General features: G+C 45.5%; 2 protein-coding genes across 4 annotated transcripts; one reads left to right on the top strand and one right to left on the bottom strand.

Moving 5' to 3' along the window:
• Positions 1-49,427: 49,427 nt before the first annotated feature.
• On the top strand, positions 49,428-61,746 carry SHH (sonic hedgehog). 2 transcript variants are annotated; one of them, XM_025380082.1, is made up of 4 exons: positions 52,619-52,698; positions 54,838-54,966; positions 55,120-55,381; positions 61,485-61,746. In XM_025380082.1, the coding sequence occupies exons 2-4, from the start codon at positions 54,928-54,930 to the stop codon at positions 61,721-61,723; spliced, it is 540 nt and encodes a 179-aa protein (XP_025235867.1). In that variant the 5' UTR covers positions 52,619-52,698; positions 54,838-54,927; the 3' UTR covers positions 61,724-61,746. The 2 variants fall into 2 exon arrangements, with proteins under 2 accessions (XP_025235866.1, XP_025235867.1); XM_025380081.1 differs by lacking the exons at positions 52,619-52,698; positions 54,838-54,966; positions 61,485-61,746 and adding exons at positions 49,428-49,872; positions 57,974-59,458.
• A 19,230-nt stretch (positions 61,747-80,976) lies between these two features.
• Positions 80,977-215,357, bottom strand: RBM33 (RNA binding motif protein 33). 2 transcript variants are annotated; one of them, XM_025379438.1, is made up of 19 exons: positions 214,930-215,357; positions 194,277-194,355; positions 186,209-186,257; positions 180,010-180,086; positions 177,794-178,112; positions 173,639-173,758; positions 162,261-162,432; positions 156,182-156,390; positions 151,835-152,120; positions 145,831-145,889; positions 126,042-126,174; positions 125,296-125,639; positions 123,430-123,738; positions 121,279-121,566; positions 117,446-118,099; positions 99,056-99,265; positions 95,754-95,945; positions 87,810-87,898; positions 80,977-87,463 (listed from the first exon to the last, which is right to left on the bottom strand). In XM_025379438.1, the coding sequence occupies exons 1-19, from the start codon at positions 214,970-214,972 to the stop codon at positions 87,415-87,417; spliced, it is 3,681 nt and encodes a 1,226-aa protein (XP_025235223.1). In that variant the 5' UTR covers positions 214,973-215,357; the 3' UTR covers positions 80,977-87,414. The 2 variants fall into 2 exon arrangements, with proteins under 2 accessions (XP_025235223.1, XP_025235224.1); XM_025379439.1 differs by lacking the exon at positions 173,639-173,758 and having other exon boundaries at positions 99,056-99,262; positions 151,835-152,087.
• Positions 215,358-288,358: the final 73,001 nt, after the last annotated feature.

Genomic DNA, 288,358 nt, shown 5'->3' with positions numbered 1-288,358 from the left:
CAGTAAATATGTGCTGATGTCTGCAAGCTCCTGGGGTTAATTGACCATTGTCTTTGAGAACACCTGAACTCCAATGTGTAGACTGAAGTGGGTGATGGTGCCCATCTTGGGTGGAGTAAGGAAGAGATGTGGGGAAGTGTTCCTTGCCTGGAATGGGAAGGACAGTGCCTCCAATAAAAAGAAAGATGACTGCGACGACGTCATCGCTGTGGTGACAGTGACAGAGAAGACCGGAGAGTGAATTCTGATACTGGGCAGCTCCGGGAAGGTGTGTGGCTGACCCTTCCTCACCGCATGCCTGTGTCAGCAGCAGGGACCTGTGTGACAGAGCAGAGTGACATGCTTAACAACTCACTATGTATAGGGCATGCAGAGGGAGCCAGCCTGCAGGAGAAATGCACTTACAAAATTGGAACTATTACTCAGAGTGTGAATTCCACTGTAATTCCTGTCAGCAGCCACGTGCGACTGTCGTTATGACCTTGCACAGCTGCCTGGCTCCTGGGCGATGTCACCATTTCGGCGTGCATCTCGACCTCACTCGTCCTGGACAGAGGACCCAGACTTCTGCGGTCTCCTGAGGACCAGAGCTCTGCCACGCCACCCTGGTGCTCGCCCTGGGGCCTTTCCTGTTCCCGTCCCTGCCCTGCCTCCCTCCCCATTTCGTGCCAGGGCATATCTGCTCAGTGGGCATGACCGTGATTTTCACTTATCTACAGAGACAAGCCTGGTAGTGATCTCCCTGAGAGCCCTTTTCATGACTGGACAAGGGCCAGCTCTTTGCTGCTTCTGCAGAGTGTTTGCAGAGCCACACCAGGTGCCCTCGTCTCTGACATCGTCTCCTCACCCAGGACTGGAGGAGGCACCTCAAGAGGCACCCAGTGTACTAGAATCACCCCCAGGGAGGCACTCGCGAGGGGCCACTCTCTCACTGCCCCCTCGCTGGGCACTGAGAAATACTCTCAATGATGAAACCGTGCCTTGGCAAGCCCGCAGCGGGCTGCCTGCCAAATGCTCTCCCAGCAGAAGGTGCCGTTTTGCAAGAAAGAGGAAAAATGATTGCAAATATGAGCAGACGTCAGCTTTCTCTTTGGAGGCTAAAGGTTGGTAGCAGGATGAGGTCATTCAAAATCCACTCTCTCCTCCATCCGAATTCTCCCCATTCATTTGGACCAAAGGAGCCCTAAGTCCCAGGTACAGCTGTTTTCAGATCTCCCATGCGGAAGTCACTGCCCTCTGGCCACTTGGGGTCTCAGATGGCCGGGAGCCCAGCGCTGATGGTTTTAGACCTCACAGGCAGTAGGCTGCCTAAAAATAGAAGCCTTCAAAGCATCAGTGCTCCTGGAGCCAGACACTTTCCCAATACACAGAGAAGACACCTGAAAGCCTGATGACATTCTTCATCATGGGCTCGGCAGTATTTATCCTACATTGCTTTGTCGTTGACGCCTTCTTACCATTTGATGACCTGGGGACCAGTCCCTGTGATTCTGCCCCAGTTAACCCCCAAGGAAACGGAGGCAGGGACAGAAGAAGAGACCCACTCTCGGGATCAGCAACAAAGACATCATCCCTGGGGAGAGCCGAGGGTGGCCAAGTTTCAGGGAGATAGGGACAAGGAGAAGCAGACAATGCTGCTGTTGGGCGCTTGGGAAGAGAAGCTGGGATACAGATGCAGATACAGTGATAGACATGGATATAGAGATAGATGCAAATACAGATGATGCAGATGCAGATGCAGATACAGATACAGAGATAGATGCAGATGCAGATGCAGATACAGATACAGATAGATATAGATACAGAGATAGATGCAAATGCAGATGATGAAGATGCAGATACAGAGACAGATACAGAGATAGAGACAGATACAGATACAGATACAGAGACAGATACAGATACAGAGATAGAGACAGATACAGAGATAGATACAGATACAGAGATAGATGCAAATAGAGATGCAGATACAGAGACAGACACAGATGCAGAGATAGATGCACATGCAGATACAGATACAGATAAATATAGATACAGAGATAGATGCAAATGCAGATGATGCAGATGCAGATACAGAGACAGATACAGAGATAAATACAGAGATAGAGACAGATACAGAGATAGAGACAGATACAGAGATAGATGCAAATACAGATGCAGATACAGATACAGATGCAGACATAGATACAGATACAAAGATAGATACAGATACAAAGATGGATACAGATACATATGCAGATGTGGATACAATTACAGAGACAGAGATATATACAGATGCAGTTGCAGATACAGATAGATACAGTACAGATGCAGATACAGATAGATGCAGATACAGTTACAAACATAGATACAGATGCAGAGATTACAGATACAGATGGAGATACAGGTGCAGAGATAGACCTCCACAGAGAAGTATGGAAGGACTAGAGCTTTACAGTCACATGGACTGAGTTCAAATCTCCGCTCCTCCTCATCCTAGCTGTGTGGCTTTGGGTAAAGTCACTTAGTCTCTCTGAGCCTCATTTTCCTCAACTACGAAATAAAGATAACAATAACCACTTCAGGGTTTCCTTAAGAACTGAATAATTATAGCACCTATTGAAGACTTAAAATGCGAGACTCTTAGCTAAGGGGTTTTCATGGATTAATTCATTTAATCCTCACAAGAACGCTCTGCTGCTGGTCTGGGAGAAATTTGGGCAGAGTGGCTAAGTGATTGCCCCAAGGCAAAGTCCAGCACCTTCCACTAACTCACACAGCCACTCCACTGACTGGGAAAAAGGAATAAGACAATGACTCATGCTAAGTGTGCTTGGCTTGGTGGCTGGCTGGCAGTGATTCTCAACACGTGGTAACTACTCGTTATTACTAGTTCCATTGCCCCACCCACACCCACACATGCACACACTCACACATGCACACTCATATGCACACACACATTCGCACAAGTCACACATGCACACTCCATATTCACATGCATACACACATGCACACAAATGTACACAGGCTCATGCATACATATGCATGCACGCTAACACTCACACACATGCACACACATTCACATGGACACACACATTCACATACACATGCACACTTACACATTCACAGTCACATGTGCACACAAGCTCTCACATGCACACACCCACACACATACACACACATACATTCACACATGAACATATGCACACACAATCTCACACTAACACACACAGCTATACCACACAAATTCCCACACATATGAGCACACACATACACATACACTCACACAGTCACATGCACATACACTCACCCATATACATGCTTACATTCACATGTGCACACACTCATGGCATACACCCACATATTTACACTCACATGTACACACACAGCATACATATATACACTCACATGTGTGCACACATACTTGCACACTCACAGTATACACTCACATGCTTACACTCACAAGTACACACACATGTTCTTACAGACTCATGCAATCATGTTCACACATGCACATTCACATGGTCACACTTAAAACACTCACATGCACATGTATTCATACACACACATATGTACTCACATGAACAGATGCCCATATGCTCATACATGCACATCCTCACATACACATGGTCAGATACATTCACATATACACTCATACATGCACATACCACATACTCAGACACACTCGCACAAATGTAATGTCACACATCCATATGCAGACTCACACTCACTCATACACACTGGTGATTGCACAGTGTTTGTTGGGACATCTCACTCCCTTTCCTTCTCCCTTAGACTGCCTCCATGATCACTTCTCCCCTGACTTCCCGTGAACGAACACTTGCAAAGCAAGGAGCATAGTCACTTTCTCCTTCATGTAGGCTGAAGCTCATCGTGATCATTCTGACCCAAATCCAGCTTTGAGCTCAAACCACAGCAACAGCAGCAGCAAAGATAGGAGATGTACAGACAAGTGATAGAAAAATAAAGTTCTCACCTGTGACCTTCCTTGGGGGTTAGTGTGCACACAAACCACCTAGGGTGTGGTTTCACTGCAGATTCTGATGCAGGAGGTCCGGGTGGGACCAAGATTCTGCATTTCCGAGAAGTTCCCAGCGATGCTGCAGCTCCTCAGACCATACTTTGAGGAGCAGGTTATAGAATATTTGGGGGTTTGATCCAGATCCAAAGAATGGAAATTTTTAGAGCACTTTGAGGTGTTGGAGCACTGTGTACAGCTCTCAAGACTAAAGTGCTTTCAATGCTCACATGATTACTTGCCAAAATCCTAAGCAACAGCAATCACAAACATTATAGCAAGAAGAGACCTTGAAGGTCCCCAAATTTTTTACCCTCACTTAACAGATGGGGAGACTGAGACCAAGAGAGGCTGCAGGACTTCCTCAAGGTCACACAGACACTCAGCAGCCAAGCCAGTCTCTAGTGTTCATTCCACTGTTGCCCACTGAGGCAGGAGCACCCTTACCCTGCTGTGGATTATCCAGGTATATGTACTGTGGGCAACATTCCTGGGCGTAAAGCTTAGTGAGCGATGGAAGTTCACACCATTTCTTCTAGCCAATATCCCCTGTTCTTACTTTTCATCAAGATTATCCCCCTGTATTGTGTGACTCTTGACCAGAAGATGACCCACCACTGAGCAATACGTGCATTCCTCTTATCAGTGGAAGTTTCCAGACCAAACTAGAAAATGCTGTCAAGAATCAGAAACATAAGTGAGCCTCAGACAGTTCTGTGCCTCCCAGTGTTTGTACAGTATCCAGAGCACATGCATGTTGAACTCCTTGTCAAGAATGCAAGATAACTACGAAAGACCTCTGAGAGCTTTGGTCGGGGGGGGGGCACAGCCAGAGGCATGTCTAGAGAGCTCCGCAAGATACAGGAGGGACTTTGGCCCAGCAGGAAGGCAAGGGGCAGTTTGCAGAGGGAGCCAGGAGGTGGAGATGGCCTTGGAGGTTGACCAGAAGCCCTCCAGACATGACAGCAGGAACACCAAGAACGAAGACCAGAAAGCATGATGTCACATGGTGAAGGCAGTCATGCAGCATCCTGTGGGAAGGAAGGCCTGGCCAGGGAGGCCCTGGAAAGGTAGGCTTGGGCCAGCTTGCGAGAGATCTTGATGCCATGCAAGGCTCTGGGTTTGTTCTGATGGGGGTTCCCACAATTCCCAGTTCTCCCAGGATATTACTCAGCAAAGTCATGGACTTCTGTGAGAAGATCCAAGTCTAAAGCTATCAAAAAGTGGCTATTCCTCCTTGGCAGTGTTTTAACTCCCTCTCCAAGAAAAGTAGATGATCTTTCCTTTGGAACTGAATGCTCCTAAGAAATATGTTCCTTTTCCTTTTGTTTTCCCAATTCACTCTGTACTAGGGAAAGCCCATAATCAGAAGCATGGCACAAGTCTTAGCCTAGGCATAAACCATGCTGGATTTCGGTCCTGGCTGTGCTGAGCCATGCTGATGGGACAGGGACACAGCCAGTGCCATAGTTGGCTACCTTCAGGCATCAGGTACCCTGAGTGGTTTTGGTTTTTTTGTTGTTTTTTTTTTTTTTTTTTTTTTTTTTGAGATGAAGTCTTGCTCTGTCGCCTGGGCTGGAGTACAGTGGTATGATCTCAGCTCACTGCATGCTCCACCTCCCGGGTTCACACCATTCTCCTGCCTCAGCCTCCCAAGTAGCTGGGACAGGCGCTCGCTACCACACCTGGCTAATTTTTTTGTATTTTTAGTAGAAACGGGATTTCACCGTGTTAGACAGGATGGTCTTGATCTCCTGACCTCGTGATCTGCCCACCTCAGCCTCCCAAAGTGCCCTGAGTGGTTTTTATGAGTGCACCTCACTCTAGTGATACACAAATGCCTTGCACAGATCATACAGAAAATCGAGTAAAAAAGTGCGGAAGGATGGTGAGGATCCAGCTTCAACTGGAAAAGGATACCCAAACTATGTTCTTTCCTAAGAAGATTCAGTGGTGTCATTTTTATGAGCAACATGGTTAATACATAAATTTAAGTAAGCCCTATATTTAAATTGACATAAAGTGTAAATTTGGGAATGGTTTTCTTTTTTCAGCCTTATTGAAGTATAATTGACTAATTAAAAATGTATATATTTAAGGTATATAACACAATGTTTGATATACATGTACATTGTAAAATGACACCACAATTAACATATCCATCACTTCATATAGTTACTATTGTGTGCGTGTGTGTGTGTGATAATGCACACGTATATGAAACCCACAGCTAATATCATACTCAACAGTGAAAAGTTGAAAGTTTTTTCTATAAAAGAAAAAGATAAGGAGGCCTACTCTTAACCACTTCCATTTAACATAGTACCGGAAGTCCTCGCCAGGGCAATTAGGTAATAAAAAGAAATAATCTAAATCAGAAAGGAAGTAGTTAAATTGTCTCTGTTTGCAGATGACATAATCTTGTATGATGAAAACCCTAAAGACTCTGTCAAAAACAAAACCTGTTACAACTAGAAAACTAATTCAGTAAAGTTGCAGAATACAAAATTAGCATACGAAAATTAGTAGGTTGAATGAAATCTTCCGAACATGTGTGTTAGGTCCATTTGGTATATGGTGGTGTTCAAAGTGACTGTTTCCTTATTTATTTTCTGTCTGGATGATTTATCCATTGTTGAAAGTGTATTGAAGTCCCACTACTATAATTACATTGCTGTTTATTTCTCCTTCCAGTTCTGTTGACATTTACTTTATATTTTTAGGTGCTCCAAAATTTGGTGCATAAATATTTACTGTTGTTATAGCTTCCTGATGAAGTGACTTTTTTTTATCATTATATAATGACCTTCTTTGTCTCTCCTTTGGTTGCCATTTGCATGGGATTTTTTTCCATCCCTTCACTTCCAGCCAATGCATATTCTTAAAGCTAACATGAATTTCTTGTAGGCAACATATAGTTAGATCTTATATTTTTATTTATTCAACCACTGAATGTCTTTTGATGAGGAAATTTAATCCATTTACATTTAAAGTAATTATTAATAGGTAAGAACTCACTATTGCCACTTTGTTCATTGTTTTCTGACTGTTCGGTACTTCCTTTTTCCTTTTTTCTTCTCTTGCTTCCTCCTTTGTGATTGAATAAGTTTTTGTAGTGGTTTGCTGTTACTTTTCTCTGTCTGTTGAGCATCTACTATAGGTTTTTGCTTTGTGGTTACTGTGAGTCTTACAGAAAACCTAATTACACAAATCTATATGGAACTGATAATAGCTTATCTTCAATCACATACAAAAACTACAGTTTCTCTTTCCTCCTTACCTTACATGTTTGTGAGTTCACAATTTACATAGCGCAAAATTTTTATACAATGTATCCATTAAGGAAAGATTGTATAGTTATCTTTAATTTTATTAATTATTTAATATTTAACTAAGCTATAGTTAGCTTTAATATTTTTGTCTTTAACCTGTATACTGGAGTTAAAAGAGATTTACAGACACTCATTACAGTATTAGAGTATTTGAATTTGACTATATATTTACCTTTACTGGTGAATTTTATATTTTCACATGGTTTATATTAGTAATTAGTATTTTTGTTTCCAATGAAGAACTCCCTTTAGTGTTTCTTGTAAGGCAGGTGCTATAGTTTGGTTTGTCTCATTCACTCACCCACAATTGTCATGTTGAAATTTGACTTCCAGTGTTGGAGGTGGGGCCTCATGGGAGGTGTTTGGATCATGGAGGTGGATTTCTTATAAATGCCTTGGTGTTGTCCTCATGGTAAGGAATGAGGTCTTGCTCTATTAGTTCCCATGAAAACAGGTTGTTTAAAAAGAGTCTGGACCTCCCTCCCCTTTCCCTCGCCATGTGGTTGCTGCACATGTCGGCTCCTCTTTGCTTTCCACCATGAGTGGAGGCAGTCTGAGGCCCTCACCAGAGCAGATATTGGTGCCAGGCTTCTTATACAGTCTGCAGAACTGTGAGCCAGAGAAACCTTTTTTTAAGAAGATAAATTACCCTGCATCAGTTGTCCCTTTGCAGCAACACAAACAGACTAACACATATCACTTTTCTATTGCAGCTTACAAAATTCTCTCTTTGTCTTTGACTTGATAATTTGATTATAATGTGTCTTGGTGAAAATTTCTTTAGGTTTAACCTACTTGGGGACTTTTAAGCTTCATTAGTCTAGATGTCCATATCTCTCCTAAGATTTGGGAATTTTGCAGCAATTATTTTTCAAAATAAGCTTTCTGTTTCTTTTTCTCTGTCTTCTTTTTCTGAGAGTCCAATAATGCAGATATTTGGTCATTTAATGGAGTCCCATAAGTCCCATAGGATTTCTCTGTTCTTTCTTTCTTTTTTTTTTTTTTTTTTTTTTTTTTGACAGAGTCTCGCTCTGTTGCCCAAGCTGGAGTACAGTGGCACAACTGAGGCTCACTGCAACCTCCTCCTCCCTGGTTCAAGCAATTCTCCCAGCTCAGCCTCCAGAGTAGTTGAGACTACAGGCATGCACCGTCACAACCAGCTAATTTTTGTATTTTTTGGTAGAGATGGATTTTTGCCATGTTGGCCAGGCTGATCTTGAGTATTCCCCCCACCTCGGCCTCCCAAAGTGCTGGGACTACAGGCGTGTGCCACTGCACCCTGCCAACTTTCTTTACTCTTTTTTATTCATTTTCTCTTTCATCTCTAACTGGATAATTTCAAAAGACACATCTTCATGTTCACAGATTCTTTCTTCTGCTCTGTTGGGATGGTTGAAACTCTCTATTGCATTTTTCATTTTATTCATTGTATTTTTCAGCCTCAAAATTTGTTTGGTTCTTTTTTATGATTTTTATCTCTTTGTTGAATTTCTTGTTTTATTCACATGTTGTTTTCCTGATTTCATTGAGTTGTTTATCTATGTTCTCCTGTATCTTACTAAGCTGCCTTAAAATAGTAATTTTGAATTTATTTCCAGATAATTCCTAGATCTCCATTTCTTTGTAATTAGTTAGTGGAGAATTATTTGTTCTTCTGGTGATGTCATGTTTCCTTACTTTTCCATGTTTTTTGCAGACTTGTGTTGATGTCTGAGCACTTGAAGAAGCAGTCACCTTTTCCAGACTTTACAGAAGCGCTTTGATGAGGAAAGACTTTCACCCGCAGGTAAAAGCATAAGGGTGCCAGCTGGGGGAGGTGTGGCAGCTCTGGCTCCAAGGAATGCAGTGTGCAGTCTCTATTTGCCTCCATCAGCCTTGAGGCTAGAGGAGGTAAAGACTGTGGGGTTCCTTGGTGACCAAACCTGCAAGTGTTTGAAGTGGTGGTGGTGGCAGCAAGGGCTGTTGGGATCTTTGGTGACAACAGCTGCTAGTGTCCTCTTGGGGCACAATATCTTGGGCCTGGGGAGATGGGGTGTGGCAGTGGCTCAGGCCCCAGGGGGTAGGGTAAGCAGCAGCTGGGGATGAAGGTGCATCTCGGTCAGTGGCATCTCGGTGTCATGTCAGTGGATCCAGCCCCAGGAAGAGGGGTACCACAGTGACTTGGGTCTTAAGGATGTCAAGGCACAGTGGCAACTAACGCCCCTGGGGTGGTGCAGCACTGTTATGGTTCAGGCCCTAGGAGGGCCTTTCCCTGCAAGAGAAGTCCTAGCCAAAGAGATTCCTCTTGGTTCTGGGCCTGGCACAGTCTGTGGGCAGCTATAGCAGTGCCGGATTTCGGATACAGATGATCAGAACAGCTGCAGAGACAAGTATGGGACTCAGGGGATTACAAAACTGCTGTGCATCCATGGGTCCTATGGCACGGGTGCACCTGCTAAGGCATGACCATATACAGACTGCCCACAGAGCTGGGGTCAATGATACTAGGATGTACCTCAATAACTTGGGCCTAGGGAGATGGGGCATGGCAGTGGCTCGGGCCCCAAGGCGTAGGGTAAGCAGCAGCTCAGCCCTGGGGATGAAGGTGCACATCAGTGGATGTCAGTGGCATACCAGTGGCTGCAACCCCAAGAGGAGGGGTGCCACAGCGACTTGGATCCTAAGGATGTCAGGGCACAGTGGCAACTGAAGCCCCTGGGGTGGTGCAGTGCTGTTGTGGCTCAGCCCTAGGAAGGAGAGAGCTGTTGCCACTCATGTCCAGGCATGTCAGAACACCATGGCGGCAAGGCTCCAGGGACGGCAGGGTCCAGCCATGACTAGGGCCCCAGGGGCAGGGTACAGGGCTGGTGACTTCAGTTCCTGGGACGACTGGGCCTGCAGCAGCCTGGAGCTCAGCGTTCTTCACGTGATTTCTGAGGCCCAGCGCCTCTGGTGTGGTTCCTCAAGAACACAGATCTCATCCAGCTCCATTTCCAGGATCTGTCTGAAAAGATGATGTTTCAGCCTGTGTTCTGCCCTCCTGCTCTTTGCTGAGCGGTGCTGCATAGCAGGAATAATGATTTTTAGTAGGAAAAGTTTGCCCCTTCATTGAAGATTCACACTGCGATTTTCTGCCACAAACTGTTAACACATTTTCCCGGCTGCAGCAGCTTAGCATTTCGTCTCGTCATTTTATGATGGTATTGTCCATACCCACATCAGACCTGGAGCCCCAGAGGGACCTTCCCGGTTGCAAGCCAAGAAGACCCTTTCCAGGTAGCCCCATGACCTGTTCATGCCAAGGAGGATGCCTCTCCCTGCCGCCCTTTGGCACAGAAGTTGGGGCAGATGTGTTCCCCAAGTGTACCGGGGGGAGCACAGGCACGGTGGGGTGCTTGGTTTCCTGTGATGCTTTTCCTTTACAGAGAACCTTCTAGAAGTGATTGGATTTCATGTGTAGACAGAGAGGAGTTCACAGAGAAGCAATGATGGAAGCAGAGTTCCAATGAGGTTTCTAAAAACCCGGTGGCACTCTCCCAGACATCCGTCTGGCACTTCCTAGCACAGCAGTGAGAGTCTGGACACGGTCTAGATGCCCAGGAAGGCTCTGCCTTGTGTGAGTGTCAGCCCTGCCCTGAATCCCAGAACCTAACTCTGGACTGTCTCACTTCAGGGACCCTTTCCGAGGTGCCCGCACTCTGTATAGCTCACTCGTATAGCCGTACAAGTGACTTACCATTTCTCACAGCAGCTGTGTGGAGCCAGTCTCTGCAGCCTTCGCCTCCAGCCCGCCATTCTCCCCTCGTGTCTCCGTGGCACTTTGCTCACAATTCCATGCTGTACAGAGCATGTTTCTGTTTCCTACCAGTCCATAGACCTCTTGAGGCCAGGGACCTTGCTTTAAACACCTGCCTGTTATTCCAGTGCTTTGGAGCCTCGATGAAGCAGATACTAAATCCAGGCGTGTTCTATTGGCTTCCTGAGAACATCGTAGAGGCCGGGGTGTGACCCTCAAAGTAATAAGTGATACATTTACTCAACGGGGGCCTGTGGGAGCTGCATCAGAGGTATAGCAATACACTTTGGAAGCAAGTACTAAAGGAGGAACCCCCACAGCTACAATGTGCCTCACTTAGCAAGATACCAGCTTCCTGCAAAGTCATATGCAAGGCAGTTTGAAATCAATCAAGTATTAGTTTGAATACAAGTTGGGGCCCTTGTTATTAAAATCAACCCTGTGGACTGTCCCTTGGTAAAGTTTAAAACTATCCCTGAGGCGACATCAGCAAGACGGTGGACTAGGAGATCTCAGTGCTTTTCCCCCCACAAAATAACAAAACAACACACAGACACTACATAGCTTGAAAACCACGCTGGGAGAGCTCCAGGACAGCAGAGAAGTCGCAGAAACCTTGTGGAGAGCAGAAACCAGAGACGCCACCCTGCTCTGCCACCCCATTCCCCCGTGGGGAGCAGCTTGGAGCCGAGGAGGGGTCCTCTCAGAGAGATTTCTCCCTGCAGGGAAAAGGTGAGCAGAAGGATCCTGGTGGTCCCCGTCACCCCTGCAGAACCCATAGCCTTCATCCCAGGCACCCCTGCGTTCGTCAGCAAGGCTCTGCACAATGAAGAGAGCTGCTCAGAGTCCACACTGCTGCACTTCCCTGAAAGAAGGGGCCACCGTTGTGCCCCACCCCTGGAGCCTGAGTAGCTGCTGCACCTGCCCCACCACCCCTCAGAGCCTGGGCTGCTGCGACACCCCCAGCCCTGGGCCCAGGTTACCTCGGCCCCCAACTCTTGGGTCCAAGTTGCCTCCACCTCCCACCCCTGGGTCCAAGTTATCTCCACCCCCCACCTCGGGCCCAAGTTACCTCCACTCCCCACCCATGGGTCCAAGTTACCTCCGCCCCCCACCCCTGGTCCTAGGTTTCCTTGCCTCCTGCCCCTGGGGCCAAGCTGCCACAGGGCTATGTGCATCCCAGGGCTAAGTCACGCTGTGCACCGACATCCCCAGGGTCTCACTGCTGCTGGACCCACCCCAGAGGGACCTAAGACAGGAGCTGTGGATACACCAAGGTGCCCAACAGATTAGACAAAAGGCAGATGAGGAAACAGACAGTACCAACTCCCTCTTGAGGGAGGATGGAAAGCAAGCATTGCTGCTACGCCCCATCCCTGGAGCTGGGTGTGTGGACAGGGTGCTCAGGTTGGCTTTCGGCAAGCGGCCGGTGGCCCCCTGTCACAGTGTGTGACAGCCACCATCTCCTCCCCACTCGTCTTTCAGTCTTGAGAGCAGTAACCCCACAGGTGTTCTTTACGGTCCACTGGCAGGCCCCAGGCAATAGCTGGAGTTAAGATTCTGGGGCCAGAGGAGTGGACCCAGTTACAGACACAGACTTTTCTGAATGTGCAAAACCGCACAAGCAGAATCACTGCTGTGGAGGAAACCACCCGGAAAATCCCATCTCAGAGTAGGAGGGAGGCCGGCGGGACACCCCCACACCTCCAAGTGTGTCTTTAGGAGGATAACTGCCCTTTTTATCGGATTCACGAGGCACAGTGGGCATTAAGAGCGAACTACGCACCTGTTAAAGGAAGCATATGCCCTCCCAGCCCCTGGGAACAGCGGTGGGACTTGCTGACATACCTCCTCCCCTTTAGCTACATCCGTGTCACACCCTGTCCCTTCGCTGCTACACCCATACATCCTTCAGACAGACAGCGAAGAGCCCTGTACTCGGAGTGATGGTGGGAGAGCCAGGACCCCAGGACCGTGGTTGACACGTGAGCCCTGTCACATGGGCAGAGGAAGAGAAGACGGGGACAGGACACTGAGGGACGTGGCAGGAAGTCCTGGGGCAACGTTGGTCTTCTGAGCCAAGTGGAAGAGGGGTGGGTCAATGAAAGTGGAGACCCAGAATGTGTGCAGCGGCTCATGCCTGTAATCCCAGCACTTTGGGAGGCCAAGGCAGGAGGATCACCTGAGGTCAGGAGTTCGAGACCAGCCTGGCCAACATGGCAAAACCCCATCTCTACTAAAAACACAAAAATTAGCCAGGCATGGCAGCAGGTGCCTGTAATCCCAGGTACTCAGGAGGCTGAGACAGGAGAATCGCTTGAACCCAGGAGGCGAAGGTTGCAGTGAGCCGAGATCACACCACTGAACTCCAGCCTGGGCAACAGAGCAAGACTCTGTCAAAAAGAGGAGAGGAGAGGGGAGGGGAGGGGAGGGGAGGGGAGACTGAGAGTCCAGGCCTGGGGGCACCTTTCTGCAGGGATCACTTCAGAGAATAGGAGACGGGAGGCTGGAGAGTGGGCAGGGAAGGAGGGAGGTGCAGGTCCCCTGCACTCCCAACATTGAGGGAGGGGCCTGTGCAGGCGGCAGGAAAGCTCCAGGCCCCTCCTGTTCTTCCCTGAGGCCTCAGGGCCTCCGGCCAGGGCCTTCCTCCCGCAGGCCCTTGCAGAGACTCCCTGCAGGACTGCAGAAGCTTGTCCCACACACCTGCCTCCTACCTGAGAAACACCCTCTGTTCCTGAATGCAGAGCCTCGCCAGCGGGTGATCTAGCCACGCTTCCCTGAACACATTCTGTTTTTCCGTTCTTGTGGCTTTAAAACCTTCCCAGTGCTCAGAGCAGCAGCATCCTCAGCAGCCAAGGCGGGGAAACTACCCAGGTGTCCATCCAGGGACCCATGGGCGCAGAATGTGGCCACACACAGAGGAATGGCATTCCGCCTTCACAAGGAAGAAAATTCTGACACCTGCCACAACACCCACAACACGGGTGAGTCTTGAGGACCTCATGCTCCGTGAAGGAAGCCATTCACCAAAGAACAAATAAATGCTGCACGATTCCACTCAGATGAAATATCTAAAATTCAGAGACAGAGAAGGCGGGCTCGAGGTTCTCACGGCTGTGGGGAGGAAAGTGTGGGGAGGTCTTCCCTAATAGGTACAGAGCTCCCACCTCACAACATCTCCACCTCACAATGTCTCCACCTCACAACATCTCCCACCTCACAACATCTCCACTTCACGTCTCCACCTCACAATGTCTCCATCTCACGTCTCCACCTCACAACATCTCCACCTCACAACGTCTCCACCTCAAAACATCTCCACTTCACGTCTCCACCTCACAAGGTCTCCATCTCACAACATCTCCCACCTCACAACATCTCCACCTCACATCTGCCACCTCACAACGTCTCCACATCACAACATCTCCACTTCATGTCTCCATCTCACAATGTCTCCATCCACAACGTCTCCACCTCACAACGTCTCCACATCACAACATCTCCACTTCATGTCTCCACCTCACAATGTCTCCATCTCACGTCTCCACCTCACCTCACAACGTCTCCACCTCACAACGTCTCCACCTCACAATGTCTCCACCTCACATCTGCCACCTCACAACGTCTCCACATCACAACATCTCCACTTCATGTCTCCACCTCACAATGTCTCCATCTCACGTCTCCACCTCACAACGTCTCCACCTCACAATGTCTCCCACCTCACGACATCTCCATTTCACAAAGTCTCCCACCTCACAACATCTCTACCTCACAAGTGTCCACCTCACAACGTCTCCACATCACAACCTCTGCACCTCACAACATCTCCACTTCACATCTCCACCTCACAACGTCTCCACCTCACAACGTCTCCACCTCACAACGTTCCACCTCACATCTCCCACCTCACAAGGTCTCCACCTCACAACATCTCCCACCTCACAACGTCTCCACCTCACAACGTTCCACTTCACATCTCCCACCTCACAAGGTCTCCACCTCACAACATCTCCCACCTCACAAGGTCTCCACCTCACAACGTCTCCACCTCACAACGTTCCACCTCACAACGTTCCACCTCACAACGTCTCCCACCTCACAACATCTCCATTTCACAGCGTCTCCACGACCAGGCATTCTGATCTTCTCCATTCCATCCACCTGGTCCTCCTTGGTCCAAGACATTTTTCCATGCTTTACCGGTCTCCCTGCTTTCATCCAAGCTCCTGGAATCTGTTCTCAACAGAGCTCCAAACTGATCCTGTTAAAGCAGAAGTCAGACCATTCCTCTGCCAAACCCTCCAAGGACCCCACTTCTCTTAGAGTCAGAGCAGAAGTCCCAGAGTGGACTCCAGAGTCCTACAGATTTGCCCCATCACTTCTCCAACCTCATCTCCCACAGCCCACCCCCACCAAGCCCATGCTGCCACAGGCCTTTGCATGGACACCCCTCCTCCCAGAATGCTCCCCCAGAATTCTGCCAGGCTCACTCCACACACCCCGACTTCCCCGTCTGCTCAGCCAGCATCTTCTCAAAAGTCCTATCCAGATACCCCACGCAGCTTGCACTGTCTCACTGCCCCAAGCATACCCAGTTCCTTACCTGGCTCTATTTTTTCTAAAAATACATATTACCTTTGTTGATTAAAGAAAAAAAAATAAGCTTTTAAAGATTTGAAGTTCGTTTTGTTGGAAGTTTTACTGAGAACCGCAGCCTGAGACCTCGGGTTGGGGAGTCTGGGAGTGGTCTCTTCGGCGGGTGTTAGGAGATTACTTGACTCTAGTGTTTTAGTTTGTGGTTCATAAGCAGGCGGTAAAGATTGAGTACAGGTAAAATCATGTTGAAGTTCGGGTGTGAGAGCATATCTGGTTGTAGTTATAGGAGGAAAGTTATTAATTTTTTGGACATTTTTAAGTATTGTGGGGCAGGGCTGCAGTCCCTGGACAAACGGAGGGTATCAGGGAAAAGAATAGAGAATGTCCGACGAGCTCCACTCTGCATGTGAGGACAACTGTTCTGAAATGTGGGAAAATCAGGGGTGCCGGGGAGCTGTGCCCCTAGGTGAGAGTCGGGGGTCTTTGTCCCCAGGGGGCTGGGCTGCCAGGTCTAATAAGAGGTACTGCAGGGCCGTCAGGCGCCATCATCCTCCTGTGAAACAGCTGGTCCTGCTGACCAGGAAGGCCGGGTCCACCCCCAGGAGCTCACGGTGAAGGACCTGGGCAAGTGGGAGGATTCCTGAGCCCCAGATTCCCACTCACAGAAGAAATCTACTAGTAACAACCAAATAGGGGCGTGGCGAAGACAACTAACCCTCGAAAAGCCATATGGAATGGCCTTTCCCTCCCCAGGCCTGTGAACGTGGACAGCCTGCATTCACTTTCAGGTTTCTAGGGGGAAAACCCAAAACTGGAAAACCTGGACCCATCTCTCTCCGTGACCACAGATAGAAATCGGGAGGTGAGGAGGGGAAGCAGGTGTGTGGACCCGGGACCCTCACCTGGCTTAGATGCAGGTGTGCACCTGCCTTACCCAGAAGGGGCTTCCACAGGCTCCAGATGCTGCCTTGGGGACAGGCAGGGCCCCACCAGGAAGAAAGGCCTCCGGTTCCAGGGAGAGAGACTTCCTGCTCAGAGAGCCCCGGAGGTAACCCGACCATTCTGTCCAGGGTTCAGGAGACCCGTATTCCCCAAGGGTCTGTCCCAGGGTGTGGGTGGAGAGGGGCAAGGAGGGGACAGGGAATGATGTGCTCGGGCCAGGGCATGGAGAGGACGGGCCGCTAGGAGGAGCAGAATGGTGACCTCAGCAGAGAAACACCCCCAGTGCCTACAGAGAGACAGGAAAAGGCCCAAACAGGTTCCATGCCCGCGTGGAGCTCGGGGGAGCTGGAGTTCCAGCTGCCCGGGATCTTCCATGGAAACGCATCTGGAGGTTTGCGCGAACTCTGAGTGCTTGTTCTGAGTCTCTGCCGCTGCCAGGCCCCTGGATCTCAGACACAGACCCGTATCAGGGCAGCTTTGGTTTGGTAACTTCCTCCAGAGATTCTCAGAGTCAGAAAGTGGAGAAACTGGAATTGGGCCCCGCTCATGTTCTTCCAAGCCATGCCGCCTCCCAACGCCCTTCTGGCTCCAGGTCAAGAGCGGGGGAGGGGGACCTGGGAGGGAACACCCAGGAACGCTGTGGTTAATCATTGCCGGTCTCCTGGGGCCGTCCAGAGCTCTTAAGGAAGTGGCCTGAGGACGCCGCCGCTCGAGGGAGGCCCCTAGCTGGACATCAGAGACATTTGTCATCCCTCCCCACGCAAAACAGCCACAGGCGGGCGGCGGGGGTGCAGTCCTCATGCCGGCCAGGGATCAGGACGCAGGGTAAGGAGGGCAAGGCCTGCGGGGTGAGGGGGCGATGACCTGCCCGGGACCCCAGCTACACAGGGCCTGGCCTGCCAGAAGCCAGGGCCAGCCACTCTTCATGGAGCCCCCCAGCCAGCACCCCAGAAGTCACCTGAGAGTCCCCGTAAGGTGGCCAGCACCGCTCAGCAGGGCTAAGCCCGCCACATGAGTGCCAGGCTCACGTCCCCCAGGCTTCCTGAGTTGAGGAGTAAGCACTGGCCACATGCAGGGAGCAGCCCGTCCCCCATGTCCTTCTGTGGATCCGACCCCTTGACAGCTGGCCTGGGCGTGGTGTGGGTTGGCTGAGGCCGCTTATCCACACTCTGACCCCAGGGGATGCTTGCCCCATTCTGGATGCTTTCTCTCGTCCTTTCCTGGTCTCCTTTCTTGAGAAAATGTCCAGCAGGTGCTGATGGAGCACATCAGTTGAGTTCATCCTACTCATGTCCTTCCGAGGAACCCCACAGCCCTGGCCTAGGACAGCAGGCCCTGCAGACACCAGGCCCCGCGGACACCAGACCCTGCAGGTGACAGCCCCTCCGTGCCCCACACCACAGGCCTCAGCTCCACAGACAGTTACTGAGTGGCAAAACTTCCCTAACCTGAAAATCTGAAATCTGAAATGCTCAAAAATCTGAAACTTTTAGAGCACAGACGCAACACCACGAGCAGAAAATTCCATGCACAGCTCAAAACTCAGGCGCATGACACACAGTTGCTGCAGCATCTCTGAGGGGAAACACGATTCCCTTCAGGCCGTGTAGACAGCGCAGATGAAACAGAAATGAACTTTGTGTTTAGACTTGAGTGCCACGTCCAAGATATCCCACATGCAAATATGCCAAAATCCAAAACAGTCCAAAATCCAAATCACTGCAGGCCCAAGCATTCGGATAAGGGAGAGTCAACCTGTGCTAAGTGGCTGAGTTCTAAGCATGAGGGCCTTGCCAGGGGTCAGGCCTGGTCCCTGCCCTTGAGAACAGGGGCGTCTCGTAGGTTTACAGTCCATGTGTGTAAAACAGAGCCTGTGCAAAAACAAAACAAAACCACAACTCACAGACACGCCCCTGAACTCTGAGGACACCAAGGTCAGCCGCTGCTCTGCCTTGACCTGCTGTCTGCAGCTCTCAGACCTGAGACGTGGATGAGGGTAACCTGGGCCCAGCCCCTTCTTGGGGTCTCCGTGAAGATTTGCTCTGGGGAAGTTTCAGTAGTTTCACTTCAAGGACATCTCATGTGTGTCACTGTTGTCTCCCGGATACTTTTGTAGGCAACGGCTCCATAAGGGACAGAGGGTCCTGGCCTGGCATCCTCGGTCCTCCCTGGTCAGTGAGTCTGGGACTTGTTCGTTTGGCCCATTCTGCATGGAAAGGAGCCCTTGCCTGGGGCCCTAAACTCCCTCTTCACTCCCCGCTTCTGGCATCTCCTTTGTCCTGGCCTCCCCCATCTCAGTGCTGACCACCCTTCCCTGCAGTTCATGTCACAGCCACCACAGGACAGGGCTCCTTCCACCCTGGGCACCAAAAGCCCTGGCACTTGTTGTGGGGGCGACACAAATCCACATTTGGTGCACGCAGTCTTTACTCCTGAAGGAGGAGGTAAGCTCTGTGTGCGCCAAAACAAAGACATTACTTTTTTTTTTTTTTTTTTTTTTTTTTTTTGAGACAGAGTCTCACTGTGTCGCCCAGGCTGGAGTGCAGCGGTGTGATCTCGGCTCACTGCAAGCTCCGCCTCACGGGTTCACGCCATTCTCCTGCTTCAGCCTCCCAAGTCGCTGGGACTACAGGCGCCCATCACCACGCCCGGCTAATTTTTTGTATTTTTAGTAGAGACAGGGTTTCACCGTGTTAGTCAGGATGGTCTCGATCTCCTGACCTCGTGATCCACCCGCCTCGGCCTCCCAAAGTGCTGGGATTATAGGCGTGAGCCACCATGCCTGGCTAATTTTTGTATTTTTAGTAGAGACGGGTTTCACCATGTTGGTCAGGCTGGTCTTGAACTCCTGACCTCGTGATCTGCCCACCTCAGCCTGCCAAAGTGCTAGGATTACAGGTGTGAGCCACCGCACCTGGCCCTACTATTTGCTTTTTATATATCCTCCACCTCCATCACTGCCACAGTGCAGACACTTGGTAAACACCTGTGGTTGGGGAAGAAGGAAATAGCTCTGAGGGGGAAGGTGCTGGTTTCCTGCTAACCTGACATGTCACTGGAGAGAGGAAGGACGCCATTCCGAGACATCTGTAACACAGGAGGATGAGGGAGAAAGGAAAGGTCCACCCACCATAGCTTCTCCCATCTTACTGCAGATGATTTAATATCAAACGAGGTGGAAACGATGCTAGCAACTTACTTCCAGCCCACTTCCTCACACCCAGGACAGAGCATGGTACTGAAGACACAGGTAGGATCTGTGGGCTGTGATCAGAATTCACTCTTCCACTTCCAAGGTGAAGCTGTTCTGAGAATAAAAATGAATGATTTTTCTCAAAAATTAAAGGGGTTGCAGGGCATGGTGGCTCACGTCCGTAATCCCTGCACTTTGGGAGGCTGAGGCGGGAGGATCATCTGAGATCAGGACTTTGAGACCAGCCTGACCAAGATGGCAAAACCCCATCTCTACTAAAAATACAAAATTTAGCCAGGCGTGATGGCATGCCCTGTAGTCCCAGCTACTCAGGAGGCTGAGGCAGAAGAATCGCTTGAAGCCAGAAGGTGAGGGCTGCAGTGAGCTGAGATCATGCCGCTGCACTTCAGCCTGGGAGACAGAGGGAGACTGTCTCAAGAAAAAAAAATTGAAGGGGCTGAGGAAGGTACAGGTGAAGACGCATCAGAGGGTGAACACCTGCCAAGCTAATGTCCCAGGAATGTGCCCTCCACCCTCCTGTTTCTCAACCACTACAGCCCTGTGGGCTGCCACTGAACCAAAGGGGTGGCAAAACATCAGCAGTCGGCATTAAGAGACAAAACTGTAAAAACCAAGACAGTTTAACTTCCAGTCCATGCAAACCAAACAGAATGCTGTTTAGTGACAAATTGGTCACTACTGAAGATGGGCAACAGCACCCAGAGTACACAGAAATACATGCACACCATGGGTGAGGAATAAAAGCATCGACACGGGGCGGTCTGTTGTCTGCACATATTGGTCAGTGCGTGGACCTTCATCCTGAGACGCATGTGCCCGCGGGATTGCATCATCCTCCATTTGGGGCAGGCAAGGAAAGAACGGGACATCCCTCACCTTGCAGGGAGGAATAAGGGCCTGGTCCACAAAGCCAAGAACTGGTCTCCGATGAAACCAGGCCAAGCAGGCTGCACTCCAATGCCATGTAACCCAGAAGCCAGCTTGCCAGAGATGACATAAGAAAACCTAAAAGTGAGATAATTTTTCAACAGTCACTTGTCAAGAAGGGCAGAAAAATCCAACGAAAGCACAGTCCAGAAGGCGCCCAGGTACCTGGAGACGACTGAGCCGGCTAAGTGACCATGTGAATTACATTCCGTCTCTGAGGCTCCAGCCCTTTGTATCAATGGGGACAGGTACCCACATGGAACAAACACACTCAGTTCTGACAACAGCACAGACTCGGACGTTCTCTACACAGGCAGGGCCACTCCTTCTGAACAGGTTTGTCCTTCCAAACAGGCTCCCGTTCCAATCATGCAGCCGACAACACCTGGGTTCAGAATCTGAAGCACACTTTTCAGATATCCTCAGAAGTGACCAAGATTTGTCCTTTGAGGATGAATTTCATCTTCTGAAGCAACCAAAGATGTCAGAAGCCAAATGAAGTGACTGCACTGGGCTGTCCAGCACAGTCAAACTACAGAAGAGCTCGGCTTCCCAAGGTGAGGACTTTGAAGGAAAAAACACTCATGGGGATGTGCGTGGTGAAGTGTATTGGATAAAGAAAAATCGGTGTTCTTTCCTTGCTAGGGGTGTGTGTGTGCCCGCTCGCTGGCACATCTCACACTTTGTTTTGAAGCCTCGGAAAGCTAACAGACTCACAAGTATATGCACTGGGGAACCTACTATTAAAAGGCACCTACTAGCCCATCCCTTTTGAAAGCAAGTATACCTTCAAATAGATATGTTTTGTTTTGATTATACCTCAGATGTGCTTAAAATAGGACCTAGCTGAATTTGGCTGAAATGCACAGGCATACAAAATACACTTTGAGAGTCTGTGAACTCTAAGTGGAAAACTGCTCACAAATTCCAATAAACTCTTCCGGTTTTCTATGACATGAAGGGAAACAGGTGCAGGAAGCTTCCGGGACAGGGAACCGGTGGTGGTGCTAACTTCTGGAAGGAACATCTTCTCAAGACTCTTTGGTCATTTCTACCATCAGACCTCTGATTCTCCTCACCAAAGCCTCTGCACCACAAAGGTCCTCCTGGCTGCGAGCAGAGCTTCGTATATGAGCGTTAAAGCATGCTGGGAATTAGAAGTTTGGTCTGTCTTTGCACATAGCTGCAAATGAACTTTATCAGCGTTCAGGGGAAAACGGTCTTCAGGTAAACAGGAACATGGGCCAAGTGGAAATCCCAGTCCTTTGTATATTGAGTAATGAGAGAAGATAAGATTTCTTCTGTGACAGCATGACGGATACCATCATAAAACAGTCCTGCGATCGAGCAGAGAATCTCTCTGAAGAGCAAACCCAGTGCTGCAACTGCCCACTGAGCAGGTTCTGCCCCCCCTGAGATGTGTGGTGCCCGAAAGCCAGCCTCCCTCACCAGGAACTGGGTAATAGTCCCCAGAGGTAATGGTTCTGAGATGGCCACAGTCCTCCAGATCATCAGCATTAACGACTTGGCTTAGCATATTTGCATAGCTTCACCCAGATTACCATCATCAAGAAACAGTAAGTAAAGAACTGCTGACTTCAGAGAAGGCTGATTCACGCTGTTCTCTTGCCACATCTCTGCTATAACTTTATAACAAGCCATCCACACTATGACTTGGAGCTTGGCCTCCCGCGTCCCAGTGAAATGAGCTCATGTGTCTGACCCTAAATCCTTAACCACAGAATAGTAGGAGAGCTACTGGGCTCCGTGGCGACCCTGGAATTCAGTGCCGAGTCCTCCCACTTTCATGCCCTCCCCACAAAAGAGCTGTCATAGACACGGCAGTTTTAAGACTATCGTGACAAATGTACTGATCTAATGCAGTTATAGGAGTTAAAATGGTTTGCTCATTGAATGTTTGACGTTATAAGTTTGTATACAATCAGTCACAGTCATAAGGACACGTGTCCACCAAAAATAAGTCACCTAACTTAGGTTAAGAACCTAACTTAATTATTTTTGGAAAGATTCTCACCTAGTACTTACCACGCTTCATGTGCTCACTTATTTTTGTTACCTGATAACACTTGATAGGAGATGCCACAGTTTAAGAAAATTCCATAGGTCATAAGCTTAGCATGGAGGGAATTACTTCCATTAATTTTTATTTCTAATTCAGTTCATTGAGCTTTAAACCTTTATTATCACAAATGATTCCAGAAAACAACCAAAGCCACTCTATTTTCTCTAGGAGCCTCTCAGTTCAGTCACTTTCCAGTTGCAGTGCTTTCTAGAACCATCATTTTGAGACATCCTGAACCACAATTTTCTGTCTCACCTCCCAAAAATCTGAAGCACTGAACACTGCTTTGAAAGAAGATCCACTCTATCACAAACAGCTTGAGAAAGGCCGGCCGTGGTGGCTCACGACTGTAATTCAGCACTTTGGGAGACCAAGGAGGGCAGATCACCTAAGGTCAGGAGTTCAACATCAGCCTGACCAACATGGTAAAACCCCGTCTCTACTGAAAAAAAAAAAAATACAAAATTAGCTGGGCATGGTGGTGCATGCCTGTAATCCCAGCTATTTGGGAGGCTGAGGCAGGAAAATTACTTGAACCTGGGAGGTGGAGGTTGCAGTGAGCCGATATCACGCCATTACACTCCAGCCTGGGCAACAAGATTGAAACTCCACCAAAAAAAAAAAAAAAGAAACAAAGAAAAAAGAAAAGAAAAGAGCAAATTCTGGCTACATTTGTTTATGCTCCAAGATAACCTGTATCAAAAACCAAGTAAGCAGGTGCCACAATCATCCACAATACTCATGAGCTTGGCGTTAGTTCTGTGTCTCTGGACTGGTCAATTCTCTTCTCTACTGATTATCTCACTTTTACACCCACTGTATGCATCCCTTGAGCCACATGCAAACCTGTGGGATAGTAAAGGGACACTCTCCCCCTTCACAATAAGAGCATGTAGCTGAGAAGTGGCTTTTCCAAGGCCACTGAGATCAGAGGGGACTACACCGGATCTCCCTCCTGAGCCCCAGCCCAGCATCACAGGGAAAGAAATGGGAAGGCAATGCAGGGGCCTCAATGCCCAAGAGGTGAGCATGTTTGAAGAGTCTTGCCCTCTGTCACCCTTTATGAAAAGCAAAGTCAGCCAGGCGTGGTGGCTCATGCCTATAATCCCAGCAATTTGAGAGGCTGAGGCGGGTGGATCACTTGAGGCCAGGAGTTCAAGAACAGCCTGGCCAACATGGTGAAACCCTGTCTCTACCAAAAATACAAAATTAGCCAAGTGCGATGCAGGCGCCTGTAATCCTAGCTACTCAGGAGGCTGAGGCAGGAGAATCACTTGAACCCTGAAGGTGGAGGTTGCAGTGAGCCGAGATTACACCACTGCACTCCAGCCTGGGAGACAGAGTAAGACTCCATCTCAAAAATATAAAAAGTAAAGAAAAATAAAATTTAAAAAAAGAAAAGCAAAGTTGAGAAGAGTCGTTATTTGAACAATTAGCTGGCAATGACTCCAGCAAAAAGCTGGCTCTGTGACTGGGTTTCTCTTAGTTGAAATGGGTATTGTCACACATACAGTGACTCAAAGCCCATCCCTGCCAGCAAGGCCCAGGGAGCCACCGTGAAGAAGAAAATATGTACTCCCAGGCGAAACAGTCAATGCAGCCCCAGTGTCCTGGACCATCCTGGCTAAAACCACAGAGACAGATGAATCGCTCACATTATGTTCCAGTGATGTCTTCATTGGTGAGGCTTTGGGACATCACTTAAAATTCGTCAAACACTTGACATTTATTAAATACCCTTTGTATGCCTACACCAGGGCTAGGAGCTGGGGCTGGGGGACAAGCTGGGATCTGGGAGGCATGTGACAGAGGCTCCTCCCCGAGACCCTTCCCATTCCACGGCAGCCTCCACAGGCCTCTCCAGCCTGCTGTGCTGCAGCGTCTCCTCCCTAGAAGGAGGAGAGACAGCCCAGGAGACTGCAGCTTCACACCAGTTCTGAGCTACACAGCCAGAGGCCCGTGTCCAGCTACCAAGGGCCAGAGCCTGCTGGTGTCCTCTGGCCACTGCCTGCCCCTCAGCAGACACCAGACCCTTCAGACACCAGCCCTGTCGTGCCCCTCTACAGCCTGGGCCATGCACCAGTGGGCATCGAGCCCGGCAGGGGGCTCTGCTGGCCAGTCCCCACACACAGGACCTTCGCCCCCCGTGCAGCTGGGAGGCGTCCGATACAAGCTGAGCCTCCAGCTGGATGATAAGGTGCAAGGACTGTTTTCAGAGGAGGAAACAAGCCCACCAGAGACGTCAGCACCCACCTGAAGTCAGGACCCCAGGCTGGCAGCTCAGGGCCGCCCTACTCAAGTCACTTCCTGCTGTCTGGGGATGGAGAGGGGCGTGTGTGAGTTCACGCGACGCTGACTTCTGCCCTGACAGATTTCCTCCCTGTCCAAGTTCATCTTGTGCCAGCTGCCCTGTGTTTCTGGTGTGTCTGTCTGTGGGGCTCGAGGAGGACAGCGTGCTCCCCGCCAGGTGACAGTCACCGACAGAGCCACGCTCACACCTCGTCTCCACCCGTTAAGGTTCGTGCCGAGTGCCGTGTGTGTTCATGGATAAACAGGCCTCCCTTACCTGACTCAACCACAAAGGGCAAGAAGAATCTGTCTCCACAACAACAGATCAGAGAGGCCCGGGGCCCAGGCAAGAACAGCCAAGGGAAGGTTATGCAGATGGAATCGCCCCAAGCCCCTGCTGTCCGGGAGCAACAAAAGACAAGGAGGGATGTTGAATGTTTAGAGGAATTCTTGTCTCAACTTAGTTTCCTAAGACAAGGATTTCAGAGCAAGCAGTTTTAGGGAGGTGACCCCAGGAGTCGATGCAGGGTGACTGACAGGCAGGCCCCTGGGGCAGACAGTGGGGCTCTGTCCTACCAGGAGCTCTGGTGTTCAGCACAGGGCACAGCTGGGTCAGCCCATCAGGGGCTGGGGGCAACCGAGGGGCTTATCCTCCAGCAGCCGTCTGCCCTGGGCCCAGGACTGCTCCCAGAAACTAAGCCCGTGGCCTGCCTGCCCACAGGTGCAGTCGCAGGTACTTGGGGAGGGTGCCCTGGGCGTGGCTGGAACTAGGGATGCTGAGGAGGTGTGGGCAGGTGCTGGCGGTGAGGACCCGAGAGATGTGAAGATACACACTCATCAAATGGCAACGGGTGTGTTGTTTCAAGGCTAGGGAAACTGAGGCCTAGAGACACAAGGAGCACTGGCAGGTTTCCTAGGAGCCCAGACCAGGAGCCTGGACTGGAAGTCACTGGGCCCAGGGGGGCCTGAGCTGGGGGAGGGAGGGCAGCCGCCCAAGTCGGGCACCATGCCATACCCCTTGGGCCTCACCTGTGTCTTCACCGTCTACAGGCACCAAGGCCTTCCCTGTGGCTCAGAGGTCTGTCCTCACAGTGCGTTTTTGTCCATCATTTCGGAAGATAAACTAAAGGAGTTATGAGAATTCCAGGAAATTATATACAGGAGTCATTTCCTACGTATAATCTCTAAACATATCATTTTGTAAATAATTTTTATTATATATAGGAATCGTAAGAATTATAGGAAGGAGCCAGGTACAGTGGCACATGCCCATAATCCCAATTCTTTGGGAGGCCAAGGCAGGAGGATCGCTTGAGCCCAGGAGTGCAAGGCCAGCCTAGATAACATAGTGAGACCCCATCTCTACAAAACATAGAAAAAAAAATAGCCAGGCCTGGTGTGTGCACCTGTGCTCCCAGTACTGGCTGAGGTGGCAGGCTGAGGTGGGAGGATCGCTTGAGCCCAGGAGGTTAAGGCTGCCGTAAGCCAGGATTGCACCACTGAACTCCAGCCTGGGCAACAGAGCAAGACCTTGACTGCCCCTTCCCACCAAAAAAAGAATTACAGGAAGGAACTCAAAGAGACCCTTACTAAGGGCAGGGAGCTCAGAGACAGTCACTGTTTGTCTTCACAGGACAACATGATAAAGGGCTGGCTCTGCAGAGGGAAACCCTGAGAACTGCCACTGGCCCAGGGCCTTCCCCTCTTGCCACCCAGCCCCTGAAGGAGGCCTCACCCCTCACTCAGCCTCCACTGCTGACCTGGCTCCTGCGAAGCAAATGCAGATTACAGTCGAGGAATATGCACTTAGACACACACCCAGGAGAGCTGCACACATCACCAGCCACAGTAGCACGGCTCACAACGGCCAAAAGTGGAGAAAACACAAACGTCCGTCGTGGACAAACGGACACACAAAACGCGCCTCCATGCTCTGTGGTGTCGCTCAGCCACAAAGTGACAAGCAGCCCCATCACACACCACAACACAGGCGAGCCTGGAAGCATCGTGCTGTGTGACTATTCCAAAGAAGTTGCCACGGGGACCTCGCATTGTGCCATTCCATTCATGCCAAATGCCCAGACGAGGGAAATCTGCAGAGCCGGAGAGTGGATCCACGGGGAGAGGCCGAGGGGAGGGAGGGTTAGAGCTCAAGGTTACTTTTGGAGGTCATGAAAAGCTCTGAAACTGTGGTGATGGCTGCACGTATCTGTGAATATGCTAAAAACCACTGGATTATACAATTCAAATGGGTCAATGTATGGTGAGCAAATTACATCTTGAAAAATCTTTTTTTTTTTTAAGTGACAGCTCATGGACCCAGAAAATCACCAACCAATTCCTGCCATGGGCTTAAGGAGTGACCTAGCAGGCTATGAATGGGGCTTGGCCCACTGGGCAGCCCCTGTCCTCCCATCCCCCCAGGTCCCTCTGGAGCACTCTGTCCCCACACACTGAGCCTCATCTAGCAAATGGCACTTTTTTGAGAACCAGGCTCTCCTTAAGGAACAGAGCAGGAAACTCACAGTGCACTTGCAAACCTCTGGCCTTCAGGATGCCAGCTGCCAGAGGCCTCTGTCACCCCAGATGTGTCAGCTGGCCCCAGCTGCATGCTTCCCACTCAGCCCCAAGCAGGACAGGGTGGAGGCATGGCTGGACTTCCCAGGCAGCAGAACCAAAGACTGTTTGGTTTTTCAGGAGGAAGCGAGTGTCCCCAGGCTTTGGCACCGTCCATCACAAATGCCACTGCGTGTCCGAAGCCGTAGGCTGTCTTGGGAGCAGCTTTCCATGATGGGAGGGACAACCCACCAGCTGTCACCACTCAGCGCAGGGACAGGCAGGTTCCCAGGGCACTGCCTGGGAATTCCGATGCGGGTGGTACAGACCCGGCCTCAGGTTCCCAGCAGGTGCGGCTGGACAGCCAGTCAAAGAGACCCCAAAGAGCAGCACCACTGTGGCCGTGCCCACAAACGGACCCCAGTACACCAAAATGCCACGAGACATCATTGTGCAACTAGCCAAGATTTCAAATGTCTCCAGAGCTTAAGCCAAGTTCCCTTTTGCTGTTAGTTTCTGCTGAGATGCACAGAAGTTTGTATAAAAGGTTGTTTTCAGGATTTACCGAAGAAATTGTTTGGGGGACTCTAAATGCCTGCAAGATCCAGAACTGGTATTTTTTAAAATTACTGCATAGCCTAAACCCGTAGCCTCTGAGAAGGAGCAAGCCATGGCGGGCCGAGGGCATGAGGCCATCAGAGGCCTGCGCCACGGCCCCTCCTCCAACTCACTTCCCCACTCTGAGCCACACAGGCTCACAGCTTTGGGATCCATGAAACTCAACCCTGGCTACACATCAGAGTCACCTGGAGATAATTCCTGGGCTCCATCCCAGACAAATTAAATCATGGCTTCTGGCAGTGAGGCTAGGCAGAGGCATTTTTCTAGAACTTTCCAGATGATTCTAATGTGCAGCCGAAGTTGAAAACCTGATGAGACTGGCTGGGGCCTCAGTTCCCTCCAGCTCAAACATCCTTTGGCCCTTCTCTGTCACTCTGGAAGATTCTCTTCCCCCGGGAACTGAAGCAAACGCAGGGTCAGGGCAGTGTTTGACCCAAGGACATGCCAAGCCCATCTCAGCAAAGTCCCAGAGCAGGATTTACCTGCTAGGCTGAAGACAGCAGCATGGGTCACACCAGGGCAGCAACTGCTCTCACTCCTTGTCAGGACCACCTGGGCTGCTCATCCAACAGCAGGGAGCACCGAGGCAGGAGACTCCTGCAGGGAGGTCTCAGGGCCAGGGCCAGGGTTGGGGCTGGAAAGTGAGTAGACACAGAGAAAATCTCTGGGCCCACACATCAGCAGATCCCAGCTCTCCAGGATCACTCGAGACTGGCTGAGTCTTCACTCAGTCCCGTTTCTCCTTGACATCTAGACGCTTTGCCTCACAGGCACCCTCCCTACCCCCAGCTCTCCTCCCAGTCCCAGCTCCTGCAGGGAGGCAAGAGGCAGGGAGCTTCTGGCTCCAGCTCCCTCCTTCTGCCATCTCGGGGTTGGGAAAGGGGCTGGTCATCACCTCGTGTTCCTGAAGAGCTCTGAGATGTGAGCTCCCGCCGTTCTTAGGAGGATACTGGAAACTTGGGGCTAACCTTCCTCTAAATGTTAAAGTGTCTTGTATGTCAACCATTTTGGCTGCAAATGTTTCTCAAGAAGCATTACAACATTTCTCTGCATCACTGAAGCCCACGTTGGACAAAGCCACCTTCCTCACGTGTCTGTTCCTTGCTTTACACAACTGTGAGGTCTTGCTGGACTGAAGGCAGGAGCGAGCTGAGCACCGTGAGTGGTGGGGTGTCCCCTGTCTGCTGGCCGGGAGTCCCTTCACTCAGCTCATATCATTGTTCAATCTCTTCCCTTCATGAAGCCAACCTCCAAGAATCCCTCCCCTTTCTGTCGTTTTATTTCTGAAACTGCTGGAGGTTTGCAGCCAGATAACCAAGTTAGAAATGTTTCCAGAGCAAGCAGCATCAAGTGGGGGTTACTGGTTTATTCTGAGTACATGGCGCCACTACAAAGACAGGGTCTGTGGGGGTAAACAGTTTGTACGTTTGCAGAAGGCCTGACGAAATTTTCCCACCAGAATTTTACAGATTGCACCAGCTGATTCCAACCTCCATAGGAGGATAGTCCATGTAGAACCAGCGCTGAAAAGGCCGGCTCGCCGCTTTTGGAACAATCTGCCCTGGTGTCCTTATCTACTTGTCTCTGTGTGTCACTGGCCAGGGGCTTGAAGAGCTGCCCTGGTGTTACATTTGGAAAAACTGAGGCCCCAAGAGGCAAAGAAGCCCCCAGGGACACTCTGGGAAGCAGAGCACCCTGACCCTGCGTTCCTCCCACTGGACTCTGCCTCTCTCTCCTTGATGAGCACAGGCCTCCTCCACAGCACCCCAGCTGCGCAGGATCTGAAGAAAGGAGAGGCGCGCTTGGTCAGCCCACCTTCTTCCTTGAGCGTCTCTGCCAGGCTCCAGGCTGAGGAGTGGGGACCACCGTCTGATGTCTCCATGGCTCAAGGGTTTCAGGCTGGTGACCACACTGGTATCTATGGCAACAGCCCCACCACGTTCGCATCCCAGAATCGGACCTCCTGGCCCAGGCCGAGGTCTCCTGACCTAAGCGGAGGACTCAGCCAGAAGATGCAGAAGACGTGTCTGCTGGGAAACCCGCCGGTCTCTACCCAGCTCCACAGGCTTCTGCCCGGCTCCACCGGCTTCCCTCTCCCTCCCTGAGGCTTAGTGTCCTGCTCTATAAAATGGGAACAACCCTGGCTACCCAACCTCCCTCACTAAATTGCCAGGACGAAGGAGGTGCTTTGAGAAGTGACAGGCACTGTGCAAACCTCAGGGACCTCTCCCCTCTCGCTCACAGGGCACCCGGTCCACAGAGCCTCACCTCCTCGGGTGCATCCAGGGGTGCTGTTCGCACAATGGCTCAGCCAAACCAGCAGCCAAAGCGGCTGAAGGCAGAGTCCCTGGCCCCCCTGACAGCCTGGCCAGAATTCACTCTCCCTTGGTGCCCAGAACCCAGAGGCGCTTCGGAAACAAGATTTCTAATCTGGGTCATGTTGGGATGGCTCCTTGGCCTCAGAATCTGGCTTCACTGCCAGGGTCCACCTCTTACCCCATCCTTGTCTGCCCCCTGCATGCTCAGCCCATTCCTCCCTCCCAAATGTCCCCATCTCTCTCAGGTCCTCCACCTTGACTCAGAATTCCAGATTTACAGCCTGGGCAACATGGCAAAACCTCATCTCTACAAAAAATACAAAAATTAGCCTGCCACTTAATTAACCAGGCATGTGCCTATAGTCCCAGCTACCTGGGAGGCTGAGGTGGGAGGATGACTGGAGCCCAGGAGGTCAGGGTTGCAGTGAACCAAGATCATACCCTGCCCTCCAGCCTGGATGACAGACTAAAACTTTATCTAAAAAAAAAAAAAGACAGAGAGAGAGAGAGAGAGAAGAGAGAGAGAGAGAGAATTCCAGATTTTGGTCCCACTCATGTAATTCCCAATTTCACTTGGCAAACATGGCCTCTCCCTGACTATCCTCCAACTTAGCATCAGTGAGGTCCAGACACGGCAGCACAGGACAGCCAGCAGGGCCTGGTCATGGAGCTGTTGCTGTAGGGCACATTGATACGTTGATGTCAAAGGTCACATCCCCCTCCCTACCCCTCCCAAGGAGGACGTGAGGGGCTGGACTGGGTGAGAGCCTCACTGATCCAGGGCCTTGGACTCCTCCCCTGACACACACGGTGGATGGCGTTTTACCCATCCTCCTACAAGTCGCTCCTTTCCAAGTGCCATATCCCCAGAGGACATGCCAGGTGCAGCTGCTGACTACGCTGGAGCCCCATTAAGGCATCTGTCTGCCTGACTGCACAGCTTAGGTCATCATTGGACAGCGTAGGGCCCCATGGACCCGGCTTCCCTTGCATCTCTCAGCTCTTCTGGGAAAGAGGCCACCTCCAGTACTAGCCCAGGAGACAAGTCAGTTAGTGGCGTCAGAAGGGGAGGCCCACCGGAGAGAAAGAGAGAGCAGGCCCCTTCTCACCAGAAGGAGGGGACAGCCATTGGGCAGCACTGGGGTGTGCCCCTGCTGGCACCTGGCCTGGCATGTGCTCCAGGTGCAGGAGAGACTTGGGGTGCAAGGCAAGGCTCTGCACTGAAGGCTTCAGGTGGGCACTCTGTGTTCCAGCTTTATGGAGGAAAGACAAATGTAAAAGTGGTAGATATTTAGTGTGTGCAACATGGCCTTTTGTATATGTACACACTATGAAATGGCCGTGACAATCAAGCTGACTAGCACATCCAATACCTCACATGCTTTCCATTTTCTTGTCTTGAGAACACTTGACATCTACTGTCTTTGCAAATTTCAGATATACATTATTACTGACTATAGTCACCCTGCTGTCCATTGACCCTCCAATGATAGCTGAAGCTTTGTACCTTCTGAACAACAGTGCCCCATTTCCCCAAGCCCCCCATCCCCAGTCTCTAGTAACCACCATTCTACAGCTCCCAGCCCCTAGTAACCACCATTCTACAGCTGCCAGCCCCCAGTAACCACCATTCTACACTCTGATACTGTAAGTTCTATGTTTTCTTAGATTCCACATAGAGGTGAAATCATGTATATTTGACTTTCTGTGCCTGACTTATTTATTTCACTTAGTATAATGTTCACCAGTTCCATCCACATTGCTGCAAGTGAGAGAATTTCACTGATTTTTATGGCTGAATAGTACTCCATTGTGTACATACACTGCATTTTCTTTTTCCATTCATCTGCCAATGGACACTTAGGGTGATTCCAAACCTTGGCTATTGTAGACAGTGCTGCAATGGACATGGGTGTGGACAGCTCTTGAGGGCACTGATGGCATTTCCTTTGGGTACATGCCCAGGAGTGGAATGACTGGTGATATGATTTCGATTAGTGTCCCTGCCCCAATCTCATGTCTACTTGCAATTCCTAATGTTGGAAGAGGGGCCTGGTGGGAGCTGATTGGATCATGGGGGTGGAGCTCCCCCTTGCTGTTCTCGTGATAGTGGGTGAGTGCTCACAAGATCTGGTTGTTTAAACATGCATAGCACCTCCCTCTTTGCTCTCTTGCTCTTTCTCCAGCCATGGAAGACGTGCCTCCTTCCCTTTGCCTTCTGATTGTGTTTCCTGAGGCCTCCCCAGCTAGGTTTCCTGTACAGATTGTGGAACCATGAGCCAAATAAACCTCTTTTCTGTATAAATTCCCCAGTCTCAGGTAGTTTTTTTTGTTTGTTTTGTTTTGTTTTGTATTTTTGAAACAGAGTCTCGCTCTGTCACAAAAATGGAGTGCAGTGGTGCGATCTTGGCTCACCGCAACCTTCCGACTCCCTGGTTCAAGCGATTCTCTTGCCTCAGCCTCCCAAGTAGCTGGGATTCGTGGCACGCACCACCACGCCCAGCTAATTTTTGTAATTTTTTTAGTAGAGACGGGGTTTCACCATGTTGACCAGGATGGTCTCGATCTCCTGACCTTGTGATCCACCCACCTCACTCTCCCAAAGTGCTGGGATTACAGGTGTGAGTGGCCGCGCCTGGCTCAGGTAGTTCTTTAGAGCAATGTTAGAACAGATTAGTACCACTGGATCATATGGTAGATCTATTTTTGGATTTTCAAGAAACCCTGTACTGTTCTCCACAGTGGTTATACAGTCTTGGTAAGTCACAATAACCACAATGTTGAATAAATGAAACAAAGCGTGGCAGCCTGTCCACACTGTCACCTCCATCTTCTGGTTACAAAGTCTCTCTTTGGACTTTGCGCCCACCTGGCAGGGCTTTCCACGGAAGTCTCCTCCTGGAGAAGCACTCTGCCCCAGCCGGAAGAGTGAGAACCCCACACCGTGCACACACACAGTAACCTGCCCAGAGGAAGCACGTGAACCAAGAAGGCCAAATCCAAACCTTTAGGGGAATTACTAGGGATGCTAAGGACCCCCTGAGCCAGGCACTGCCGAGAGCCATCTCTGCCACTAAATGGAGAGCTGCCTGAACGTGAAATCAACAGAGACCCAGGTGCAACAATCTGGCAGACTGAGCTAAGCCAGGACCACACCCCTGCTGCACAAACAAGAGATAATGGGTAACATGTCATTTTCTGAAGGGTCTAATACGTACCTGGAAAGGAAATAAAGAGATATCCTCTGGTGACTATAAATTTAAAAAAGAAAAATTAAAGCCAGATCCTTGATTGTGAACTGACATTGCAACAACCCAAGGAGTCATCAGACCAGCCATGGTTTCTTGGGAGCTGGGATTTTATGACAGCAGCAGTGGTGGACTTGGCCTTTGCTCATCTGAGGTGGGACCTCACTCTGACCCTGAACATGAAAGGGCCTCTGTCACAGAGAAGGGACTGACAAGGGAATGGGAAAATGCCAATCTTTCACTCAAAAAAGCAAAAAAGAAACATGGCTTTGCCCAGGACTCTGCGTCAGAAACAAACAGAAGCCAAAACAGGAAGTCCTCTGCCAGGAGGAACTGGAGATCCCAGCGGTGCCATGGATGGACGTGGTCTCTAGGTTTGTGCCCACTACACGGTGCGTGGCACCCCAGCCAAGAAACGCACACAACCCCTGAGGCACAGAAGCAAGCGTGAAAACTCCATGCTTTCCTCTCCAGGGACTCAGAGCCCCTTTGGTTTGGTTCATCACAGGACTCGCTGCCTTGAGTTACTTCAACCACAGGACTGGGTCCTACGTTTGGACCAAAAGACAGTCTTGGCACGGTCTTAGCACAAGAGGAGCTGACTAAATGCTTGTGAAGTAGGAGTAAACGATGGTACATGAACCAAAGAACACCCCTTCTTCCAGATGTCCCCGGCCTCTCGAAAATACCGGGCTGCATGGTCCCTTGAACTTTACGGCTGGTTCACGGGCGGGACTTTGAACCCACCAGAGAAGCCCAAGTGGAGTGAGACTTCATGCTGTGATCTGAGGGTCGGGGTCTGTTTTTCTAGTTCTGCCCACACAACCCCCTCAATGCTTGACATGAGCAAGGCACCTGCGTTCGACAAGCTTCGGTTTCCTTCTCTAGAACACTAGAGGGTTGGATCTGATTCCTTGTTTGCATTTGACTTCTCAATTTCTATGACGGCCTCCAGAGATGATACCATACATGCTTTTCCTTTTCCTTTTCTGGTTGTTTTTGGGGGTGGTTTTTGTTTGGTTGGTTTCTTTTTTGATGAGTCAGAAACTCAAAGGTTTCCTGGGATGTCTGTAAACTGTGCCCTGCTCAGAGACAAGGAGTATTTTCTAGACCACATTCTGTTCCCTGTTTCATGGTCGGCTTCTGAGCACTTCGTATTTGTTTTGGTTTTCATCTTTGCTCTCTGAATGATGATTTATCTGGCTTTCAGAATAGAAGGCTGAAAGGCCTAATTGTGTGTGTGGCTTCTGGGGTTGTTTCAATTTATAAATATTTTAATAGGACTTTTATTCCTTCATAACAAATATCTTTAAAACCTTTGTACTCAGAGCAAATGCCTTGGTTTTTCCTATTAAAAAAAAAAGGAAATTTTTTTCTTTCCCTACCTTAAAAGAGAGAAAAAAGAAAAAAGAGTCAGGAAAACTGTCACAATGCGAGGCGTCCCTAAGGAACCTGTGGTAGTCATACCTGATTTAAAGCGGCTCTCCAAAGCCCTGATGGCATTAATTTTCCATTATTCCTTATAGAGGCCCCAAACCTAAGACAGCAGTCAAGAACAGATATCCCTCATTTTAATTAAACTTCTTAAGGACTGTATTATTGAGTAAATAAGACATACAAGATATTTTGACCTCCAATTTGAGAAGTCATAAAACCAAATGAGACCACAGAAATCTCTGTAGTTCAGGAATACAGCAGCCCAGACCTCCAGATAACACACTGAGATGAGAGAAGGACAGAGCAGCCCAGTTCTCTTTTTTTTTTTGTGACTAAGTCTTGCTCTGTGGCCAGACTGGGGTGCAGTGTCACGATCTCAGCTCACGCAACCTCTGCCTCCCAGGTTCAAGCCATTCTCCTGCCTCAGCCTCCTGAGTAGCTGGGACTACAGGCGCCCGCCATCACACCCAGCTAATTTTTGTATTTTTATTAGAGATGGGGTTTCACCATGTTGGCCAGGCTGGTCTTGATCTCTTGCCCTTGTGATCCATCCGCCTTGACCTCCTGAAGTGCTGGGATTACAGGTGTGAGCCAGCGCGCCCGGCCCCAGAGCAGCCCAGTTCTAAGAGAGGGCGGAAGCCGAGTGAAGGCAGGGAAGGAAAAGGAGGGACCACATCCTTGCAAAGATTGTCCCTCGCGTCCACGCCTATTTGCGCTGGCTTTTTTCCCTTCCGGTGTGCTGCTTAGCCATGTAGATACATGTTTAGGTTTGAAAACTCTGCATAGGATTCTTGGTTCATCTCTGACCTAATCCCTTTTTTTCTCAGTCAATCCTTCCTCTTGTGCTGAATGCAAGACCCTATGAAAATATTCTCCCAAAAATCACTTCAATAATCCCAGGTTGTGTCTACCTGCCACCAAACATGTCTCCGAAAACTCAGAAAGAAGACTCATTTCAGGGACTCAAATGTCTGACATTCTGAAGACACAGACTCCCACACACATTTCCTTCCTATACCGGGGGATTGAGAATAAAGTGTGGAAACTGTGTATTAACCTAATGGTTAAGCCCAGGAATAAATACTGTCTGGGCTTGGATATCGTCACAGTAAAATGTATTATTGCCCTTAGAGCTACTCAGATGATGTGATGATGCTGGAAGCCAAAAGATGACAGCAGGATTGAACTCTTGCCCAAAAGCAATTACTGATTAGAATTGATTATTTCTACAAAGAAAGGTGACCGATGGATTAGTTGTCACGTCACAGCAGGTTTGGGAAAACCTGTCATAACTGAAAGGGACTAAGCCACGAAGAGACCAGAACGCTTCAAGGATTCCTCTGGACGCAGCTCTATAAACCTGGAGTTAAGAGAACGTTGATGCAACCCCTGGGTTTTCCAGGGCTGTCCTTGAAATATCCCATCCTTGTTCCTCCCCTTTCACCAGATGCAATGATCCCATCACTGTCATAACACCTTGAGGCATGAGGAAGTCGTGTTTAAAAGCACACCATGCTTCTGCCATGGCTCTGATTTTTACAGAGGATTATAAAAATGCAGACCTCGTTTAAGCCCACAGTAAATTAATGGGAAATGATATGTGACTAAATATTTGAAAGCTGTTGCCGTGCCTTATTTGATTTGCCTAATTACATGTTTTACTGCCTCCTTTATGGAACTGGTGCCTAAGGTATCTGAAGTCTTTATACTTACTTCTTCCTTAATAGCTGAATCAAAATGCCATGTGATCACGTTGGCATGCAGCTTTGAAACTGCGTCCAAGCCCATTGACATGTGTGTCCTGGAGGGAGATGGCTCTTGGTGGTAGAATGTTGGGAACCACAGATCAGCCTTCTTAACCAATCTGATACAAAGGCTCTCCCAGCCACTCCATCACCTCCTAACCCCATGGCTCCTCCACTGAGCAAAACAAAACAAAACAAAACTAGGGTATAAATATGTCAGGATAAGAAAGAAAACATGTACACGACATTCAAACACCGTCTGCCACTGGAAGAGAATCCAGGACAATCGTGCACATACTTGGCCTGCTACCATGGCCCGGCGAATTCAGCGGTTACCATGGCGGGGTGGAGCCTGGAGGAGGACTCCAGAGGGCAGGCTTTGTGTGGGCACTGCTCAAACAGAGAGCTGGGATTCAGTCTGTTGGTTTGTGTACTTTGGTGTGAGCCATCCTCACACTGAAAAGGCCAAGAGGAGAAGTGTTGAGTTTGACTTGATCTCATGCCTTTAGGTTTCTCTTGACATCCCGCCCTCCCCCCAGCCCGACCTCCTTCAGGCCCCTCTGATTCCCCATCTGGGGAGACAAATGACATTGAGCACTGTCCAGGGAAGATGACACTTAGGGGTCTCCCCTCTCTGTGGACAAACTGCTCTAAAAGCAGCCCAGACCCCACCAACAACGAGTCCGTGCGGAAACCACAGGAACCGTCTTCACTAGGACAAAGAAAAGTGTTGAGAGCGCACTTTGATGCCCGGGCCCTGAGACACCACTGGCAGCTCGAGCATTAGGGTTAGGAGAGTTGAGTTCAAGGTAACCCCACAGCAGCACACTCCGCTCCTGAGTTGAAAGACAGAGAACTGGAAAGAACCGTGGAGCACGGGCGAGAGACATTGCACAGTGACTGTAAGCAGTCATTGAGTCTCTCCTCAGACCTAAATTTCCTCATCTGTCAAATGCAGTTAATCATACGTGGTCTGTCTCTCCCCCACAGCATCATGGCGAGGACTAGGCGCACCCTGAAAACACATCATTATTAGTGGTACCTCACCCTCAGGCCACCTTGCACCGCCGCAGGGAATCCTTACGTGTAAAGAGCCAGAAAGCCGTGGAGAGTTTCCACCCTAAATAAAAGAATTCACGAGGTTATTTTTAAGAGTGTAGACGCTCCGTGTGTGACATGCACACACTAATGGGACAGGTCCCATCAGGATTCCACGTGACGCCTTCCCGGTGGCTCATCCCATTCGCTGCTCGGGAGAGGCAGGGGGAACACAGCCCCGGCAGAAAGAAACATTATTTAAGTTAACTCAGTCCTATTGAATGTCCTCTTTTGTCAGATGAAAGAAGTGATCCCTGTTATTCGGTCTGCTCTGTTTGAAAACAGTTGAATATATTACGTTGAATTGCCTTTGGCCTTAAGTGTATTTGTGCCAACTTAAGTGGCAAGTCCCAGAAAGAGAATTTGCAAGCAATGTCAGTTTGTCTAGGTGTGAAGACACTTGCAGAGCACACCCTGGGCTCCAGGCTCTAGCTGTGCACCACACACTCACTGCCACACCCCAGTGGATCCTACGACACCCACGAAGTAAACAGTTGTCCCCATTTTGCTGACAGGGAACTATGTTCAGAGAGGTGAAGAGATTGTCCAAAGTCATGCAGGTAGTGGACTTCAACGAGGGTTCAGAGACAGTTCAAACACCCTAGCTCCAGAGAAATGACCCTGATTCCAGCCCCAGCACATGGTCATGTCCTGAAGCCCTGTGGTTCCTCCGAGCAATGCTGTGGGCCTGTTGGCCAAAGGTGCAACACATTGAAATAGGAGGAGAACAACCACCTTCCCTCCAGGCCCTCTCTGATCGGCGTTATCCTCAGAACAACTGAAAACCAACTTTGCAGCTTCTGGTTGGGAAGAAAAGAAGCTACGTGGATTCTGAATTTGATATTTCAGTTGCCATAGTTTGTTGTTGTTGTTTTTTATTATTGTTTGCTTGTTTTGGTGTGTTGGTTTACTTTTTAAATAGCAACCACTGGAACGCATTTCACAACATGCCACTAGTTTAACTGGCTAATTAGTAAGAAACTTCTGGTAACTGACAAATATTTGTTGAGCATCTTCTGAGCTGGGAGCTGTGTGACCTGCAGAGGTGAGTAAAATGGACATTCTGAAGGCTTTTTTCTAGAAATTAGCAAATATGTTGAGGATACTAATAACTACCCCTAAGTCAAAAGTCAAACAAGAACACCCAAAGTAAAATATGAATATAAGCAATGATCCAGAGGTCACATCAGCCAAACGCCTATGACATGATAAGCCAGAAGTCCCCGGGCCACAGGTCGAGAAGGTGGGAGAAGCACAGAGGACGGGGAGAGGCTGCCACTGGACCAGGGGGCAGAAGCGAGATGAAGTCACAAGGCATGGTCTGGACTGAGTCATCGGTTCAGAGACACGGGGATCTGCAGGCTTGAAATGGGAGATCTGAGTTCAAGGGACAGAAATGCAGGGAGAGGAATGCATCTGAGCTCTCCCCTCTCTGGGTTCATGAAGAGTTTATGAATAAAGATCCCGGCACCGTGGACTGCAGTTACACCTCTGCTCCCTGCTCTCCCCAACAGGGCGTCCCATGGGAGACCACTTAACCCTCCGAGCCTCCATCTTCCAGTCTGTGAATACAGAGGCGCCCCCACCACCTCACTGACCGCACAGGGATGCTGGGGGTCCCGTGAGATCATGGGTGGAAATGAGCTTTACCAACTTTCAAATCCTGCCCAATTATAAAATGTTCCTCCTACACCTCAGACTCAGAGTTGAGCACCCTCTCAGCCACCCTGGAAGACACAAAAGAAATCAGGCACACGGCCTTCACCCTTCAAACAAACAACAACAATAACAAAAGATGGACTTCTAAGCTCCTGAAATGGTGAGAGAGGAACGTTCTGCTATTTTCAGCCCCCGCCTGTGGCAGGTTGTCACAGTAGACCTAGAGAACACACACACTCTGAGCAGTGAGACGCCCAAGGCAGGAGGGACGTGGGCACCAACCTCCCCACACTCGAGGCTAAAGGCTGCAAGACAGTCAGCCAGACTTCATGGTGGTCCCTCCCATCTGAAATGATGAAGAGGGGGCTTCCTGATGGCCAGGCACGGTGGCTCACGCCTGTAATCCCAGCACTTTGGGAGGCCAAGGCGGGTGCATCACCTGAGGTCAGGAGTTCAAGACCACCCTGGCTAACACGGTGAAACCCCATCTCTACTATAAACACAAAAATTAGCCAGGCACAGTGCTGGGCACCTATAGCCCCAAGTACCCAAGTACTCGGGAGGCTGAGGCAGGAGAATCATTTGAACCTGGGAGGCAGAGGCTGCAGTGAGCTGAGATCACGCCACTGCACTCCAGCCTGGATAACAGAGTGAGACTCTGTCTCAATTAAAAAAAAGAAAAAGAAAAATGAAGAAAGAAAGAGAGAAAGAGAGAAAGAGAGAAAGAGAGAAAGAGAGAAAGAGAGAAAGAAAGAAAGAAAGAAAGAAAGAAAGAAAGAAAGAAAGAAAGAAAGAAAGAAAGAAAGAAAGAAAGAAGGAAAGAAAGGAGGGAGGGAGGGAGGGAGGGAAGGAAGGAAGAAAGAAAGGGAAAGGAAAGGAAAAGAAAAGAAAAGAAAGGAAAAGAAAAGAAAAGAGAAAAGCAAAGAGAAAAGGAAAAAGAAAGAAAAAGGCCTTCCGGGAGGTAGAGGCAAATGGAAGACCCAAGGCTGGAGTGAGCCCTGGGAATCATGTTGTCTGCTTAGATTCCTGTATCACAGCCACTGCTTGCAGGAAAATAAAATCAAAACCAGCAAAAGCAGCTCTGCCCAGAGGAGAGAACAGGCATCTCAGCCTCTGTGAGTGGCAGGTAGTGTGCCCGCCACCTCTGTTCTCCCATGAGAACACGTGTTCTTCACGTGACACGTGAAGGCTTGAGATGCGCTAATCATGGGCAAGGTGCTGTGCACAGAGATTGCTGAGTGACGGCAGCAGAGGACCTGAGGGGGAGGCGGCTATGTCACACAATCTCCATCCTTTCGGAAGCTGCAGTGCCCCATGTAGGCCTCCACTGTGGGAGCGTCCCAAGCTGCAAAGCAGGGCCTCTTGCTGAGGACAGCCGGGAAAAGGTTGTTCTGCATAGAAGGTCCTTGCCCACTGGGCCTTGTTCCTTCCCACGGTGATGTGAGGAACCCAAATGGCTGGAAGCCCATGACCTTGACCATGACTAGCACTGAGGCCTGCGTTTGTGTCCACTGCCTGCTGACACCACAGCTTGCCTGGAAACGTGGCCCTGCTGGGCTGGAGTGTGGTGCTTGCAGCTTGGAGCCTGTGGTCAGCCCTGGCCCCACGCCGTCGGCGCCTTCTCTGACACGCTCCCTGGCACTGCACACTCCTCCACGGCCGGCGCCTCCCTGACACGCTTGTGGGACGTCTTCCGCAGGTACCCAGTGGAGTCGTGGACCACAGAGGAGCGTTTGTGGAACGGATGGCTCCTCACACGTGTGCCGTGCTTCTCCTGACCTGGCATTTCTGGGCCTGTTCCCTCCCAGTGGCCCTGTGAGTGGACAGCAAGGTCTCGGCGGAAGCCTCAGCCTCCTCCTCCGGAAAGTGGGGAAAGGGTGGACGTCGGCTGCTCTGCAACAAGTGGAGCATGGGCACCAAAGCCCTGCACAAACTCAGCCCCTCTTGGCAGTGCAGGGTGCTGCTGTCCAGGGGATGGGGCCTCTAAACTGTGCAAGGAGTCATGGGGCAAGGCAGCGCAGGGCAGGAACACGACTCTCAGGCACTCCTGATTCTCCCTCTTCCCAGAACCTCGGGACTACTTCCTGCCTGGTCCAAAATGCGTGGCCCTGGATACTGCGGTGTCTCTCTTCCAGGTCATCCCCTATTTCCATAGGTCCAGGTGGGGCTCCCTACTCTGTATTCCTGGTGGAGGGGGCCCTCTTTCTACCTTCCTCCCTCCCCTTACCCATGACAAACCCAAAGAGAAAAGTGCTGAGCACCACATGGAAGCTTCCAGAAGCATCACTGCCTACGGAGAGAGTCAGAGGGCAAACTGTCAGCCAGGTCATCTGGATTTGATTTAAGGCCCTGCCACAAATCAGATGTGTGATCCCAGAGGAGATATTTAACCTCCCTGTGCCTCAGTTTTCCCATCTGTGCAATGGTCCCTCCTTTATAGGGTTGCTTGTATTAACAGATTAAAATTTAATCCAAGAGCAATTCCAAGACATGACCAACACTGAATAAGTATTACTATTACCCGAAGTTACGAGTCCGACTTCCCTTCTCGCTAAGTGCAGCTGCCTGGTGAGATGGTCGATGCGTAAAGCCTGTCCGTCCGCCTGCCAGAAAAAGCGGGGATCTCTTTGCTGTGTTCCTTGACTGCAAGTCAGTGGTGTGACTGGGAGAGGAGCCCCAGAGCCGCCCCGATAGAACCATCACCCTTTGTCTGAGTGCACATCTCACAGCGCTGTGCTGCTGCCAGGCCAGGCCCCTGGAACCCAGAGCCCCACATGGTCTGTGGACTCCGCTCCCGCTGGGGTTCTGTGTGCGATCCCAGAAGTGCCCTGCACAGCCTCCCTCTAGAATGCTGCTTCTATCCTTGTATGGGGAATTCCTCCTCAGGAGACACAGGTCCTTCTCTATGTACCCCACAGCCCCAGAGAAAGAAACAAGCCACCAGCAACATAGTCAGGTGTGCCTGTCAAAAAGTCCCTAAACATGAGAATAATGTCAAAATTGCAAGCACAAAGCCTGTCGAATTATTCTGGTTCTAGCAGCTTTTCTCAAAGCCCAAATGTGTGTTCATCCCTCGGTTTCCCTTTCTGTGCCCTTCTCCCACCTCTTGATGGACCCAGCCCCTGCCCCACACATTTTCCCTGCACCTGCAGTGCCCAGGCTTCGACCCCTAAATCTGTCTTTGTGCATCTGCTGCCAAAACAGCCTTGGCCACTGATGCCCCTGGCTCTTAATTTTGCACATGAAGAGGGAAGTGGGCTGGATCCCCTCTCAAGAAAGCAGAGAAGGGAAATACTCCTTGGAGAGATGAGGTTGGGGCTTCCATGTCCCTCAAGCCCCAGGGGCAGCATCGCCCTGTCCCCAACCCCCTATCCGCCCGGGAGGCCGACAGAGCAGGTCCCTGTGGTGATACCTGGGTCCTCCCAGGGAGCACACCGGCTGGCAGTCACTCAAGCAAAGGACAGAGCCAAGGCCCCAGGACAGGAACGGCTGCTGGAACCACGCTGATCCCCAGTGTGGGTGGGGCCACAACCCAATGGACGCCACAGGAAGAGGCAAGGAGGTGATCACTCTTGGATCCTGTCTTGTACACACAGCAAGAACCGGGGTGGGATGGGGGTTGGTTCTTAGTTTTCTTCGCTCTGAAGAGGAACTGTTGCATGAGTTCTCCTGAGGCTAAGACCAGGGACTCATAGAACCCAGGGCTGGAAGGGCTTCTGTCATTGACACTGTTGATTCTGGCACCACTGACTTCAGACTTCCACATTGCAGATAAAGAAACAAGTCTCCAGGGGCTGCGTGGTTTGCCCGGGAGCTTGGGGGTGAAGCCCTGAGGATCTCCTTAGTCCACACAGACCGCAACCCTCCTTCACCACAGCCCAGTGCATGGGGACGTCTCCAGATAATCTCTGACCCTACTGGGATGTTCAAGTCTCTAGAAAATATGACTCTGAAGGGCCCTGGGGACCAGTGCTCTGACTGTGGAGATCCCAGGCGACATGGGAGCCCACTGCTCTCAGGCGGAGTCATGACAGTTCCGTGGCCCAAGGGAGTGTGGAAGTGGACAGAACAGAAGCAGGGAGGGGTTCAGGGCACAGAGCACAGGAGCGGCCTCGGTGACACTGGTTCTCTCAGTGGAACTTGTGGCATCAGCTGCCGAACCTGCCTGGCGGATCTAGACTTAATTCTGCTCCTGTAAGGAAACAGCCTTCGTGCAGGAAGTGGGTAAGAACAGGCTCCGTGGCTTCACTCATCGAAGAAGAGCAGTTATGGAGCCAGCCAGCGAGCCCTCCTCCAGCGGGAGTGGGCTGAGCCCAGCTTCAGGCGGTTCTGGGAAAAAGCTGCTCGCGGCAGTACCACCCCAGCGGCCCCCAACACACAGCTTTGTCCTCACTCCTCCAAGGCGCCCCAGCCTCCAGGCACTGCATGTGTCCCAGTCACATTGACCCCTCACCATACCACCTCCACGCGCTCTCCAGAAAGAATCTAAAGCTCACCCCACAGGCCTCTGACCACTGCTGTCTGAAGCTCTGCGTGCAGCTCCATGCCAGGCCCAGTCGGGCGGACGGGGCCCAAGGCACACAGGCATCAAGCAGGACTGGGGAGCGTCCAGGGGCTGGGGGAGCAGCAGGTGCCGCATCCAGAGGCTGGGGAGTGTCCGGGTGCTGGGGGAGCAGCAGGGGCTTGGAGTTGGCAGTTGCACCCACTTCTCCCCTCCCACACTTGCTCCTGGGTTTTGGGGATTCCCATCAGGGAAGTCAGCAAAGCAGAAATTCTGATTTGAGTGCTCAGGAGTGAGGCCCCAGCACTGCCTGTTGGCTTTTTTTCAGTCCCCAAGTGTTTCTCCTGTGCACAAGGGTTTAATACATCAACTGTCTACGGCATCTGTGTCTTAACTAGGCTCCAAGATGGAAGGAATGATGGTCTCGTGGAAGGATCTCTAGGTAGCTGGGGTGCAAGGAGCAGCATGCAGACTCAGCAGGGTCCCCTCCTCCCTGGGCACAAGGCCACCTGCCCACACTGTGCCTCCTTTCCAGCTCCCAAATGTAGCTTCAGGCTCCCCAGACAATGGTGCTAGACCACTTTGAAACTGCACAGAGGCACACACCTGAGGCATTATTTAGACCTAAGAAGAAAGGCCCATTACTTATAATGAAGACGAAGTGACTCAACAAAGGCAGGCAATGGTCTAAAGAGAGAAAATCAACTCAAAGTCACACAGCAACATAGTTCAGGCTGCATGTTCACATCTGAGCTGATAGCCTGCCCTAGGATGTCTGCTTTGACAGAGCTGGCTGTGTGATCTTTCCAGCATCCCCAGAAACTGCAGGGTCCTCATCTCTCAGAGCCTGCAGCCCTTATGCATGTGAGCCGGGTCTCCAAGGGGCTCCACCGGGCTCCACGGGGCTTGTTGTGCAGGCAAGTAGGCATGAGGGTGGGAATCCCAGTCACCAAAGGGTTTCCTGCACCCTGCTTCACAGAGTAGCCCAGGCCGGGAAGAAATGGGGCTGCAGCCACAGTCATGGGGCTTGTGGGCGGCTTGGGGGTGGCCCAGTGCCCGCTGCACGGCACTGCTGAGAAACGCTGCACAGTGGGCACCCAGCAGAGCTGGCTCCACGTGCCGGCACAGTCCCCTGAGGCCTTGTGTGTCTTGGCAGCTGCCTCCCAGCTGGCCTGCCCTCAGCACTGGTGCCATGAGGATGTGGTTGCAGGAGTCCAGAGAGCCCTGCAGCCACCCCAAAGCTCCTGGGCTTTGGCACGGAGAGGAGAGTGTTGCCTCAATCCACCTGCAGCCAGGCCACTGTCAGGGTGCTGTGCGGAGTGTGGCTGGGTTTCCTGGACTGTCCAGAGCCTGAGCCCTCCAGGAAGCTGGAGACTCACATCCCCAGGGCCCAGGGATGGGGAGGACCCTGGAGTTAGGGAAAGGGGGCTAAGGTGCAGCGTCCCTCCCAAATCCAAAGAGCACTGGATGCAGTCACAAGAGAACTGGAGTGCAGAAGTACCACTGGCCAAAACCAGGAAAATCCAGAAAGAAGTGGAGACTGGATGGCGGGATGGAAAGAGATTGCGTGGAATTACTATAAGGAAGAAAAATCAAACGGGAGAAGGACATGAAAGATTAGAGGCCAACCCCAGAGACTAGAAATAGAGGCAGCACCTGGAGACGCTAGGCAGGCGGGCTCCATAACTGCAGGGCCCAGCGGGTACAAATCTGGGGAAGGGAAGGGGAGATGAGGGGGACGCAGAAACTGCTGACGGGACCGGGGAGGATGAACCAGGAGGCTGCCTGGCTTCCAGGCCTCCCAACCTGGGACTGCGGGGATTTCCCAAACCGGCCAAGCCTGAGCCGAAGGCAGAGTGAGGAGGCCATCTAGCGGCAGGGGCCGGAAGAAGGGGCAGGGGCAGTGCCCAGGAGGGAGCCTGGGGGCTGGGGCAGAAGAGGAGGCAGCTTCTGTCCTCAGCAGGGATGCTGGGCACGGGGTGGAGGTGGGGGAGGGTGGGGGAGGGAAAGCTGGAGGAAGGAGCGAGGGAGGGATGCGCATGACCCCGAGGAAGAGAGGCAGAGCCCAGGTAGATGAATAATGGAGCCCCAGCATGTCTGGATGTCTGGCCTTGTCAGGGAGGCTGGGGTTTGGAGCCTCTGCCGGTACGGGGAGGGGGCCAAATGGACTTGCTGGGGGCGGGTGGGGAAAGGCAAAGAGATAGAAGTGCCTGGCGTCTGGCGGGGAAGGCAGTGCTGGACCGTGGGGAGCGGGTGGGATGGAAGAACGGGGAGTGAGGGGCGGGAGGGCAGAGCAGCAGCTTCTCTGGGGGGCTCAGTCAGCAGCCTGGTTCTAAGACAATACACATAATTGGGATTACTTTCTGTGCCGAGTTCCCCCAACCCACGCGGAGGCGCAGGCCCTCTGAACTTAGGCGTGGGGGCAGGCTTTCTGGCCTGTCATTACTTCACTCTGGAGGACTGGTCAGTCCACAAGGGGGGCGGCCCCTGATGTGCTCTCCAGGGTGTCTAGGGCTGTCTGGAGATGGAGGGGAGGGAGGGGGCCCCACGCCATCCCTTGGGGCAGGGAAGTTTCAGGAAATGCCCTGAGTCACCCAAGCTCAATGCCAAGCCACATCTTCTCCCTGCACTCTGCCAAGAGGGAGCTGACCGCACCTGGGGGCACCCCACGTCCAGCTGTGCCCACGCAGAACTCTGTGCAGCTCAGGTTTTTGCTTCCAAAGCACACCCCGCCCACCTGCCCTTTGCAGAGGTGAGCTGTGTGCACATGCCACCTCCCGGCGGGCCTGCGCACCCAATCTCTCAGGCCCCAGGGTGGCAACCCCTGTGGGGGGCCTTCTGTACTCACCTGCATTGGTAAGGAGTAGGTAGCGAGGAAAGACGGGGGGAGGAGGAGGGACTGGGGCAAGAGGCGATGCCAAGGGTGGAGGGCAGGGTGGTCAAAAGGTTTGCAAGTGTCCCACTGGGCCAGGTCGCTGGTCCAGCCCAGGCACCACCCAGTGATGTGACATCCACATGCTGTGCAGGTAGACACATCAAACAGGTCGGCCTCCTCTGGAGAGGACCCGGGTCCTGTTTTGTGTCTGTTTTTACTGGGAATAGGACAGGCAGCGCAGACACACCACCTGGAGAACCCCTGTGTTCAGCTGAGCTCCGGCTCCACTCAGTGGAGACTGCCAGGGCCTGGTCAAGCGGACGCTGCTCCCGCATGGCGCTCTCCTCCAGGGATCGTGATGCTTCACAAACCATGGAAAAGAACAAGAAAGAGAGGTGGGATGGGGAGCCTGGGTCAACCTCCCCGAAGGGACCCAGACCACCAAGTGTTGTTAACGTTCAGCCTCTTATGCCCAAGACACATATCTTAAGATGCTCCTCTCCTTCTCTCCCCCACCACACACACACGAAGTTGATCTGCAAAGGAAACTTCTGGAAACTTCCACTGTTTGAGGAATGAGCTTCACAAGGGGCCTCTCCCCCTCCACTCCAACGGCCTGGGGTCAAGGGAGAGTGTTTAACTTCACAGGGCCCCATTTGCAGCATCTGATGACTCCTCAGGGTCAGGATTTCCCCTCCACGTAAATAACCCTCACTCCCTCATCCTATGCTAGAGGAATTATTGTACATGAGTGGGATGGGGGATGAGGAGGGGAAGGGCATGATCTGTCAAAAAAAAAAAAAAAAAAAAAAAGCAGGGTTGGGGGGAGCTTCAAATTTTATTTTCCTCGTTTAATTAGGACTTTTGAGATTTTTTTTCACTTTTTCTGCAAAAAGTGAGGTGATGATAGACTCAAAGATTGCCGACTCCTAGGCACTGTGCCCTCTTTCTAGGAAGCCCCTCATTAACCAGAACACTGTTCCCCCAGGGCCCCTGACCTCTTGGGCTGCAGCCCCTAGAACCTGGTGGCTCCTGTGCCTGAAGGCTGGTGGCCTGCTGAGCCCCCACACAAGGCCAGCTTTGCAAGGAGCCTGAATTCCACATTCAGCTCATCCCTGGCTCTGCACTTTGCTCTGATCGATCGTGGGGGTTGTGTGAGTACAGCTTCGCCCACTCGCCTGCCCCCCCCAACACACCCTGCAATGGCCTCCACACACCCAGCGCACACACTGACCCCCACTCTCTCCTCTGTGCTGGGGTGCAGGCCCCAGACCTACTTTGCCCATCCACCCTGACGCCCGCAGTTCACTCTGTACCTGCCCTTGAGCACGCCTCCATCCCATTTGCAGAGCTCTACCAAAAAAAAAAAAAAAAAGTATTAATTGAAGCACAATAAAAGAGCACTATTTTTACATTTTTCTAAGGCGCTTAAAGCATTTCAAATGCCAGTGCTTTAAGTTATGGTCACTCATAATTATCCTCGGTCCACAGAGGCTGAGTCTTCAGGAGGGGCTCAGTCCTCTTTCTTCAAAATGCAGGGAGAAGGAGCCTGCACTGTAAAGTCCCTGGGGAAGAAAAATGAAATAACAGCTGGGCAGCTGTGCCCCTCAAATGTGTGAACGACTCTGTGCTTGATGACTGAAGCTTGGTGGGGGGGGGGGGGGCGGTTTAAACTGTCCTTTAAAAACTTAAGTTGGTTTTAACTGAAGCACCTACCATTCCAGGCAAAGTCAGGGGGAAACACAAGGGTGTACACAAAGCCGGGAGTAACTGCTGTTTCCACAAGACATGCGCTCCTCCCTCCCGCCCACCTTTATCTCAGGAAAGATTTTTTTTTTTAAACTCGAAGCCTTCAGGTGAAAATAAAGCAACAGCAGCAACAGAAAAAAAAAATGTAGTCTTCTTCAGGGTTAACATCAGAAGACAAGCTTGTGCGGCTTTGGCCAATCAGATGCGCCCCTGGCAGCTATAATATAGTGCTAAAGGCAGCCTCTCTCACAAGCTCTCCAGGCTTGCTACCATTTAAAATCAGACTCTTTTTGTCTTTTGATTGCTGTCTCGCGACCCAACTCCGATGTGTTCCGTTATCAGCGGCCGGCAGCCTGCCATTCCAGCCCCTGTCTGGGTGGGGAGCGGTGGAGAGTGCCCCGCAGCCGCGGCGGGCAAGGTTATATAGGAAGAGAAAGAGCCAGGCAGCCGGCGAGGGAGCGAGCGGGCGGGCGAGCCGGAGCGAGGAAGGGAGAGCGCAAGAGAGAGCGCACACGCACACACCCGCCGCGCGCACTCGCGCACGGACCCGCACGGGGACAGCTCGGAAGTCATCAGTTCCATGGGCGAGATGCTGCTGCTGGCGAGATGTCTGCTGCTAGTCCTCGTCTCCTCGCTGCTGGTGTGCTCGGGACTGGCGTGCGGACCGGGCAGGGGGTTCGGGAAGCGGCGGCACCCCAAAAAGCTGACCCCTTTAGCCTACAAGCAGTTTATCCCCAATGTGGCTGAGAAGACCCTAGGCGCCAGCGGAAGATATGAAGGGAAGATCTCCAGAAACTCCGAGAGATTTAAGGAACTCACCCCCAATTACAACCCCGACATCATATTTAAGGATGAAGAAAACACCGGAGCGGACAGGCTGATGACTCAGGTAGGAACCCAGCGCCGGGGCGTGGAATGTGTGGCTTTCCAGGGGGTTAGGAGAAGCCGAACACTTCCAGACTTAACTCTGTTTGCTCTTCGGGCAGATAGGAAGGTGATTTCACCCACTTCTTCCCCACCCACCTGCCCGCCCCCCATCTCTTCCTGTTCCTGGAGGAGAATGGAGGTCAAGGGTCCAGCTGGAGAAGTTTAGGGTGTGGTGGGGGTGAGGACGGTAACAGACGTGGTTCATTATGGCCCTGATTTGATGAGTCTTGCTACAACGGCCTTCCCCATCCTACTTCTGCCGTGGCTTGTAACTTGGGGAGACCTTCACTTGGGGGGTGTCGGCCCTTTCCAAGTCAGGAGTGGAAATGGAAGGAGAGGGTGGGAATCCCCCTCCCACAAACACGGAGTGGCCTCCGGGCACTGTGCAACGAACGTAGCTTTGGGCATTGGAGCTCAGGGCCCCCACGTTTCCCGTCGCCTCTGTGGTTTTCTTTCCCACTACAACCCCCACCCTACACCTCCCCACCAAAGAATTCTCAACTGGAAAAGCCAGGAGGCAGTTCTGACAAAAGGCAGGGGCTCCAGAGGCGACTCCGCCCGTCCCTGGGTCCCTGGCTGTATCGCAGAGCTGGCTTTGCGATTGCATGTCCGCAATTGTGCCCATCAGAGTGTGAATGTATTGATATTTCTTTAAGGATGCTCTTTCCTTCTTCCAAGCCCGAGGTACCTTAGGGGAGGGACTTAGAACTTATTGGCATTGCATCACTTTAGTTTTCAACCTGCTTGCATAAGAATTAAGAGAGAATAAATATTAGTGTGGGGGGAGGGGAAGCTAAGCAAAATATGAATTCCTCTCTCTCTCCCCACCTCCTTTGAGATTTCTGAGCTGCCAATCTCCCAGCCAATTCTAGACTTTCTGAAACTCCATGCACGTATAACTGAAGCCAGAAATGGGTTTCCTTGCAAATATAGGTCAACATCCTTTTTATTGCCCTATTAAAATATTCAAGTCCTACCTTTAGGGCTAGGTGCGCACAGCGGCTGATGGAGTGGCGCTGGTGGGGCGCAAGTGCAGGGGGAGGGTACGGACGGCAGAGAGAGAGGAGCTACCTCTGGGCCGCCCTGCTTCCCCGACCCGATTCCCAGGCTTGCTTGGGGCCGAGAAAGGCGAGGAGCAGGCGAGGTAGCCTGCTCCAGCTGTCGGAAAGGAGAGGAATGGGAAATGGTCCTGATTTCCTTGTTCTCCCTCATCTGCTTCCGACCACCTTAAATCTGGACCGCGAGTGTGGACGCGCGCGCCAGTGCCAGAGAGCAGCGCGATCCACAATTAACTCTGCACGGGCCACGGGGTGCCCGGTGTGTGCAGCTGGCTGGAGGGAGTTCTCCGGCTAGCCTGGGGCGCCCATCCTCTCGTCACCCTAGCTCCCTGCGGAGGAGGGGACTTGCCAGGGTCCCTCGGAACCCGATAGGAGGGAGGCGCTGCGGAGAGCGCAGCGGGGGCGTGGACACCCGAGGTCCCAGAGCCAGAGTGGGTCAGCTTCTGCCCTGGTCTGCGGGAGGCCAATACTGCAGAAGGGGTCCTGGGCTCGCACCCCTTCCCAGGACTCGGGCCTTGCCGCCCTGCTGCAAAGCTGCAAGCGCGCAGAGCCGCGCAGCGAGGCAGACGCATGCAGCCCCACTTACTCCCGGGTTATCGATCCCCCGCGGCTAGGGTTTCAGTGCGCGCGGGGTTGGGCTGGAGCCGCCGGGCTCTGCCGCTCCACGCGCCGGAGCGCAGGCAACGCAGGAGCTAACAGCAGCGCCGGGTTCGCGGTAGCGACCCCGGCAGCTGAGGCGCGGAGATGGGGGCGCCCGCGCAGGGACCAGGGCGCAGCGCGGGCTCCGCCGGCCTGCCCTGGGCCGCGCCCCCCTCCCTAGTCCGCCGCCTGCCCTGCCTCTGGGCCTCCGCGTCCCAGCCGGAGCCCCCAGACAGGGGGCCTACCCCCGACCCCCGCCCGCCCTACCCGGGGACGCAGGGCCCAGCGGCCCCGCGCCCGGCCACTCTCGCCGCCGCGCGCACAGGCAGCATTTGAACTTCTGACCTTCTGTCAACTTCCCTCAGACGAACGAAACGAAAACAAATACTTTTTTCCTTGGGCAGTGGCTATTCCCGTTCCCAACACAAAAGGAGGGGGAAGGACGGCCCAAGTGGGGGTTGGGTGGGGAGAGCCAGGCCGGGATTATCAGGCAGACCCCACAAAGGTCCCCTAAAACCCAGGGGGGTAGGGGCTGGCAGTCTGTGAGGTACCCCCAGTTGATCCCTCCCCTACCTTCCTTCTCCCGATTCCAGGAGGTAAGGGTGGGGGAGGAAGGGATGGGGAAGGCGGAGACTCGGGTGCTGAGGGCAGGGGCCGGGTGAAGGAGGAGGCAGGGAGCCCCAGGCCCGCGGGAGGTTTGGGGAGCCTGCTCGGACGCCCTCATTTTAAATAACCACCTAGGCTCTGCCCCAGCTGCGTGGCCCTCCTCTTCTGTCTCCCTCCCTGTCTCTGGGTCTCTAATGTGACTGCCGCCCAAGTCCCTCAACCATGGCGAGATCGTCCCCAGTGGAACTTTCAGAGCAGTTCTGGAACGCAGGAGCTGCCGGTTAATATTAACCCGGGAGAGGAAAGCGCAGACAGACACGCTCTCCCCGCGCTGGCCTAGGGTGCCAGGCGAGGGTGCTGGCGGCCAGGGGGGTCCTAGGGGACAGGAGGCCCGAGGGCCGGATCTGAAGCCTGGAGTAGGGTCCCGAGCCGCCACACTAAATAGATTTCCTGTGCGCTCTGGGGCCGCCAGGACAGACGCTCAGGTGTGGGTTTGGGGAGGGGCTGTTCCACCAAGCCTGGGGAAAGGACAGTGGAGAGAGGTGCGTTTTGGGGGCTGGGGCTGTTTTGAGGTTGGGACGCCCCCACCCCCGCGCTGGGGGAAGCCCACCGGCTGCTGGCGGTGACAGTCGGCGCGGCTCGCAGATCAGGGAGGTGGGCAGGAGCTCAGGCGTGGGGAACAACTTGGCCTCAGCCGACACAAAGCCCGGCCCCGGCGGCCCTGCTGGGCTTCACGGTGGCTGCACAGAGTCGGGCTTGATTCGCGGCACACGACCCAATGAATTAATAACCGGCCTGGGCTTCCCGGCTTTGCCTGCGACAATCCCGCCCAGCGCGGGCGGAGGAGAGGCCGCCAGCCGAGGCCGCAAGGAGCCCGGCCGGGGGAGGGCTCGAGGGGTGGGGGCGCCAACTCCGGCAACCCTCGGCCTCCGCCCCTCACCCGCGCAGCCACCTCCCGTCGCGGCCCGGCTAGGCCGGGGTCTCCCTGCCCCGGGTCCTCCATGCCTGCCCAAGTGGCGCAGTTCCCAGAGCTGGGGGCCGGGTCCTCCTCACCCTGCCGCCCTTTCCCTGGCTGCCCTCCTGGGAAGCTGTTTAAAGCTTCATCGGCGCAGCCCCAGGGGAGGGAGCTGCGGTGGGGTGGGGGGCTTGCATGGGGGGTCCGTGTGCGTGTTGGTGGTGTGCGCCTGCGCGCAACGGGCCTCACATCACAGCTCTAAACTGACCCTGGTTTACTGATTGATTTTCATGTAAAACGCGTTCAATCCTCAAGATGACCTCACTCAAATTCTGCCCTTCCGACTTTTTTTTCTTTAACTGCTGGCAGGCCCAGAAACCTGCAGGCACTGACCTGTTACCAGGGCGGCCCCCAGCCCTACCCCACCCCCAGTTGTTGTATGTTTAACTCTACAACCATATTACTGGTTTTTATTGCTGCCAGATACACAGGACTTTTCCTGTTGCGCAATATGTCACGTCCCCTTAAAGCGCGGCAGCAGTGGGGCCAGGGTCCTCGCCCCACCCTCTCGAAAGGGTCCCCCCACCCACGCTACAGTTAGGGCCCTGGACAGAAGCTGTCCTTCCATCGCGACAACCAGACTCCAAGCAGAGCATCCTTCCAGACTGGAGGAGGTTAGAGGTCAGCCCCGCCCTCTGCAGCAGTCACCTTGAAATTGCCCCTCGGCCTCCACTTGGCGCAGCTTCTTGGGGGATGCCACCATCATCATCTGTGCCAGTTCCCCCTCTGTAAATCCCGTGTCCCACCAGCAGCAGCAGGATAAACATCCAGGAAGCAAGTCAGTGCCCCCACAAACACACACAGTGGATTCAACTGCTTTCTGTCGCATCCTTATCTGAAAGTGACCCAAGGGAACCCCCACAATCTGAGTGTCAGGTAACCCCGTCTGCATCTGCCTAGTCAGTGCTTCCTGATTCCTACCAGGCAACTTCCTGGGAGACTCCCCAGGCGGAGGACTCGGAGACCTCAGGCCTTCCTGGCTCCCCTCCCCCTTCTCTCAAACCCCTCCCCCTCCTTCCTCTTCAGTTTGCTCTTCAAACTTGCTGGACACCATTCTATGCTGGGGCCAAGAAAACAAGAGGGGAGGAAGGGAACAGGTTAAAGAAAACAAGAAACACAATCAGACCACAGAAAAGCCAGGCAGAAAAGAGTTCCACGGGCAAAAAGAATGTGGCTGTCCAGATAAAGAATGTCTGTCCCGGCCCCAGCCCGTGCTGCAAGTGGTAACTCACCTAGCCGCCTTCCACCTAGGCTCCCGACCACCCTGCAGCCCCGCCAGCGGCTTCTGGCCTCCCCTCTGCCTCGGATAGGGTTAGGGCCTGAGGCAAATAAATGCAAGGCCTTCAATTCTCAAAGAAACGCGCAGTGCATTTTTCTTTATTTCTGGGAACTTGCACCCAGGTATCTGTCAGGCCTGCTGTGACAGATTCTACACGGAGAGAAGGTGGAGCCTTCGCAGGTGGAGAAAGGGGCCGCAGAAGAGGGGCTGGAAGTGGAGGGCAACGTGGGGGCGGGGCGGGTATCGCAGAAGGTGCCCCTGGAGGGTCCCGGAGTTGATGTCCGAATCATGCAGGTCACTTGTTTCAGAGAAACTTTATTTGCTTCTTAGGCCCCGCTAGGAGCATCGGCTGTTTCAGGACCTGGAGAAAGGCCCCCAGCTCTACTCTGAGAGGACGTGCTCCTCCATGCTCCTCCGCAAATGCTGCCCCTCTTCCCCAGCCCGGGGCTCAGCTCTTCCGTGTGTTTGGGCCGTTCCAACTCCCGTCTCCCCACCTCTCCGCATGGCCCTCGCGCCTTGAGACTGGGCAGGGCAGGCTGACGGAGGGGCCGGGAGGGGTGGCGGCCGCCCAGGCTAACGTGTCCGTCGGTGGGGGTCCCCTTGTCTTCGCAGAGGTGTAAGGACAAGTTGAACGCTTTGGCCATTTCGGTGATGAACCAGTGGCCAGGAGTGAAACTGCGGGTGACCGAGGGCTGGGACGAGGATGGCCACCACTCAGAGGAGTCTCTGCACTACGAGGGCCGCGCAGTGGACATCACCACGTCCGACCGCGACCGCAGCAAGTACGGCATGCTGGCCCGCCTGGCGGTGGAGGCCGGCTTCGACTGGGTGTACTACGAGTCCAAGGCGCACATCCACTGCTCGGTGAAAGCAGGTAAGCTGGCCCTGGACCCCGGATCCGCCCCCACGGAAGGCCACTGGCAGACCCCCGGCTTAATTCAAGGGAAAAAGAAACCTGGGGGGAGGCTGAGGGCCAGGAGCAGGGGCACTGGGCGATGACTGCGTTTCCGCGGTGGGAACCTGCCCTGTGAGGTGCCGGCCCCTCGAACTCACCCCTACCTTTGAGGCCACAGAGCCCAGGGTTCTCCATGACCCGAGGTGGGGTCCTGTGGCTTCCTGCCCGCTTCTGGAGCCCCCACTGCAGGGGGGTGGGAAAGCGTGACTGGGGGAGGGGCGCTAGCCCCTTCCAGGCGAGGGAAAGCAGCACTGCGTGGTTAGCCAGGTCTGGGCGAGCTCCTTCCTCTCGTTCAGGGCTTAAGAACCAACTGCCCCCACCAGCTGTCCCAAGCGCAGGGGCGTCTGTCCTGCCCCGGAGCCCGCGTCCTGGCTCCTCCCCGCCGGGCGCCCGTGGATCCTAAGCTGCCTTCGCTCACTCGCTGAGCCTTTGGGGAGAGGCCTGGTGGGCGGCAGTAAACCCAGGGGTAACCACCTCCAGCATCTGGAGGCCGCGCGCCCGAAGCCTGCGTTCCTACTGGGAGCCGGGCTGGAACGCCCTGGGCGGCGGGCAAGTCCCGGAAAGCCGGCCCGAGTAGGCGTGAGGCTGCCTTCTCTGGGCCTGCAACGCCACACGCTGTTGCTGGCGAGGAACAGCGGTAGAGGAGGCGCCATCGCGCGCACGCGAACCTCCGGCCTGGGGCTGTGTGCACAACGCTCTCCTCCGCCCGCATAAATTGGCACGTTTAGCAAAGCCGTTCACGGTGAATTTCGGGGAAACTCTGCCTTCCTCACCCCCCTTCCAGGTTTCCCTACTTGTCTCCTAAATTCCAAGTTAATGGCAATATGTTAGTAGGAAAACACTTTAAAGGTGTCAAGGCACACTTGTAGGTAAAGGCAAGCGTGGCTTCTCGTCCCCACAGAAAGCAAAGGCGTGGAGCGGGGGCGGCGGGGGCGGCAGGGGCGGGTGTGCGGCCCAGAGAGCTCCCGGCCGCAGGGAGGCAGGAGGCGGCACCCCCACCTCGCGGCCTCGGCGGCGGCCCCTGGGCCCAGGGCGCTCCCTGCGCAAAACCTCCTCCCCGGCTCCCTGCCCTCGGGGTCCCCCTAGCGGGGGTCTCCGGAGGCCTCCTCCCAAGTGAGCAGCGCTAATCCATCCGCCGGATCGCGCCGGGAGAGCAGAGCCGCGGCGCGGGAGCCGCTCATTGGCATTCTGCGCACACGGGCAGGGGCGCGGGGCGCAGCGTGTCAAGCCGGGCCGTGCGACTCGACGACTCGGGCTAGCCAGCGCCCGGGGTCGCATTCCGGGGGGCTACGGAGGGCCTCCAACGGCCAGCCCCGCACTTCATGCCGGAGAAACCGATGAGAAGATTAAAAGCCCCCTGTAATTCCAGCAGGAAGATTCTTTCTGGCAATCTCTATTTGCAAAAAGCATGATCCCAGAGATTGGAATGCAAAGAAGACGGCCCTCCCCGCCCTCCTCCCCGGCCCCCTGCGCTCCGCCCCAACTTCAATTATTGTCCTCGGGACAGTGAGCCTCAGAGAGCGACAGAGGGCTCGAGAAAGCGGGTAGTCAAGGGGCCTTGAGACTCGGAGCTTCCAGCGCTCCGAACAGGCCCCGCCATTTAAAATTCAAATACACATCTTGAGTGCTTGGAAGAGAGGCCTGGCTGTGCAAATAGTGCTTGTGAATTGCACACGGGGGGGTTTGCACCTGAGCAAATAGGGAGGGGGAGGCCCGCGAGCTGGGGAGAGAGTGAGCTGAGAAAAGGGAGGGGAGAAAATGGAAGTGTCCGCTTCCAAGAGTGTCTCCTGTTTATCCCAGAAATCACAATGACAATGCTGGGCCCTTTATTGGATTTTAATTAGAAAATCCACACAAGCCTCGGATTTTCACACCTCGGCCAATCTCTGGAATGTTTGTCCAGTTGCTACAACTACTGCAGCTATTTTTCACTCCCCGCCCCCGCCCCTCCGCAGGCCCACGCCGAGGCGCGGCAGGGTGCTGAGGGCTGGCGGGTCGGCTGGCCAGGGGTTTCCGCCGCGCAGCCCGGGTGCTGAGCGCGCGAGCAGGCGCCGCGCCCCGCGCCGGGGCGGGAGGGAAGGAGGGTGCGCCCGGCGCCCGCGGGAGCTCAAGGAGGCTTCCAGAGGAATCCAAGTGCAGAGCAAACACCCTCTGGATGGATTCGCGGCGAGGCGGGGTGTGTGCGGAGCTGGGGGTGGGGTTGGAGGAAGGCGGAAGGAAGGAGTGACACCGGCCTCTGCAGGAAACGCCAGCCAACCTCTGTCACCGCCAGCGCAGACTTAGAGAGTTGTTAAGGAATGTGCCTGCGTAGGAATCCTGTCCCTGGGGCGGTGGGGTTGGGGGAGGGAGGTCTGTGCGGGACCCACCTGGAATCAATCGCCCCGCCCAGCGCTGAGCGCCTCCCTAGCCTAGGCGCGCGGGCACCAAGCGTGGGCCCTCCTCCCCGAGACGCGCCTCCCTCTCGGAACTCAATGCCCTGTCCTCTCTTCTCTCCCTTCTCCGCACCCGCAGAGAACTCGGTGGCGGCCAAATCGGGCGGCTGCTTCCCGGGCTCGGCCACTGTGCACCTGGAGCAGGGCGGCACCAAGCTGGTAAAGGACCTGCGCCCCGGGGACCGCGTGCTGGCGGCGGACGACCAGGGCCGGCTACTCTACAGCGACTTCCTCACTTTCCTGGACCGCGACGACGGCGCCAAGAAGGTCTTCTATGTGATCGAGACGCGGGAGCCGCGCGAGCGCCTGCTGCTCACCGCCGCGCACCTGCTCTTCGTGGCGCCGCACAACGACTCTGCCGCCGCGGAGCCCGAGGCGTTCTCAGGCGCGGGACCGCCTTTCGAAGGCGCACTGGGGCATCGGGCGCTGTTCGCCAGCCGCGTGCGCCCGGGCCAGCGCGTGTATGTGGTGGCCGAGCGCGACGGGGACCGCCGGCTCCTGCCCGCCGCTGTACACAGCGTGACCCTACGCGAGGAGGCCGCGGGCGCCTACGCGCCGCTCACGGCCCAGGGCACCATCCTCATCAACCGGGTGCTGGCCTCGTGCTACGCCGTCATCGAGGAGCACGGCTGGGCGCACCGGGCCTTCGCGCCTTTCCGCCTGGCACACGCGCTCCTGGCTGCACTGGCGCCCGCGCGCACGGACCGCGGCGGGGACAGCGGCGGTGGGGACCGCGGGGGCGGCGGCAGCCGAGTACCCCCGCCTGCGCCAGGTGCAGCCGACGCTACGGGTGCGGGGGCCACCGCGGGCATCCACTGGTACTCGCAGCTGCTCTACCAAATAGGCACCTGGCTCCTGGACAGCGAGGCCCTGCACCCGCTGGGCATGGCGGTCAAGTCCAGCTGAAGCTGGGGGGCCCGGGGAGGGGCGCGGGAGGGGGCGGGGCGGGGCAGCAACAGCAACGCAAAGCAAAAAGACACTCGGAAAAGGCGCACGAACCAGACTGAGTTATTATAATAATAATAATAATAATAAAGTAGGACAGTCCAAAGTAGACTCTAAGGAAACAAGGACCCCGGGAAGTTTTGTTGTTGTGTTTAGTTGATATATATTTTTTGAATTTTTTGGTTATTGTTTTATTTTGGTTATTTTTTCCTCCTCTCCTGGCTATTTATTTGGTATGAATAGATGTTTTAAATAATATGAACCGGACCTTCAAGAGCCTTAAATAGTTTGTTTCTTGGATAATTTATTATGATCATGTGAACTGTACTCACGGGGGAAAGATTATTTTGTGAGGCCAAGCAACCTGCTCAGAGTCTATTTTTCTACATGTCCCTCGTCCCGGCTGTCAGAAAGCAAACCTCTGTCCCTGCCATCCCTCCCTTCCATCTCCTGCTTCTCAGCAAGTGCAAACTCAAACGTGCTTCATGGGGGTCCACAAATTATATTTTTATACACAGAATTGTAAATTAGATTTTTTGAGAGATCAATACTTAACTGAATTACATTTCATTTTTGAAATAGTGTAAAATATGAAAATATATTATTTTAATTTAACTAGTTTCCGATGTAACAGCCATCTCCTCTGTTGTCTTTATGGTTTCATATTCCCTTTGTATTCACCATTTTGCCACATTCTTGGAAGCCAAGACTGTTACACACACACAGCACACACTTTGCTTTGCTTTGCTTTTTTTTTCTTTTTCTTTTTCTTTTTCTTTTTTTTTTTTTTTTTTTTTTTTTTGACAAACTGGAAGAACTCTGTTATTTTTAACTTCAAAGAATTTATTAGAAAATAATATTTTTTAAAAGCGCACATAGTGATGAGCCCATGAGGATGGAGCCTGCAGTTTGTACAGAGAAAACAAAAGGATGTTTTTGCATTAATAAATTGAGAAATAACTGCTGTAAATTTACTAAAATGTATTTTTGAATATTTTGTAATAGTTTTATAGAAATAAAATGTGCCATGCACAGACCGCTTAGTATCTAATAACTAAGAATCCCCGTTGCAGCCCTTTTTCTTTTTTTTTTGGCTTCTTTGCTTGGGAAACCCAGTGCTCACAGGCGCTCCCAACATTCTATTTAGATGTGTTGCTTATACTGTGAACTCAGACTGACTGACTTAGGTAACCAAAGTAGGCACACAAACCAACTTCTTTCTTCTCATGGCTGGAGAAACCTCAGCTCTGTTTGTATTTATTGTGTGATGCTCCTCCTACGCTCCCAAAGGTTGGGGGTGCCACCTGTGGGGACTGTGCTGTCCCCCTAACCCCACCCCTTAACTAGCAAAGCCTAATGTGTAAGCCCAGAGGAGGTGGCCTGGAGACGGCCACCGAGAACCTTCTCCTAGGACTCCTGTGTGTGGTTGCTGGGCAGACCCCTGGCCTGACCCTGTTCGTGCTGTCTGTGATCCGTAGGGAGGAGGTTCATTGCTGCTTTCTGAGGTCCTGTTGTGCCCCTTCCAGAAAGCATCCTTAGAAGAGAGGACCAGGTTTGATCTTCTCTGAAGCTCTATCCTCTTTTCTTGAGGGTCCCCTTAAATCCGAGTGGCAAGCCCACAGTGGCATGGGCCAGTCGCTGGAATGTCGGGGCTGCTGTTGAGGTCCTCAGGCTACGCTGGTTGTCTGTGTGACATGGCGGTCAGGTGTGGACTTTGATCCCTGTTGAGTGAGCATGCTGCTGTGGGTGCTGGGCTGGGGAAGGTCCTTCCATGCTTCATGCTGCCTTGGAGGCCAAGAGGGTCTCTGCCCTTGGCGGTTGTCAGGGTCCCAGGTGGAGGACTACTACCAGTTCTTTGGCTTACAGAAGATGTCTGCCATGCTTTGTGCTTTGGGCTAAATTATCTGAGCAGGCTGAGCCTTGGAAGGGTGGCGCTGCGTGAGCTCGGGGCCTCCTAGCAGCTGGAGCCTGTGTGGAAGGTGGTCCAGGCTTAGGGAGTGGGAGTGAACAGACTTCAGCCCCACCTGTCAGGGGCTCGCTCCTGAGGCTGGGACCAGTCCCTGAAGGTTTGCTCTGCTGAGGGTCTGCCCTTGAGTGGCCTTCCGGGGAGGCTGTGTGCCCAGGTGGATGGCACAGGGCCTCTGGAGCCTCCGCAGGGCCGGGCCCTCTGTGCAGGAGCAGTCCTCAGCTATTTTCTGTAAAAGACTTTGCTTTGGTGTTCTAGATGGTCAGCAGGTTCCAGGCTGATGTTTACAATCTCGGAGGAAGTGTGATGGTTTCTGTTCTTTTGACAGTTCGGTATAATTTCAAGTCAGTCAAAAGTGAAGCCAGAAGCACTGGGCACAGCAGCTCCTCTGGCTGTGTTGACAGACCTGGCGATGTGGCCGTGCGGCCCAGGTGGTCAGAGAGAAGCCAGTCATTGGCCAAGTCCCAAGGTGCCTGAGGCCATGGTGCAGCTCTGCTGGTGACTGGGGCACCTTGGAGCAGACCCTCACCCAGATGGGAAATCCTGACTCCTGGGTGGCACTGCCTCCTGGACAGGCCCGGTGGCAGGGTCCATGCCGCTGGGTGCTGTCCCCAGCCCTCCTGGTCTGTCTTCTTAAGATCCGCCCACTGCTTTGTATTTAAAATTCTCTTTTTCACAGGCAAGGAAAGGAAACCACTGCTTAGAGAAACTAGGTACAGGGCATCGAGAGGGTGCAGCCCAGCCCCGCCAGGACGAGGGGCCCACTTCGCATTCAGGGTTGACGGAGCCAAGAGTTTGTGCAAAATGTACGCTTGGTGGTTGCTGCCAGCCTCCCTCATGACTAAATGCATATCTATTCCTGTCAAAACGTGTATCAGAATGTACTTGAAACTGTTATCTTTGTGCTCTATTGTTTGAATAATTAAAGAAATTACAGAGACTCTCTTCAGTGTCTGTGATGTGGCAGAACCCGCTCCCAAACTGTCATCTGTGTTTCTCATCGTCTTCCACGAGGTAGCGCTGGGAATGTGAAGGAAATTCTCATTGAGCGTGTAGACTCCGTTCTCTCAATGGGTGGGACTGGTCAGGCTTTGGGACTTTTTACTGGTCCTAGGAGGCAGGCACGTGACGCCACTGTCTGAGGGAGTTGACAGAGCTGTCAGCATCACACCCACAGGGGAAACATGGGGCAGACATGCAGGGAATGCTGGTCAGTTGCAAGATTTGGCAAGAAAGCAGCAGAGCACCTGCCGGGGAGGCAAGCGGGCCTGCGGGGAGCCAGCTCTTCCTCAGTGCGGCCGCTCTGGCTTTCCGGATGGTGATCCACTCCAGGAGGCTGAGAAGCCCAGGAAGTGACTTCCGTGTGACTTCTTGAAAAGGAGTCACAAAACCCTTCGTGAACCCTGCCGTTTCTGGGCACTCCCTGGGATTTATGTTCCAGGACAGAGCTAGGCAAATTTTGGCCTCTGGGACAAATCTGGTCTGAGGCCTGTTTTCACATAGCCCCTGGGCTGAGACTGTTTTTACATTTTTTAACGTTTAAAAACAAAAAATCTAACGAAGACTGCTATTCCTCAATGTGACAATTCCGTGAAACCCAAATTTCAGTGTCCATCCATAGTTTTATTGAAACACACCCACACTCACTCACGTATTGTCTGAAGTAGCTTCTCCACTAGCCCAGAGGAAAGCAACAGAAACCACCCATCCCGCACAGCCTGGTGTTTACTCTCTGGCTCTCTGCCCAAGTTTGCCAACCCTCTTTCTAGGATTTTGGATTGAAATCAAGCTTGGCATAGGGGCTGGGGGCTGAGGACAGGAGTTGGAACACAGTGGCCTGTCTACCATCGCAGCGTATTTCTCAATTAGAATTCAATTAGAATTGCCCACCCACTCCTGCTTCTTCCTGAGAGCCACAGGGGCCTCAGGAGGTTAACAAGTCCAGGAAGACCCCGGGGGCAGCCACGTCTGCCTGGCAGGGCAACAGCACCCTTCGATGCTGATCAAGTGTGTGCGAGGCACACCCTGTGCAGGAGAGGCGGGGCCCAGACACAGCCCGCGGAGTCCCCAGAGCAGTTAGCAGAAGCCGCACGGGTGTTACTCTTCTCATCCGTGCAGATCACACCATAGTGAGAAAACAGTAAGTCTGGATTTGGAGATGCTTTCTTTTTTTTTTTTTTTTTTGGCTGAGCTTAATTTTCTCAAATTAAGAACAAACTTTTTTTTCACATTTCACTCTATAAACAAGCACTGGGTCCTCTTAGTGAAGAGGGAGGCATGAAAGCGGTATGGAGGGTTGCATTTTAATGGCTATCTTTGGTTTGGAAATGAGGGTAGCTGTGTTTTCAGATGGGGTAAAGAGGTTGAAAAAAGAGGGTTGCACATCGGAAAACTGAAGATAGAGTAGAAGACAGATTGCGCCAGGAATCAAAGGAAAGAACTCTCCCCACACAGAATTGATGCCTGGATGGAACCCTCCGTCCCAGGTGAGGGCCCAAGCGTTTGCTTCCGGGGAAAGTGGACAGCAAAGCCCATTGCACCTGGGAAAGCTCCTTCCTCCAGATCTGAGGTTAACGTAAGGATTTGCCTTAGAACCCTGCAACCTAAAGACAGCAAAATAAACCCATTGCCTCTGCGAGGAGCGTGAAGGCCCCACCCCTTGAGCGTCTGTTCACCCCATGGCTTAGGTCTCAGAATCCCAGCTGAAGGCCTCTGGCCAGAACTCTGCGCTCTCATGGCCCAGGCGGCCCTCTAGCAGGCAGGCCCCACCGGCCAGGAGCCTCCACAGAGGAATGGGACTGTGGAGAGGACAATGTGGGCCCTACCATTTCAGAAAGAGGGTCAGAGTCTCTGCGCAGCCTGGGAAGTCAAGGCACGGTTGAGCCTGCCCGTGTTTACTCCCCTGCGCGCCATTCTTAGGGCTGCTGTTCTTCCTACTATTCTGTGAGTGGCAAGGGACAGCACAATCTTCCCTCCCGTGCCTGGGGCCTCAGAGGGTGAGCCTTGGCCCAGTGTCCAGGTCCCACCTCCCAAAGATTCCGACTGGGGCACTGTCCTGGGCCTGGCTCCCCCAGGGCCGAGCTGCAGAGCGACCAGCACCACCGGGGAGAGAAGCAGCCGCCCCTCCTGGGCGTGCCCTGGAGCCCATCCACGGTTTGGATCTGCACCGAACACCAGCAGACTGCAGCAGGAGGCTCCTTCTACAGTTCCAACTCGGCTTCCGAGGGATGCGGGCTGGTGCTCTCCTCCTCTCCAGCCCTGGTCAAGCCAGGGCTCCCGGTCGTCTTTCAGCCCCCACAGCCTCCGCGTGTAAAAGGCACTGGCAGCACAGCGTGGGCGTCTGGGGGACTTTACCTACTCATGTCCGGGCTCTCTCCTCTCCCTGCACCTCCATGCTCTCTCCAGAATTGCGGGGTGCTGGGTGCAGATGGCACCTGCCATTGGACCAGCTCCTGGCTTCTTCTCCAGAAGTGTCCCGGGTCTGGGGGGAGCCAGGGTCCGGGGCTGTGGGGAGCCGTGGGCCCTGGACTTGGGGGAGCTAGGGTCCCAGGGCTGTGAGGAGGCGCTGATTGGAGGCCCGGGGCTATGGGGAGCCGTGGGTCCCAGAGCTGTGGGGAGCCGAGGACTTGGAGCCCGGGCGTGGGGGAAGCCGGGGTCCCGGGGCTGGGGAGAGCTGGGGTCCCGGGCTGGAAGGAGCCGTGGACTTGGGGCCTGGGGCTGAAGGGAGCCGTGGACCCGGGGCTGGGAGGAGCCGGGATCCCGGGGCTGGAGGGATCCGTGGACTTGGGGCCTGGGGTTGGGGAGAGCCACGGGTCGGGGGCTGGGAGGAGCTAAGGTCCAGGGGCTGGGGGGAACCGGGATCCCGAGGCTGGAAGGAGCCGTGGACTTGGGGCCCGGGGCTGGAGGAAACCGTGGACCCTGGGCTGGGGGGAGCCGTGAACTTGGGGCCTGGGGCTGAAGGGAGCCGTGGACCCGGGGCTGGGAGGAGCCGGGGTCCCGGGGCTGGAGGGATCCGTGGACTTGGGGCCCGGGGCTGGAGGAACCGTGGACCCGGGGCTGGGGGGAGCCGTGAACTTGGGGCCTGGGGCTGAGGGGAGCCACGGGTCGGAGGCTGCGGGGAGCCGAGGTCTGGGGTCTGGGGGAATCTGGGGTCCCGGGGCTGTGGGGAGCCGGGGTCCTGGGGCTGGGGGGAGCCGGGGTCCGTGTGCTGGGGGGAGCCGTGGACTCGGGGATGCGGGGAGCCGGAGTCCGGGGCTGGAGGGAGCCTCGGACTTGGGTCCCGGGCTGGAGGGAGCCGTCCCCGCGCTGCCCTGGTGGAGTCTGGGCGCCCTCTGGTGCTCGCGTCGGGGAAGCGCAGGCGGCGGCCGCGGGGCCGTAGCCCTGGGCCGAGGTCGGACAGCCCCGGTGAGCCCTTAAGGATTCGAGCGTCAGAGTCCCTTCAAACCGAGGGCAGATGACCACAGGCCACCTCCACCCACGGGAGCGGCAAGGAGGGGCGGCGAGATGAGAGCCAGGGGGGTCACACGCCTTCCTCTCCAGAGGGGTCGGTCCAGCTTCGGGGTGCTGGGGCCGGTCCGGAGACGCCGCCCTGAGTCCGAGACCCGCAGGAGGCCTCAGCCAAAGACACGGAGGAAGGGGCGTGGGAGATGTGAGGGGATGCTGCCAGCCGTCAGCACAAGAGAGGAAATAAATAGAAAAATCTGGAAATCAGGAAGAGTATTGGCTGAGGGCAGAGGGCAAAGGCCACCTCTGACATCTGACCCTGATAGCGACCGAGTCCCGAGCACCCAGAGCCGTCCTAAGGGTTCCACGGGAAACCTCATCCTGTCACCACGACTCCCTCTGTGCAGATGCAAGAGCGGGTCTCAGAGGGGGCGCAAGGTTTCGCGGGGAGCAGAGGCGGCACAGACTCGGCCGGGGCCACCCACCCACTGCAGCAGCCCCTTCCCTCCAGCCCATCCTCTCTAGCTCCAGAAGCAGGTCTCAGGCTGGACTAACATATGTGCCAGACGGGGAAGGCCAGGGCTCTGGGCGTGCGGAGGAGGGGATGGGACAGCCAGGCCGAGGGGCGCCGACCCCCGGACAGAGGTGCGTGGACAGAAACAGTGTTCGCTCTGAAACAGGGACGGGTGGTGTCCTTTTGTAGTCAAAGCCTGGGTGGAAAGCGTTTAGAACATAGGAGAACCCAGGTGAAGAGATGGAGCGTTTCTGCTGACCCTAAGGAACACCCTTCTGGAATCCAGGCTGGTGAAACACAAAGGCTGCCTCACCACTAGCAAGTGCTTGGAGCTGGGTTAGGGTTAGCCCAACCCAGGCCGGCGGCGACGCAGGGCCAGCATCAGGAGGACCCGGGGGCCCGGCCAAGGCTGGCCGTCCTGGGATAGGAGGCCCTCCCCAGCGCCACAGACAGCCCCACTCTCTGGGTGGTGACCAGCTGCCCCAGGGATGCCCTGCCTTGAGGTTGTGTCTGAAAGAAAAACCACCTCGTTCAGCTTTTTCTCCTTTGTCACAAAAAAATTTTCAGAAATAAAAACCTACTGGAAGATTGCTTATAACATGTACAGAAACCGTGTCAGGCTGAGTGTGCAGTAACCGTGTGGGATGACGGGCCACACACACCGGGGCACACGCTGTCACCGCAGCACCTGCACACGTATGTCACACCAAAGCCAGAGTTTGCCAAGAATATTTACCCTACACCACAGTATCATCTCTCTATTCAAGCCGGCAACTAATTGATTTCAGGACCCACTAGTGGGTTGTGGGAGCAATTTTAAAGTCCCTGCTCTGTGTCCAGGGCCACATCAAGAATGAAAGAAGGGAGTGGTGAGGGAGCCCCCGTCCTAGATGTCCCTCTGTGGGGAGCACCTGCCCTGGACACCCGGCCAGCCAGGCAGAGTGGGGCAGAGGCGCAGCCTACCCTGAGCCACAGGCACCTCTCCCAAGATCCCTCAGCGAATGTACCAACGCTGCCAACCTCTCCTCTGGTCACAGCTCACTCTCTGTTCTAGACACTGGAACCTTCCTTGCTCCACTGGGAGGGCTGTGAGCATACATGAGGCTGGGGCTTCAGGAGGCAGGAAATATGGTAAAAGAGGGAAGGAAGGTGAGTTCTGGGGCTGAGAGCCAAAAAGGGAAAGACCCCAGGAGAAGAGAAAAGAGAAGGAAAGAGAAGTGGCTGAGATGTGCCCAGGACTTCCACGAGGTGGATTGGAAGAATGCAGCCCAGAGAATTGACCTCAGCCAAAAAAAAAAAAAAAAAAAAAAAAAAAGGTTGAAGTCATCAGGCAATTATTACAACTGTGGAAAAAGATAAATGAATGTACAAAGCTGCCAGGCGACGCATCAAAACGGTCCAAGGCAGAGGCAGATCGTATGCAGCCCAGAGAGATCTCAGCTGTTGCTAAGATGAAGCATTGGCTGGAATTAGGCAGCACACCAACACGTGGTGGGGTTTCAGTAACTGTACTTATTTATTTATTTATTTATTTTTATTTTATTTATTTTGTGTGTGTGTGTGCGTGTGTATTTGTGGTTTTTGTTTTTTGTTTTTGTTTTTTGAGATGGAGTCTCGCTCTGTTGCCCAGGCTGGAGTGCAGTGGTGCGATCTCAGCTCACTGCAACCTCCGCCTCCCGGGTTCAAACAATTCTCCTGCCTCAGCCTCCCAAATAACTGAGATTACAGGTGTCCGCCACCATGCCCAGCTAATTTTTGTATTTTTAGTAGAGATGGGGTTTCGCCATGCTGGCCAGGCTTGTCTCGAACTCCTGACCTCAGGTGATCCGCCCACCTCAGCCTCCCAAAGTGCTGGGATTACAGGTGTGAGTCACTGTGCCTGGCTGGATTTCAGTTAACTTAAAAAAATACAGGCAGATTTGTTCTATTTGCTATATTTTCCTAGTTCAATATAAGGAACACACTTCCAGAATACAAGATGATGAACTAATTTTAAAATGCACAGACCCAGGATCCCATCCAAGGCATCATAGGCCACTGTGGGTCTCTGGTCCTGCCCACACCCCCCTCCTGAGTCCCTCTCTCTCACACAGCCCCTCACATCCCCATGCTAAGGTACCCAGGCAGCCTTGGTGAACAGCAAACAGGGCGAGGGCAAGGAGGCAGCTGTGAGATGGGGGGTCTCAGCCACCTGCCTGGGCATGGTCGACAGAATGCCAGCTGACAACATGCCCCAACCCCGGCACCTCTTCCCAGTTCTGTAATTTAAAATAACTCCATGTGATCCCCCCTGCTGGGGTCATAGGCAGGAGGTGACCCTAGGTCCCCAGACACCTGCAAAGGCCCTAGCTGTCCCTGAACACCACAGCAGCCACAGCGACCCTCCTGGCAGGCGATCAAAGCTATTTATAGGCAGAGTGCTGGTGTCAGTCCTCAAAGACTAGGTGTTCAGTCAAAAAAGACCCTTTTTAGGTCAGGGAAATGAGTTTAAAAATACTTCGGTCTGCAAGTGTGCCAGACAGACGGTGGAGGCTTTCATTGTCTTAAGCAGCCCGGGGGAGCTTCCTCCAGTGGGACCTGCTAGACCAGGACAGGCCTGCCTACTTCCCACACCTGCCCCGGCCCCTGGCTGGGCACACCCAGCGGCTCTCCCTGTCACGTCGTGTCCCTCTGCCCAGCCCTACCAGCCTCTGGGGTGGGCATTCACCACTGCTCCTCCTGCCCCTCCTGCAGCCTGTGACCTTGGTCCCCACCAAGGAGCAGGTGGGGCCCTGAGGCCTCCTAAGAGAGATGGGCTCTGGCCACTCTCTGTCCATGCCACAGAGACACAGATCCACTGGCTGCCACTGGGGCCACTGGGGTGTCCAAGGGGATGACTGTGTATGAGTGTGTGTGAATGTGTCCATGTATGAGTGTGAGTTTGAGTGTGTCTGTGTCTGTGTATGCGTGTCTGTGTGTGCATGCATGTGTGTGTGAATGTGCATATGTGCGAGTGGGCGTGTGAATGGTGTATATATGAGTGTGTGAATGTGTATATGTCAGTGTATGAGTGTGAGTGGTGTATGTATCTGTGTATGTGTGTGTGCATATGTGTCTGTGAGTGTGCATGAGTGTGTCTGTAGTCTGTATGAATGTATGAATGTGCATGTGTGTGTGTGCATGTGTGTGTGAATGTGCACAAGTGTGAAAGTGAATGTGCATTTGTATGTATGTGAATGTGTGTGAATGTGCATGTGTATCTGCAAATGTGCATTTGTGTGTGAATGTGCATGTGTGTGCATGTGTGTATGTGTGTGAATGTGCGTGTGTGAATGTGCATGTGTGTGAATGTGAATGTGCATGTGTGTCTGTGCAAATGCATTTGTGAATGTGCATGTGTGTGAACGTGCATATATGTGAGTGTGCATGTGTGTGAATGTGTGTGTGTGCATGTGTGTGAATGTGCATTTGTGAGTGTGTATGAGTGTGTGAATGTTCATTGTGTGAATGTGCATGAGTGTGTGCATGTGTGTGAATGTGCATTTGTGTATGTGTGTGAATGTGCATGTGAGTGAATGTGTGTGTACATGAGTGTGAATGTGAATGTGCATTTGTGTGTATGAGTGTGTGAATGTTCATTGTGAGTGTGAATGTGCTTGAGTGTGCGCATGTGAATGTGCATTTGTGTATGAGTGTGTGAATGTCCATGTGAGTGAATGTGCGTGTGTACGAGTGTGAATGTGAATGTGCATTTGTGTGTATGAGTGTGTGAATGTGCATTGTGTGAATGTGCGTGAGTGTGCGCATGTGTGTGTGAATGTGCATTTGTGTGTATGAGTGTGTGAATGTTCATATGAGTGAATGTGCATGTATGAGTGTGCACGAGTGTGAATGTCCATTTGTGTGTATGAGTGTGTGTGCATATGTGTGTCTGTGAGTGTGCATCCTGTGTGCTAGTGTGTGAGAGAGAGGCGCAGAGAGGCAGGAGATGAGGCATGAGGGGAGAAGGACTGGGCACTGTTTTCAGGGCCAGCCTCACAACTGGGTTGGAATTAGCATTCCCGACCACACCTCAATTCAGGGCACCTAAACCACTGAGCAGGAGAGCGCTAGCTAGGAATATAAATCCTCTAGCTTAGGGAAGGAGAACGTCTAAGGCACAGCTTAAACACCAAATCCCTCTCTGAGAAGAGGGGAGGGCTCGTGAGACAGGGGCCGTGGGGCGAGGAGGGCACAGGAACTTGTGGGCTGGATGTGGACACTCCTTCCCCCCCGGCAGGAGGCAGAACCGGCGAGGTTGGATGAATGGTTTCTCCTCAGCTCCAGTGGGAGTGTCGGAGGACACGGGCCATGAAGAGAAGGGGGGTCATGGAGAGAATGAAGGCGGGGCCACAGAGAGAGACAGAGAGAGAGAGAGGCCACGAAGAGAGGGAGAGTGGGGCCACACGGGAAGGGAGAAAGAGAGACGTCACAGGGAGAGATAGAGACCGCAAGGCCATGGAGAGAGGGAGAGAAAGCAGGGCCATGTGGGGAGACAGAGAGTAGGGCCACAGAGAGAGAGAGGGAGCAGGGCCATGAACAGAGGGAGGGATTATGGAGAGAGGGAGGGATTATGGAGGGGGGAGGGATTATGGAGGGGGAGGGATTATGGAGGGGGGGAGGGATTATGGAGGGGGAGGGATTATGGAGGGAGAGAGGGCTTATGGAGAGGGGAGGGATTATGGAGAGGGAGGGATTACAGAGGGAGGGAGGGAGGGATCATGGTGAGACGGAGGGATTATGGAAGGAGGGATTATGGAGAGGGAGAGATTATGGAGGGAGGGAGGGATTATGGCGAGGGAGGGATTATGGAGGGGGGAGGCATTATGGAGAGGGAGGGACTATGGAGAGGGAGGGATTATGGAGGGAGGGATTATAGTGAGAGGGAGGGATTATGGAGGGGGGAGGGATTATGGAGAGGGAGGGATTATGGCGAGGGAGGGACTATGGAGGGAGGGATTATAGTGAGAGGGAGGGATTATGGAGGGGGGAGGGATTATGGAGAGGGAGGGATTATGGCGAGGGAGGGATCATGGAGCGAGGGAAGGATTATGGAGGGAGGGATTATGGAGGGAGAGAGGGTTTATGGAGAGGGGAGGGATTATGGAGAGGGAGGGATTACAGAGGGAGGGAGGGATTATGGAGATGGGGAGGGAGAGCCGACCATCTTCTTCAGTGGCTCAGTCATGGTTGAGCCCATCTGTGAAGAAACTTTTGATTCAAGCCGGACCTATACCAGGGGCTAAAGAAGATCTTAAATAATTCCTCCACTCTTCCCTGAAATTGCCTAGGATCTCGTGTGTGGGTGGGGGAAGACAGATTCTTAACATGAAACACTTAGGGGGTGGGTTCTGTCTTTCCTCCCAGTTGTTCTGCCTCTCCACCCATCCTATCACTGAGGAAAGTTACAGTGGTTCTGAGCCTGCCTTCGCCTTTAACTTCCGGATCGTGCTGACGCGGGTCTCCTCAGATCACAGACAAGGAAACTTAACTTTGAGAAGGTAAATCGTTTTCCACACTGCGCAGTTAAGGGAAGGAGCCAGGAAACGCTCTGCTGTGGCACTCACAGTCTGCTTGGTTCCTTGCACCACCCAGACGAAGCCAGAGCAGGGGGGGCGCTGCCCTGGGCAAGCCCAGACCCTCCACCCCTGTCATTCTTCCCAAACACCCTCCCATTTGCGGGGCTCATTGCAGCTTCCACCTTTGCGCTTAGTCTTCCTCGCAAACGGCAGTGCCCGCCTCTTCTTTCCAGGTGGTTACACTCCACCTGACAGACACAGAGTTCCGGGCCAGCCCAGCAGTTCCAGGGGGATGGATGCTGGGAGGGAGAAGTCCTTAGGACATGAACGTAGAGTTGCCATGCCTTGGGAGATGCTCCTTCTCCTAACCTGGGGTTCCAACGGGGGCGGAAGTCAATGTATCTTTTTTAAAACTTGGCCATAAGTTACCAAAGCCTTAGCATTTGTATGTGTTCACTGGCTCAGTAATTTTAATTAATTAGAATTTACACCAAGGAAATGATTATGGATTTGCACATGACATAGCCACTAGTATGTTTTCGACAGTGGTATTTATAGTAGAACAAATTTGGGCAGCAGCCTAAATTGCCATCACTAGGGGTTAAGGAAATTAAGGCCCATCCATGTGAGGGATTGCTACTCAGTTATGTAAGGTGACACTGGGGAAGAATATTTAACCTCCTGAGCAAATATTTACATACATTACGTGGTGACAAAAGCTGGTTCCACAACACGGTGTGCAGCCAGGCCCACTTGGGTGCATGTGTGTGTGTGTGTGTGTGTGTGTAGGAACCCACTCTTTGGGCGATGCAATTATAAGTGACTTTATTTTCTCCCTTTCCTCCTCTATATTTTCCAAATTTGTCTCAATGACAACTTAGTTCTTTGTAAGCAAAAACAAAATATTTCAATTTAAAAATGTTTAAGAAATGATTTGTTTTTGTTTCTCCTTTCCTCTCTAAACCCATGCCGGTTTTTACCTGGTCACGAGAACATCCTGGAGCGGCCGCCAGGAAGCTGGTTGGGCGCACATTTGAGAGATTTGGGGCCTCTGCTTTTGCTATTGCTTCCAAAGCCAATGGTGTAGTTTTTTGTTTTGTTTTGTTTTGTTTTTTGTAAGGAATATCTGAAACGATAGTAAGTCTTCGACCTTTGATGGTGATTTTCACTTTTTAAGTAATCAGAGCCATTCAGAGAAGGATCTTGAGGAGTGTGGGGTGAAAAAAGAACTAGGTGGGCTGGCCATGAAGCCATGAGGTTTGCCTTCATGCCAGGCTCAACACTGGTACCCCAAAAGGCCTTTCTCAAATATACTCATCCATGGAAAAAGTATACATTTTCCCAAGATGGCTCCATAGGGAACCAGATCTGCTGCAAGACCCGCGATGTCTCAGGCAAGCCAGGGCAGCTCTGCCGGCTCGGGGCACACAAAGGCCAAGTGCTGGTGTCCTTGGGCGTGTTTTTACCCCTGCCATGAAGCCAGCTCTCTGCCACCAGAATTGTCTGGTTCACACGGACAGGGCTGGACTGTGCCGTCCGCTGCCGTGCCCCACTGTGTCCATCACCGCAGGAGACCCACTGTGTCCACTGCAGAAGCCCCACTGTGTCCATCACCGCAGAAATGCCACACAGTGGCACTCAGTAAATATCAAGTTCATGAATGAGTGAGTGAATAAGCAACCGATGAACGAATGTGGGCAGCACTGGTATCTCCGAGCAGGTTAAACACGCACACGCCCAGGGAATCTGGGCACAGCCACACCAAGAAGCAGAGGCCACCCAGCGGGTGTGAGAGCCCTGACCTGGACTGAGTCCTGCAGGCTCCTGCGCAGCTTCTCCTCATGGGGTCTGGTCCGGCTGGGGGTGTCTCCAGACCCCGCATCCACTTACACAAGGATTCAGCCAGGAGCAGGCTCAGGGAGGGGCTGGAAGGACTTCTCGGGGTCATGGGAGGGGAGGCTGGCTGGCACCCATCACATACCTCGGCTGCCACCAGGCCAGCAGGACAGGTCCCAGAAAGGCCTGTTGGAACAGGAGAGGCTCAGTTTTCTCTTGTCCTGAAAGGAAGCTGGTGGCCACGTGTGGACCCACACGGCCTGGATGGGATGCTGGGCAGGGTTATGGACATGGCCAGTGTGGCAGGTAGGGAGAAGGACAGGCTCCTCCCCAGGCCTGGGCTGCCCGTGTGGGGTATGGGGCCTGTTGGTGCTCAGGGGGTTCACTGTGTTCTCTTGCTGGTGCAAGCATGGCCTCGGGAAGACGGGGTTCACCCAGCGTTGCTCTGCCTCAGCCCCTTCCCTGGCTGTGACTCAGCCCCAATGGAATCAGGGCAAGAGCCAGTCGTGGACCAGAGGACCCGGCGGCTGGAGAGGGAGACGGCCCCCAAGCTGCGCGGCCGGCTGCGGTTGCTCATTGTCCAAGCGTGGACGGGGCTGCTCGTGGCCAACGGTGTCACCCAAAGCCCGTGGGGCCTGGTCCTTGTACTGGAGCCCCATGGCCGTCCTTGCGCCTCCGGCTGAGCAGCGGAACCTGCACTCCCTGCCCTCGCAGACCCAAGGCCCATTGTCGCCGTGTTACTTCGCTGGTTGTGGTTTTGGTTGGGTTTTTAGCTGTCGATATGCTAACAGCTCTGTCTGGGGAAACCTGAATACACTGAGAGGTTAAGAATAGAAGGCCACTATCTGATTCTTCCTGACGATCGCTCTGGTTCATGTTATGTTGATTGTTAGTTTACTTAACGTAGTTATCATGCGGTGCATGGAATAGTTTTTTTATTTCGCTGTTTTGTGATCTCGCAAAATTTATCTGGTTTTGGAAAAAAAAAAAAAAAGAATAGAAGGCCGGGCGCGGTGGCTCACGCCTGTAATCCCAGCACTTTGGGAGGCCGAGACGGGCGGATCACGAGGTCAGGAGATCGAGACCATCCTGGCTAACACGGTGAAACCCCGTCTCTACTAAAAATACAAAAAATTAGCCGGGCGAGGTGGCGGCGCCTGTAGTCCCAGCTACTCGGGAGGCTGAGGCAGGAGAATGGCGTGAACCCGGGAGGCGGAGCTTGCAGTGAGCTGAGATCCGGCCACTGCACTCCAGCCTGGGCGACAGAGCGAGGCTCCGTCTCAATAACAACAACAACAACAACAACAACAAAAAAAAAAAAAAGAACAGAAGTGCGGGCCAGACACGCGCTGTTCCCACCTGACCCTCTGGGTGGACGCAGATGGTGTCAGCAGAGCCGGCACTGACCGTCCAGGCCCGGGGCTGGGCGGAGCAGAGGAGACCCCAGTGGCGTCAATGTTCTGGCTATCAGACGCGTAAGGCAAACTTTTCATATGAAACTGGAATGTGTGAACACTCACTGTTTAGAAACACTAGTTGCTAACTTGTTCTTTCTTAACAAATTGTAATCCTCAAAGGGCCAGAGAGGAGGGGGCAGGCCCAGGGGACAGATCTCCGCGGGTTTCTGGGCGTGCCCAAGAATAGGTAGGGCTGCTGGGGGGAACGAAGAGGGGAGAAGAGGGAAGAGAGAGAGTAGGGTCAGAGAGAAAGAGGGACAGAGGCAGAGAAGGGGCACGAGGTCCCCTCCGGCCGGCAGGAAAGCCTGTGGCGCACCCCTCACCCGCTCCTGGTGCTCGCTCCCAGCAGGGACAGGCATCCCAGCCCCTTCGGATGTCCAGGCAGCACTGAGGAAAGGTCCCCAGAGGCTGTGCCAGGCGGGGGCCGTGGGCAGACAGAGCGCAGTCCTGGTCCGCAGCGGGCGGCCCAGGGGTTCCCGGGGCTGGAGGCTCCGCGCCCTGCAGAGATGCGCGCGCGGAGCCTCGCGGTCGGGGGACCGAGTGCGAGGGTGCGCGGGGGCCCGGCCTCCTTTAGCCACGGGCTCGAGCGGGGCTGTCCCTGCGCTGCCTTCTGGGACTCTCTGGGCAGCCAGGCGGGCCCGGGCTCCCTGCTCTGACGCAGCCAGCTGGAGGCCGCACTGGGCTGGTGCGGGGACACTGGGGGCGCAGGGCCGGGGCGCCTCGGGGCTCACCCTGGGGCAGGGACAGAAGGACCGCCTGACCAGGTAAGCTCCGCAAAAAGAAAAAACAAAAAAAGTTAACTGGAGAATCGCCCAGGTCCTGAAATTCCTGATGCAGCCCCAAAGCGTGGCCGTCAGGGAGGCTGTCTGGGGTCCTCGGGGAATGTAATATCCCTCCACAAATGGGGGCTTCGAGACAGGAATTCACTGCGAATTGCTTTTGTGTCTTCATGAAACTTTTTTTTTTTCCTCCTTTTTTTGAGACAGGGTCTCACTGCTGCCCAGGCTAGAGTGAAGCGACAGGATCTCTGCTCACTGCAACCTCCGCCTCCTCAGCTCAAGCGATCCTCCCACCTTGGCCTTCTCAGTAGCTGGGATTACAGGTGCTGCCACCACACCCGGCTAATTTTTTTTTTTTTTTTTTTTTTAGTAGAGACAGGGTTTCCCCACATTGGCCAAGCTGGTTTTAAACTCCTAACCTCAAGTGATCCGCCTGCCTCAGCCTCTCAAAGTGTTGGGATTACAGACAAGAACCCTCATATCACCCAGCCTTGTTTCTTAATGTAGTATTCGGTTCACCAGTATTTTATTTAGGATTTTTTTTGCATCAATATTCATAAACATTATCGGGTGGTCATCTTTTTTGTGCTATCTCTTCCAGGTTTAGATACAACTGATATATTTGCTTCATTAAAAAGACGTGGAAATTTTCTATTTAAATGCTTTGGAACAATTTATGCAGCATAAGTTATATCTGGTCTCTAAACATTTAGAATTCCTCTGTAACATGTAGGCCTTTCTGTGTGCCTAGTTTTTGTTTTTTTGTTGTTGTTGTTTTGTTTTTTTACAATTTTCTTTATTTTTTCTGTGGAGATTGGCTGGTATGAGCTTTAGTTCTCCACAGCAGTTGAAACTGATACACTGTTTATCCTACGAAATTATCCATATCACATAGGTTTTTAAATGATCTGCAAAAAGATCTACAAAGTAGTCTTTTATTGCTTACAAAATCTCTCTTATGGGCAAAGCACTTGAAAAGGTGTTTCTCCACAGAAGACACACAAACGACCCACAAGCATATGAGAAGATGCCCAACCTCACTAGCCCTCAGGGAAATGCAACTCCAAACCACAATGAGACTCCCCCTCACACCCATTAGGCCGGCTATGACACAAAAAAACAGAGAAACATAAAACGGCACATGTTGGTGAAGATGTGGCGAAACGGAAGGGACCCTTGAGCGCTGTTGGTGGGGATGTCAAATGTGGCGGCTGCGGTGGAAAAGAGGATGCCAGCTTCCCAAAAATTAAACATAGAACTGCCATGCGACCCAGCATTTCCACACCCCCATACAGCCACAAGAGAATTGGAAGCAGGGTCTTGAAAAGATGTGTGGACACTCATGTTCATAACGGCCTGCGTCACTGTCAAGCGTCCCAAGCATCCACTGATGGGTGAATGGGTAACAGATGCGCTCTGTGTTTATAATGGAATATGACTCTGACTTGAAAAGGAAGGGAATCCTGATGCAGGCTGTTACATGACGGACCTTGAGGATATCGTGCCAAGTGAAATAGGCCAGTCACAAAAGGGTAAGTACCATAGGATCCCGGCAGAAAGTGGAGTGGGGGGTGCTGGGGGCTCAGGGAAAGGGGATGAGAGTTTGTGCTTCATGCGGACAGAGTATCAGTTCTGTAAGATGAAACGGTTCTGGAGATGGATAGTGGGGACAGCTGTGCAGCAATGTGAACATATGTCATAGAACTGGACACTGACAGTTGAAATCATACATATTGATGTATAATTTTGATGTTACATGTTTTACAATTTAAAAACTCCTTTTTATCAATAGTAATTCCTTCCTTGTGTTTCTTTTTATTTGTACATTCTTTTTTCTTAATGAGTTAGCGGTTTGTCTATTTCATTGATTTTTTTTCTAAGAACTGGGGTTTTAATCTATTAATTTTGTTATATAAGCGTTTTCCTCTGATTAATCCGAAGACTAATGGAAGAGAAAATTTCAGGAAGCTTCACATGACATCATCTGAATGATTGTCATCAGTGGCTCCCTGGCCAGGATGGTGCCATCATCTCGGGGGCACAGCCTGCCTTTGGTGACTGAGGTGCACCCTGGCAATGTAAGGGCCAGGGAAGAAGCCTAAGCCAGGGGCAGCACTGGAAGGCTCATGCTTGTCATCCCAGAACTTTAAAGGGCCAAACCAGGTGGATCACTTGAGCTCAGGAGTTCAAGACCAGCCTGTGCAACATGGTGAAACCCCATCTCTACAAAAAATACAAAAATTAACCAGGTGTGGTGGTGCACGCCTGTAATCCCAGATACTCGGGAGGCTGAGAGGGGAGGGTCTCTCTCCCAGGAGGTCAAGGCTGCAGTGAGTTGAGATTGCACCACTGCACTCCAGCCTGGGTGACAAAGACCCTGTCTCAAAAATAAAATAAAATAAAATAAAATAAAATAAAATAAATAAAACATGGTATTCTTCAGACACCATCCACAGGTGCTCTCCTTTGGTGGCGAGAAAAAATTATCTCCATTGTCAATTTTAGGGAAAAAACAGACTAGCATCTGAGATTGAAAACATCCAGGCTTGCTTTCAAAGCTGGGTAAAGAGCTTAGGTGTGGGTTTTCATTACACCTCCTCTTCTCAACAGCAGCTGTTACTTGGAATCAGAGAAGGACTCCTCTCCGTCTGCCCTGTCCTCCGGTCACCTGCGGTATGGCCGGGAGGTGGGGCTTGCTTTCTGGAGGGGTTTCCTCAGTGTCCAGCTCTGCAGCCTGGTGCGATGACACGGCCAGAATGCCCGACTGGCTTTCCTGTCTGGATGGGCGTCGGGCCCTAGAGAACAGCCGCAGGGACCTCTGCCCTCTTGCTGCAGCCTACAGGCAACACCAAAGGTCAGCAAGAAAGCTTCATTTTTGAGCGTGAAGCTTCAAAACTGCTGTGCTTCTCATTTCTTTTAAGCACACAGCAATGAGTTGCACCTCAAGGTGTACAACGTGTGGTTCTGTGCTTCTGTTCCTAGAGCCATCAATTGTCAGCACTGTGTGTTTCCTACAGAACTATCACTTAGTTTTCCCTTCAGACGTGACTGTAAGTCACTCTTTCAAAACATGCAAATACATGTTTGAATAAGAAAAGGACCGGGTGTACACAGTGGCTCACAACTGTAATCCAAGCACCTTGGGTGGCGAAGGCAGGCAGATCATTTGGGGCCAGGAGTTCAACACCAAACCAGACAACATGGCGAAAGCCTGTCTCTAAAAATATTAAAACTTAGCTGGGTACGGTGGTGCACGCCTGTGGTCCCAGCTACTGGGGAAGCTGAGGTGGGATCAGCTGAGCCCAGGAAGTCAGGGCTACACTGAGCCGTGATTACACCACTGCACTCCAGGTGAGACAGGCAGAAACCGCCAAGGGTGAGATTTCAGGACTCAGCTGCCATGTTTCAACAGGAGTTACCAGTGCCACACACCTAAACCACTTCCAAACCTCCAAAGGCCCCTGTGCCCAGGGACACCCCGGGGCCTGCCACAAATAAACTGCCTCACGCAATTGGTTGCACTAAATAAAGACACACCAAGACCTCCAGCATGCCAGGCACTGCTCGGGGAGCAATGATGGGAAATAACAATACCTTCTTCAAAGGAACTACCACTCTTGAGTGTCCCCTTAATTCAAAGAAAGCCCCATTTTCTCCCTGAAACGTCAAGTCGTTTTTTGCCCATGTTCTGTAGAGATCCCATTACCCAAAGTCCAGGTTTTAAAAATAAGGAATGACTTATTCTTGGACTATGGATTGAAGTGGAAGAAAATTGCTTTGGGTTCTAATCACATGGCATTCTCAGATTATGATTTAGGCTTAAAAATTAAATCAGATTTGAGAAATTCACCCAACACATTTCACTTTTGTTACCTATCGCTTCCTCCTCCATTTCAATTTCCCAAATTTGCCTCTTGTCTTGCTTTCTTCCTCCCTTACTTGGGTCCAAACTAAGGCACTTTCCTTTTCATCCTTACGAGAACGGGGAAAACAGGGTGATAAAATGTTACCTTTGAAAGCAGCCACCGTCTGCCCACTGCAGGCCACCCTGCTTGTGGAAGGCACCCATTTGCGTTACGGAACCAGAGTGGAAACTGCAAGGTTTTATTAACATGACTTCCAAATTACATACAATATAGTTCAAACACATTTTTTGATACGAAATCACACAAATGAAACAACAGTACATTTTCTTTTCAATTACGTCCCTAGAATTCACATGTGCATTACACAGAGGTGAAGAGCATGAAGAATGGCTGTGTGGCCCTCCTGCACCTGCCTGGACCGCCTGCTTCCAGCCCTGGCAGTGAGCCTATGAAACCTGCTCTCAGGGATGAACACACCGGAACCTCGCATGTGCCTTCTTCCCACATACCCAACAGTGCTTCCATGGCCACTGTGCTCTTCCCCAGGGTCCTGCTGGGTGGCTCTGTCAAGCTCTGCAAACTGGCCTGGACCAGAGGGATGACAGAAAGGGTGCCACCATGTCCCAATCTGCGACTCTCACAGCCACTGACCCATAGGCTGTCCCACGAAGGAAGGGAGAGGCCTGTCAAGGGAGCCTCATGTCTTCCATCAAACTCAAGGGGACCAAAGGAAATGGCACTGGCTGAGAAGGGTGGTCCTGTTTCTATGTAAGGAAGGAGAGGGTGCTGCAGGTGGAGAGTGGGCTGGAGCTGGTCACCAGCACCCCCCAACCCCAGCACAGACACCAACACCAGCATCCGGGTGAGAGGGAAGTCAGCCCATCACAGTGCACAGGCAGGCTGGAGCTGGTCACCAGCGCCCCTGAACCCCAGCACAGACACCAACACCAGCATCTGGGTGAGAGGGGAAGAGGGCCCATCACAGTGCACAGGCAGGCTGGAGCTGGTCACCAGCGCCCCCCAACCCCAGCACAGACACCAACACCAGCATCCGGGTGAGAGGGGAAACAGGCCCATCACAGGGCAGAGCGGGGGGTGTGATGGGAACATCTTCTTGTTTCCTTTAACAGCAGTTTCTGGAAACAGAGCTGCCTTCTTTTTAAAGACTTCATTTTCAAAATAGATCATAAATTATGAGCAATTTCTAACAACATGAAAAACGCGTGGGATACGTGAAATGAAAAATATGCATGATGGTATATGCACTGTGACCACCTCCTCCAGCGAGGCCTGCACATGGCAAGAACACGCCACCGTGGAGGAACGGTGTCACGGGAGACTGAGCTTCCCATCTTCAGTCTTTCATTGTCATGCTGGAATACAAGTCTCTTCTGAAGACTTGTAAAAATTATCTGTAATGCTTTAAAAAATTAAAAAGACTAACTCCTCCACCCCCAACCAACAGCAGCATACTTCGATGCCGTCTGCCTGGTCAGTTCAGAGTCATGCAACACCCAGAATGCAGGCAAGGAGGCGGCAGTTGCCCTTGACCTTCGAGGCCCACTAACGAGAGGGCTGCGTGAAAGCCGCGGGCTGCAACCCAGCAGCCAATCTGGGGAGCGCGAGGGCAGCCCCCGAGCCTGGCCCCTTACAGAGGTGCGGAAGTAACGTCTTGGGCACACGGGTAAGATGAGCTGTGGCCTGACCTGAGCGCTGAGATAAAATGAAGGCTACGGAACCAGAGTGGAAACTGCAAGGTTTTATTAACATGACTTCCAAATTACACACAATATAGTTCAAACACATTTTTTGGTATGAAATCACACAAATGAAACACACAACAGTACATTTTCTTTTCAACTATGTCATTACCATTCTTCACACAGATCCTGAAAAAGTTACCACAGCAGTTAACGCAAAGTGAACAAAGGGGTAGAACAGGCAACGGCATTCCCACAAGTTAAGTGCGGTGTCTGGGAGAAAACGGGGTGGAGATCAAACCCAGAGAAACGCACTCCCGTCATCTCTCGATGTCTGAATTTCCAACGCTCTCCCAGTCAACACAGCTTCGCCCCCAACCAGAGCCACCCCGCGTGCAGCCCGCAGAGTGTACACGCATCAGGGCTGGGAGGCCCCGTCGGCAAAGCGGTAACACACGGTCAGACGGCCGCCACCTCCAAGTGGAGTGAGCCACGCTACCACTAACACTGAACTCAAGCACAAGAGCTCCTGCGGAAGCAGAGGGGCGGGAAACAAAGAAGCGGGTGGTTAAGGGCACGAACCGCATACTGCGGGACGCTGGCATCTGAATCGCCACTCACTCCTATAGAGCCAAACTGCAAAACAACAGAATTAAAAAGTTACTCTCTCCAATCAAAGACCTGGAGGAATAAATCGTGAGTAAAGACCTGTCAAAGCAAAGGTTGAGAGGTGATGGAATTGTAAACACAGTGTGAGAAAGGTCAGCACCTTCCCTCCCAGCCCACGTGGAGTTCTCAAGGCTGAGGTGGAGCAGAGTGGCAGGAATACAGCCCTCACCCAGTGTGGAGCCAGGAGGCAGAGGAGAGGAGCATGGAAAGCGAGGGAGATGGGAAAGTCTGAGAAAGTGAGTCTCGGAATGGGACAGGAGCTACCAGTGTTAAGAATGGTAGATGATTTAGCCAGGAAAGCACAATAGAAATGGACAGAGAGGGAGAGCCCAGAGCATGGCATGGCCAGGTGATCCCATTACTAAATGAACAGTAGTAAGAAGACGACACGTCCAGCAAACAGAATCAGCTCAGACATGAAAAAGGTCACACTCTGTGCTGTGTCGTTGTGGTACCTGAAAATTAAACAGTGGAATTAAAGCCCAAGAGTTGAAGTCCTCATAGAGGACACCATCCTGGATCCCACGCCTGTGGAAAGCAAAGCTCGATTATAGAAATGAGTGATGGCTTTTTTTGCTCCTTTGGTTCAGGGCACCACTGTGTTCTGTGCATGCATGTTATTAAAAATGTTACACACCTAAGAAAACACTACAGAATGCATACAACTTAAATAGTCCTTGAAAAATCAGCTTCTGCTACGGGTGCCCTTAAAATGAAAAGTAGTTTAAAAGAAAATCATGCTGAAAGAATGCATGAGGTCTACTTTCTAGAGTATATTAAATTATTAAATACAGAATACATTACCATAGTACCTGTCTGCCTATCCACTCTATGGAGCATGTTAAAATGAACTACATGCTGTTTCTTTTTAAAGGCCTACATTTTTCTACATACCTTTTAAAATCAGTAAAATAAAACCAAGCAAAATACCAACATGAGGACCTCCTTATCTTTTAGTTGGTTAGAAGTAAAAGGAAAAAGCAAGTACTCAAGAAATGTCTCACTAAAATACCTGTTCCGTCCGCCAATCTTAAAGATTTCATGACACAGAAAAGAGAGAGTTGAGACATTTAAAGCATTTGCTAGCCAAGGCAGGTTACAATGTGTGAGGCAAACAGCCTTTTCCAGCCATATGCTACCAGCAGGAGGTATACCTGGGGATCCAATATGAATCAGTGAGTTCCACTTTGGTTCCAGTACACAAACCACGGGCTTATGCACCTCAGAAGTTAGGCATATAAAAAAATTAAATAGGTTGCAAAAAAACCTTACATAAAATCCTTAGGATTCAATATTAAGTCAAGGCTAAATGCCTTTGGAGAATTCATATTTAAGAATGTCCAAAATAACCTCCATTCACAAACTTTAAAAATAGTTGAAAATGTTAACTGAAATGCTCTTTAAATACACTAAAGTGTCTAAGCCTTTCCCTAGTCGATCTGGACTCGGGGCTTTCCGAGTGGTGGTAGTGGGGTGTCTCGGATCCTTTCCTGTCCTGCACCCACTCCTATCAGTCAATTCCCTGGTATAATCGTCACCTATAATTTTTTGAAGAACCAATGATACCTTTCAAGTTTTCTCTCACCCACCCCTTTGCCTCCCTCTCCCCAAAAAAAAAAAAAAAAAAAAAAAAAAAAATGGGGTGGAGGGTCATAGCTTAATGAAGGGAAGCCAAACTGGGTCTAAAAGCGATTATGTGAAGCCAGAGCTGGGCCTACAAGTAGGGAAGAAGGACAATAAAAAAATGAATCCCAGGAAGAGCAACATAAAAGCGGGAAGCCTGAAGTCACCCACAACGGGCGCCGCAGACACCGCACCGGGAGCGTTCTCCTTGAGAGCTGGCAGTCCTCTCCAGGGAGAGAGCAGAGGAGGGGACAGCCGCAGGCACTAAAGACTTTCTAGGACTCCACGATGTGCCGGCACAGCACGCTGCCATCACACACGTTGACCTCCTTGTCCTGTGCAATTACGTGACTAGGACCTGCCTTCGACAAGCGTCATCTGATGGTCTATGAGCACATTCCGCTTACCTTCCCAATGAAATAACAAAGAAATACAAAACAAAACAAACGGAACAAAACAAAAAAAAACAAAAGCCAAAAGAAAACAAAAGTGATGAGTTCTTAAAACCCATCCCAGGACAAAGGCTCCAGGGCCTTGGGTGTCCTTCACCTGCCCTACCTGTCCTGTCCCAGCTGGTCACCACCCAGTGAAGACGCTCCCCTCCCCTACTCCTCCAGGCCATCCAGTGGACGCCCCTGTACCACCAAGCGCCCTGGCCCAAGGGCTCTCAACTTGACCGGCCTGGATGACCTCCCCTGATGAGCCAGTGTGTTAGAAGCAAGTTGATTATTAACACTGAGATGACAGCTTCCCCCATCGCCAGGCCTCTCCTCACCTGGGTCTGTCCATCCCTTCCTCCTCTTCACCCTAAACTCCTCTTCCACCTCCTTCAGTAACAAGGCCTTCTGTTCACAGAACTGAGCAAGGTGCTGTTTGAAAAACAGAGCCCTGGGTGCAGGATCTAAGCTCTGCCACAATTCAGAAATGCCACAGAAGCAAGCTTCAACAACTGTTTGTCTGAGACCTTTACAAATCATGCTAAGAATGACCCATAATAAAAATAGTCACGGTGAAGCCACCTCCCGCCCATCCCATCTCCTCCAGCAAGGCGGGGTGTGGGTGCCTACGGAGGCTGCTGCCTGTCCAGAAAGCAGAGAAACCCCTCAAAATTTGTCTGGAAAAATGAGATTTACTCTTTAGAAGAATATCAGTATAAGGATTTAACAAACGTGGCCAGACCAGTGGTAATGCAAGGTTATCTTAAAGTAAGCAGCTAAGTGAACTTCTATTACAGCACAAAATCAAAACGAGATAACGCAAAAAGAAAAGAAGTAACTTGGCTCCACATAATCAGCTACTGGTTTACCTTACGAGATATACTGATATTTATGGCCTTTAAGCTTCTTGAATTTGTGAACAAATAATACACAGATCAGGATAAATGTATTGACTTACTACCATCTTTATAAAAATCGAATATACACACAAACACATCAACAACTGTGGAACTGTATCCATTAAACTTTGATAAGACAACACGAAGAAACTAATAGCTAAGATGTGGCTGAGTTGAAAGCACTTCCAATCCAATAATATTTTAATTTTAAAAGGTCCATATTTACATTGTATGCTAAATGCTCTTGCATCTCATTTTAAATGCATGATGAATCAAGAACAAAGATAATGGTTGCAGCAGATCTTCCACGAGGGTTTGGCTGGTGTGGGCTGACTTCACGTGAGCAGCACACCAAACATGTAAGTACCACTCCTTTCTAATTCTGCTTCTTCCCTTTTCTGTAGTTTCCTTCGAGGAAACTCAACCTTCATTACTGGGATTGTCTGGTACTAAGAATGCATTTTCGACGGTTGTGGGTACTGAGAGGTCGGACTGTGTTGGGCTGTTTTAATCAGTGCTTTAAGGCAGGCCCGCATGACTTTGCCAATGACCTTTCAAGAATATTCTATGAGAAAGTCTGCCTATGTGCATGTGTGGACAGTTAGAGAAACATGCACACCCCAGTGCCTGTGTCACACTCAGGTGACACCGAAACAGACCTTCCAGTGGCCATGAAGTCTATCTTCACAATGAGGCCAAACAGGATCTGTTTTACTAACACTGACTACAAAAAAGTCTGTTTCAATGCCTACTTTTCAGAGACCACATGCAGATTTCTGGTTTTAAACAGCACACTCAGACTATTTCAAAAAGTGTTTGAAAAAAAAAAGTCATGAAACTCATTTCATCTCATCAGAAAGCCCTCAATGATAAAGGAAGTCGGTAGGCCTTCCCACTGCCCAGTGGGTACCGAGTGGTTTGGATCTCTCTTAATTAGAGCTCAAGGGCTACCAAAGTCACCACCCCAACGCAGCTGTGCACTGAAGCCAAATAAACCAGACCAAATATATCAACACATCCGTATCTAGCTGTGGAAATGAGTGGGCAGTGACAGCCGTGGGAACCCGCTGATGGGCACACGGACCTGCTGCCTGGACAGCCTCCTGCAGGCATGGTGAGGCAGGGCTGACTGACAATCCCATCTTCTGAGGGCTGGCTGGGACACTCTGGAGCAGAGGTGGCAGCAGCACAGCTGCAGGGTCCTAGCAGATCCTACAAGCGCTGTGGCTTCCTGGGACGGACTGCCGCAACAGCCCCTGCAGCGTGCGGTGTTACTCTCAAGCACACAGCCAACGCCACTTTAGAATCACTGCTACAGAAGGATCGCAGGGTCTGGAAGACCTGCTTCAGCTCTTCAGCTTGTTTTGGTAACTTAATCTGAGAAAGTAATATAAAACGTCAACTGTGGAAACGAGATGACGCAAGTCTGTGACCGTCTCCTTAGTCCCTTCCTTCTAGGAGGCTGACGGCCCTAGCGCCATGCTCCCTCCAGCGGCAGTAGGAAAGAATGGGCTTCTATTTCCCTTAATTCTATTAATAAATGTGACATGAAATCGTACGTATAAAAGGTAGCTAAAATGTCTGAGTATGCCCTAGCATTATTTGCTCAAATAGCTCAGGTCCACTTTAGAATATATCCAAAATAGTGAAACTCTTTCGTAAGCAGAAATACAGTAAGGCACTTTTTTCAGTGTTTGCCCAGAATGAATTCTACTACAGTAGCTTTATAGAAAGTATGTCTCACCTACAGGAACCTACCCACAATTACGAAAAGCGGTTTCAACGATGACACAGACTCGTCTCATTTGGGGTCATGTTGTCCCTGGAAGAAAGCCACCCTCGCCCCACGTCCCACAGGGAACGGCAGGCCAAAGTGAACACCCGCTGATGGACAGGGCAGCCCTGCTGGAACAGCCTGCAGAAAAACAGAGGTGACTGAAGCAAGGGCCACCAAATTCCCAAGGAATGTCATCTATCACGGAGCCAGTGACAAACAGGCCACCTTGCTGCATTTAAAAAGGAAAAAACCAGACAGGTCTGTTCCACCTTCAGGCCGTTCCACCACCTCATGTGGTGGGAACTAGGCCAGAGGGCTGCCAGGTGAGGCCATCGCAGACCCTTGCTCTAGCCGAGGGCCATGCTGTGTGCCTGTCCAACATGCTGCCTTATCTGGGAAGTGTGTTAAAAATGAATGGGGAGTTCATCGAAACTAGGAACGCAGAGTTGACACTTTTGAAATAGTGACAAGAAGCAGAATCTGCTGTTCAATTGGCACCATTCCCAACCACCCCACTCACACCCTGGCTTTCCAGGGTATGCAAAGGTCAATCAATCATCACCCAAATTTTAATCTACATTTTCACAAGAGCCTTCTGAGGGCTGAGAAGACAACTCGAGTTAAGCTCGGTTGAGAAGACTCTTCTAGCCTGCACTGAAGATAAGTGCAACCATTATCAAATATTCTTTGCTGTGAAAACTACTTAGAACTTGTGACGTTAATGTTCTTTCCTGAATCTAAGTCACTGTGATCGATCATAGAGTCAGATCACAAACAACAATGTCTACATGCATTGTAAGCACTTTGAAAACAAAACAAAACGAAAAACTTGGAGTTCTTGGTGGTGACAACAGAACGTGAAGCAATCTAACACCAACTCCAGCCTGCTGTGTTCTGTCAGTTCAGCTCCTCTGGGATCAGGCCCGGGGCTGGCTGGCGCTCTGGACAACAGTTACGCAGGACTGCGGCTCGGAGAGGCCTGTGCTCCTGGGGGTTCTGCGCCGGCCGGCAGCTCCCTTGAAGAAATTCCACAGTGTGTGTACAGCCTAAGGTCAGGCTCTCTTGTTAGGAATCACTCCACGATCAGGGCCACATTTATGTGGGACAAATCTATCATATGCCTGTGAAAATGTAAAGAAACGATCGACATTAACTCTGCACATCAGCAATCAATCTACCAAGGTGGGAGGAAACTAAAGGAGCCTGGTGGGTCCTGTTTAATAAAAACCCATCATATAAAAAGGCAGATTGCCTGGGAAGATCTATTAAAACACAAGGGGCAATTCTCCACCAGACAAAAGGACGCACGCCTCATGACAGGATTAACTGTCTGCACTTTGTGCCCTGGTGTCCTTCTATAGGAACAGGTGGGGACATACGCTTGCTACCATGATGGATGGGAGGGCACAGGAAGGAGGCCCTTGCTCCCGCCCCCTCATCACCACAAGCACAGAACACACTGGTCACCTGTGGAATTTCTGCTGAAATGCTAATGCGTGGGCTGGCTCCTTGAACTTAGCTATGGCTTTCCGTTGCTGAGGAAGCATCTGTAAACTCTAGAGGAAGAAAACAAACACTTTAACGCCAGTTGTAAATGACAATAAAAAATATGAATATATATATTTAAACATTATTAGCTTTAACACAAAATGAGTCCAGGCGGACACTTGGAACAAACTAATTGATTTTCCTTTCTATCTCCCTGGCAATTTTTCTTACTTATCCAGATAATCTATTGCAAAACAGTGCTCTACTAAATCATTACCAAGAGCAACAGTTACGTCTTTCAAGTCTAGTGTTAGGACCTCCCATCATCTGGCCACATCAGCTGCCCCAACCTGCTCCGTGAGACCTGGTAGCAGGTACCCTTGGATGGAGACATCTCCTCTTCTCACACCTTCTTATCAGGTGACTTTTAATAGGGGCCCCCACAAATCTTTTTAAGAACAGGACTCATCACACCAGAGGAAGCTGTTTAGTATGGGGGCCCCACAGTCCACAGTAGGCGATGGCCCCTAGTCTACCATCTCGTGCATCCGGCTGAGTGACGGTGAGGGCAGTGGTGCCCCGGGCAGCCATCAGCATAACGTGATCACATTGTGTACTTTAGAGTTTGTGAAAACCAGTCTTAGATGGTGGTATCTGAAATGAAGTCGCCACCCACTGGCCTAAAACAACGCCAGTGAAAAAGAAATGAATTTATGAAGATTGGCTGAAAGAAATGATGAATCCAGTGAAGATTTACAAAGGAAGTGTCTGAAAAGCATAACTTACATCTAGTCCTCAAATCTGCTGCCTGAGGAAGAGGGGGAGCTGCTTTCTGCCTTCTTAAACCTGATTCAGGATCTAGGGCTGGGAGGGGCTGGCAAGAGGAGAGCACAGCGATCTGCGGATCTGTTAGGTGGCGTTCTGTGAACTCTCAAGCAACTCAGAGCTCCAGAGTCTAGTTCTTCCCAATTACTTCAGGCCACAGTCAACTTAGTGCCTGCTGTCTGCAGCACGCACAGGAGCCCCTGACTCTTTGTCTCGCACTGTTGCCCAGGCTGGTGCGCAGTGGCACGATCTTGGCTCACTGCAACCTCCGCCGCCTGGGTTCAAGCGATTCTGCTGCCTCAGCCTCCCAAGTTAGCTGGGATTATAGGCACCCGCCACTACGCCCAGCTAATTTTTTATATTTTTAGTAGAGACCAGGTTTCACTATGTTGGCCAGGCTGATCTCAAACTTCTGACCTCATGATCCGCCTCTGCCTTGGCCTCCCAAAGTGTTGGGATTACAGGCGTGAGCCACCGCACCCACTGCCCGACTCTTCTAAGAGCAGGGGTCGCTGGGCAGCTCCTGGCATGGGCATCAGCCAACACTGTCCTGAAGGACTGCACTCAACAGGCACTTTTGGTGGCCAGAAATTATTTGCTGTGTCTGAGTTTCTGTTCAGTGAAACAGAATAGCTAGAGAAAATACCAGCACAGGATCCCTTGAAAATACTGAGGCACATGTGGCCATTTCATTTTAAAGCATGTCAAAGAGCTACAAGGGAAGCAAACAGCTAAACACATCAATGACTTGGAAAGTGTTTAAAAAGTTACACTGTATATGAAATAACTGCTCTCCATTTTAATACCTGTAGCACGTCCATCAGTAAACAAGACCAGCGGAGCGCTAAAGGAACACTCCAACGCTCCGAAAAAGGTGTCCTCCAGGGCTTCTGCCACAGTGTTTACACAGAAACACAAAGGTCCAAGTCTCCAAATTCAAGGACATCAAGAAGGCCTACATGCAGGCTACCCCAGAAACCGCAGCACTGGTCTGGGGACACCACTGAGACAGGCCAGCAATGAGGCAGCCCACGAGGCAGCCACGGAATTGGTCTTTTTTCTGAAACAAGTTCAGTAAAATATCAGACTTTCTCCCTTCTTTCGGAAATAAAAAATGAATACAAAAGAAATTTCTTGATAGTTTCACTTGTCATTAACAGGAAAAGTAAAGCCCTATAACGTAGTCTCCTGGATACATTCTCAGCAATATGTCTTGCAATATGGCTTTCTGGACTTTGAAATTCCGCCTGTATTTCTTGACAGAGACCTGTTTCCTCTGCCAATCTGCCAGACTCATATTTCAGCATGCACCCCTTTTGTGTATTAGCCTGTGAATGATATTCAGTCACTGAAACAACAGAGCAACTTCCAGAGAGAAAATGCGTCGGTTCTGTTCCCAGGTAAAGGGCTGTGTTGTGAGTGTCACTTGTCCATCCCAGCCTAACCCTAACCCTAACGTAACCCAAACCTGACCCCTAACCCCAACCCTAACCTAGGTTAGAGCTGCTGCAGCCGTGCCTTTGGGGTTCTCTCCATTCTTCCGGCAACAGTGCTAGCATGCTCAGTGCTCCAGGATCCTGGGGAGTTTAAGCAATGCCCAAAAGTGACTGAAACAGTTTCACACAACAGCTGCCAATACTGTGGCAGAGCTTACTGTGAGAACTACAACAATGGACCTTCTCTAAACTTATCTTGTCTAAAAATATAAAAATACCTTCATTAGGAATGGATAAGGAAAACTAATTTCATATATCACAAAACAATGATCAATAATCTGTAATTCACAGAATCTGGATTTTGGAAATACTATACTCAAGCGAGATCCTGTCTCTATAAAAAAAATTTTTTTTTAATTAGCCAGGCGCAGTGGTGTGCACCTCTAGTCCTAGGTACTCAGGAGGCTGAGGCAGGAAGGATCCCTTGAGCCCAGGAGATAGAGGTTGCAGTCAATCATGACCACAGGATCATACCACTGCCCTCCAGTCTGGGTGACAGAGTGAAACTCTGTCTTCTGTCTTCAAAAAACAATAAAAATAAAGAAAAAAGAAAATATGCTGTTCTTTTTTGGAAATAACACTTCTAGATATATGTGGTGACTTCCTTTGGGCAATTTCACAAAGTGAAATTAGGGCATCAGGCTGCCAATCGTACAATATTTAGTATCAGGTTTTACTTGTAATCTATGTAGTTTAAAAACCTCGATTTGATTGAGGAGCTATCCGTCAAGAAAGCATTAACTTCCAGTGAGATTCTTCAATCAGAAGAATGACTTGGTTTTCAGACACTCGACACAATTAACAAGCGTGCTGTCCTAAAACTGGCTTCCTGTCTACCCTATTTACATTTTTGTACCTCCTTTCAGAAATAAACCGTTTTCTAGATACAAAATTAAACTATAGAAATTGTCAATATTCAACCATTTTTGACCTACCAAAATGACAAGTATTCACAATTTATCAGGAGCAGAGGAAAAGAAACTTTCCAGTGAAAGCTTGAAGACATGGTCACCAGCTTCCATTGTGAAAACATACACGTCTACACGACTCAGCAACACACTACCATAGAGTTAAAACTTTTCTTCACCCAGAACAAACCAAAAGTTAGAATTTGCCTCAAGTCTACATACTGACCTATGTAAGAACCTCCTTCTTCACCCCCAGCCCCCACATAACATACTGGCAGAGAGAGGGGAAAGGCGGGCACACCAGCTCTCACCCTGATTGGCTTTTCATTTTTCAGAGACATCTTCAGACAACTTCTGAGGAAAGCTCACTGGGCTACTATAAATAAGTAGCAAATGCAAGTCAAAAGAATACACTTCAGCTGGTACCTTCCTGCATCCGTACCCAGCAATTCCATCCAGAACCGTATGATCAAATCAACGGCCACGCCACCTGGCAGTGAAAAGCTTCCATGAAGTTCAGAACCCTAGCCTCTTTTCCCCATGAAAAGTTCCTCCTCTTTTCAGGAAGAGTCTGCGTATAGCTGTGGTTGTGTGTGTGCATGCATGTATAAAGATAACTAAGATGTTACAGGAGTACAACTGATTCTGCAATCCTAAAAACCAAGCTCTTTTTCTCCCTCTGGCCAACAATTCTAGCACCTTAAGGAATCATTTAAAGGAAAAATATATATCAGCTGTTTTTAAACACACGTCAAGCTGCTTAAAATAAGCCCAATTTATAAATCATGAGAGATGTAAATTCTTGAGCCCCACCGTAGAACAGACACTAGAGGTCGTGGGGGAGGCACTCCCTGGCAGGAAGGGCACAGAGCGCCTGCAGAGCCCTCAGTGCCTGCTAAGCATTTCTGTATGGAACAGTGTGCAGGACTGGTCCATGGGGCTCTCCTCTATACACAGGTCACTGTGCGACCAACCTCCTGTGGAAATAGGGCGCCTGAAGCCTGCACACGATTCCAGTGGTGGGCTGAGTGGTAAAGAAAGATTCACACCAGTGCTCTGGGCAGCTCCAGCCCACACCAAGTTTTCTGCTCCATTTCATGTTCTCATCTATTATCATATAACATGCTGGGTCTTCCTGGACACCAATTCTGGCACTTCCCCAGAATGTCAACGTTTGGGCTCTCTTGCATATCCATGTGATCACTACGGGTGCCCTAGCGCATTGCTCCTTTTGCTCTGGTATAATTTTAAAACATCTCATGACCTCTCCTCTTCCCTTTTCATCCCTGGTTGTCCCGTCTTCCCCGTCTTATCCTCTAAAGCTTACACATGCTTATCCTCTAAAGCGCAGACAAGCTCTGTGTTCTCACACAGGTCTCCTCAATCCTCCTCCTCCTCTTGGAATGATTAACCACCATGTTCTCAGAACCCTGTGGGAGAGCCTCCAGTTAACCAGCTTTTCCGTTGTGGCTTCCCATCATGTGCCCACACGCATCTGTTCTTTAAGCCTGTGACGTGGGCTTTTCTGGAATCCGTATCTGACACTTCTTAGTGTTTTCTTTCTCAATTGTCCAAACTTCAAAACGACTCAACTGCTCACTCAAGATTCCAACATTTTCTACTTCAACAACCAGGCCTTCCTGCAGTCAGAACCAGATGTAAAGGGGCTGTCTTCCTGGCGATCCACTTTACCTTCGAAGCAGAAGCATAATCAGTCAGACGCCAAGATGATCCCACCTCCCGCTAGGTTCACAGGGCCTCCATGTTGGGCTGAGATCCGCTCTGCAAAGGGCAGATTCTTCTCTGAGCAGTACCTCTTCTACGTTTCTATGCCTACCCCCAAATTGGCAGCGTCACGCAGAGGCTCCTGCACTGCATCTCCGAGGGCTCTCCCCAGCAGCCTCTGAGGGATGACAGCCCCCCTGGCCTTGGGAGCACAGCTGACTCGGGAGAAGTTGGTCACCGCGGCCCAGCCTGGGAGGCCGTGCACCCACTCCCCTTCTTCCCGCTGCTTTAACACAGATGACAGTTTCTTGCTTCTTTCACTTCCTTCCAGATGAACCCAGGAAGAACGAAAGAGTTCATATGTGGTTTATGAGTAGACAGAAAAAAAAGTATCTAGTCTTCGAGGAATCAAGTTCTTATCAAGTTACAATTTCTGAAACATGGTTACAGTTCGAAACTTTTTGGAAGACCATCTTCTGGTTATGATATTTCTATAAAATCTTCTCATTCTTCCTCACTCTTTGAGTCTATAGATAAACGTCTTTGAAATGGACTTTCTAGAGAGGCTTATTAATGTAGTTTAAGGAAGTAAAACACTAATCTGACAACAAAACTGGGTACCACATCACTGCTACACTGAGAAAAGTTCTCAGATTCCATGGGTTTAAAAGTACAGTTAACATGCAGTTACAGCCGGGCGTGGTGGCTCATGCCTGTAATCCCAGCACTTTCGGAGGCCGAGGCGGGTGGATCACGAAGTCAGGAGATCAAGGCCATCCTGGCTAACACAGTGAAACCCCAACTCTACTAAAAATACAAAAAAATTAGCCGGGTGTGGTGGCACGTGTCTGTAGTCCCAGCTACTCAGGAGGCTGAGGCAGGAGAATCGCTTGAACCCGGGAGGCGGAGGTTGCGGTGAGCTGAGATCACGCCACTGCATTCTAGCCTGGGCAACAGAGCAAGACTCCATCTCCAAAAACAGAAACAAAAAATAACGTGCAGTTACTAGAATTTTCTACAACTAAAAGGCCCAAAGGAATGAATACAGGTCCTCCTGGTGTAGACACCACCTGGCATTACACCAGTGAACACTAGGTGGTGCCATATCCCAAAGAGACAGAGACTCGACACTATTCCAAAACATTTAGGATAAAAAATATTTGTGGCTCATGCCTGTAATCCCAGCACTCAAAGGAAATGGAAGCAAATGCAAGGAAAAAAAGGCCATTTAAGAGATCTATACAAATCCACAGTACAAAATGAAAAATTCAATTTAAAAGACAAGACAGAAGTTAGCTGGTTTGGCAATGGTTCCAAGCATATTCTCACAACGTAGGCTCTGAGCCTCACTCAATGCTCTGAGAAGCAAACGGTACTTGCTGTTCAGGTATGGATCTTGACAACTCGATCAGACTCAAAAATATTCAAGAAAATGATCAAGACTACACACGATGAAGCAAAGTCCACAAAAGCAGCAGGTGACATATGAAAACAATAGTGCAACCCTTCCACTCACAGGGAAGTGCAGAACGCCCCAAAGACAGGAGGACCAGCAGGACACTGGGCCACACATGTGAGGTCTTGCCAAGCGCACTGGTCTGTGGCTCACAACAAGACGAGGCTCGGGGTTTTTTCATCTGGACTCACTGCTACACAGTTATTGGACCAGAATTCTCCATTGCCATTTATTTTGACAATCTCAGATTAGGACAACCACATTTTAATGCATCTAAAATGCTCTAGTGTCTACTGTGCTCCTGCAAATTAATCCAGATTATGATCAATTGTTTTGAAATATCCTTGAACATAAACTGTATGCCTCTAATAGCTGATAAAGTATTCCTAACTGCACCACTAGTGAGCCCGCTCTATCACAAACAGAAGCAAAGGCTTTGGGTTAACTTTCCATTACTACACACCAATAAGAATGAAACCTATCTCCCCAGGAATCCAATAATGAAGATGGTAGTAATTAAACCCAAGTAATATGTATGTTTCTGGAAGGGCTTTCATCTACTCATTTTTAGGAACTGTCAACAGCAGATGGAGATCTAAAACATGTACATTAATTACTCGCATCAACCCTAGTGTGAACATGTTTCCAAATTCACCCAAGAAGCTAGAGGCTGGAAGAGATTCTTGAAAGAAACACTTTGGACTAAGCATTTTGGACTCCTCAGAACTCTGACATGTACTCTGTGCATCCAAAAATGTCTTATTTCCAAAGTGCTCTGCCCTCAGACACACCAGATCCCGCCACGGGACGCAGGGTGCATGGCAATGGCAACAATGGGCACCACAGGCGACAACTGACAGGGAAGGCCAGAAATCCGACTCAACAAGCAGGTGGCTTCTTCGCTGGGTCAGCTACAGGGCTCTGGGCCTACAGAGACCAGGAGTTTCCGTGGAAAACCCTGTTTCCAACGGACCTGGAATTGTGTTCCCTTCCATGCATCTCATTTGCAGCCAGCTCAGCAGGCATGTTTCAGCATTAGAATTAGCCAACTTTAAGAGATGAAGATACAGTCCAAGATACTGTCATATTTGTAAAATCTAAACCAAGTCACAGCTATTTAGCACGTGAAGCTATTTCTGGAAAGCAAGGAAAAGAAGGCTAAATAATTTAAAATGTAATGTCATTACAAATAAAACAAATCATTTGATAGAACAAAAAATTTTGTATGTATGTGTGCAAGTGTGAACTTTCTATGACAATATGAGGATCTCAAAGGATAATCTGTTCAGTTGGAGTATTTCTTAAAATTTTTAACTAAGAATCTGAAAATTTCAAAATAGACATTTGAGGCAAATGTTCTGATATTAAGTATGCAAAACAGGTATTTGTCTTATTTCCCAAGTATTATTTTAATATGAAGTAGCCAACACAATGCGCACTGTGTTTGAAAGCACGAAATGACTGTCTTGAGACACAACCACCCGTGGCACAGATGCCACCCCTAGGTGGCTACCTGAATGGGTCCCACTGACATCAGCAGGCTCTTCAGCTGGGCATCTGTGGTGGACGACGACAGCCCCTCCACAGACACCACGCAGGGCTGGGGCTTGCACTCCACCACCCGCAGGTTCTGCTTGTTTGGCATCAGGCGCCCCCGGCCCATGGGACCGACCACTCCTCGACCTCCTCGTCCGTGCATGATGGCCTGGTGATAACAAAGAAAATATATTCAGAGTTTCAAGCTTAAGCTTCTTCCATAGTCACTAAGATATAAAAGTGAACAAATAACTTAGAATCCATTAAAATATACCATGAGCTACAGGATTTTCTGTAGTGTTCTTTTTTTTTTTTTTTTTTTTTTTGAGACAGAGTCTCGCTCTGTCGCCCAGGCTGGAGTGCAGTGGCGCAATCTCAGCTCACTGCAAGCTCCGCCTCCCAGGTTCATGCCATTCTCCTGACTCAGCCTCCCATGTAGCTGGGACTACAGGCGCACACTACTGCGCCTGGCTAATTTTTGTATTTTTAGTAGAGACGTGGTTTCACCGTGTCAGCCAGGATGGTCTCATCTCCTGACCTCGTGATCCGCCCGTCTCGGCCTCCCAAAGTGCTGGGGTTACAGGCATGAGCCACTGCGCCCGGCCAAGATTTTCTGTAGTTTTCTATCCACCATTAGAGAATGTTTTAATAGCTAAATGAGACAACAATATCCAGCAAGTGTAAGTGTAGGCAGAGGAAGAGGAGGGAGCTGATGAAGCCTGCACCTCTTCAAGGGCCACACACTTGTGCTCGGTGGGCACTCTGTGTTATCACTCTGGGTAGATTAGGCACCCGTGGAGGCTGAGAAACTTGCTGCAAATCACAGTTAAGAATGTGGATCCAGTCCTGAGAGTCCCAGGGCCCCCATTTCTCCTAGTGTATTACAGGCTGGTTTCAGTAGGACCTGTTGTGCACAGCGCTAAGTCCATCTTACAGTCACAACAAGCCACAGCATCATGTACCTGACTCAGCTGGCAGAGACTACATTTGCTATCCTGAAACCCTCACAGGCAGATTCTGCAACAGAAATTCAGCCATGGCTGCACATTTCCATCATCCGCAGGCTTTTCAAAAGAAACAAAACACAATTGTGACTGAGGACTCAGGCACCCCCAAGTATAATTCTACTAGTCTCAGGCGGGCCCAAGTATTACCATTTTAAAAATCTGCCAAGGGTTCAAAACTACTGCTCAAGGAACTTTTCAAAAAGAAGAGACTGGGCCGGGCGCGGTGGCTCACGCCTGTAATTCCAGCACTTTGGGAGGCCGAAGTGGGCGGATCACGAGGTCAGGAGATCGAGACCATCCTGGCTAACATGGTGAAACCCCGTCTCTACTAAAAATACCAAAAAAAAAAAAAAAAAAAAATAGCTGGGCGTGGCGGGTGCCTGTAGTCCCAGCTACTTGGGAGGCTGAGGCAGGAGAATGGCGAGAACCCGGGAGGCAGAGCTTGCAGTGAGCCGAGATCACACCACTGCACTCCACGCTGGGTGACAGAGCGAGACTCCGTCTCAAAAACAAAAAAAAGGGAGGAGACTGCTGAACTTTCCCATACTTTCTCCAGATTAGAAAGTCAGAGAGAACATATGTGCCCAATGTCTCCAGCCTAGAACAGCGGTGAAGCGCAGAAGGCAGGGTGGAGATGGGTGGCACTTGGTTTCCGGATGGCCTACCCGAATTGTGTCCCGGAGTTTGGGCAGAATGCAAAAGTGGCCTCCCAGTCCATCACAGAAAAAGGCAGAAAGTTAGGTGGAAACTGGAATAGAACCTCAGGACATGAGTGTGCACACACACAAAAGGAAATGAAAAGAAAACCTCCACAATGCTTAGTACTCTGCAGAAGGCAGCAAAACTATGCCTGTGAAGTAAGCTTTAAAACAGTTGCAAGGGGTTATTTCAAGAGAAACAAACCACACTGGAAAATGTACATGAAAAGTTGCAAGTTACCCTGACTGGAAACCAGTAGGAACTAACTAGTCTTCTGTTCTAACTAGAGTAAGTTATGATATTAACAATAATATCCCCAACAAATGCCTACTTATATACACCAAGCACCAGGTTTTTTTAAATGCACCTTCTTATGAGATCCTCACAATTGCCTAAATAAGATAGGAAACATCACGATCCTCACTGACAGGAGTGTTTACGTTTAAGTTGAAGAAACTCAAGTGTGCTGTGTGTGCATGTGTATGGGGTTGTGCTTCTACTCAAGTGTGCTGTTTGTGTGCATGTATGGGAGGTGTGCTTCTAAGGCTTTTCTCATATATTCAGTGATGACACCTGAAGGAGGAAAATTCAGACCGCAGCAATCTTTAAAGAGTCCACCACTTTAACACCGGCGTTATCACTGAATCTGTCTACACATCTGTTTTCTAGTACAAAACAGAATTTTGTTTGCTCTCATATCATGAAGTGTTTATGAGACGAGACGAAGTAACAGACTTCAAAAGGAGCCAGAATCGTCTTAATAGTAACACTACTTCTAAGTGACAAGATGACGCGGGGGGGATAAGCGGCTGGCCTGTTGTCCTCCATAGTGCAAAGCAGGGCTGCATTCAGGTCTCCCTCTGCATAGCTCCACCCAACAGGTGCTACTGGCTTCTGCACCAAGAGAAACTATCAAGACTCTGGGGAGCCAGAAAGATGCCTCGCTAGCAGGTGAGGGGAAGGGCACTCTGTCACTTGTGTACATGACAGGATGTGCTCCTAGTGCACAGTCACTCCAAGAGAAAAGGGGAGGGTGAGCACCTTTGCTTCTTGCCTGATAGCCTGAACTCAGAGAAGCTCCTTCCAATCCCCAGGGTTAAGGGAAGGATTAAGGAGCTGGGAATTGTGGCCTAGAGCAAGTTACTTCATCTCCAAAGACCTCGGTTTCCTCTGTCTGAACTGGGGCCATGAGCACGCACTTGATTTTACATTTGTGAAATTTCTGGAGAGTCAGTGAACACAGGAAGGAAAGCGTGCTGACACGCAGCAGCACGCGCTGTCCCGAGAGCACAGCAGATGCTGCTGGGTAGACAGTTCAGAGCTGCGGGAAGCAATCACACTCCCGGCTGGCTGTGGGTGCTCTTCTGGGTTTGTTCTGTGAAATAAGTCAGGAGAGGAGAAGGCTTTGGTGAAAATGTTAATGCATTTTCAAAGCCAGAACACAGGAAATGATGGTTCATTTGTGAATGTGAGTGCTATCGTGTGCCACGCGCTACAAATCAGAGCGTGTCTGAACACTGCCTCGCGCCAACCTTCGCGTTTCCAGGGCTGTGCGCCAGGCAACAAGCAGTACCTTCTTCGCAGGGTGAATTCCTTGGATGCTTTTGATCCCTGGAGGGACAGGCGAGTGTGCGTGGGGCCCCGCTGGCGGGTGTGGGGGCTGCTGGAGGCCGCCCCTGGTCAGCGTCACCTTGCGGGCAGGCTGCGGGCCCACTTCTGGAGGCTGGGGAAGCCGCTGGGGCTGGCCTTCTGGGTGAAAAAAGCCATCGCTCTCTCCTCCCTGCTGAAACCAAGAAGGCAGCACACTGTTCAGTGTCTGCTCCACCAAACGCTCCTCCCCAGCATCAGGAGGCCCACCTCAGCCAGTGTTCACCCACGAAGCAAAACCATTTCAAATAAGTGTGACTCAAAACTTGTCATTTCAGTAGAGCCAGTAAGGACAATTCTCATTGGAAAGTGGTCAGGTTCTAACAAGACATTTGAAATTTCAAACACTAAGATCCCCTTTAATTACTGTATTCATATAAGAAGTCTGCGATTAAAATAAAAGCTGTTGAATTCCGTGAAACACTGGTTACCTTCAAAATACTTCATATCTAACATGCATCTTCACTTTCAGTATGTGTTACTCATTTTCAAGAGCATTCTTGTTAAAATGCACAGTGTGCATAAGCAGTGGTTTTAAACTCTTAACTCCTATTCCAACCTACCCTAAGAAGGCAACAAGCCCAATTCCTGCTGGTGGTGGCTCTGAGTCTTCCAAACCCATCACAGCACCTTCCACCCCCCTCTGGATCCAGGAACTTCAAATACTCTGACCTCTCCAGTACAGTGTTCTGAAGCGCCGAGAGCATCCCACACCACTGGCTAGAAACTTCCCTGCCTTCTGCTGAGAGTTACAATCGCCATGAGCAACTACAGAGCACGTGGATTTCCAAGAAGCGTACTTAATCTATGAAGAACCTGAGAAGTATCAGGAATCTTATCTTTTGTGTTTTATTAACAGTCTGTTCATCGATGAAGACGCAAGTACACCCTGGAACTGCACCACCGATGTTGTTCACACCTCCAGGCAGCATAAAAATGTCTTACGGTGGTGCCTATCAGCTACTCTCAATACTGAGTAGTGTTTCTCCCAAAGAACAGCTGGAGGCTGGGAAAGAACAGGGGCAAGGACGGCAGACACTGCCCTGGTTAATTATGTCAGGACGGATGCTTGGACTCAAAAAGGAAGACGGAGGCTTTTATTAGCACCAGGCCCACTCTCAACATCGACGGGGATGGGGTGTCAGTCACGGGATAGTAAACCCTCCCCACAGAGTGCTTAGCGGTGCCAGGGTCTCCAGGGCAACCTGGTCAACCAGCTCAGAAGCAGCCCACATATCCTTGTCCCACTTTTCCTACCAAATGTATCTTGTGGAGACCAAATGGAACACAGGGATCTGCAAAGAGAAGGAACACTAATTGGGGCAAGATGGATGTAGCTAAGATTTCTGCTAAAACTGTACAAAGTAATAGGGACTCAAGAAAAGATGAGATGAAAAATGTCACACAGGAACGGGTGGCACGAAAAAGTCTGCAAATCTCCTCTTTCCAAAACAAGTATAACCCGGACAAAATTTCCCAAAACAACATTTGAGGCCTCTGGGAATCACTTATTCCTGAGCTGTGAGGACAGTGCCGTGTGTGGCAGCTCCATCAGCACAGGGCGGAAACCCAGAAAGGCCTTAAGTCCCTCAGCAGCACTGGCCATACGTGGAGCACCCTCGGAGGGGAAGGCACAGCGAAGCCCATGGGTCTGTGGGCCTCTGGTCATGGTTCAGTTTGGAACAAGCAGCACACCAGCCAGAAATCTGAGAAATCTAATGAGGAAATTCCAGAACGGAAAGTGCTAGAGAATGCCTAGATGGGCTCTCCCCACATGGCTGCCTGGGAAGCCCCAACCCACACACAGATAACTGGCCACAGGGGGCCGTGCAGGGTCCAGAGACGTGAGCACAAGCTCCTCCCAGTTGCTGGCTGGCCACTAAGCTACGCAGCAGTAGGGTCAACCCCAAGGAAGCTAGGCTAAGACATAAAAATAACAATACAAACACTGAACAAAAAATATTTAAACTGAATGAAAACAAAAATACAACACATCAAAATTCAGGGAGTGCAACTTAAGCAATTACATCAAAAAGGAAAAACATCTAAAATCAGTAATTTGAGTTTCTACCTCAAGAAGCTAGTCCCCCTTCCTCAAAAAAGGAAATCAAACCCAAGTAGAAGGAAGGAAAATGATAAAGATCACAGCAAAAAGCAATAGCATGGTAAAAAGAAAAAGAAAATCTGTGAAACCAAAAGTTGGTATTTTGAGATCAGCAAAAAACTGATGCTCCTTTAAGGATACTGACGAAGAAAAAAGAAGAGAAGATAAATTACCAAAATAAGAAAACAGAGGGATCACCGCAAGGGACCCTAAGAAATTAAAAAGACATTACAAGCAACTTTACATCAACACACTAGACAATGTACATGAAATGAGCAAATTCCATGAGACACAAGCACCAAAACTGGCTGAAAAAGAGAAAATATGAATAGAACTCTAAGAAGTAAAGACAATGAAATATTAAAAACCATTCACAGAGAAAAAGACCCAAAGAGCTTCACCAGGAAGTTTTACCAAATATTTAAGGAAGAAAGACTACCAAGCTTACGCAATCTCTTTCAGAAAACAGAAGAGGCAGAAGCACTTTCCCACTCGTTCTTTGGGCCTGGTATTACCCTAATACAAGGCCAAAGGCATCAAAAGAAAACACACCTGCAAAAGAATATTCCTCATAAACATACGTGAGAAAAAAATCCCCAACAGAATATTAGCAGACTCAATCTAGCAGCACAGAAAAGGGATCACACCTCATGACCAGGTAAGATTCATCCCGGAAGCACAGGGTGGTTTAACACCCCCCAGTTAACCAAGGGAACATACTATACAAAGGAAAGGACCCTGTGTACATCTGCTATTGTCCAGCCAGGGCTGCGGGTGACTGAGCCAGATGGATTCTCCCACCTAACGCTCTAAGACGCTATCATGTGAATTATCATCTCCTGAAATGTGCTGATCTTACTGGAAGTCATTCCTATCTTACAGGGGCTACCCCCAACCCCCACATGAAAACGGAAGCACTGTGAAAAGGCAGACCACTAGCACAATCCAAAGTCAGGCTGGTAGTCTGTGTTTCTTAAACCTTCTCCATGAGGTCTTCTACCCAAGGTGTGAGCAGGTATCCCACCGGGCAGGGAGGGCCTATCCTAAGTACACAATTTTTCAGTCTGTATCTTAAACAGCTATGTGAATTCTCTCTAGTTTTATACATGCTTGAAATTTTCTATACTAAAAAGTTTTAAAATCTAAAAATATATACTACATACCCTCATCTTTCATGAGAACCAGTGACCATTTATTAATTTATCTAAAATCCTATTGCAATAGTGTTGCCTGACAGTACAATCTTAGTGTGAGATTCATAAATTCACTATGCACGTGTTCAGCTGAGTACAGTGTTCATAATTCACTATGCACGTGTTCAGCTGAGTACACTGAGTGGCTACTGCCACTGAAAATGTTCCTCCTCTTTACAAGCGTGAACACTTCACACCAGCCTCCAGGTCCCATGAGGGCCCATGTTAGGGGGAGGGGACATCAGACCACTCAGTTCTCCACACAACTCAGCAACACAACCGTCTAACTGACTGTGATTCTCCAACTTCTACCCTTTCCACTAAGGTGGACAAACGCATGGACTGTGGAAGGCTTGCTCTCTAAGAAGGACTTCCCTCTATGAACTTAGGTCATCCAAATCAGCTCCCTGGTAGCTTAACCAACTAGGTCTCCAAGGATGCCGACTGCATTTGCTGTCTTGTAAGTGCTTGAAAGAAGCCAGTGGTTTAGACCCCAGTGAATCTCTTTTGTTCACCATACCAGAATGTCTCATGCACACAGAAGGCACTGAAATATTTACTGAATAAATCAGTAAATACTAGATTGTACTTTTTAAAGCTAAGTTGTTCTGAATGTGCTAAAAAGAGATTATAGTATCAGAAGACTAGGTTATAGCCACTGTCAATCAGTACACACATATTTACTACATGTCACTAAGATAATAAAAGGCCAGCTCAGCCCAGCACCATGAAGTGTCACGTGGCAGAGAGGAGACAGCACCTTTGGCCTAAAGGTAACGATGTTCATAGAACATGATGGACGGCAAGACGAATGCTCTGGCCGCTGTTTCCCTGGCATCCCAAAGCTAGAAACAAGATGGTCTAGAAAGGAAACTTTAACAACAGCTGGCACCAGAAGTAGGATGCTATTATCTGCGTGTTGTAAGGTATACAATGCGTATGTGTATTTGGGTGACAATCATATAACACTGTAGTAATCTGATAATTTTTACACTGTGAATTAAGAACATAACCATTGAGTCAATAAATACCCCGAATAAGAAAAAGTTCTCTTCATTGTTATTTTGGGAAAGACACTGGAGAAAATTTATGTCTGGTGATATTAAGGTCAGATAAGAACTCTGAAAAATAAAGTTCTAAACTTTTATTTTCCATTGAAGGAAAGTTTATTTTTTAAGTAGGCTTGATCTCTATTTAAAGTTCAGAAATACGGGTGTTACAAAAAGCCTTTCCTTTCCTCATCTGTTTCAAAAACACTAAAATTTCCTTATCTAGATCTTGTAACATAATGACAGGGTCCTAATGTGATGGTGTCATACTTTGTTGATGACTTTCTAAGAAATGGCCTGAAAAGACAGGAATAAGGCCCGTGATGAGACAGTCCCTGCAGACAGAGACCTCACCTCCTACTGCCACCTCTGCTCATTCCGTTGGGCTGTGTGGGCCTTCCTGGGCCTGCCGCTGCACCCCTCCCTACTTGGGAAGCTCTTGGCCCCTGACTGACAGAGTCTTCAGTCCCAATGGCAGGTTGGGATGCAGCTACTTGGTTTTTCTTCCCAGCGGATCTGGCTCTCGATGGTCTCTTGCTTCCTGGAGGCATGTGCACCACAGTGTCCTCAGTGCAGGCAGATAGCACAAGACACAGAAAGTGGGGTGCTTCAGACAGAGACTTGTGATGCTGACTACCCAACTTTCAAGAAAAGACTCTTCCTACAAAACTGCTCACCAGAGAGAAGCCCTGCCTGGGTAAGCTCTGGAGTTGCTTATATTCAAGACAAGTTTTTGCACCTTATACAGCAGGGGTCCCCAACCCTCACTACCTCACTACTGTGTCCTGTTACGACTGGGCTGCATGCACTGCAGGAGGTAAGCAGCAGGCGGGGCAAGCATTACCACCTAAGCTCCGCCTCCTGTCAGATCAGCAGAGGTATTCCATCCTCATGGGAGTGCAAATCCTACTGTGAACTGCACATATGAGGGATCCAGGTTGGTAGCTGCTTATAAGACTCTAATGTCTGATGATCTGAGGTGCAACAATTTCATCCTGAAACCATTCCCCACTGCCGACCCCAGTCTGTGGAAAAACTGTCTTCCAAGAAACCAGTCCCTGGTGCCAGTAAGGTTGGGGCCCCTGTTATATAGCAACAAATGATATCATAAAACTTTATAATGGAAACTTCTAAGGCACTCCTGGGATCTTAATCATCAAGAGTTTTGGTATTATTCAACATATTCACTTAGTACTGGCGCTGAAATAATCCATAGCTCATATCCGTTGACTGTCTACAATAGGACGAGAAATGTACTAGGGTCTGTACAGACATTGTTTTCCTTCAGTCCCACTGATGTAGCTTTGGTATTTTGTCCCTCCCCAAACCTTCTGTTGAAGTTATCCCCAGTGCTGGAGGTGGGGGTTAGTGGGAGGTGTTTGGATCAAGGGGCAGATGACTGTGAATGGCTCAGGCCATCCCCTTGGTGATAAGCAAGCTCTGAGTTCACGAGAGATCTAGCCATTCAGAGTGCGTGGCGCACGCCCCCCGCCGCACCACCACGCTCCTGCTTTCACCATGAAATGCGCCTGCTCCCCACTCTGCGTTCCACCATGATTGGAAGCTTCGTGATGCCTCCCAAGAAGCCAAGCAGATGCCAGCACCATGCTTCCTGTAAAGCCTGCAGAACCCTGAGCCAATTAAATCTCTTCTCTTTATAAATTATCCAGTCTCAGGTATTTCTTTATAGCAGTGCAAGCACTGCCTAATACACCTCCCTGAGAGGTAAGTATTATTATCCTCACTGTGCCCATTAAACAAACTTCAGTCACCCAGTAGGCGCTGGAACATCTTTGTGGCTCCAAAACCAGGGGAGTTTACGCTAACATAATTTGAAACTATATTCAGTGAGAGTTGAAACAAACAGGATCAACAATTAAATCACTTTAATTAAATGAAGGGTTACTATAATGCTGTGCTTCTGAATTTTTCTGAAGATCATGCTAAGCACTGAATGCTTGAATATAAGTAAAAGGTTGTTTCATTTTGTAAGAAAAAAATGAGTTGGTTTTTTTTTTTTCTAATTAAAAGAACAATTATTCTCTTTTGACTCAGCATGAGGAAAAGCTAATTCTACAGAACAATTTCAAGTTTCTGGGTTTATTCCAGTTCACACTAGGATATAAACTAGCATACACATCCCTAGGTTGTGGCCAGGAGTGTGGTTTGGATCAGGTGAACCACTTCTACCTGCGGGTCAAATTCTCCCACTGACTCTTCGATTCAACAACGTGTCCCTTTGGATTCTGTGGATCACATTCAAATTTTACTTTACTGGTGGTTTTGTTTTTGAGAAAATTTTCATTTCACCTTTCCCAATGGACAGATATTTATTTCAAGGTACACTTCAGCCCATACTGTAGTTGATACCTACGATCTCTGTCAAGAAGTAGGCAAGCATTACTCTGAATGGCATCCGATACAGCTTGGTGGTCCTGATCATTACTTGCAAATTGACAAGTCCTGTTTTAGCCACAAAATCAGGTATTACGACAGCCATGCTGGGGAGAGGAAAATACCGGTTTTGATACTACCCAGATACTGCAGATGCTACCCACCACCAAGCTACCTGGCTATCTGGAAATTGCTGGTGACGTTTCTGCCCAAACTTTGCTGCCTACTTTGCAACTTGAGCTTTCGCCTGGGGTTTTACCATTCACTCCAACTCACCGGCAGCACACAGTAATATTCGGCCTCTCCTGGGTTCCCAACATGCTCAGATTAAATATCACGATCCCAGCTGCCATTTCATGTCACCTCTTAGAACAAATAGCAAGCAGAGTGCACCACCACGAGAGGAGTTAACTGCAACGCACTAGACTCACACTTGGCCCAATTGATATGGCATGAACAATTTGGAAACAACGCTTTCAATTCCTTTTACTGCATATACCAAAACAATTTCCTGATTTTGACTTTTGATTTCAGTATGTTGTAGTACAAATAACCAGGAACAAATTCAACTGATTACATCTGAGAAACAAATTGATTACATATTTTTATACCTATACTCACACACATAGACAAGATTTGACTAAGAACCAATCCAAATTAAATCGACCCATTTATTTATAAGTCTTCTATAAGGTTATAATTACGCATATAATTATAGCATTGAACGAGATCCTAAAATTACTAGTACCTAACTAAATTTTAAAATACTGTTGATTCAAATTGAATTTTAGAAAGCTGTTATCTTAACGTCCGCATGTAAGTGTTGTATGTGGGTGACAGACTACATTCTATTCATACAAAGTATGTTTGCTTTGAAACTGAATTTCTCCAGGGTGGTGTTCGCTTTTTAACTCTTTAAGCAACACTAGGTTCGGACAACATTTTAAAAATCTTCTACTTCCTCCAAAGCACCGGATAGAGAAGGGAAGTTTTGTTATCTCAGGTCAAACCAGAAACTTTTTTTCCCCACAAATGATTATCTTTTAATACTATAAAAATCGCTTTTTAGATGAGGTTTTTTTTAAAAAATATATATATATAAAAGGCACTATTTGAATTAAGTAAGCTTAGGGAATACTTTTTATCAGCTTAATCATTACAAAAAAAAGAGGTCTGTAGCCCCCAACATTAGCAGGACAAATTTACTTATAACAAATGGTTTAAATGCATAGATAAAAACACCTATTGATATTGTCAGGGCTTCTTGCAATTTGACAGATCAAATCTTATTTTCATTCTTAAACCCCATGAAGAAGTGCTATCACTGATGTGCATTCACTAGCGAGCAAATTGATTAACCCCCCTCTATAGAAATCTCAACTCTTGATTATACCTATCAGACGTTAAGCAGCATTATTCTAGAGTGACAACACTTGACAAATTCCCCAACCATTTTTCTCAGCCTTTGTGGCCCTGCTAACTTGTATTAACCCTGATGAAAAATTAATTTTCCTTATCTTCTTCTAAACCCCAAAATCCAAATCCGCCAAACTGGCAACTCTTTCTGTAAAGGTATTATGAAAACCTCTAAAAGATTAATTGCATGTCTTCAGGTGACATTAAATTAATTTCTGTACTCATGACAGACATTTGATACTCCGTACTGAGAGGACAGATAACATTGTCAGGACACACCGAAGGACAGGGGTGTAGTGTCCCAGGGCAGCCTCTTATGAATTCTCCTTTCGATAAGGCCATACTTGACTGTCACCGCTAGTGTTGCTGATTTTACAGTCCAGAGACCTCACTGAACAGGTTTCTATTAACCACAACAATGCTGGGCCTATCCCTGTAATCTTTATAAAGCTCACTCAAACTGTGGACAATAAATGATACGCATGCCATACGGAGTTTCTAAATATAAATACATTTAGGGCTCCACTATTTTTTTCTCTGAAGATTACTGGATTAAAGAAAGTAAAAGAAAATATTAATACACAGGCTCACATTCTCTTCCTTCTCTGTGATAAATTATCCTTATGAAATATCAAGCATGCAAAACATGGGGAGCACTTACATCTAAACTACTGCCTATCTGGAAATGGGTCTCCACATGCAGAACTAAAACCAAATCCATAAGGTGAGAGAGACCAGGTTGGACAGACCTCCTAACTACCAAGCTTCATCAACGAAAAGGGTTCTCTCAGCTCATGCATTTGACTTTCTAGTACAGTATGGTGAGAACATGGCACAGTTATTCAAGTGCTTGCTCTCTCTCTCAACAGTCTACCTTTCTGACATTAGTTAGGCCTGTGGCGATCTTTAAAAAGCAAAATGAACTGGCCTCTGAAGGAACAAATCAAAGCCTTCAGCCTCTGAGGGGATCTCATACTCCAGGACTGTCCAATTTCGAGACAGCACAAACTTACCAGTCTAAAAAGAAGAGGATTACTAAAGTGAGCCAGGTGCCTCTGGATGCTGTGGCTTATGAGGCAGGGCATGAAGTCTAGCTCCCCCAGCCACAGTCCCTCACACAGGGGTGCAGCCCCAGGCTCCAAAAAGTGGCCCTTCCACAAGGACCTGCTCTGCAGCACTGAGCAAGTTCTGCAGAACAGGTGACCAGGGTCCTATCTGGGTAGGCTGTTGAAAGTTAGGGGAGGGAAGTTACCTAAGACACTGAAGAAAGCAGATTCCCCTTCTGCTGGGGCGGGTGAGTGAACTAATCCTGATTCCTAACTGAAGGTGAATTAACTTCTGATTCACCTGCTAATTTTACTCCCTAACATCATACCCCTAAAAAAAATCATAAATTAATGAGTATGGAAATTCTTATGTGTTCAAAATAATTTCTGTCCTCTAATGACCAATGGTCTATCTTGCCATGTTTAGAGGCCACATGATTAACAATGCTTAAAAAGTAGTCTCTTTGGAAATTATCAATTCTGCCCACACTAAGACATTTCAAAGCTCTTAAAAACAAGTATTCATGCACAACTGTTTCTCCTCCAAAAGGAAGATGCTAGACTGTACATCTTATCAAATAAGCGATTAATCAGGATTCTATATGCCCTATTTTTCTTTCACTCTTCTGCTATTTGCCTGTTGCCCATTTTACCACTCATTAGCACCTTTAAACAAGTGAGGTCAAACTCCACCCAGCCAACTTGGCCAGCATGAGGTGCCTGCCCTGCGCCTCCACGTACCTCCCCCTCCCCCAAGCACCTGGATGTGCATCTCTCATGGCCCCCACCTCTGGGTCAAAAGCCATTTACACTCACTCTCCCTTCCTGCCTGGTCTTCCCAGAACTGTCCTGTCGGAAATCCACCTGCAGCTCTGCCCTTCTCATGGGCAGGTTCAGACTCTGGAAGCTTATTCCTGAGTCGCTTCTATCTGGCCCCTCTCAGCTCCTCTTAGCTCTGCTACTCATCCACTACCAGGCACTGCCAGAGATCATCCTAGGAAGTCACCTTTTGCCAGAAATCAAGCGACGAGAACAGCGGCATCCTCCTGTCCCAGACCTTAGAGGCCAAAAACGTGGATTCCCCTGAATGACATTCCCAAGGCGGAGGCTCTGCCTTTGCATGAGTCTTCACCGCAAACAAGTTACCACTGCAGATTCATCACTTAACACAATTCAAAAAGCAGCAAAACAGGATGTGAAATATCCCATTTTGCAAAATGAATAAAGGAGGACTCTCAGGAGGCGATAATAAATTTTTGCATGAAATAATGCCTAGAAGAATTAGTAATGATTCATGTTTTTTGTCTCTTTCCAAATTTTGCTCATTTACCGGTATCATCTAAATGTCAACAGAAACTACTACTCTGATCATCAGAAGTACTGGGGAAAGGGGTAAGAACACTGCTAATTCCTCCTGTGCTATTTCAGTGAGAGAATGCAAGCCATGTTGCCATTTTCAACATAGTATTTAAAAATCTTAAACATTTATAATGTACTTGAAATTGCCTTACATCCTGGACACACAAAAAAAGACCAAACCCCCACTCAGGTAAGCAGCAGTAACATCAAGAGCCGGCTCTGAAAACACACGGTCAGATGGGAAGACCGGGCTGCAGAGAAGCAGTGTGTGGGAGTGGCCATCGAGGGAGGCGTCCCAGAAGACGACCCACTTAAGTTGGATCCAAAGTAGCAAGTGGGCCAGAGATGGCACATCCAGAAAAGGAGCAGGAGTGACAGTAGGAAATTCTAACCCCGACCACAGTGCTGAGGAATTTCCACGGCTTCTTAGGCCAGCGGTTCCCACAGGGTGATAGGCAGCCTCAGAAGCATGTGATGCACGTTTCTGCCCAGCGCTCAACTCAGTGCTCAGCTGTGTCTCATGCCCTTCCACGTATCAACACTTAGGTTAGAACCTCAACAAAATGTGCAAATAATGACTGTCAATCTTTTGTTTGGGTTTATAGAGGATGAGGGACTCACTTTAAATATCTAAATAGTAATGTTTAATTCTTAGAACTATTAACTACAATAATTCAAAAAATGAAATCAAAATAGCAAAAATTACTGCCTAATTCCCACCAATGACCTATTTCAAAAAACATAGTATAAAACAAAATCCAACCGATTCAAGCAGTATCTGTATGAGCCATTTTCCTTTCTTTGCAACTCACTGTAGAAGAATCAAAAATGTGCTGAGCGGGCCCGAAAGAGAGGACAGCCAAAAGCAGTGGGCAAAAATGGCTCCGAGATCTCCAATCCGAGGACCTGGAGCTTCCAAGAAGCAGGACTGATTCCCGAGCCCAGGCAGAGAAGGAACATCTTCTTGCACCAGAAAGTGAGGACATGTTCCAAGAGTAATGGCAACAAATCAAAGGACACAGATGCCAGTTTAAAGGGGCTCTCCCTGGTCAATCTGGGACAATTCTAACAGCAACATAAATAATGACAGTGACAGTTCATTGCATAAAGTAAGAATTCATAAGCCCATACTGACATAAATAAATGAACAAATAAAGGAAGGAGAAGAGTAAATTATCACAGCAGGAGTATGACAGCTAACAAGTACAGGAGTGTTGGCATTAGAAAAACTTCAGTGCCTGCTAACAATAGTGAAAATTTGATCAGAAATGGGATATTTATATAGTCCCAATAGTCTCAAAGTATCTTCCTATAAATTACTTACCAATTACAAAGGGTAAAACTGTAACATTACAGAGCAGAGACTTGGCAAACACCACTTTTACCCACCCCTCGCCCCATCGAAGTTAATCCTGTCAATACTAGACAAGCCTCCCAACTGAATGCACTAGGAAGGACCCGATATCCCCTCTGGGGTGTTCCTGCCAAATATGGACAACCCAAAACTGATCAGGACGAATCCTAAGATAACCCAAATTAAAGGGCATTCCCTCTGCTCTTTCAAAAGGTCAAGGGCAAGAAACAACAGATTTAGGGGACACGATGAATACAACGCATGATCCTGGACTAGACCCTGGCAAGGTGGGGGTAGCTACAGAGGACATAATTGGGCCAGTGAATAAAATCGAAATATATACTATGAATAAGATGATAGTATTGCATCGGTTCACAGCATTTTTATTTTTGATAATGTACAATTGTGGTTTTGTAAGAGGATATCTGTGTTCTGAGGTAACATACCATATCTCCAACCTACTCTCTCAAAGGTTTGGGAAAGAAGGTTTTTGTGCATGCAAATGGGTAAAAAGACCAGGATAAAGCAAACTTGACAAAATGTAAACAACTGGTGAATCTGATAAAGGACGTATATGAGTTTCTCCTACTGTTCTTCAACTAAAATTATATTAAAGCATTCCCTTTCCCACCTCCTCAAGCTCCACAAAAGAGATCAGGTATATATACATATCATTCCAAAAGTGGGAATAACTTTTGAGAAGGTAGAAAGGGAAGAAATTTACAAATGCAGTCCAACACCACAAGAGCATGATCCCACAAATAAACTGGGACCTTCGGCATGTAGCATTTTGACAGCCTTTTAAAAATAAAATACAGGAGCATCACAATTGGACAGCTGGCTTTCCTGCGGGGGCATTCTGTGCTTTTCCCATTTCTCTGTGTGGCCAACAGAATAAAGGACTGTTTACTTAATGTGCTGCCAAATTCTTAAAATTTTCATTATCTTGATTAGAATAAAGCAGCTGAATTCAGTATTTGCTCTCATTTTCTTAAAAAACACTATAAACAGCCACTCAAAAAAAAAAAAAATTTCTTTTTCCTTCAACTGAAAGGGTAGTAACATTTATTGAGCTATTATCACATACTCAAGCACTGTGCCACTCACTTTATATGATTATGACAATTAATCCTTGCAAGGATCCTGGGAGGACAGTTGGTTCTCATTGTACTGATGAGGAAACTGGGATTCATTCAGGCCAGGTAACCAAGGTTACAGAGATGCAAAATGAAAACCAAGATGCAAACGCTTCAAAGACTATACCATTTCCTTAACTAGGAAGACAGAAACTGAACACCTAAGGCAAAGAATTTCCCTGGCACATGTTTGTTCTAATTCCCCTTTCTTGTGTTTAATCACGCAGAATGGTTTTAGATGACTACAGTAAGTTTACACTAAGTAAACATCTTATACTTTTTATATTTGCTCTGTTATTACTTGAATTGTTTTTCTGGGAATTATGTCTTGGTTATGAATAAAATTATAATGTAACAAGGTTGTTCTTTTGGTTTCTTAAACACTTAAAAATAGCTTTCTGAGAAATGGGCAAATGAAGAATATTTCTATATTCTAAGTAATTAAAAGAGAACCATTCCATCAAATATAATTCTATAGATGAACTATTTACTTAATAGTCAGGAAGGCACATGAAATTTTAGCAGTATTTCCTGCTATCTAACACTACTTACAAGCAGCATTAATATGTTCCTTTGTAATCTCACCTAGCAAATCCAGACAATAAAATGAGTGAAAAAAAATGGAAATTCACATACAGAGATTGATGAGCCTCAAAACAAAAGATCTCTTTCCGTTTCAAATTCCCCTAATATTTCCCTTCAAAGTTTTAAATGTAAAATGTGACTTAATTTGATTCACACAGAAATGTTCAAGGATAGATTCACAGCACGTAGCAAATGATGGCTATACTTAACCAGGACACAATATGCACTCCCTTTCCTGGGCCAGCGGCCCAGGTTCTGGAACCAGGATGATGGAACCCCAGCCACTCGCCAGGCCTCTATTCACAGCTGAGGCTACTCACCAACCAGGCTGCTTTTTCTTTTTTTTTTTTTTTTTTTTTTTGAGACGGAGTCTCGCTCTGTCGCCCAGGCTGGAGTGCAGTGGCGCGATCTCGGCTCACTGCAAGCTCCGCCTCCTGGGTTCACGCCATTCTCCTGCCTCAGCCTCCCGAGTAGCTGGGACTACAGGCGCCCACAACCGCGCCCGGCTAATTTTTTGTATTTTTAGTAGAGACGGGGTTTCACCGTGGTCTCGATCTCCTGACCTTGTGATCCGTCCGCCTCGGCCTCCCAAAGTGCTGGGATTACAGGCGTGAGCCACTGCGCCCGGCCAAGGCTGCTTTTTCGTATATCAAATCTTTCTCAGCCTAATGTTCCAGGCAGTCACTATCAGTCAGTTGCGTTGGCAACCAAAATGAAACCTAATCATCATCATCATCATCATCATCATCATCCTAGGAGCCCCCATTAAGCATTTTCCCAGTCAATCCGGACTGCTAACAGTAGAATATTGTACCTAATCAAGAAATAAATAACACCATGAAAAACACAGCAGATGGGTAAAGAGCATAAGATTCAGCATTAAACCACAGTTGGAAGCCCAGCTCTCCCACTTAGTAGTTGTGTGGCCCTAGGCTAGTTACAAAACCTCTTTGAGGTTCGATGCACTCGCCTCAGAAGGATGTTGTGAGTACATGCTCGACACTTAATAAATGATAGCCACTGCTATTATCCGGCATAAAATCACATATTTCTAAAAGGGGCCTTAGAAGCATTCTACAAAGAAAATGGGAAGTTAGGAAGTGCTTCTGTGTACCAGAAGCTTTCGTTTGTTGACTCCTCATAGCAGACTTATTAACCCCACCTGCAGATTGGAAATTAAAGTTCAGAAAAATGAAACGAATGTTCAAGGTCCCAAACAACAGACAACTATTCAAACAAAGCCACACTGCTTTACCCCATCACATGACTGCGTGCACAGGTGAGCTCTCAGTCCTACAGAAAGGCTCCGATCGCTATACTCTACAGCAAGAAATTTCAGAGCAGCCAACAGCAAACACGATGCCAGCAATGAGCCCTTGAATCTGCAGAGTCACTTTTCAAGCTTTAAACCAAGACGCTGACCCTAGTCAACACAATCATGTAAGAAACAATACCAGGAATCATGCTGTTCATTTCTTTTCAGAACTGTTCCCTATGCGCACGCATACTGCAGCAGCAGCCACAAAAGGGACCACCATGAAAGGACCAGACGTTCTCTTACAATAACAAGGACCAAGGAAAATCACCTGAAAGGCAATATAATTAACCACAGGGCAGACTGCAAAAACCTACGGTCTTAAGACTCGGCCTCCCTTACTTTTCAGAAAACCCAGTTTAATAAAATCCAACGATAAATTATTTCATTGTAAGTAATGAAATATCGAAAATATAGAAGAAAACTCCACTCGATTCACAATTGCCTCATAGACATGAGTATACTCACAGAAACCTAATTAAGTTGTATATCGTAGTAAGAAAAGCAAGAAAACTGTGCTTTCATAAACATGTGAAGAATCCTGTGGACACATATTTTAACTGCAGTCACCCACCAACCAGAGCACAAGTTCTTGAATGGCACTACGCAAAGACAGTTCACTATCCTGTCTAGAGACGTGAAGAATTAGGAGGCTACTGAATGCAAAGAATAATTTAATTAAATGCATTAGATTTAGTTACACTAGTTAAATTAGAAAATTTAGGTTAGGTTAGGATAGGATATAGTTTAGGTTAGAAAAAATGGGAAACATGAACCAACAATAAAATGTTTTTATTAAATAAGTAATCATAAAACTAAAATGTATATAATGATATTCTGTATAGGTACTATGTACAAGTTAATCCTCCCCAAATGCTACGCTCCTGTCAGCCAAGGCCTGCTCGGCCCTCAGCTTGTTAAGATTTCTGAAGGCAGAAAACATCCCTGAGCGTTAAGATCACAGTCCCCAGGTGCAGAGAACGCCTCAGCAGCATCAGGCACAGAAACACAAGCCAAAATAAACATTTCTTTTTTGTACTGTCTGAAATAAGCACAATTTGCAATTAACCACCATTAGCAATATGTTCAAAGAGTCCTCACCCACCAAAAAAAACAAAAAACAAGGCTACTAGGCAAATACTGTTTGTTCTGGTTCAGAGAAATATGAACAAGAGATCTTCCCTGCTAGGTCAAAAGTGCCAGTGTGCTACTGGAGGTGCCTGAGTAAACTCTAAGATACTCTAACATGTGGGCTAGTTAACTTGAGGTGAAAGATAAAGAGCTGTTCCAAAGTACTGGTTTGACAGCTATTTTCATGAAAAAATCCTTTGCTTTTCCTATTTATTGTAAAATTAGCATAACTTTGGAATTAGGTCTGATATAAAAATAAATTTTTTCCATTGGAGAAAAAGAGTAAAAATTCACGTAGATAAAGTTCTTTTAAAGGAAAGCTGTTTATGAGTGTAAAAGCTGCTCTTTGATGGTAGAAACCGGACCCTTCACTTCCCAGCCTGCCAGTGCAGAGTACATGCAGCCCTCTACACTGGCCATTGTAATAAACAGCACCAGTTCTGGTTGCTATGGGAAAAGGTCTAATTGCCAACAATGGGCAACATCTCATCTTAAAAAGTTTGTAACACAAGTAAAAGAATGAGACACTGATTAACACAGTATACCTAAAAACAAGGTCAAAAGCAAAAGGGCCATAAGCACTGAAGAAACTAAGGAGTGCTTGAGTTCTCACCGAAAGGTAACAAATTCATGTAATATGAAAACATATGTATGTCATACAATTCTTCTCAACATTTCTAATTACAATGAATAGACGTGAGAAAACAGATTCAGATAAAACAAAATTATGCATCCTACTGGATATTCTACATATAGAACTTATATGTAGTATTTTGTACAAATTTTCTTATAGCACATGAAAAAGTCATAGTTTTGTTCCACAAACCGAGAATTAAAAGCACTAAATCTCAGCTAATTAACCAACACAATGAGTTATTCTTAAGCACAAGCAAGGAGCCGAAGTAACGTACTCCTTCACATGCTCACATGTCCTACCATCCTGAAATGGACTAAAAGAGAGATGTTAGTTTCTTTTTTTACTGTATATATTTTTTGTGTCTTTCACAGCAATCATTGCCAGCTGGTTTACTCTAGAAGCCTATGTTTACAACATTCCTACTTTCTTCCTCAGTTTACAGTATAAAATTGCATACAATGAATAGCACTTTTATAGAGCACAGCAATTACAGAGACCATAGCATTTGTTATAGAATTCGTTTTCATGAAAACAACAGATGAGAGCTACTTACCACAACTGAGTAAGACTATATGGTGGGATAAAGCAGCAAGTGTTCGACAGATCACTTCTCTATGGAAGAATCTTCTATCTGCAGTGACTGTGCTGAACTAACTTATCCAAACTATAGTGGAAAACTGGACTTCCTGTGCCTGACTGAAAATGACCTGATATGGACACCGATCAAAAGAAAGAGAAAGAAATGAGGCATGCTCCACTTCCGAAAGCATGTGGTAAGAGCACACAGGACTTCAATTCTAAATTCTATGATGTCTTTTTTTTTTTTTTAACGGGGCAAACTGAAAACAGAAAACTAGTAGTAGTCCAGTAGTCTGGGACAAAGTTGATGAAAATGAGACACACACCTGCGCTGCCCACACTCCCACTGTGCCCACAGCTGCTCACTGAATCTAAAGCTATACACAACAAAGGATTTGTGTAAAGGAAAAGTTATCTCCAAAACAAACGTAATGATTTTATCACAAATTATCTACAAGAAGCAGCTGAAACTGAGTAATATCTAATTTAGGGATTGTCATACAGCCTTTCATTAAGACTCAAAAGAGAAAACTAAAACATGTGCCTCATAACAACATTCTGCTCAGATGGGCGACACCTGCAAAGGCAGTCCCATGAGGTTATGACGCTGTATTTTTACTGTACCTTCACCATGTTAGATACATTTCGACACACAACTACTCACCACTGTGTGACAACTGCCTACAGCATTCAGTACAGTAACATGCTGCACAGACTTGTGGCCAGGGAGCAACAGGCTGTACCGTACAGCCTAGGTGTGCAGCAGGCTGTGCCATCTGTGCGTGAGTACATGCTAGGATGTTTAGACAATGACGAAATTGCCTAACAACACATTTCTCAGAACATATGCCCGCCGTCAAGCGACAACTCTTATACCAACTTCGAGTAGGTAGAGGTTGGTTACAAGACTGCAACAGAGGTAATTTTTAACTCTTTCTTCAAAAATATTCTCTGCAAATGAGGGCATTCTATGTGAAACACAGACTCAAAGAAGCTGTCATAAAACTTGTCAACTTACCCCACCTGACAGCTTAATCACCCTGACCTTGGAGCTGATGTGGGGCCCGTCTCCACCACCACTGTTTGTCCTGTGCGTGACAGTCCTTTTCACGCCAGGCTTTGTGTCCTGGGGCCGGCCCTGGATGGACGCCACTCGAGGAGTCTGGGGCACAGCTGGCTCCTCCACATCTGTGGGTTTGATCTGGAGTACTTTATGCAGCGGCTGAGTCTGACTTTGAGGAACTGTTCTGGTCTGTCTCAAATGTTTCAGTGGTTTCATCTGTTGTCCTTGATACTGCATGTTGGCACTGGATGGTACAAAATTTGATGTTTTGGGCTGAACGGTTGAAATACTGACATCCTGGTTTTTAACAAGAAGTCTGTTTTTCACATTTTGTCTGACCTGTGCACCTGGAAAGGGCAACAGTGGGTTACCATTGGTGGGTGATGGTGACAGCGCCTGATCTTCCTGCTCCGCTGGGGGTGGGGGAGCATAGAGCTGCTGCTGCTGCTGCTGCTGCTGCTGCGCGAGTCTCTCCAGCAGCTCCTTCTTCCTGGCACCAGCCTGCTGCTGCCGCCGTAACTCCTTCTGTTTCAGGATTTCTTCTCTTAGGCGTTTCTGTTCTTCTATCTTTAAGCGATATAACCTTGTTTCCTCATCTTCATCAGGAAACTAAAACGGAAAACATACACAGTTCACTTTGCTATACAGGCAAGGTGCCCATTCCAGTCCATTTCAATAAACTCCAAGAAGACATTTACCAGAAGTCCTTTAATTCAGTATCTGAAAGAAGTCATTCATAATCTGTTTGAAGACTTTAAGTATAACTCCTTCCTCTGGGGAGAGGGGAAAAAAAAACCACACAGCTAAAGCTAATTTGGAAAATCTTATCAGAATATTAAAAATGAAATAATGTAAATTTCCACTCATTTACAAGTTTGAAACCAATTAAACTATTCATTTAAGATATCAAAATATGTTTCAAACAGGAATGGCAGCAGCAGGGAGGCCTGCTGTCACACAGGTTTTATCTGGCTCTTCCCTGACAAACCAACAAAAGGTGGGGTGTAAATGACCTGAAAGGCTCTGATTAGAACTATTGATTTTTCGTACAGAATTTTCAGCCTGATCTCAAACTCATTTGTCACAGAATAATTGGTTATAATGAACAGCACAAGTCAATCTCTCTGACCTTGAACTCATGCACTCTCCTCAGAATCAAAATGTTGCCAATTGCAGTATTGGAATATTAATGGTATATAAGGAACGCCTTTAATATTCCAAGCTCCAAACCATTCTGCAAGTCAATACAAAAAAATCTTTGAACAAGTCCAGTAACTTTCATAAAAAGCATCCAATAAGGAAAATGTATAAAAAGTTAAGCATTTTTAAAGAATTATAATATTCTTTAAAAATCATCCATATCCACAGACCCCGTAAAAAAGAATGTAACAAGATTTAATCTATCTAGAATTCAGCTATTTCACCATCTTACTTTCCCTAAATAAACCTTAAGAATTAGGAACTGAGGACAAAAGCACAACTGAGGAGTCGGCTGGTGCCCTGGAGCTTGAATGCCTAGTGCCAGCCCTCACTCAGGGATTACTTGTCGACCTGGAAGCAATTCTGACCAACTCTCTTCTCCAATTTCACATCTAGGGCAGATTTCAAACCGCAAAAATGAAGGTGGGTGAGAGGCTGTTTATACAGGCAGGCATACAGAGCAAGACGTGACATCCGGGGGGATAGTGGACAGAAGGGACATGGGCATTGGGGGAGCAGACAGCCGGGGACATATTAACAGGACCCAAGGCGCCACTGCCTCAAAACACAGGAATAATTACTAGTCATTGGAATTTCTTCCCATGCAGTCAAGAAAGAGTTAAAGCATGTTCAGAACAGCAACTGAAATACTTGGAAAGACTAGACTAAGCAGATTCACCCTTTATAATATCATCATCAAGTTCAGGGGACATAAGAAAATAAGTCGCAGTTAGCTAAGCAAAACAAATAGAAGATCTTTCTTTTAAAAAGTAAAAAATATATATAATCTTGGTCCCCTTTATATACAGAGAGAAAATCAAAAGAAAATAATTCAGGCCGGGCGCGGTGGCTCAAGCCTGTAATCCCAGCACTTTGGGAGGCCGAGATGGGCGGATCACGAGGTCAGGAGATCGAGACCATCCTGGCGAACACAGTGAAACCCCGTCTCTACTAAGAAATACAAAAAATAGCCGGGCGAGATGGCGGGTGCCTGTAGTCCCAGCTACTCGGGAGGCTGAGGCCGGAGAATGGCGTGAACCCGGGAGGCGGAGCTTGCAGTGAGCTGAGATCTGGCCACTGCACTCCAGCCTGGGCTACAGAGCGAGACTCCGTCTCAAAAAAAAAAAAAAAAAAGAAAATAATTCAAGACATTCCGTTTATACTACAGCAACCTACAGGTTCCATTTCACTCAAGGCATTTTTTTGAAATAACTCTATGGAAGAATCCTTTAGAAGTTCGCCTAAATCAGCTATCATGGAAGGAACTGATAGCCAGATGTGCCAGCAGGTACCTGAAAGGTAACTTCCCCTACTAGGTAGCCCTATTGTTATATAAGTAACGAGTGTGTGACTTCATTTTTCTGAAGCAAATCAGTTATACATACTGCGTCAGGAGCTGGCTATATACACTAGAAGCATAATAAAACTTTTATCAAAGACTTCTTTACAAACTGTTCTAATCCAGTTTGTAAATCTACATTATTTTTTCACATACTGATTTTAAAACCAAAAGTCACCTGTGTTCTAATTAAGAGTTCATCGTATGTTAATATTTCAACTTTGTACTTCGAATTTGGTAAACAACACATTATAGCTGCTACAATAATGTATCAGAAGAAAATCTGACTGAAAAAAAATGAACTGATTAAAAGGTAAAACCAGTGTTAACTGGTTTTTATGAAACTAAGAAAGCATGACTTGCCTAAATTCTTATCTAAAGTCATTCTTCATGACACCGATATTGGACAAGTTTAATTCATTGCACTGCTTCAGAGCACTCCACACACATTTCACTAAGGCTGACACGCCCTCGAGGTGCCAGCCCTCGGCACAGGCCGCCCTGGCCGACCCCACTTTACCAGATGAAGAGACTGAGGCTTGTGGAAGAAGACGGCCTTGACTAAAGCCAGGTAAAGACTGAGCTGCATTGATTATTCATACTTACTACATTCTGAGCCTACTGAAAAATTAGAAACAGCAGCAACAACATATACAACTGTAATTCAACACAAAGCAAACCCCCAGAAATCTTAAAGACCAACAAGAAAATTGGTACTATCTTCTAGAAGTTAATAGTGTAAATTAAGAAACAGTCGTAGAATCCTACGGGATTCACCAGGTGTCGGCACATGACACCCCACGGGCTGAATCTGGTCCACCACCTGGTCTTATACTTTAAAGTTTTACTGGAACGCAGCCACATCTATTGGCGGAAGAACTATATTTAAATCGCCTTTGTGCTAAAATGGAGAGAGGGGTAATGATGACAGTCTGGACTATAAAGCCTACAATATCTATAAAATACTTGGGCCCTTTACAGAAAAAGTTTGTTAAGCCCCAGTATATGTCAATTCTATATAACAGAACAGTAACTGTACACGTACATAAATAAAATCTAATCTTGTAAACTAGAGAGAATACAGTGTTTTTTTTTTAATAAACACAGCTGTTAGGTTAAAAAAAAAGGCCCAGGTGAAAAAAGCAGGAAGATTTTGTGAATAACTAAGTGAGAGCGAACTGAGACATCCAAGTTGATTATAAGGCTTCTTGTTTGAGACCAACATTTGTTAATAAGAGAAGTGTCCTACCTCTGGTTCTGTTTTTGCTTCTTCTTTAGGTTGAGCCACAGGGCTAGCTGGCTTGACTTTCACTTCCGTCTTTCCCTGTGAGCTCCTGGAAGCCGCCACTGCCCGCGAGGGTGGTGACGAGCTGATGATAGGTTTCACTTGCGCTGAGGGTGTGGCAGAGCAGCGGCTGCTGCTCATTTCGATCACGTGTGACGGCGCGATGGGTAATTCACGCAAGTTGCTGTTCCTTGGCGCAGTGGGCTGCATTTGCTGCATGGGTCGCTTGCTTACATTCTGAGAAGTTGTATTCTTTTCACAAAAAGAAAGAAATTCTAATTGTAAGTGGAAAGTTGGCAGAAGGAACATTAAAAGGCACATTATTAAATAACACAATAAATCATTCTCATTAGCAAATGACTTCTCTTTTGGGGAGCGGATACTTTTCTCCTTGGTTAATACTTTTTTGCTCATACATAAATGTCCCCTGATCCATGTGGCAGCATGCCTCATCCTAATGTTAAGGACTTCCATTGGTAAAGGTGTCATACTTGCCTACAGACAGGCTCCTCTTTATAGAAATTACACCAGGCTGATCTTTAGCAGGTGCTTCAATAAAGGGACTGACAGTTTTAAAAGAATTGAGACAGCCAAAAAAGCACTCTATCTGCCACCAGAGATCAACAGGATTCACCTGCTACTATTTTACCTAGTCACTTAAATTTAAGCTGGAACAAGGAAAGAATCAAGCATCAGGTCAATGTCCTAAGAAACATGACCCCAGGAAGAATAAAGGTGCCAGAACGTTTTACTCGAGAGGAAATGCTTAGTCATGTTCATCCTGGGGATTCTCAAGAGAGAACCAACACCTGGAGGAGGCAAAGAGAACACGAGAGCTGGAAGGGAGGAGGGGGAAGCAGGGAGATCTCCGAGGTCACACAGGTCAAATATCCCAGTGCACAAGAGTCATGAGAATAGACTACCATTATTTTTTATAACCCAGGTTATAAACCACCCTCTTCTCAGATTTAGAAATCCTTTCTTACTGTTCATATCACTTTAGTTGTGATGTTACTGAAAGAAAGAAAGAAAGAAAGAAAGAAAGAAAGAAAGAAAGAAAGAAAGAAAGAAAGAAAGAAAGAAAGAAAGAAAGAAAGAAAGGCAAGTATCAGGAAAACTGAGATTCCAAGTAGCTAAGTAACATGCCTAAAGCTCAAGGGTGAAAAGGAGACAATACTAAAAAAAGATTGACCAGTGAGAACCCTGACCACTGACCACTAGCTGCCACACTGTGTCTCTTTTTCCTAAAAACCAAATTACAAAGTCTCATATATGTATTTAATGGAGGCAAGAGCCCTGACCACTGACCACTAGCCACATTGCGTCTCTTTCCTAAAAGACAAATTACAAAAGCCTCTTATATATATTTAATGGAGGTAAAAACCCTGACCACTAGCCACACTGTGTCTCTTTCCTAAAATCCAAATTACAAAAGCTTCTTATGTATTTAATGGAGGACAAGGGCAATGACTGTGGCCTTTTATTTTCCGAGCAATGTATTGTTTCCCAGTTTCTTTTAATGCATGACAAGTCATACATTTGCTGATGGTGCTTGAGAACACAACCCCACAAATAAATGTATGCTAGTCTCTCTGGACTGAGCATAAGCTCCTTGAAGGAAAGGAATTTGTCTCTTCTGTTCACTGTTGTATTCCCAGGACTAGAGTAGTACCTGGCAACAGAACAGTCAATGTATTTTTCCTGAATTCATTTATGTATTTATTCAGAGACCAAAAAGACAGAGATAATCTACACATCAAAAAATAAGCCACTGGTAAAGGGAAAGTGACTACCCCCAAAAGTATTTTCTAAAGTTACATGTCTATTAATTCCTATCTATCGCTATGGAAATATCTAGATATAAGAAAGATGCTTAAGTAAATATTAACACAGTCTTTGAGACACAAAAGGAGTATCTTATCAATTATTGTAGTCAAGAAAACAATCACCTGAGTGCTTTTTAAAACATGGATTCACTTCAGAACTATGTACAACACGTTTTAAAAGTTGAAATCAGAATTGGAAAGTATTCTAACCTACAAATGATGCCTCTCAAGCCCTGTAAGTTAAAAAGCCTCCCAGGAAGACACAGGGAAGACACCCCTTGACACTTACATGCCGCAGCCCCTGGCGCTGGGGGCACTGCATCCGGCTGCTGCTGGCCTGAGGCTGAGCGGTCTGTACATGAGGCCGGAACTGTGGCTGAGACATCGGCATCAAAGGAGGGGGCGGGACGGACAGGTGGTGGTGGTGGTGGTGCTGGTGCTGCGGCGGGTGCTGTGGTGGGTGCTGGGGCGGGGGCTGGTGCTGGGGCGGGGGCTGGTGCGGGGGCTGGTGCGGAGGCTGATGCTGCGGTGGGGGCTGTTGCTGAGGTTGCTGAGGCTGAGGCTGATGTGGAGGGGGCAATGGAGGATGCAATGGCCCCTTCCATGTCCAAAGAAAGAGAAATAACAGTTCACAAATGGTTATACCAGGCATAATCACTTCAATCATCTCCTTAAAAACCTCAACACAAGAAAGGCACTTTCACTGGTACCAAAACTTCATTTTAGACTTGCTGATGAAGGTAATACTATCTTAAATGCAGTAATAAGCCAGAAGCTGTTACCTTAAATTTTATATTTAATCCAGTAATTCTAGGATTGAATTGTCCTAAAGAAATAAGTATGCAGACAAACTCCTAACTCTAAAGTATGTTCCCTGTAGCACTATGATACTGAAGTACGGAAACCAGTATACACACATGCAAACACACAGACAGCATGAAAGGGAGCCGTGAACAGCACTCTTAAATGATGGCATCAAAACCAACTCACTGACATGAAAAGATCAAATGATACATTACACTGGAGGGAAAAAAGCAGGTGGCGAGAAGATGTGCATTTTAAAAAATACCCCCAAAAAATGCTCCTGAATTGTTTCTAGGTAACGAGAGTATTTAATTTCCTTTCTTGTACTTACATATACTCTAAGATTCTGCAATGGGGATATATTAATTGTATTTTTTTAATAAAAAGAAAAATTCTTTTTTTTTTTTTTTTGAGATGGAGTCTCACTCTGTCGCCCAGGCTGGAGTGCAGTGGCCGGATCTCGGCTCACTGCAAGCTCCGCCTCCCGGGTTTACGCCATCCTCCTGCCTCAGCCTCCCGAGTAGCTGGGACTACAGGCGCCCGCCACCACGCCCGGCTAGTTTTTTGTATTTTTTAGTAGAGACGGGGTTTCACCATGTTAGCCAGGATGGTCTCGATCTCCTGACCTCGTGATCTGCCCATCTCGGCCTCCCAAAGTGCTGGGATTACAGGCTTGAGCCACCGCGCCCGGCCGAAAAATTCTTAAAAACATTTTATCTTCCTTTAACACCCTAGATAATACTCATTTTCCTTTTTTAGCTTAGATACGTATTCCATGTATTTTTAAATAGTTGATTCAAGTTTACCATCGCTATGTATTTTAATAGTAACCCTAGAATACAAGAAGAAATACACACTTGGTAAGAAAGATTTACAGACACATGTCAACCCATGAAGCAGAAGCCGGTCAGCAGAGGGCACTCAAGGCCCTCAAATAACCAGGGAACAGCAACATTTTCTTCCCCCCATGCAAAGACTCTTCAAAACTGTCTACTGCAGGAATGTAATCTGACAAAGTATTTCCACTGGTAAACCTTTCATGAAATTTTATACAGATGAGCAAATGTATTATCAAAACATGTCCTAATTTTATTAGTAGAGCCTTTAAAAAATCCTAATAAGTAGCATTTTTCAATTCCCAAAAAATGACATTTTCCCATTTTTTTCTTGTATTGAGATAAGCAACAATGTCAAAAAAAGTTGTCTTTAATAAACAGTACATTTAAGACTAATACCCTTATTCTTTAAATAACCATAAATTAGTAGGCTCAAATAAAAACGTTTAACTTTATGAAACACAAAGACTCAAAGCTACACATTTTTTCCCTGGAGGTTCGCTCAGGACGCATACCTGCAGGTTGGGCTGTGCGTGTGTGGGCAGGAACGGCTGTCCTGGGCCCGGCAGGAACGGCTGTCTAGGAGGAATGAAGGGCCGTGTGGTTGCCGACCCAGGCTGGCTAAAGTGCAGAATCCCCACCGGACCTGGAGGCTGCAGGGCTGGTCGTACGGGCCGCTCTCTTGGGAACACTGGCTGCTGTCCTTGCTGATTAAATGCTGGTCCTGGCTGAGTGAATGGTAGAGGACTCTGAGTAGGAACAGGATGGCTACTGTTAAGAAGGGTAGGAGGCGGTGGTGGTGGAGGGGGACTTCGCTGTTCCAGAAAAAGATGGCTCGGGAATCGCGGTTCACCAGAAACTGAAAGGTAACACGACATCATGAACTTCAGGTTAAAAAGACCACGTGCTGCTCAGAAAAGCAATCTGAAGCACTATCCTAATGCGGACAAAAATCACAAGTGTTGACAGGTTATGAATACTTGGAAACAATTCCAGATTTTGCCTCTTATTTCTAGATCGCTTCGTTTGTCATTTTCTATACATAAATTCCTCCTTTATATGAGATGTTCCCATTTTGGATACCAACAATATCCAATTTTAGCACCTGAAACGATAGGCAGAACTGCTATGGTACAAAAACCTGGCATTCCCAACAACATCTCCAACTGGGAGTTAAATTCAGTTTACAAAATAAATGTGTTTGGGCACATCACCCAACACAGCTTCTGCTGTTACTCCACACCACTCACTCTTTCTGTACCTCCTAAGAAGAAAGGGTCTCGCTCCTGAGGCGGGGGTGGGGCTCTCCACTGGTCCTGGAGAGGGAGTCGTGGGGGCTGGCTGAAACTGTTGGGAACAGGTCCAGGTGTATGCTGTGGAAATTCTGGTGGGCCCTAAAGAACAACAACAACAGAGAAACAGGGAGAAGGACAGAAAAATGGTATGTAATTTTCAGAAATATAGACCTGGTTCCAAGTTTTCCTCGAAAATGTCAAGTAATGTGTCTCCCAACAGTCATTGTCTTTCTCTTTCTACACACACACACACACACACACGCACACACACACACACACACAGAGTCATGCATTGTTAATGACAGGGATACATTCTGACATGCATCCTTACGTGATTCCATCATGCGAACACCACAGAGTGTATTGTAATCACACACACACCCACCCCTAGATGGTAGAGCTTTCTATACACCTAGCCTGTATAGTACACACCAGTAGCTTGAAGGCTACACACCAGGGCAGCATATGACTGTACTGAATACTACAGGCAACTGTCACACAATGCTAAGTATCTGTGGATGTAAACATACCCAACCCTAGAAAGGGTTACAATAAAATACAGTACTATAATCTCACGGAAATACCGCCGTCTCTGTAGTCCACCACTCACCAAAACATCCGTACACAGCACATGACCGCACACACTAACACACAAACTAAGTGGTAAACAACAGGTGATTCTGCCATACTGAAAGATCCAAAATCGAAACACAGCAACTAGAAATTAAGTCAATGTTTTAATGTCATTGTAAAACAAGAATATTATTTTTAAGCTTATTGAAATCCATCCAATTATTAGCCTCTTTCCCATTAATCCAAAACACTGTCATGACATTTATCTTTTTAAAGATGCTAATCTTTGCTATTTAACACGACTGTAGGCTGCAGCTACGAAATTGCTTCGCTTTAAAAGAAAAATTCCATCAGCAATTCCTGACTTAACAGAAAAATGTGAAATGTTTAAGAAACCAAATTTATTACAAACAAAATAGTACACAGAGTCCTTTGGATAAAAAAATTTAAACAAATTCTTACAGATTAACTTTTTTCAAAAACTACATGTTACTAAAACTCTTGAGAGACAAATTAAAATTACTTCATTTTTCAGTTGGCCTTTCAGATACTCAGGGAGATTTTTTTAAACCACTGTATTGACCTAAGCAGCAGCATAAAGGTAAAGAAATGTTCACCACTTTTTCACTGCTCCAAAAAGAATTAACTATTAACTATCATCAAAATAATTTTCATTTAATAGCACCTTGTTCTTTGAAACTGAGTCAATTATTTCACAACTTTTAAGTATTACTCTTCTCACAAACTTACAATCCCAATGCCTTGGCCTGTCGTTTTATTACTAATTAGCTGTTCCCTCGAAATGCAACATTTTCTAGCACTGAAAATGCTCTTCTGGCCGGGCGCGGTGGCTCAAGCCTGTAATCCCAGCACTTTGGGAGGCCGAGACGGGCGGATCACGAGGTCAGGAGATCGAGACCATCCTGGCTAACACGGTGAAACCCTGTCTCTACTAAAAAAAAATACAAAAAACTAGCCGGGCGAGGTGGCGGGCGCCTGTAGTCCCAGCTACTTGGGAGGCTGAGGCAGGAGAATGTCGTGAACCCGGAAGGCAGAGCTTGCAGTGAGCTGAGATCCGGCCATTGCACTCCAGCCTGGGCGGCAGAGCCAGGCTCTGTCTCAAAAAAAAAAAAAGAATGAAAATGCTCTTCCACGCTGCATTTCCCTTCCTTCTCCCTGCAAAAGTCTGTTCTACCCGTGGCATTGAGAGAACAGACAAAATGAACACTAGTATAAACACCATAAACCCTTAAGATTGTTGGCTACAAAATAATAAAGAAATGTTTAACACACAAATATTACATCTTTATAAAAACATAAACTTTAGGCACTTATTGAAACATGTACAACAGGAAGTCCAAAGCTGAAACTCTCGTGGTTTTTATTACTTTAGGTGAAACAAGGAAATCCATACCAACTATTGCCTGACATTAGGGAGTGTCACTTCTCTAGATAAAGACATCAATTAAGACACAATGAACCCAATAAATGTCAGTAACTGAGGAATATATTTGTAAGTGAGAATACATATCATACACACGGTCTTTTGCCCCTAATAAATGTGTATACTTTATCATAATGATAATTTGAAAATTCACTGATAAGATACTTTGATATGGATCTCTTTTTTTGAGAGAGAGAGAGAGAGAAACAGAGTCTCACTCTGTTACCCAGGCTGGAGTGCAGTGGTGCAATCAGCTCACTGTAGCCTCAAACTCCTGGGCTCAAGGGATCAGAGCATGCCACCATATCCAGCTAGTTTTTCTGTAAAGGCAGGGTCTTGCTATGTTGCCCAGGTTGGTCTCGAACGCCTGGGCTCAAACAATTCTTCCACCTCGGCCTCCTACAGTACTTGGATTACAGGCATGAGTCACAACACCTGGCCAATATTCTTGAATATTTAATATCTTTACTTTGCTAATAATATGCTCGAAAAATACTTCTAATAGCACAGGCCATTACATACTGTTACTCACTAAATCTGCATGAGGAATTTCAATGAGCTTGCCTGCTTTCTCCCACTGCCAAAGCTTCTTCCTCTTGTTTTAAAATATTTTCATCTTTTGTTTGAAGTCAGTGAAACACACGGTGTGAGCGTGAATGTATCTCCTCCAAAATAATATTGTATTCCTCCAGGTAACTTAAATGTTCTCTTTATAAAGTACAGCATTAGTATTCCATCTCTACTTTTGTGTATCAACATGATTCTGACATATACAGACAGTTCCTGACTTAGAATGGTCCAACTTACGATGTTTGCAACTTACAGCGGCCTCATCCTGATATAACCCATCGTAAGCTGCGGAGTAGCTGTGCAAGCATTTCAAAACATGTCTTAAAATAATCTTCGAAACTTTCTGAATGACAATAAATTAGCAATCAAGGTTCTGCATTATTTCAAAAAAAACGTTGAAATGATGCTTCTCAGAATGACACGGAATAAAACAAACAACTGCCTGTCTCTGCATGCAGAGAGGTTTGACTGATCACATTGTTTCCAACCCATGCAAATTGGCAATGGTGGTCCTGAATAAAAATCCTTTTCCAATTACTCATAAGCTGTTTCAATGCACACTTGCCTACGCTTATTTCGGGGGAGGAGGCACTCAGGGGGGGTTTCAAACAGATAAATACAAAAGGAACCAGCAAGATTCATTAAAAGAATTTGCATTGAGAAATGTAAAACATATGGATGAAAATGACGTCACTGAGACACCAAAAGAGACAATATCACAGCCTGAAACAAGCTAATAGTTGTGAAAAGTAAAAATCACTCAAATGTAAACTCTTCAAATGAAAAATGGGTATTTTATGACATTTTAGCTTACAAATACGAAATCAGTTAACACCTCTGGAAACTATGAAAAACCATTTCCAACGTTAAGCGTGGTTATGATAGCTCTCTTCATGTAACTGAGTCAAGATCAACCACAAGCAGGTTTGATGTTGGTTTACCCAATCACCTAGATAAGAGTTTGGATGGGGCTGATTTCGATTCAACAGAGGGAGGAGGTTTCTAACACTCTCCCAGCAATAAACACATCCTCTCCCCACAGAAGCACGCACTCAGGAGGAGGAGCACTGCCTGCTGGGGACGATCTCAAAGCGAACTGGACTAGGGCAACTTCAAGGTCCAAGCCAACTCACCAACAGTGGGTCTGTTGATGTTCTTGAAATTACAGACCAGTTAAAAGACAAACTGGTGAATCCGGCTGGCACTAGTGCAGCCAGGCACACCCTGGGCGTCAGGTGACAGCAAGAGCGGGTCAGGGAGAAGGAGCCCCGAGTAACAGCCGGGATGAGGTGTGGGCCTCTGTCTGCCAAGTCTGGAACCTGGGAGGTGCTCACAAAGAGACTGACTGAATTAAATGTTCATTTTCTTACTTTTCTGGTAGGTCTTGATGCCTAGTGGGAGCCAGATGAGGAGACCTAAGAACAAAGTCTCAGCACGGGTTAGAGTTGGGGAAGTGGGTTCTAAATCAAGGCTCAGGTTCTAGGTGACAAAACAGGAAGGTACTAGCAATGCGAACGGCCATTCTTTCTACTTGCCAGGATTCACAGCCTTTTATAGCTCAGCAAACGCTCCTACACACTCCCTACCATACAGTGACTGACAACTGCAGGGATTCTCGCAGAACTTAAACCACCATGGCGAATTCAACATGGACCAGTCAAGAACCAACATTTTATAAGCAGCCACTTTAGAACGAGGACCAAAGGGAACTCAGGCCCCCAGTCCACTGGCAGAGTCCAGGAATTCCCGGGTATGACGCTGTTACCACTGTCAATACCCGGGCCCCACGAACTCATCAACACACAGCAAGGAAACTAAAACTTACGACATTAAATCACTGGTCCAAGGTCACAACACTATCTTAGTATTTTCATTTTTCTGTAAGTTCACTCAACCACATCAGGGATTTCAATATTCAAGAAAACCAAGTCAAAGCTCCTGCAAGGGTTCATTTTATTCACGACATAATAAAAACACAGTGGAGGGAGTTTCAACCCATATAATAAGAAATCTTATCAAAATTACTAAATTTGGGTTACAACTTTTCCCCGACTTAGATATAAAAATGGTAGTGTACCCCCGACTCAGAAGGTGGACCCTGGACACTCGTCACATTACGCACTTCCCCTTTCCATCACAGGTATTTCCTTGAAAAATGTTCACTCTTACATTTCTGTCTCAGCCAAAATGCAAAATTACTACAGAAAACGGCTTCTCTTATAACCCTTGGTACAGAACCTTTACCTCCTCCTGTCCCTGTTTCACTCTCTGGTCACCTCCCTGTATCAGGAGACGCCTGACACAGGGCCCAGATGGACCCAAGCCTCTGACTCCTCTACCCCTGTGGCCAGGCTCCTAAAGGCTGGAACATGAAGAATCCCATGAATTGGAATCACTAAAAGCTTTTATTTTATTTTAACTGGCTCATCAGTGTCAATCAGCAGTCTTTCGCCCTTCTCTCACTGCCCAGGATAATTTCACACCTCTGAGCACCTTCTAGTGATTCCACCACACAGCTGTCCCCTCTGCCTGCAAGGCCCTCGGCATCCTCACCGCACCTCCTTCCCACCCTTCTCTGCATCCACCTGCATCTAAACATCACTTTCTACCATGAGTAATGGACTTGCTGCTAATTTTTAGCAACAGTCTATTTGTTAAAAATAAACATAAATTCTCACTCTATTATACATTTGGTCAGATTTTTCATTTAAAAGATAGGAACAGTATGCTGAAGTAGAACAGAAGGTGAAAGTCGGCCACCGATGTGCTGACAAGCCGTCAGCCCTAACTACAGTCAGCACACTTCAGGGCTCGTAACTCATTAGCTCTATCAGTCACTACTATGCTAATGAGCTGGCAAAAAAGCAGACATCGGGAGGTGCCAGAAAGAACGGGAACAGTAAAATATACTTTCAGAGAAAGCGAGAGAGTCCTTTGGGGCTATTTCCACTTAACCCTTAAACACATTTTTATTGTATTAACAGCTGGAAATCAGCATCACTGGACGTGAATAGTTTTTATCAATTTACAATTATTTTGCCAATCTTAACAAAGAGTAAAGCAAAGCTTGATGTATCAGTCATTCAGAATGACAGGTAATTATGCACTACCACTCTCTCCGATCTCGATTCAGTTTCCCCTTCACCCCTTTCCAATGTGCCAGTTGCCAGGTGTGCAGCTGCAGGGTGCACTGTTCCCACAGGACCAACCAGCAGCAGGCAGAGCTCCTCCCCAGGTGCAGAAAGAAGGGCTGCTTCTGTAGCTGGCCTTTTGTCACTCAGCTCTCATGCCAGGGAAGTGCCAGTTCTCTTTAAATTTTGCCTATAATTAGAACAAGCTGAAAGAGGTCCTGATCTTTCCATCTTCGTTATTTAATAGGTGAATCCCTAATATTTATTACGGCTTTTCTTACTGGGCTTAGAACTGGAAAACGCCATTTCTTAAAAAATTCTGTAGTTCTTCTAAGTTCCATGATTGTATCTTAGTGCCACAGGTCGCATCCTCAATAGTACAGAGGTCCTCACTTATCCATAGTTTCATTTTCTGGGGTTGAGTTACATACCATCAATTGAAATCTGAAAATATTAAATGGAAAATTCCAGAAATAAACAATTCATAAGTTTTACACTGTACACCTTTCTGAGTAGCATGACCAAATCTCTTGCCATCCTGCTCCGTCCACCCTGGGGAATGAAATCATACCTTTGTCCAGAGGATCCATGTTGAAGACTCCCTGCATGCTAGTCCATTAGTCACTTGGTCAACGTCTTGGTTATCAGACTGATTGTCACAGTACTGCAGAGCTTGCATTCAAGTAACTCATATATTACTTAATAATGGCTCCAAAATGCAAGAGCAGTAACTGTTTTATTGTATGATTAGCTATTGTTGCTCATCTCTTATTGTGCCTAATTTGTAAATTAAACTTTATCCTAGGTATGCATGTACAGGAAAAACCACGGTCTCTACTGGGGGACTCGCAGTACACGCCCCTTGGATAAGGCGGGCACCACAGCACCGGCCACGCGGCTGCTGCAGCAGGGCTCTTTATAAACCCTTTATCCCACCTTCCATCAGGCAGTTAATTTCAAGTCCTCAAAAAGACAGATTTTTCTCATTATAGATAAGGCAAAACGTAACTGGGAAAGCAGACTGGCCTCCACTCCATCCTGAGCAGAGTCAACCAAGGTTCGCTTTTTTACTTTGCCACAGGTTGTCATCAGGGAAAAGGACTCTGTCTTTAGCCCTTTCGTCCTTTTTCCAAAAGACAAGAGTTACTGAATTAGAAGAATAAACTCAAAGAGTTTAGTCCACAAACCTAGTTTTCCATGAAAATTCCAAGCCACTTGAGAACTAGGTACCTTACTTCTTAGGTCTCTAAGCACTATCAGATTCCCTGGAAGACTTCCCCGGAACTTTAATGTTGTGATTTTCATCTCTTCCCAAAACTCTCTTTCCTTTAACTGACTATTTACATGCTGTCTAAATGCACAGTCACTGGCATTTGAATGTTACTGATACATAACAAAGCCCCCAAAATTCTCTCTCATGATAGTTTTTTCACACTCAGTGGAAAATAAAAGCCTTTAAAATCCATCACTAATGTTCAAGCAGAACTTTATTCTAACTTCCAGCGATCCTGCAGGTGCCCAGGTTGAGAAGCAGCACTCATCATCTAACCTGACAGCTCTCCCAGCCCTGTCTCCATCCCAGCCACTTACCAGCTACAGCCTTGAGCTCATAACTGAATCTGTCTGGGCCTCAGTTTACTCACCTACGAAACAGCGATAACAATAGTACCCACCTCACGGGGGCAAGAAAGTCCTTAGGACAGTACCTAGCAAATAACAAAAGTCCATCATACATGTCGTTATCATTTTTACACGATTTTGTAGACAGCAGCAGTTTTTGTAGACAGACTGTAAATATGATATACAGCTTCTGAAATATGTCCATGTCTTCTGTAATATTTCCATGTTTCCAAACAGGGTAAAAACCAAATCAGTACAGATTCCCTGTTTGCATTCTTATTTCTGAGTTCAAATCAGAAATCCCTCATAAAGTACCAGCAAGTCCTAGAAACTTTGTCTCTTGAATCTCTCCAAACCACTCCCACTTCTCTCTGCCCTTCAACTGTCGGGTACGAGAGCTGAGACCAGACCTGCCTTATATATCAATGTGTTTCCATGCTTGGCCCAGTGCCTGGCACACAGGCGGTTATAAATATTTAATGGATGAATGAAATGCCTGTTTGTAATAGCAAGGTATTCCCCGAGCCTCACATTCTCAACCTGGAAGTACTGCACCATGCTGTAAAACCAGATGCCCACAAAACACGGAGAGAGGTGCTGAATGGCTGAATGAAGGAAGGAAGAAACAAAGGTTAGGATGTACTGACCTAGACCTTGGGCAATGAACTGCCTGAGGCTTTCGAGCTGAGCAGATGTGAAACACATACATGCACTAGGACCAAAGAGAAGCCAAGATCTGGGGTGATCACTGGTTGAGAGACAGAAAAATTAACAGAACTGAGTTCTTACATGTATGACAGAATTTTTTTTTTTTTTTTAAGAGACAGGGTCTTGCTCTGCCACCCAGACTGGAGTGTAGCAGCACGATCATAGCTCACTGCATCCTCAAACTCCTAGGCTCAAGTGATCCTCCTGCCTCAGCCTCCAGAGAGCCCAGGACTACAGGCATGAGCCACTACATCTGGCTGATTTTTAAATTTTTTGTAGAGATGGGGTCTCACTGTGTTACCCAGGCTAGTCTGAAACTCCTGGCCTCAAGGGATCCTCCCGCCTTGGCCTCCCAAAGCACTGGGTTTACAGGTGTGAGTCACTACATCTGGCCGGTAAGAAATCATTTTAACTCGTATTCTATGTAATATTGTTAGAGAAAACGAGTGAGAGGACCATGCTGACTGGCTTCTTCCTCCTGCAGCTGGGAAAAGAGTGAGGGTCACCGGCGGGAGGCCAGAACTTCCATGCTAATAGGGTTTGGCTCTGCATCCCACCCACATCTCATCTCCAACCTTAATCCCCACAGGTGGAGGGAGGGAACTGGTGGGTGGTGACTAGATCATGGGGGCAGTTTCCCCCACGCTGTTCTCATGATGGTATATGAGTTTTCACAAGATCTGATGGTTTAAAAGTGGCACTTCCCCACTTTGCTGTCTCTCCTGCCACCATGTGAAGAAGGTGCTTGCTTCCCCTTCGCCTCCTGTCATGACTGTAAGCTTCCTGAGGCCTCTCCAGCCATGCGGAACTGTGAGTCAATTAAACCTTTTTTCTTTATAAATTACCCAGTCTTGGGCAGTTCTTTAGAGCAGTGTGAAAACAGACAAATACACATGCTGTCTCATTTAATCCTTATCACAACCCTACAAGGTAGGTATTCTGCTCACAGAAATCTTCTGACCACTTAAATAACCTCCACTTAGTACAAGGTTAGAAAGTGGCAGAACCTGAATTCAAACCCAGGCTGCCCACCTGCAGAGCACACTGGGGACTCCTTGGCATGAACAGCAAATGGGGAGGGATTTTTCTCACATTCCCTAATCAGTCCCTAATCATATGTTTTATCATTACATATGTAAGTGTAATTGTGCAAGTCTATGTGTGTTTCAGAGGCAAGAAAACCAGTATGTACTACATCAAGTCAAAAGTCAGATAGCCATGGAAATTCCATGGCAGGCTTTAATAAGTAAAAGAAATTATCAGTACTCACGTGACCAATCTACAAGAACTGCATTAAAGAGGTAAGACCAAAGACGCTATCTAAGATGTAGAAAGAAACCATTTACTCAGAGTGAGTAAACAAGGCAATTTCTGACCTTGGAAGTTAGTTAAATAGAGCAAGAATGGGAAAAGAAGGATTTGCAAGTGTAGCCTGGAGTCTGTACATGCTACAGGCAGGGTGCTGACTCCTGAAGCAGCTGGGTGAAGGGCAGTGAGGAGGGAGTAACATTACGTCAGCAAGTGCACAGGATCCAAAGAACCTGAAGTACACACTGACCTTTACAGGTGGGGAGGCTGGCCCAGGGAAAGAGAGCACCTGATTGGTAGATAAATCCAGTCCACTCAGGAGGAAGTCATGACGGCCCATTTTCCAAGATGATCAGTCAAGTGGTACCAGGATAAGAAAAGAGGGCAGATAATGCAAGACACCTCTCAGAAAAAAACATTCAATGACTGATCCATGAAATACACCAGAGTGAAAAGGGTTGCCTCAGCTGGGGACAGTGCCTCACGCCTATAATCTTAGCACTTTGGGACCCCAAGGTGGGCCAATGCTTGAGCCCAGGAGCTCGAAACCAGCCCAGGCAACATGGTGACACCCAATCTCTACAAAAAGTACAAAAACAAATTAGCCAGGCATGGTGGGAGACACCTGTAGTCCCAGCTACTTGAGGCTGCGGTGAGAGGATCCCCTGAGCCCGGGAAGCTGAGGCTGCAGTGAGCTGCGATCACACCACTGCATTCCAGCCTGAGCTACAGAATGAATGCTGTCTCAGAAAAAAAAGCAGGGGTGGACAGTTACTTTTCTGGCAATGTCAGATGCTGCTGGACACAAGGGAGAGCTCACCCGGGCAGATCTGCGGCTTGCCACTGCTCTCATAGAACTTGAGAGTTTAAATATTTAAATAAGTTGTTTAACTTTTAAGCTTTAAGATCCCAAAAGCTGCTCATTGCCTGTTAACACTATTGCTTTTCTGAAACAGAAGTTTGACAAACAGCAGGTCTCCTGAAACGCACAGTGTCACTTTTCCTGTTTTCTGTTTGTTTTGAACACAAGTGGCACTTTTCTCTTTTCCTCTAATTACACAACTTAAATTCCGACGAACACATCAGCCACATGGAAAAGACTGCTTAACTGCTCACCTAGCACAAGTTATCACTTATTCCTTAGTAACAGAGCCCTAATTTTATTCAGAACAACACTGCCCCGATAAAAACTACATATTCCAACTTATAAGGAGGGTGACATTTGGCTAGACTCTGGCCAACAGGAGCAGTTGTCAGCTGGAGGATGGGTGGCAGGGAGCTCCCTGGGGGACACCTCAGCTAGCCTGTACCTTCTGCCCTTGCCCTCCTCTTCTTTTGGCCTGGAATACAGACAAATGCATTAGGTGATGGGTAGATGGAAAAAAATGTGAGTCCCTGATAAAGCTGCTATACATAAAAAATAAAAGCTTTTTCATTTTTATGCAAAAAATAAAACAGTCAGTGTTAACTAAGTTTTCTGTTAAACGAGCCTCATTCACATCCTGACTCAGTCAAATATCATAGCCAGTTTATTATGTTGTAGCTGATACAAATACTGCTCCAAGAAACTGGCAGACAAGTCACTTTTCCTCTATGAGATAAAGAAACTCAGGTTTACAGAGTTAGAAGTGAATTAACTAAGTTTACATCACCAATGAATGACAACAAAGATGACAAGAACCCACATTTTCACACTCCTGGTTTATTAAGTGCTTTATCCATCATAGTACCTTGATTCTGCTAAAACAAATTTATCTCCAAGCAATGCCATATAAATCATGGCATTCATAAGAGGTTCTGTTGATGTGATCATTCCTTTATTAACTTCTATCATTTCATGGGAATAAGGGTACTATATTACCAACTCCCTCTACCAAATACAAAATTATTTTAAAACTGTTATGAGCTGTGAATACCTCACTTAACAGAACTTTTAGTACTAACGTTAATTCTACCTTTTGAAAGAAAAGACTACTTTAATCCTCTCAAATAATTGCTCAATTTTGCTTTTCTTTATATCCCTTTAAAAATCCAAGGTAAGAAATTATTATTCTCTCTCATATAATTCTCATACAAATTATACTTTCGCTTTTCTGCATCTCTTGTTAATTACATGATTTTTATCTATATTAATCCTATTCAAGAAGAACTGATAACTCCAGTTACAAAAAAAGAAAAAGATGAAAAATTTTGCATAAATTGCTTAGCACAAAGTTAATCGTATAAAGCCAAGAATAAAAAGGCACTAACAGCTATTATGTGACTTATCAGCTTCCCTAAAAGGGTCAGTCCGTATATTTTAATAAGACTAATTAAATACCTTAAAAATGTCATTGAAACTTCATGAATCTTTCAATAAATTATAACCAATCTCTACAACATGTTTTCCTTTATTAATCTCACTTAAAATACAGAGAACTATATAAGAAACCAATTGACACTTAGGAACACCTCTCAGTTAATTCCGATTAAATGGGTTGAATGCAAAGAATAAAGGTCACTAGTGACCCCTGACATAATTAAAATTACAGCCCTCTATCACAGTATGTTAATCCTCTTATTTCCGTATTCTCCATGGATTTTTTTCTTTCAGGTTATGCCTTGTTTAAATACCTACATTCATCTTCCTAGAGGGTATTTTTATATTTACAGATGCATTCGAAACATTTTGAAGAAGGACATACCTTGTGCCAAGTACTAGGTTTCATATTAGGGGGTAAAAAAAAAAACAAAAAACAAAAACCACGTGAATTTAAATACGTTAGGATAATATTAATGGTTCAAGCAGTGAAACAAGAGCACCCACTACAAACTACAAAACTTCTGGGTACAAAATGGTGTTTTGATGAACCTCCTAAAGACTACTTACATTATTTCCTGAAATGAAAAACTCTTTATTTCTGCACCCTCACCCTCCCACGCCCTCCTGAAACAACTCCTCCCAATGACTGGCCCCGCTATAGTAAACTTCCTCACTTCAGTACTTAATGAGGGTCACAACTTTACGTAGTTACAACTCAACTTACTGGATTCTATCATTTTTTCTCAGTTTATGGAAATTCAATTTCATATTGAAGGAGAAAGCACAGCATAAAAACTAAGAGAATCGGTCTCTAGTTCTACCTCCCGTTTCCAGTTGTGTGAACTTAGGCAATTTGATCTTTCCAAAAGTCAGCTTGCCAATCTCCAAAACAAAAAAATAATAATTTTTTACTTTTGCTCCACAGGCTGCTGAACACAGACTGTGGAATATAGTGATCACTCAATCTTTTTTTATTCACTACTGATTTTCAACCATATATGCTCTATAAAGACTGTATTTCCTCATTCAAAAAAAACAGAAAAAAAAAGAACCAACTAAAAAAGGAAAGCAGTAGTATCAGCTATGTCAACTGAAAAGCATACAGTCTGTCTTAAAGTCTCATCTGTGAGTACACTGACTATATCATCCACAATCCACTCCTAGGCATTTACTGACAACTTATGTTCCAAAAAAAAAATCTGTACACACATACACACCCCACCCCCCAAAAAAAAAAACAAACCTGCCATAAACAAATGTTTACGGCAACTCTAATCACAACAAAGACTGGAAATAACCCAAATGCCTATCAGGTGAATGGGTAAACAAACTGTGCTATATCCATATACTGGAATACTACTCAGCAACAGAAAAGACAAACTACTGACTGGTGCAGCAAACGGATGAATCTCCGATGTGTTATGCTACAGGAAAGCAGCCAGGCTCCAAATGAAACAAGCTCTATGATTCCATTGACACAACACAATTACAGGAACAAACCCATTCAGTGGTTGCCAGGGGCCGGCAGGCAGAGGGGCTGACCACAAGGGGCAGGAGAGTCCCCGGATGAGTACATAACGGTAGGCACCAAGTAAAAACGCACACACCTGTACACCCAAAGGACTCAATTTTTAAAGTAAAAAATTCTCATTGTTTGGAAGAACTGCTTTTTGGTTTTGTTTTGTTTCCTTCTTACTTGACATGGAGTCTCACTCTGTCGCCCAAGCTGGAGAGCAGTGGCACGATCTCAGCTCATTGTAACCTCCACCTCCTAGGTTCAAGCAATTCTCCTGCCTCAGCCTCCCAAATAGCTGTGACTACAGGCACCCACCACCATGCCCAGCTAATTTTGTATTTTTAGTAGAGACGGGGTTGCCCAGGCTGGTATCGAAATCCTGACTTCAAGTGATCCGCTCACCTCAGCCTCCCAGAGTGCTGGGAGCACCGACCAGAAGAACTGCTTTGGATACTTTATAATAAAACAGGACTTCTTTCCAAGTGTGCCTTAAAAATGCACCTAAACAGAGCCACAGGTCTTCAACGACTCCCGGGAAATTAAATATTAAAACAAAAAAAGCAGTGTGTTTTCTAGGACACATCACTAAAAGTAACTAAGATTTCCTTGGCACAGAGGAGTTCCAAGACTTTAAACTTTGTGTCCAACATTTCATAGGATAAATTATTAAGTTGCAGATGGGCAAACTGCACTGAGGTTAAGTCTATATATATGGCACTCTGTATCTGAAGAGAATTTAAAAAGTGTCCCAGTCAATGTTAACAGATTGACTTAGCCAATAAACAAAAAACAGCCCTCCGCCAGTATGCACAGGAGATTGCTTCCAGGCCCCGCACATACACATGTTGTACAAGGGACAACTGTAGTTTATCACATATTTTAGAAAGCAGTTTTTACAAAGGAGCTCAACGGCTCCAACAGAAGAAACAAGAAACCAATTCTATGTAATTTCAAGGCGTACTCCCTGGCCTTTGAGTGAGTAGCATGGACTTTAACCCAGCCCTATCTCTATCCAACACATGCACTGCATGCTGACCAAGCAGCAAGTTAAAGGGTTACTGAATTTGATAAACCACCTTCTTTAATAGCTGTTACCACAGTGTTTAGCTGCTCCTGTTACTGCTGCAGATGGGAATTCATTGATATGATTAAATTTGATGGTATGATAATGTATGGTAATCACAATTAATCAGAAACTCACTAGCAAGTGGAGGATGTTGGGTATTATGTCACCTGCATTTTAAACTGCATTCTCTCCTTGCAAGCCTGACAATGTTTGACAGCTGGAAGGATCTCCTACTATATTCGCCTGCTACTACTTATAGGTCTGATCAGAGAAAATGCCCATGATTCCTTCCATAGCTTAAGTGCTGGTAACTATAAGGCATTGCAGGCATGTAAAAACAGTAGGTGTTCAAAAGCAAGACTTTCTTTCCTGGACAGAATAAAGTCTGGATTCTCATCTGCAAGGGCTGTAATCAGAAAGCAATGTGATTTGATGCAGCAGTCTCATCAAACATGATTTGCATGAAATGGCCTATAAGATGCATCCAGCAAACATCATTCACTGCCACCTGATGCCATGTGCCCAAATGCAGCCCAAACTATAAGACCTGTGATGCGCTGTAACTACAGAGTCAACACAAATGAGAACCTCATTTGCTAGGTCTAAGTAAGTAATATTACGATTGTTAAGAAGATGCATTTAAACTTAAAAGTATAGTTTAGTTTAAATTTAAGAAATTATTCAGCAGCCAAACTACCTGGTATTTAGCGGCTAACTGAAATACCACCATTGCCCAACACACCAACGTAAAATCAAAGGACTGAATAGTTTTTAAAATGTTTAAACCTCTTTTAAAATAGGTTTTGAAACATTCTAGGTCAAGAATCTTTAAAATGATTTTTTCATAAGCTTAAAATTTAGCTCAGGACTTTTTCATACACTTAAAAACAGCAACTGCACAGAAAAACAAACGATTCACAAAAATCTCAAAACAACACTTTAAAATATTCCGACAATTGACATTTTATGTTACTTTTTTAAGTGGGCAAACTTTAAAAACAAAAAAACTCTCTGAGGACAAATACATGACTAGAAAATATACTTTACGGGTAAGATAAGGACTTACAGTTCTGTATTAGTGACAAAAACACCAGGTATAGCCTTTGCAGAAAGAGAAACCAATTAGATTAATTTAACTGTAAAACAAAGAACATGTGAAATGGAAAACAGAATTTAAAGTGTAGAAACTTACTTCCAGAAAGGTAACTAGCCTTTCACCCCACTACTTCCTTATTTAAAAGACAAAAAAAAGCACAACACAGTGTTTTGTGAAATAGCATTTGACAGTCCTAACATGAACAAAAATGTGTTCATTAAATGGACTAGTGGATGGTAAGAGGCCAGACCAGAAGACTGGACAGAGCAAGTGCCCAAATGAAACAGAGTCATCAGTCACACAGGACATGTTAAGCTCTGAGGGTATGTTACTTCCTCTGCTCATCAGCCCATGTAAGTATTCATATGTTATGTAAGGGAAATATGTTTTACAATCAGAAGAAAAATAGTTTCAGAGTTCAGAACTAATATGCATATCTGCATAAATTAAGAACATAAATCTAATTTTTAAATGGAAGCCTAAATTACAAAGCACTTTACAGATCCTTAAATGAGGGACTAGGGAAAGACATGCATCCTAGTGCAAAGACTAACATAACCAACAGTTAAAGCAATTTTCTCCAAAATGATCAAAAACAAGGATCCTTAAGACACTTATTTTGACATTCAGTTGTTTTAAAAATCATTTCTTAAATTCTCCAAATAATGCTAATTAACAAGAAATAAAAATATTAGTCTAACTACAAGTAAAGCCTAGAATATCAAATTTTGGCCTCAGATTTGGATTTTTAAGAATAATTTTTAAGAATAATTTTAAAGGCCGGGGGCAGTGGCTCACGCCTGTAATCCCAGCACTTTGGGAGGCCGAGGCGAGCAGATCACGAGGTCAGGAGATCGAGACCATCCTGGCAAACACGGTGAAACCCTGTCTCTACTAAAAATACAAAAAATAAAATAAAAATTAGCTGGGCGTGGTGGCGGGCGCCTGTAGTCCCAGCTTCTCAGGAGGCTGAGGCAGGAGAATGGTGTGAACCCGGGAGGCAGTGGAGCTTGCAGTGAGCCAAGATCACACCACTGCACTCCAGCCTGGGCGATAGAGTGAGACTCCGTCTCAAAAAGAAAAAAAAAAAAAAAAAAAGAAGAATTTAAAAAAATTTTATACACTATGAAAAATAGGATTTCATATTTGGGTGCCTCGATTTCTGTAATTTTTAATTTAAAAACTAGACGTATTATCACTCAGCAAAATTTCTGGACATACTAGTTCTAAACTAAGCATAAATACCAAATGTATCATAGATCCTTTAAAATTTGGAAATCTAGTGGTACTTTTGTGTATTGTCTTTTTTTTTTTTTTTTACTCTTTTAGTTGGGTACAAAGCTGCATTCTTCTATAGTTAAATGCATGTGATATAATTCTACTATGCAAATTCACATATGTGGTCTTGAAAACAACAAAAAGTAAAAAATATAAAAATTAAACTGCACACCCCCCTTTACATTACTCATTCTATGTAGGGCTCCTAATAAGCAGTAAGATCACTCTATATTAAGTTTTGGGTATGTTTATTTGACAACTATGTACTCCCTCCCGCCCCTCCGCACAGGGCCGCCCCTCCGCACAGGGCCTGTGGCTAAGTCCACCACAGAGCACAGGATGCCTGGGACTCTACACGGGCATTTAGCCACAGACATTCACCAGATATCACACAAATAGGAGTAAACACACAACTCTGACTGATGTGAGGAAGCTACATATGCACTACGAGCACAGCTTTGGAGAGAATGTTACCTATCCTAGGAGCAATGAGAATTCCTTTAAAGGTACTTAAGCTGGGGAAAGGAAAGATTACAATGAATCTTGATTTGCTCAATTGCAAATTTCATAACAACCGGCACACAGATTTCTGAATTCAAATCTATTTTTGCGTACCAAGAAGCACACTGACTCAAACAGACCACCTGATAAATCTGAAGTTGAATGTTCCATCGCTTTGTGTGTGCGTGTGTTGTCAGTTTTTAAAGCAAAATTCGGTTTGACAAATACTGATTGAACCCCAAATACAGAAAACCACCAGGATAGAAACTGAGGGGCATACAGCCATCCATAAGAACCAAGACAGAGCCTGCAGGACATCCAGCCATCAATAAGAAACCTCCAGTGGGCTTTGCTAAGCCACGACAACGCTATCTTCACTATTTTTAAATTTTACTCAAATGAAAATTAGCTTAAGGACATAAGTTAGGTTTCACTTAATGATGCTTGATTCATTTTATAGCTTAGAGACAGCGCTATGCAGAGCACTTGGCATAAAGTAGATCCTCATTAAATTTTCACAAAATTACATTTACATTCACAGGAAAGAAGTTTAATCTAGTAGTAGAAAAAAGAAAAAATACTCAACAAAGATCTGGCTTACAACTAAAACCACCAGAGAGAGCCTACACTTTATCTTTCTCCCCAACAAGACTCTGGTGGGCTTTTTAAAAACATAATACCGCTACTGTATTTTTTAAAATACACATTTCACGATTTTCTCTCAGGGAAAAATGATGACAGAAATAAGTAGTGCACTGCACGCGCTACATCCCAAGTTCACTGTGACGTCAGCACTGGGGACTTAAAGGAAGAGACATGCTAAATCGTGGTAAAGACCTGGAGTGAAGAGTACACTTACTAAGCTACATTCACATACACGGCTCATTTCTAGCCCAACCATTTCTGATCACCCACACATACTTCCCATCTCAAAAACAAAAACAGAACATTGCACCTCACAGAAACTGTTCAAAACAGCCTTGAAACACATTTACCAAGCTTAGAGTACTATATAACTGAAGAGCAAGTTCAATTTCTCACAAAAATGTTCTTTTATTATCCTCTTCTAATAGCGGCAAAGTATTCTAAGGTTTTATTCCTAGCATCAGATACAATTATATTTGCACAACTGAAAAATGAAATAAAAATTGCAATTGACTATTCTAAGTTTATATTAGTAAACATTTTTACAAAAATATAAATTACATTGCTTTAGGTTTATATCTTAACTGCAAATGCTATTCACATCAAATTTTATCCTTGTAGTACAAAACATGAAAACACATCCAAAAATGATTTTAACACAGATATAATCATAGTCCTGAAAAAGCAAAAAGTACTTAATATGTTAGTGCTTTACAATAACTAGCAGACAAACTACTCCACAGAAGAAATATATTCAACGACTAAAATCATTCATGTCAGCCTTAGGCAACGGAACTAATAAACCCTGGCTTTTTAGACAACTGCTTCAAATAGATACCCAGTAAATATCACCTAATGTTTTAAAAACAACTAACTTTTAGAACTTGGTAAATAATTTATAGAAACACATTAGCTAACTATAAAGAAATCAGGAAGAACCAGCTTTAGAAACCATGTCATAATTCATAACTACAAGTCAAAGAAATTTCTATAAAATACTCTGAACCTTAAATCCAATAATGTTATTTTTGAATAATCACCTGATTATACATTCACATCCTTCATTTAAGCCTTCTTGCTAAATGCCATATATAAATGTTATCCACTGAAGTACCAAAGATAAACAGTTCAATAGGCCATTTAGGTATTTCCTGAAAATCAGACTGTTTAACCTAAATAAGGCTACCTCTGTTTTACATATAAATGACATTAAAATTTTATGGTCAGTACATTTTTTTCCCCAAACTGTTTAAAAAAAAAAATGTACTCTCTAGTAAAACCATGAACAAACTACACACTGAACCAAAAATTCAAATAAAATAAAATGTATATATTTAAACAAATATAACTAGTCAATGGGCTTGTTTCTTCTACCTAAAACACATTAGAAGAATGGATAAAATTACTGAAAATACAGCAAAGTGTGCATTTCTGTGTGTGTGTAAGTGAATGAGAGTGTGTGAGAGACAGCGAGAGAGAGAATATATGCTTTCTTTTAAAGATATTTTCAAGTGAAAACATTCATTTTAAATTATAAAATGAGTGGCCCATCAAGACCCTAGAGGTTCTTTTAAAAAACAAAAGATCTCTCATTTTCATTTCCTAGAATTTCACACACACACACACATACACATGCACAAACATACATGTGCCTGCAGGCGCAAGCACACATACACCCCCACCTCTCTAATAAAGCAAGGCCCTTTCTCACTTAGCATAAGGCAATAATAAAATCAATATTCATATTCTTTAAGACGAACAGCATTCCACTGATGATCCTGATTCAACAATTTTACAGTTAAACAAAATTAATTCTACTCTCAAAAATCCACTGACCTTAAGCCTTTAACAAACATTTTCTATTGCAGAGATTACTGTCAATATTTGCAAATCCTTAAAATTATATTTGGCTGGAACCTCTTGCACTTGCTATATTAATATTTCTTAGTAAATGTATGCTCATCCCTATCAGAGCAGAAGGAGCAGCTGCTACTCACTGGGAATCTCTGGGGTCCCACAGCAGGTCTCGGCTGGCTCGGAACTGGTAGCAAGGGCACTGCAAGAAAAACCCCTTGCGTTAGAGACACACTTTACTCAACACCCAAACCCCTGTACTACAAGATATGAAGTTTAATATAAAATATATATTATGTGTACCAGACGTATAACACATTGTGCTTATACTTAAGCTAAGCATTTAGTATTTTTAACAATTCCATAAAAGGGGGAAAGCAGAAGTTTCCTTTTCAGTACACAACAGTGCAAAGCAGAAGTTTAAATCTCAGTAGTTGACTATTATTTGGAATTAAAATATTTTGCAACAAAAGAAGACAGTATTACTCTAAAATAAAAAACCTAGTTTGTTTCTCCTATCCCTATCCAGATAATTCAGGTTATCGAATCCCAGTTATATTTTCCTACGCCAGTCATATACACATTTAAATCTCAACCCTCATGAATCATGAAAGAGAGAAGGGAAGGAGGGAAGTGGGGCAGGCAGAGAAAGGAAAACAGCACATCCCAGGAACTGGAAAAAACGCTCACAGACTGTTAAAAATTTTCTACTAAACAATCTCCTATGCCAAGGCAAAGTTTACTTTGGTTTATAAACAAGCAGGACTTCCATCAATCCACCAGAACAACAAAACAAATCATTTTTTAAAAGACATCTCAGAATACAGAAGAAGCTAGATGTAAGTTTCATACCTTGAGGCTAAATCAGATGTGTTTAAGCTCTTTAAAACTCATCATGCATTATACTGATCTTGATTTTCAAAGAAACTCACAATCTAAGTGCAGGCTACATCTTACATCAAAACATGCTGGCAGATACACCTAGGAAGCTCTCAGATTGTCAGGTACTGTGGGGCTGAACTGTTTGCAACTCCCTCCCCCCGGCCCCAACCCCAAATGTATACACTGAAGTCCCAACCGCCAGTACCTCAGAATGTAACTGGATTCCACTGACTAGGTCTTTAAAACAGGTAATTAAGGACACATGAGGTCTAGGCTGTAATCCAACCTGACTGGTGTCCTTATAAGAAAGGGAAATTTAGACACAGTACACACAGAGGGAGGACCATGTGAGGACACAGGGAGAAGGTGGCCAATGACAAGGCAAGGAGAGAGGCCTCAGAAGGAAGCTGCCCTGCCCACACCTCGAACTTGGACTTCCAGCCTCCGGAACTGTGAGAAAATAAGTTTCTGTTGTTTAACTCGCCTTATTTGCGGTGCTTGTTATGGCAGCCCCAGCAAACTCATACACATCAGGTGGAGTTGACAATGTAGCGTATTTTTTAATTTAAGAAGTGTCTGCTAAATGCGAAATACAGGTGATACCTCTTAAAAGTCCATCAGAATCACTTCAAAAACAGGGTGCTAGGATAAACTTTTTTTTTTTTTTACTATGATTACTCAAGGAATTCCATACATTAAGCCTTATCATTCACATCGCACTTTCCACACTTCAAGTGATAGCATACATGGCCTGTGTCACTGCTTGATCAAATGCAAAGTGTGACAGAAAGAAAACTTACTTTTATAAAATGTAAAAATGCCAGAAGTTCATCCCTTCCTTGACAGACTAATGGAATGAGTCCAAATTTCAAAATTAGAGTGGGTCAGTTTGCAAGACTTTATATAAAATAGAATCCAACTCTCCCCTCAATTCTATACAGCTGATGTTACATCAATTCCATATCTAAAGAGAAACACTAGACTGGAGAAAATGGATAAAGAAAAAAACAAGAATATCTCTGACCTCAGAAGATTACAATGAAGGTGACAAAGAAAAAAACTACATATTAAATGTAAAGACGTGATTTTTAAAATCAAGTTAACAAATATAAGACACCCAGATCCTCACTAACTCGATCATAGGTACTACTCAGAATTTAAATGCCAATATCTACCAAAAAATTCCAACACAATAAAAGGATAAAACATTAAGCCTCTTTAACCAGGAGAATGAGAGAAAGAAGGCGAGGTGGGATCTTTAGAAAGCAATCTGATTATAATAAATGGATTTCTTACACAGAAGCCTCTGATGAGCTGGTAATCTGCACAAAGTACCAGCCTTTTCCCTATTTAAAAAAAAAAAAAAGAAAACACACAGCAGAAAAGGAAAAACAGCTGACAAAAAAGGGTTGCTGCGGACAGTCCCAGTGGGAACAGGGCAAACACCTGGCCCACCCAAGAGAAGCCACCTCAGTGGGAATGCCCAGGCATATGTCTGCAGGCTCTACCTACCGGGCCCTGGCTGCCCACTGTGAGCACAGAAGAATTTAGAAGGTGTGATGTTAGAGACCAGTCCAGTTGAAGCTTCAACTTGAATATCTGAAGTTTAATATTTATAACTTGTCCCATGTATTTAATGGACTAAGTTTTCAATTCATTATAATACTAAAAATCTGGAAACAAGTTACATTTCCATCAAAATAGTTTTTAAATAAATTATAATGGAACACTCTTCATCCTCAAAAGGGAAGTTTGTGCCATCAGAAGAAGATGTGTATATATTGTTAACTTTTTGAAAAAGCACCTTTCATCTATGTAAGGCTCTGAGAATCAAAGGTTTAATCTGTGTATCTTTTACGTACAGGAGACATCTTGATATTCGGTCTCTCTCAAGAGGAACTGTGCATTTCTGTCTAAGCTCATTCATTTATTACAGAATAAACAACTGCTTCCAAAGTGTTGCCTATCTACCTAGCAAGGCTATTTTGTCCTTCTCTTCTGTGTCTGTGTACCTCTGAAGGTCAAAGGCAAATTACAGATAAGGGACGTGTGGCACTAAAGCTCCTGGTTCCATGGTGAGAAAAAGCTAGCTGGTCCTGAGTTGAAAAACTTTTGTCAGAAAGCTGACCTTGGAGTAGCTGCTAAATCACACGTGTGCTTTGGGGTGCAAGGCCTGCATTCTACACTTGTCAGGCTGCTAACTTTTGCAGGGGACACCATTTTCATATATAGAGGATATCTTGGGGCTTCCTGATAGCTTTACCACCCTATAATTCTAGCTAAAGAAAATCTGTACATATTACCAACTGCCAGTTTTCCACTGCATTTTACAAGGAAATGCACAAGAAAGACTAACATAAGCAAAATCATTCCAACAAATTAGACTGACAGCAGTGCCAGGTTTAGGACAACCACTATGGGGAAGACGCAAAGGATTACTTGAAGGAAAGCCACCCTTCCCCATTCAAGTATGCATGTGTCCATTCATTCAACGGCTACTGCGGGAGACACAGGCACCACGCCAGTCAGCGACGCTCAGGGCCACCTAAGAGGATGTGGGGACGAGTGATACTAACCAGGGTGGGAAGAACTTTGTGGGCACACGGGGACATGCGATGGGGTCAGGAGGGCTTAGGAGTTAACTGTACTTTAAAGCCTTATGCTTATCTGCCATGCCCAGTGGCCTGGTGGTGACCTGCAGACACTGTCAAGAGGCGCCCCCCTCCCTTTCACTCTGTGCCAGCCTGTCACCATCACAGTCCCCTGCTCCATGGCCACAGGACAACTTCATAATACTTCTGACCCACGTATGGGAAGGTCCCAGGCTCTAGGTCACTGGCCAATCCCCCGCACTTGAACTACTACCTTAGGCTACTCTCCACTTCTGAAACTTCTCTCCCACACCCTTGGGAATCCCTAATTCCCCAGCCATCGGCAGCATCCGCAACACCCCGAGTTCCTTCACCTTCTCGCTCTCATGGCCCCTCTGAGCGGCAGCTGTTCTCCCACAGCTTCTTGCCAAAGGTCTGGGGGTAGAAGGGCTCCTTCTTGATCTCACTGCTGCTTCCAGATCCACCTTTCATCTCATGCCACCAGCTGACATCCCCCAGCACCACACTGCCCCGTCATGTCTCAGGGAGTTCAGCTCCAGTCTGAATAAACACAAAGATGGCCCTTGCCATGCCCTGCCTCAGATCCGTGCCACCTCTGCCTCCAGTCCTGGTGACCATTCTACCCTTCCATCTCACTCCCTCCAGCACCCTGATTCAAACAATCATTCAACTCTACGAAGATCTCCAGTGACCTCCTTTTCACCGTCTCAGCCTCCACCCTGGTGTCCTCTCCTCCCTGGCATCTACCTTATGATCCACAGCCCATCGTTATCAGCACTGCCTCCCCTTTACTACTCTGTGAAAACCATGACCCTCATAAACCCAACCGCCTGTCTATTCCACACCTAGTGCGTGCAGATGAGTACAGCTGGACAGAGACACACAACCATGCTGACTGCCCTCACCTCAAATCCACACTCCTCAAGGGCTCCGCAGCCCCACCCATCCCTGCGCACATCCACTCTTCCAAAGCACGAGCAGATGCTCCATAGCTCCTTTCCTCAGACCTTCAACACGCTCTCCTACCTCCCCACTCTAGCTCCTTGCTACCTACTGAGGAAACTGAGGCCACCAGGGAAGAACTGACACAAGACTTCTCCACCTGCCCACTCATCTGAGCTCAGGCTTCACCATCTGCCCCAACTGTGGAGGACTCCCTGCTCCTCCATCTCAGCAAGCCCGCCTCTGGCACATGGTCCTGGACAAGACAAGTTTTTCCTCTCATCTGCATCAATGATGTTTTTCCTTCTTAACTAGCTCTTTTCTGTAAGTGCAATGAATAAAAAACTTAGAATAAAAAACTTTCTCTCAAGCCTATTGGCTCCCACCAATTATCATCCAACTTCTGTTTTAGCAAAACACAGTCAAAGTCTGTCAATACAGTGGCCTCAAGTTCGTGCCCCATCTCGGCCAGGCTTGCGCCTCCTTCTCACCAGTTCCTTTATACTTGCAGACAGGGTCTCACCTGGAGGAAGCCCCTTTATACCTGCTGATCACTCTGCCTGCAATCTTCTTCCCCAAACAGCCACATTACTAACTTACGGATATCCCTCAACTCTTTCCTGCTCAGTGAAGTTCACCCTGATCACCCTATTATTAAGAGACAACCCATCCCTTCCCCCCATCCTGCTCAATTTCTCACTGCATTTTCATCTTCTAACATGTCACATAAAATACTTATGTTTACTGGTAATAAACAATAATAAGACTGCTAGAAAGCAAGATCATGGCTGAAGAAAGCTTTGTCTGGTTTGTTCATCAATGTAACTCAAATGCCAAAAATAGAGTAGTAACTCAATAAATGTGTGGTGTGTGTTCACAGATACATGAAGTTAACGCTTCAGATAAACCGCTTGAAAACAGTTTCCTATCTTAAGGAACATGTTTCAGTAATAATCAGATCTGCATTTATTTGATTACAACAACTAAAAGATGGATGTGTCCACTCTCCACCAGCTGACACTGGAATTGAAGGGGGGCATGCTGCCTGGAACCAAAGAGGGACACTCACCACTGCAAACATCCTCACCGGGAGACTTATGAAGAGTCACAGCTCAGCACTTTCCACTCAATTATACAAGAAGAGATACACATTTTTAAAGAAATATACTTGACCCATCAAGCTAAAATCTAAATGAATGGGGAAGAGCCAAGGAAAACTCATCCTTACAAATATGAATGTGAAAACCGTTTTGCCATAGCGACGGCTTCAGTACAATAAACTAAATGCCTTCAGATGTACAGTAATCTATAGCATAACACATGCTCCTCAATATAGGATAGGGTTACATCCCAATAAGGCTATCGTTAGTTGAAAAGACCCTTAGTCAAAATGCATTTAATATGCCCAACCAATGGAACATCATAGCTTAGCCTCACCTACCTTAGGCAGAACACTCACATCATTCCACAGCTGGCAAAATCATCGGGACTGGGAACCACAGCACCCCCTGCCCAGCTTCCAGCGAGTTTTGGGATGCCTGTTGCGACCCCAGGAGAGATCAAATCTCAATATTCGAACTATGATTTCCTCTGAATGCATACTGCTTTCACACTCTCACAAAGTCGAAAGCGCATCAGTGGAAAAATCCTAAGTCAAACCACTGGAAGCTAGGGCCATCTATGCTTTACAACAGTAAAAGGAAACACAGACCTTGAACAGGCGTGACCACCGTCCCTTTGAAGTGCGGGTTGATGTGTATGTTCTTGGGCTGCTGTGGAGTCACGGGTGGCGGGGTCATCATCATCCTTGGGGTCTCTAGCTGGGGAGGCATGTGCATTCCCTGAGGGGGGGATGGGTGGTGCGGGTGCTGCACCGGAAGCAGCGGCTGCAGCTGCTGCGGCTGGAACAGGCTTCTGATCGGCTGCTGCTGAGGCGGTGGTGGCGGCGGAGGGGGAGCCTGGGGCTGTGGAGGAGGAATTAACCTTGGAGAATGAGTCTACAAATCACAAAAAAAAAAAAAACAAAAGTTCACCGAAATCAACATTTAAAAGAATGCTGATGTGTTACAAATTTACACTGATTGCATTTGTAAAGTTACAATGTAAGAAGTCTGTAGTAACAATTTGTATCAAAACAGCAGGATAAAGAAGCTTCTCTACTTCTTCACAGTGAGGGCTATAGTCTCACAATTGAGTCAATCTCAAGGCAAGAAGGAAAACAGCCCCAAAGCACCCAGTGTGAATTTTGAAAAAAAGAAAAATTCAGTTCAGGGAAAAGAACTGCCCACACTGGGCAAAGCCCGGCGCCAGGGACAGAAGAGCAGCTGCCACGGCCCTCCCTGTAGCAGTCCTGCATCCCCCTCCAGGAACTCTGGTAAGCAAGGCAGGAGATGCGCACCAGTTACCCTGCTCCAGAACTGAGGCCTGAGAACAGGACAGGGCTACAAAGAGCCTCCAGGAGAGGCTGGGAGGGAGCTTCTCTGAGAGGGTGGCACCTGAACTCGGTGATGGAGGAGGGAGAGGTGCAAGGCAGAGTGAGGGACAGATACCCAGAAAGAAGCAGAAGCAGTACAGACCCACCTGCTTGGTAAAACCAGGAGACCAGGAAAGAAGGCAGGAAAGAAGGTATGAAAATTACACACTCAAAGTGGTCAGAGATCTCGATTCGAGGCTGGTTATTTTGTCAAACAGTCACTAGAGAGGAAGAAATCAACAACTGCAACAGCTGCTGTGGACTGAACCTTCCCCACATTTTAAGTTCCTACCATAAGGTCAGTAGAGAAAGTTAGCTGACCTAGCTCCCCACAGTCCTATAAAGTAGGTCCTATTTATTGACCTCTTTTTACAAGATCAAGTAGTTGGAAAGCAGAAAAGCTGGAACCGGAATTCAGGCCATCTGATTCCACAGGTTTTGCTTTTAATCACTAACCAAACTGGTCACACAGCTAATGAGCAGTAGACCACAACTAATTCAGTTGTCTAATTTAACAAGCTATTTTCCCTGAGATGATGCCAAATTTTGGAGGGCTTTTGAATTCCAAGTAAATGATCCATTACTATGCCATAGACAACATGTGTAACAAGGGATCATGAATGATCTCTTTGGTAGGAAAATGATCATTCACAGCAGTGTGAGATGAACAAGGGCAAAGAAGATGGAAGGAGACCATCTAATAGGCTATGGCGAGAGCTGACGCACAGGAACAGCCCTAGTCTGACAAAGAGCAAGAAGACATCTCAGAGGAACAATGAGTAGAATATTCTAAAACCAACCTATGAATGGCCTTAGCCCACCTATCCTTCCTCAGGGAAGATGTTTCAGAAGATTCTGGTACCAGCTCACATCCACTAGCACACATGCTCCCATATGCAGTATGTTCCCCTCCTGAACTCATCACATCTGTGCACATCTGCCCATGAGAGTGGGGATCTTGTCTATCTTATTCACCATTGTATCCCACAGATAGCACACTAACAGACACCAGGGCTTAAATTTTAATTGAACGGGGAGTGACCACAATGCATGGTCATTAATTCAAGACCACAGAGTTTTGAGGGAAAGATCATGTTTGTTTGATTAAACAAGTGACATTCAGGGCCTATGAAACCTGTGTTTGGAGAGGTACAGGGACAGTTCGGAGACGGAGAAAATGGAGCTGGAAAGAGGTTAGGCTAAAGACTAAGACTCACCGAGAGACACTAGGTAACAGCAAGAGGAACAGTGCTGGGGAGACCGCTGAGAAAAAGGAGGACTAAGAACAAAACCTGAAGAAAAACGCAATTAAAGAAAAGGGTATTTTGAAACTGTTCAAAGAGATTTTAAATGCTCAATACCAAAAACCAGGAAGTATTCAAGGGGATGCCAATGTTAATTAGCTTGATATAATCCATCCACAACATTTACATACCGTAACAGTGCGTTGTACCTCATAAATATATGCAATTAAAAATAAAAGTTTAGTTCGAAAATAAAAAAGTCAAAGGGGAGAAAGAAGAAACCATTCTAGATAAGAGAGTACATCCAAAATCTCATATGCCCAAAAAAGAGCTGCTCAAGACAAAGAGACCACGTGTGATGGCCAAGTCCCCAGTGTGGTCCAACAGGACAAGGGGTCAGGTGGCATCTCTGAGGGCACCATTCAGGATTCAGGACAGGGAACAGAATGGAATCCAGGCAGCAAGGAGCCAACCAAGCAGAAAATGGGTACAAGCAGAGACATGAGCCAAAAATTTTCTTTCCAAAACTTTGGGGGTCAAGACTCAAAGAGACAAAATAGTTCTGGGAAGGGGAGTGAACAGGGTGGAGAAAGCTTATGATGTAAGAGAACGCAGTTGGAGTGGAGGATAAGACAGCCCTGATCTCATCATTGATTAAAAAGATGAGATTATCGCTTACAAAGCTGTGTCAGTCTTAGGGCAGCTGTCTAGTTTACTCCTAGTACACAGTAGGCTCTAACAGTCCAAATCAGTCACATTACAATCCAGAGATACGACGTCACCATCAGGACTGAGGACAACTGAATGTCCGTGACATTTTTAAAAGCATTAACGCCATCTCAGTTCAGTCTCTCTAAGGAGGCAGGTGAGAGATACATGCTCTTTCCTTCTTTGTGGTAAGAAAACAGAGTTCGGCAACTTCTCCAGGATCAAAGCCATAATTACGTAAACACTGGTCTCCTGTGGGAGTTGCCTGGCCCCCTAAAGAGGCCAGAATAATGAAAATGGCTATTCGACATATGGCAAGCGGAGGTTTGGGGCGGAGACAGGGAGCAACCAAGGGAAAAAAAGACAAACCGTAAATTCAGCCTTTTTGCTGTTAGAGATGCTCAAAAACAAAACAGCTGTGTAAGCAAACAGCAGTTCCTAGTATCATCAAATTGTGTACGCCTACCTACTCTCCCTTTACACATCAGAGTTGGAATTCTCATGCTACAACAAAAATTATCTCTTCTACTTTATCATTTCACAAATGAATGGCTCCTGAAATACAACATTTCAACAGAAGTGAAATGTCATTTTTTCTAAATTCAGGGCATGTGGTAAAAAGGGCATGTGGTAGACACAGTGGACACATATTTGTGTTAAGTAAATTTTTCCTTGAAGATTGACTTGTAAGTAAAAAGCCATACAATCCCTAAAGCTTAACTGAAAGAATCGGTTGGGCCCAGTGGCTCACGCCCATCATCCCAGCACTCTGGGAGGCCGAGGCAGGTGGATCACTTGAGGTCATGAGTTTGAGACCAGCCTGGCCAACGTGGTGAAACCCAGTCTCTACTAAAAATATTTTTAAAATTAACTGGGTGTGGTGGTAAGCGCCTGTAATCCCAGCTACTAAGGAGGCTGAGGCAGGAGAATCATTTGAACCAGGAGGTGTAGGTTGCAGTAAGCCAAGATCATGCCACTGCACTCCAGCCTGGGCAGCAGAGGGAGACTCTGTATCAAAAACAAAAAAAGAACAAAAAAATCAACAATTCCTGTCTTTGTTTCTGAGATGTGCCATCTCTGAAACACAAAGGACATTCCAATTGAAATTACAGGTACATGATTTATTCCTGAACTATAGGCTATGAAAGCTTTGTATGGAGGATATGGTAATGATTCTGAGAAACTGATATTTAAGGAAAAATCTATGGTAAACAGTATAAAGGTAAAAATATTTTTATAAAATAAACAACTTCTGCCTAAGTTCTATCTGTAATACCATCTTTCAAATGCAATGCACTCAGAAATACCCCACTAGAGGCTTTAGCGAGCAAGGTGCCACAGGAGCTTATGTCATCTTGGGGCATCAGGTCACTCATTAATTCCTCCTCTGGAAGTATTTGTGGTACAGGATGATTTCTTACTACCAGATGACTGGAGTGCTGAATTTCTAATTCAGGATGACTGGAGTGTGCAACATCACATGAGACTATAAAGCAGAAACTTCAGCCATTACTCCTGCTACTAACCTTTCATTTCAGACTAAGAAGAGAGAAATGTATAATAGGATACCCACAAAAGCTTATTGCCATTTGTTCTAAAGTTCTAGGGCTACTACAATAAAATCTGAAGTTACCACGACAGGAGGCTGTGTAGGAAGCAACGCGGGTCTGTGGTCCTTCATCCTGCCCCTCTCGGTGCTCTCTCTTCTCTGGTCCCCCACACCACGACACATCAGCGGGCCTCCTCGCCGTCCTCCCCGCCTGGAGCTGTAGCGTCCTTGTTTATGCTGTCGCTCCCTTTCTTCAAATTCAAGCAATGCTGCCTTGGCCTCTGCTGAAAGTTCTATGTGAAAAGATGTGTATGTGTTAGTTACTTTCCGAGAGCCCAAACTAGAGATCTAGGGAGAAAACAGGAAAGAATGATGTGACAATGAAACTCTGCAACAGCATGTGCTTCACCTGCGGGAAACACCTGACTAGCAGCGGCAAGGATGATACAACCAGCAACATGCACAACCCACCAGTGAGGTCTGAGAAATAAGAACAGACTTTCCTTTATGATACAATGCAAGTGTTGCCAATCAATTTTAAATTATTTTCATTTGAGACCAATGATATGTGCTGCATGAGGCTAAAAAGAAGCTGAAGTGAAATTTAACCACTGCCCTCACACTAGAAGGCATTTTGCAGTCACATCTTTTTTTTTTTTTTTTTTTTTTCCCCTGAGACACAGTCTCGCTTTGTTGCCCTGGCTAGAGTGCAGTGGCATGATCTCGGCTCACTGCAACCTCCACCTCCCAGGTTCAAGCGATTCTCCTGCCTCAGCCTCCCAAGTAGCTGGGACTACAGGTGCACGCTCCCACACCGGCTAACTTTTTTGTATTTTAGTAGAGACACGGTTTCACCATGTTGCCCAGGCTGGTCTCGAACTACCGAGCTCAGGCAATCCATCTGCCTCAGCCTCCCAAAGTGCTAGGATTACAAGCGTGAGCCACCACGCCCGGCCTGCAGTCACACCTTTTACTGATGGTGTATGACATCAGTCAGAAGCTGTCTCTACCAGTCCTACACCAGTATGATTTTCTTACTGAAGCCAGTAGAATTATTAATAGCATACGATGGCACACAGATGCAAGAAAACAAATTCCTGGTCCTTCTCACTTAAAAACAAAACTATTAATGAACTCACTCTGAAGTCAAGGTGATTTCATAAAGAATAAAAAACTCAATTTAATACATATCATTTCAATTTTTCATATTTATTTTCTTAAAACTTTACTGTGAAGCCTTCTTATATGCATGCAGACTGATAGAGAAGCCAAATCAAGTGAGAGCAAAGTCACAGGAGAAAACGCTCATGCAAACACGTGTGGAGTGTCCAGCAGCTGCTCACTGCTCTGCCAAATGCTTCAGGGATACAGAAAACATGGGCATTGGCCCCAAGAAACTTCAGATGGCACATTATTCTATATTCCTAAAGGGAACGAAAATGATTTAGCCACATATGGTCCTTTTACAACACTAGCTAAATTGGGACAACAGATCTTACGCCACATTTTCTAAAAATGTCACTGAGTATACCAAGATGCCTTCTCCTGCCTTCTTCCCCAGCCAAGGGTAAGCTTTCAATATTACCATAGTCTACCTTCTACCTTGGATCCCATCGTCATCTCCAAACTCCTCCAAAATCTCTAAGCCACATTTTTCTTGAAATTGTTTCTATGGTACCCCTCTCCCCGTCAAAGAAAACTAGACCCCATTTGAAAGAAAATTTAATCTCTTCTTAACCAGTATAGACTTTTATTCTAATCTTGACTACATGATTAGTTCACACACACATTTTATGCAGTGAATCAGCAATTATTTTTCTAGTGGTTCTGAGTGTCAAGATTAATTTCACTTTCCTCAGTAATAAAATGGTTTCAAATGACATCTTTAATCAGCAAGTAAAAACGCTTTCCTCCAATTGAGACAAGCTGTCACAAAAGGTCACCAAAATATGACAGGATGGAAATTACATTTGTAACTTCAACTGAAATGTTAATTTCCCTTTAAGTGTTTTCTGAACTATGTCTAGATTCTAAAGAGATACATACCTCAATGTAACAAAGTTTTACACTGTATTGTCCCTTTCTAAAATGTTAAGAAAAATGTATTTGCATGCAAATAATTTTATAATAGTTGAAATACATACAGAACACACAATTTGTTTGGAAAAATAACAAAAGATAATCTGAGTTTTTTTAAAGACAACTGAATCAAGAAAATTTTAAAGGCCCTGCAAATACAAGGACCATTAAGTACTACTGCTGGCATTAGCAATTCTGAACTGTTTGTTACTACAGAGAAATCTCTTTCCCACAGATCCTCTGAAATTAATATTATTTCAAGACAATATTTTGTGGGTGTACAAGCAGGTTCTTTAGGCTACAGCAATAAAAAACAACTTAAAATGTAACACATGCCAATGAAACTTAGAATAAAATAATCTGGAAGCCTACTCACAGATAATGCCTAACTAAAATAAATGCAGTCTTTCATTTATGGCTTACATTGCTTTCTAAGGCAATCCAAGGGCCACCTCCCAGACGAAGACACAGCTCTCAACTTGGAGGACTGGCAACTGGGGGACACTGGTCAGTGACACTGTCTTCAGAAATGGCGACTGGCACTTTCACAGTGAACCATTCCTTACACATGTCTGCTCTGTAACCCTGCTCAACTGAGCTCCAGGAGGGAGTTAAGCACTTACACCCTACGACATCCTTTGTGTGTAATGAATTAATTTATTTCCTAAGTATGTAGTTCTGTACCATCCTTGGGAAAACTGAGAACACTGTCATTCAAATCTTTTTCTGTAAGGTTTAATTTCCACAGTCCTGATTGAGCAAAAAAAGCTAGTTAATTAAGATCTTAACCTAGATGAAAGCTCAGAATTCTACTTCTAATCCAATCTGCATTCAAAATACCAATCAACAACTGTGCATAAAACTGTTCCTTAACTGCTGAGGCTGTCATATGTACGAATGTTTTTCACAGAGATGTGAATGTGAAAAAAGACTAAAAGTAACCAAAACTCCCTCCTAGATTGGAAGAGAACTCATTTCACATGTGAAGTTTCAGAGTAAGAAACTGGGGATACCAGTGCATTATTTGATTCTCCCTTTTGAAGACTGAAGTGTTCTCAATACTAACAATGATATCAGTGGGGAAAAAAAAGTACATCTCATAAGACAACAAGTACTCTGGCAGCAAGATATTTTAATCCCATTACAGAGCAGGCAAACAGCTTTACAGAATCAAATAAATGTAATTATTTCCACACAGAACCTGAGACTGTTCAGGTTTTTTGATTTTGATCTCTAGGAGCACACAAATAAACTGATGTGTAAAAATGTATTCAAATGTCTTAGTTTACCAAATATTGAGGCATTATCTCTTTTTCAATATATATTTCCTCAGATGTAAAATTCATCTTTTGTTTGGGGGGAGGTGCTGAAGGTAACAAGAGAATTCACTGTTTTAGGAAACCAATCTTTTGATGGACAGAAAAATCCTCCTTTGTGTTGGGAAAAATCCTAACTTTACAATTATCTGAAACTCATGTTTCCAAGCACCAAGCTTTCTTAAGTAATACGGAACAGAAAAGGTACTTTTAACTATGGTTTCACCCGCCCTATCATCTTGCCAAACAACCACATTCTACACAAATGCAGTTAAGTGCGTTTTCCATTATTTACAAGAATGGTCATTAATCAAGCTGTTTATGTTTATAGCTACTCTGCCTCTAAGGACCTCATGCTCTTCCCCCATAATTCAAAGGAGAGGACTTGTCCACCACAAACCAACCTTTCCAGCTTCTTGTCCCAGGATTACATGAACATAAAGCTGCCAGACGCCTTAAAAAGCAAAACAGATTTAATACAAGTTATTTAAATACACGAAATTGTAAATGACTTTGGAAAGAACAAAATGAGGAAAAAGTCCTGAGAAGGAGATGCAGGACTGAAACAGACACTAAGCACACATGCAAGCTGGCCATCACTGCAGAACCAGGATGTTACTAGTGGGCAGGTGGAGGCACAATGAACAGGGATGAGACGACAAAACCAGGGAGGTGGGAAAGGCAGAGAGGCACCACAAATCAGGGCAGGGTGGTACAGAAGAGGGAAGACGAGCCATGAAATCCACAGCTACCCCACAGGGAGTGGACTACAGAGTTGGGGAAAGGCCCCCATTTGTAATGTTGTCTAGTAAGTGAATTAATAGTCTTAGAACTTGTAGCTACCTGGGGAGTTCTCAGTGACTAAGCTTTTACACATCATGTTTTAAATGTATGTAATCAAAGCCACAGCCCAGATAACAAGACCCAACAAAAGAAGTAGTAGCCATGACTAACCCCTCTCTTCCTCCATCCCTCCCCAGTTCAGGAAGCCTTATGCCTTCCAGGTGGTGGCTGTGGGTTGCCCTTAGAATTCCTTAGTATTCTGCCAGGTAAGGAGAGCTTTCCTTTATTCATCTCATCCCAAGCCAAGACTGACGCATCTCTGCTCAAGTAAGACTGTTCTATGATATTACCAATTCCTCCTGTTGACATGTTTTGTTTATTCCCATCCTTCTGTTTTAAGACCTTCGCTCCATCTTTCACCTAAGGCCAATGCCAGACTCTATTTCTTAGAAATTAAAGATGCTATATTAAAAAATCTGCTTCAGATTAACTGGCAACTTCATACTATAACTTGAAAAAAGTCTACGGAAATCTTGGGCCACAAGATGTAGTAGCAGTAAACTAGACCACAAAGAGAGAACATAAAGATTCTAGAAGAATCTCTCTGAACAATCTTGCCTAGTAAATTAAGATAAGACTGGTTGACTACTGCTAACTTGTGCATCTTTGGAGCTTAGTGTCCTTCCACAGAATTCGTATCTGCTTCTTAAAGATACAGGCTCATGTTTTGGACAAAAAACGACTATGAATAACGGTTTTAAGAAGTAATAAAAGTAATCATGAAAGTTAAGTCTTGATTCTTATCTAGACCAAGACCAGACGGCAGGCAGAGCCCCTGTGTCCTCCTGCCCGCCTGCCCTCCTCCTCAGAAGGACAATATCCCAGTGGTTCTGGAAGCACCAGTGCAGGAGCAGCATTGCTTGGTAACTCATTAGAAATACAACTTTCTAGGCCAGGCGCGGTGGCTCACGCCTGTAATCCCAGCACTCAGGGAGGCCAAGGTGGGTGGATCATGAGGTCAGGAGTTTGAGACCAGCCTGGACAATACAGTGAAACCCCGTCTCTACTAAAAATACAAAAACTAGCCAGGTGTGGTGGTGCGCACCTGTAGACCCAGCTACTCAGGAGGCTGAGGCAGAAGATACTTGAACCTGGGAGGTGGAAGTTGCCGTGAGCCAAGATTGTGTCACTACACTCCAGCTTGGGCAACACAGCGAGACTCTGTCTCAAAAACAAAACAAAAAAAATACAACTTTTTTGGGCTCTACCCTATATCTAATGAGAAGCTGGGAGTAGGTCCCAAAATCTGTGTTTTAACAAGTCCTCTGAGATTCTGACGCTCACTCAAATTTGGAATCACTGCTTTATTCTTTGCAGTGAACACTGAAAAACACTGTATAATGAGGGGTAGGGTCACTATTAAAAGTCTTTGTGAATCAGCAGCTGTCTAGTAGACCTTTCACACAGCAAGCTTTGCTCAGAGCGATTATTTCTACAAACGAGTCAGCTTGTCTCAGTAAAGACAGAGGAACTGCAGAAAACACAAAAAAACAAGACAGCTATGAAGACACTAAAAGGTACAAAATATAAACCAGTCTTGTCCAGAATTCGCCCTGACAACATTAGGGTCTTGGGAAGGGTCAACATGGCCCCATAGCTACCATCCCCATGCCACCTTTTCAAGACCAGCCAGGAACCACATAGTATGTACAAGAGCAGCTCTAGGCCACAGACTCAAAAAAAAATTTTTTTTTTAATTATCTTAAACATTTTATTCAAGCATCTTAAATCCATAAACAGCAATGATTTTAAAGAATGAGTTTTACAGTACCATAACAGCACTCACTCCACAGTCCAGCCACCCTCCGGATGGCAGCCACAATTATCCAGTCAACCTTCTTTGCCTACTTTGATTAATTACAGCAATACTATGGAGGAAGTTGAAATGAGAGTGAAGGAGGATGGGAGACAGGCAAAAAAGTTACCCAAAGTTTCTGGAATGTTCCTTCTCTCTCTAGTTACATCTGAGAGCCTAATAATTGTTCCTTCTTTCCTTTCAGTTTTGAAACGTAATCGTCCAGATTCTTCATCATCTTCTTCTTCTTCATCTGATTCTTCTTTGATGTCCTTTTGAAGTTCCAATGTTTCCATACCTCCCTACATTGCAGACACACAAGGCAAAAAGAAGACAGTAAGTTCATATTCTTTTGAATTAAATATTAAAGAATGCTAAAATATTTATTTATATTTACGATGTAAAAAATACTGCAAAATGTCCTGTTAAAAGGCCACATGAAATCCTCAACTGACTCCAGGAGAAAATAACCTTAAACATTAACAGTTACTGTTCAAAAAAAAAAAAGAAAGGTCAAATTCTTGCTTGCAATTAATAGACAAAGTCCTACACATCACTGCTGCTTACACTTCTGAGAGAATAAACAAATTCCAAAAATTCCTGCTGGACTTATTGCTTTGAGTTTAACACAGATCATAGCAAAGTTCAATGTATTAATTAAACTAACACTAAAGTTCTATGAGTTTATTGTAACTTAAAGGCTTAACATTTTGTAACTCCTGACCCCAACTACCTTCCCTTCATTGACAGACAAGCAGTCCGAACGAGCTGCTGTTGTACTGATGCAGCCTCCAAAGTCTTTTCATCATTTCTCACTCCTGTTTACATCATTCTCACTGTCTAGAGTTAATTTATCACTAGCTTTGAGACTATTGAAAAGGAGAAACTTTTTTTCTTTAGTCATGTCTTCACACTAACACCAGCTTTTATCTGAAATTTTATTATATCAGTATTCCCTACAAAAATTTTCCCTAACCTCAGCCCAAATTAAAAGTAATTTCTTTGTGGACAATTCTTACTGCCAAGTGTCACTCATGTTCCTAGTGAAAGAATCACCTCTCACCTCGATCAGTCTCTGCGACCCACTCTTAAGACATAAAATAAGTACCTACAGAGAGCAAGGTTAATTTAAATACTTTTTATCAATGTGAAGAAAATATATTTGCTCCTTTATTCTCCTGATTTATAATATGTAAATATTTACTTTTAATAGAAGTAACAGTGAACTTTATTAGAAAATGCACAAGAAAAAAATGAAAACCAACCAATGACACAATCATTTTATATTCTTGCCTTTTTCAGTACTTTTTATGTAAAAAGACCAACTACAAATGCGCACACTCTACTATAAATCCTCCAAGTGGAAAAAGATCTTCCGGAGCACAAATGCCTGAACAGCAGGAGATGACCATAAACTACAACTTTCACCGTAAGCCTGACAATTGCACTCAGTATGCTGACGTCCAGCATACTGCAGAATTTTAAAGTACCCAAATCTCAGGATTTTTGCTGGTTTGATACCATTATTTCTGTACTACTGAGTGTTTGAAATCAGAAGGATGCCTGCAAGGTACATGCTGCACCACACTTTCCAACAGAACCAAAGCCAGCTTCCTTAGGACATCTCTTCTCCACTCCCATGAAGCTCTAGAGCAGCACTTCTCCAATTCAATGCCCAGTCATCAGTGGCAATCATGTTGAAAAGCAGATTCTGACTCAGCAGATTCAGGGTGGGGCCTGGAATTCTCCACTTCTAACAAGCTTCCAGGTGACGCCAACACTTTAGGTCCACAGACTGAGTAGAGTAGCAAGGCCAAAAGGGAGGAAAAGAAATCACTACCAACAAAGCAAAGATTCTACAAAGTCTTTTCAATTCAACTATTAACAACTGTAAGCACAGTTCAAAGACTTTCCAAACAAGTGTAATGTAAAACAAGACAGCACTGAAATTAATATAGTTTATTCTGCATCCAAATCTCCATCTAAGAAATCTAAAGAGGATCAAGATGAGTTGAAAATTGTTTCTTCCTAGATATTTACCCTAGAGAAATGATACCTTATGTTCAAACAGACCTATAGGAAAATGTTTATTCTATTCAGGATCACTAAAACTGGAAACACTTAAATGTCCTTCAATGAATGGATGGATAAACTGTTGTGCATCCAGACCACAGAATGCTACTTCGCCATACAATGGAATGGCCTATTGATACAGCAGGGATAATATCATAAAGACACCATTATACTGAGTAAAAGAAGTCAGTCTCAAAAGGTTATACACTGCAAGGACTCCATTTATATGATATTCTCCAAGGAGCAAAATTAAACTGGTAACCAGTGGTTAGGAAAGAATGAAAGGTATAGCCACAAAAGGATAGCACAAGGAGTATTTTTGAGTGATGGAACCATCCTAGAATGCAAACTTCTGGTCCAAATCTTGGGGCTCAGTTAATCCTTCAACTACATCAAAGACTAGGGAAACCGAACTGACAGACACCAACCATGGCTGATACCACTTGCTCGACTGCAGACCATTTGACGATATTCACTAAGCTAGGCTTAACTCTTCAGCCACTGAAGAAATACTACCTCTTATTTTAAATACGGGGCTTAAAAAAATCCATCTCCCTTGAGATGATTAACCTATCTGCCAAAATGTTGATCTTCCGTATAATTTTTTTTTTCCCCAAGACGGAGTCTTGCTTTGTTGCCCAGGCAGTGGTATGATCTTGGCTCACTACAACCTCTGCCTCCCGGGTTCAAGCAATTCTCCTGCTTCAGCCTCCCGAGAAGCTGAGATTACAGGCGCTCACCACCACGCCTGACTAATTTTTGTATTTTCAGTCGAGATGGAGTTTCACCATGTTGGTCAGGCTGGTCTCGAAATCCTGACCTCGTGATCTGCCCACCTCGGCCTCCCAAAGTGCTGGGATTACAGGCGTGAGCCACTCCGCCTGGCCTTCTGTATAATTTTTTAACAAATATTACCTAGCATGCCATTGACAAGCTACATTCCACTGATGGGTAGTGTGGGGCTACAATATAAAAACCAAACTATCCTAAGATTATGTTGTGTAAACATTTAAATGTGCATGTAAATCTTTCATTTCACTATAGACACTGCCAAAAATAGTCAAGGTTTGATTTTTAGTTACTGATTTATTGTGAAAACCTCAAAGATTTATTTTTAATTCTTAATACAGAGTGCATATGAAAATCACCATCAAAGTACTTAAAAAAACAGAGAGGTCCACGTAGGCTTTATTTCGTAAATGTAGAAAGAACTGGAAAAGCAAAGAGGGAACGATACTCAGACTTGTATATATTCTGAAGTTCTCCAGTTAATTCCGAAATGAAACTATGATCTCAGTGATTCGAAAGAAAACTGAATATTCTATCCCAAAATCTAAACAGAAACAATGGGTAATTCTCTGAAACACACACATACACAAATGTAAATATATATATATATATAGAGAGAGAGAGAGAGAGAACATTGCTTACAAAAAGTTCACAGAGTTTTTAATGCTTATTGATAGAGTAATTGATACATCATCAAATAAAAATGGAAGTCATTCTACCAACAGTGAAAATTTATGGGTTGGAAAGACTGAGCAAACTGTGCAAAAATTAGAAGAAAAAGAATTACAGACCAATGTCCTTCATTAATACAGAAACAAAATCCTTTTTAAAAGTAAAAGTACACGGAATCTCACCAAATATAAAAAGGATAATACATCACAACCAAGTGGGGTTTATCCAGAAACAGGAGGTTGATTTAACATTCAAAATCAGTCAAATCTTACCTGAAGAATTCCAAATCTATGGAGATCCTTCTCCTCCTCCTCCTCCTCCTCCAGGAGGTGGGGCTTAAGTTCCTTTCCTCCCCTCTCCCCACAACCCCTTCCCCTTAAGGTAGCCTAGACTTAGTGACTTGTTTCCAAAGAACAGAACAAGGAAAGAGAAAGCAACATTACAATGAAGAAAACTGGCAGACACTGTCTGACCCAAGTGACCAGGGTGGGTGCTGCCAGGGATGCTGTGGATGTCACGTGCCCAGTGGCACAAGGGTTCCATAGTGTTCTTTCCAAAATCCACAACCTCAGGCTAATCACGAAAACAGCATCAAACAAACCGAGATTGGGAGACACTGTACAGGATACTCAGCCAGCACTTCCTAAGGCTGTCAAGGTCATGAAATACAAGGAAACACTAAGAAACCGTCGCACAACAAAGGGGAACGGAGAGACAACAATGGGGTACGTGGCTTGGGTCCTAGACCAGTGAGAGGCCATGAAGAGAAAAACTAGTCAAATGGAAATAAAATCTGGAACATGGTTCATCATTATTTTGTTAATTTAATTCACAATAACAAAAGCCATATAATTATCTCAGCAGATGGAAAAAAAAAGCATCAACAAAATTCAATACCCATTTCTGATTTTTAACAAAATCCCAGCAAACTCAAAATAGAAAAGAACTTCTTCAATCTGATATAAAAACGTACAGCTAGCATACTTAATGATGAAATAAACATTTTCCCCTTAACATCAGGAACAGGCAAGAATGTCTGTCCTGAATGTTTGTTTCTGTTCACACAGTACCAGAGGTCAATGATACAAAAGAAAGAAATAAATGGACAGATTGAGAAGGAAGAATTTTATTTTATTTTTTTTTTTTTTTTTTTTTTTTTGAGACGGAGTCTCACTGTGTCGCCCAGGCTGGAGTGCAGTGGCGCGATCTCGGCTCACTGCAAGCTCCGCCCCCCGGGTTCACGCCATTCTCCCGCCTCAGCCTCCCAAGTAGCTGGGACTACAGGCGCCCGCTACCGCGCCCGGCTAGTTTTTTGTATTTTTAGTAGAGACGGGGTTTCACCATGTTAGCCAGGATAGTCTCGATCTCCTGACCTTGTGATCCACCCGCCTCGGCCTCCCAAAGTGCTGGGATTACAGGCTTGAGCCACCGCGCCCGGCCGAGAAGGAAGAATTTTAAAACTGTCATTATTAACAGGCAATATGATTATTAAGATGTTAGTTTTTCCCAATTTGATTTAAAAACACTATCCATTCTCTATCAAAATCCTAACCAGACTTTTAAGTAGTTATTCACAAGTCCATTCCACAATTTATACAGAAATTCAAAGGACCATCAATAGCCAAATTAATTAAAGGAAGAATAAAATTAGTGGATTTACACAACGTCCTTTCATGTTACAGTAATCGAGACTGGTATAAGGATACAAAAACAACGCAACAGAAAGAGACTAAAACCTAATTTTATTATCAGGACAAGCACTGTGGCACTCCAAAGGGAAAGGAAAGTCGTTACAACAAATAGTTGTGAACAATTAGAAAAACGCATGGAAAAAACGGAGTGTCATACCACACAGGCACACCCAGACACAGACACACACACACACAGACACACACACACACACACACACAGAGCATGGAAAAACCGGAGTGTCATACCACACAGGCACACCCAGACACAGACACACACACACACAGACACACACACACACACAGCATGGAAAAAACAGAGTGTCATACCACACAGGCACACCCAGACACAGACACACACACACAGACACACACACACACACGCTGAGAAAGATCATAATCTTAACTAAAATTATACTGTAAAGTGTCCAGAAGAAAACAAGATGACAACTCTGGAGTAAACAAAGATTTCTTAGGTTACAAAATTCTTTGTACTTCATCAAAATTAAAATTTTGTGCTCATGAAAAGATATATTTAAGAAAATGAGGCCAGGCGTCATAGCTCACACCCGTAATCCCAGCACTTTGGGAGGCACAGGCGGGCAGATCACTTGAGGTCAGGAGTTCAAGACCAGCCTGGCCAACATGGTGAGACCTTGTCTCTACCAAAAAATATAAAAAATTAGCCAGGTGTGGTGGTACGTGCCTGTAATTTCAGCTACTCGGGAGGCTGAGGCAAGAGAATTGCTTGAACCCAGGAGGCAGAGGTTGCAGTGAGCCGAGATCATGCCACTGCACTCCAGCCTGGATGACACAGACTCCGTTTCAAAGAAAAAAAGAAAATGGAAACACAAGCCACAAGCTCAGAGAAAATATTTATAGTACGAATATGTAATATGTAATTATCTGCCAATGTAATGATATCCAGAATATACAGACAACTATCTATCTAGAATATATGCAGTATGTATGCATACATATTCTCCCTAAAAAAGTATGTAGAAAATATATGTATAGACAGCATATCTTCTCTATGAAAAATATACAGGCTATATATAGCATATATAGAAAAAAAAAGACAACCCATTTTTTTTTTGAGTGAGAGACTAAAACTAGAAGCAAAGAAGATATACGAAAGTCAATCACTCATGGAATGGTGCTCAACATCATTAGAGGTCAGATAAACGCAAACCAAAACCACGATGACACACCCACCAGAAGGATTACATCAAGAGACTGGCAACATCAAATGATGAGGAACAATGGAGACTCCCCCACATTACTGGTGGGAGTGCCAAATGGTACAGCCACTTTGGAAAACCAATGGCGGTTTGTTATAAAAGTAAACATACCTCTAGACTGTCTCAGCAATTCCACTACTTGTTAATAACCAAGAGAAACAAAAAGACACATCAACAAAAAGATGGGTAATATGGATAATATGATCCTTTTAGTAGCTTTATTCATAATAACAAAAAAACTGGAAACAACCCAAATGTCTACCATCGGGAGAATGAACAAATGGGGTACATTCATAAAATGGAATAAATTATTAATACACACAACTACTTGGATGAATCTCAAAAGCATGTTGAGGAACAGAAGCAAGACACAGGAACACACACACTAGATGACTACATTTAGGTGATGTTCCAGACTGGGAAATGCCAGTCTAGGTACAGAAATAAGAAAAGCTTTACTCAAGGAGTCAGGACTGAACAGACAAAAACATTCTGTGTAATGGAACTGTTCCTTATCAACCAAGGGATAGTAACTTGGATGTATACATGTATCAAAACTTACTGTACACTTTACATCTATGCTTATCTCTAAATGTAAACATTATCACCATTTCACAAGTATTTTAAGTGGTGCAAAGATGTTTTTAAAGCTTCTCTCATTTCTTCCTTTACACATGCCAAAACGATCTGAAAATGGCAAGTCTTTTTAAATAACTATGTTAGAAGACAATGGTATAGTTGGCACTAATGTGGCCGCATAACTAAAAAGGATTGATATTTAGTCTTTATAATTAGATCTAACTTGTTTCAAATATAGTGATTTCTCTATATGAACCAAGCAAGAACATTAGTTAAATAAAAGGAGTCACCTAAAATAGGCTTTTCAATTAAAATTAATTAATTGCTTTTAAGTTCTATAATTAAGATTCTAATATAGACCTTCACAGAGCTCCAAGAATGATGTGGAAAACTGCAACACACTTTCTGCCGGTCTGAAGCAATGCAGAGCCAGGCGTGCTGCAACACTGGTGGGGCACAGCGCACAGCGGGCTGCTCAGCAACAGCAGGATGCTCAGCAACACGCAGAGGTTTAGGAAAAGGAGTCCAGGGACTAGGAAGACACCAAAACAGAGGGGTATGTGGCCCATTAAAAATGGTGCTCCTCCCTGAGGACTACACAGTTTATTTAGACTTCTAAAAAAGATGGATCACAAGCCCGCCAAAACCAAATCCTACAAAAGTTGAAATACTAGCAACTTCTACTTCTCAGCACTTAAAACAGTATTATGTACATGAGTTCCCAATAATTATCTCATTGACTAATATTCCACAATGCAGCAGAAACAAAAAAAAAAAGACCAAAATATTTATTGCTAGTGTAAAAGACCAGCACATCACCAGCCTCCAGGAAGGACTATTGAAAGTCCTAAGATCAAGAGCATTACAAAGAACCTGCCGTCATCACAAAAGCAAGCAACATAAACAAAGTAAACTAAAACCATCAAGGAAAGGATAAAAAAAGTAAATATAAGAATACCTTTGAAAAATATTTTTCAACAGTAAATTTAAATTATGAGATATACAGTTTAAAAGTAAAAAATAAATAATACATCTAGCAGATGGTATAAAAAAGATAAAATACTTAATATGGATGAGCTCTTTCTGCTAGAAAGATTCATACTGAAAACAACCCTTAGGAAGTTACATGTGAGAGTGTTAACAGCAAAAAAAAAAAAAAAAAAAAAAATCACAAGAGTGAAGCAAATGCAACTTCTAGCTCTTTGCCTTCCAAATTGAAGGGTCAGCGTTTTAACCACCTTGTGTTTCCCTGTCTCTTCATATTTTAAAAGGAAAGAGAATATTTATTTACTTATAAAAGTTATTTTGCTTATAGTAAAAAAAAATTTAAATCAGAAAATATTGGAATACAAAGGCTAAATAATTCCACCATTTAGCAGTAATCATTATTACCATTTCCATCTGTAACTACATAGACTTATTTTTTTGAGAATTACACACACACATTTAGATCTGCAGTTACAGGGGGAGCGGAAGGGAAGAATTTTATCATCTTGCTCTTTACACTTAATGCATCACAAGCACCTTTCCAAGCCAAACAGAACTAAGACAACACTTGGTATACTGCATTCCACTCTAAGGTTAGACTGTGATTTAGTCTTCCATACATTGGTTCCATCTATTTTCAATGCTGCAAACAAATACTTGATACATACACCTTTGAACACAGATTAATTCTTTTGGATAAATTTGCTAAGGTGGAATTGATGGGTCCAAGGACAAGAGCTTTAAAGCTTTTAATACTGTCAAGAACAGTGAAGAGTGTAAGATTTTACTCTACTTGCAAGCTAACAAGTTAGCTGGCCACCATTTCATGGAAGCTGTAAGAAAGCTAAGACTCTTTGTTAGAAATAAGGAGACTAGGAGAATGTTGTTTGTATCACTAGCAGTAGCATTCCACACCAGCTCCAAGAGGCCCCACTCCCAACTGGGCCATGTGAAGAGAGCCAGGTGACCCTGCACACATAGGAGATTGTGTTACAGGAGGGACCTCACTGCACAGGAAGCCCTGAATGTGTCACAATGGGTAGGAAGCAAGCCTGCCCTTACTCCAGAGGAAGACACTGCATCTGGAGCTGTCAGATACACCAGAATCCTCCAAAAGGTATTCTAGAACAAAGGATAGGCAGTGATTTGTTCACTTTGCTCAGAAAACCTGCAGCTAAGCGAAGGACCCTCAGAAAACTGTCTCCTGACAATGTTTCCAAAACACTCTCTCAAGTGAATCAGTCTACATCTGGTCAATAATTCTGAGGTCTGTCTATATTAAAGTAGATTAAAATTCTCCATTTTCTTTTAATTTTTATTGAATATGTCTTCATACACTCATTGTTCATTTGCTTATTCAAGTCCTGAATTATTGTCTCACATTATTTGTCCTCCTTTTTCTCCCTCCTCCACCACACGAGAGACACTGAAAATCAAAGAAAAAAAATCACCTTTTTTTCTGGACACAGGGACTCACTCTGTCACCCAAACTGGAGGGCAGTGGCGCAATCACAGCTCATTGCAACCTCTGCCTCCTGGCCTCAAGTGATCCTCCAACCCCAGCCTCCTGAGTAGCTGGGACCACAGGTGCCACCACACCTGGCTAATTTTTTGTACTTTTGGTAGAGATGGGGCTTCGCCATGTTGCCCATGTTGGTCTCCTGAGCTCAAGTGACCCGACCACCTAGGCCTCCCAAAGTGCTGGAATTACAGGCGTAAGACACAGCACCCAGCCGGGTCACCATTTTTTATAATAGTCATCTTTTGTTTTAATATTTTAATGAGTACAGTCCAGGAATTGAAGTTAAAAGCACCTAAAACTAGAAGGTACTTCCAGAAGGCACCCAGGCAATGATAGTACATGTTAATATTCTTATTCTTTAACTGCCTTACAATAAAAGTTTACATAACCATCTTTTGAAAACTGAAATCTACAAAACCTTTCCCTATTTTAAGATATGCTATAGAGTATCAGGGAAGAATAAACAAAATATTGTTATCTAAAAACTAAAATAAATTACAAGGAAAAACGAACAACGAAATTAGTTTTCCAACTTCAAAATACCACAAACAAAAAGGACATGAAATTAAAAGGCACCAAATTCCTTGGTTTCTCTCTCAACTATTTACCATGAGGAATGATCTCCACGCAGTCTTCTAATTCTCTCTCCTTTACTGGCTACTTAGATTTTTCTCAGATGTCTTCTGCCTGATACCCCTTTTCAAGTTTAACCTAGGCTGGTGCCAGCTTTGTAATAAAGAGAGTGCTACAGAATACAGTGATGAACAAGACACACCTAAGCTCTACTCTCTGTGTGCTTTTAACATCTTCTTTAGCTTTGTCTTAGTTCCTTGGACATTCTTCCACAACTGGAGAATCTGGGTAAAGAGTTCTTTGTGTTATTCTGTCCTTTCTCTAAGTTTCAAATTATTTCAAATAGCAAGCGAGAAAGAGAGAAGAAAGCACACACACACAATATCAAATTTAGTTTGGTGGAGGGGGAGAAAGGGTATGGGCAAGAAGTGCTTCTGTTTTGTAATGTGCACAGCATACACATTCATAGACTGTCATAGTATTATTTACATTAGGGGGAAAAGGGTAAAGAAAATATTTTCTGGGCTGAGTGTCTAAATCCTTGAAATAACACCTAAAGTAAATGGCCTAAGCCAGTAAATATCAGTTTTCATGGCCTCTTGACAAAAGATGAAAACAGTATTAAGAAACACTCTTGTGAAGTTCTCAGGCTGAAGAATGACTTGTGGCTTGCATGTCTGGCCCACAGGAGCTAGTTCTGGGGTAAGAGAACAGCAACCATTGAACTCTACGCCTCACCCCACCTCTCAGTACAAATGGCATCTACCTTTCAAGACCTACCTCAGAGTTCAGAGGTTCACCTCTGCCGTAAAGCCTCGTTGACCCTGAATCTCTCTCCCCACGGGGTTTCCTCGGTGAACTCCTAGCACTGGCTCTCAGCCTCTCTTAGGTGGTTTTACTTTTTTTGTTTTCACATCACAGGTATTTACACGTCTTTTTTCTCCCCTACATTAGACCCCAATTTCCTTGAAAGCAGCAATCAAGCTTCGTCATCCTTACTTCTTCAACACTAAAAATGCACCTAATTACAGAAACCTTGCAGTATTTGTTGTATAATGGTCCAAATTAACTGTTATTGACTAATTAAAAAGAATCACAGCACTGCTTTCAAAGCACTAACATATACGTCACATTTCTGAAAGATTTCCACCCACATCCCCACAAAACATTTACAACACTCTAACACTTACAGGGCACACACTATGTGGAAATCACAGCACACCAGAACTCACTTCCCAAGGAGCCTACAAAGATCAGGTTTTTCACTATACACTCACAGTTCAAAGATATGTATCGACTTTCACTAATGCTAAAAAGATGCTCATTTTAAGTCTAGGGGAAAAACAACAAACTTTTTGACTCTTTTTAAAAGATGAACAAATACCTCTTCAGTTGCAGGAGCAACCTGGGCATCAGTAATCTCATCTAATTCATCTTCAGCCACACAGTCTTCCTGCTCTCGCAGCCCTTGTTGCCCACCACAAGCCTGCAAGTATTCTTCATCCTAACAGCCATTAAAGAGAAAACAAGTTTTTCTCATACAGCTTCGGGGTGGTTTTTTACGCACTTTTCGTCTTTATGATTCATGCTTAATAACTGTAGAAAGTTTTACTATGGTGATTAGCTGACTGAGCACAAAGCACGAGGCCCAGAAACACGTGTTAACGCAAACAAAGCATATCACGCTGGCCCAGCCACCAGAGCAAGTGCCGTGGGCTTCTGCTTCAAACTCCAAGTGCTCTGTCACACAGCTCCTCTGCAAATCAACAGCACGGAAGAGCCACCTAAAGACACAGTGTACGTGCTCTCACAGAGGAGCTTAGCAGCAGGAGGGGGCTGAAATCATGCCCAACTCTATTTTTGTGGCAATGTAAGACAACAAAAGCGCCAGCAATTCAACAGAGGAGATTTTTAAAAATCACATTTAGTATGTTTCTGCATTAGGCCCCCTTCCCAAATGAGAGGAAGAGTCCAGGTTTTGTATGAAACTTAAGGGGTGTATTAGCAAGCAAGCATCCCTTCTGGGTAGATGGAAGAAAGCAGGCAATCTGGCTGGAGACGACCACAACTGTGGAGAAGAAAGAAGGGCTTCTGGTATTGCAACAAGCGACAACATCTGACCCTACTCAGTGGAGGTGGACATCCCAGGGTCCCAGGCTACTTGCTAAAACATGAACAGTAAAATGGTTCCAAGGCAGACAACCTGAAAGAGTGAACCACCTACAGAGATTTAACAACTACTGCACGGTACATGACAGTCTCATCTAGAACCCCCAAATAAAGCAGCTGTATTTAAGGTGACAAACCACCTTAGTTCCCACAATTCTTTAAAGACAATCTGAACACAATGCATGTCATTTTCCAGAAAACACTGTTAGCGCCCTATCAAAATAAAAACTATCACTACCTATGAATCACTGGAAGCAGGACATTCAGATTTCAAATAAAGCCAAATAAATGATGCTAATCCAAATCTTCAGCCAGTGTACAATGGAGTACAGTCCACACCCCTGGATTCTCACTGGGAAACAAAAATCTGCTACCCTTGACATAAAATGTCAACCTGAAGTTGTTTTTACAGAACAGTAAGGTCTCAATCTATGTTAATTTTAAACGCCTTAAATAAACTTATTGCACTTAAAGGCAGAAGTCACCCAACAATTTTCTAATATTTTGTTGACTAAACCAATACACACTCCTTACTAATATAAAAGCACACATTTTCAAATGAAATCACAATCCTCTCCCAAGAAGAGCACCAGCAAAATTCACAGGAAAGAACAGCAGAGCTGTGCGTCCAGCTTTATTGATATCTCTGGACCTCCCTTTCTTCATAGGGAACCGCAAACCTTCCCACTGTACATTCTGGGGTTTCATGATTCTACTCCCAGTTATGTACCAAAGCCCCTCCATGTGGCTTTACACGTAGGTTCCAACAGATCCACATTTCAGAGTTCAAGTCTGGCTTTAGAATGGGGGGTTAACAAACCCAAGGGAGAACAAACATCACAGTCATACAAGCCATTTAATAAACTAAAATATCATTGGGGTACACAAAGACACAATCTGCTCATGTGTTCATTAGTCTAAAGGTGAATAAATCATCTGAGCTTCAGTGACAGCCTCAGAAGACAGAGACAGAGAAGCTCCCACTGCCGAGCAAGATAAGAGTACCTCCCAATTTAATTCTCTGTGTATCTCCTCCTGTCCAAAGAAGCGGCAATTTCAGACCATTCAGACGTTATCATTGTGATCATCATAAAACAAGAAAAGAATGACCACGGCTAGAACACACGTATTAAGATGAACTGACAGTGCTCACAGAGAGACATTTAACTACTACTGCTCAACTTTAAACTTTACAACTCTCCATGAAAACATTAGGACACTTTCAGAATGTCTAAGTATTTTTTTTTTTTTTTTTTTTACTTTCATAAGACTTTAATTCTGAAAAAAAAAAAATCATTTTAATGTGGAAGAGTACTATGAGTATTATTAAACTGCCACCTTTTCTTCTTTTCAAAACTTGAATCTTAGACCACAAGATGTTAGATAATTAAGTTGGATTTTATTACAACTGGGGCCTATGTGTAACCTCAAGTTTGACAATGGAATACAAGAGAAGGAAATTCCTCACTTGGAAATTCTCTTTACAACAAACTCTGCAAGAACACCAAAGTGAAACAGGACTTCTATGTGGCTGTGCACACGCATTCCTTCAGGCACCTTCCACACTATGATCTGTGCCGCCTAGTATTAAGTTCACAGGCAAGGCCAATGTTCATGATACAGTTTAGCAGTATTTGTGTCCGCAGTGCTTAGACATCAGTAAAGACTTGTTGGACTGCTGAACTTACAGGAGGTAGGAACCCAGGACGATTAGCCAATCATCTTATTTTACTGATGAGTAATAGAAATAATAAAACACTCTAGGCAATAACTAGGCACAATTCTAAAAGATCTTGGTTTAATTTCAAAAAGCATTTGAAATTACAGTGTCTCACTTTAAGGGCATACAAACACACCAGTAAACCAGAAGGCACGTGCCTACACTAGCGAAGGATTACTAGAACAAATTATTACAGGGTTATGGAACTAACAAGTTCCCCATGATGCCTTTTACATGATTCTATTTACCAAAACTACAAACATTTCTCATTACTGTATCTACCAAAGAGCAAATATTAACCAAAAAAAAATTTAAATCTTAAAACTATTGCACGCCAGGGACCGTGGCTCATGCCTGTAATCCCAGAACTTTGGGAGGCCGAGGCAGGTGGATAACGTGAGGTCAAGAGTTCGAAATCAGCCTGGCCAACATGGTAAAACCCCATCTCTACTAAAAACACAAAAATCAGCCAGGCGTGGTGGTGGGCGCCTATAATTCCAGCTACTCAGGAGGCTGAGGCAGGAGAACTGTTTGAACTCAGGAAGTAGAGGTTGCAGTGAGTGGAGATCACGCCACTGCACTCCAGCCTAGGCGACAAAGCAAGACTCCGTCTCAAAAAAAAAAAAAGAAAACTATTGAGACACCTAAATACAATCATGACTGGAACTAAATATTCTAAGGTTCCACATAAACAATTAATCCTTTTCAAAATTACTCATACACATGACCAAAATTCAGCAACTTCTAAACTATTTTTTTGAAACGAAAGCTTACTCTGAATAAAGATGTAAATACAGAAAAGCAGAGCTACTCCCATTGCAAATGGGCTCTTTAAGGTCCCAATTTTGCATACTCCTGTCACCATCCCAACAGCCCCAATCACTCGGTCCCCATGGTGTTCCCAAAACCCTAAGATTCTACTACAGCTACTGAGATCACATCCTTCCCTCATAAATTTTGTTACATGCTTATTTTAAAAAACAAATCTCTTTTGATGATGAGTCATTAAAAGATGAGAATCTTACACTAGTACATTTTTTCTTTCTTGTTGGTTCAACTTTGAAAAAAAAAACAACTACCTACCAAAATAATCTTTCTGAAATAAAAAAATCAGCACAATCTTGCTTCCCGATTACAGATAACGAATTATATGTGACATTTCCTAAACTAACCTCCAATCTCTTTATTCAGGTTTAGACAGTTCTCAGCTACAAAAAGGATGAATGAACAGGACATCAATCACTTTGGAATATTAGCACCTTAAAGATGTCTTTAGCAGGTCAATAATCTTTTCACCTTAGAAGGACTTTATCAGATCTTGTCTAAAGCCTGGATAAAAGCTCTGCATTAAGTACTCCTAACAATTGACAGTGTATCCCCACAACACAAAGCTGTTTTCTTCCTTAGGGTACAATCCTCAAGGTCACGATTCTTTGCAGCCTTCCAGAATGACAAAGGAGCATTACCTCTGGCCAAACAAGCTGTCAACACAAACTTTGTCATAGCTCAGATAAAGAAACTGGCAGACAGTGATAATAAGGTCTAATTTCCCCTCCCTCCCAAGGGAGGTAAATAGATTTCAAATCAGTCTAGAAGCCTATGCATGGGAAGCCAGGTTATCTTTGGCCATACAAAGGAGAAAAGACTCACTGTAAATTCATCTAAAGGTTCATTGATTTCGATGTCTAACACTTCATCGGTGTAAAGTTGCTCCTCCTCTGGCTCCTCCACATATTCTATTTGGTCTTCTGTCAACTCAGCTTCGTGGCCTTCATACTGTCCTTCTTCTGGGTACTCTTGAGTATACAATTCTGATCCATCAGATTTGTGATAAACCAGTTCATCCTCTCCTTGTTCTTGTTCGTACTCAGACTCCTGTTCTCCAGATTGGTCGTTAGTGTTGTCGGACAGTTCAAATGATGTAACCATGCCAGATGTAGCATTCAGACTAATTGTAACACCCTGAGAACTAGAGAGGACAAAAATACAAAAAAAAAAAAAAAAAAAATAGCCAATGAAGAGAGGAGCTCAAAACTAAATCATTATATAAACAGCTGTTACAAAGATTTAAACCATGACTGGTAAAAAGTTATTCCAGTTACTGACAAATGCACATTAACTCCAACAGTACTCAAAGTGCTATGCAGAGCCGTGCCCTAAGCCCTTAATGCATACAGCAGAGCTAACTGTGCTATATGGAGCTGGCCACAGACTGGCAATGCATATAGCGCCTCTACTTATCATCAGCGGCAGGTTATTTGACCAAAAGAATTAAATCAACCACAGATGAAACACATCTGACTGGCAAAAGTCTAAGACTGAAATCAAATAGACTATATTTCATTCTAATTTACAGAATGAAATAGAAACTGCTAAGATTTCAAAGTAAAAACAGGAGTATTATTCTATAAGCAGAAAATCAGAGTTGGAATTTTAAGAACAATTTTTCTTCTTTACATCTATGATAGAAATTATAAACTCCTGTTTAAGAAAATCAAAATATTAAAAATTTGTGTGAAAATACATTTCAGTGTTCAAATAGATAAATTTATATTAGTCACAAATATCTTTAAAAATTGTTCATAATTTCTAAGTAAAATAACAAAGGTTTTGAAACTGCAAAAAAATCATGTTCCACCTATTAAATCGTAACAGTTGCACAAACAATAAGGTGCAAGATAACATTTCCCATGCAAGATGGTGCAGATAAATCTATGTTCACACATAGCACCCAATCCTAACAAAAAATTAATACACCTCTTAGACTTCAAGATACTGTGGCTAAAAAACTTCAATGATGTATTTCTAAAAGACAATCTAACTCAAAAGATCAAAATATAACAATGATGTCAAAGAATGGAATTGGGAAATTTATCTGACTGGTAGAATAATTTAAAACTTATTTTTACCTACAAAAATTACTTTATGTTAGAAAATGTTACAAATCCATGGCTCAATAATAAATGGCATATATTCATTAATTACATTTATAACCAAGAGCTTGTCTACATTTTCCCGATGTTTCCTCATGAAATTAAAAAAATTATTCCACTTACCAGAGTGTCTCTCTCCTCGTATAATATAGCTTACTATATGTCAACAACAGAAAGATATTCATCGTACCAGTCAACTAGAGTCTAAAGTATCACCTCCCAAAGTGTCCGAAATAGTAATTCAGTAAATGATATCAATAAACTGGCTAAAATGAAAACAAATGCAGCAACATCAAACTGCAGGAGAGTTAAGAGTTCTAGGCCACTGCCCTCCACCCAAATAAAGCAATTCTTTAAAAGAGCAGTAGATATCCGTACTAAATGTTCATAACCTGCACTGAACAGAACTCACAGAGATCATTAAATGAAAGACCTACTGACTTTTTTTCTTTTTGAGACAGAGTTTCACTCTGTCTCCCAGGCTGGAGTGCAGTGGCACGATCTCGGCTCACTGCAACCTCCACCTCTCAGGATCAAGCAATTCTCCTGCTTCAGCCTCCCGAGTAGCTGGGACTACAGGCGTGTGCCACCATGCTTGGCTAATTTTTAGGAGAGACAGGATTTCACCATGTTAGCCAGGCTGGTCTCGAACTCCTGACCTCAAGTGATCTGCCCGCCTCAACCCCGCAAAGTGCTGGGATTATAGGCGTGAGCTACAATGCCTGGCCAAGAACTACTGATTTTAAACAGCTGCTCTGTTTACAGAACATCCATATGGCTTCTACAGTTACTACTAGTATTCCATTTAGAATGTAATCACGTGTTAAAGATATAAGGCTACATTATTCAATTACATTCCATTATAATTATAAGTAACAGTTCCTATCAATCTAGTTAAACAAAGAACATTTATAATGAGGTAATATTGAGTACCTGAAATTTTCTTCGTCTTCATTATCACTCTGCAAAAGATCATCATTTAGCTCTTCATCTGACAAATCCGACTGATTCTAATTAAAATAAGAAATATAATTAATGTGTGTCACTTCCATAAAAAGACTTGTTACAAAGTACAAAATTACATTGACTGAATTGTTTCTAGCCTTATATTAAAACGTTTGCCACCCAAAAGGCTTTGTAGTCACCAGAGGACAATCAAGAGATCCCACACAAGGCATGTGGATCCCTCCTGGGCTCAGCTTCAGGTGCCCAGGCAAATTAAATGTAAAAACAGCAAGTATAATGATCACATTTATTCTCACACAAAAGAGAAAAGGTGAGAAGTTCATTGGTGGAGGCTTACAAACAAATAATATCTTCTTATAATACACAAAAAAGTAAGATATCCTTAAGGTACTACTAAATTTAATGCTAATATCCAAAACCTAAAGATTTTTTAAACAACATAAAAAGTGTAATTTTAGAAATAAGATTTTAAATAATTGAATGACTAAATTGCAATAAGAGACTATAATAAAACTTTGGTTTTTCCAATACAGATCACATATGAAAACAAATGTTAGCAGCTCAGTTCCCCACTCCTGTTCTTGATGGTACTCCTACCTATAAGCATAGAGAGCCTAGCTATTCTGTCAAGAGTTCCAGGTTTTGTTAGGTTATATATATTTGAGCATCTTAGGAATAGGTTTGGGGGGGGGTGTTATTCACAGTTTCACACTACTTATTCACACTACTTCACACTTTCTTCCCTTTTTAAAATTACTTATATGTAGAAATGGTATATATAAATTACTACTCCCTTCACAAAAGACAGTCAAAGCCACACACACACACTGTCATACACACATATTCATTATTAAAAAGTAAAGACAGAAAAATCAACTTGGTTTTCTACTTAAAGGTGAACAAACAAGCAGTCTTTTCCTGGTAGTTACACCTAATAAAAACTTATCTGTATACTTTATTACAGTATTTCTGATAGCCAAAAATAATCAATCTTATTAGTACTTCTTAGTCGCATGGGACTCAACCTAAACACTGACACCACAATAAAAACAAAAATAAAATAACACAGGCCACATACTCAGTTTATCTGCAGAAGGGAGAACAGATATGTGTGATAACAAAACAGACTGCTTAACTGACAGAAAATGAAGTTTCTGGCTGGACGCAGTGGCTCACGCCTGTAATCTCAACACTTTGGGAGGCCAAGGTAGGTGGATCACTCGAGGTCAGGAGTTCGAGACCAACCTGGCCAACATGGTGAAACCCTGACTCTACTAAAAGTACAAAAAATTAGCCGGGCATGGTGAGGGGCGCCTGTAGTCCCAGCTACTCAGGAGGCTGAGGCAGGAGAATTGCTTGAAACCGGAAAGTGGAGGTTGCAGTGAGTCACTGCACTCTCTAGCCTGGGCAACAAGAATGAAGCTCCCTCTCAAAAAAAAAGAAAAGAAAAGAAAAAGACATTTCCATTAGGTGACCATATAATCTGTCATCCATTTCTGAGATTGAAAGGAGATGCCATTATGAAAGTGAAAGCTATGAGTCAGGCGAACCACAGACAAACCTCAGTTTGGCTGTCCAACTCAGTAAATAAAACTTCAGGAAATCTTTAAAAATTAATAATTCGATGAGAGACAAATTTCATTTGAGAGGCTGCTTCTCTGAGCTTTTTAGTAAAACTCTTAGTATTTGTCAAAAATCAATGAGCCAAGAATGCACCAAGCAAACAGAAAGGGAGTCTGTGCTGTGTTGCGCCCTGATGGGAGTCGCATCTCCCGCTGAGGATTCAACTTTCCTCTCTGACTTTTAAACCTACTGACAGACACAGGAGGCAATAAGCACAATATCCGCTTCACTGAAAAAGCTGGAAAGGAGAGCTAGGCTACAGCTTTGAGGCCAAAGCTGATTTCAACACATCCTGAAGAACTGGAGTGAACAGTTTTCTCGTGCTCCAGAGGGTTCTGCTCAGGATGGTCTGCAGGAAAGCAGGGCCACAGATCCCAAGATATGAAGATAAAGTGGCCACAGATGCCAGTGAAATCCTTTCTCCCAATCTTTCCAAACAGGTCATTTCTCCCACGGGGAGAGAAACAAATATGAAAGAGAAAGAACAGTTCTCTCCAATACTCCCAAAAACATAAAACCTACATGGAATAGCCAGAGTTTAAAAACAAGAAGAAAAGGGTTCCCAAAACATTCTCCAACACAGACATCTATGAAACGGAGCCACCTCAACGTATCAGGAGAATGTCTGTCCAACACAAGCTGATGAAGGTAAATACAAAAGCTAAAGAAGGAACTGCAAGCTGGCAGCCAACTTCCACCTCACTCTTACCCACTTTCTAAAAGCTCTAGCCTGGTCACATCAGCCTGCTTCATCCTAAATTCGAAACCTTAATTATATACTTCAAACTGAGCCTAACAACCTTCTTGACGTGAACGAACTTGTCCCTGACAGTCTGACCCATGTGCTATCCTCACAACTATGCACCTGCCTCGGGCTGTCTGTGCCGCAGGAGTTTTTCCAGGCAAAGGCTCCAAATTGTGCATTTCGTGGGGACCCCAGTGGCAGAAAACCATTTTTCAGGCAGCCGGTGTCCTCACCACGTGAACTCCACTCACAGACCCTGCAGTAACTAACTCGCTCTCACTAGAAATCAAATAAATAGAAATTAAGCCGACCAGAAATCATTCTTCATCTATCACACTGAAAAGATTCTTTTTAAAAAGTGGTATCGAACAGGGAATGGACAAGTGAGGGCAATGCTTATTCCCTGCTGCTAGGAACAGAAGTGGATCAAACATTTCTGGAAAGCAACTTGGCAATACAAGAACCATGAAACGTTTCCACCCTTAGGCCAGAATTCCTCTCTATAGAAACCTCCTAAGAAAAAAATCCCAAAAGCATAGTAAGACTTGTCCATTTAAATATCACCATAATGCCAGAGATTTACATGACATAATTCCGGAGGTAGGGAGTGAGTACGTAAACAGGAAGCAAAACAGCCTTTAACCGAAAATTACTGGGGCTGGGCGACTGACACCTGAAAGTAAACGATACCGTTCTCTCTTATTTTGTATATGCTTGAGATTTTCCACAAAAAGGTGTTTTTTAAAAAGTCATAAGCAATGAGCTGGAAACAACCTCAATGTACACAGGAGTGACTAGGTATACTGTAGCATCTACAAACGTTGAATATTATGTTGCCATTATAAAATATTTTAAAATAACCCTAATGACAAGGGGGAAATGCCAATGATACAATGTTAAATTAAAAAGAAGTAATGTTTTATATCTATATTTCATTTTTTTTTTTTTTTTTGAGACCAAGTCTCACTCTAGGTCTGCCTAGAGTGAAGTTGGCTGCCACAGACTAGAGTGCAGTGGCGTGCAACCGCAGGAGCGCTGCGACCTCCACCTTCCAGGTTCAAGTAAGCCTCTCGAGTAACTGGGACTTCAGGTGCGTGCACCATGCCCGGCTAATTTTTGTATTGTTAGCAGAGACGGGGTTTCACCATGCTGGCCAGGCTGGTCTCCAACTCCTGACCTCAGGTGGTCCACCTGCCTCAGCCTCCCAAAGTGCTGGGATTACAGGCGTGAGCCACCACACCCGGCTTATATTTCGGTCGTATTTAAAAACACATGGGAAAAGAACAAAAGACAGGTGACAAAATGTTAGTCACGACTGTTTACATATTTTTCATGCTTTCTTTTTTTATATATTTTCAATGCCTTGTTTCCTATAAGGTACAAAGCATTTATTTTATGTTAGGAAAGAATAGAGAAGAGGAAATGAGAGAGACACATCTCCTGTTCCAAAGTAAACACACTTCCAAAATGTCCAAAACAGATGCAACCCTGCCACTGAGATGTCGGAATGCACTGTCACTGGGCTTGCTCCAGTTCCAGCCCAATGTGAGCAACTTACGACAATCAACTCAACTGAGAAAAGTAGGATGACTTCCCCCAGAACAGTCAGCATTACAGTCCAAACCAAATAGTATTTCTCCATCTTTACTGATAACAGTCCTGACCCCAAAGCTTTTATGAGAGGAGGTCACGTGTATTAAAAGGGAATTATTACAGCTTTCTGGAAAGAAACACAGGGCAAACCGTGATACGAGGCTTGCCTAGAGATAGAAATCTAACTTCATGTCAAAGTATTTTACTACATTTAAACCTTTTAACATCTAATTGTTATTCTCCATTAAAGCATCTTAAATACAAAGAAAAAAGTAGCCACTTTAGGTACAAAAATACAAGTGAGAGCACCTCAAAGAGTGTGCAAAATAATTCCCCCATACAGGATTAAAACAGGAGCCTTTTTCCCCAGTGACCATGACAAAGAAGGACTGAATATCCCACCCCCACTCCAGACATCACACTACAACACAGACCAGACACGAGGCTCTCTCACAAGGCTCTCACGTCAACTGATACGGATGCATCTCCGTTTACTCCTATTGAATCAGGTGGATTTACAACTAAGCACACTAACTCTCAGTGTTAGAAGTGATGACAGAGCCATCTAAAGGAAGGAAAGTTGGGTGAGGTCAAAGCCAGGCCACCTGCAGGCTGATGATGCAGTAATAAACAATACAGAATGCAAAGTGGCTTTAAAAGAATTCTAAAATGCATTCACGCATTAAAGAAAATGCTAATAATGCAATATAGTAAGTTACAAGAAAATGGCAAAACTGGTCACTTTCTTTTTTTTTTTTTTTTTTTTTGAGATGAAGTCTCACTCTGTCACCAGGCAGGAGTGCAGTGGTACAATCTCGGCTCACTGCAGTCTCCACCTCCCTGGTTCAAGCAATTCTCCTGCCTCAGCCTCCCAAGTAGCTGGGACTACAGGCATGCACCACCATACCTGGCTAATTTTTGTATTTTTAGTAGAGACAGGGTTTCACCACGTTCGCCAAGATGGTCTCCATCTCTTGACCTCATGATCTACCCGCCTCACCCTCCCAAACTGCTGGGACCACGCCCGGCCTGGTACTTCTAGTAAGAGATCTTAACTGTATCACAAATGAGATTAAAAGGGAAATCTATTAAGATGTGATAAATCAGTCAAAAGATGTGAACTTACCGCACTTCTTGAAATACAGATTTATACCACTAATATTATTGATAAATTTTAACCTAAAAGAATAATAGCTTGAGGCCGGGCACGGTGGCTCACATCTGTAATCCCAGCACTTTGAGAGGCCGAGGCGGGTGGCTCACAAGGTCAGGAGATCGAGACCATAGTGAAACCCTGTCTCTACTAAAAATACAAAAAATTAGCCTGGCGTGGTGGCAGGCGCCTGTAGTCCCAGCTACTCGGGAGGTTGAGGCAGGAGAATGGCGTGAACCCAGGAGGTGGGGCTTGCAGTGAGCGGAGATCGTGCCACAGTACTCCAGCCTGGGCAACAAAGCGAGACTCTGTCTCAAAAAAACAAAAAAATTAAGCCTAAACTATCTTGATAATGAGAACAGGAAGTGTTTTTAAACAGTTAATAAAATTTTTAAAAATGTAGTATTTCACTTTCTTGCTTTACATTTCTACTTTTACATGTTTTATAATGTCCGAAATATACTGGTAGGGTTCTGTGTGCGTGTATATATATATTTCGTAAACTGAATTACAGTGTATATATACATATATATACTGTGTGTTTATATATATATACACACACCCCCACAATATATATAAATAGATACACAAAATTTTTACTTCATCAAAAAGATTTAGAAAAACCTACATTAGGTTTTAGACTTCTATTTATTTTAATGTTTATTATATTTGAGTATGTTTACCTTTAAGCTTATCTCTGAATGCCTCCAAAAAGTGAAATCCAGAACAAGTATGCAAAATATTAACCTCCAAATGTTACCTTCTGTTATGGCAAGGCACAACTTTATGTTAACGCTGTCATAATCCAGTAACTGCTAGAATGCCTTGGACAAAGTAGGAACTAATCTTCAAGGATTTATTTCTTGAGTTATAGTTACCAGAGAATTTACTAATAAACAGTCAATTCCTTGTGCACTTAAAAAATAATTCAGTTTACAAAATTTTTATCTATACCCAACTTTCCAGTAATGAAACCCATGTATAGTGATTACTGCTATATGTTAAGTACAATTAAATGACTATTATTTCATCTCAGGACACAAACTTCTTACCTTTTTGCCAGATAGTAAATCTTCTCCAAGTAAATCATCTTCAAGTTCACTTGGGAGAAAAAAAGAGACATGTCAATGATTATTCCCATTAAGACTTGCAAGTCTGTAGGTCACTCGGGAATTTACCAAGAACTCTACAGCTCAGGTACCTTTCTTTTTTTTTTTTTTTTTTTTTTGAGACAAAGTCTCAACCCAGTCACCCAGGATGGAGTACAATGGTGCGATCTCGGCTGACTGTAACCTCTGCCTCCCAGGTTCAAGCAATTCTCCTGCCTCAGGCTCCCAAGTAGCTGGGATTACAGGCATGCGCCATCATGCCCAGCTAATTTTTTGTATCTTTAGTAGAGACGAGGTTTCACCATGTTGGTGAGACTGGTCTCGAACTCCGGACCTCATGATCCGCCTGCCTTGGCCTCCCAAAATGCTGGGATTGCAGGCGTGAGCCACCACTCCCGGCCAGCTCGGATACCTTTACATTAAGTTTGCTATACTTTCCTTTTTCTTTATTAATAATAAAAATGTATTTTCAAATGCACAGAGAACATTTTACCTTTTAAGTATGGGGAGGCTTTGCTATAAGTAGTGCCTCACTATACTTCTAATCTTAGTTTTGCACCTTAATACGGGATTTTAATCTCTTGGGCCTGTTGAATAATCAGTAAAAGCAGAAACTGGAATATAGTAAGTCATATCTAAGCTTTCTCCTATCTTTAAAAACCTTAATGAAGAAGGAAAAGATACACAATACAATTAATTAGGAAGATCAAAACCAAAACCACTAGAGACAGTTTGACATTCATCAAACCAACAGAAAGTGAGAAAAATAAATTTTAAAACCGAATGAGAACATAAAATCAAATCACAGTAACTAAGGGAATTAGCTTTGTATAACATGGATGTCCTATCAGTGATTTGCAATTTTTTCCAGCATACTTCTGTTTTAAATGATTAGAAGCAGGCTTTCTCCCTATTTCTACAATTAAAACAGAAACCCTTAGCAAATAAAAAAGCTGAAAACATTTTCCACTGCATTTATTAGAAACAAGATTTTTTTAGTTGATAAAAATGGCTACCACTGGATTATGTTTTTATTTCTGGGGAAATCAATCTCTTGGAAGCAAGTATCACTAAAAGCCAACATAGAGAAATGTACAAAGAGGAAATACAATTAGATGGACTTTAGTTCTAGGTGCAAATACTCATGGAGATTTAACTGCATCAATATTCTTATTAGAATTGCCACTTTATTTTTTAAGGGGGGGCTCTGGTTACAAAATTCTATAGGTTTTGAGAAATCAGCAAAACCATGATTTTACCCAAAAAATCATGTTTATTTTTAGCATGCCACTCTGCAGAATACTATAATCTCCAGGAATCCATATATGGAGTTATAATGAAATGCATGTTTCTATATAATGCCTTTTAGAACTAAAAACAACCTGACAAATCATTTAATTCATGCACTAAAGACTTTGTTATTTTAAGTTATCCTCCAAAAAGTCCTATAACCTCATTTTACAAATAAAGAAAATAAGGACAAGACATGAAATAACCTGCCTAAAGTCACACAGCAGTGACAGATGCAGGACAAGAACAGCCCTTGAAAAGCAATCTTTCACAGACTCCTATACGATAGTTATACAAAAATAACATACAGCTTCTTTCAACATTTTAAAACCACTATCATCTATCAAATACAATTTTTGTATCTTCAGTGTTCCAACTACCCTCCAGAGGCAGGGAGAAAACAATGCTGTCTAGTCAATAATATTTACAATAACCCCATTTGAAATTTGATTCCAGATAACCAAAAACACACAAGCACCTCTTTGAAGACAGGCACTCATCTATATCATCACCTTAAGTAACTAAAAATGGAATGTGATGCCAGTTTCCCAGGGCAAACTGACAAAATCATAAAAACAGGTGTTAGTAATTATACAAGCAAAGATCTAGAAAGTATGCCTTTTGCTGACAAGCACACAGAAATAAATCAACCTTTAATAACTACTTAATTTTTCTAAACAAAAATATTTTTACAAAGTAAGTTTATCAACTATAAAATAAGCAGAGAAAATGAAGACCAGTACTTGTTTCATGACGAGTGAGAAACAGGATGGGAGACAGTGGGACTCAGTACAGAACAACAGCAAGTATAAACAGCAGCCCCAGCAAGCCACAGCATCTGCTCAGCACACTTCTGTGCCAGGCACCACTTGACAAGTTCCACATAGACGAGCTTTTCATTGACATAATAACCCTCTCAGGTAGACACTTACACTGTTGCCATTTTTTAAATGTGAAAACAGAAACACTAAGATGCTAATTTGCCCAAGGTCACCCAGCTAGGAAGTGGTGACACCAGTGAGAGAATCCAAGTCCTAACTACTATGCACACACCCCACAGAAACTACATGTACTTTTCTTCTTGTCATCGTAAAGCTGGACCCTCAAAAGGATATATATATAAGGAATAAATGTATTACATATGTAAAACTACATCCACTCTTGCCAAAAACAACAATGAACTAATGGAAATGACTGGTCTCCATCTGGCAGTTTCAAAGGGGTGAGCAGTCACTCTGGCTGGCAGTAGCAGTGAGTGTTCTAGGAAATCAAACAAACACTGGGCTGAAGAGGCTTCCTGTGTTCAATTCTAGAGCTCCCTAAAGATTCCACCAGTAATCACTACTTGAGTATGAACAACCTTTCCAGCAGACATTTCTTATTAAAGCTTATAGACAATGAGCTCTTTGAAAGCAAGTATATTTTTACTTAGAAACAGAAGTTATCCTCAAAGACGTTTTTCAGGAAACAAGTATTTGTTGTTAACCACTGGGCTACAGCCTTTCAAAACCAGAAGTGAACTTGACCACTGTACATGGGGCTGTAGCCTCTGGGTCCTCCCCACTCTAGTCTGCTCTCCGTCTTACCTGCCTGCTCTGTGCCTGGATTGTGTCCTCCAGGAGCAGCTGGCACAGCCTGTCCTAACCTCTGGCTTCCAGATGGAATCGCCCATTGGGAGGCACCAACATAATGTCACCAAGTAGGAGGAGAAAGATGGGCCCCTCCCTTCTCACCTGAAGGGATAGAGACTATAGTATCCCTCCCCGAACAGCCTTCACTTCCCACAAGGCTGGGGCAGGAACTGGTACTCCCTGGATGGAAGTGAACTCATTAGTTCTTTAACCCTGCCCTGTAAATAGACCCTTCATTAAATTTCTTCAGCTAAAACTTTTTGGGCCGGGCGTGGTAGCTCACGCCCGTAATCTCGTAATCTCAACACTTTGGGAGGCTGAGGCGATTGGATCACCTGAGGCCAGGAGAGTTCAAGACCAGCCTGGCCAACACGGCGAATTCCCTTCTCTACTAAAAATATAAAAATTAGCCAGGCACGGTAGCACATGCCTGTAATCCCAGCTACTCAGGAGACTGAGGCATGAGAATCGCTTGAACCTGGGAGGTAGAGGTTGCAGTGAGCTGATATCGCACCACTGCACTCCAGAGCAGACTCTGTCTCAAAAAAACAAAAACAAACAAACAAAAACAACTTTTTGAGTGTGCCATCTCTTTCTTACCTGGGCACGAGACATTCTTTTAAAAAAAAAAAAACAAAAAAACACAATTTCAGGTGTTGGTTCAGCAATGACATCATATTCTTCCAAACACCACCACCAGCACAGCACGGCAGAAAAACTTACCATAGTAATTCCTGACCCACTCTTCTCAACTTCAAAGTGTCTCTCTCTGTGTCATGCAGCACACAGAGAGGCTGTCTTATGCTTAAAACATCAAAAAAGAAATATATGTGGCAAAATCTTCATAGATACAAACATGTCATTGAAGACAATAAAAAAAGGAAGAGTTTCGGCCGGGCGCGGTGGCTCAAGCCTGTAATCACAGCACTTTGGGAGGCCAAGACGGGCGGATCACGAGGTCAGGAGATCGAGACCATCCTGGCTAACACGGTGAAACCCCGTCTCTACTAAAAAAATACAAAAAACTAGCCAGGCGAGGTGGCGGGCGCCTGTAGTCCCGGCTACTCGGGAGGCTGAGGCAGGAGAATGGCGTGAACCCGGGAGGCGGAGCTTGCAGTGAGCTGAGATCTGGCCACTGCACTCCAGCCAGGGCGGCAGAGGGAGACTCCGTCTCAAAAAAAAAAAAAAGGAAGAGTTGGTTCACAAACAACACTGAGACAACTACTATTCATAATAAGGTAAACAATAAAAACTAGAACTGTCTCACACCATGACCAAAACAAGTTTTATCATAGCAGAAAGCAAGACAGCTGCCAAAAACGTCTAAAGTCATGTCAAATGGACACAGGAGCCAACCTGAAGAAATTCCAATTCAGCAAATATCAGGCAATGTAACCACCAATAAAGATACTAAACTACAATGGATTCAACACAACCCAACATTTAAATCTATGATTTCAAAATGATTCAAAAACAAAACTCATCCCTGCAAGATGCTAGGGCTGACTTCTTAGTTTGAAACGTGGTAAACAACAGGAAAGACTCAATCACTTACCCTGTCTTTTCTAAGTAATCTCTAGCTCAGAAGAACCAACTGGTTTACAGTACTATTAGGTACTATAATAGTGTACTAGTACCATAGGTAACAGGAAAAGCGGAGGTATCACCACGTGCCCCCAAGTAGCTTCTGATGAGGAACGCAGCAATACTTACTATACTGCCACACCCCGGCCCCTCCCCCAAGTTCAAACCTGAATCCCATCCACTTCGAGTTCTATTAACTCACATAAAACACCAGCAGTTAAAGGGTACACTAAAAACACCTCAGGGAGTGCAATCAGCAAAAGGAAAATTCTAGAAGACACACTACCCTGTTTCTTCAACAAAAAATTGCATGGAGCTAAAATAAGATGGGGGAGAACCTGTATATGAAACAACACTTGAAAGACAACCATCAATGACCATGTGGGCCCAATTCAACCACAAAAAAGCACACAGACACATATCCAAACTGGGAAAGTAACAGTATACTCATACATACATTTAAAATAAGTGTGTATACATACGTATGGAGATATACACATGTGTGTCTACATACATATACATAGACACACACACAAATATAAGAGAATCGGAAATTTAAACACTAACATATTTACATAATAAGGAATTTTTTAAGATACAATAACTATTGTGGCTGTATTTGTAAATCCTTTATTTTTTAGAAAAATATATTCTGGAAATTTTGAGGGGGTTGCAGAGTATGGTTAAGAGATTGGCTACATGCTGATAACTGGTGAAACTGGAGGATGGTGCACTGGGTTCATTGTACTAGTCTGTTTTCACATATGCTTGAACTCGTTAGTAACTTAAAAATCAATCAATTTAATCAATTTCAGGTAGACTGTGTATCTATTTTAAAAAAAAATTAACTATCATAGACACATGCAGGAGATGCCCAGAATACAAGTTAGGGAAGAATTTCTTAAGGACAAAAAGCACAAACCAATTTCCTGCACCTCCTGAAGCGGGCACTCAGGAGACTGCACATCACCTACCCTTGACCACAAGGCACAGCCTACAGTCAGTCACAATGGAACACCAGCAAACCCAAAATAAATGGCCTGTCAACGTCATAAAAGACAGGCTACAAAATTCTTCCACATTAAGAAACAATGAAAGAAAAACGCTATGTATGATCCTGCATTGAATCTTGAACCAGAACAAAAAATTCTTTTGGGGGGTATAAAGGAAATTATTGAGACAACTGAAAACATTCTGAATAACCACTGTAGAATAAAAAATTAAAACTGGGTAGGGCACACTAGCTCACGCCAATTCCAGCACTCTGGGAGGCCAAGGCAGGAGTATTACTGACAAAAATCTGAATAACCACTGTAGAACAAAAAATAGAACTAGGCAGAGTGTGCTAGAACAAAAAAATAGAACTAGGCAGGTCATGCCTGTAACCCCAACATTCTGGGAGGCCAAGGCAGGAACATCACTTGAGCCCAGGAGTTCCTGCTTGCTATGATCATGCCACTACACTCCACCTGCGTGACAGAGAAACACCCTGTCCCCAAAATAACAATAACAACAAACCTCACATATATAGAACTGGATGTTTGATAAACTTCCTGACTTTAAAAATTATACCATATTTATATAAGTGAAAGTTCCTGTTTTGGGGAAAATACATGCTAAACAATACTGAAGCATTCGGAAGTGGCATGACGCCTGCAACCTACTGTCAAATAGTACAGGAAAGAAAATTTTACATATACAGTATATCCATGTATGTAAAGAATTAAAATAACAACATCAGTTGACAAAAAGCACCTCATGAGTGTAAGAGAAGGTTAAGTGGGAGTTTCTGTATTATTCTTACAACTTTCTTGGAAGTCTGAAAAGAGTTTCCAAATACATTTCTTTCATGTTTTAATAAAAAGAATAAAAAACTATAAGGAAAAATATTATACACTTGACTGTATTCTTTTCAAAAATCTAGTTAAAGACTATTTTTTAAGGAAACACATGCCACAGACTGGGAGGAGATATCTATAAACAATAAAAATAAATTTCCAGTAAGTATAATATAAACAGTCCCTAAAATCAATAAGCAAAAGACAAACAATCCAAAAGAAAAACAAACAGACATGAACACACCATTCAAAGAGGAACTCCAAATAATGAGTAAGCTACTAAAAGACCCACTTAATATTTTATTCAGCTCACCATCACAGTTTTTTAGTCAAAACTAGCTTTAGTACTTACTAGTAAGACCATTTCTTTTCTAGGAAACACTTCGTTTTTAAGCACTATTTGATTTTTAGAATGCATGCTGGCTGATTTTGTGCGTCAGCTTGACTGGGACAAGAGGTGTCCAGCTACCTAACAAAACATTATTTCTGTGAAAGTCCATGAGGGTGCTTCCAGAGCCGATTAGTGATGAATCCATAGACTGAGTAAAGAAATCCATCCTCACCAATGTGGGCAGACATTACCCAAAAAGTTGGAGTTGGGCAAATTCACCCTTTTCTTGAGCTATCGTCTGCCCTCAGACATGGCTGCTCCTGGTTCTCAGGCCTCCAGGCTCAGATAGGGACTTCCATCACTGGCTCCCCTGGTTCACAGGCCACTGGGCCCAGACTGGAAATACACCACTCTACAGACCGTGTAACTTCTCAGTCTCCATAATCACGCGAGCCAGCCCTTCATAATGAATCTTTCTGTATATATTCTTTTGGTTCTGCTGCTCTGGAGAATCCTAAGACACTGCATGAGTCACTGAAGAGCAATCAGCTTTATGTGGACTGTAAGGGCCTCATAGTTCTCAAGGTAGATTATTCTATAAAACTTCTAGACGTGACACTGCCGTTTTCAAATTGACTGCAGCTTCAAAGTAATTGTTACATTTTCTCAACACAGTATTTAAGATGTTAAAAAAGCTATAAAGAATAACCAACATTTCTCAGCCCCACCACCCAGATTAAGCCCACATTGTATTTCTCCCAGAACACATCTCTAACCTCTATTGTAACTCCTTGCCAGAGGTAACCACTCTATCAAACTACCATCTGTCATCACTGCGGATTTTAAATTGTGGTTGTGTGTATTCCTACACAGGTCATTTTCATCCATTCCTAAACAGGTATCTTCATCTTCACTGGTAACCAGGAACATGAAAATTAAAATTAGTGAAATACCATCTCCACATATTAGAATGGAAAAAACATTAAAGTGTAGCCAGATATTCAGTACAAAGTAGAGCTTAAGGAACTCTGGCACAAGGCCACTCCAGTAATGGCTCTGGGTGTCCACAGTCAGTATCATTACTGTACAAAAACAAAGAAAAAGGACAGAAGACCTATGATCTGTTGGCAGCCCTCCATACAGCACAGGCCTGGAACAGGAGCCCACGTCAGCCTTCTGCATGGAGAAGCTTCACTTTAGCCCAGGAGGGACAGCCCCACTCAAGAGAGAGCACCAGGTAGTCAAGGTGCTGTGTTCAGTAAAGACCCCTCGGGAGCCAAGGGTTAGAATGACAGAGATCGGCACGGGCAGTCAGGTGAAGCACAGGGGGCACGTACCTGTCCCAGTCCTCATCAGCAGCTCTTCTTCTCCACGACCGTTCCGCGCCAGGCTTATCAAACTGGTCAAAGTCATCATCTATGAGAACAGTCCATTGAAGTCAGTTTTACTAAGTTAAAATAGATACAATGCAAATAATTCAAACACTAAAACAACTTTTTTAAAGATTCCTGACTTGACATTTCAAATTACAAAAGTTTCATATATAACTGTCATAAACACTTTAGCCATTTTCAATAATGAAACATCTTAAAAAACACAAAGCTATCCAAGAAAACCAATTCACTGAATATTGTTGGACATGAAAAATCACTAATAAGTTTTCAAAAAAAAACCACAAATGTTATTAAAGTGTTTTATTTTTTTAATAAAATGGGTTTTGAGTGTTTTTTTACTGCGTAAAAAAAATGTGATGTGCTAAAAAGTTGGAGACTTTTACAATACTTTTTGTAATTGTCACACTTTTCCAAATCATGGAAAGCTAAGATTCCACTTAAGCAAAACAGAGATTATGCAGGACGTGCTGAGCAACGAAAGTATAAGCACACACCTAATTCCAGGTTTTCTAGTAGCTACATTTATAAAAGGTAAAGAGAAATAGATGAAACTTTAACAGGCCATATTTTAACAATACATTTTATTTCACATAGTATATCCAAAATATTATCACAGTACGTATGGCCAGGTGTGGTGGCTCATGCCTGTAATCCCAGCACTTTGGGAGGCTGAAGCGGATGGATCACTTGAGGTCAGGAGTTTGAGACCAGCCTGTCCAACACAGCAAAACCCCACCTCTACTAAAAAAATACAAAAAAAAAAAAAATTAGCCAGGCATGGAGGTGCACGTCTGTAGTCCCAGCTATCCCAGCTACTTGGGAGGCTGAGGCACGAGAATCACTTGAACCAGGAGGCAAAAGTTGCAGTGAGCCGAGATCACACCACTGCACTCCAGCCTGGGTGACAGAGGGAGATTCTGTCTCCATAAAAAAAGTGTGTATATAAATAAACATGTAAATATATATATATATATATATATAAATACATAAATAAAATCATAGTGTGTAATCAATACAGAAAATATTAACAGCATATTTTACATTTTTTCCATACTAAATGCGCATTTTGCACACACAGCACATCTCACATCTCAGTGTGAACAAGCCACATTCCAAGTGCTTGGTGCCATGTGTGACAAGTGGCTACTGAAATGGACAGTGAAGAAAGAGCAATGAAGAGCAGAGCCCTTTAGAGGCCTGTTTCTTTTTCTGTAAAAATGAAGCTATTGTCTACTTCATAAATTTGCTGGAACATTAAATTTGACAATGTATTTTAAAATACAAGAACTGACAAATGGGTGGCACCTGACAAAGTTATTTTTATTCCTAGTAAACAAAGAATTGAAATTAAAGGTTTTCATCTCAGACATACACACAAGCAAAGAAATTGGAGAGACAGCAGCACACAGATCTGTCTCCCCAGAAAGAGTCTACCCTAGGGGTAGGTGGCTGGGGTAGGGAGGGCCAGATGATATAAAGCCTCAGAATTTTCCCAGCCTGGAGCTGGAAATCAACCAAGTTCTACCGAAGTAATATATCTACTCTTACCAAACACTACTGATATAGTTTGAATATACGTCCCTGCCAAATCTCATGTTGAATTGTAATCCCCAGTGTTGGAGGTGGGGCCTGGTGGGAGGCATTTGGGTCCTGGGGGCAGATTCGGCATGGCTTGGTGCTGTCCTCACCATAGCCAGTGAGCTCTCTGGAGATCTGGTTGTTGTACAGTGTGGCACCCCTCCCTACCTCCGCTCACTCTCTTGCTCCTTCTTTTGCCACATAAGGTAAGTGCCTGCTCCTGCTTGGCCTTCCACCATGAGTAAAAGCTCCCTGAGGCCTCCCCACAAACTGAGCAGGCACTGACGCCACACTTGTACAGCCTACAGAGCCATAAGCCAATTAAACTTCTCTTCTTTACGAATTACCCAGTCTCCAGTATTTCTTTATAGCCCTGTGAGAATGGCCTAATACAACTACCTACCAAACAGAACGAGGGCTTTAACAAAAAAAAAAAAAAAAGAAGCAGAAAGAAAAGAAAATCCAAGAATTAAAGACATTAAAGAATTAGTAGCCTCAAGAAGTTCCACTTCCAATATGACAGAACGAGGAACTCCATGGGTCCTCTCTCTGTGAGCCTGGTGAAAACTGTTTCATATAATAACCACTTAGAGTCTCTAAGAATAATTCTAAAGACATACAACAAATGAAAAGACACTTATTCCAGAAATCTACCAAAAATTTGCCAAGAATGGAAGCAAGAATTAATGGGTTTTAAACCAGGACCCACCCCTCTTCATCCTCGAAACAGTAACGCTAAGATTCCACTCGAGACCAGTGCAACCAAGAACACAGGACACCCTCCCTCCCCACTCAGCTCCCAGCTGGAGGACAAGGACCTCCGCATTTCACATCCCACCCCCCCTACCCGTTGTTGAGGGCTGAGTTCTGGGTGAGTGTGAGCGAGAGGGATGGGCTCCTTTCTTCCACTCAGGTCCCATTCATGGGACAGACACTGCTGGGCCCAGAGAACCCCTGCCCTGGGTCAAGGACTGGGGGTCCCACACCAAGAAAGTCAAGTTAAGGAGACCTGGGGCTGCTGCCTTCCCCCAGTTCCCAGGCACTCAGCTCCTAAGGCAAGGGTATCCCCCAAAGACTGCTACACCACTGTCCACAGCCACAGCACAAGTGCTGTGGCTCAGAGAGGTGGGGGGTGAGGAAGCAGACATTTAGAACCAGAGTGCTCCAAAACTCTCCAAAGAAACTGACTTCAAGTCAAACAGTGCTCCTAGAAACAGTGAGGGAGAGTTCTGGTGAGAGCTAATTGGGAAGAGAGTGGTAAAAGCAGCTGGAAATATGGCCAGAATGTAGATGAGCTGCTGTGCTGGAGAGAAATGGGGACACAGACAGGTGAGCAGGGCCTCTGCTTGGGTCAGAACAAATCTCAAACACTAACATGGACACTATCCATTCAAAGGAGCCTGAATGTGATGGGCTCAATTTATAAAGCAATTTATGCCCCAGAGCATTACAGAAAGTGTACTCAGAGAGAGACAATAAAAGCCATGACAACCATCCCAGGGTAACTGTGCATGCCCAAGGCTGTGGTCACTGCAGAGCAACATCAAAAGCTTCCAGGGAGGGGTGAACACTTCATTAAAATACCCCAGCCAATCAACAAAGGAGTAAAGAAGCAAATAACAGTAATAAGCCCAGGTGTGGGAAAACAGGGAGACCAGCACCCAGAGTTGCTACGACGTATTATCTAAAATGTCCAGACTTCAACAAAAAATTACAAGATATGGAAGATATGGAAGAAACAAGAAAGTATAACCTATAATCCAACGACAACAAAAAGCAGGCAACATAAACTCCATGTGAGAGGACCAGGCGTCAGATTTCACAGAAAAAGATCTGTAAGTAGCCATTATAAATATGTTCAAAGAATTAAATGAAACCACGATCAAAAAACCAAAAGAAAACATGATGACAGTGTCAGGTCAAATAAAGAATATGAATAAAGAGGCCAGGCACAGTGGCTCACACCTGTAATCCCAGCACTTTGGGAGGCCAAGGCAGGTGGATCACTTGAGGTCAGGAGTTCAAGACCAGCCTGGCCAACATGACAAAACTCCATCTCTACTAAAAATACAAAAATTAGCCAGATGTACTGGCACACACCTGTAATCCCAGCTACTCGGGAGGCTGAGGCAAGAGAATTGCTTGAACCCAGGAGGCAGAGGTTGCAATGAGCTGAGACCACACCATTGTACTCCAGCCTGGGCCACAGAGCAAGACTCTGTCTTGGAAAAAAAAAAAAAAAAAAAACCCCTTTGGGAGGCCAAGGCAGGGGGATCACGAGGTCAAAAAATCAAGACCATGCTGGCCAACACGATGAAACCTGTCTCTACTAGAAATACAAAAATTAGGTGAGTGTAGTGATGTGTGCCTGTAATCCCAGCTACTCAGGAGGCTGAGGCGGGAGAATGGCTTGAACCGGGGAGGTGGAGATTGCAGTGAGCGGAGATTGCACCACTGCACTCCAGCTGGCGACAAAGTGAGACTCCGTTTCAAAAAAAAAAAAAAAAAAACATATATATACACACACACACACACACAGAGACAGAAATTATTTTTAAAAACCAAATAGAAATTCTGAAATTGAAAAATAACTGACATGAATTCATTAGAGGGGCTCAGTAGATGTGAACTGGCAGAAGAATTAGTAAACTTGAAAACAGATCAACAGAGATGACATAATCCAAAGAACAGAAATTAGAAAATGAAAACTGAACCCAGCCTCAAAGAAATGTGGGGCCATTAGGAGGCACAACAATATATGTGTAATGGGAGCACCAGAAGGAGAGGACAGACAGGAATAGGAAAAAACACTCAAAGAAATAATGGCTGACCACTTCCAAAATGTACTGGAAAATACCTACACATCCAGAAGGCTCGACAAACTCAAACGATAATAAACTCAGAGATTCACAAACACACGCCACATAGTCAAAATGTTTCAAAGCCAAAGACACAGGAAAAAAACCTTGAGAGCACCAAAACAAAAATGACTCATCACCTACAATGGAACTGCAATAGTTGTTTCTCATCAAAACGGAAGTAGCCAGAGGCTACTTAGCTAGATGACCTATTCAAAGTGCTCAAAGAAAGAGACCTAAATCCACCAACACGATCTTTCAAAAATTAAGGTGAAATAAAGACATTCACACATGAACAAAACACGAAGAAATTTGTTTATAGCAGAATTGCTTCTAACTGTTGAATTGTGTCCCCCCGAAAAAATACACGCTTAAGTCTTACCACTCCTTCTGCCACCTGTGAATGTGATTTTATTTAGAAACAAGGCCAAGCATAATGACTCATGCCTGTAATCCCAAAACTTAGGGAGGCCAAGGTAGTCGCTTGAGGCCAGGAGTTCAAGACCAGCCTGGGCAATATATCCAGATCCTATCTCTACAAAAAAACTTTAAAAATTAGTTGGGTGTGGTGGTGTACACCTGCAGTCTCAGCCATTCAGGAGGTTGCAGTGGGAGGACTGCTTGAGCCCAGGAGGCAGAGGGTATAGTCAGCTATGACTGACTCACTACAGTCTAGCCTGGGCAAAAGAGCAAGCCCCTGTCTCTAAAACTTAAAAAGCTATTTACAGGCGTAATCAAGTTAGGATGAGATCACACTGGATATTAAAGAGGGCACTAAATTCAATGATGACTGATATCTACATAAGGAGACAGAGATTTGGGTACAAACAGACACACACAGAGGAGAAAGGTCATGTGAAGCCAAAGACTTGAGTTATGCTGCCATAAGCCAAGGAATGCAGGAAGCTACCAAAAGCTGGAAGAGGCAAAGGATTCTCCCCTAGAGGCTTCACAGGGAGTGTGGCCCTGCTGGTACATTAATATGGACTTCTGGTCTCCTGACCTGTGAATAAATTTCTGTTGTTTTAACATATCCAGTGTGTGGTATACTTAGATGTACAGATTCTATCTTTTATCTATATATTTGTTTATGAATTTGGCAATTTTAAGCCATTATTTCCTCAAATTTTTTTTCTGTCAATTTCTTGCTCTTCTGGGTCTCCTATGTGTATATAAGTACACTTGGTGGTGTCCAATAGGTCTTTTAGACTCTGTTCATTTTTACGCATTGTTTTATCATTCTGCTCTTCCAACGGGATCATCTCAATTGACCTTCAAGTTTGCTGATTCTTCTGCTTGCTCAAATCTGCTATTGATCCTCTCTAAAGAGCTTACTTTAGCTACTGTACTTTTGAGTTCTAGAAGTTGTTTCCTTCTAATAATTTCTTTATTAATATTCTCTACTTCATATATCACTCTCCAGATCTCCTTTAGTTTTTTGGTTCACAGTTTCCTAAAGCACTTTAAGCGTATTTAAGAAGGTTAAAGCATCTGTCTAGTAAATCCAATGTCTGGGTATCCTTGTGGGTGGTTTCTATTTCTTTTTTTTGAGACAGAGTCTCGCTCTGTCGCCCAGGCTGGAGTGCAGTGGCCGGATCTCGGCTCACTGCAAACTCCGCCTCCCGGGTTTACGCCATTCTCCTGCCTCAGCCTCCCGAGTAGCTGGGACTACAGGCGCCTGCCACCTCGCCCGGCTAGTTTTTTGTATTTTTAGTAGAGACGGGGTTTCACCGGGTTAGCCAGGATGGTCTCGATCTCCTGACCTCGTGATTTGCCCGTCTCGGCCTCCCAAAGTGCTGGGATTACAGGCTTGAGCCACCGCGCCCGGCTTCTATTTCTTTTTCTCCTATGAATGTGCCATACTTTCAGGCTTCTTTGTATACAATGTAATATTTTATTTACTATTTACTATTTAAAACTGGATATTTTGTACATTGCAATGTAGTAACTCTAGAAACCAGATTCTTCCCCAGAGTTGCTGCTGTTACACAATGAAGGTTGCTGTCCATCTGTTTAATGGCTTTTTAAAACTACTATTTATTATATTCCTTCTTAAGTGTGGTCACTGAAGTCTCTCTTCTGTTATCTCCCTAATCAACTAGTGACCTGGTAGATTTCCTTAAATGCCTGCATCCAATAAAAAGGAAAAATGAATAAAGCCGAAAGAGAAACTGCTTCAGCGGAGGGGGATGAAAATAACAGAGAGACCCTCTGTACCAGCTCATCAGTGATGAAAACCAATGTTAGGTTCCAAAGTTCCAAAACGATTGCTCCCAACAGTTCTTGCCAGGTCAACAGTTGTTCCACTGGAAGGACCGGCATCTGGCATTTCCCACTTGACTATCTTCTGTCACATCACAGACTGGCAGAGTGGATTAAAAACAAACAAACAGCCAGGTGCGGTGGCTCTCGCCTATAATCCCAGCACTTTGGGAGGCCAACGCCGGCGGATCACGAGGTCAGGAGTTTGAGACCAACCTGACCAAGATGGTGAAACCCCGTCTCTACTAAAAATATAAAAATTAGCCAGGCTTGGTGGCGCGTGCCTATAAACCCAGCTACTCAGGAGGTTGAGGCAGGAGAATCGCTTGAACCCGGGAGGCAGAGGTTGCAGTGGGCTGAGATCACACCACTGCACTCCAGCCTGGGCAACAGAGTGAGACTCCGTCTCAAAAAAAAAAATCCAACTATATGCTGCCTATTAGAGACTCACTTTAGACCCAAAGACACTAATAAATTGAAAGTGAAATGATGGAAAAAGATATTTCATGCAAATAGTAACCAAAAGGCAACTGGCAGTTACACTAGTATCAGATAAAATAGATTTTTAAATTCAAAATTGTTTCAAAAAGAAAGAATACTGTATACCAACCAAAGGGTCAATTCATCAAGATATAACAATTATAAACATATATGCACTGAAACAGAACACCAAAATTCATGTAGCAAATGCTGACAAAAATGAAGGGAGAAAGAGACTGCTCTACATTAACACTTACCGAGAATTCAACACCCCACTCTCAACAAATATGAAATCCAGGTAAAAGATTAATAAGGATACAGAGGACTCAAATACTATAAATCAATTAGAACTAACAAATACAGGGTACTTGGACCAATAACTGCAAAATATACATTATTTTTAAATGTACAGGATGCACTGTCCCTGATACATGTTAGGCCAAAAAATAGTTTTAATCAATTTAAAAACATCAAAAGTCATGCTTCATGAAAACAAGGAGCATTCTCTATCCATGAAAACATAACCAAAGTCCCAATATTTTATAAGCCAAAAATTTGGCTTGTGGCTTTTTTCTCATTAAGACACAGCAAAGGAAATAGTACTTAATCACAATCATCCATGGCAGCCATTGCTAATTAATTAGAGCATCCACTGGGTACAGTGGCTGGAGTCTGTTGCCCTAGCTACTTCGGAGCCTGAGAAGGGAGGACTGCTTGAGGTCAGCCTGGCCAAAATAGTGAGACCAAAACAAGAAAAAAGGAGGAAAAAAACAGCACCCAATTCCGCTGAAATGAGAACATCTTTTTGCCAGGTTAGCTAATAGCAATCACCTAGAAACCTTGTAGCAAGTACATAATCTCCGGCCTCCTCACTGATTTTTGATTATGGGCTCTTTCTGCTTTTTAAAGCTCCCACTAATTCTGACGGACAGCTAGGGTTAGGAATCCCTGTGTTCATCTCACACTGCGCGTCAGTGCAGGACCTCCGGAAGGAAATTTAACTGCCATTGTGCTACACAGCACTTCCTGGAAATTTCAGAGTTAAATCCACAAAAGCCAAAATTAGAGGCCAGGATCATCAAAAATAATTAAAGTATTTTCCCAAAGGAGAGACACCATAAAACAGCTAAGGAAAGCGGCTGTTGAAATCATTCCAAAATCAGAGAATGCAAGATAAGCAGAAAATATGAATAGAACTGAAGGGTCGTGAAACCTGTATCCTTCACTCAACAACTATTTCTTGACCACGTAATATATGCCAGGCACTGTTCTAGACACCTGACATACCAAAAAAAAAAAAATCTTCACCCTGTGTAGGTTACATTCTAGTAAGAAAAGACAAACAGTAATCCCAATAAACTAATATATGGTACGTAACTTAAGGCCTTTATTGGAAAAGACTAGAGCAGGAGGGTAAAGAAGATGGGAAATGAGGTAAGGGTCAGCTGGTACAAACTGGGTTGACTATAATTTTAAAGAGAACAGAGTAAAACTTAAGAAACAAACCAGTATTACATGTTAATGCGACATATTTTAATGACAAAAAGTCTATAAAACAAATATTTTTTACGGTTTTCCAAAACTCTTTAACATCTGACTTTATAGAAAACAGCTGAATTCTATCTGCTTCTGCATTCAATCTCCTGTGATATATATATTTTTTTTCCTGAGACAAGTCTCATTCGATATATTTTTTGACTGAAATACATGAAAGAAATCCGACTCCAAATAGATACATAGTTGTAAAAAGAAGTACTTTGTCTTTTCAAACAATTTCAGATATTCTTCTTTGATACTACACTAATAATTAAAAAGTGGCCATTTCTTAAAGATCGGCTGCAATGCAGAATCTGAAGCCACAGCAATGAATATTTCATACCCTCTTATGTTAAAGAACAAGCATGTCTTGCACTGTTATTGGACCTTTAACCATGATTTTGTGCCACCATGCAGTGGTCATTTTGAAAACACTGGTTCCCTGATTCATGTAGTACTCCAAATGCTAACACATTTCATTATCCAATATAAAAAATCACACTGGTTAATAACATCACCAATCTCATCAGGAAAGTCTTCAAGTGCTGGGAAGTTCTCAACCTCACAGTATCAAATACAAGTATTCCAAAATTCTCATTTTTGTCTGAAAACTTACATGTTATCATTGGCAACAAATAACGTACACTGTTTTACTAGAAGTGACAGGCTCACTTCATTTTCAAGAATCTATCTGCCAAGCACAAAAATCTGAATAACCACAGTCTGTCAATTGTCCTTTCAAGTAAAAATGATATTCTACAGAAGAAATAAGAAAAGCCAGCGCACCTCACTATTAAGTTGAACAAGTACCTTTTTTCTTTTTTTTTTTTTTTTTTTAAGAGACGGGGTCTTGCAATGTTACCCAGACTGGACTGAACTCCTGGATTCAAGCGATCTTCCTGCCTCAGCCTCCAAGTCGCTGAGAATACAGGTGCACACTACCCTGCCAGCTGGACAGGCATTTTTCCTGAAGACAACTGTTATACTTCATGACGAAACAGAAGTCCTTTATGCATATGTTTCCTATTTGTCACAAATATTTTTTAAATGCACTCTAGGATCAAGATTTAATTAAATACTTGCCACTGCCTTAACGTTAAACCACCAGAGAATGTACCCACCATTACTTTTTCAACACTGATGCAAATGTCAGCACGGTAAAAAAAGGCAAACTGCCTTAATACCATTATGAAAACAGTCTGACTTCACAGACACTCTGAAACAGTCTTGGGGACTCCCAAGACTTTGAGAAATACTGTTCATCATTGAGTGAACAAAGGTAGTATGTACAAGGATGTTCATCAAGAAGTGTTCTATTAATAGGAAAAAGTAGAAATAAACCAAATGCCCAACAAAAAAAGCCAGAGCAGAGAGGTCAAATAAAAGTACAGTCATGTAGTTACACATTAGGCAGCAGTAAGAATTTTAAAGTCAAACTATGTTTCCTGACATGAAAAAATATCCCCAATAACATCATGGAGGGGATCATACAATATGGTATGGCCATTGTGTATGTAAAATACATGTGTACGCGTGTGCCCAGGATATAAGCCAAACTGCTATAATGGTAGTTATCTCTTCACAAAGAATTAATTATGGATTTATGGTCCTCTTTATTGTTCCTTAAACTTTTAAAACACTCATTTATTAACGTAATAGCTTGATTATCTATACTAGACTAATACATGATCATTATGAAATATTATTGCAATACCTAAAAGTACAAAGATATTAAAATCATCCCAAATTTCTCTGATAAAAACAATTGTACAACTAGGAGAACATCACCACCAATGTTTATCCGTGCACACAGGTGAACACATAATGTGTGGACAAGTAAAATTATTAAAACAGGACAACATACAATATTTTTAATGAAGTATTAAATTTCACATTATGTAAATTTAACAGCAAAAAAGCAAATGAATTTAAATTAACGGAATGACTGAAATTTGAGTAAAGATTCCAAAACAAAAAATACATACAAAGTGATGACGGATGGGGAAATCAAGTCTGGTTTGACACACTAGGTAATAACTGAGATGAAGGCTCACAATGACTATATTTTTGTCAAGTAGATGGGCATTCCAGGGAAATAACAGCACAGAGGCTAAGAAGTGCTCACGAGCCTAGAGCACAGCGAGGAGTTCAGGTAAGTAACAGAAGTAGTCAGAAAGAAAAGGTGGTAAAGATTTGGGGCATCACTAGAAAAGCAACGTGAGAAAGCTATACTTCATATGCAACACAACCCCAGTTTAGAAAGGGTAATCTAGCAGCAAGAAGCAAGAACTAACTAATCACTAAAACATAAACAATGGTAAAACAAAATAACTACAAACCAACCATTAAGGAAAAAAAAAATGTGGTGAGCATCGCAGCGCAGAAACAGAGGGGAGAATAAGACAAATTCATGAACTAGAAACTGTCAATTTAGAAATTCCAAGGCATGTTGACTGACTGAAAATAACAAGGAAGGAGAAGTCAATGAAAACATCAGCATTTTGAAACTGGAATATTAGCTGTGGATTGACGGATACATGTGCTGGTTTGTTTGAGGGTGGGGTGGAAGTTAATTAGTTTGGTTTTTAAAATGCTGCATTTGTATTATTACACTTCACTCAGCCATCTTTTGCAATATTTTTTAAAATTTGACTTGCTGACTGTACTAAATTGCACAATCATACTGCAACACCAACAATTCCACTCAATCCTAACACTAATCATCTGGAGTTAGGGCAGGCCCCACAGATTAAGGACTCAGTTTCACAAAGCTGTCCCACTTCAGATGCCAACTGCAACGAGGTGCCCAGGCTACTCACACTTATCCCTGGCTAAAGTCTAGAAATGCTGGGGTTATCACACCTCCACCCATTGCTATTACTATAACAATTCACAGGACTCAGGAAAACACTGTACTTACTATTACAGTTTATTATAAAGGATACAAATGAAGAGCCAGATGAAGAGCAACACAGGGCTAGTCTGAGGGGTCAGGGTGCACCACCCTCCTAGCACGAGGAGGTGCTCACCAACTCAGAAGCTCCCTAAACCCAACGATTACACTGACTAATGGTGATTACAACCAATCTTCAGCCCCTCTCCCCTCGAGGGAGGCTGGGGGTTGAGGCTGAACATTCTAACCCTCTTAACATGGGGTTAGTTTTTCTGACACGCCCCCACCCCAAAGCTATCTAGGGCCCCCACCCCTGCTATAAGCCATCTCATTAGCATAGAAAAGATAGTAAATTCAAAGGGTTTCCAAAGTTCTGCCCAGGGAACCAGGGCAGAAAAAAATATTCATTTTTTAATCATACCACAGCACCCCCCAAAAGGGCATGTCCACCAGAACCTTAGAATGTGGCCTTATTTAGAAACAGAATCTATGCAGAGGTAATTAGTTAAAATGAAGTCATTCTGGATTAAGACTGGCCCCTAAATCCAAGGACTGGTGTGACAATTCCATTTCTGGGTATACACTCTAAAGAACTAAAAACAGACACTTGAAGACGTATTAATATACTCAGGCTCATATTAGTATTACTTACAATACCCAAAAGGTGGAAGCAACTCAAGAGTCTATTGAAGGATATATGGTTTAAAAAAAAAAAAGTAGTACAGATACATATTGGAATATTATTTAGCCTTAAAAAGGAAGTTCTGACACATGCTACAACACTGATGACCCCTGAAGACATTGGGCTAAGTGAAATAATGACTCAAAATTTATAGGGCAAGCTAGCACAAGAACCCTGTACAGCCTCTTTGTATTCTTAATATATTCTGAGTCATTTCCCTGTTTTTCTTTAGAATACAGACAAATCCTTTTTAAAGTTCCAGTTCATAGCAGTCACACTAAATATAAACCAAGAAGAAATGTGTCCACATTAGTCCAGAACTTTAAAGGAAGAACAGCGTATCCATGAAAGCCAAGGAGTAAAAGATTAACTGAGCAAAACGAAAGAGGTCAATGCCCTCCTTACCTGGAAAATCTCCTTCTAAGGGCTAAACATTGTACAAGACATTCCATTTTAACAGGGGAATCAATTTTCCTTCAAGACTGAAGATATCCACCAAATTTCCATAATTCTCTATCATGCAGCAATTAGACATCTACAGTTACAAACTTTTACTTACCATTCTATTTCTTCTTCTTTTCCAGAATCCTGGACTTGGATTAGACACCATATAGACCAATAGCTTGGGATAGAGTTCTAGCAATTATCTAATCTAAGGGTCAGCAAACCAAAGCCCATGGGCCAGGCAGGGCCTGCCACCTGTTTCTGCCCAAATTTAGCTACCACCCATCTATGTAAATAAGCTTTTAATGGAACATAGCTATTCCAATTTAGGCATATATTGTCTATGTCCATGGCTGCTTTCGAGGTAAATGGCAGAGTTCAGTGCTTCCAACAAAACCCATCTGCCCTGCAAGCCTAAAATATTTACTATTTGACCCTTCACAGAAAAAGTTTGCTGACCTTTGTATCCCAAAAGTTCTCAACTTTATTTCTCCTCAGTATCACACTCATGTATAGTATGTTCCTAGTTCAAATCACTAGTAGTCAAAATTCCTTATTTTATAGATGAAGAAATCCAGATCCTTTATTTAAATATTAACTAGAAATCAGGTGATGTCCAATAACTTTCTAAGTGAACATATGAGCCTTACAGTATAACTATTAAGTTCTGAGCAGCCAAGCCAAATTTTCAGAAAGCATTCCTATACCATGTTGCTTTAGAAATAATTTGTAGTCACTGTCTTAAAAATCTCTTATGTTGTTACATGGGCCGCAGGACAGGTTCTCCCTATAATGAACTTTTTGTTTATGAAGTATAGTGCTCATTGGTCATTTGTTTGTCTTTCAACGAACTTTCTTCATTCAGGGTTTAAAAATCAATCATAACAGAAGTCTTGCTTGATACAAGATAGAACCCCTTCTATTACGGGTTATAAAGGCTTGCTCTATCAACCTGGGTAGCCAGGAAGAGACACATGAGCTGAGCTCAGCCTCCTGGATGTTCCCATTATGACTTAAAATCTACAGGAACTGACACTCATTTCTTTTCCCAGGAACCTAGACCCTTTTTTTTTTTTTTTTTTTTTTTTGGTAAGACAGAGTTTCCCTCTGTTGCCCAGGCTGGAGTGCAGTAGCGCAATCTTGGCTCACTACAATCTCCACCTCCCAGCCTAGCCATACAGCCTTCTAAATGGCTGAGTTTAAGTTTAAGGGATGAAATGTCAAACAAAGGGGAGAAAATGTTGTTAAAAACTTCTAAAATGAAAAAAGGTCACATAAAAATGATTCGGAATCAGAATGTCCTCAGACTTCTCAAGAACAGATCTGGATGCCAGAAAACACAGCAATGCCGCCAAAAATCTTACAAAAAGGAACTCAAACCTGAAATTCTGAACCCAACCAAACCACCAATCAAGTTGTGAAAATTAAAAATTCCTTCAAACTGAGGAGTCTCAGTTTCAAAAAATTTACCTTCAACACACACACTTAAGAAGCTGTGGGTCGGGCGCAGTGGCTCATGCCTGTAATCCTAGCACTTTGGGAGACCGAGGCAGGCAGATCACCTGAGGTCAGGAGTTCCAGACCAGCCTGGTCAACATGGTGAAACCCCGTCTCTACTAAAAATACAAAAATTAGCTGGGTGTGGTATCATGTGCCTGTAATCCCAGCTACTTGGGAGGCTGAGGCAGAAGAATCGCTTGAACCCAACAGGTGGAGGTTGCAGTGAGCCGAGATCACACCACTACTACACTCCAGCCTGCCTGGGAGATAGAGCAAGACTCCGTCTCAAAACAAAACAACAACAACAACAACAAAAAAGAAGCTATGGCACTGCTTAACTCTGTATCAATGTGGAAATCTGAACATAAAGAATAATTTTTCTAGGAAAACTTAAATGATCGCAATTTACTTTTCATCTTATAAAACTAAATAAATCAATAATAATACAGAAAATTGAAAAGATAACTTTTTTAAAGGGAACCAGACCCAAATGGCTCTGGAGAAAAGCGTTCTTCCACAGTCAACAAGAGATTTTTACACTGTCCCAAAAAATTTCACAACTCATTCTAAAAATCAACATACCATAAATAAAAGGACAGCACAAATGTACACAGAAATACCAAGGAAGAAGACAATAAGTCAGTCTCCCTTATGATCACAAATAAATCCTAAAATGAAATCCAACAGTATATTAAAAAGAACAAAATGTGCAGATCAAGATTTTGAACCCCAGAATGCATGCTTAGTTCAGCACTGGAAATCTATCAATACATTACATTAAGAGATTAAAGAACAGGGAAAGAACTCATAATCACAACAGACGCAGAGAAAGCATTTCGCAGCTCAGAGGCAGCAGTGGGGATGGCAGTCAGTGTTCCCGGCGCAGTGATGCTGAAGGGGTCAATAAGAACCTGCCCTCAAAAAATTGTGATTGTGCATTGTGACCTGTCTGGTGGTTCTCTGAGGAATCAGCTCAGAGATCACCCCCTCAGAACTCTCTCAGGGCTACAGCAGCAACCAGGCAGTGCTTGTCAAAAGCATTTAAAGACATCCACTAACCAGGGTCACCTGGGGCAAGGGACCATGGACAAGGTAAGCAACACACAAACTGAAAAGCCTGGGAAAGAAGAGGCTGAGGAGGAAAATATATGAAGGAATAAGAGTGTTGAGGGCTCCCATGTACACTGGGAAATCTGGAAGACAAGACCATGCACACGCTGAAGGCTGGGCACATGCTCAGAAAACAACTTGAAAGAACCCTAGATTTAACCTCTGGCTGATCTTTGCGCTCCACATATGCAGAAGGTGAGGCTAAGGGGGGGGTGGTAAGTGGCCTGCATGAGCAAGGAAGTAACCTCAGCTACCTGTGAGCACAGGAGTTTTTGTTTGTTTTGTGGTTTGGGTTTTGTTTTATTTGTAGCTCCAGTCACTTGAGGACATCTCCATCAGATCACTGGCTGGGCAATGACAACACAACGGAGACATCAGTGACCACAAGAGACAAGAAATAGAGTCTCTTTTCATTTGGCAAGTCATAAAAAACCAGACAACTGAAGCCCACAACAAGAAACAGCAAACCCAGAAAAGCGGGGACATTGTGACTTCCCAAATTTCCACATCACAGTATTTAAAATGTCCAATTTTCAGTCCCAAAACTGAGGGACTGAAAAAATCAAGTTAACATGATTTAATCAGTTACACAGGTAAATCATGTGGAATTGACTAACATACATTAGGATACAATTACAGATAATTTTTCAGAATCATACAGAAAACATGTCATTCTTTAATTCATTCACCAAGTATTTGTTTAACACATGCTATGTGCCAGGAACATTTGGAATGCATGGTAAAACAGATGGCATTTTTTGTCCTCATGAGGCTTACAGGCTACTGTGGGAGGCAGATTTAAAAAACAAGTAAATAAGTAAAGAAAATTACAAATTAAGATAAACGTTCTGAAGAAAACAAGGGTGCTACAGGTGAAGAAACAGGAAAATATTGAAATTATCCAGTCTAAGGAGCAGAGGAACAAAAATAAACAGAGCCTTAAAAAACAGGGGGACATCATTAAAAGTACCAATCTATGCATTATGGGAGTCCCAAAAGGAGAAAACAGAGTACCAGGAAAAAGAATTGGAGAAAAAAATAAAAAGCTTCCAAATTTGGTGAAAGACATGAACCTACATATTCAAAAAGTTCACCACTCCAAGCAGAATAAATTTGGAGACCCACACCGAGACACATTATGATCACACTATCAAAAGTCAAAGACAAAGAGGATCTTGAATACACCAAGAGAGAAGTGGCATGTCATGTACAAAGGATCCTCCACAAGATTAACAATTTCTCATCAGAAACTATGGAAGCCAGAAGGTGATAGGATGAAATATTTAATATGCTGAAAGATAACAATTGTCAACCAAGAATTATTTATCTGACAAACTGCCATTCAAAAAATTATATCCCCAGGTATGACCTAAGAGACTTTGTCATTAGTACACCTGCCCTACAAGAAATGCTAAAAGTACTCATGGCTGAAATGAGAGAGGCTATTTTTTCCCCACTCCTCAAACTCTCTTGATTGAAGCTAAGAAATTAAGCATGAAAGATTTTCTTGAAGGAAAAAAAAAAAGAATTAAATGGCTATACACACATAATTATCGTTATGAAAATACTCATTTATCAGCACTATTAGTGATTAAAATGCTCCAAAAATGTCCTACCAGGTAAATTTTACCTGTTGAAGTACTAAAACTTGTTTCACTTTCACAATTTCGAACAAAAACCTTCTGCACCATGCTTCATACTTTTCCTGCCTTACTACATACTGACACAGTGGAAGGAACACTGAACTAGAAGTCAAAAGACCTAAATTCCAATCTACTTCCCTTTCTTAACAGTTAGGTGGCTGAATGTTTCTGGGCTAGTTTACTCTCAAATGTAAATTAAGATAACCGGTTTAGTATCTAAAGTCTTAACTCATCCCAGCAGTGTATCTTGCTATAAAATTTTACCAGCCTGGGGTTTGAAATACACAAAAGTGGTACTAGATCATGGGTATGTGGGTTCATTATTCTACTACTGGGTGTGTTTGAAATTTTCCATTAAAACTTTTTCTTTCTAAGAATCGACTAGAAAACAAAAAATTTACAAGCACCCATTTTTTCACCTCACCTATAAAATTAGATTCGCTAAGGCCCAAGAATGCTGTTGTAAATCTTAAGCGAGATAATGCACTTACCAGGTTGGAGGCTTTTTACAATTTGTGTACTGATTTTTTATTTTACATTTTACAAGGAAGCACTGGAACTAAGAAGATCTTGAAACTCATTAAACTATTTGTTCCTTCCCCCAAAATGTTTTTGCCTTTATGTTTTTGTTTTCAGTCTCCAATAAATAACAGTTGTCATTCTCTCTGTTATTAGTAAGGATAGCAATTCCATTCCTCTATCCTTACTACTTGACTGCAATACCAAATGACTCCTTTGAAATGTTTCATGGCAGGGCATGGTGGGTCATGTAATAGTCGCACTCTGAGAGGCTGAGGCGGGCAGATCACTTGAGCCCGAGTTTAAGACCTGCCTGGGCAACACGGCAAAACCCTGTCTCTACAAAAAATACAAAAATTAGCCAGGCATGGTGGTGCACACCTGCAGTTCCAGCTACTCAGCAGGCTGAAGTGGGAGAATCAACTGAGCCCAGGAGGCCAAGGCTGCAATTAGCCATGATCATACGACTGCACTCGTCTGGGCAACAAAGCAAGACCCTGTCTCAAAAAAAAAAAGTAAAAAATAAGCAAACACTCCTATAGACACTTTGTGGTACCCATTTTGGCTATCCAGATTATGGATAGCCAAAAAAGCCTGTTTATCTGGATTACATTTAGTGATATTACTATTTTACTATCCAGATTATGGATAGCCAAAATCCATTTTATTCAATAAATATTAACCACTTACTATACAGGAGACCAGTGATTTTCAAACTGACAATCTTGAACATTTTGTGGGTTGTGAAATTAATCTAGGTCACAATCAGCATTTTACTGTAATGAAATAGAAAACATTAGAGTGCATGGCATAGTATGGACCAGCATTGTTCATGAATTTTTTTTTTAACTTTTATGTATGTACTAAATCACAATGTCAATCACATTTCTGTGGCTGCCATTTTTAAAAGTTTGAAAGCCACTGTGCTAGACAATATGCTAAACTGAGCTGCCAAATAAGCTATCTGTAGCTATCAATAAGGTATTACCAATGTAAATATTTCTCTAAGCTAACATGATTTTAATCAGTTACACAGGTAAGTCACATGGAAATGACTAACATAACTTAGGATATAATTATATTATTTCCTATTTGTAAAGAAAACATTTCATTCTTTAATTCATTCATCAAATGTTTGTTGAACACATGCTATGTGCCAGGAACACGTGGAATGCTGGTAAAACAGGCAGCATTTTTGTCCTCATAAGGTTTACAGGCTACTGTGGGAGGCAGATTTAAAAAACAAGTAAAAATGAAGAAAATTACAAACTGAGATAAACATTCTGAAGAAAACAAGGGTACTACAGAATGAAGAGAAGAGAGGCACAAGAGCAAGAGACAGACATTCCTCAGAAAGAATGAATTCTCAAGGAAAGCCTCCCTTAAGAGCATGAGACCCACTGGATCAGGAGTCAGCCCTGGCAAGAGCGGGGACAGGAACAGTTCAAGATGAACTTCCAGGATAAGGGAAACAATCACACAACATGCTGATGGGGTAAGCAGGGACTAAGTCATACAGAACTCACAAACCTCGGCAAGGAGTTTGGTTTGAATCGAAGAGCAAAGGAAATTCTGGCACTTGTGACAAAATGGAAGGAAAAACTCCAAAGCATCGTGAATAAAGCCTACTTACTCTTCTAAAACAGCAATTCTCAAAACTTCTGACCTCAAAATTATTGAAGACCCAAAAAAGCCTGTTTATCTGGATTACACTCAGTGATATTACTAATTTAGAAATTAAAAATGAGAAACGTAAAGGAATACACAAGCACATATTCCATTAGCCATCAGCATAACGTCCTCACATATTATTCAGCCTCTAGAAAAAATACAAATAACACCTTAGTCTTTCTAATGAAAAGAGTGTTGACCCAAGAGTTTCCAGATTACACTGGGAATGCTATAAAACAAGTAATTCCGACCCCCAGAAAGATAGGTGAGCTATATATTTTAAAATTTTAATTAGAAAGTCTCAGACATAACACGCAAACATGTATTTAAACTGAAAGAAAAGTGGCATATAACAAATCAAATCGCCAGAAGCAACATTCCTACACTTACTCTTTGTAGTTTTGTTTTTCCATTTTGTCAAGCAAACGTTTTGATAGTTGGGCCAAAATTCCTAAACAGGATGACTGCAACCTAACCATCTGCTAGCATTTACTAAAAAATACTTCTCGAGTATACACTAGACTGGCTTCTCAACGTTGCAATGGTAAGAACTAATCCCAAATGCTTTTGTTATCCATATTTTGCCATCTTTTCAAAGTTTTCAAAATAATCATTTAAAACGTCACTTTCAAGTATCTCTCCACATATTTTTAAAACCCCCAGTGATATGTAATTTTACCTGAAAGTAGTTTTACCCACAATTTTTTAAAGATAGGTGTTTCATCAATATTGTTCATGCTTGCAAACAAGAGAAACTATCCAAAGGAACTGACTCAATATCTAAACCTTTTGTGTCATGTTTTCACTTTTGCAAGACGCAAATAAAACACTAACAGGTTTTTATTAGACAACAAATAAGTTAATTTAAAACAGGGATTTATTAAGACTATTGCTCAAGAAATCTCTCTTTCCAAAATGGCCTACTGTCGCACATTCCTTCACACAGGTGAATCTTTTCACCTGTTATGTTTTTGTAATGGGCTTGAAATCAATCTAAATCTGTCAGGATGGCCCCACAATCTTAACCACCCACCCTACAGCGACCTGACCCGCTCTCCCTAAGTGACACTGTCGCGGTGGGGGGACGGGGGGCGCTCTCCTAGCCACAGGACACAAGGCCGGCTTCGGCACTTAATGCCCGCCAACGCCAGAGATAGGCCTGACACTTTAGGCAGCCTTGCAAAGTAGAGGACACACGGAAGTTCACAGGTAAGTACGATCTGCACAGCGGAGAGGAGGAGCGAGCAAGGGATAATGACAATAGGGAGGGAAGGCGGGGGAGAAAACTGAATAGGCCGAACACAAAGACAGTCGGAGCCGGGGAGAGCCTTGTCCTCTCCTAAGCGGGAAGGCCCGCCGGCCAGCACCCCCGCCCACCGCGGCTCGGCCCTGGTCCCCCGAGCCCGGCGGCCTCACGTACCTCCGGCGCCTGCTCCTCCGCTCGCTCCCAGGGCGGCCGCCATGGCACTCGCGGGGCCCGGCCTTCAGCCTCACCCACCAAGCCAGCTGGTGGGCCAACGTGCCTGGTCCGGGCCCGGGTACTGATGGCGGAGGACAGGGAAGGGAGGGGGCTGCAGGAGGCAGAGGCGAAGCCGGGCGTTTCGCGGTCCACAGCTGCCCCTTCGCCTCCGCAGGAAGAAAACAACAAACTACCGCAACATGGCCGCGGGCCCGCGCCCGCCGCGGTGCACCCTGGGATGATGGAGGCCGGGAGGCGGGCGGGCGCCGGGGCCTGCCCCGCGCCCAGGCCGTAGCAGCCCCGAGGCCGCCGCCGAGTTTCGGACGGCGCGCGTGCAACGCCAACACCCGGCAGCCACCTCCGCCCGACTCCTGAAACCCAAATGTTTGAAGCAGGGCGGGGACGACTGCTGGCCGTAGGTCGATTCCGGGTTCAGTCGTAAGGCGCTTTGCAGCAGTCGGCAAAGCGAAGCTTTACGGCAGCCGGTCTCCCGTTAGGAGTTGGGGAGGGAAGGCCCAGCGTACGGTCCCCGGTCAGGGGGAACTTAACTGTCGTTTCTGTGCCTGGACAGTAGGAGAGTGGGGTCTGAATGAGCTGCAGTAGTGAACGCCGACGGCTTGTGTTGAGGGCAGGAAAGGCTGCGCACAACTCTGGCAGGTGCTTCTGCGAGCTGGGATGAGCGCCGCCCGCCCCGTACTAACGTGCACGCGCACTCGTGTGACTCCCACAAGCCCTCACTTCCTACGACCCGAGAGGCTCCGGACCCGCGACCCCGGACCCCCGTCCCTTTCCCCGCGCCTGGCTGGGCAGCGCGCAGCGCCGGGCCCTGGTGGGCTCTGCCCCTGCGCTTTGCGGCCCTGAGAACAAGACATGAGCAGGACGGACAGCGCCCCGCACTCGTGTCTGAGTTTGCATTTTTGAGCAGTGAGAAAGGTTAAGAAACGAAGTCCTCATACGTGATGTAAAGGAAGGAGTGCTGGGTGGTCAGACAGCTGTGGACGAAAGGGCTCAGGGGTTTGGGGGTGTGGGGCCCGGGAAGGCGCGTCTGAGTGGTCGCAGTCGGGGAAGGGGGTTACCTGGGCGTAGTGGCACATGTCTGTCATCCCAGCTACTCGGGAGGCTGAGGCACGAGAATCACTTGAACTCAGGAGGCGGAGGTTGCAGTGAGCCAAGATCACACCACTACACACCAGCCTAGGTGACAAGAGTGAAACTCCATTTCTACATGAAGTACATACCAGCTGCAAACATTGATTCCGTATCGATGAATGAGGGGCTGAGGTGAGGCGTGCTGACCCAGCAATGAGACTGGACAGGTAGGCAGGGGCCAGGATTCCGGACTTTGGGACGTTTTTCTGACTCTGGGATCTATTGAAAGATTTTAGGAACAATTTACATGATAAGATTTGTATTTTAGAAAGGTGACTAATATAACAATGTAGAGGACCCTGCAGTGTGGAGAGGCATGAAACTGAAGGTCCAATGCCGTGAGTTAACCAAGATGTCCATACAGAAGATGCATTGGCGGGTGAGTGAAGAGATGGTAAAACGGTACGTGTAATAAAATGCTGGCCAGGCGCGGTGGTCACGCCTGTAATCCCAGCACTTTGGGAGGCTGAGGCGGGCGGATCACGAGGTCAGGAGATCTAGATCATCCTGGCCAACATGGTGAAACTCTGTCTCTACTAAAAATACAAAAATTAGCTGGGCATGGTGGCGCCCGCCTGTAGTCCCAGCTACTCAGGAGGCTGAGGCACAAGAATCACTTGAAACTGGGAAGCGGAGGCTGCAGTGACCCGAAATCACACCACTGCACTCCAGCCTGGCGACAGAGTGAGACTCTGTCTCAAAAAATGAAATAAAAATGCCAATGGTAGAATCATTGTAGCTAAAAGAATATTTACAGTAAAATTATTCAATTTTTGTATGTTTGAAATTGTAATTTTTTATCAAAAAATAAACATTCCTGGATTAATAGCTAACGTAAATAATACCTAAAATAAAAATCAGGAACGTTTTTAAAAATAATTATTCAACTATGAGAAGTCACTCCCCAAAAAAAATGTTTTGCAAGCAACACATTGAAAAAATGGTCTCTATTAGCACATTAATACATCCATACTTAAATGGCTTGAACTCTTTATCACCTTTCATTATTTTTTGAACTGTGGAGGATGGCATGCCTAACTCAGAAAATATTTTTCAGGATAATTCATGGTGATCTTGAGAAGAATTCCACAAAAAAAAAAAAAAAAAACCAGATTAACAGATGAAACAATCTCATAAGCCACTTAACACTGAATTTCTCTAGAACAAGAATCTATAAAATTTTTTGATCAAACACCCACTGGAAAAATTTTTGAACATGGACACCCAGTATTTGAAGTTCTTGGTAAATTACTGTGAGCAAAGATTTAGCCAACCCCTTTTCCTTATCTGTGAACAAATTTCAGTTTCTGTTAACTTTAACTTGCCATGGAAACCTTATGAAGGCAGAATGTTCATTGTGGTATAAAACAACATTGGTTGTAGGCCAGGTGCGGTGGCTCATGCCTGTAATCCCAGCACTTTGGGAGGCCGAGACAGGAGGATCACTTGAGGTCAGGAGTTCAAGATCAGCCTGGCCCACATGGCAAAACCCCATCTCTACTAAAAATACAAAAATTAGCTGGGCGTAGTGGCACATGTCTGTAATCCCAGCTACTCGGGAGGCTGAGGCACGAGAATCACTTGAACTCAGGAGGTGGAGGTTGCAGTGAGCCAAGATCACACCACTACACACCAGCCTAGGTGACAAGAGTGAAACTCCATTTCTAAATAAATAAAAACATTGCTCATGGTGAAAATGACCTCTGACTTATATTGTACACTGCCTCTGGCTTGAAAGTACTGAATAATCTTAAAACACCTGGTGGGAAGCCATACCTTTAGCCTCTGTTACTGTCTTAATTGAGTGTGGGAATCTAAAAGATAAACTCAGGGAACAAATATGAGAGATACTGGTTCCCGCCGGTCAAGGACTTCCAAAGCAAGCCCACACCCATATTGGTTTGCACTTGATTTGCATTTGGGGAGCCAAAGACTATAGCTCTTCCATGCCTGTACGGAGGGCAGTGAAGTATGTTTCTTCTCAATTCTCCAAAGTGGAGCTGCTGCCAGGTGTAGCGTTATGAGTGTCAGGGGCTAAACCTAAGAAGACTACCTAGTGAGCACTGCAGTTTCATACATATCCTACTGGAAATCTTAAAAGCAAGCTTGGCTTTTTTTGTAAATAACGTGAATATAGAAGTCTTTCTCATCTCTCAGTAATGAACTGGAAATTCTGTTCCTCTCCTCCTACAAAACAGATTCTGTGGAAAACATTTTTTGTTGTATTGCTAGGTTTTAGGAATAATGTTTCCAAAGGATCAAGAAGGAAGCAAAACGCTGGGCACAGTGGCTCACACCTGTAATCCCAGCGCATTGGGAGGCAATGCACTTGAGCCAAGGATTTCAAGACCAGCCTGGGCAACATGGCAAAACCCCATCTCTGCAAAAAATAAAAATAAAAATAAAAATAACCAAGCATGGTGGTGCATACATTTAGTTGTAACTACTCTGGAGGCTGAGGCAGAGCAATCGTCTGAGTCCAGGAGTTCGAGGTTATAATGAGGTGTAATAGCACCACTGCATTCCAGTCTGGGTGACTGAACAGAACCCCATCTCTTAAAACAGCAAAAAACAAAAAAACAGCCAAAGCCTGAGCAGTAAGTAGTGAGCACACAGGAAGTTCAGGGTTTCACTGGGGAAGTCATCCCCATTCACACTGCTAATAGGAAACAAATTCTTGGACAGCTTTTGAGGAGGGAATCTGAACCCGAGGCTCTCAAGTTAGGCCAGAGATCCTGGAAGGGCTTTCTCAAATTGTCCACCTACATTCTTCACGGTTTCAGATCAAGCAACTATGGACTTAAAATCAAAGATCACAAAATGCGTGAGGGAAGAAACCACTTTAAGTGAAAAATACAAAGTAGATTGAACTCCTAGGGACTTTAGTTATTTAAATTACCTTAAAGGACAATATTTGAAAGGTTTAAGGAAATAAAAGATGAAGGAAATCAAGAAGAGACTGTCTAGAGTAGCCACAGAGTGCTTCCTTCTATCTGAACAATGACCTAAAGCCATTAGGCAGCACTAGTGGTATAGCAGGGCTGGGAGAGATGGGTAGGGATGTGCTGGCCAGGCTGGAGGATCAGAGCCCAAGCATCTCTTCCTGCCCACGCCTTGTGAGAGGGCTGCCCAGCAAGGCATGTGAGAGCACCACTGGGTGCAAAGTATGTCCTGTGGATTGGCAAAGTGATGAGGGCATCCACCCATGGGGGCAGTTCAAAATGGGGAGTCACACATGAGTAGGTTACTAGGACATAATCCTGAGGTATGGGCACAATGTGGGATTCAGGACCCTACTGGGATGAGGTGGGAGTTGCCAAAGATGAGTAGACTAGAATAGCAGAGTTCTAGTTGTAAGAGTTTTCACACAGGTGAGAGGCAGAACACAGGGAATCAGAACTCCAGTATATAAGGGGACCTGCACGAAAGAAGGTGACAACAGAAATGGCATATTGGTTATGAACAGGGAAATTGATCAGATATCTAAATATATTAAGGGTGATGGAGATAAATTTCTCACTGTCCAAATAGGGAGTTACTTACATGAAGAAAAAGCTAAAATTAACCCTATGGTGTGTTATTAGAATAAAGAATCAGAGTGATTGCACTGATGGTTTTTGATAATTGTATTTCATTGTAGGAGTAAGTGTATATGCGTATTTGTGTATAACTCTGTGTGTGTGCACACGCATGTGTTTCCTAACTGTCCACCAAGAGTGCCCTGGAGACAGCAGCCCATCTTGAGCATACCCACCACCTAGATCTTGGTTTCTAAATACCGCTTTTCAAAAGGAACCAGTATTACTTGGAAAAACAACTGAATTCAGGGCTAGGGCATGGAATGCACAAGATCAGCCTGGAACATCTTGTTCCCTCCAAAAATCAAGGGAGTGCTTGAATAGTGATAGAGATATGTCAAAAGGACACAGAAGTGAGACTTAATGGACCAAAGCAGAGATGAGATGAGCATCAAATTAAATAATGAGAGTAATAGACTAAAAACAGGAAAGCTTGTGTCTATACAAATACTGATAAAGAATAAATTGAGCTTTATATGGAAACAGTATATCAAAATAGTTAAGGTGTTCCTTCCTAGAAAATATATATTAATTATATAGTAGAAAAGAATAATTTTCAGTGGAAAAGCCTCTAAAACCACCCTAACTGATCAAAGTAAACATTTTCAGTAATGGGATAAATAAAAGTTGCCACCTGATATAATACAGTAAGAAGAGTACAGCATCACTTCTGTCAAAGATACCTAACCAAATCTAATTCTGAAGGAAAAAGCACAAACTCAAATTGAGACATTCCAGAAAATAATTGGCTTGTAATCTTCAAAGATCTAATTATGAAAGTCAAGGAAAGACTAAGAAAACATTTCAGACTGAAGAAGAAAAAGGCATGACAAATGCAATAAATGATGTTTTCACTCTATTATTGGGACAATTTGCAAAAATTGATAGGGTCTGAAGGTCAGATGGCAGTAACACACAAAGTTAATTCCCTGATTTCAGTGATTATAAGTGGCTTATAGGAAGAAAGCCTTTGTAGTAAATACATACTACATACAGTACTTGTGGCTTATGGGGCATCAGGTCAGCAACTTAGTCACAAATGATTCACAAAAAGAGTTTAATTTTACTCTTAAACTTTCTATGGGTTTGTATTGCTTCAAAAAAAATTAAAGAGGAAAAAAATCAAATCAAACACTGTTCAAAATACAGTTGTTAAAAAACTCAAAGGGAAAATTACACAGATGAGACACAATTGAGAGAATTTGGGAATTAAGGGGGGTAGATAAAAAAATTTCGCAGAATATAACGCAAAGAGAAAAGGAGATGAAGGATGTGAATGAGAGGTTTAGCAATTGAGAGACTGGAATGAGGATGCCAAACACATGTGATATAGCTTGAATGTTTGTATTCCTCCACCCCAAATTCACATGTTGAAACCTAATCCCCAAATGTGACAGTATTTGGAGGTGAGGCCTTTGGAGGCGAATAGATGAATGAGATGAGTGCCCTCATAGAGACCCCCAAGAGCTGCCTTGCCCCTCCCACCACGTGAGGTTAGAGTGAAAAGATGGCCACCTATGAGGAATGGGCCTTCCCCAGACACTGAGTCTGCTGTCCCCTTGATCTTGGACTTCCCCACCTCCAGAACTGTGAGAAAGAAATTCTGTTTATAAGCAACACAGACTGTGTTATTTCATTACAGCAGCCTGAAGGACTAAAACCCTTCCAGAAGGAAGGGTTTTAGTAAAAATGAGGTTCCAGAAGGAGAGAATACAAAGAAAAGAATAGAGGAGAGGCAATATTTGAAAAGATGATTTCACATGATTTTTAAGAATTAGTGAAAGACATAAATCCAGAGATTCAGGAAGCATAACAAGCATGGAGTAAAAAAATAAGTAAAAAGAAATCCACACCTAGACATGCGGTGAAACTAAAAAATTTAGTAACCAAAAAAAGAGAAGATATAAAAAGCAGCCAAAGAGCAACTTCCACCTCTGGCCATGATGGAGTACTGAGACAGGCTTCTCACTTCACAAACAACTCGAAAACTGGACAGACTTGGAAACGCTCTTTTCAGACATTGGAAGACAGGCGGTCGAGGACCACGATCCCTGAGAGAATAGCAACAAACGAGGTGGGCCTTATGATAGCCCAGCTTTCTGGATTGTGAGGCAGGAAGAGGAAACTCAAGTAGAACACTGTGGTCTTAATGATTTGGGGCCACAGGGATGAAAATTTGTAGGTGCTGGTGTGGGACATTTGTGGGTTGCAATACGAGTTCTGGAAATCTGCATGGAGTCACCTTGAATATGTTGCTGTAGGGTGACACTCCATGAGGATAGAAAAAGTACGTCAGGAACAACCAGAAAGCTAGAGTAAAGGTTACTCCAGACCTAGAGTAAAGGTTACTCCAGGATCTCCTAACAGAGCTTTAGAACAATCCTGGAAGGGAGTACAGCAGGGAATTTAATGACCTGCCAGAACGAAGTCCAATGTTTTTAAGAGAAGACAACCAAATTCGGTACTCAATAAAGTAAAATTCACAAAGTCCAGCATCCAATCAAAAATCACTACTGGGCCGGGCATGGTGGCTCAAGCCTGTAATCCCAGCACTTTGGGAGGCCGAGGCGGGCGGATCACGAGGTCAGGAGATCAAGACCATCCTGGCTAACACGGTGAAACCCTGTCTCTACTAAAAAAATACAAAAAACTAGCCGGGCAAGGTGGCGGGCGCCTGTAGTCCCAGCTACTCGGGAGGCTGAGGCAGGAGAATGGCGTGAACCCGGGAGGTGGAGCTTGCAGTGAGCTAAGATCCGGCCACTGCACTCCAGCCTAGGCGACAGAGTAAGACTCCGCCTCAGAAAAAAAAAAAAAAAAAAAAAAAATCACTACTGAAGTGAAGGAGCAGGAATATATGATCAATATGAGGAAAAAATATTGATCAATAGAAACAATATCACAGAAATGATGGAATTACCAGCAAAAAATTTCAAACAATTACTATACCTACGCTCAAGAATTTAAGGAAAAACAAGGCCATAGTGAAGAAAGAAATCGATAGGAAGTGAATATTTCAGAGCTGAAAAATACAATAGTCAAAATAAAATGTTCAATGGGTAGAAATAAAAGTACTTAGAAATTTTCAGTTTTATCTCATAGACGTAGAACACTGGATTAAGTGTCACTGCCAAGGTTACAACAACAAGAACTGTAGCTTTCTTGAGCCCATCAGAAAATCAACGTTGCAGAGCAACCAAATAACTAGAACTCTAAGGAGAGACACCTGGGAAGAAAAACGGGACCTGAGCATTCGCTTACCTGGGACAGAAACAAATGATGCCATAGGTGTGGGAAATAAGAGTCAGCTAAAATGTTTAAAATGAATTTCTAAATGCCATGCGTGAGAGTATGAAGTCCCTTGGGGCTGCAGAGTAGAGAGGTTTGCCTCCTCTTGCAGGCTTCTTGTTCATGAACTCCACCAGGTACTCACAGGAAAGATGGGAGAATCCTAAGAAAGTTCCTCATTATGTTGGCTGAGGGAGGGAACAGTGTCCACTCAAGAAACTCCATCCGTACACAGCTGCCTTATCTCACCTATGGAAAAAGGCCTTCAGGGAGAAAGGCCACAAAAACTGTGGCCTTAGGGCAATGGGGAAGCCCATTTCCATTGTGCAAAGGGGACAGAAATATAACAAGCTCTACCCTAGGAGAGGAGAAGGGATACGTGCCAAGCCCAACACTGCAGCTGATAGGAGGAGTATTTTGAAGTCCACATCCCTGAGACCCAGACACTCCCTGTGTAAAAGGATGCTTAAACAGAACATCGGAGGATTCCTCCTCTGCTATCTCCTGTCACCAGAATAACAGATGTCAACTAAAAATGGCAAAATACAGTTGGGAGGCCTACAAGAGACAGCTTCTTTCAGGATTGCAGTGCAAAGAGAAGACCCAAAGCCCAGAGGAAGCGCAGACACTGAGAAAATAATCTCACAAATGAGCCCTGTTCTAAGTACAAGGTGTCGCTGGAGGAATTTGGAGCCTTTTGTGCAGAGGATAGCTGTGGCAACAACAAATATCTCACTAAGCCCAACTCCTGAATAAGATAGCAAACTCTCATACTAACGACCTACTAGACAACAAGATGTGCTCATCTCCAGTCAAAGAAAATATTTACCATAGTATACACTATCATTAAAAAAAAATGAGTTTGCAAACAAAAATTCAGTGTACAAAAAGGAAATGCTAGAAATCGAAAGCACAATGATAGAGGTGAAGAATGCCTTCAGCGGGTTCATTGATACACTTGACACAGAACGAATAAGGTACCTTGAAGAAAGATAAATAAAAATTATCGAAACTGAAGCAAAGACAAGGAGTGCAAAAAACAGAGCAGAGCATCTATGAACTGTTGAACAACACTGAATAGTCTAACGTATAGTTAGAAGAAGAAGAGAGAAAGGAGTGGAACAAATGTCTGAAGAACTAATTTTTTCAAGATTTATGACAGGCAACAAAACATGGACCCAAGAAGCTCAGTTAACACCAAGCAAGACAAATACCGAGACACAAGCAAGCAAGCAAAAGCCCCCATATCCAAATATATTCCAACTGCTGAAAAAGAAACATTTTCTCTTTTCCTACAGAGGAAAAGAACAATAAGAATTATAGCAGCCATCTTATCAAAAAGCAGACAAGCCAGAAGACAGTGGCATGACCAATCTTTTAGGCACTGATGGAAAAACCTGTTGTCAGAAACAGTTACCCAGCAGAAATACCTAAGGAACAAAAATTGAGGGAATTCATTGCGAGCAGACAGGCTCTACGGGAAATGTTAAAAGAAGTTTTTTCGGCACAAGGACTATCATAGCAATCAGAAATCTGGTTCAACACAAAGAAATGATGAACATGGTTGATGATGAGTGTGGTTGAAATTGAATATATGACGGTAACATTTTTCTCCATATTGCTAATGCTCTGAAAGATTGATGGGAGCAAAAATAGGGAAAATGTATTGTGTACTTAGAGCCTGTGAACAAGTAAAATGCATGACAATAATACAAAGGATGAAAGGGAGGAAGTGTTGTATATTGCTATAAGGTTCTTACACTACATGTGAAGAAGTACAGTATAATATTTGAAAATAGATGCATAGTAATTAAAAATATAAACTGTAAACCCCAAGGTGACCACCAAAAATTTTTTTAAAGAAATGTGTATATATGTCTAGGAAAGATAAAAGGGAATCATTTTAAAAAGCTAACTTAACCCAAGAAAAAAAGAAATAACAAATTAAATAAAAAACAGCTAAAAAGATGATAGGTTGGAATCCAACCATGTCAACTCAGTTTCCATTGAATGTCAATGATCCATACACACACAACGGTCCTAACACCAAAATGTGTCAGATTGCATTAAGATGTAAGAACAAAATATAGGTTCTCTATTACTTTGGGAGGCTGAAGCAGGCGGATCACTGGAGGTCAGGAGTTCAAGACCAGCTTATCCAACGTAGTGAAACCCCATCTCTACTAAAAATTAAAAAATTTAAAAAAATTTTTTTTAAATTAGCTGGGCGTGGTGGCAGGTGCCTATAATCCCAGCTACTCAGGAGGCTGAGGCAGGAGAATCTCTTGAACCTGGGAGGTGTAGGTTGCAGTGAGCTGAGATGGTGCCACTGCACTCCAGCCTGGGTGACAGAGTGAGACTCCGTCTCTAGAAACACACTTTAAATATAAAGATGTAGATAGGCTAAGTGAAAGGAAAGATATGCCATGCAAACACTAACCAAAAGAAACATTGTTTTCCATGTAACTCGTTAAAATAGCTATTATCAAACAGATGAAAGATAACAAGTATTGGAGAGAACATGGAGAAAAGGGAACCTTTGCACACTTGTTGGATTTGTGAATTAGTACAGCCACAGTGAGCCAGCAATCCCACTACTGGCCAAAGGAAATGAAATCACTATGCCAAAGAAGTGTCTGCACTCCCATGTCTATCGCATCATTATTTGGCTGTGTATACTGTAGCCAAGATATGAAAGTAATCTAAGCATCCATCAACGGATGAATGGATTTTTTAAAATGTGGTACATGGCCAGGCGCAGTGGCTCACGCCTGTAATCCAGCACTTTGTGAGGCCAAGGCAGGCAGATAATGAAGTCAAGAGATTGAGACCATCCTGGACAACATGGTGAAACCTCATCTCTACTGAAAATACAAAACTTAGCTGGGCGTGGTGATGCACGCCTGTAGTCCCAGCTACTCGGGAGGCTGAGACAGGAGGATTGCTTGAACCCAGGAGGTGGAGGTTGCAGTGAGCTGAGATTGCACACTGCACTCCAGCCTGGCAACAGATCGAGACTCCCTCTCAAAAAAAAAAGGGGGGGGTACATATACACAAAGGAAAACTATGTAGCCATTAAAAAAAAAAAAAAAAAAGGAACTCCTATCATTTGTAACAACGTAAACAAATCTGGAGGAGATTAGGCTAAAGTGAAATAAGCCAGGCACAAAAAGACAACTACCATATGATCTTACTTATACATGTGTGGAATCTAAAAAGGTGGAATTTATAGAAGCACAGAGTAGAATGGTGATTACCAGAGGCTGGGGAGTGAGGGCAGGAGGTTGGAGAAATGTTGGTCAAAGGATACAAAGTCCAGTTATACAGGATGAGTAAGTTCAAGACATCTATTGTACAATGTGGTGACTATAGTTAATAACAATGTATTGTGTTCTTGAAAAATGCTGAGAGAGTAGATTTTAAGTGTTGTCACCACAAAACATAAGTATGTGAGGTAATGTATATGTTAATTAGCTTAATTTAGACATTTCATAATGTATTATACATATTTCAAAACAACACATTGTACATGAGAAAGATAAACAATTTTTGTCAATTAAAAATAAGTTAATTATTTTAAATGTAAAAGAATTGGCCGGTTGCAGTGGCTCATGCCTGTAATCCCAGCACTTTGAGAGGCCAAGGCAGGATCACTTGAGCCCAGGAGTTTGAGACCAACCTGGGTAAAATAGTGAGACCTCATCTCTACAAAAAAATTTTTTTAAATAGCCAGGCATGATGTTGTGCACCTGTAGTTCCAGCGACTCAGGAGGATGAGGTGGGAGGATCACTTGAGCCCAGGAAGTCAAGGCTGCAGTGAGCCGTGATTATGCCACTGCACTCCAGCTTGGGCAATAGAGAAATGTCCTGCCTCATGGGGGGAAAAAAAAGTAACGAATCATGTTAAAGTGACACTAACTTCAACCAGATCATATTGCAGTTTTACATTCCTGTGATTCATTTTGTGTTGATTTCCTAGTATGCTTCTCACTTCAGGTGTTCCAAAGCCTAAAATACTCTTAATGCAAAAAAAGAAAGAGAAAGAAAGAAGAAAGGAAAAGAAAGAAAACAAACTAGAGTATCTACAATATGGGACAAAGTAGACTTCAAAACAAGTAATATTATCAGGAATAAACAGAGACATTACAAGATAAAGGGGCTGATTATCCAAGAAGACATAAAATCCGTAAATATGTGTGCACCTAACAGAGCTTTGAAATACGTGAGACAAACTGATAGAATTAAAAGAAGAAATAGAAAAATCATAATTATATTTAGAACTTTAACACTACTCTCTCAGTAATTGACAGAACAAAATTCAAACCTTTTGCTCTGTGAAAGACACGGTTCAGAGAAAGAAAAGGCAAACCACAGATTTGGAGAAAATGTTTGCAAATGACAAATCTGATAAAGGACTTGCATTTAGAATATATAAAGAACCATTACCACCCAACAAATAAGAAAACAATCTTTTAAAAGAAGTAAAACGTCTAAACAGAAACTTCACCAAAGAAGATGTACAGATAGCAAATAAGCATATGAAAGACTTGAACATCATTAGTTGTCATTGTGGAAAAGCAAAATAAACCCACATTGAGATACCACTACACACCTGTTAGAAGGGCTAAAGTTTTAAAAAACTGACACTATCAAAGTTTTAGGAAGGACACAGAGTAACTAGAACTCTTAAACATTGCTACTGAGAGTGCAGCATTTGTACAGTCCCTTTGGAAAAGTGTGGCAGTTTCTTATAAAGTTAAAAGTGTATTTACCCCAGCCTGGGTGACAGAATTTACATCAGCCTGGGTGTTATTTACACCAGCTTGGGTGACCCTGTCTCAAAAAAATAAAAATAAAAAAGCACATTTACCAGCCAGATGTGGTAGCTCACACCTCTAATTCCAGCACTTTGGGAGGCCAAGGCAGGAGGATGGCTTGAGGCCAGGAGTTCAAAACCAGCCTCGGCAATATAGTGAGACGTCATCTCTACAAAAAAGTAAAACAAAATGCATAGGATATCCATACATGGAATGCAACTCAGGAATAACAATGCGTGATCTGCTGATTCACACAATGTGAATGAATCTTGAATGCATTTTGCTACAGATCCAGAAGGCTACATATTACATGATTTTATTTGTGTTCTGGAAAAGGCAAAAGTGTGGGGATAGAAGACAGATCAGTGGTTGCTAGGTATTGAGAGTGGAGAGAAACTGACTACAAAGCATCAGCTCAGAGAATTTGGGGGCTGATGAAGATATCCATATGGTACTGTGGCCGCAGATACATAACTGTATGCATGTTTCAAAACTCAAAGAACCATGTACCACCGAGAATGAATTTTGCTGTATGCAAGCTTAAAAACGTCAACCAGGATGTTGGGGAGTTCAAGATGGAGCGCAGACTGTGAGTCATGAATGGACTGTATTCCTCACCTACCGTAACCACACGGAACCCAGTGGAGAAGAAGGGAGCTGAGCCATACACCTTTTGAAACAGCGTGTTGAATCAACATGGCAAGTCTGAAGACAGAAGGAACTGTGCATGAACAGTGTACTGTAGCTGGTAATGTCTTTCCTCATGGGGGTATGGATTAGCAATCCTGAAAGCACTTTACACATATACTGCCTTTGAACAAATAAGCAATTATAGTGTAATGGGAAGAAGATTTCACACTGTCAGAGAAAATGATTACAAATAACCAAAGGGGGAATGCTGGAATGAGCCTTTCAGTGCTGGGTTTGAGTCTGAGATTGGAGTATGGGACTCAGGGTTACGTAAATATGTATACAGATACACACATACAGAAATGAATTTGGATGCGTATTCATATATATAGTGGGTTAGTATACATGCATACGTTTCATAGCTCTGGTTATGAGAGGGCCCAGGAGCGGCGACCATACCTAGATCTGGGGTTCTTTTTCTTTTTTTTGAGACGGAGTCTCGCTCTGTCGCCCAGGCTGGAGTGCAGTGGCCGGATCTCAGCTCACTGCAAGCTCCGCCTCCCGGGTTCACGCCATTCTCCTGCCTCAGCCTCCCGAGCAGCTGGGACTACAGGTGCCGCCACCTCGCCCGGCTAATTTTTTGTATTTTTAGTAGAGACGGGGTTTCACCGTGTTAGCCAGGATGGTCTCGGGTCCTGACCTCGTGATCCGCCCGCCTCGGCCTCCCAAAGTGCTGGGATTACAGGCGGTGAGCCACCGCGCCCGGCCTAGATCTGGGTTTCTAAGTAAACAGAACCAAGGCTCTTTGGAAAAATGTCTGATTCTGATTCTAGGACTGGGGCAGAAGAAATGCAAAATGAGCCTGCAACATTTTGTGGTGCCATCAGGTAAAGTGTTAATAGTAGGAGCATGTCAAAAAGACACAGAAACCAAGCCACAGATCTCCTGGTGACCAAAGCTGGAATAATTTGAGCAAGAAAATAAATCACAGTAGTATTGGACTATAACACAAAGACTAAGATAAATATTTGTGAATCGATTTGTGAAACAATTGAATAAATCATAAATGGAGAAGAAGGATAGCTCTTCCTTAGAAAAGAATTCCAATTAATGAATGTGAAATGAATGAGGGAAACAGAGAATCACCACACACCACAGGAATAGATGCTGTAAGATCTGCAGATGAGCGCAGAGATTAGTGCAGGAAATTTTGAAGAGATGAATGTTTTCATAGGCTAAGTAGCTCTCCAAAAAATACTTGACTGTATAGGTTTTAACTTATGTCCAAAAATTTCTGATATTTGTCCCTCCAGAAGAGCTTAATTCCCCTCCCCTTAAGTATGGGCTACACTTAATAGTTCACTTTAGTAGATTATATAAAGGGGAAATTACTGTAGACTAGAAAAACTTTGAAAATTCTACTTCAATGTGAAGACATTTTGATATCATATATGCCTCCCAACCCATGTGATACAAGCACATACTTGCCCTTCCCATATCCTCTCTCCTAAACCCATATTCTTAGTTAAATCACAAGAAAACATGAAACAAACCCCAACTGAGGAACAGTTTACAAAATCCCTGACCAATACTCTTATCAAGGTTATGAGAAACCAAAAACAAAAAGATGACGGAACTGTCACCGATTGGAAGAGACATAACAGATAAAATATCCTGAATTGGATCTTGGAATGGAAAACAGACATTAGTGGAAAAATGGTAATTCCCAATCAAGTCTGCAATATAACTAATAGTATTCCATCAATTTATGATAGTTTCCTAGTGTTTACAATTATTTCACAATTATGTAAGATGTTCACCTCAGAGAGGTAGGTCAGAGGGCATACTGGAAACCAACTATCTTTGAAACTCTTCTGTAAGTCTAAAATTATTTCAAAATAAACAGTTAAAAGCACATTAGACAATGCAGAAGAAAACGTGTGGGCACAATAGAAACTTCTCGAGAAACACACAGAAAGAAAAGACTTAAAAAATAAACAGTGCGTGACTGACCTGTAGGACAATGTCAGGCAGTCTCACATGTGCATAATTGGAGCCCTAGGGAAGCACAGGAGACAAAGACAAATCCCAGCACAGATAATGGCCAAAGCTTTTCCAAATGTGATAAAAATCATAAAACTATAATTGAAGAAACTCGACAAACTCCAAATAGAATAACCACACAGGAAGCCACAGAGCACATCATAATCAAATTGCTAAAAATCACGGGTAAAGCAAAACTCTTTTAAAAAGTTAGAAAAAAGACATTATATACAGAAGAAGAAACATAAGGATGACTGCAAACTGTCAGAAAAAGTGCAAATTGCATGCCAAATGTCTTTACTGGTTAATTCTATCAAACATTCAAGGAAGTAATAATATACAAACTCTTCCAGAAATGCAGAGGATAAGAAAATACTTCTGAAATCATTTAATAATATCAGAATTACCTTACTATCAAACCCAGAAAAAGACATCACATAAAAGAAAACAATAGACCAATTTCCTCATTAACATAGATGCAAATATCTTTTTTTTTTTTTTTTTTTTTTTTTCGAGACAGGGTCTTGTTCTGTCACCCAGGCTGGAGTGCAGTGGTGCAATCATTAGCTTACTGCAGCCTCGACCTCCCAGGCTCAAGTGATCCTCCCACCTCAGCCTCCAGATAGCTGGGACTAGAAGTGCATGCCACCATTGCTGGCTAATATTTTAATTTTTAGCAAGCTGATTCTGAAATGTATGGAAATGCAAAGACCTAGAATAACCAAAAGAATTTTTTTCCATGTGTCAATTGCATTTTTCTTTTTCTTTTTTATTTTTTAATTATACTTTAAGTTCCAGGATACATGTGCACAACATGCAGGTTTGATACATAGGTATACATGTGCCATGTTGGTTTGCTGCACCCATCAACTCGTCTTTTACATTAGGTATTTCTCCTAATGCTATCCCTCCCCCAGCTCCACACCCCCTGACAGGCCCCGGTGTGTGATGTTCCCCTTCCTGTGTCCAAGTGTTCTCATTGTTCATTTCCCACCTATGAGTGAGAGCATGCAGTGTTCGGTTTTCTGTTCCTGTGTTAGTTTGCTGAGAATGCTGGTTTCCAGGTTCATCCATGTCTCTGCAAAGAACATGAACTCATCCTTTTTTATGGCTGCATAGTATTCTATGGTATATATGTGCCACATTTTCTTAATCCAGTCTATCATTGATGGACATTTGGGTTGGTTCCAAGTCTTTGCTATTGTGAATAGTGCCGCAATAAACATACGTGTGCATGTGTCTTTATAGCAGCATGATTTATAATCCTTTGGGTATATACCCAGTAATGGGATGGCTGGGTCAAATGATATTTCTAGTTCTAGATCCTTGAGGAATCACCACACTGTCTTCCACAATGGTTGACCTAGTTTACAGTCCCACCAACAGTGTAAAAGTGTTCCTGTTTCTCCACATTCTCTCCAGCATCTGTTATTTCCTGACCTTTTAATGATCACCATTCTAACTGGCGTGAGATGGTATCTCATTGTGGTTTTGATTTGCATTTCTCTGATGGCCAGTGATGATGAGCATTTTTTCATGTGTCTGTTGGTTATATAGATGTCTTGTTTTGAGAAGTGTCTGTTCATAATTTTTGTCCACTTTTTGATGGGGTTGTTTTTTTCTTGTAAATTTCTTTGAGTTATTTGTAGATTCTTGATATTAGCCCTTTTGTCAGATGGGTAGATTGCAAAATTTTTCTCCCATTCTGTAGGTTGCCTGTTCACTCTGATGTTAGTTTCTTTTGCCGTGTAGAAGCTCTTTAATTTAATTAGATGTCATTTGTCTATTTTGGCTTTTGTTGCCATTGCTTTGGTGTTTTAGTCATGAAGTTCAACCAAAACAATTTTTAAAACTAAGGTCAATGTTGAGGCACAGATGGTATGTTCTTCCAATAATTGTTATAAAGGTACAGTAATCCAGACAGTGTGGTACTGATAAGAGCAAACACGTAAATCAGTGTAAAAAACTAGTATACATTCCAGGAGTAGACAGACACATGGATGGCCAATCAGTTTTCAACAAAGTTATATATGTCATTCAATGGAGAAAGGAAAGTCTTTTCCATAAATGGTCTGGAACAACAAACCTTAACCATTACTGCACCCCACACTCACAAAGATCAATATGAGATGTATTGTAGACCTGTGTTTAAAAACGAATACTATAAAATTCTAGAAGAAATCCCAGGGGAAAAATTCTTTATAACATTTGGGTTGGCAAGGATTTTTTAAAACAGAATATAAAATATACAAACTATAAAAGAAAAATGGAAAAGTTGGGCTTTCTAAAAATTAAAAACTTCTGCTCTTAGCCACCATTAAGAAAAGGAGGAAGCAAGCCACACAATGGAGAATATATTTGTAACACATGTACCTGATAAATGACTTGTGTCCAGAACACATTGATAAGAACTCACATTATAAGACAATCCACTCTTTTAAGTGGGCGAAAGATTGGGACAGACACTTTACAAAAGAAGATACATCTATGGCCAATAAGCACATGAAAGATGTTCAACGTCATTAATCATTAGGGTAATGCAAATTAAAATCACGTTTAGATTCCAATATACATCTACGAGAGTGACTAAAATTAAAGACTTAAAACACCAAGTTTTTCCGAGGGTGTAGAGCAACTGTAACTCACATACGTTGTTAGTGGAAATTTAAAATCATACATACAGCTACTTTGGAAAACTGTTTGTGTGTTTTGTTTTGTTTTTCTTTTTCTTTTTTTTTTTTTTTTGAGACAGCATCTCACTCTGTTGCCCCGGCTAGAGTGCAGTGGTGCGATCTCGGCTCACTGCAACCTCTGCCTCCCAGGTTCAAGCGATTCTCCTGCCTCAGCCTCCTGAGTAGCTGGGATTACAGGCACATGCCACCCGTGCCCGGCTAATTTTTGTATTTATAGTAGAGATGGGGTTTCACCATATTGGCCAGGCTGGTCTCAAACTCCTGACCTCGTGATCTGCCCACCTCGGCCTCCTAAAGTGCTGGGATTACAGGCGTGAGCCACTGCACCCAGCCCTGATTTTTTAATAAAGTTAAGATATATGTGACCCAGCAATTTCACTTCTGTGCATTTATCCAGGAGAAGTGAAAACATATGGTCACAACAAAGACTCTTTAAAACCAAATGTTCGTAATACCTTCATTTATAATGGCCTCAGAGTAGAAACAGCCTATATCTTTGCCAATATGTGAATCAATAAACTGTAATGTATTTATACAATGAAATATTATTTAGTAATATGGAACATGCTACTAATATACACACAACACAGATGAATCTCAGAAATGTCAGGCTTAGGCAAAGCAGCAGCCAGACTCAAAAGAGTACATAGAGTAACTTACATGTAATTCTAAAAAGGCAAAATTAATTTCTGCTGACAGACAGCAGATTACTGGTTGCCTGGGAAAGGGCGCAGTTTTTGTTGTGATACAAATGTACTGTACCTTGATTGTTGTAGCCTCACAAGCGTATATAAAGTTGCCAAGGCTTATTAAATCATATAATTAAAATGTAAGTTATTCATTGCATATGAATTATTCCTCAGTGAATTTAAGTACTGTATTTTTACATTTTTAATAGGGAGAACTATCTGATCACCTACCACATGATGACAATTAGACTCATAAAATACTTTTTAGTAGCAAAAGTAGAAGCTAGAGACAGAGGAATAATATCTTCAAAGTACCGAGACACAGGAATTGCCCACCAAAAATTAGGCATCCGCAAGCACTACCTTTCAATAGTGAGACAAACTAAGGACACGTTCAGATGAACAAACAATAGAGTGGGAGTGGCCTGAGACGCCCTGAGCTTGCAACTGGTGTCTGAGCAAGGACAGGCTTGTGGAGGACTGGGCCTTAACCTGCGACGTCTGCACCCGCTCTGGGTAGCTAGTGGCATAAGTTGTTGCAACTGGTCACCAGAGGGTTTTGTAGTAAATGCAAATACAGGTTTAGAAGGTGTGGGGTAGGGCCTAGGATTCTGCCTTTCAAACAACCTCCAAGGTGATTGTCATATCCTGTTAATAGCAAGAATATGTGCTACTTTCAGGCCTGACCTCCTGTGTTGCCTTCACTTTTTATATTTCCTTGGCTTCATCAGATGCAAAATTCTGGAGAAGGGCTCCAAAGTCCTGGGGATGGCAGAGCTTTGGGATGGAGGAGGCACCTGAATAACTGTGTGGAGCGGACATCCCCGTTGTGTCCTTTCCCTTCCCCCCAGTCTGCACTGGACTCTTAACGTGTTAAAAATAAACCTTTTTCATGTTACATCACAGATATTTGGAAATATTTACAGCATTTTTGCATACACGGAGAGATTAAATTCAGAAGGAAATATTTTTATGTGTATTTAAGAACTTATTTTAAAAAGATATAAAAATGCTAGTAATAAATAAAACACTTAAAAAATCCATTATATTAAAAATAAGAGGTCTTGTATTTATCAAAAGACATATAAAACAATTAAAAGACAAGGAACAAATTCAAAGAAGACATTTACAACATGTATTTCCAATGAAGGATTAGTTTATAGTCATGTTCCAGTTCGGTCATGTTCCAGTTCTCAAATAAGTGTCTGCAAAGGAGTCTGGGGAGTGGGGTAGAGAAAGGAGCCCCAGGAGAGACGCCACACACTCGATCCTGTTCTAGTTTTCAAATAGGATGCAGCATTGGCAGTGTTCATCCTATCACGTTGGTGTTTTGTTTTGTTTTCTTTTGTTTTAGAGAGACAGGATGTTGCTCTGTCACTCAGGCTGGAATTATAGGCGTAAGCCGGGCCTAGCCTATCATGCTTCTTAATTTACCTACATGTTCATATAATCTGTTGAAATATTACATTATATATTATGTATTTTATATTTTATATCTGCACTCCACTTTGAATATTACGGCTCTATGTCACTTATTTCATACATCAGCATTTCCCAAAATGTGAACCATTTTAGAAATTTGCATCAAAATCACTTTTGGGATCTTGTCAGAGTGCAGATTCCTGGGTTCCATGCTGGTTTACTAAATCTTAATTTCCAGAGATTGGCTCAGGAAATCACTTCCAAGGTGCTTTGTATGTCTGTTTAACACGTAAAAACCACTTCCGTGGGTGTTTTAGGGTGGGAAGCAGGGGGGCTGTTAGGCCTGCGTCCCCTCACTGTTCACACCATGCGCCTCTAGTGTGGACTCAAATGTTGCTGTTTAGGAGCTATTTCCCTGATTTTATTTCACATTTCCAAAGCTATCTATCTCCCTAATTTTATCATTTCATGTTTCTGGAGTCTAGCTGGACGAGGTATTGAGGAAACTTCTGATCTGCTGAAACTTCGGGATGAACATTCATGTTAATGGCAAGGTGGAGTTGAGGAAGCAAGTGAGGAAAGGAGCAGGCAACATAGCCAGCCCCATCTATAGAAAAATATAAACATTAGCCAGGTGTGGCGGTTGCGGTGTGCACCTGTGGTCCCAGCTACTCGGGACGCTGAGGTAAGAGGATCACTTGAGCCCAGGCAGGTCAAGGCTGCAGTGAGCCAAGATTGCACCACTCAAATGATCCTTCTGCCTCAGTCTCACAAGTAGCTGGAACTACAGGCACACTCCATCATGCCCAGCTAATTTTTTTTATCTTTCGGAGATGGAGTTTCGCTCGTGTAACCTAGGCTGGAATGCAGTGGTGCTATCTCTGTCTCCCGGGTTCAAGCGATTCTCATGCCTCAGCCTCCGGAGTAGCTGGGATTACAGGCGCCCACCACCACGCCAGGCTACTTTTTTGTATTTTTAGTATTTAGGGTTTCGCGCATTGGCCAGGCTGATCTTGAACTCCTGACCTCAAGTGATCCGTCAGCCTTGGCCTCCCAAAATGTTGGGATTACAGGCATGAGCCACTGTGCCCACTTCGCACCCAGCTAATTTTTAAAATTATTTTTGATAGAGATGGAATCTCACTATGTTGCCCACACTGATTTCAAACTCCTGGCCTCAAGCGATCCTCCCACCTCAGCCTCCCAAAGCACTGGGATGACAGGTGTGAGCCCCCTGCCCGGCCTCAAATGTCTTAAAGGCAGAAAGAAACACTCAACTGCAGTTCTGAGACTGGGTCTGTGTGGAATGAGTTCGGGTGATGCAGGTGAACTCCTGGGGTGAGCAAAGGACTGACAGTGTCGATCAGAGTCCTGGGAGACAGAGCTGGTGCACAGACCGCATCTGGCCAAGGCAGAAATGCTGAAGCAGCTGCGACTCGCACTTAAATAGCACCCGTTCCCAAGGAGCTCATTCATCTTATTTTGTTGACAAATCCTCATTTATTCACACACAACATCTATAGGATAGGGGACAATTGGCCTCACCTCACAAGTGAGAAGGCCAGGAGGATGCAGAGATGCTAATTGCTAGTCTGAGTCACAAAAGAGTGAATGGTCCTGAGCCATTTGTCTTAACCCAGTCCCAAGACCTGCGTGTGGCACTGTATCTGGGCCACAGGCCCTGTGCCTCTCCTAGGATCTCGAGACAAGAAGACAAATCTTTCTTTTCCCAGAGTATACCTGTGCATCTCTCTCTACTTTGGCCTGAAGCCTCACAAGCAGTTTTCACAGTCACATTCCTCTGTGCACGAAGGTGTCTGCAGTGCAACCCTTTTGAGGGATCTGTTACTGTCACTTACCAAGAAAGAAATGTCAGAGTCATCCTTTGTCCCAATTTTTACTTCTCGGTTATTAATTTCATTCATAACAAATTCTCTTTTTATGGTTCTTTTTTCTTAGCCTGTCTTATTCATTATTAATAACACTTTCTTTATAAAGTCGTTAAGAGGATGTCATCCTAATGCATAGTAAGAGTAAAATGCATCATACAAATTGGGTGATTTTTGATCTAAATAATGCATTTAGTAATGGAAACCATAGAGAAATGGTCACGCGGATTCTCACTTTTAGGATCTGAGCTGCCCCTCAAAGAAGGTCCCAGTAAGTACAAATATGCACCATGCTGGCTTACGAAACAAGAACTTTTTCCTTTGCTAACGATGACTTGTCACGGGACACACACATCATTTGGTGTTTTTCTGGTGAGATGCTGTTTTCAGTCATGCTCCAGAAGCATATTTAAAGTCTTGCTCTAGAGACAGGGCTTACTCTTGGGGAGCTGCCTGCTCCCGCAAGCGTCTCACAGTCTTCCTTGTTATTTTACAAATGGAAAGCAGGGAGATAAAACGTCCTAGGGTGGCGCTGAGGACGGTGACGGAAACCCATCTCAGACACCTTCTTCATGCCACATGCTGCCCACACATGAGAAAACTTCAGTAGAAGTGTGTTGCATGTTGTGGAGAGCTGTATAAAATTACTGCACAATATTAATAATAGCATTGAGATTGTGTAAAAGCAAATAAAATATTGCTTCTGAATATGGGAATGTTAAATCTCTAAGTTAAATCTTCTATCTGCTTTTGAATATAACTCATCTTTTACCATTTGTCCATGTTACACCTTTGCTTCTAACATTATTCAAACGTCCGTCTTTTTCTTTCTAATGTTGTTTTATTTTTCTGAGTCCACATTGTGTGTATTGCCTGAACATTCATTATTCTTCCATCCATGCTCCCCCCATGCCAACTCGCCACCGGTTACTAGCATGTGTCCCTTCTGCCTTTGGTCTACCTTCCAGGGGGCAAGTGTATTTGCTTCTCGTTAACATCGGATGTTCACCTAGCAAACATGCATTGAGATATTCCAGGCCTGGGGCTGGGCAGTAGGGGCACAGAAATGAATACAAGACTGTTCCCCACTACAGGGAGTCTCAGTCTAGCATCAACCAACAGCCCTGGACAGCTGATGTTAGAGCAGCCCAGTCCTGGAGCGAATCTGCAGGATCGAGTTATTAAAACATGTTCTTATGGAAAGAAGTTAGATTCCCCTCCCAGCATAGGACATGTACAAAAGCTGGTGCTGCCATGAGTTTAATTCCTCAAGTATTAACTGTTGGTTGAATGAATAAATCTGACCATTTTTATTATAATTGAAAAAGTAAACTGTAATTTATCATTTGGGCTAATGACAAACCTCATGAAGCCACGCCTCCATGAGTGTCCTGGGCATTTCCTGGGTGCTTTTTATGACGTGAAGTGACCTCACAGTGGTCACCTAACATGCCTGGAACTTAAAGTGGGGAGACTAACACTTCCTGAGGCACACAGCAACATCCCCGCTCCACAATTAGTGTGCTATACAGTTCTTTTTATTGAGCAAGGTCTCAATTGCCTTGCTCAATAAAAGCCTGTTGCCCAGGCTGGAGTGCAGTGACACAATCACAGCTCGTCGCAGCCTTGAACTCCTGGGCTCAAGCAGTCCTCCCACCTCAGCCTCCTGAGTAGCTGGGACTACATGCATGTGCCACCATACTCAGCTGATTTTTAAATTTTTTGTAGAGACAAGGTTGCACCGTGTTACCCAGGCTGGTCTCCAACTCCTGGGATCAAGCAATCCTTCCTCCTCAGCCTCCCGAAGTGCTGGGATTACAAGCATGCGCCACTGTGCCTGGCCAGAATGACAGGATTTTAGAATTAGGCTGGCCTGTAGCCCAGGTACTGCAGATGCTGAGGCAGGAGGATTCCTTGAGCCCACAAGTTTGAGGCTATATTGAGCCATGATCACACGACTGCGCTCCAGCCTGGGCAACAGAGCAAGATACTGTTTCTTAAAACACAAAACAAAACTGGAAGGCCACCTTGTAAAGTGTAAGGAAACTGGGAGTCATGTGAGAATAAAGGACTTGGCTGGGGGTCACACCACCTAGAAGGGTCTGAGCCAGGACTGGTCTCCTGGGTTGTGAACATTTATTGTTCTGTCCATCTAGTAAAGGAAAACCACTCTCCTTTTCTGGGGGAGTTGCTCCCTCCCCTGCCCCCCACAGCCCCACATGTAGCCAGTGGGAACTGCTGGGCTGCTGACCCCTGGCCCCTGTGGCTGGCCAGGCATGGCATGACTCAAGCAACTGAGTCCATGGTGGAATCTCATCACCTGCCTGCTGTCCCCGCCTTGTCTTCAGAGACTGACCATGGGGTGGGCATTTAGCCCAAGCTGGAGGCCCCGCTCAAGACACTGTCTGCTGCAGCTGGGGGTGTCCTCAGCCTTTTAGGCAGTGAGATCAGAAGGATGTGGCCTGAGAGGAGCCATCAGCCATGCACGTCCTTTCCCCAGGGGATCCCAGGCTCAGAAGAAGGGAATGAAGAGCAAGAAAGGAGAGACAAGGGTCCAAAAAAACTCCTTGCGACTTCAAAATCAGGTTAATTTATTGCACAATCCAAAAGATGGAATTTTCACCAGCAGGAAATGAAAGGAAGGTGGACTGCTGGCTTCTGAGCAGTAGATAAATATTTGCCAGCGGCACAAAGTCTAACAGTCCGTCCAAAAGGCATTTGCCTAGTGTTTGTTTCTCACTTGCCAGCTACCATGTAGCACGCCCTACAGAGCACAGGGAGTGGAGAGAGCAGTGTAAGCTACCTCTGCCCAGAAGGAGATTTTAATTGGCTAAAGAGATGATGGGGCAGTGAACATAAAAACAGCCAGCGACGGAACGGCAGAAGAGAGGGAAGCAATCTGAAGACAGCCGCGTAGACGGCCAAGGGCAGTGGGGTCCAGGGCCACAGTGTGATCCGTATCAAAAAGCACACAGCAAAGCCATTGTTAATTTCTAAGCCCTCAGTATTGAGTTTTCTGCCAGAGTGGTTCCAAGATCTGGCCATCATCATCATCTTCTTTTAAAAGAAATCATTTCTTTTTTTTTTTTTTAGACGGAGTCTCGCTCTGTCGCCCAGGCTGGAGTGCAGTGGCGAGATCTCGGCTCACTGCAAGTTCCGCCTCCCGGGTTCACACCATTCTCCCTCCTCAGCCTCCTGAGTAGCTGCGACTACAGGTGCCCCCCACCACGCCCAGCTAATTTTTTGTATTTTTAGTAGAGATGGGGTTTCGCTGTGTTAGCCAGGATGGTCTCGATCTCCTGACCTCGTGATCCACCCACCTCGGCCTCCCACAGTGCTGGGATTACAGGCGTGAGCCACCGTGCCTGGCCAAAAGAAATCATTTCTATATCAGATATCTTGTTTGAACTTAAATCCACTTACAAAAATGTTTTGCTGCTGGAAAAAGTGTGTTAACATTTTAGACAAAGTGATGAGACTGAGATAATCAATGCTAGTATGTTGGGAAAGCCAGGAGTAAATCTCACATTGACCTACATTGGTACTGAGAACATATCAATGTTCTGATAAACATTTTCCTAGTAGTACAGTTACATTAATTTAGTAGATAAGGAAGGATTTTTTAAAAAAGATAGATAAAACAACATAAAGGCAGAGATAGATAAATTTGAACTCAGTAAAATCTGAAACTGCTCTGTATCTAAAGATATCACTTAAATACAAAAAGACAAGTTGTAAACCAGGAAAAGCTATTTGCAACACATATGACTAACAAATAATTAGTACCCAGAAAACATATTTTTTAATTGATATATCATAATTATATATGTTCTTGGGGTCTATGTGATACTTTGATACATGTGTACAATATGTAATGTTCAAATCAGATATCTATTACTAATGAAATTTTTTTTTTTTTTGAGACGAAGTCTTGCTCTGTCACCCAGGCTGGAGTGCAGCAGCCCACAGTCTCTGCTCACTGCAAGCTCCGCCTCCCAGGTTCACGCCATTCTCCTGCCTCAGCCTCCCAAGTAGCTGGGACTACAGGTGCCCGCCACCACACCCAGCTAATATTTTGTATTTTTTTTAGTAGAGATGGGGTTAGCCAGGATGGTCTCTATCTCCTGAGCTCATGATCCACCCACCTCAGCCTCCCAAAGTGCTGGGATTACAGGCTTGAGCCACCATGCCCGGCCTTTTTTTTTTTAAGACAGAGTTTCACTCTTGTTGCCCAGGCTGGAGTGCAATTGCCGCGATCTCGGCTCCCCGCAACCTCCACCTCCTGGGTTCACACGATTCTCCTGCCTCAGCCTCCTGAGTAGCTGGGATTACAGGTGATTGCCACCATGCCGGGCTAATTTTTTGTATTTTTAGTAGAGACAGGGTTTCACTATGTTGGCCAGACTGGTCTCAAACTCCTGGTCTTGTGATCTGCCTGCCTTGGCCTCCCAAAGTGCTGGGATTACAGGCATGAGCCACCACGCCTGGCCACAAATGAATTTTTTAAAACCCAAATAGTGCAATAGAAAACTGGCAAAGGATGTGCATATACAAATTATAGATGAGAAAACTTAAATGCTTAATGGCAATGTGGGAAACTACATGGGAAGCTGCTAAACCTCACTTGGTATAAATGATACACAAATTAAAACTTCACACCCATCAAGGTACACAAATTAACACACATAAATACCACTTCACACCCATCAGGGTACACGAATTAACACACAGAAATACCACTTCACACCCATCAGGGTACACAAATTAACACACAGAAATACCACTTCACACCCATCAGAGTACACGAATTAACACACAGAAATACCACTTCACACCCATCAGGGTACACAAATTAACACACAGAAATACTTTACGACTTCACACCCATCAGGGTACACAAATTAAAACACAGAGATACCACTTCACACCCATCAGGGTACACGAATTAACACACAGAAATACCGCTTCACACCCATCAGGGTACACGAATTAACACACAGAAATATCACTTCACACCCATCAGGGTACACTAATTAACACACACAAATACCGCTTCACACCCATCAGGGTACACGAATTAACACACAGAAATACCACTTCAAACCCATCAGCGTACACGAATTAACACACAGAAATACTTCACACCCATCAGGGTACACAAATTAACACACAGAAATACCACTTCACACCCATCAGGGTACACGAATTAACACACAGAAATACCACTTCACACCCATCAGGATACACAAATTAACACACAGAAATATTTTACACCCATCAGGGTACACAAATTAAAACACAGAAATACGACTTCACACCCATCAGGATACACGAATTAAAACACAGAAATACCACTTCACACCCATCAGGGTACACGAATTAAAACACAGAAATACCACTGCACACCCATCAGGGTACACGAATTAAAACACAGAAATACCACTTCACACCCATCAGGGTATGCAAATTAAAACACAGAAATACCACTTCACACCCATCAGGGTACACGAATTAACACACAGAAATACCACTTCACACCCATCAGAGTACACGAATTAAAACACAGAAATACCACTTCACACCCATCAGGGTACACGAATTAAAACACAGAAATACCACTTCACACCCATCAGAGTACACGAATTAAAACACAGAAATACCACTGCACACCCATCAGGGTACACGAATTAAAACACAGAAATACCACTTCACACCCATCAGGGTACACAAATTAAAACACAGAAATACCACTTCGGACACAAAACACAGAAATACCACTTCACACCCATCAGGGTACACAAATTAAAATGCAGAAATACAACTTCACACCCATCAGGTTGGTAGAAACATAAAAGCTGGACAATACTGAGTGCCAGTGAGAGCATGGATGCTGGTAGAAGCATACCCTAGACCAAGGGCTGCCAGCCTCTGGTTAGGAACTGGGCCACACAGCAGGAGGTGAGCGGTGGCAAGGCAGCATGACCACCCGAGCTCCACCACCTGTCAGATCAGCAGCAGCATTAGATTCTCATAGGAGTGAGAACACTATTGTGAACTGTGCATACGAGGGATCTAGGTTGTGTACTCCTTATGATAATCTAATGCCTCATGATCTGAGGTGGAACAGTTTCATCCCAAAACTATCCCTCCAACGCCCCATACATGGAAAAATTGTCTTCCACAAAACGGATCCCTGGTGCTAAAAACGTTGAGGACTGCTGCACTAGAGCAATCATTTTGAAGAGTAACTGGGTAATACCCAATACAGTTGAACTGGAACATTCTCTTCTATACCAGCAATTTCACTATGAGTTACAGCCCCTAAAGACCTTCTTGCATACGCATGAGAGGACGTGAAACAGAGGCCCTTGTGGTGTTGTTGATAGGAGAAAATACAAGCAAAGATCCCAAACAAATAAAAATATAAAAGACAATATCTAAATCCTGATTTTTTTGAAAGCCTGGTTAAACAGATGGTGATAAAAATCACAAAATAATGAGCGAGAGCTATGCACACCAACATGGAAAGTGCTCAGAAACGAAGTGTCAAACAACAGGTGAAAAATATGTAAAGTAACCTTTCGCATAAAGCCAAAGTATAAAGGTGGGTACAAGCAGGACAGACATTCTGCACAGTGGTGACAACATGCGGATGACAACTAGCTGGATGCTAGTTCCTAGTGAATTCAACACTGTGTTTTAGACTGGGTTTGTTATACTAACCTCTAAGACTTGGATGTCTGTAGGACGGCATTATCGGAAAAGAAAGCAGACTTTCCCTCTCTATTCCTATGGCGGGAGCATCTCTGGAGTCTGTGAATTCCTTTCTGTCACAGTACCTTGTTTTCCATGGATTCGTTTTATTTGTAAACATTTATCACTATAAATATTAGAAAACATCAGCTCTATTAGTCTGGAATCTTTAACATTGGAAAAATCACAACGCTTTTTTTTTTCTTTTTTCTTTCTTTCTTTTTTTTTTCTGAGACAATCTCTTGCTCCCTCTCCCAGGCTGGAGTGAGGTGGCGTCATCTCAGCTCACTGCAACCTTCTCCTCCTGGGCTTAAGCGATCCTCCCACCTCAGTCTCCCAAGTAGCTGGGATTACAGGTGCACATCGCCACGCCCAGCTAATTTTTTGTAGAGACTGATTTTCCCCATCTAGCCTGGGCTGGCCTTGGATTCCTGGTCTCAAGCAATCTGTTCACCTTGGCTTCCCAAAGTGCTGGGATTACAAGCGTGAGCCACCACACCCTGCCAAGAGCAATGTTTTATTCAAAGCTGTTTTTGAGTTCAATATGGAGATGGGATGGAGGCCACCCATCACACTATTCATTTATCAGCTGGACATTGATCTTTAGAGCTAATTTGAGATGTTTCAATGAAGTAAAACTGCCCAACAACTTTTTTTTTTTTTTTTCAGGTTGGGTTGAGCTTTGTAGGAAGATCCGTCCTACCTTATTTTTTACACAAAGGTCTCTGAAATCTCCTTTGGAATCAAAAGTAACCCCAAACAAGTCATTAAGGTTTTTCTCTGGGGAAAACTGATATTCTCAAAATGAGGTCCAAGTTTTTTCCAACGACAGAAAGCAAATATGCACCTGCACCTCCATCAGGCACGTGCTGATGTGCTGAGCACATGGCCGGGGTGAAAATAGTCAAATAACAGCTCGTTCCTGCCATCCAGAGTCTTCAGGTTCCCAGAGGAAGCAGACAAACAGGAGACGACTGAAGAAGCGGGGTCAGAGGTGTGAGGGGTTGCACAGAGGCACTGCTGGACCAGCGGCTGTCGGGAGCTGCCCAAAGGGGACAACTGAGTTTGGGAAGAAAATACTAAGGAAAATGGGTGGAGGGAAGGCATTTGCCACAGTGCTACAAGGGCTGTGACTTTATTCTTATCTCTTTGACCCAGGCTGGAGTGCGGTGGTGTGATCATAGCTCACTGCAGCCTTAACTCCTGGGCTCAAGTGATTCTCCTGCCTCAGCCTCCTGAGTAGCTGGGACTCTAGACACGTATCACTACACCTGGCTAATTTTTTATTTTTATTTTCAGAAGAGATGAGATCTCGCTATGTTGCCCATGATAAAAATAATTTTTTTTTTTTTTTTTTTTTTTTTTTGAGACGGAGTCTCGCTCTGTCGCCCAGGCTGGATTGCAGTGGCCCGATCTCGGCTCACTGCAAGCTCCGCCTCCCGGGTTCACGCCATTCTCCTGCCTCAGCCTCCGGAGTAGCTGGGACTACAGGCGCCCGCCACCACGCCCGGCTAGTTTTTTTTGTATCTTTTAGTAGAGACGGGGTTTCATCGTGTTAGCCAGGATGGTCTCGATCTCCTGACCTCGTGATCCGCCCGTCTCGGCCTCCCAAAGTGCTGGGATTACAGGCTTGAGCCACCGCGCCCGGCCAATAAAAATAATTTATCTGAAGGAGAAACCGAGTTATGCGTAACGGACATGTGAAGAAGGAGACCCTCAGCCCCCTTTCCTGTTTCGAGTGCCCTCGAATGCTCAGGACTCACGGCAGGACCTCGGCAGCTTGCAGGAGCCAAGCCCACCGTCTTCAGAAGGCAGCCTCGAGGCCTTCCTGTTTGTCCTTTGGGTGGGGAGGGAGTGGCGTAAAGTACTTTCCTAGTCAAAAACAGTACTCCTCTTGAGTGGAATTCTAGTAACAGAATTTTTGCCATCTCTTTACATTTCCAGAGGGTTTTAAAAATGTGCCCTATGGAATTTGAGCCTCAGGAAACCATCTGGCTGCTCCACCCCTAAAGGCTGCCTGGTTGGTCATTGAGGCAGGAAGGAACTCAAAATAAATGGCAAGGAGCTTGGGAAGTGGAACAAAGGTGTGGATGGGGGCTGAGCGCAGTGGCTCAAGCACGTAATCCCAGCACTTTGGCAGGCTGAGGCGGGTGGATCACCTGAGATCAGGAGTTCAAGACCAGCCTGGCCAACATGGTGAAACTCCGCCTCTACTAAAAATACCAAAAATTAGCCGAGTGTGGTGGTGGGTGCCTGTAGTCCCAGCTACTCGGGAGGCTGAGGCAGGAGAATGGCTTGAACCCGGGAGGCAGAGGTAATAGTGAGCTGAGATGGAGCCAGTGCACTCCAGCCTGGGCAATAGAGACTCTGTCAAAAAAAAAAAAAAAAAAAATGGTGTGGATGGGAAGGATGGACAACAAGTGACATCGTGCATATTTTGGGCTACATGGGAAGCCATGGGAAGCTGAGAAAGGATTCTAAGCAAAGAAACAACAAAATCGACTTTTTGGAAAGATCAAGGAAGTCCATGGGGCAAGCAGGTGGGTGGAGCAAAGGGAAGACTAGGGCTGTGGAAGCCAAGGAGAGGCTGCAGTGAGTGGTGGTTGATGTGGGGCACCTCTTCTTTGGAGACAGTGCCTCAGTTTCCATTTTGGATAATCCCTTCTCCCCCAGGTCAGAGGCTTCCCATCAGGGGTCTCCCATCTGTTGCCTCCTGCAGCGGAGAGGTGAGCATGTGAGCCAAGCTCCTCTCGTGCCAGGGCTTGGAATCTTGAGCAGACTGGCTCAAGCCTGAAGAACAATTGGGGTCCTGTGCCTCTCCCACCTGGAGCTGCCCTGCCCTGTGCTTCCCAAGCGTGGTTCTCCAGCCTCCCTGGCGTCCCTGACCTTCTGTGAGCTCCTCACCTGTGTGCCTTCCCTTCAACACCTTGTCTGCTACAAAAAAACCCTTAAGTGACACCAAAGCTACGTGGTTATTCAGGTGCAAAGTAAACAGAGACACTTGGCAGTGGTAATGGTACCGGGGGAGGAAGATCTGAGAGGCAGAATCCACACCGCTTAGGAACCAACTGGGGAGGAAGTAGCAGGGGAGTGGGAGGAAGGAGGCTGGGATGGCTTCCAGGACCCAGGGAGGGAACAGAAAAGGGGAAGCAGCAGGGAGTGGGCGGGAGAGGAACACCCCGTCCCTGTGAACTGCCAAACGCTGTGTCACATTCTGGTCCGCAGGTGTCCATGGCCAGTCTGGCATTTAGCAAAACATCTGAGTGGGAGATGTAGATGTGCCAGCGTCAGGTATGGGTGTTGCCAGGTGCTGTGGCTTTGAAGGTGATAGCCTCGGGAGAGCAAGTGTGAGAAGAGCAGAGGCTGCAGGCGGAGGCCCAGGGAACGTGAAAGTCTAGAGGAAGTGGGCAAGAGGAGAGCAGGAAACAGGCAGGAGGGGGTCACAGAAGCCAAGTCGGCATGGGTTTCCAGGGGAAAGTGGTCCACAGGGTGGAAGGCCATAGAGACGTAAGGTGCAGACCAGAAGGATGACCAGATTGGGCAACTAGGGGGTGATTGGCAGCTTCAGGACAAATCGTTCTCATGAAGTGCTGCAGATGCGTTTGAGGCATGTCGTTACCCATGCCCTCAGCAACCAAACAGAAATAGTCTGGGTGGCTCCCATCCTGGGTGCCCATGCTTGTTGCTTTGCCTTGGTGGAAGACCAACCCTGAGTCATATCTGGACACCTCCTGTTATGGACTGCGTGTTTGCGTTCTCCTCCTTAATTCATACCCAGAAACCACAACCCCCGATGGCACGGTATTTGGAAAAGCAAGGTCGGTGGGAGGTGATTAGGTCATGAGTGTGGAGCCTTCATGAATGGGATTGGTGCCTTTCTAAAACAGACCCAGAAAGATGACCTCTCTCTGCTATGTGAAGATTCAAAGAAAAGCCGGCCGTCTGTACACCAGGAAGCAAGCCCTCCCCAGAACCTGGCTGTGGCAGCACCTGGATCCCAGCCTCCAGCCTCCAGCCTCCAGAACTGTGAGAGGTAAATTTCTGTTGTCTGAGCTGTCAGTCTACAGTGTTGGGCTATCGCAGCCTGAACAGACAGAGATGCCTCATTGAGGCCGAGCTCCTGGGTGGGCCACATGGGTGTGGACTGGACACTCTGCATTTGGCCACCAGATTTGGCCCCCTGAAGGTCTTTAGTCCATTGTCAGGGCTGGTCCCTGGACTTCTTGGGACTCTGGATCCAGTCCCCAGAGACTTCTACATCCTCCACTCACGACCTGTAGGGGCTGAAGCGGAGCTGGCCAGGTTGCAGAGCGTTGCGGAGTGGATGGAGTAGCAAGCCCTGGCTAGCCTCTTTTGATGTTTGACTGGTTAAGGGAGGGTGTTCTTATGGGAGAATTTATAGTGCTATTAATTGAAAAATAAACTAATAACATTTTGTAAGTAATTTTGCATATTTTTTCATTTAACATAATATCTTTTATATGACTTTATAAACGACTCCTTATAACATAGTTTCAGTGAGTGCATACAATTCCATTGTAATATCTCCCTCAAAGCTTCCGAGGGCCACCAGAGCGATGGGAACCTGAGGGGCCGAGGGTGCAGGCCAGGCTCTGGGGAGCAAATGTGGGCTCAGGCTGGACGGGGCTGCTGCTGGGGATGGGGGACTGCATGGTGTCGGCAGCCACACGGGATTAGGGCGACCTGGTGGGTCTCAAACACTCGGCCTGCTCCCTGCTGAAGACATTTGCTGAACGTTGAGGCTGTGCTGGGCAGGAAGAGAAAAAGCTAAACTAATCGTGTCTGAATCTCATCGTGGAATTTTCTGCAGTCTGTCAGTGTGAGGACAAGGCCTTGAGCTCAAGGACTGGGAAGCCCACCAGGTGCTTGTGAAACCCCTCGAGAGCCACACTTGTCAACTTCATGGGCTTGGTAAGCCTCGGTTAACATCAATTCCTCCAAATCTCCATGTCTCCTTCCTCTTGAGGATTTCTCCATCAGCGATTCCCTCTGTCTTGGCCACTCTTCCCCCTCTCTGTGTCTCCTCAACCCATCTGTTTCCCAGGTCTCATTTCATATAAGCCACTTCCTCAGGGAGACTTTCCCCAAGCCTTCCTCTGTCCCCATCTGATCCCATCTGTGTTTTGTGTGATCTGAGGTCATCATTCCCTCCACCTTTCCCTCACAGCACTTTTCTCCATTTGTAAATGTCCTGGATATGTTTGCTCAATCATTTGAGTCATGCCTGTTACGTGAATAAGATCATAGTCATATTGTTCTCAACTTTAGTGTACTGAAGAGTCACATGGTGCCAATTAGAATTCAGATTCCTGGGCCTTGACATGAGATGTTCTGATTCAGGAGGTCTTGGGGCAGGGCCAGGAATCTGTGTTTTTCTGGTCCAGGATCGAATTCAGGATCACATGTTGCATTTAGTCGTCATGTTTCTTTCTTTTTCTTTTTTGCTTTTTCTCTCTCTCTCTCTCTCTTTTTTTTTTCTTTTTGAGACAGAGGCCCAGGCTGGAGTGCAGTGGTGCGATCTCAGCTCTTTGCAAGCTCTCCTGGGTTCAGGCCATTGTCCTGCCTTAGCCTCCCAAGTAGCTGGGACTATAGGCGCCCACCACCACACCCAGCTAATTTTTTTGTGTTTTCAGTAGAGACTGGGTTTCACTGTATTAGCCAGGATGGTCTCGGTCTCCTGACCTCGTGATCTGCCTGCCTCAGCCTCCCAAAGTGCTGAGATTACAGGCGTGAGCCCCCGCGCCTGGCCAGTTGTCATGTTTCTTGATTCTTACTTAATCTGGAACAGATCCTCAGTCTTTGTTTTAATTATGACCTTGTCACTTTTGAAGAGCTCTGGCGGCCGGGCGCGGTGGCTCACGCCTGCAATCCCAGCACTTTGGGAGGCCGAGGCGGGCGGATCACAAGGTCAATAGATCCAGACCATGGTGAAACCCCATCTCTACTAAAAATACAAAAAAAAATTAGCCGGGCGCGGTGGCGGGCGCCTGTAGTCCCAGCTACTCAGGAGGCTGAGCCAGGAGAATGGCATGAACCCGGGAGGCGGAGCTTGCAGTGAGGCGAGATCGCGCCACTGCACTCCAGCCTGGGCGACAGAGCGAGACTCTGTCTCAAAAAAATAAAATAAAATAAAATAAAAACTCTGGCCAGTTATTCTGCAGGGTGTTGCTCAGCTTGTCTGAGGGCTTCACTGTGCGTTTTGGGCAGGAAACCCCAGGAGGGATGAGGGATGTGTCTTCTCTGTGCCTCAGTCGGTTTGTCCTGTTCCTGCTGATGGTAACTTTTATCAGTCAATCAATAGGGTGCCTGCCAGGTCTCTCCGCTGGGAAGTCCTTTTTCCCTTTGTAATGTGTATCTACATATGGAGAGATACTTCAAGGCTGTGTGAATATCCTGCTGCTAATCAAACTTTCCCCCACAAGCTTAACATCCGTTGATGGTTATTGCTGAATTACTATGATGATGGGTGCCAAATGACAGCTGTATAACTTCACAGTTCTGCATGTATACTTGTGATGCTACTGCAAGGAAGAGCTTTTACTATTTCCCATTTATGCATTCGATTCTTTATTTATGCCAGATGTAACCCTGCTTTTTCATTTTATTCTATGAATTATAATTAATTATAATTGTTACTTAAAATGTTCAAAATGTCACAGATTTGGCCATTGGAAAACCCTTCGAGTTTTAGAGAATTTGGTCAAAATGCTGTTTCCCAAATATACCTAGGCTGGTTCTTCTCTTGCCCACTCCTCTTCAGTGTGGCTACATCATCTATTTCTTTTTTCTTTTCTTTTCTTTTCTTTTTTTTTTTTTTTAGATGGAGTCTCACTCTATTACCGGGCTGGAGGGCAGTGGTGCAATCTCGGCTCACTGCAACCTCTGCCTCCCGGGTTCAAGCGATTCTCCTGCCTCAGCCTCCCAAGTAGCTGGGACTACAGGCGTGTGCTACCACGTCTGGCTAATTTTTGTGTTTTTAGTAGAAAAGCGGTTTCACCATGTTGGCCAGGATGGTCTCGATCTCTTAACCTCATGATCCGCCCGCCTCGGCCTCGCAAAGTGCTGGAATCAGAGGCGTGAGCCACGGTGCCCGGCCTCTGGCATCTATTTCTAATACAGTTGGGTCAGTTACTTTCTGTTTGTATTCCATGTGGGTCCTTCCGGCTTATTTATTTGCTTCATTTATCTTGAATGGTTAGCGTGGTTCTCAAAGTCGAAACTAAGCAGCCGATGAACAGAGATCACACTAGGTCTTCTCCTTCTTACACGGAAGTGACCTCATCCTGTAGAGACACCACAGTTTACTCAACTCCTGTCCTCCATGTGGCCATTTCGATTATTCCCACACTATTCTGATGGCAATCAGTGCCGCAGTGAGTAATCTTGCGTGTATGTAGTTTCATGCTGTCGGAGGTATGTTTTTAGACTGGACTCCCAGAAGTAGGTGACTCAAAATAAGTGCAGTTGTCATTTTGTTAGGTGTTGTGAATTGCCTCCCACAGTTGTGTCCGCTTTCACTCCCACCAGCAGGGTGGGAGGGTGCTTATTCCCCACGGCCTCATCAGAAGAAGGAGTTGCCAGCCAGGTGTCGTGGCTCACACCTGTAATCTCAGCACTTTGGGAGGCCAAGGAGGGCAGATCACTTGAGGTCAGGAGTTTGAGACCAGCCTGACCAACATAGAGAAACCCCCTCTCTACTAAAAATACAAAAATTAGCCAGGTATGGTGGCATGCGCACCTGTAATCCCAGCTATTCGGGAGGCTGAGGCAGGAGAATTGCTTGAACCTGGGAGAGAGAGGTTTCAGTGAGCTGAGATTGTGAGATTGCACCACTGCACTCCAGCCTGGGTGACAAAAAAAAAAAAAAGAAGAAGAAGGAGAAGGAGAGGAAGGAGAGGAAGGAGAGGAAGGAGAGGAAGGAGAGGAAGGAGAGGAAGGAGAGGAAGGAGAAGAAGAAGGAGAAGGAGAAGGAGGAGGAGGAGGAGGAGGAGAAGGAGGAGAAGAAGAGGAAGAAGAAGAAGAAGAAGAAGAAGAAGAAGAAGAAGAAGAAGAAGAAGAAGAAGAAGAAGAAGAAGAAGAAGAAGAAGAAGAAGAAGAAGAAGAGGAGGAGGAGGAGGAGAAGGAGGAGGAGGAGGAGGAAGGTGTTTTCATACTGATTTTTACTAATCTGATAGGCAAGAAATGGTATCTCCGTGTGGCTTCAGTTGGCATGTTTCTAGTCGTGAGTGAGGTAGAACATGTTTTATACGGTGAGGATCATTTTGACATCTCTTTTGTGAATTTTCTGTTCATATATTTTCTACGTTTTTCTTTTATTTTTTGGTTCTTTTCTTTTCATTTTAAAGACGTCTTTATAGGTTGGAGATATGAGTCCTTCATCCGTGATACGTGTTACAAATATTTTCTCCCAATGTATCAGGCATTTTTGTTTCATTTATGATATTTTGTTACACAGCTTTATTTTATTTTTATGTAGCCAAATTTATTTTTCTTTTTTAATTGCCTCTGGATTTGGGATTATAGTTAGAAAGATTCAATGTGCAGGTTGAATGGGAATTTAATCATATTTTCTTCTAGTACTTTCATTATTTTATTTTTTAAATATTTAGATCCCTGATCCACTGGGAGTTTATCTTTATGTTTGATGTGATATATGGATCTTTTATCTTTTTCCCAAAGGCCACCAATTGTCTCACTCAATTGACTAAAACACTCGTCCCTACCCCAGTAGCGTGAGATGCCACTTCTGCCAGACACTGATTTTCCACGTGTTTCGGTCATTTCAGGACCCTCTATTGTCTATTCACACATCAACACTGCACTGTTTTCTTTAAAGAAGCTTTATAGTATTGTTTCCATTCATTGTCACAAGTTTTTATTCTAACCTCTGAATTAAGTGGGATTCTTAAGTGAAAGCACTTGGTCTTTTGAAAGCTTTCAGAAAATAACAATTTCCCTTCCCTTACTGAACCTGACTACTTATTTTTATTGCACCCTGACTTCTAGGAATATTTACTGGAGAGCCATTGGTAAGTAAGTATAAATATTGGGTTTAACTTCCAAAGTCTGATATGGGGGAAAGGTAAAAGATTAGACAGCTGGTCAGCCCACGTGGCCTGAGCTGTGATGCCTGGGCTCTCTTTCTCCAGTAGCAGAGGCGGGTGCCATGGGGTGATTCCAGGGACAGAGGTGGGTGCCAAGGGGTGATTCGAGGCTCCCAGGCCTCCAGAGGCCTTGGCTCAGAACTGGCTTGCTGTCCTGACCACCAGTCACAGGAACCACCCACATTTAAGGGATGGGGAACAGGGGCATGGATCCAAGAGAAGGGTGGAACATTGAGCCTCCTTTTGGCAATGAATCTAGTGCACACCCATGAGTTTCCCACCCCTGCCATAACAAGTCACCACAGTACACTTGCTTAAACAACACAGACCCATTCCCTTACAGCTCTGGAGGCCAGAAGTCTACAGTGAAGGTGTTGGGAGGTCGTGTTCCTCCTGGAGGCTGCCCGTGTTCCTGAGGCCCTGAACCCCCCCTCGCATCACTCCACCCTCTCACTTCCATCCTCACAGCTCCCAGTACTGACTCCTGCCTCTCTCCTAAAAGGACCCCCGAGATCACCTGGGATGATCTGCCCATGCCCAGATCCTTCACTTAGTCACGTTGCAAAGTCCCTTCTTCTGCCATGTAAGGTGACATATTCACAGGTTCTGGGGATTAGGAGGCGAACATCTTGGGCGGGGGCGGGGGCCCACGATTCAGGCTACCTCAAAACATGAAAAGTTAATTTTTCCTTTTTGTAGGTCCAAAGAGGCCAGATACAGCTCAGCCCAACACTAACATTCACACCCTGGCCGTGCATTGGAACACTGGGATGTCAACCCTCTCCCCTGTCCCTTGCAGTATTTGGACTGCAGCATGACCCTGGGGTGGGTGGAGGGGTTCCTAGAGGAGTCAGGGTGACCTTGAGTGGGTGGGCTGAGAAGCCAGGGTGCCCCCAAGGGGACAGCTGCCTTTGGCTGGTGTTTCTGAGTTAAGGCCAAGTATACACAAAGGAGGATTCTGGCTCCCACGAGCAAAGTAGGAATTCCACCCAATTTGTTTGTTTGATGACATTGTTCTGCATTTTGAAAACCTGTGATGGTAGTTTCTTTCCCTTAACTATGGAGCCATCACCAGGAGATGAGACTGGGGTGGATTCCCATTGGATGCCCCTTATGTTTCTCTGGGTATTTTCTTTTCCTTAACTGTGGAGCTATCTAGTGCATGCAGATGAGTTTCCCACCGCTGCAGTAGCAAGACTGGGGTGGATTCCCATTGGATGCCCCTTACGTTTCGCTGGTGTCCTGTGTTATTGTGCACCCAGGACCTTTCCACATTTTCCCTCCTGGGCACGTGATGGCCTCGGTGGTTGATGCTTCTCCAGCTCCTTCCTTTGCTGCTGTCAGCTCAGCTCACGTTTGGAGCACAGAGCTCCCGGGAACTCACAAGTCATAGTGGGCAATTTCCTGGCTGGGGTTCCTATTTATCTAGGGGTGCTCCAAACAGTGGCGTGAATGTCTCCCATGATCTGGGAAGCTCTGCCACAGAACGAGAGAAGCAGACGGTCCCTGGGCAGCGTCAGACACACCCTCCCTCTCAGTCTGCCCTGGACACCGTGGTCACAATTCCATGCTGTTAGCAGGCCAAGGCTGCAGGCCATGTGCCCTGCTTGAATGCGAAGAAACAAGCTGGGAGATAACGTCTTCGAAGGAAGGTGGAAGAGAGGTGGCTACTGGAATTTTAACCCCACGCTTTAAAGGTGTCCCTCAAAAAACATCCACATCACCAGGGGTGGTCTCTGGAGAGTGGAGGGGAGGAGGACAGGGCTTCCCTCCCCCAGTAAGCAGGAAGTGCCAGGAGGCAGCAAGAAGGTGCTTCTGTCAGTCAAGGAAAGCCGCATCTTGGGGAATTTGGAAATTACCATTGCCTGGGAAGTGAGTCCGTGGAGCTCCTGGGGGCTCCCGAGTGTGGAGCACCAGCACGGGCATCCTGGAGGGCTGCTTCCAGACTTGAGCCATGGGGGCAACTCTCCCAGGGACCAGGAGACTCAAGCCACCTGCAGTGCAGCCTCCCCTGGGGCTTCCCAGACAGAAGGGAGGAAGTGCAGGGAAACCCAGACCTGCTCTGTGCAGTCAATGGAAACTTAACAAAATCCATCCCCTTGATGAACTCCTGCTTGATTTGATTTGACCTAGGTGCAGGTTTTTTTTTTTTTTTTTTTTTTTGGGTTTAATGATGGGAAAAATAAGATTTTTTTTTTTTTTTTTTTTTGAGACGGAGTTTCACTCTTGTTGCTCAGGCTGGAGTGTAATGGTGCAATCTCGGCTCACTGAAACTTCCTCCTCCCAGGTTCAAGCAATTCTCCTGCCTCAGCCTCCCAAGTAGCTGGAATTACAGGCACCCACCACGATGCTGAGCTAATGTTTTGTATTTTTAGTAGAGATGGGGTTTCAGCATGTTGTCCAGGCTGGTCTTGAACTCCTGACCTCAGGTGATCCCCCTGCCTCGGACTCCCAAAGTGCTGGAATTACAGGCGTGAGCCACTGTGGCCGGCCAGATTATTTTTTATTTGAAAGAAACAGCAGTTTGAATCACACTGAAGGCCATGAACAGAATGACGTGAAGTAGCAGTGCGGTCAGGAAAGCCGCCAGCTACCACTGGCTGCCGGAAGCCCATGGCCTCAGGGAGCCACAGTCCCACAGTCCCTGAGGCCACAGTCCCTGAGGACAGTCCCTGAGGACATTACCAAAGCCACAGTAATGAGGCTTTGAAGCGTTGTGTGGCCAGGCTCACTGGGTTGCGGTTTTCTCTGCAGCATTGTGTGGCCAGGCTCACTGGGTTGTGGTTTTCACATCATGGATCACTCTACTCCTTCTTGAGGGATGGAGTTTTTAGAGCGTCTCGACCAGCGCTTTAATAAATGAAACGTGCCGTAGAGAACAGAATGAAAACTAGCAGAAGACACTGCACCTGCTCAAGTGTTTCCCCAGGAAACTTTGTTCCCTATGTGTAGAGCGTACGTGTTCCATGTCACCAGGCAAAGTGTAAAAGTCCTTGGAAGTCACAGTTTGAAGAAAAAGAAGGCGACTGCAGGGGCCTTTGAAAACAGTATGCTGAGAATAGATAGGGCTCAAGGACAGTATCTCCAATTGAACTTTTAATGAACTCCAGTAGGCGCCAAGAAGGCGGGCAGATAAGGAAGAGCATAGAAACAAGGAACTGAGTAGAAGGTTACATCTGGGAAAAGAAAGTTTGTTTTGCATTGCATTCTTTCTGCTGACGTGGGGTTTATGGGGTATAAATAAAGTGAGGCGGAGGCTCTGAGCGCGGCCACCATGTTCTCTGTGTGTCTTTGTCTTTTGTGTGTTCTTTCATTCTCCACCACCCCCGGCACGGACCCCAACAAGTGGCGCAGCGAGCAGGGTCAGCACGGGTGAGTAGGGGAGAACAAGAAGGGGAACCCCCTAGGGGCGGGTAAGGCCCGGATATTGTTAAGGGGAACCTTCTCAAGCTTTCATTATGGGAATTCCATCTCTCTGGCCTCAGAATATTTACGCCTGTTTCAAGGACTGTTGCTGTCTATAGGAGTAGAAGTGAAAGAAAAAGACTTTGAAGTGATTGTTTGCCCATGTTAAACAACATTGTTACTGGTTTCAGTATCAGACTAAAGTGCAGCTGAATCGCAGAGAATGGTTACAGGTAGTAAAAGCTCTGCTTAGAGCTCTCCAGTTAGGGGATATTATGCCTCTAAGATTGTGGACCTTGTGTAACTCTATCATTCAGACATTAGAGTTACTTGAGACTGATTCAGAGTGTGGTGATGTAGCCACAGGAGGAAAGGTATCTGAGGATTTGGGAAAAAATAAATCTGAAATGGAGCCCATTTGTGCCAGGATAACAGAGGATGGGGGGGTAGCAAAAGGGGGAGAAGAGAAAAAGCCAGCTCTTCCTTCTTCTAAGGGAAATTCTGACATGCAGTGTATTATGGAAATGCTTCAACAAATATTACAGATATATTCTTCTAATTCACCTTTGCGAGCTTTCCCTGTTTCTTTTCCTTCTGCCCTGTTAAAAAAGGATTTTCCAGAGCCTCCAACCCCCCGGCTTCCTTATCTTTACCTTTGTTTGGCAAAGTTGAAGCCCTGTTCACATCAGACATACTTTAAATTTATACTAAACACCTGTTTAATATGTCAAAACCAGTGTATATGTATATCTTATTGTTTGTTAAAATATTATGAGTATTTCAATAGTCAATAAATAAGCACATTAATATTAACTATTAATATTAATATAGTATTAATAACCCCAGCTAGGGAATTGTTATGTTATAGGGGTGCATAGGTTCCACCAATTTACACTCCAAACAGAAGTTGAGTATTCGAGTTGCTTAACACATTAACTACCTCTTGATATTTTCTGTGTTTTTAAATTTTAACCATTGTATTGTGTATGTAATGATTCTCAATTTGGTATTAATATACATATTTCCTAGTGAGTAATGATGTTAGACATATAGGTTTATTGTCATTTCTTTGTTCTGCTACTTTTGGTTGGGTTATTTGCCTTTTCTTATTAATATGTTGGGATTCTTTATATTTGGGGATATGAGTATTATTATATATTATATATACTTTTAATTAAAAAAAATTTTTTTTAAGGAGCTGGATCTGTTTCTAATTATTTGTGCTGCTTTTGCGGCTAATGCTCAGTTTTCAAATGGTGGCAATAATGTCCAATTTAATGCCTTACAAATTAAATTTTTAAAAGAAATGAAAGCTGCCATTTCTAACTATGGACCCCTATCCTTGGTCTTCTTGATATTTTCTCGTCAGAAAATTTGATGATTCCTATAGACTGGAAGACTTTGGGGAAGGCTTTTCTTGATCATTCTCAGTGGTTGTAATTGCACAGCTGGTAAATGGACAAGGCACATGTACAGGCTAGAAAAAATGTTATGTGTGATCCCCCAGGAGCCACTGAGGAACAACTCACAGGCACGGGCCAATATGCTACTCTTAATGCTCAGGCTGGTCTAGATGATGTTGCCTTTACTCAAATCAAGACTTTGTTTTTAAGGGCCTGAAATAAGGTAGAGATAACAGGAAAATCTTCCCTTTCCTCTGTGAAGATTTTACAGGGCACAAATGAACCCTATCCAGATTTCGTAGCCCGTCTTCAGGATGCTGTCTTGAAAATTTTGAGTGCTGGCTTTGCTTCAAAAATTTTGTTACAAACATTGTCTTTTAAAAATGCATATGCTGACTGTCAAAAATTGTTAAAATCGTTAAAGGCCAATGGGGCCAATTTAGATAAATATATTAAAACTTGTGTTAGTGTTGGAGGGGCTATTTATAATGCTCAATTATTTGCTGGAGCTTTGTCTAAAGCCTTAAAAGGAAATAACAAACAAGGTATTTGCTTTCAGTGTGGTAAACCTAGACATTTCAAAAAAGAATGTCATAAAAATTGAACACTTTTATCCCTCGAGGCAGAAAGCTGCCTTCAGAGGTGTACAAATGTTGTGATAAAGGTCGACATTGGACAAATAAATGTCATTCCAAAACTGATAGAAGTGGAAATTTACTGTCTCCTCTCCTGGGAAATGGGAGTCGGGGCCCACAGGCTTGAGGCCCCAACAATTACAATGTAAGTCTACTACAATATTCAGTGAGCAGTGGCCTAAAACATTAAGGAATAAATTCAAGTCCTCCTTAAGGATCCCACACCTTACCCCAGTTTCTCAGCTTTATGCGGCAACTAAGCAGAGCGCCGCTGCTGACTTAGCTATTACTCAGCCTTATACTTTGTCTCCTAATAGAGGAGTATATAAATTAGCTATTAGAGTGTGTGGCCCTTTGCCAAAAGGACATGTAGGACTTTTGTTAGGTCAAAACAACAGTGCTATATGGAAGTTAATGATGATTTCAGAAATCATTGATCTTGATGTTACTAATAAAATTCTTATTATGGTACAAGTTCACAATTTATATGCCTAGAGGCAGGGGAACGTATTCTCAATAGGGAGGGTTTGGTAGCACAGAAAAAACTGTTTTTTGGGAAACTTTAGTTTCTAATCAAAAGCCCTTATGTTCATTGCGTATTAATGAAATAGTTTTTAAAGGGTTAATTGATATGGGGGTGAATATGTCTATTATTTGTTTAAATTAGTGGCCTATACAATGGGAAAAAAGATAAGTTTCAGTTATAATCACTGGCTTGGGTGCTGCTTCTGTGGTTTATCAAAACGTAGAACCTTTAACCTGTGTGGGTCCTAAAGGTCAACAAGGTCAAGTGTTTTTTTATATTATTCCTATCAATATTAATCTTTGGGGACAAAATCTTTCATAACAATTTGGTGCTTTTTTAAACATTCTTCATATTTCCTCAGCTGTCAAAAATATGATGTTCAAAATGGGCTACAATCCTTTAAACTCATAGCCACTGTTCACCAGCCTCAAGTTTTATAATTAAAGTGTAAAACGACCACTCCTCTTTAGGTGAAACAGTGGCCATTATCTAAAGAAATACTTAGGATTTTAAAAGAGTAAGTCAAAAAACAAATGGCCGAGAGGAATCTAAAGCCATGTACTTCTGCATGGAATTCCCGTCTTTGTCTTGTTCTTAAAACTATAAATGTTTACATTCAACCTAGGGAAAGTTTACAGCCCGGTCTTCCTAATCCTGCCCTTATCCCACAAAGTTAAAAATTAATAGTCATAGATCTCAAAAATTGTTTTTTCTCTATTCCATTACAACCTCAAGATTGTAAAAAGTTTGCCTTTATTATTCCTAAATATAATAATGGACAACCTATTCAAAAATATCAGCAAAAGCTTCTTCCCCAGGGTATACTTAATAGCCCTACTATATGTCAAAAATTCGTACATAGGACTTTAAATCCTGTAAACAATCAGTTTCTAACTGTGTTAATTTATCATTGTATGGATCTTCTCTGTCCCTGTTTTTAATAATTTTCAGCCACTTTCTCGATATCAATGGAAAGTTTTACCTCAAGGTACGTTAAATAGCCCTACCTTGTGTCAAGAATTTGTCCATAGGGCCTTGGATCCTGTTCGAAAGCGTCATCCTTCTGTTTTTTTATATCATTATATGGATGACATTCTTCTTGCTGCACCCACCAGAGAAAAGCAACAAGATGCTTTTGTATCATTACAAACTCAGCTTTCTTTCTACTCACTTAATATTGCCACAGAAAAAATTTAACTGGATTTTCCTATTCAATATTTAGGTTATACCTTAAGAACACAAAATATTCGACCCCAAAAAATTCAAATTCGACGTGATCATTTAAAAACATTAAATGATTTTCAAAAGCTTCTAGGAGACATTAATTGGATGCGTCCTGTTTTAGGAATACCAACATACCAGTTATAACATCTTTTTTCTATTCTAGAAGGAGACAGTCACTTGGACAACTCACGCCATTTAACTCCTTTGGCTTTACAGGAACTCCAGCTTGTTGAAGAGCAACTTCAAAAGGCCCTTCCTTTTGTTTATTTCATACTTTACCTTCTCCCACAGGAATGATTCATCAAACTAGTCGACCACTAAAATGGATCTTTTTGTCCAATAAAATATCTAAACGCTTGGCTACTTATATCGATCGTTTGGCTGAACTGATCATCAAAGGACGGCATCACTGTCGACAACTTTGGGGAGGAGATCCTTCCTTAATTATTCCTCAATTCACTCATAATCAGATCACTTATCTTCTTGCAACTTCTGATTCTTGGCAAGTTGCTTGCGCTTCTTTTGTTGGACAATTTTCTACCCAATATCCTAAGTCTCCGATCTTTTCATTTTTTAGGCAACATTCTGTGTTGCCTTTCTCACCAATTTCTGTATTTCCTGTTCAAGGTCCTACCTTTTTTACTGATGCTAGTAGCAATGGTAAGGCTGGATATTGGAGTGTTCATCAATCTCGAGTTACAGTTTATCCTTATCCCTCGGTGCAACAGGGAGAACTGTTTGCTATTCTCATGGTCTTACCTGATTTCCCTACTACTGGTTGTAACATTGTTAGTGAGTCTCAATACACCATTTATGTTACTTCTTATATTTCTCAGGCCACTTTACCTCTTTGTGCTACTTCTTCTCTTCAAAAACTCTTTTCCTTGTTATCTTCTACTTTGAGCCAACGTCGAGCTCCTTTATTCATCACTCATCTTCGTTCTCATTCTCAATTTCCTGGACCATTAGTTCATGGTAATACTCAGATTGATTCGCTTTTAATCAGCCACCTACATGCTGCAGAACAAAACAAGCTCGTTCTCTTATTCGAGCTTGTCTTTCCTGTGCTCCTTTGAACATTCCATCCTTCCATCCTGGGGTTAATCCATGAGATGTCCCTACTTTTGGACGATTAAAGTATGTTCATCATACCATTGATACCTTTTCTCATTTTCAATGGGCCACTCCGTTGCCATCTGAGAAAGCTGATTCTGTTATGACACATCTCTTAGCTTGTTTCACCATCATGGGCATTCCTCTTATACTTAAAACTAATAATGCCCCTGCCTATGTCTCTCATAAATTACAAGTTTTCTTACAGCAATACAATATTCAACATATCACCGGTATCCCGGGCAACAGTCAAGGTCAAGCCATCATTGAGCGCACAAATTTAACTTTAAAAACTCAACTACTAAGACAAAAAGGGGGAAATGAGCCCCCCAGAAACCAGATTTTGAAGGTTCTTTTTACCTTAATTTTTTTGAATCAATGGAGACAATTGCAAGATTCCGCTGCCGTAACCCATCTTTCCTCACCTCCCTCGGTGATAGTCCCCGCTGACAATTTAAAGGTTTGGTATCCTAATGAAGAAGGTAAGTATGTTCAAGGGCAAGTTCTAAAACAGGGACGGAGCTATGCTCTTGTCCTTACAGGGAGTGGACCTGAGTGGTTTCCTACAAGATGATTGAAACCCTGTTGAAAAGAAAACTGGATTCAGCATGCATTTCTTCCTTTGTTAGATGTGCCTCGGCGGCGGACTTATTTCTCTTAGTGAGGCTTTGTATGAATATTGGACTTATATTCCCTTTCCGCCCTTGTATCAGGGAGTCGCCTGGGAGGAGGCGGAAATTAAGGTTTTCACCAGTGACATTACTTGGATGCTGTCCCCCTATATGGACAAGGACAACATAGAACGGGAAACAGGAATTATAATCAGCACATACCAATTTGGAGTGGAAGGACTTCCAATATGTATAGGAAATAGTCCTCATTGTCTCCGAAAATCGCATGAAGCCTGGGCTGTTCGCTATAATCATAGTCATGTGGCTGCTAAAACTGTTATTATTGAAACTAGAAGCTTTTAATATAATCATACTGTATATAGTAATGAAACTATTCCTAGTTCTTTACTTTTTTGTCCTATTCTAGAGGTTTCTCCTAATATTGAGGTGCTGGAGTGACAATGTCAGGGAACTAAACCCCGGATTTTATTAGAATACAATGGAATGTAAATAACTGATTGGAGTGTGCATGGTGATTTTCAAATAAAATTTAGTCACATACCTTTGAAATGACACTGGGTAAATAAAAGTATTGCCGCTAACAGTAATGAAACCTTGGTACAGCGTGAAGGAGGCCTGAAGTACAGAGTCATCTTTGGAAGTTGTTAGCTGCAGGCGATGCCATTAGCACTTTTGTGGGGAATATGTCCCTTAATCTTTCTAACCCAAATAACTCCTTTCATATTGAGTTATATCAGAATACCTCCCGATATATTATTGCTTGTGTCCGTAAGCCCTACCTATTATTAGCGGGGAATTTGACATGTGATAATAATACGGGAATTGTTAATTGTACAGATACGTGTACATTTTTGTCTTGCCTCAATCATTCTTGGTGGCACAACTTTACTGGGGATATTTATATCCTCAGGGCTCGTAAGGAAATTTGGCTACCTGTTAACCTTACGCGACCATGGGGGGCATCACCTCTTGAAACTTATACTTGGACTTCTCTCCAGCGAACCCGCCGTGCCCTTGGACTTATAATTGCCTCGGTGATGAGCCTTGTCACCATTGTCTCCACTGCGGCCGTAGCAGGGCTCGCTCTACATCAAAGTATACAAAATGCTGAATTTGTGCAGCAATGGCACGAACAATCTCACCGGTTATGGCTTCAACAACAAAACATTGACTCTCAACTTGCTGAAAGATTGGACAACATGGAGCAAGCATTGACATGGCTTGGAGATCAGCTCACTGTACTCAGTACTCGGATGATATTACAATGTGATTGGAACTCCACTCAATTTTGTGTAACACCTGTGCCTTTTAACATCTCTCAAAATTGGACCGTAATCCGAAAATTATTAGTAGGCCATAAAAATATTAGTTTGGACATCCAAGAGCTCACTCAGAACATTTCCGAAGCATTTCGACAACAATTACATGTGTTGTCTGGAACTGTAACCCTGCAGAAGCTGGGTCAGCGCCTTGCTGCCTTTAACCCATGGACCCAGATGAAAACATGGATTTCTACAATCTCTGGAAGTATATTGCTTTGGGCACTTGGATTGGGTCTACTTCTTTTGGTGATTCGATGCGCCCTCCGTCGCCTCCAAAAACAAAAGAAAACACAGGAACAAATATGGGCTACCTTTTTAGGATTGAGGCAAAACAAAAACAAAAAGGGGGAAATGCAGGGGCCTTTGAAAACAGTATGCTGAGAATAGGTAGGGCTCAAGGACAGTATCTCCAATTGAACTTTTAATGAACTCCCGTAGGCGCCAAGAAGGCGGGCAGATAAGGAAGAGCATAGAAACAAGGAACTGAGTAGAAGGTTACATCTGGGAAAAGAAAGTTTGTTTTGCATTGCATTCTTTCTGCTGACGTGGGGTTTATGGGGTATAAATAAAGTGAGGCGGAGGCTCTGAGCGCGGCCGCCATGTTCTCTGTGTGTCTTTGTCTTTTGTGTGTTCTTTCATTCTCCACCACCCCCAGCACGGACCCCAACAGGCGACTGTGCTAGAGTTGCTTGGAAGTTTGTTGGGAGGGCAGTTTGTACTTCAGCTCATCATTACTGGGCATAGTAAAAAGGGAAACCCAGAGTTTAGGGAAGCAGAGGCTTTCTGAGAATGCAAACTTGAGCAGCATCTTAAAAAAATGCAATTCATTTCACTCTTTCCACAGAGCTCTGTATATTCTGTTGTCTGTATGCCAGAAGGACCATTGATTGTACCAAATCACTTCGGATGGAAATTTCCAATATTGCTGTCATTCTACTTCCCAGTTCCTTCCTGGGACACTGGGGATAAAGGAGAATTCCTTCTCTTCCTTAGGGCAGCAACAAAGCCTTAAAAAGATCCTCAAATAACAAGATAAAGGCACATTTTTCTTCTCCATATGGGGGACCTGAAATGAAAATTAATGAAACAGAGGTATGTGTTAAAAGTAAGTTTTAAATCTGATTGATTGGAACCTCTGCTTGTGCTACTAAATGAAATTAATTAGTGACCTAATTGGCCTTGTTTCCAAAAATCCACACCTAGATTCAGGCAACAGCCCTGCGTTGCTCAAGCACGAGAATCACTTGAACCTGAGTGGCAAATTTTGCGGTGAGCCGAGATCGTGCCAGTTCGCTCCAGCCTGGGCGACAGAGAGAGACTCGGTCTCAAAATACATACATACATACCTACATACATAAGTGCTATAAACCTTTGTATATGGGTTTAGTGTGGACCTAAGTTTTCATTTTTCTTGGGTGAATACCGAGCAGTGAAATTTGTGGGTAATAAGGAAGCTTATGTTTACCGATAAAAAGCTGCCAGTCGGTTTCCAAGGTGCCTGTGCCACTTGCACCAGCAGAATGTGGCAGAAGCTGCTCTAAATCCCTGTCAGTACTTGGTATTGCCAGGTTTTTAAAAAAATTAGCCCGGTGCAGTGGCTCATGTCTGTAATCCCAGCATTTTGGGAGGCCAAGGCGGGCAGATTGCCTGATCTCAGGAGTTCGAGACTAGCCTGGGCAACACGGTGAAACCCCATCTATATTAAAATGCAGAAAAAAAAAAAAAAAAAGCCTGGCATGGCGGCGGGTGCCTGTAGTCCCAGCTATTCGGGAGGCTGAGGCAGAAGAACTGCTTGAACCTGGGAGGCAGAGATTGCTGTGAGTTGAGATTGTGCCACTGCATTCCAGCCTGGGCAACAGAGCGAGACTCCAAAAAAAAATTAGCCATTCTAATAGATGGGTTGCAGTATTTCATTGTGGCTCAACTTGTTTTTCCCGAATGATAACTGGGGCATTGAGCTCTTCCACGAGCGCTGTTGCCCTCCATGTACTCTCTTTGGTGACAAGTCTGTTCGAACCTTCTGCCCATTTTTTAAATTGGGTTTTCTTATGATCAAGTTTTCATCATTCTTTTTATAAAGTGAATACAAGTCCTTATCAGATCTGTGCTTTGCAAATTATTTCCTTCCAGTCCCTGGCTTGTCTGTTCATATTCCTAAGTGTCTTTCAAAAAGCAGAAGTTTTAAATTTTGATAAAGTCCAGGTTTTCGATTTCTCGTGTGGGTTGTATTTTTAGTGTCCTGAGTAATCTTTGTCTAACCCAAGGTTGCCAAGATTTTCTTCTATGTTTCCTTCAAGAAGTTTTACGATTTTAGGTTTTACATTTAAGTATGGATGATCTATTTTGAGTTAATTTTTATTATGGATCACAGTTCAAATTTTCATTACAATTATTATTTTCTGACATAAAATATAATGTAGGCTCATTATAGAAAACATAAAGTGGAGAAAGTAATAAAATTACCCATAGCCCCGCCGTGAGAACCACTTTTGTTTTATCTCCCTCTTTTATGTACAGTGTATGGTCTCACATAGTTCAGACCAGACTGTGTAGAGAATTTGTATCTCCCTTTTATCCACTTAATACTTTATTATAAATACTTGCTCCTATGCTGTCAGTAAACTGATTTTTTAAATGAAGTCTCTTTTACTGGTTTTCTTCCTCCTAAAACAGGTTTGTTGCATAAAACTTAAAAACATGGATGAGCAAAAGAATAGCATGAAACGATCATTAATCCTACTATTTAGAGGCAGCTTGTCTATATCCTTTCAGATGCTTAGCTCTGAAAGTATGTATGGGCATTATTTCATTGACTAAATATATACAGTCATATAAATATAATTAAGTTACTATTCTGTTGCAATATTTAGAATGCATCCTGCGTTTTACTGTTACATGTACCGTTGGAGTGAAAAATCTTGACTCCGTATTTTGGATTTCAGATTTTTTTCTTGGGTTAGAGTCCCAAGACGGTTGCTAATAAAGTCAAAGACTATGAATATTTTTAAAGCTCCTGAGTCTCTGGCTCCAATTCCCTCCAGAAAGGTTGGATCAATTTATTTTCTCTCATGTAGGACTCATTATTAATACATTTTGATGTGCAATAATTTGATAGTGAATCATGACATCTTGGTGGGTTTTTCTTTTTCGTATTTGATTGCTAGTGAGGTTAAACATTTTTTCCAATGTTTACTATCCTTGTGATGACTTATTTTGCGATTTCTCTGCCTTTCCTTTTACTTATAAGTGAGCATCTCTATCGGGGCACACTCAGGCATATTCACCTTTAGAGAGAAAACATCAGAAAGTCCTGGCAGTTTGACATTACCACTTAGTATAATATGCGGAAGAGACAAGGAAAATGTATTTCCATCAATCTTGGCGTTGTTGGCTTCTTGATTTTCTGAAAAATAAGAGAGACAAAGTAGATTTTTTGACCTTTGAATTCTTCAATTACCATGCCAAGCTTTCAAGACAATTAAGACATAAATATTCTTTATATAGGATCTTAGCCTTCTTAATCCCCGATTGAGACCTTGTGCTGCAGGAGCGTGGTGGTGTGCAAAAGCATTGTCTCAGCGGATGCAGACGTGTTAATAAAAGGTGGGTTGTCAAATGTGTTTAGAAAGAAAATAAGGAAGAAAGAGCATAATTTGCCTTTCTCAGGTGTCCTGACGATATCGCAGTGGGCATCGAACGCCCCTTGAGCTCCCGCTTGGTTTCCGCTCTGTCTGAGCCTTGGTGCTGCCATCTGCTGGCCGTCCTCGGCACTGCGTGTGAACGGCTCCTGAGAAAGGACCAGTCTTAAGAGTATGGGGCTGAAATGGTTGAGGGTTTAAGCCTGTTTTATATTTCTGGATAATATGTAATATGAGCATGTGTTGTTTCATATGGCCTGTCAATTCATTCAAAATTGAACACATGCTCCGAAACAATCCAGATTTACAGTTTGATGCTCCCATATTGGCTCTCATTTGATGGTGATGGAGATGGTGATGGTGATGGTGGTGGTGACGATAAGGAAACGCTAGAGATCTTGTTGACGTTATATAAAGGGTCCTTGAACAGCAGAGTTGCTATAGGATTTTAGAGAATGCGTGAGTAACTGGAACTCCTTAGGGAAGCCATCGCATTGAAGGTTGTAGACTTTCTTTGTTTCGTCTGTTCAAAGGGAAATCAGGGGCGGGGGATAGGACATTCAAACCAGGCTGGGTAGGTCTATTCTGCTTTAGAAAAATGAGATTTTCAAAACTCGAATTCATAAGGTGAATAATTTAAAAGTAGCACTTGATTAATTGCATTACAAAGGAATTCTTCTGTTTGGGAAAATATGCTTCCTATTTCTTTCAAATATATTTTATTCACTTAAAATACTCGGGTTAACACATTATTCATAACATCATTCATTTTGGGGGGTGCAGAAACACCAGTACCTTAAAACTACTAAATCTTGAAATGCAAGATATCTTATTCATCTTTATTATGCTTAGATGCAAGTTTTGCATGGGTTACATGGTAAGAGTAAAAGAAGACTCATCTGCAAGTCAGTTTCAAACTGAAATATGACTCATCAAATAACTTTTAGTATTTGATGAAAGACGCCCTTTTTTCTTTTCCTTTTGAGTCAGAACATTTTCTTTCACAATCAATTTCCTGCTGGGAGAGCATGAGGACTGATCTATGGGAGCAGAACAAACCCATTTAGGCCACTTCAAAAATGCAGTGCACTTGGCAAGGCCAGACTGAGACCCAGGTAATGACTCACAGTTTAGGAAGATATGCCTGCTGGTCGATCCAAGTTCTCAACTTAGCAGTTTATTTAGTCTAAGTTTGTGTTCTCATTTGGAGCTCTCAGCCCATCAAATGGCTATTAGGAAAGAAAACAGAACAAAATCAAAGTGAGTTTTGGGAACCAAACCTCAATGCAGGTCTGGGCTGTCACTCTCCACCCCACATTGCCATGTTTATGTGTTTTTAATGAGTGAGGAGCCTTTCTCATAGGGGCCAGCCCCAGACAGCTTGGATGGGACACTGAGACACAGGATGTTCAGCACAGACACCCTCCATCTGCTCAGTGCTGAGGAGGCATTTGTGAGCTTGCTGCTGTGGTTTGGAAGAACCCCAAAGCTAGACACCCTGTTGGTAGATGATTGTGTGATATGTCCAGCTGGCGAGGCTTGGGACTAAGGTGATCCAGGTGGCCTTTAAGAGATTTGCAGTTGAGGAATATTTTTGGCCAATGAGTAAGTCTCAGGAATCCTGCCTGCTTTGGGAAGCAAAAAGAACATTCCCCACCTTCCAGGTCAGGCGGATGGCTCACACCTGTAATCCTAGCACTTTGGGAGGCCGAGGTGGGAGGCCAATCATGAGGTCAGGAGATGGAGACCATCCTGGCTAAAACGATGAAACCCATCTCTACTAAAAATACAAAATAGTAGCCTGACGTGGTGACACGTGCCTGTAGTTGCAGCTACTCGGGAGGCTGAGGTGGGAGAACCTGGGAGGCAGAGGTTGCAGTGAGCCGAGATTGTGCCACTGCACTCCAGCCTGGGTGACAGAGCAAGACTCCATCTAAAAAAACAAAAACAAAACAAAACATTCCCCACCTTCTGGAGATGAGGCATCAACACTGCAAACAGAAGGGAAAACTGGCAACTTCAGAAGGCATCATTTTAGCAATTTGAAGGTAAATGAATATGTATGTATTTCCAGATGCAAAATGTGTTTGGATGATTTGAGAACCGTTTTGCATCTCCACTGCTTTTGAAGCTCCCACAGGTACAAAATGCAGCCGTTTTCCTAAACACCTGCTTAGTTTCTTGATCTAGTTGGATAAAAGAGCAGAACCATGAAAAATTACTCCGACAAGCATTCCTTTCATCTTCAGGCAGTAAACCATCTTTAAAATCTGATGAAAACGCTTTGAAACAAATAAAATAGCTGGATGTGGGATTCCCTGGAGAGAAACTAGGCATTTTCCCATATTCCTCAGATGTTTTGGAGTCAGAACACTGTGGTTTTAAAATCTAAAGCCTAAATTCTTGAATTCTCTGCCCTCCTGTAACCATCGTTTTAATGTATGCAATTTATTTTTAATAATGAATCGTTTCTCGTTTCCCCTCCTAGGTTCTGTGGTTTTTCTGGGGTCCAGGCACAGGTTGCTCTGGGGCTCCCAGGCATCTCTGCAATCAAGGAAATCGGTGCCAATTGTGACTGGACAGGGTGGAGTGGGACAGGGACCAGGTGAAAGGGAGGGAGGGCTGGGGATGTTGATAAAGGAGTTAGAAAGAAATTATTTTAGGTAGGTAGTGACGGTAAAGGAGTCCTTGGCAAGGTTTTCTTTTTAACAGAAGCAGTCCCCAGATCATTTCTTTTCTTTTCTTTTTTTTTTGAGACAGAGTCTCACTCTGTTGCCCAGGCTGGAGTGCAGTGGCCGGATCTCAGCTCACTGCAAGCTCTGCCTCCCAGGTTCACGCCATTCTCCTGCCTCAGCCTCCCGAGTAACTGGGACTACAGGTGCCTGCCACCTCGCCCAGCTAGTTTTTTGTATTTTTTTAGTAGAGACGGGGTTTCACCGTGTTAGCCAGGACGGTCTCAATTTCCTGACCTCGTGATCCGCCCATCTCGGCCTCCCAAAGTGCTGGGATTACAGGCTTGAGCCACCGCGCCCGGCCCATTTCTTTTCTAACAAACAAAGAGCAGCCTGAAAAATAGAGCTGAAAACATAAATAAGCAAGCTGGAAGTTTTCGTGGGTGAATGCTGGCAGCTGTGCCAACAGAAAAGGGCTACCTGAGGGCCAGGCATATTCAGCATGGAGGCGCCATCTTCCCTTCCTTTGTCACCACTTGTACAGTAACGAGGCAGGCAACATGGCGCCAGCCAGGTAGAGAACCCACCTACATAATAAAAGATTGGGGTGGCAGGCCAGGAGCGGTGGCTCACACCTGTAATGCCAGCACTTTGGGAGGCCAAGGCAGGCGGATCACTTGAGATCAGGAGTTCAAGACTGGCCTGGCCAACATGGTGAAACCCCATCTCTACTAAAAGTGCAAAAATTGGTCAGGTGTGGTGGTGGGCACATGTAATCCCAGCTACTTGGGAGGCTGAGGCAGGAGAATCGCTTGATCCCGAGAGGCGGAGGCTGCAGTGAGCTGAGATGGCACCCACTGCCCTCCAGCCTGGGTGACAGAGACTCTATGTCTCAAAGAAAATAAAATAAAATAAAAAATAAGACTGGGGCGGCCAGCTTCTTCATGAGCGATGCAAATGGCACACATAGTCCTAACCAGTTCTTTGCACACCATGCATATGGTACACCTGAGCGACCAATCTTTTGTGCTTTATGTACATCAGACAGTGCTGCCTCAAGTTCATTTAAAAAACCTCCTGCACTTCACCTCGGACCAGAAGACCAGCTTAGGGGACCCTCCCTCTCTTCAGGAGAGTGCTTTTCTCTTCCTTTTGCCTATTACACTTTCGCTCTTAACCTCACTCCTTATGTGTCCACGTCCTTGATTTCCTTGGCATGAGGCAGTGAACCTCAGATATTACCCCAGATGAACAATGCCACTTTCATGTCTCAGTTTGTTTGGGTTGCTGGAAGAACATATCAGGCTGGGTGGCTGATAAACAACAGGTATTTATTGAGGCTGCAAGTCTGAGGCCAGGGTGCCAGTGCAGCGTGGCCAGGTTCTGGGGAGGGCCCTATTCCGGGTTGCAGAGGGCCATCTTCTTGCTCTGACCTCAGTGGTGGAAAGGCTCCAAGGGTTCCACCCTCATGATCTCATCACCTCCCAAAGGCACCGCCTCCAAATACTTTCGTCTTGGGGGTTAGGGTTTCAACATAGGAAATCTGGGGTTACAACGTTCAGTCGAGTAAAGGGAACTGGTAGTGGATGGAAACAACACCCTTGCCCTCCGGGGAGCGTATCCACTGGTCTCCATGCCTTCCTCCTTCCCCTCCTGCCTCTGTGTGACTTCCCTTCCCTTTCAGCCATCCCAGATGTTAATTTAAAACTGATCTTTCCCATGTAGTTTAGTCTTTGAACACGCTATTCTCCACCTGTTTGCTGGATTACAGCTTTTGTGGTGGGGGAGGGATTCATGGTGAAATGTGAAGGGAGGTGGTCTCCATTTCAATCTAAACAGTTGTGGGCATTGTGGCCTGACTGTGGAACAACAAAGGTGAGGGCACTAGCTGAAGAAGGAGCGGGAGTCCTAAGCCTGGCGTGATAAGGATGTCTTGGGTTGAGGGTCTTAACCTGGCTCACAGCAGAGTCTCCTGGGAGCTTTGAAAATGCCTGTGCAGGGGCCCAGCCCCAGGGGTGCTACTGCAGTTGGTCTGGATGCAGCTAGTCTGGGTGCTGCTGGTCTGGGTGCAGCTGGTCTGGGTACAGCAGCTGGTCTGGGCACAGCTGGTCTGTTTGCCGCTGGTCTGGGTGCCACTGGTCTGGTTATAGCAGCTGGTCTGGCTACAGCAGTTGATCTAGGTGGAGGAGCTGGTCTGGGCAGTGCTGGTCTGGATGGTGCTGGTCTGGGTGGTGCTGGTCTGGGTGCAGCAACTGGTCTGGGTGCTGCTGGTCTGGGTGGTTCTGGTCTGGGTGGTTCTGGTCTGGATGGTGCTGGTCTGGATGGTGCTGGTCTGGGTGGTTCTGGTCTGGGTGGTGCTGGTCTGGGTGGTGCTGGTCTGGATGGTGCTGGTCTGGGTGCTGCTGGTCTGGGTGGTGCTGGTCTGGATGGTGCTGGTCTGGATGGTTCTGGTCTGGGTGGTTCTGGTCTGGATGGTGCTGGTCTGGATGGTGGTGGTCTGGATGGTGCTGGTCTGGGTGCTGCTTGTCTGGATGGTGCTGGTCTTGGTGGTGCTGGTCTGGGTGGTGCTGGTCTGTGTAGCTCTGGTCTGGGTGCTGCTGGAATGTTTAAGCTTTGCAGGCGGTTCTCATGTATAGCGAGTCTGAGAGCCTGGCCTCAGTGTGGAAAGGGCAGAGGTGATCCTGGGGTCACCACAGTGTCTGTCCTTGGGGCTGGCTCTTGGCTGTGCCTTGGGTGGGCTCCCATGAGTCCTGTGGAGAGCCAGGCTCTTGGGGTGGAGGCAGCAGGTGGACACAGTACCACCAGAGAGCCTCGAGGAGCTGCGTTGTCTGGGGAGCCATTTGATCCCCACCCTGTGCTAGGTAGTGAGCGAGGTCTGAGAACACAACAGCCAGTGAGATGCAGGTCCGAGTGCCCTGCAGAAGGATGCGTTAAGCTGACCAGCTGCCCTTGGCCTAGTGGAAGCTCTGACTCTGCTGGCCACTGGTTGGTGCAGGAGTGGCCACACAAGTCGGGGAGCTGGGTGCACCCCAGAGCTGGCAGAGCAGTGGCAGCACCAGCCAGAGGCCTCAGGAGCTCAGCTTTATGGGGACATTTTCCTTTAAGGGCAGGGCATAGGAAGAAGTGGCTGGATGGTGTAATACTAAGTTAGATTATGAAATATCCTGTGATTTGACGCTTTTTGTGGGGACACGGGACAGAGCTACTACAAACACCTCTGCACTTTCCTGCCTCATCAGTTCTCCTGGGGGCAAGCTCACGGGGCTTAGGGGGGTAAGGAGACTTCTAAGGTATTGGGTGGGGCTTGGCTGTGGTGAAGGGTGCTAGGAGCTGATGCAAACGATGACGCCCTCCCTCAGGCAAGTCTGTCGGCCACCAGGCCCTGTTTCCTCTTCTCCAGTGCTGCCTCATTTGCTTTCCTATTCAGCAGTCTCAGATGTTAATTTTAACCTGATGTCATGGATTGGGTGTGTTTTAAGGAGACTCTTTTTTTTTTTTTTTGAGATAGAGTTTTGCTCTTGTTGCCCAGGCTGGAGTGAAACGGCACAATCTCAGCTCACAGCAACCTCCACCTCCTGGGTTCAAGTGATTCTCCTGCCTCAGCCTCCTGAGTAGCTGGAATTACAGGCACCCGCCACCATACCCAGCTATTTATTTTTGTATTTTTAGTAGAGATGGGGTTTCACCATGTTGGCCAGGCTGGTCTTGAACTCCTGACCTCAAGTGATCCACCTGCCTCGGACTCCCAAAGTGCTGGAATTACAGGCGTGAGCCACCTCACCCGGCCAAGGACATGTTTTATCCAGGGCACCCACGTGATTTGTTCCCATGCTTTGACAGTAGAGAAACAGCCAGTAGGTCTGTCCATGGTTCCTGGGTATTTTTGAAGAGTTCTTGACTTGAGATTGTCTGGCCTGCCCTCCCCTGGAGAAGGACCAGAGACCTAAGCTTCTGGGTTTTGCAAAGTCTCCAGTATTGAATCCAATCCCCTATTCCCCGGGCCTCACTTGAGAACCAGTGCTGTCATTCATAACAAACCTGAGTGCAAGTGTGTGCTTAGTAAGCTTCTCTTGCAGTGTGGGTTGTAGTGTGGCAGAGAAAGGAGCTATCAGTTGGGAAAACCAGGGTTCACAGAGAGGAAGGCCAGTGTGCTGGGTGGGATGGAATTCCAAATGAGCAGGAGAAAAGCACTCCACATTCCCAGGAGTGCACCTGAGCCCAGCCGGGCAACTGAGCTAGAAAAGGTCATTCACAGGGGCAGGTGATTGGTCAGGATCAAAGTCAAGCATCCTGTGCCCTCCTTCCCACGTTTCGGCTTTGCGGGGTGGCCACAGAGAACCCCCAAGTCCCTCGGATCGTGGGAACTTTCTCTCACAAATCACAATCAAAGTAGATGTTTTGTACTTTTTTTTTCTTCCTCTGAGGTTCATTCCCTGAAATATTTGTTTTTAGGAGGAGTTTGGGTTTAGGATTGTAAACTGCATTGTTTCTTTAAACCTGTTTTTCAATGGACCACATTGTAAACCTGGCGGAGTTTTCATATTAAAATGACGTGAAGGGTTTCTGCACCCATCTGACTTAGTTGAGTCTGTTGTGTTTTCGACTGTCACGCTGCACAGTGACTGAAAAAATATTCAAACTAGGCACGGCCTCTCAGGGAATTTAACGTGCGCTTATGCCTGGGGACGTGCAACTGGAGTACAGAAACGCTCTTGAGGCATCTCAGCCTCCACGAGGAAACTGGGTGTCCAAACCCAGACCGTGCAGAGGTGGTAGGAGTCAGGCCCATTTTCGAATCTGTGTGACAGCAAGTAAGAGATGTGACCCCAAAATAGAGGTGGATGACTGTGGGTTCATGCAGCCGGCTAGTGCCATGTTAGAGAAAACAATTCTAGAAGTCTAGTGGTCAACTGATTGTCTGGGCCTTATAATGCATGTCACCAAAGGAACGTCGCGAGAACTGCCGGGGGCCTCCCAGCCACCCTCTGAGGCCCAGTCACTAGCTAACAGCAGCCATGACTTACTTGTCAAAACTACCCATATTTTCCTTCTGGGCAGTGTGGCTATCGAGAGAGCTTGGCAAAAGGACCCAGAGGCCTGGCATCTAATCCCCGCTTCACTGCTGTGGGAACAACTGAAGACCAGGCAAGGGACAGTGAGCAGAGGGAAGGGACAGTGAGCACTGGGCTCATTGGAGAGGTACAGGAAGTGAGGCCACTGTCTCTAGCAGCCACTCAGGAAGCCAGACCATAAGCCCTCTAACCATCGGCCCCAAATGGCCCAGGCGTGGTTCATAACTGCCGCTTCCCTAATTGTTGTCCCCACTAACAATTCAGGAACTTCTCCAGCAAGGGGGCCGCTCCCTCACCTGTGTTTGGCAGAGTCCCCAATGTGGGCAGGGGATGGGGTAGGCCTCACTGTGAGAAAAGAAGGCTCCTGCCTGACCACCAGGCCGGTTCCCTGGCTGGAGGCTGCTGTCGTGGGAACCTGGAGGTGGCTCAGAAGCAGCATGTCCCAGTGATACAGAAGGGCTGGGCTCCCGCCACCCCCCACCCTTAAGCCTGGAACTGTGGCCCTAAGTGAAAACAGCTGACTCATTTTTCCACCTGAACGTTAACTTTTTGGCCCGCCCTGCCCCGTCCTCTGCCCATAAAAGACTTCAGCTGGCAGAGCAACACAAGCAGCTGAGCATCAGAGACTGTGGCTAGACGTGGCTAACTTCAGACAGTGTGGCTTCAGAGAGGGCCGGGCTTCTGGGAGAGATCACCTTCCCACCCCCTTTCCAGCCTTCTTTTCTGCTGAGAGCCACTCACCACTTAGTAAAGTCTTCCGCATTCATCACCTTTCAAACAGCTCGCGTGGCCTGATCCTTCCTGGACACTGGACAAGAGCCCGGGTGTCGAGAGGGCAGGGGCTGCCACCCTGCCCCTCCACTGAGCTGGTTGGTACTTGGCTGTTCCTGGACCGCAGAGCTGAAAGAGCACTGGTTGTAACATGCTTGGACGCTGCTGCAGGGCCCTCACAGAGCCAGCTCCTGCCAGAGAGGAGCCACGGGCAGCTTCCAGCGCTTGTTTGCTGCAGTTCCCTGACTCACTCACTCGCATGCTCCCTCCTGCAAGGAGTGGCCAGCGTCTTCGGCGGGGGCGGGACGGTGCCAAACCAGCCACTCCAGTTGTCATCCTCAAAGGAGTCAAGAGATCATGTCCTGTCTCACCAGGAGATTGGCTGGGGGCACATTGGTTTTCTCTGGTTGGTCCTGAGTTGCAAGTGGGGCAACAATTAGGGAAGCGGCAGTTATGAACCAAGCCCGGACCATATGGGGCCGATGGTTACAAGGGTTATGGTTTGGCTTCCTGAGTGGCTGTTAGAGACAGTGGCCTCACTTCCCTTACCTCTCCAAAGAGCCCAAGAGCCGGCCTGTAAATAGCAGGGCTGGTTGCTGTGGAGACAGTGCTCTCGCTTCTCACAAGCCTGGCTTGTAGATAGCAGGCCGGCTCCTGGGCTGGTTGCTGTAGAGACAGTGGCCTCACTTCCCGTACCTCTCCAATGAGCCCAGGAGCTAGCCTGTAAATAGCAGGGCTGGTTGCTGTAGAGACAGTGGCCTCACTTCCCACAGCCTGGCTTGTAGATAGCGGGCCGGCTCCCAGGCTGGTTCCTGTGGAGACAGTGCTCTCGCTTCTCACAAGCCTGGCTTGTAGAAAGTGGGCTGGCTCCTGGGTTGGTTGCTGCAGAGACAGTGGCCTCACTTCCTGTACCCCTGACTTGTAGACAGTGGGCCAGCTCCCGGACTGGTGGCTGCAGCTTGTATCTCCAGGCTCTGTGTCCATAGCTGGTCTGGCTGTTGTCCATTTAGATATCCAGGCTCTCACCACTGCCAATAGCTTCTCTGGCCTCCCATAAGCCACATGACCGATGTGGCCCTCCGTTCTTTCATGTGTAAAACTCAAGGGTGCAATGTGCATGATCTCTGAGATATCTGCCAGTTCTAAAATTCTATAAAATAATTAAGTTGCAAGAAATTACAACTTTATGTCCACTTAGGTCCCGGGTGGGCCCCTGCACAGACGCAAATGTTTGCAGGCTCTACTTGCTCTGTTCGGAGCCTCCTTCAATTAATTGCAGACCGTCAGGGTCTGGGAAAACAGCTTGGACAGACTCTTACCTCCCACAGAAGGATGCTGAGGTCCAGAGAGGGGAGGGGCTTGCAGGTCCACCCTGTGCCATGTGACTCCCAGCCCAGGACGAGCAGAGCCAGCACTTCCCAGACTGGAAGCTGTGTGCGAAGTCCAGGCCGGGCTCCTGTCTGTGCAGAACCTCCTACTGCAGGGCCTGCGCATCTGCATTTCTTGGTGCCCAGCCGATGCTGGTGCTGCTGGTGTCCCACCGGGCTTCGAGGAGCCAGAGACTGGTTGCTCTGGCAGGTCCTCACCCTGTGCCCCCATGGAGGCTGGTGCCAGGCAGTACGGGGCTCTGCAGCCAAGGGGAGTACACCCCTCTGCGTGGAGGTAAACACTGTGAGGAAACAGACCCAGTTACTGAACTTGAAACCACTGGGGACTAATTAAGCGCCTGTGTGAAGATTGTAAGCGCAGTGGGAGTTAGAAGGACGCAGTCTGTGAGCTCATTGTCCCGCGGGAAGCACTGCCTGGCTGTGCTTGTGCCTCTGGACACCTGACTTTATCACAGACACTCTGACCTCTCAGAAAGAAACACGAGTGACACGTCACATGCCTGTGCTCACAGCACACACCGTGTCTCTGCACCATGAGGGCCGGTTCCAGGTGGAGTGGCGACTTTCCCACAGCCCTCCCGCTCCCATGCCCCCTGCATCCCTGTCCCCATCCTCAGGCGCTGGGAGTGAGCCACACCCACCTGCCTCTCTGTGGCAGCAACACTGAGGCTTTTCAGCCCCTCTTTTCTTCCCCAGTCCCCTAAACTGCTTCCGCCACGACCCCCCTTACTTTGGGGCCTTCTGACCCAGTGGCTGGCCGCTGGATCCCCAGGGGCCGATGAGGCTGATGTCCCGTGCTGAGCTGAGGCACGCTGCAGCTTGGCTCTGCTTCCATTCTGAGGTCCAGCCCAGCCCCTGCGGCACTGGTGGTCGGTTGGATGTCACAGCCCCTGGGCTCTGCCCCACCTGCTCAGCAAATGGACCCAAAAGAGCTGCCCTCCTAAGTGAGGGAACACATATAAAACCATGCAGACAGGAACACCTAAAACACACACAGACACACGAACACATAAAACAGACAGGAACACCTAAAACACACACAGACACGCATGTGAACACGTAAAACAGGAACACATAAAACACATGTGAAGACAAAACACAGGAACACACAAAACAGGAACACAAAACAGACACGTGTGAACACAACCGACAGGAACACACAAAACAAAACAGACACACATGTGAACACATAAAACACAGGAACACAAAACAGACACACATGTGAACACATAAGACAAACGTAAAACAGACACACATGTGGACACAAAACAGGAACACACAAAACACAGGAACACAAAACAGACATATGAACACATAAAACAGGAACATATAAAACAGACAGGAACACATAAAACACACAGGAACGGATATGAGCACACAGAAACAGATGTGAACACATATAGACAGGAATGGATAGATATGAACACACACAGAGGAACGGATATGAACACATGCAGACAGGAACATACAAAGCAGACAGACGGGAACGGATATGAACACACAGAAACAGATGTGAACACTTATAGACAGGAACACATAAAACATATACAGATAAAACAAAATAAAGCAAACAACCCCAGCAGGGGCCATAAAAAGGAAACCAACAAGGAGTCGGGATGGCTGAAACCTATCTCCTGTGGAGGTGAGAGTGGGGCTAGGTCCGAAACAAGCTCGGGATGCCCCGTCAGTGACGGCACAGGACAGCAGAGTGTTCACATTTCAATAGCTCCACACATGCTAAAGACATTTCCCAGCTAGCATGGTGGTGAGTGCCCCGAAATCCCAGCTACTCGGGGGGCCAAGGCAGGAGGATTGCTTGAGTCTAGGCGTTTGAGACCCTCACCTCTAAAAACAACGACAAAAAGATGTTTCCCAGGAAAAAAAGGACAAAGCATTTAAAAATACATGAAAAAGACGAGCACATCAGAAGCTCACTGTGGCAGCCCCACCTCCAACAAGTGGGAACTCCCAAAAGTGAGGCTGGAGCCCACGGCAGGTGGAAGGACCTGAGTTTCCAAATCGAAGGGACCCTGGCATGTGTTGAATTGTGTCCCCTGCTCCACATTCATATGCTGAAATGCTAGCCCCGGGGTGACCTTATTTGGAAACAGGGTTTTGTAGATGTGATTAGTTAGGTTTAGATGAAGTCCTGCTGGAGCAGGGTGGGCCCCCAGTCTAATATGACTGGTATCCTTGTAAGGGGACATTTGGACAGAGACGGTTGCAGAGGGATAGCACCATGTGAAGATAGGAGTGAAGCAGCCACAAGCCAGGGAGCGCCACGGCTGGACAGCCACCCGAGGCAGGAGGAGGCCCGGACAGATCCTCCCCAGGGACCTCCAAGAGGAGCCAACCTCGCTGGCACCTTGTTCTGGGACTCCCAGCCCCAGAGTTGGGAGGCAATGCATTTCGGATGTTTATGAGCTCCAGCCCGCGGTGCTGCATTTCAGCAGCCACGGGAAACAAACAGGCCCCTTGAATGCCCAGACCCATAAGGGAGGAAAAACTCACACGAAAGCATATTGTCACAACATTTCAGGACACCAGTAATGAACAGAAGCTTCTAAAAGCTGCCAGAGAAAAAGCACGTCAAACAAATAATCAAAAGAAAATGACATTTTGACTTTTGGGTCCGCCTGGTTCCTGTGAGGAGCGGATGAGAAGACAGAACTGCACGTGCACGGATCCCACAGGGCAACACGGCTGCGGGACAGGAATTGGAGGGGCCGGGAAAAGTTCTTGGGCCTCAGAGGAGGACACCCCAGTGATGGAGATGGGAGGAAGGATGGGGGAGAGCCGTGGCCTGCGGCAGCCCAAGGTCATAAGGATCCTCATGTCTTCACGGCCATCAGAGGAGACGAGGGTCCTCCAAGAACGGCGCTGCCTTGGAACCCTGTCATGTGCCTCCCTGGCTGCACAGATGTGGCCACAGATTTCAGAGCAGTGCAGCTGGGACTCTGAGCCATTCCATGCTCCTGATAGCTGGAAATGCGAGGTACAGATGGAAGTGTGGGGGCAGAAGGAGGCATGTGTGGGAGGATGAAGGCGCAGGTGGTGGGTAGAGGAGCAGGTGTTGGGGTGGAGGCATTGGGGGACATTCTCATGGCTCCACACCTTTTCAAGCACAAGCTAGAAGGTCACATTCCATGACAAGCCTTTGGAATTTAGAAGGAACATGACTTCCCACCAGGAATCCCATACCCAGTAAATCATCAATCAAGTATGCGAGTGGAATAAAGATATTTATAATTTTATAAGGTCTCAAAAAGTGTCTTCACTGTGGTGCGGTGTTGCGTGCCTGTAGTCCCAGCTACTCGGGAGGCTGGGGCAGGAGGATTGCTTGAGCCCAGGAATTTGAGTCCAGCCTGGGCAACATAGTGAAACCTGCCTCAAAAAACCCACAAAACTTCAAAACACCCTTTTTTTTGAAGCTCCTGGAGATTTTGTTCCATTTAAAGAGGGGAGTAAACAAGAAGGGAGGCATGGAATCCAGGACATGGGGGAGCTGATAGGGAAGTGCCTGGTTCAGCTAATCAGGTGGTGCTTTACCGCGCTGAGCAGGAGGTTGAGCTCTGCCCGAAAAGCTGGCTATGAATTTAAGGTGGGTGTAGAAAATTACGTGAAAGAGGAAAAAAGTCAGTTAACTCCAGGATATACAAAATTTGTACAAGAAAGGAAATACAATCAAGTGCAGGGGCTTGGCAGTGAGAGGCAGCTTCACAGTAAGAATGTCAACGCTAGACACGGATTTAACAAAAACGACCACATGCCCAGGCTCGGGGAACGCACAGCGGGCATGAGAATATGTGTGCGCAACAGTGCATGTGTGTGCAGCTTCGTGTGTGTGTAGCTCTGTGTGTGTGTACATTTCGGTGTGTGTGTGTGTGTGTGCAGCTCTGTGTGTGCAGCTCTGTGTGTGTGTGCAACTTGGGGTGTGTGTGTGCAACTCGGGGTGTGTATGTGTGCAGCTCTGTGTGTGTGTGCAACTTGGGGTGTGTGTGTGCAGCTGTGTGTGTATGCATGTGTGCAGCTCTGTGTGTGTGCGTCGGGGGCAGTTACTAAGCTAACTCCTCATCCTAAATAGGAAGTTCAGTGAGTGCAACATTGAAATGCTAAGAGATGGCAGTACATGGCTATCTGGAAATGTGGAACTCAGCAGGAAACAATTTGCAAAGCTGGAAGGGTTGCTTCTGGGGAGTGATTCCTGCAGGTGCGGTGGGGGCCAGGTTTACATGTGCTGCTTTGGGAAACATTGAAAGGAAACCTGATATCCCCCAAAAGCACTGCAGTATGAACACACACATACAAACACACATACATAAACACACACATAAACACACATGCATAAACACACANACACATACAAACACACATACATAAACACACACATAAACACACATGCATAAACACACACACAAACACACACATAAACACACACGCATACACACACAAATATACACACATAAACACACATATGTAAACACGCATACACACAAACACACACATAAACATACATGAATAAACACGTACACACATAAACACATATATACACATAAACACACACACAAATACACACATAAACACACACATAAACACACACATATACACATACACACACATAAACACATACATATACACGTAAACACACACACACACTCTCTCTCCCCTGTGTGTAGTCTGAAACGTCGAAGAATCGGCCGAGAGAAAAGGTGAGCCCCCTGGCGTGGAGGGTTGGCGGGCCGTGTTGCAGGAGGAGTCTGGCTGATCTGAAGTTCCTCGTTCCCGCCCCGGTCTGGGTGCTTGCAGTCATTTCTGAGGCATGTGCTTTTGACCGGAGCCCCAGGTACAGCTCGGATGTGCTCAGATTAACAGGGTCCCTCAGACAGGAGGAGGTTTTTCTCCCCGTGTGCTTCTGATAACACAGATAACACAGGATGAACCAAATGCATACAGCTTTTCTTATGATGAGAGGAAACAGGGAAAAACATTCACGATGCAAATGCAATATTGTTTATGATCCGTTGGAACATTATTTCCCTAGCGTGAGCCCTGTTAAACACAGCCTTACTGTGCCTCGGGCAAGGAGGCACATATGGCTCTAAACTCCTATTACAGCTGAGAGCAGAATTGAGGTCTGATCCGATCATCGCCCTGCTGCTGGGGAAGTTTAATGATAGCTAGACATGCTTAGTGTCTAATCTGTTGTGTCAGAATTGTGGTTCCCAAGGTCACAAATGCTGCAGCATTGCAGCCTGCAGAATATGGCGTGTCACGTGGCATGACAGATCATGAGAGCAGCTATGTTCCATCTAAGAAAGACCCTCTTATACCAGGCTTTGTTTTCAGTGGCTTTAGTTCGAGAACCATTGGTGCAATACCAGGGTTGGAAGTGGTCTTGTAGCTCACTGCATAATATCCCCTCACTTGGTGGAAAAGTGGAGTCCTGGGGTCGTTGTGACTTGCTTCACATCAGTCCGTTATTGATGTGTCAGACACACTTTTTACTGGCTGTCCACTGTGTGCCAGACTGGAAGTTATGTTCGGTGCCAAGGTCCAGGGAGAGTGGTGCCCAACCCAGCCCAGGGAGCCCCTCTATGGAGGGTTGGTGGGTGGGGGGTTCCGATACAGGCTGGAGGTGCTGGAGCAGGGCTCAGACTCACACGGAGGGGCAGGACAGTGCTCTAGGAAGTCTTCCTGGAGGAGCTAATCTTGACTGAGTCTTGAAGGACTAGGAACTGCTGGGAAGGGTGGCTCAGCCTTTCAGACTGAGGGCAGCCTGTGCGCAGAGGTGCAGTGCATGTATGGAGCTCTGAGCAAGGTGCCCAGAGGATGGTGCTGCTGTGCTGCAGCCAGGGGCCCCTCGTGCAGGGCTTTTTTGCCAATGCATAGGATAACCCTTGGGGTCCCTCTTCCACTGTCCTGATAAGTAGCATTCGGCTTCCTTCTTTCCATATGAATCTCCTTTATCCTCAAGGCAATGTGGGAACCCTTGGTGGAACTTAGTCTTTGGGTCACATTTGGGTTGGTTTTTAGCAGCATCACTGTGGAGAAAGTTCTGGAGAGTCTGGAGTGGGGAGAGGAGCCTGGAAGATGGGTCTGCAGTTGTTCAGAGGAGGGAGGAAGATGGGGGTGAAGAGGAGGTGAGTTGGGAGGTATTGAAAGATTCAGTGGTTGAATGGAGGGGTCGGGGAGGTTGTGGTATATGGTCACTCCCAAAGCTCTCCCGGGTTGCAGCTCCATGCCTGCTGCCCTCCCAGGCTGGGGCTGCTGGCTCTACTGTACTGGAGTCTCATGGGCACTCCTGCCCTCAGAACTCCACTGGACATTGCCCTGGTGGGAACTCTCTGAGGTGGCCCCACCTCTGTGTCAGTTCTCTCCCTGGGTGCTGGGGCTCTCCAGGTCATCCTGTGAAATCTGGATGGAGGGAGCCATGTCCCCACAGCTCCTATGGAGAGGGCACTGCATAGATGCTGCCAGAGTTTACTGCTTGTGACTTCCAGAGGGGTGGGCTGAGCCGCACCTGGGCCTGCTTGAGCTACACCTGGGGTGGCCAAGGAACACTGCATTGGAATGTGGGCAGCAGAGCCTTGAAATCATTCTATCCCCAAGGCCCTAGCACTCTGGGCCTGTGACAGGCAGAGCAACCCTGAGGAGCTCAGAAGTTCTTGGGGTCACTCTTCCACTGTCTTGATGAGCAGCATCCAGCTTCCTTTTCTCCATACCAATCTCCTTATCAGTGGTTGTTTGGCTACACCCTTGATTTTTTCTCCTAAACATGCTTTTTTGCTCTGTACATGGACAGGCTGAGAATTTTCCAAATGTTTAGATTCTCTTCCCTTTTGATTATAAATTTCATCTTTAATTCATTTCTCTCTTCTTTCATTTTACTATAAGCAGTCAAGACAAGCCAGGCTGCACCTTCAACACTTTGCTTAGTTATTTCTTCTGCTGAATACCTTATTTCATTGTTCACAAATCCATCCTTCTACAAAGCACTAGGAATGAACACAATTCAGCCAAATTCTTTGCCACTTTATAGCAAAGATGGCCTTTCCTCCAGTTTCCAATAACACGTTCCTCACTTCCTTCTGAAACTGCACCAAAATGCCTTTACTAACCGTATTCCTACCAACATTCTCATTCTGACCTCTTATCAATCTTGAGGAACATTGAGGTTTTCTCAGAGGCCCTCCTCCTCTTCTTCTGAGCTCATACCTGAATTGTCCTTAATGTTCTGTTCACAGCAATGTAGGCTTTTTCTAGCAGGCACCTCCAAACTCTTCCAGCCTCTACCCGTTACCTAGCTGCAAAGCAGCTTTCACATTTTTAGGTATTTGTTATAGCAATATCCCCACTCCTGGTACCAATTTCTTTCTTAGTCTCTTCAGGCTGCTATAACAACATACCTTAGATTGGGTAACTTAAAAACAATAGATATTTAATGCTCACTATTCTAGAGACTGGGAAGTCCAAGATCAAGAGCCACGAAGCTTCAGCATCTGGTGAGGGTTGGTTTCTCATAAACAGCGTCTTCGATGTGCTCTCCCATGGTGGGAGGGGTGAATACGTTCTCTTGGGCCTCTTTCATAAGGGCACTAATTCCACCAGTGCTTTGCCCTCATGAGTAATCACCTCCCAAAGGCCCCACTTCTTAATACCATCACATTTGGGCTTAAGTTTCACCATGTGGATTTTGGGGGGATACAAACATTCAGACCCTCATAGTCACCTTCCCTGAAGTGCAGCCTTTTCTACACCTGTCCTCTGCAAGTGCCCATTTCCTGGCCTGCCCCTCCTTATGCCAAAAGGGGAAGATTGCTCCTTTGCCTTCTCAGTTGAATTCATTCCCCAGGGCTTTGCTATTCCATGGGCCCCCTTCAAGCCTGGCCGTCACCTGTGCAAACGGGGCATGGTGAGACCTCCCTGCACTCTTCTTGGCCAGCCCAGGCACCCAATTTGCCTGAGGACCACCTCAGGAAAAGGGGCTCACTTCTTGTCTGCACAAGGAAGGCAACACGGAACAGAAGGGAGGCCGCGGCGTTTCTCTGCACTTGCACAGATGTTGGCGTAGCTACTAGACACACAGGCCTTCACTCTTACACTCATTTATTTAAAGCGAGTGATTATTGTTGGTTATGCTCGGGGGTAAAAGGGCCACGTGATCCTGCCCACGAGGTTTTCAATCTAAGTAAAAGAGACAAAACAATTCAATGAAAGAGAAATATATATCCCGGGAAATGAGCCGGTGGTTTAAACCTCAGAGGGGTGAGGTTATTGGCTTTTTCTCTTCTTATTCATTCTTTTTTGCCCGGAGGGTAAACTTTCAACACTACCTTTCCTCAAAAACTCCTTAAATGTGAGATGCCACGTTAATACAAATTTACGGTATCCATTTAAGATGGGATCTAGCAACATCACGTGGAAAAGGCTGCCCAGCATTGAGACTGGTTTGGCCTGAGAATCTGAGGCTCTGGCCGCCCTGTCTTGGTGGATTTCAGAGGCCAGCTGTGAGGCTGCAGGTGGTTGTGGACTCTGGCCCGGTGCCGCTAGCATGTCCAGTACCCACTGCCGCCCTTGCTGTCTGTTGCTTCTGGGCAGTTGTGACTCCTGCCCTGGGAAGCTGAGGCATCAGATTCTTTGCTTTGGAATTTCAGACCCTCCCTCTGTGTTGCCTCCTCCCACCCACAGGTTGCATCAGAATGTCGGGCTCTGCAGGTGCCAGCACACTGGAACACACGCTTGGGTTGGCGGGTGGTTGGAGGAGAGTGAGCTGTGCTTTTTCATCCCCGCATCCCCAGCGCCCAGCATGGAGAAGGGATGTGATCAATATCTGTTGGAAATGGAACAAGCCTCGGGATAAACAGCCACATCCTGGGATGCACCAGACAGTGGTCATTGTTCTAAAGGCTCAGTGAGTGCAGTCAGGTTATCCTTACCTTGAAAGTTACTTACCCAGTACAGAAAAGCAGACTTTCCCCCAGTACGGAAAAGCAGACTTTCCTTCCTGCGCCCCCTCCCAGAACAATAGGCAGGTGCCCGGTAGTGCAGTTAGCAGAAGGCAGTTCTGCGGTTCCCCAGGAGCGACCCATCTCTCTCCCCAAGTTAGCAGTTTTATCCTCACCAGCTCCTGGACATCTGGCCAGAATGACGCCCAGGAATTTTCATCTTGCACAATATTCAGGTCAATTATTTGGGGTCATGGGCTCTAATATGCCTCCAGACAAGCTTGCTGGAGTCTTTCCTTGGGTGGACAACTCAGGCTGAATGAAAGAGGCCTTCATTTAGCCTGTTCCCTGTGACTACATGCACAGCAGAATGTGAGCAAGTACTACCCCAGGAAAACGTCCGCAGATGGCGGGTGTGGTCCTGGGCTCTCGTCTGATGGATAGAGGACCCTGGCTTGTGTTTGTGTGTTGATCTCTGTGTTATGCAGTAGTTTTGGTACAGGATCCTAAGTACCCCTTGCACCACCCTGCAGTTGGAAAGCGTTGTTAATCCACTTACAGGTGAGCAAATGGAGGACTGTAGAGACTTAGTGACTTATCCTTGGCCGCACAGCCTACACGCGGGTGGAACTGAGTCTTGAATCTTGGTCTTCTAATGCCAGATATTCCTCCCCTCTGAAACCACATGCATAGAATAACCATGATGATGACTGTAAATGTCATCGCAATGTGCCTGGGCCTCTTTGGAAGGGGTAGAGACTATAGTTTTATATTCAGGAACTTGAGTACATGAGCAGTGCACTTGTTTGAGATGTTTATGAAACTTTCTCCATGCATGTGTTCCTGTTCTCGACCCTGAAAGGCAGCTGGTCCCAGTGGCTTTTACCAAGCAGGTGCCAGAGCCCCAGGTCCGTCTGGAGGAGTCATCTCCGTGGGAGTTTGGGTGTCTGAGGCTTTGCTGGGATGGGAGTGCAGACTGCAGGCCCTCCACCATCCTGGGAATCAGCCTTACCGTCTCTTCCTCTCTGTGCCACAGAGGATCAGGGCTTCCCCAGAGTTCCCAGCCCGACACATAACCTGATTCTGTTCTCCTAGGCTGCTCCTAAACATGCCTGGGACACAGGTGTCCCCTTGGGCTGCATCCTAAGCATCCCTGGGAGGAAGGCGCACTGGGCCTGGCTCTCTGCTTGGAACTTGGGAAAGGGAAAATGCAGAGAGCACAGGGTCCCTTCGCCCTCCACCACCTGCTCTGCTGCAGAGGTTGCAGCTCCACGTCGTGGAGCCTGGCAAAGTCATCGTGCGCGACCCAGCTCCACAAGTGTAGTTGAGAGTGGCAGTGGCTGGGGGCTCTCCACGGAGCCCCCAAACCAGGCCTTGTCACGGGACTGATGGGTGCCCCTTGGCCGCCACCTTACTTCCTGGCCCTGTTCTGCCCTGGCCTCCTCAATCTCTCTCCTCTTCAAACCACCTTTCAGTGGCCACCGCTCTTTCCTCCGCCCACTTTTGCCATTCAGCAGAGGCCCCGCCATCCCCAGGCAAGCTCGGGGTGGGGGTCCCAGAGCCCAAGAGCCAGAGAGCCTGGAGTGTGATGTCCAGAGGCAGAAGAAGGGGCCCCAGCCCAGGAGGGAGCGGGAGCAATACGCCTGTGCTCGGCCTTGTGTGCTATGGGCCCGCAGCGGCTGGGTGGCACCGGCCCAGGCTGGGGACTGAGCGTCCTTCCTCAGTCACTGATTCCAACGCCAGTCTCTCCTGGAAACGCCCTCCAGACACACCCAGACCTGAGGCCTCACCAGCTACCCAGGCCTGCCTTCCCCAGTCAAGTCATCACCTAAAGTTCACCTTCACATCCTGTTTTACAGATCGGGGAAACTGAGTCTCAGAAGGGCTAAGTCACGGACCCAGTTGATCTCTATCAGGAGCAGGCAGGCCTGCATGGCCAGGCGGCTGGGGCCAGGTTCTGCTTCTCCCTCCATCCGCATTGCAGGCAGTAGGTCAGAGGCGTTGGACCAGCCTCATCGGGAACTGGGGCTCATGCTTGTCTTGCTGGCAAATGGGCTTGAGAGGAGGGATGTGAAGGGGACAGTCCAGCATTTTCCTCAGAGCTGGGTGCCTTGCCCGGCCCCACCAGGCCCTGGAGTCACTATCGGCAGACAGAAGGGACCATGGCTATTTAAACTCTATGCTCATCCCGGCCCAAACGATGCTGCACTGATGCTCAGGTAAAGGGTTGGCTAAGAAGGGGGACAGGCCACCCACAGTGCCACATGGTGTGGCTTGGACGCACCTGTCATTCTGAGGACCCTGCCCCTCCTCAGCCCTGCAGAGCCTCATCATGCTGCCCCAAGCAGAGGAAGCAGCGGCCAGAGTCCCTAAGGGGCTGTTCAGCGGTGTCAGTGGATGCTGGGATGGGGTCTGTCTGGGCAGTATAGGGGTTCCCCTGGCCTTCCTGTGGTGTCTCAGCCTGGATCTGCCCAGGGGCCTGAAGCTTGGAATGGCCACCAGGGTAGGTGCTCCACAGTGCTGGGCAGGACTGAGCCTGTCTCTGAGGAGGACCACAGACAACCAGGGGAC

Source organism: Theropithecus gelada, chromosome 3 (assembly GCF_003255815.1).
Source record: "Theropithecus gelada isolate Dixy chromosome 3, Tgel_1.0, whole genome shotgun sequence".
In the NCBI taxonomy this organism is placed as follows: Eukaryota; Metazoa; Chordata; class Mammalia; order Primates; family Cercopithecidae; genus Theropithecus; species Theropithecus gelada.
Note: the sequence above shows the minus strand (reverse complement) of the source record. Positions and strands in the feature narration are given on the sequence as shown.

Coding starts and splice junctions, on each gene's coding strand:
- SHH (XM_025380081.1), top strand. CDS start 49,564: ATGGGCGAGATGCTGCTGCTGGCGAGATGTCTGCTGCTAGTCCTCGTC. Junction 49,873..55,119: donor CGGACAGGCTGATGACTCAG/GTAGGAACCCAG, acceptor TTGTCTTCGCAG/AGGTGTAAGGACAAGTTGAA. Junction 55,382..57,973: donor CCACTGCTCGGTGAAAGCAG/GTAAGCTGGCCC, acceptor CCGCACCCGCAG/AGAACTCGGTGGCGGCCAAA.
- RBM33 (XM_025379438.1), bottom strand. CDS start 214,972: ATGGCGGCCGCCCTGGGAGCGAGCGGAGGAGCAGGCGCCGGAG. Junction 162,433..173,638: donor TTGCTCCTGCAACTGAAGAG/GTATTTGTTCAT, acceptor TCTGCAATGTAG/GGAGGTATGGAAACATTGGA. Junction 125,640..126,041: donor AGACCCTTTCTTCTTAGGAG/GTACAGAAAGAG, acceptor GTTACCTTTCAG/TTTCTGGTGAACCGCGATTC.